At 38.9% G+C, this 288,358-nt stretch overlaps 3 protein-coding genes across 9 annotated transcripts; 1 reads left to right on the top strand and 2 right to left on the bottom strand.

Moving 5' to 3' along the window:
• Nucleotides 1–61,919: 61,919 nt before the first annotated feature.
• CCNE1 (cyclin E1) lies at nucleotides 61,920–72,266 on the bottom strand. 2 transcript variants are annotated; one of them, XM_074211451.1, is made up of 12 exons: nucleotides 72,178–72,266; nucleotides 71,743–71,786; nucleotides 70,525–71,656; nucleotides 70,262–70,330; nucleotides 66,457–66,587; nucleotides 66,219–66,354; nucleotides 64,903–65,049; nucleotides 64,289–64,384; nucleotides 63,858–63,995; nucleotides 63,451–63,562; nucleotides 63,200–63,357; nucleotides 61,920–62,746 (listed from the first exon to the last, which is right to left on the bottom strand). In XM_074211451.1, exons 2-12 carry the CDS (start codon nucleotides 71,754–71,756, stop codon nucleotides 62,636–62,638), a joined length of 2,244 nt encoding a protein of 747 aa, XP_074067552.1. In that variant the 5' UTR covers nucleotides 71,757–71,786; nucleotides 72,178–72,266; the 3' UTR covers nucleotides 61,920–62,635. The 2 variants fall into 2 exon arrangements, with proteins under 2 accessions (XP_074067552.1, XP_074067553.1); XM_074211452.1 differs by lacking the exon at nucleotides 72,178–72,266 and adding an exon at nucleotides 72,001–72,122.
• Nucleotides 72,267–73,624: 1,358 nt separating this feature from the next.
• C1H19orf12 (chromosome 1 C19orf12 homolog) lies at nucleotides 73,625–189,783 on the top strand. Of its 4 annotated transcripts, XM_074211448.1 has the most exons (4): nucleotides 73,625–73,814; nucleotides 143,716–143,855; nucleotides 183,530–183,709; nucleotides 187,582–189,783. In XM_074211448.1, exons 3-4 carry the CDS (start codon nucleotides 183,550–183,552, stop codon nucleotides 187,845–187,847), a joined length of 426 nt encoding a protein of 141 aa, XP_074067549.1. In that variant the 5' UTR covers nucleotides 73,625–73,814; nucleotides 143,716–143,855; nucleotides 183,530–183,549; the 3' UTR covers nucleotides 187,848–189,783. The 4 variants fall into 4 exon arrangements, with proteins under 4 accessions (XP_074067549.1, XP_074067551.1, XP_074067548.1 ...); XM_074211450.1 differs by lacking the exons at nucleotides 73,625–73,814; nucleotides 143,716–143,855 and adding an exon at nucleotides 168,466–168,581; XM_074211447.1 differs by lacking the exons at nucleotides 73,625–73,814; nucleotides 143,716–143,855 and adding an exon at nucleotides 168,773–169,267.
• A 36,079-nt stretch (nucleotides 189,784–225,862) lies between these two features.
• PLEKHF1 (pleckstrin homology and FYVE domain containing 1) lies at nucleotides 225,863–255,970 on the bottom strand. 3 transcript variants are annotated; one of them, XM_074211446.1, is made up of 2 exons: nucleotides 255,804–255,970; nucleotides 225,863–233,000 (listed from the first exon to the last, which is right to left on the bottom strand). In XM_074211446.1, the coding sequence occupies exon 2, from the start codon at nucleotides 232,984–232,986 to the stop codon at nucleotides 232,144–232,146; it is 843 nt and encodes a 280-aa protein (XP_074067547.1). In that variant the 5' UTR covers nucleotides 232,987–233,000; nucleotides 255,804–255,970; the 3' UTR covers nucleotides 225,863–232,143. The 3 variants fall into 3 exon arrangements, with proteins under 3 accessions (XP_074067547.1, XP_074067545.1, XP_074067546.1); XM_074211444.1 differs by lacking the exon at nucleotides 255,804–255,970 and adding an exon at nucleotides 254,427–255,773; XM_074211445.1 differs by lacking the exon at nucleotides 255,804–255,970 and adding an exon at nucleotides 239,082–241,342.
• Between the last annotated feature and the right edge of the window lie 32,388 nt (nucleotides 255,971–288,358).

Below are 288,358 nucleotides of genomic sequence, written 5' to 3'. Positions count from 1 at the left end.
TTGAAACTCTTATCTCTGATTCCCATATGACTCTCACTAACGTGAAAGTACTTTGTGAATGGTTAAAAAGAAAAAAAAAGGTAATCTTTCCCTGTGACTGTCCTAGCATCTTTATTTCAGATAGCCTGCTTTCTTATTAACCACCCAAGGTGAAAGGTTGAAAAAAATAGTATTTCTCCTATTTTATAGATGAGGCAACTGAGGTTCTGAGCAGCTAAGGAATGAACATAACATAGTTATTAAGACTTTGGGAGCAAGCTTAAAACTAGGTCTCACCTCCTGACTCTAGGTCCAGAACTCTTTCAGTTGTTCCATGTTTTCTCTTTCATTTGATCAAAAAGCTCTTCACCTTGATAGTATCTGAAATCCTCTCTTACTTCGGTGAGATTACAAACTCTTCCAGGAAGAAAACCCTGTCTTACCCAATCTGTAGTTTTCTCACTACCTTGTATGGTATAGGGTCCCACACAGAGTAAGCGACTTGGTGAACATTTGATCATTAAAGACTTTGCTTGGTGTTAAAAAAAAAATACATTCCCTTTGGAGGGATCCCAGCTGCTGCCTCTCCAGGGGAGCTTCCCATATTGGCAGCAAAGATGGGGAGATGTAGGAGATTCACAGGGCTCCAGCGAGGGACCCCAGAAATGGAGGCATTGTAAGATGCCAGAATTCTTCTCCTTTGAATTCCCACCCATGGGTATCTGGCAGCCTGCTGTTCTGCAAGATTGTTATTCGGATAGATGGATCTTTTTGTGAATGTGTGAGTGTGTATATGTGTGTGTGTGTGTGTGTGTGTGTGTGTATGTGTATGTGTGTAAGAAAGGAACATAGAGAAAAGAAGCAGAGGGAAAGAGAGAAAAAGGAGAGCAAAAAAGGGAAAAAATAAGTTGAAAAGTGAATCGGAGGAAAGTATAGCAGCTTTCATTTTTATAATACATTAGAGTTTACAAATTTTATTAATTCTTACAAAATTTACAAATTTTCTTAAAGACAAAAAAGGGAAAAAGAAGGTTACTAATTCATAAGATAAAGTGAAGTTTAAATCATCATTTGGGATGGGTCTGCCTACCTCCATTTGAGGAGGAAACTTGGCAATGCCTGAAGAAAAAATTAAGAGAAAAGGACATGAGATGGTGGGTACATTTTCCCAGTTGGAGAAATACAACTTGGTTTGTCTATAGAACATTGAGGCAAATCCACTGGAATGGTTACTGGACCATGGATTTGAGCAGAGTACACATTTAATAAATTTTGAGTCAAATTGAAATAAAAGAAAAAGATTTACTATCCTACCCCCTGATGATGGAAATCTTTGTGGATATTGGGTCTTATCTCTGTAAAAAGTCAGGCAGGTGATCCCAAAACTGAGTTTGTTTGACCCCTAGGGTTAACTCAGTTATATTATAAGTAGAATGAAACATGAACCCTGTTCCAAGATGTATAGATTCCATTGACTTGGGAACTTGGAAGTCTAAGCCAAAATCCTGAGATTTTCAAATAGGAAGCCCAGAAGTCCAAGCTGAGCATTATCAAAAGCCAAGGTCAGTGAAAGGGATTAACTCCTGGTTCTAGTCAATGAAATCCAGGTTCTACTGTGTTTAGATCATAGTTTGACATGCTTGAAGGTAATCTCTGTCTATCTTCTCCTGAATGGACAGGGATCTTCTCATGAATAGAACATCTCTAGATTTTACCCCCTCATCCCAATCTGTCTAGGAAGACTTTTCCTGGGAAGTCAAAGTCAGGAAGGATTATGCACCAGTCCTGCCAAAGTCAAACACCAGCAATCCCAGAGGAAGAGATGCATAGCCAAATTCAGGGAACAAGGAACAGACGTGAGTCAGGGATTGGGCAACAAGCAAAAAAAGATAGATTGCGGTCAATGACCTATCTGGCTCTTGGCCTTCCTTTCATGTTAACCCCGGCCAATCTTCAGAACTCTGGGAACTGATCCAGCCTAGAGCCCATGACTAGGCCAAGGGACAGAGCTTGGAGACTAGGACAGGGGCAATATTTGCCTTGGGTCCAGGAACAGATATCAAGATGACAAATTTAGGTCAGAAGCTAGACAAGCTTGGACACTGCAACTCCCATAAATATCTGCTGCTGAGGCTTTTGTTGATGGATCCTTTAAATGAGTGGCATCCTACCACAATACCTGAGTGAAGTCAGAAGATTCAACATTGAGACCATTTTTCCTCTTTGAATTCCCATGTCTAATCCAGGCAGATCATCCCTTTCAATTTCCCATGGAAACTTTAGAGGGAAAATATGGAAGTCTGTTTCAGGATTACTGATCAAATGTAAATGGATATTAATTTTATTTTCCATTTACTTCAATATGTCAAGCTTTCATAAGTGTAAGTACTCCTTGCACAACAATCGGTCACTATCTCTTAGCCTTCATGAAAACCATCTGGTGGCCAATTTTCTGGAGAGGAGCTCTTCAAACTTGACTAAGCTGGCCCTTGGATGGAAGACAATATTAGAAGCCAGACCATTCTCAAAACCTTTTTATCTTGGATTATACCTACCAGAGCTTGGCTGATACCATCATAGTGTTCAGAAAGACTTTATTACCTCCATGCCATAATAAAGCATGGAGAAGGACTAGCAGAGAGTTTTCAATTTCTTTTGAAGACATTCTGTCAAAAAGCACTTCTGTCTCCTGCTACATCCCTCTGCCAAAGCTCTTTGAGTAGCAGAGAGGACAATTTCTTAGTCCAATCCACTTCTACTTATAAGTATATTTTCATAGCTCAATTCAGTTGTTGTGGTTGCTTGTCCTTCTCAAAGAAGACCATGACATAAGAGAGGTGATACCATGATAGGCATATGAACTGGATTTGGGGGGGGGGGATGGCTGTGTTAAGTCACCAGCCTCACTTTCTCCTCCAGAGCCTTTTGGGTCCAGTGACCAAATATAAATCAGGACAACTGGAGATGGCCTTGGATGCAGGGCAATAAGGGATATGTGACTTGCCCAAGGTCATGTACCTAGTAAGTGGCAAGTGCCTGAGGCTGGATTTGAACTCCCATCCTCCTGACACTAAAGCCAGTGCTCTATCCACTATGCTCAGTTCAGGCTGAATGATTCTGTGTGCACCTAATCTCTTATCTTCCTGAAGATCCTCACTGACTGGCTATTAGCATAACCTTGAATGGTAAGGTAACCATATCACCTAAGTTGATTTCTCTCTCCTGATCTAGGTCTTTTTACCTGTAAAAATGAGAGAACTAGACAAGAAGAATCCTGAAAAGCCCTTCCAGCTCTAATATTTCATGATCCTCTACATTTCTAGTCTTATCCTCTTCTTGTCCCTGCCCTCCAGCATTCATATTTACCTGATATAAGGCTCAATGAATGTTACCTAACCAAATGATTCCATTTCAGCAGCAATAAAGGGTTACTGTCTGTATTTTAAATCTTCCCAATTCCAGTTCAGAGTGACCGTTCCCTTCTTTGGCCCTCCTATCACACTCATAGTCTGACATGCTACAGATAAATACATTATCTCCCTAGTTAGATTAAGACCAGGAAGCACAGCTTTTTGTTTGTTTGTTTCCCACACACCACCTAGCACAGACTTTGGATCACAGAAAATGTTTAATAAATTCATGAATAATTACAACTTTCCAAGTTGGGAATTCCCTGAAGTCCAGGGAAATCTAAAGTACCCTTTGCTTCTAAACCCTGGCAGAGAGACCATGTGAGGGAGGAAGAGGCACGACAGACATGGATAAGAACAGCAAACCCTGCAGCTAATTCTAGGCCAAAGGGGAAGATGGATAAAAGTAAATGTATGAGTGAGCTCTTGAAGTAATGAAGTGAAAGTAATACTGATTGGCCTCATTTAGAGTAGTTCAGAAATGGATTGCCACCACTGAATAGCTGAGAATCAACTGACAATCATCACCATGGCCCAGCAACCACAGCTACCTCCAACAGTCAATGGAGAGATGTAATTAGGGACCATTTAAACCGGATCATTTAGGAAAGGTGAATTTTCTTTCTCTACTATTAAGTACCATGGAAAGGGAGGGAAAGATGGAGGTACACGAAGAGAAACTGAAGTACACAGAGGCAGAGACAGAGAAAGTTGCAATGCTTGTCATGAAATAAATTATTAAAATATCAAGATTAGAAAGTCCTTTTTCCAAACCGAATAAGAGTATGTTCTTTATTGGGCTCATGTCTTAACTGAACCTTAAATGTCACCTAAAGTGGCTGATTTTGAGGGGGCAGCTTACCACTCACTATCTCTATGTATGTCTCTCACTGTCTCAAAGGATAATTTACATAAAACTCACCCAAGATGTCATCTCCCTATATCAAGATGCTTTAGGCTTGAGGCTTAGGGTTCTTTAATCTGAAATATATGACTGGCCATCAAACAGAGTTTACCTAGAACTTTATCAAATGTCACTCCTGCTGCATCTGTTTGCTAGCAGGCAAACAAAAAATAAACATGTGAGTAGGTTCTGTCACATATGTATTATATGTTCATGTCTATTATTCTAGAAATTAGTCTCAGGATAGAGAACAACTTTCTTCCCAGAATATATATTAATCCAGAAGGGAGATTTGGGAGAAATAAAGACATCTAGTCTAGATGTGAATTAGCTAGTAGTATATTATTTGAAGAAATGTTGAACAGCTTGGCAAATATTTGATACCTTTGAATTTGAACATAGCCATCAAGTCGGAGGCTGAGTTGGTGTTTTCAGAGCCAAAGCAAATGCTCCTTCTTGAGAGACCCTCTCCTCTTTCGTCTCCCTTCTCAGTGAGGTATCAGATTATTATCATCTATTTTGTAGGCAACCTCATGTTATGTGCTGAGGCATAATTACAGTAGCCTGTTTGATGGAATTGTCTGTGACATACACATAGTCTTATTCATCAGCCTTGATATTCAGGAAAAGGTCTCAAGGGGAGGAAGGGAGGGTAGAATAGATCAGACATATATTTTTCCATATATAGATAAAGATATACATGTATGTCTACATATGTGTGTATGTGTGTGTGTATATGTATATGTGTATATCTATATTCTTCTTACATTCCTCAGTCCCATTCAAGGGTTCAAGTAAGTGTCTATATTTTCTGACTGATGCTTCTGTTGAAAGAGGTCAGAATGTCAAGGATAGGAAACTCCAGGATGGACATCTAGTTGGGCCCCTGATGAATAGTTTGTCTGTTATCATGAGGCCTTCTCATGTGTCCTCCCAGAGCCAATGTGTTGATTTACTTCTTGCAAACAGACACTTACCCTCAAGGAATGAGTTATGTCTGCTGAAGATTTAATTTATTGTATAATTGAGTCAATTATAGATCCTCTGGGAAGAGAAAAGAGTGGTAACTCATTTAGGTGGGCTGGTAAATTCTTTGCCTTTATTTTCAAGACTGAATTAAATCATCATTTCAAGCCCTGACTTTGTTTATTATACAAAAGCATTATTTTTATACACCTCTTGGACCCTTATGTGTTCTGTTTTGTACTATGTTTATTTCTCTCCCTGTCTTATTTGTTCAACTAGACTACAAGCTCTTTGAGGACAATACCTATGACTAGAACTAGAGCTAGAGTTAGAGAAGTGCTTTCCATATAGTAGAAGTGTTCATCTGAAAATAGAAGACCTTATGTTCTTGGATATATACCACATCTGGTCTGTACTGCCAAAGCAATTGACTCTATAGTACCCCAAATCTCTGCAAAATATATTTCTGGCATGTAGTTTTCTAGGCTTTATTGTGAAGAAATAACAAAATATAACTTAACTTGTAGGAGAAGACTCTCTCAGCATTTCCTCTGCCCATTAGGAAGGTTGAGGGAGAGTTTCCAAATGGTAGTTTGGAGACCGAGACAATTGATTTGAATTGGTTTTGCTAGATTTTTTTTCCCTGTGCAAAAAAAATAAATTAATGGAAGACCTCAAATGAGACTATTCAAGTCACTCACTTGGAGTGTCTTTGTGTGCCTTGCAAACCTTTGGGCATCTTTAGTCACTAATGCTTTGAGGAGGAGGGATGAACCTTGGACATTCTGGAGTGACCTCTGCACAAAACTTTGTAGGTGTCTCCACAAGATGGCAGTAGAATCTTTGGAATCTCCCAATCTGAGTGCTAACCTGCCGCTTACCCAAAAAAAAATGTGGAAAAGGATGGCGGTCCAACCACTGCTGAGTCCCAAAATCTTAAACCTTAGACCAGAGACAGAAGGGGCTTTATTTGGGACTGAGGAGCAGGGCGGCGTCAGCTGTGCTGGGAACATTCTGTCTCAGAATCTCGGCCTCCAAGGCTGGCTGGGAGAACAGAACTCACTCATGTAGCTGTTTGGTTGTAAATCAGCCTCCTCCAGTTAATCAGCGCTACTAATTCCCCACCACCCCAAAGCTCTCATCTTCCCCAGTGTCACTGCCTCATGCTGTTTTAGACAGTAAGGATGCTGATTGGCTCCTGCTGAACTTCAAAAAAAAAAGGCAAAAAGAAAAAAAAGGGGGAAGGAAATTAACCCTCCTGGGAATAGAAACCAAGAAAGGGAAAGTCTGAGAAGGCTATAGTGTGGTCTCTGGCTCCTGGCCTCAGGATTTCATTCCTCCACCCATCCATCCATCCATCCATCCATCCATCCATCCATCCATCCGTTCATTTATTCATTCATTTGTTTGAACACCTACTTTATACCTACTGTGCTCTGTGATGGGCATGGATAAAAGATAAAGATAGGGTCCTCCCTAAGTCTTTGAGTATCAAAACCAGTATTTCAGCTCATTTCAACTTGACAAATATTTACTAAACAGCTACTGTGTGGAAGAGAGATGAAAACTATACAGTGGTTGCCTTCATGGAACATAAAATCTAATTAATAATGGTAATATAGCATGACCACAAATAAATATGATGCAAAATAGACTATGCTAAGGCAAAGGGGAAAATCTAAAGTGTAAGAAAACTGGGAGAGGGAGAAATCATTTTTAGCTCAGGGAATCAAAGGAGGAAGAGATAGAAAAAGGATCTCAATAGGAGGAAATGAGAAGGGAACAGAATAATGTGAAAGGAGACTAGTTGAATCTAAAGACAGATGGGGTGGGGGCGGCTAGGTGGCAAAGTGGATAAAGCACCAGCCCTGGAGTCAGGAGTACCTGGGTTCAAATCCGGTCTCAGAGACTTAATAATTACCTAGTTGTGTGGCCTTGGGCAAGCCACTTAACAAAACCTTAAAAAAAAAAAAGACAGATCAGTATACTCTCTTACTTGGCTTTATGATCCTGTACACACACACACACACACACACACACACACACAGACCTTTCTTTTGTAGCAAGAACTAGATTTAAGAAAACCCCTGTGATATACTAGGACCTCAAAGAAAATCAACTATCCTTCTGGGGAATGCCAGGAGAAATTATGGCATCCTCTAAGAACCTGGATTGTAGTCCTAGATCTGCCACTAATGTGGCTGTGGCCCTGGACAAGATTCTTCTCTTCTCTGGACCTCAGGTTTCTCCTTTATAAAATGAAGTGCTTGGTCTAGATGAACTATCTCTCAAATCCTTGCCAACTATAGGACTCCATTATTCTATAATTCTGCAGTGAAAGGCCCACCCAGGTTGGTGGTTGTTCAAACCCAGGGAAAAGAAGTGAGAGGTTCTGAGATTTGGGTTTTTTTTTCTGTCTCTGTTCCTAATGTGCTTTCCTTGAGTCAATCACATCCACTACCAACCATCTCCTAACCACATAAACTCAAAATATGTCTCTGTCACTCCTATTCCCAAAGCCCTAGATGATTTTAAAAGTACTTCTAATACTCACTGATGACAATTTCTTCCAAATAGTCTCTTTTTTTTTTCTAGGTGGCTCAAATCAGCAATTGAGACAATCAAGGATTCTCCAACCATCTATCCATTCAGTCAGTGAAAACTTAATTACTACATGTAAGATCCTACTCTAGGATAGGTATATAGGAGAAAACTAAATTCAGTTTATTCAACCAAGAGGGGGCAGACAGCCCCAAGATAACAACAACGTAGTAGAAAGAACACTAGGCTGGATGTCAGAAGACCCCAGTTCTAGTTCAAGCTCTGTCTCTCACTACATATGTGATGTGGAATAAGTCAGGGGCTATCTTAGGTTGAAAAAGACATTGATACAGATCATCTCAGTCAAGCCCCTTAATTTAGATGTGGAAAGTGGGGTCCAGAGAAATGAAATCCTGCCCAAGGTTACCCAGCCAGCTAATAAGAGTTGATTGCTAAGACCACATCTTTTGAATTTAAGTCCAGGCTCTGGATTCTTTTGATTATAGCAAACCCTTTCTGCAACTTAATTTCTCATTTTTAAAAAAGTAAAGCAACAGACAAAGTAACATCTGAGGTTCTCTCTAACTCTTCCATTCAGTGAATTAAGGACAAATTTGGGAGGGGATGAAGAAAAAGAGAAAGAGAAACAAGATAGGAATAGGTTGGTAGACAAGGACTAGGGGAAAAAGGTCCAGACAAAGAGAAAGCAACAATTTCTTTTGTTGTTTCATTTTAAAGAAAAAACATCAAGGTGAAAGTTATAAAATGCATTAATAAAAATGAACTTAAGGACTGTGCCTATAAAAAGTACATCTGACTTCTGGTGGGCAATCATCACTAGGAATGAGGTCCTGGAAATCCAGAACCAGTCCTGCAAATGTGGCCTCTCATGCCAGCCCTCACCTGCCCAACTGCTAGGCTACTACAGACCTTCTCAACTCTGTATCTATGGACTGGAGAGACTAAGTAAGAAACAGGGAAAGAGATATGACCTTGTCAGAATATGGGAAGGGAAATAAAGGCAAGCATTCAGAGACAGATTGATTATGAAAGAGAGAAGACACTTCAAAGGCTCTCTTCTTTCCCAATATTTCCCTAGGGTCCAGTCAAAGAGCCTAAAATTTCAATTTGGGTGAAGTCTATTATTTTACTCTGAAATTCAGAAAGTCCTTAAAAACCTCAGTATGATTGAGTTTAACAGATCAATTTCCTCTCACAAGAAAAACCTCTGTCCCAAGAACACTGGGAATAGGAGATGGGTAGGGGGAGGAATAAGAAGGTGGGAAAAGGGTTAAAGGCTTCCCCAACTTACAAATTTTGGAAACATTTAGGAGAAGCAAGAACTATCTGACATTAAAAATCTTGCCTTCAGCTTCATCTAAAAAAATGGATCATCCCTTTGACCTCTTTTGAAAACTAATATTGGAAAGTAAAGCATAGAAGAAAATATCACTGAGATCAAATGCAGATCACAGGTCTCCTCACATCTTTTGGTCTCAGTTTCCTTATTTGTAAAAGGAGAGATCCCTTCCAGATCTAAATCTTAAGATTTTATTATCTTTTCACCTTGTCAATTCTCTCTCCCCCCCCATTCCTTGATTTTATTCTATGATTTCTGATAGACCTTAGACTCATTAATCTAGATTCAGCATCTAGAAGGTCTGGATCCAGACTCTGACCCCTTGATGTAGGTAGGCTATATCATCTCTTTGAACTCTGATTTCCATCGGTAAAAAGAGAGGTAATGATTTCGCTGCTACCTAGCTTCTACAACTGTTGTAAGGAATCTGAAGAACCACAGAGATGGAAGCTATCATTGTCATGAATGATGGTCACATTGGTAGAAAAGTTCCTGAAAAATTAAAAGTTGTGTGAGCCAAAGTCTTGGCTAGAACTGAAAAATGAATTGTCAAAGTCTCCATTCTGAAGAATAATCCTACCCACGTGCATCTTTGTTTGGACAAAAATCCTCTGGGTTTTATTATAACTTGAAGAGGTTGGACTCAATGATTCCTCATATCTTTCCCCCTCCCCCCCAATATAAATATTTCAGAGATCTCTACCTACCTTCCTCATTTTCACAGAAGGGAAACTGAGGCCAATAGAATATTCAAAGTAACACAGTGAGTTAAGATAGTGGCTCAGACCAGAACCCAATACTTCTAACTTGAAATTCAACAAGAGTCATCCCTTACATATACCTTGCTGTCTTCTGTAAATTATCCCAAAAGTTCTATCAAGCTTCAAGTCTAAAATCAATATATAACTTTACAAAAATGCATTTGTCCTAGTGAGAAGCAGTATCCCATCCAAAAAAACCCAGTTTTTTTCTTCAGCCTCTAAACTCCAGACAGTGAAAGCATATTTGGGGGACTGGGAGAGAGGAACAGGGAACTTCTCATTTCTGGCTCCAGTGCCCTCATCTTTTATTGAATAGCAGAGTAAATATTTAAATAAAAAGTAGTGTAAACTGCTGGCAGGTATGTGCCATACTAACTAGTCAGCATTTGCTTTTAAATAATTAAAAGTCAACACACAAGTACAACGTTCTTTTCAATGAAGAATATGATCGGCCATCGAGGAAAAGGGGAGCATTTTTGGCAATTACAGGGATACACATGCATGTGTAGAAGAAAGTCCCTGGTCTAGAAGACCCAAAGGTTCTTAGCCTTTGGGCTCCCAGGGTTGAAATTATTTACAGTCAGCTGCTAAATTGACAGTACTTTTAGCTAGGAGGGTGTGGAGGAAAGAAAGTCTTGATTTCCTTTGAATTATGCATAGTGGAAGTGTCAGGATAGCTTTGATGGCATTTAATTAAATATTTGGCAGCATTTAATTAATTAAATATTTAAACCTTAAATACCAAATAGGATGTGACTTAGTAGACATTAGTTATATTTCAATAGCCATTAGCCATTCAATAGTTTTCAGATCAGCTCCCCCCTGCCCTCCCCACAACTAAGGGAGGCCTTAAGTAGTCACTTAGAGAGCCTCATTAATTAGTTAATAACTGAAGCTACCCTTGGGTTCTGCTGCCCAGAGCCGATCAGTCAGTCAAACCTGAACAGATAAGAATGTCAGAGCTGGAAGGGACCTCAGAGAATTCCACTCTAAAACTAAGCCATTTTACAGATGAGGAAAGTGACTGGGGACATGAGTTGCCCAAGTTAACAAAAGGAGTTACCTAGGTGTCGACGAGAGGAAAGGAGTGGGGTGGGGGGGAAGAGGGAGATACAGACAGACAGACATATAGAGACAGAGACACAGAAAGAGAGATAGAGATTCAGAGATAAGAAGTATTTGTTTTCCATGAGTTTTCAGGTTTTCTCAGACTGGCTCACCTCTTTCCAAGATCTTTCCCCTTCCCCCAGATCACATAAGCAGCTAGAGAGAGAGGAAGGATTTTCACTGGAGGCTGGGGGAGGGGGTGTTCCTAGCTTCTTGAACTTTCTTGGGAGATAAGTTGGATTCTTGGCAGAGCTTTGATGAAGCCAAAATGTAGCTCTCATAGGGCACTGGGCATGTGATTAGAACAGTAATTATATCTTATATCCACAATACACTCTACATCTACAAATAATAATAATAATTTAATAATTCACATTTATGTAGCATTTCAAGGTAACTCAGAACACTTTATGTGCATTCTTTCCTTGGATGCTCATTGCAACCCTGGAAGAAAAGTGCTCTTTTGCCCATTTTACAGACCAAAACCCAAGTTTTCTTATTATCAAACCCAAATCTTTCGTCTACCATGTTGTCCTTTTCATCAATTTTGGACTCTGTTTTTCAGAAGTTCTTAGCATAGAAATCAGGAAAAGAAAAGCAGAACAAAAAAATTGGAGAAAAATGCAAAGTTCTATATAACGCATCCAACTTTTGAAGTCTAGACTCTCTCCATGATGTAGGAGATTTGGGAGGAGGGATGATTGTAGATTGGAAAAGACAAAGCTTCATAAATTATCTGGGACTTGTAGAATAAATTTATTTGGCAAAGTAGTGGGGAGAGGGAAAGGCATTCCAAGAGAAGATAACAGGAAGGTAGCCATGCTTTTTAGTAGACCAGTCTGGCTAGAGTGGAAACCTTGCCTGGAAACCATGCCTTATGAGGATCAATTGAAAGTACAGGAGAGAAGACTTAGGGGAACCAGTTTCACTGTCTTCCATTCAATTAAAATATAAAGAGCATTTATTAAGTACCCGCTTGGCTGACCTGTAGAAGAGGAATAATACTAGTTCTAAATCTGACTTCTGGGAACAAACAGAAACTACAGGGAGGAAAACTTGAAGGTTTCATATAAAGACCCTCCTAACATTTCAACTTGTCCAGATATGGTTGGACTCCACCTCACTGCCCAGCTGCCAAGGATTTCCCAGATAGAGGTTAAATGAGATAGCCTCTGAGAACCTTTTCTACACTGAGATTGAATGTGGGGTGGTCCTAGTCAAGGAGGATGGATTCACTGTGGGAGGCAAGAAGAAGCTAGAAGAGGTGTGTGATGTGATGAAAGTGATGTTAATGGCCTGGCAATGTTAGAAAGGGTGGAGTATAGTCAAAGTCAGCAAAACTTGATTCCGCCACTTTCCACCTCCCCTCTGCCCTTTCTTTTCTATATAGCACACCCTTATTCTCCTTTCAGATGTCCTACTCTTTCTTTCCCACCACTTTCCCCCCTATCAAAATCTGCTCAAGAACGAAACTTTGTTTCCCTTCACTATGAACCTCAGTTTCCTCATCTGTAAATTGAATTATTTGACCTCTAATGTCTGATCCAGCTGTAACATTCAGTTACAATTCCAAGTCCATAGACTAAAGGGACTTACCCTGAGCCTAGAATTGGACAGTAGTGGATGGGTGGGGGCAACAACTCAGGGGCCCTCCTCAACTCAGCAGCTGCCCAGAGCAGCTGCCCTGAGCAGCTGTTAAACACACAGACCCACCAAACAACCTAGAGATTGTTTGGTTTTATTTTTTATTTTTTTTAACATTTGTTTGCCATGCTACACAGTTGACAGTGTGGAAATTCAGGGTTGAAAAGCAAAACCCTGTTGCCCAATCCATCTTCCTGTGGCCAGAGCCAATTTAAGAAGTTATGACAAGGGTGGGCACAACCTACCAGTTCTGGCTGGGCATAGCCCCAGGAGGCCTGGCCATGGAGCAGAGTATCCAGGGGCTCCAGCTGCTACTTCTTTCCTCCCTCCCTCCCTCCTCTGCCACCTCCTTTTCTTCCCCCCTCACCACACAAGAACAGAAAGGACATAGGACAGCTTTCCTGTGTATTGACTGCACTGTACCCTGGATATTTCGTGCTAACTGACCACTCTTTTAGAAGGTCACTATTTCTTTGTTTCTGTCCTCCATGGGAATCTCTCACCCCCCCCACCCCAAGTTCTAGATCTTTCCTAATCAGTCTGTTCCCCTGGTATGTCCATCCAGGTCCCTGTCCTCATTCCCATCACCCCCCAGACCCTCTCTTCTTTGTCTCCTGGCTGTTTATAAATATGTATTGGCCCTGAAAGATGGGGGGTAAAGCATTTGCTGTTCCCTTTTTTAAGGGAAAATTAAACATGACAAACTTAGTTATTCATGCAAACCATCAGCCTGTTATCTCTGATTATGCAGGATCCAAACTGTGAATATTTGAGTGGAGACGAGCACTCATCAAAGACTGCTGTCACAGGCGGCGGGCCTGCTCCTCCTAACCTAGCCTTACCTATTTTCCTTTGTACTCAGATTTCATCATCCACACCAGGCAGTTGGGGTGCCTCAAACTGACAGTCCCTGTTCCCAGCAAACGGGCCTCTGTACAAGTGTATTTTAAAGGGATTAATTAACCTTGTGAGATTTGTGGGGAAAATCTCCACCTGGCTATCTATTGAATTAAAGCATCACTTCACCAGTGTATTTTAAGCTCACAGTGCAGAGCATATGGTATTTCAAAGAACAGAAGTTGAAAGTACAGTACATATTTATTCCTTCCACAGAGTGCATTAAAGGGGTTTAAGTATTTTATTAAAGCCTATATGTGTGTGTCTGTGCATGTGTGTGTGTATCTGTGTGTGTGTGTGTCTGTATGTGTATATGTGTGTGTGTGAAATAAGCGGAAATATACTTCACGCATAGAAAAAATAAATTACACAGATTTATTTTCATCTCTCTGCCAACCTACCCCATAGCAACAGTGAAAATTTGGTCTATGTAAACTTGAGAAAACAAGAAATATTTTATCAAGTCATCTCAATTTATGGCTATTGCCAAAATTTACTCTCATGTTTGAATTGAGAAGTTTCCTCAGTTCCAGAGCTGCCAGTGAGGGGAAAACAGGGGGGCATGAGACGAAGAGGGCAAAAGAATGGAACTGGAAAGCCAATAGTCCCCCATTCCCCAGTGAGGGGACCTCTGGGAGCCAAGCCAGTGCCATAGTTCTGCAGTGGGCTAGTGTCTCTGGCCTCAGGAAAGTTCACCCAGTGGGGTGTTGGTTCACTTTCAGGAGAAGGCAGAAGAATGAACATCTGATCTCCACTGCTGCCTTTGAAAGTCTGCCCAAGGTTAGGGTCTCACATGGCACCATGTGCATTGCTCAGGGTCCATTTCCTTTGCGGTGCCTTACAAGGACAACCAAATGTTAGCAGTTGGTTTATTTCAGGGGACAGCTATTTCCAATCAATCAATCATAGCATTTTAGAACTGGAAGGAATGCTTGAGATCATCTAGGCCAGCCTTCTCATTTTACACATGAAGGAACTAAGGTCTAGAAGGTGAAGCAACTTTTCCCAAGGTCACACAGGTAGTAAGTAGTAAACTGACAATTTCCTGGGGTCTTTTGGCTTTAAATTTAGTATTTTTTTCCATTGCATCAAGAATTGATCATTAAGGCTTTATGGAAAACCTACTCAGTAGTGCTCAGCCTTTTTGCTAGGTATTATGAAGGCTACAAGAAAGAGAAGACTCCTTGAGAGATATACATATAACAATCATAGAATCTGCATGTTATAAGGCAGTGGTATCAAACTGAAATAGAAATGTGTGCCACTAATATATATACATATATATATATATATACACATATATATATATATATGGATCCCTATGGGTCTCACATTAATTTAGTCCTAAAATGTAAGGTTATTTAAGTCTTATTGTATTTTTATTTAATTTGTTAAATAATTCCCAATCATATCTTAATCTGATCAGGCCATATGTTTGAAATCTCTGTTCTAAGGAACCCAAAGGACTTTGAATCTAATCTGTACCTGAACACCAAATATCTTCATGGTATTACTGAGAAGTGGACATTAAGCCTTTCCTTGAAGACCTCTAGTGAGAGTCAACCTATTCTTTTCCAAAGCAACCTATTAACACTTTTGAACAACTTTATGTTGTGCCTTCTTAATACCAAAATTTTCTCTTCTCCAGGCTATGTAACCTTAGTCCTTATATGTAATCCTCAGATGGCTGGCTTTAACTGTCTCTTCAGTATGCTCTCCTTTTTAGCAATAACCTTCCTAAAATGTGTTGTCTGGACTTGAATACAATTTTCTAGATGTGATCTGACCAGGAAACAATACTGTGGACTATTGCTTCTCCTGTTCTAGACACTATATTTTTCTTAATGAGATCTTTGCATGAGTGTGTGTGTGTGTGTGTGTGTGTGTGTGACCTTTCCATATTGTAGTTGAATTTCCTGCAAAATACTCTTTTTTTTCAAACTGATATCTATTCTTACCTCCTTCATCTTGTATTTGTGAAGTTGGTTTTTTGAGCCAAAACAAGACTTTACATTTATCTTTATTAAATTATCTTATTAGATTCAACTCAACTTTTTAATCTATTGTAGTCTTTTTTCCATTCTGTCATCCTGAGAATGATACTAAATAGTACACTATAGCATACTAAACAGTAAAATACTAGTTATCCTGGAATTATAATTAGAAAAGAAGTGTATTTTAAGATAGGATCATTTCATAATCATCAGCCAAATCTTACAATTTTACCATCCCTGACAAAACCTGTACCAAATCAAGGAAACATTGAAGGATATCTTAGACCCTAAAATCCATATAAACACTGACAAGTCCTAGGACATCAATTCATTTCTTCAACAAACAACTTTTGAGGAGTCAAACTGAGCTGTACCATTTGAACACAACTCTAGTTACAAAAACCTAAGAACAGAGAGAAGGTGCCCAAAGTGCCCCTGCCAACCACTGTCAAAAGGAAAATATCCCTTCAAGACACACAAAAAATGTCAGTTCAAAATAATTTTCTTTACTGGTTGGATCTCTAAATAACTATATTTTTTCCTTGATGTCTTCTTCTTGATGGACTTCAGAGAGGAAATTAAGACCCATTTAGTTGTAATGTAGTAATGTAGTAATGTAAGACCAAGATGCTAAGAGAAAACACTGGGTAAACACTGAGGCAGGGCAGGTTGGTTGGGGAAGATAAAGATTAATGGTAGTATAATATTTCAGAGAGTAAAGTATTTTGGGGGTATAGTAGAGTATATTTCAAGAAGCCTAGTGAGGGGGTGGCTAGGTGGTACATTGGATAAAGCACCAGCCCTGGAGTCAGGAGTACCTGAGTTCAAATCCATCTCAGACACTTAATAATTACCTAGCTGTGTGGCCTTGGGCAAGCCACTTAACCCCATTTGCCTTGCAAATACCTAAAAAACAAAAACAAACAAACAAACAAAAAAAAGAAGCCCAGTGAAATGTCTGAATTCATAATTTAGCAATGGAATCCAGTGACTTGAGTAGCAAGATCTTGGTGTAATAGAAGGTGCAGTGAATTTAGTTCCAAAGGTTTCAAGTTTGGATTCAACTTCTGTGATTTAGTATCTATTTGACTTTGAGTACTTGTTCCACTAGATATGTGTGTGTGTGTGCCTGCGTGTGCTCGTGCTCACTTTGTCTGTCTGTCTGCCTGTGTATCTGTATGTGTATAGTAGAGAGTTAGGGAGGGATGAATGGTTTACATGAATTCCAAGGCTTCTTGTATGGGATTCTTTGGCTTGAGAAATAGTCAACACGCACCAGTATCATAGAGACAGCAGAAATTTAAAGCATTCAGATTAGGCTAACTTCTAAGGGCAGGAAGAAATGGAACCAAAGAAGGGTAGGATATTAAACAGAGAGTTAATTCTGCATTTACCAGCCCCTAAACTCTTCCCTTCTTTCTCCTCCATTTCCCTTTTGGCTATGATATTCAAGAATGACTTAATCGATTTTCAGGAAATACCTATTTTCTATCAATAAAGCTAGAGCAAGACCCAGTTAGCCTTTGGACTTGGATCATCTGAAGTTTTTCTTTAACTCCCTTTAAATGGCTCCTCCACTTCCCCTGGGCTTTCCTTAGAACTTCCATTGCCTTCCCCCCATCCTCACCTTTCTAAATATTCTTTACCTCATCCTTTTCATTCAAAACTTCACTCGTCCCCAGCTTTAGAGGAAAGTAACTTGATTGTCTGATTAAAGTAATCCATCCTAAGATGGGAACAACTGTCATTAAGCTTAGTTCTCCTAGGAGGTATTTGCATGTTAAAATAGGGGCTTGTTAACTCAAGTGAATCATAGAATCAGAATTTTTGAGCTAAAAGGGAATCTTTGGTAGAATAAGTTGAAGAACTTTGTCAGGAAGATCCTTCCTGTGCTCCTAGTTGACCCCTCTCCTAAGAAGAGAAGTCAGCAACTTGGCAGGCTACTTCTGAAAAGTTGCCAATAAATTCTGCTCTTTTTTAGCAGCCCTTTTGAAGTCTGGGCAGGTGGTGTTGAAGCTGTAAGTTAAAATGGGATCATGGAATCATAGGTTTAGAACTAGCAAAGGGCTTTAAAGGTCATCTAGCCCAACACCTAAATTTTATAGATAAGGAAATTAAGGTCCATTGACATGCTCAAAGTTGTCTAGCAGCAAAGTTTGGGTTTTAGCCCAGATATTCTAATTCAAAATCCCATATTCTTTCTTATATACTATACTGATTTGGTAGTTTGGGGCTCCTTTTAATTATATTTCCCATATCCAGCTTCTCCAACCCATGTCCTTTTTTATTTTTTTCATGTCCTTTTTTAGTATGAATTTGACTTACCCTCCAAATTTAGGTACAAAGGAGACAAGTCCTTTAACCTCGAGAATATGAGGGAGAATCAGAAAGAAAAGAAGAACCTCAGTCAACTAATAAGTATTATTTATGCATTTATGATCAAGTATACCTCTAGCCTTATAATAGGTATCTTACAGGAGACCAATCAGAGGACCTGAGTTCAAATCCAATCATTGATGCCTATGACCTATATGACCTTGGGTAAATTAATTTACCCTCTTTAAGTCAGAGTTTCCTCTTCTAGAAAATGGAAAGATTAAATTATATAATCTTTATGTCCTCTTCAAGATCTAAATCTTATGATCTCTCACTGGGTTCCTGTCCTGACAGAGTTCATAGTCCAGTTAAATAACATATATATAAACTTGCAAAAATAACCAGTAAGATTAGGGGCCAAGACAGTGGTAGTGATAATAAACTCACTAGAGAGATTTCATTCAATGGTAAAATATTATTTAGTAATATTAATAGGGACATTAATAGGGAAAACCCAAGGTCAATTGTGCTCTAACTTCAATAAGATCTCACCTCACTCTTTTCCTTCTATGACAACATACATCAATGAAAGCCAGACTAATTTAGATCTTAGTGATCTGAAATGGAAAAGTTCTGAGATGGAACTTACCTTTCTATTGTCTCATTCCATTCCCCAAGTTCAATCTTTCTCCAAGAAGGTTCCCACTCTACCCTATACCTCCCTCATTATTTAACTTCTGACTTATTTTTTGCACATATTCCTCATTTGATTTCCCACTGGGTCCTGGAGGCCCAGGTAGACAGTATTAGCTTCTTTGTCAATAGCTTGATTTTATAGCTGGGAAAACAAGTCACTCATTTACCATCAGATGAGGAATAAAGTAAACACCTAATGAAAATCTTCATTTCTTCTTATCACAGTTATCTCTCTTCAGCAGGATAATAAAAGGGTAGGAGAGGTTGCTGTTGGCTTAGAGAAAAGATGACTTCCTAAGAAAGGAGAATCTTTGGCCACAGAAAATTGGGAGCTCCAGGGTCAATGAAATACCCTTCCAGGAATCATTAAATATTACTGTTGGAAGGAACCTCAGAATTCACCTAATATAATCCCCTCATTTTAGAGAAACCATGACCCAGAGATCTAGATACTTGCTCTCCTTTTTTTCCTTCTATTATCAGTGTCTTCAGATTTTTTCCTTTGTATGTATAAGGTGTGGGGAGCTAGCTAGAAGAGGCAGAGATAGAGCCTGAAGTATGACCAGGAATCAGATAATCAGATTATTGAGGTTTGTGTCTTTGTGTGTGTGTGGGTGTGTGTGGGAGAGAGAGAGAGAGAGAGAGAGAGAGAGAGAGAGAGAGAGAGAGAGAGAGAGAGATTTAAGTTTTTACTGCCAAGCTAGTGAGGTAGAAGCTATTTTGGAAAGGGTAATATTAGAAAAGTGTGTCCCATTTCAGTAACAGACTTTAGGACATTATGAAAAAAATGAACCTAAATTGGGCTCCCTGCCCAGAGACCAATCCAAACAAACCCACACAACTTCTATTGTCACTTGTGAGGCATTGACAGTCTAGTGGGAAATCTGGAGATAGAATATGGATGCAGTTCAATTCTCCAGAAAGAAGTTGTGAACACACAGAGGCTTTAATATTCTGGGGACAGGAGACACTAGGAGAATTAGGAGCATTTCCTTTCCTTTGGTCAGTGATTCATCAATTAGCAAATTACTCCCATGGGGGGGGGGGGAAGACCTATGAAAGAGATTTCCACACCAGGGATGAAGATTAACCTACAATTGCCCTGCCATAAAAATTGAGCTTTGGTGAAACATTTAAAAGGACTCATTATGTGTGTGTTGATGAATCTCCAGAATTGCAGGAGGATTATAATCCCATCAGTGGCTTTGTTCTAATGAAGTGGATCCCCCATTGTGAGTGGCCAACATTGGAAGCTATTCCATATGAAAGACAACATAGAAGGCAGGGTTCTAGTTGGCTTTGCTAGTAGCTTACTGTGTGGCCTAAGGCAACTCTTATTGCTGAACCTCAGTCTTCTTTTCTATAAAATAAAATAATGGGCCAGATGTTCTCTAAATGCCTAGCAACACTGACATTCTTTGAATTTACCTCTGGTCTGGCAGTCCAAAGCCAGAGCTCCCAACAAAATTCTGTGAATTAAGAGCTCTACTTCCAGTCCCACTCAACAAACTGATGTTGATCTCTTCAGCACACAACATTATTTAGTAATTCAAGTGGGAGGAGGGCTTGAATTACCTGGAGGTTTTGCTCCATTCTTCCATTTGAGCTGACTCAGCTATACCTTCTGGAAACCATTTATTCCCTTAATTTGCTAAAATCCCATAAGCAGATAACATACAATTCAGTCAACTACTAGTGGCTCCCTATCACCTCCAGGATCAAATACAAAATCCTCTCTTTGGTTTTTAAAATCTTCTAAAACCTGATTCCTTCCTCCCTCTCCAGTCTTCTCCTACCTTATACTATCCTTCTCCTCCACTCTCTTTTCCCTCATTTAACTAAACTGTGATCTACTGACCCTGGGCATCTTACGGTTTCTTATGTAATACAACCCAACTTCCAACTCAATATATTTTCACTTGTTATCTCCCATGTCTGCACCTTTTTCCCTTCTCATCTCTTCTTCCTAACTTCTCTGGCTTCCTTCAAGTCCCAACTAAAATCTTATTTTCTACTCTATATGCCCCTTCATACTTGGGCTTTCCCTTGCTGATAGTTTGTACAAAGTTCTTGGAATGTTGTCTCCTTGATGAGACTGTGAGCTTCTTGAAGGCAAAGACTGTTTTCTTTGTATCCCCACTGGCATTTAGTAGGTGACTAATAAATACTTGTTGTCTTGACTACGGTTGTGATGATAACTAAAATTTATAAAGTACTTTGAAATAGTTCAAAGTTATACGCATGCCTTAATTTCAAGGGAACATCATAATAGTCTTATTCCCATTTTACAGATGAAGAAACTGAGGCTCAGAAAAGTGACATCACTTGCCCTCAGACACACAATTAGTAAGAATCAGAGGCAAGATTTGAACTCTAATCTCTCCAGCCTCAAAGTTCAGAGCTGTCCAATTACAAGCCCCCTTTGAGAATTCTAGATACTCAGAAATATGTACTGAAATAAGCAATGCTATAAAGTCAAAAGTTTTGTGGGCAAGAATTCTTGTTTTCTCTATTACTTGAAACATAAGTTCTTATCTATAGTGGGTTTACAAAAGAGTAACATTCAACATTATTCAATAACACTAAGTGAATTACTATGTGAAAAATACTGGATTAGATATACATTGGTCAGTTCCTGCCTTCCTAGAACATATCATCTAATGGGATCAAGTCATCGACATAAAACAGCTGGCTACTAGAATTTTTGAATAAATTGATTAAAAACAAGCAACATTTTAAAAGACTATGGAGGGGCAGGGGTGGAGGGAGAACTAGAAAAGCCAGATAAGCTATTCCTTTCTAAACTTTGAAGACTGGATCAACTAAAAACCATTCAAATGCGATGTTGTTGCTCCGGGCTGAGAATACAAAACTGAAACACTTCCTGCCCTATGTAAGCTTATATTTTGCTAGAATGAATAAAATGAAAGGAATGGGTACCCATACACACGCGCACACACACATATATGTATGTGTCTGTCTAAGAGACTAACTTTCACGATCTCATTTCTTCACACCTTTTCCAATTCTACCTGATTGGTTTTCCAGTTCACCCCAGCCATCCTTAACTTCCCTCGAGCCGCACCCGCCCGCTCCGATTCCTGAGCCCCAGCCCCCAGAGTGACGCCTGCACTACACCGTGAGAGACCCACTCTGCCCGGCTCAGCGCGGGACCGGGCAGCATCCGCAGAGAGCAGTGTAACCTCACCCCGTAGACCTGAAGCAGGATGAAGCAAGCACGGGAGAGGCCAGTCCCTGAGTCCTCCGTCCAAGGTCTCCTCTGTAGAGACCCCGAGGGCCCAGGAGAGTGTGGGAGGGGTAGGGTCCTAAAAGGTGATCTGGGTCGGGGACCTTGAGGGCATCAATGAGAGTGGGCGGGGCAAAGAGCCGCTGGACCTTTAGGGCGAGATTCATGCACCATGTGGGAAACAAGGCACGCGTGGAGGAGAAGAAGGCTGGCCCTGAGGCTTCTTCTAGGTCAGTAGGGAAAGGGCAACGTCAGGTCTAAAACCCTGCGCTCTTTGGAACAAAGCTCCCAAGGAATAAGTGAGGGGGAGGGGAAAAGGTGGCAAGGGGTACGAAAAGAGTGAAAGAATAAAGCCTGGGGACTCATTTAGCCCACCATGTGACTTTTGTCCTTACATTAGATTTCCTGGTGTAGTGGAAAGAGCTTCGGTCTAGGAAGTAAAGAGAACTGGATTCTAGCCCTTGGTTCTACACTTGAATTGCCTCTGAGACCTTGATCCAATCATTTCTCTCTCTCTCTCTGGGGCTGTTTTTTCCATCCTTCTATCTGTCAAATGATAAAGTTGAACTAGAGGACGTGATCAACTCCCCAAATGCCATACTCTCTAGTTTCTTCCTATCTCTAACTGTTCTTAATCTGGATCTACTGACCTCACCCCCTTATCCTGATCTCTTAATATAGTTATTTCCCAAGGTTATGTCCTTGCCTCTATTTTCTCTATAAAACCTTCTTCCTTGGTGAACTCATCTTCTAACAAGGCTTTAACTGTCATTTTTCTTTTTTGCAAATAATTCCCAAATATGTATCTTCAGCCCTCACTGTTCAGACTTGTACTTCCAGATGCCTACTGGATGTCTGTAGTTGACTATTCCCACCACACCTCAAACTTAAATACATCTAAAATCCTAAATTCTTTCTTTCAAATCAGTTTCTCCTCCTCTTTCAGTTTCTATAGCATCACCATTTCCCTAAAGTACCCAAGACTAAAAAAACTCAATCATTGTTGACTCTCTTCCTTTCAGCCCACACCCAATTCTAGCCCTCAGTCATCACCAATTCCTGTGAATGATTTTGTCTTTATCCTCCCACCCTGAGCCCAATAGAATGTAAGCTCCTTAAAGAGCAGGGATAATTTTGTCTTGATCTTTGTATTTCCAGCACCTATTCTGGTGCCATATGCTTAGTTTTCAATTAATAAATGTGTGTTGAAGTCTATTGGTGGTTGACTTATTTTACTTATCTACTCAAAATCCTTCAAAAGTTCCTTACTAAATTCAGGACTCTCCAACATCTAATGTTAACCAACATTTCCAGTCTATTCATCCTCAAACTACAGTTTTCCTGATAACTCCAAACTAGGCAATTGCTCATTCCTCAACAAATTCTTACCCATCTTCCAAACATGGAAGATGGCTTGAATGCCATCTCTTTTCTGAAGCTTTCACACATTCATTCAAAAGGACAAAAACAATTTTGACCTTATATTAACTTAGCGTTTCATTCACCCCTCTAATATTAATTATCATGTTTTATCGAAACTTTAAACTGTTTCATTTGTTATTCCCAAGCTAGATTTTATGCTCCTTAAGTAGAAGACCCATGCATTGTTGATCTTTATATTTTAGATTTTCTTCAATGCCTAACCCAGGATATCTCATATAATTGGCATTATATATAGTTGTCTCATACACTCATATAGTTGGTTGTCTGTCGAATTAAGGAATGAATAAATGAGTTGTCCTAGATGACTTCTAGACAGCATTCTAATTCTAACTTTCTAATATTATTCTAATTCTATGTGATAGATTCACAGAATTTTAGAGTTGGAGGAGACGTGGAGATTGTATATTTGTATAGTATTCCTTTTATAACATATACTTATACACAGTGTCATTTGTAAAGGATCTCCTATTATATAATAATATAATACCTATCATCAATGATGTACTCAGTCTATTATTACATCATGCAAGTCTTTAACACTTTTTTTTTCAGATGAATTGTCACCACTTTCTCAGAAGTAACTTACTACTCAAGTCTCATTTTCTAAACCCTGTCTGGTCCAGCCATCCTCTTCCTCATCCTCAAATTCAAATAGTTCTTTCATTAAAGCCCACATGGCCCAGGGATCTGTTCGCCAGAGCAAATGTAACAGATGCAGTCTCTGCCCTCCAGATGTTACTGTCAGTTTATGCAAGATTTTCAGCCAAGCCAAGTTGTTTGGGTCTGATCCGGGGGCCTCCTGTTGGTATTTTGGTCACATGTGGAGAAAACAAAGGAACCCAAAGATTCATATTCCCACTGGTAATGCCGATGGCAACAGGTGGGTGCTTTTAGTGACATGGGAGAAATGACCGAACAGAAGCGTATTATGCAGATTCCAAGGATTACACCAACATCCAATGCTCAATTAGGACAGGAAACTACACGTTCCAAAGTGAGCATGTTTGGGGACCTTTTCTCAGTCTGTGTTCCCAGTCCTCAATTTTGAAGGTTATGCTTTTTGGTAAAATGCCAAATTCATGCCAACTCAATCTGTTCCCAAAATGCATTTGCCTGTGAGTAAAAATATTGTTCAGACACATATAGTTAGACCCTCCTCTCAGAAAACTCAGTCAGTAAAAATCAAAATCTATAAAGCAAGTAACCTAAACTCAGTCTTGTAAAGGACTTTTGAAATCATCTAATTCAACTTTCCCATTTGGCTGAGGAAGAATCCTAAAGCTGATAAAGGATGGACAGTGAGTTAAGGGCAGAGGCAAACTTCAAATGCCTTGACAACCCAGTGTGGTACTTTTCTCCCTAAAGCTACAGTCATAGATTTCAAGTTAGATGGGATTTTAGCACTCTCTCTCACTTCATTTGAGAGAAAAGGAAACTGAAGCCCTAAGAGGTTAGAAGCAATTCAAACCCAGGTTGTTGTTGTTGATGTTTGTCCTTTGTACTCTGAGGATCAATGCCAGCTCAATAGTGGAGTCAAGAGACAGTGTACTTGTCTGTGGTTGATCCATCCAATATGAGCTCAGAAGCCTTTAATACAAATTGAGCACATATAGTAAGTCTGAACATTTGGAATGGAGATCTCAAAAGATTTGCTCATTTCATATTGCCTTTGTTCTAGCTACCATGATTGATTTTCTCGTAGAGCCCAATGTCTTCTTTGATGCAGGCACACCATGCTAGGCAGCCCTAAGTCATGTTTCACAAGTGATTTCTGAAGTTCTTTAGAAAGACATTGAGAGTGTCCTGGTACTGCTTCTTCTCACCTCAGTGTGAATACTTGCCTTGTGTGAGATCTCTGTAAAATAGTCTTTTCAGTAAATGTATATTTGTCATATAGGCATGACCAGCTCCCTAGTGTTGTGCTCTCTGTAGTAGAGTTTGGCTATTCAGTTCAAGAGGACTTCAGTCTCTTGTACTTTATCTTGCCAGGTAATTTTCAGAATCTTCTTAAGGCGATTCATATGGAAGCAGTTCAATTTCCCAGCATGGCACAAGTATAAATCCAGTTTTCACAGGCATACAACACTGAAGTCAGCACAACAGCTCTGTAGACCTTCAGTTTTGTAGGCAGTCCTCTTCTTTTTCACTCTTTATTTTAGTGCCTCCCAAATGGTGAGTTACCTCTAGCAATACTCTAATTACAAATACAATATTCTTTCCCCTGTTCCATAGGGTGATACTTTTTTTTCCTATACTTCTTTTTTTTGGAGACTGGGCCTCCTCCTCATCTTTCCTGGTCTGGAAATACAGCAGTCACTCCCAGGCAGATCCCAATCCTGTCCAGAAGGTTTAACCTGTTCTATTTTTTTTCAACCTGGACTGGTTTTGCCCCTTCTTAGGTACCCTGGTGTCCCTCCAGTCTCAGAGACTGGTCATACTGCCCTCCTGCATTTAGAATGCCCAAACTCAAAGTGATCCACCAACCTTAGCCTTCTCAGTAGCAGGGACTATCAGTTCACCACCACACTCTGCCATCTTTTGCTTTTCAAAGAATCTTTGAGCAAAGTCCCCTTAGTGAACAAGTGACTCTAGTGTATTTAAAATAGAATTAAATATACAAAAATTAGAACACACTAACTCAGGAATGGAGTCATTATGAATATGCCTGTAACATTCTGTTTAAAAGCTAAACTTCCACAACCTGGTGGTCATTCACCATTTACACATCTGGTCTTAGAGACCCAGTTTAAGGATTTCAATTGTCCTGACTATAGCCCCCTCCCACCCTCCTCTGGGCAATGGAAAGTTCTCACTAAGTCCCTCTCTGATAATACTTCTTTGAACAATAAGGACACCCACACCTATTCTTATGAACCTAATGGTCCTTTGTCTTGTAATATAATTTAATTTGTTGCCAATGTCAGCATATTTATTCTATTAAGAAAAAGCAATGTGTCCTACTAAGTCGACAGAGATGACAGGCATGGAGTTGTCTCTGACTCCTAAAGAGAAAGGAGATTGAGGTTTGTGTGGGCCTGTTGGAGAATTATCTAGCTCAGCATTCTTCTTTAACCTTTTTTGTTCAATCCAGGGGTGGGGTGCTTGAAAGGTATATGTGTGATAGAGGTAAAGGAAAAGAATTTGTTTCCAGCACTATAGTAACCTTGTTTAGCTTCTGATCCTCTATGGTCTGACTATAAGAAAAAGACCCACTGGGACATAACAGGCAAAGATTTATTTCTGAAAGTAAAGCCTTGGCACCTAGTCAGAAAGGATATGTGGGAGGACATGTGAGAACTCAAGTCCACCAGACAACTGGCCCTACCAAAAGATCCTGGAGAGGGAACAGTATCTCCACTCTGGTTTATAGCACCCCCATTTCCCAGTATCACTGGCTCCTTGAAAAGTCTCATTCTGTTGGCTGAGTATGAGTTGAACATTTCCAAGATGAGATTGAGCAGGGGCGTAAGCTTGGATTCCAGGCCCCTGAGCTAAAATTTGGCAAAACTGCCCTTTACCCCCCCCCCCCCATTGCTTGACCTTTCTTCCTTCCCACTTTCCACCCCAGAAATGCTGGCTCCTTCACCACCCCCTGCCTGACCCAGATCTCCTGGAGGCCTCTGGTAGACTACTCCACCCCTCCACCTGGTACAACAAGGGCATATGTGTTCTTTGGCAGCTACTTCTGCTTTCTCTCCTTGGGACCTTTCTAACTTATAGGAACTTCTCAGGAGGGATTAGTCCCTCTGGAATGGGGTAAACTAGAGCTGTTTTTGCTATTTTGTGACTTTGATATCCTTCCCCATGGGTCTCTTCTGACCTGAGGCTGGTTTCTGGTATCAAAATGAGATTTTATGGGGACAGAGTTGAAACCCCAACTTGGGGCCTTTATTGGGTTGGTTATCTGTATCTGTTCATTTATGCCTCTGCCTGACCCATATGTTTTATTTTTCCCTATTTCTTTTCATATTTTTTTTTATTAGGGAAACAAGGGGATCTTTTTCCTAGCTCCTTCTCTCCAACTTGATGATAGAACTCCTTCTACAGATACTATCTCAACACAGTTTTTGTCCTTGGGTCCTTAATAGACAGAATTGATTCTAAACAGAGCATCATCGATTGGAATCATGGTCTAAAGTAGCAAATGGTGGAAGTGGAACCTGCCTCTGAAGTATCACTATTGATTAGATCTCCTTTGAAAAGGTCCAGGGTCTATGTTTCTAGTATTGTTGGAACACCTTTCATATTCCCCTTGTTTGGAAAACTCAATCAACAAATATTTATTAAGCAAGGCTCTAGGGCCCTTTTTCTGGAAAGATTAGAAAATATCTCTGTCCCTTATCTTTCCCTTTACCCCAAGGGGTCTTACCTAGTCATTTCAAAGTGAGTTAAAGAAATCTACTTCCCCTTTTGACTAGTTTTTAAAGTTTATAAGTAACACTTTAACCCAACTTTGAAAATAAGTACAAACAACATACTAGCCCACACTTCGATCTCCTCTATCCCTAGGCTTGTATCCACTGAGATGAAATTGTATGGTTACAGTAGGCAGTGTCAGAGGTCACACTACTACTTTATCCCCAATACTGAATAGCTGGAGGTCAGAAGGAAAAGTAGCTTCCTGGGTATTCAGTGGAAGTAGCACTCCTTATATCCTCAGTCCCTTGAGCCCAGAAAGTCTGATACTCAGCAATATTATATTGATCACAGAGCATGATTTTTGGAGGTCCCTTCTCTCAGTTTTTCATCTGTAAAATGAGGGCCTAAAAGAACCTTATAGTGGTTCTTAACCTTTTTTTTTGTATCATGAATCTTTTTGGTGGTGAATCTTTTTGCCTCTCTTAGAATATTTTTAAAATCATCAAATAACATTCATAGGAAATCAATTCTATTGCAATATAGTCCTGGACTCTAAGTTAAAACCTTAGAACATCTCTTGAAGACCTTTCCAGATCTAGGAATCCATGATTCTGACCTATACCTTATTATCAGAACTTGACAGGGCAGAACCTCACTGTTGTGATTTCAATGTCAAGGTTGCAAAAGCTGATCATTTTCTGTAGCTACATTAGTGTTGCTGAGGGATGGTGAAAGGGGTTGGCATAATTGATGGGCTACAGACCATTAATTCTCTAGTGTATTATAGTGGTGAGATGGAAAGATGGATATAGAGTCAAGGGATTTCTGTCTTGAATCCTGAACCACCAGTTCCTTAACTGTATAATTTAGGACAATTTATTTCATCTCCCTGACTCTGCTTCCCCCTCTGTAAAATGGTAATGATAATATTTGAACTACTTACCAGTCAAGATTATTGTGATAATAGTGAGAATTATTATTATTGCCAGTCATAGAATCCTGGAGTTAGGGAACTTTGGAGCTCATTGACTAAACCTCTTCTGGGAAATATCCTTCATTGCTTGCAGTGATTATTTGCCCAAGAGGTAGAGTAGGAGAAGAGGGAAGGACTTTTAAGCCAACTGATCTCCTCTACTGTTTTGTGGTGGTGCTTGAAACTCCACCATTGGGTTAATTTACCAAATCAGTCTCCCTAAAACCCTGGGAGAAAGTCCTCTGCTAATAACCCACAGCAGGTCATTAGGATTTGAATGCTAATGAACTTATCATTTTCTTTTCCATTTGACAATTGCCAAGAGCATAATTTGATTATGAAGGGCATGGGAGAGAGGTTGAGAGTAAAGGAAAGAGAAGACCTAGGCATAGAGCCTGGGACTGTCTGGAGGCAGGGAGTAGGGAACCCTTTAGGAAAGAGAGAATCTCCAAAGACAAACTTCATCAAGAACCAATATCCCTTGCCTTACACTTCTACTTATCCCCATGCTGACCCTTGTGGCATTTTCAAGTAGTGATTCCCAATTTAGGAACCAAACTGTTCAGTGGAAGATCACTAACAAACTTCTCTCCTGTTGTTTGAATGGGGTCTAAAGCTCTATTTTCCCCATTTATAAAGAAAAAGCACCTTGAGGTGCTTTCCCCAGTAACTGCTACAAACAACTGGCTTTTCTAGGACTTATAATGACATCTAAGCTTGAACTCCATCTTTTGTTTCTTCCAAACTGCTGATACTAAAAGAGTGAAAGAATAAAGCTTGGGGACTCATGCACATAGTACAGCCTGAATGGGAGAATATGATTCTAAAAAGGGAGATGTTTCTGCTAGGGTGAAGGCAATGTGCTTCTTTAAAATGTACAGCGAACACATCTGCACAGAGAAAAAAGAAGGGGAAAAATGCAAGCTTTGTTATTTTTACTCTTTGGTGGTTGGGGCCATCTGTGCAGGTTTAAGCTTGTCTGGAGAAAATTGGGATTTGTAGAAGAAATTCAAATTTATGATTACTTTCCATGCTGTCATTATGAAAAGAATTTTTACAGGATTTGGGGAGGCAATTCTGGTATTTTTACAGCACTTGTGCCAAATTCCAACAGCTGTTCTGGGCCTTCTACCAGGGTAGCACCAGGCAATGAATCGATATTCTTTCTCTCAGCACTTTGTCTTCTTGGGTCTATTCACATCCGGTTGGTTAGGGGAGGTCTACCTTCCCTATACTAAGGCAACCCTACCTGCCACTATAAATGAGATGAGACAATACTATACACCTTTGCCCTATTCCTCAGTGTCCAAGTATGTCCACTCTTTACATAGGTAAGGAACATATCTTGGATATACTTGGATGCTAAGGAATTCAGACTCCAGAATTTCAGAGCTAAAAGCTACTTCAGAAGTCATTTAGTCAATATGTAGGTAAGGAAGCTATCAAAGGCCATAAATAACTATAACATAAACTTGGGGGTTTTTTGACTGTTGATCTGATACAATGAGTGGTCTTTAAAGAGAGTCATGCCCAAGGAAAAGGGGTAAGAGAAGGAGATATGGACTGCAGCTATGGGATTCATTTGTTCTGCAAACATTAATTCAATATCCATTACAGTACTCCAAGGAGATACAGAATAAGTAAGGTAATAAGTAAGGTAGAGTCTCTCCACTTATCAGCCCACAAGCCTTTATTAAGCATTCGTCTAGGTGCTTGGGATACCAATGCAAACAATGAAATAATCCTTATCCTACATTTTAATGGGAAGAGAGAACAAGCACATGTATACAAATAAGTATGAAGAAGGGAAAATACAGGATAAGAGAAAGGGTGGGCATTAGTAATTGGAGGAAATTAGGAAGTTTCCCATAGAAGGAGTGCTTGAGCTTCATCCTGAAGGAAGAAAAGAATTCTTTGAGGCAGAGATAACAAGAGAATGAATTCCAGAAATGGAAAAAACCTGTGTTGAGAAGCAGGTAAAGAGAAAGTATCCTGTATGAATAATAGATAGAAGGCCAGGGTACCTGGGTTCATAATGGGTGGAGATAGTGATATACAACGAGACTGGAAGGTTGAGTTTAGGCTGGGAAAGGCTTTAATAAAGGAATTTGTATCTTATCCTCCAGGAAATAAAGAGTCACTGGAGTTGATTTGTGTAGGGGAATGACATGGAAAGAATTGCTCTTGAGGAAATTTACTTTGGTGGCTATGTGGAAGATGGACTGGAGAGGTGAGAAACTCGAGGAAGGGATCAACCAGAGAAACTAACAACCTGTGGCAGGTGAATACTGATCTCAGTCCTACTTTATGTCAATATACTCAAAAGAGGAAGATAGGCCTTTTACCTAAAAATAACAACCCTTCTTCCTGTCATTACACTAGCTTCATTGTAAGATTGGAGGTTGAGGGGTGGGGAGGCTTTGATCAATAATAGCTAAAATATTTAAATAAAGTTTTTTAAAAAAGATTTAAAAGTGGGGGCAGCTAGGTGACGTAGTGGATAGAGCGCTGGCTCTGAGTCAGGAGGACCCGAATTCAAATCCAATCTCAGACACTTAATACTTACTTGTGATCTTGGGCTAGTCACTTAAAGATTGGGGGTGGGGGAGAAGGATTGAAAATGTTTTCACCTTCTCAGAGAACTCTGTAAAAATACAAATATTCTTGGGAAGAAGTCCTACCTTAGGACTGGAGTCCTTAACCTTTTTTTTTCATCATAGATTAAGGTCTATGGACCCTTCTTTGACTATGTTTTTAAATGGATAAAATAAAAATTTAAAAATTACAGAGAACCAATTATATTGAAATGTCAGTTATCAAAATATTTTTTAAAAGAAAAAACAAGTACATGGATCATGGGTTAAGAACCCCTGCCTTAAGTCGATATTTTTTTTTATTTTTTTAGGTTTTTGCAAAGCAAATGGGGTTTAAGTGGCTTGCCCAAGGCCACACAGCTAGGTAATTATTGAGTGTCTGAGACTGGATTTGAACCCAGGTACTCCTGACTCCAGGGCTGGTGCTTTATCCACTGCGCCTAGCCACCCCTTAAGTCAATATTTTTGTTATTAACTAAAAATTTTAGCAGGGATTCATAGTCAACTAAAAGGAAAAGTGGGACAAGAATAGGAGAACGAAGAAGGAAGAGTAGTGTCAATAATTCCTGGGGGAGAGAAAAGAAGGAGGAAAAAAGGAAGGGATGAGAAAGAGGGTAAGGAGGACCCAAAGACAAACTTTGCTGACTTCACCATTTTGCCAAAGTCTGGCCCTTTCTCCACCCCAACTGTATGTGAATCACTGCATGTGATTTAATTGCTATCTGCTGAGTATTCCCAGAGTAGATGAGTAAATCTTGGTCCCTTCCCATCCCTGAGCTCAATGCTATATAGGTCATTCCTTTTTGGAGTCCAATATTCATTATTTCTACTTTCAAGAGCAGTGGGAAAATAAAGGACATCTTGCACTTTATCAGAATAAATTTCCCTCAACCTAGCTGGGTTTGGAATGGCTGGTCCCGGCAGAATTTCTAGTGTTTAGTCTCTGGGGTACTGTGATGTTGGGAGAGGAAGTATCCTCATGTTTTAATGTGGACTTAGTTTCTCTGTTGGTCTATGAATGGGTGAAAGTTCATGGTGACCGCAGCATGGCCTTCCACCTGCAAGCTGGAGGCCCACTCTGCTGTTCAGGAAGAAGCCCAGGAATGACATTCACTTGGGAGCTGAGGGCTGAGAGCCTGGGAAGGAGCTGACTTAGGACTAACCCTTGGCTAACATGTGGTCCAAGTAGAGGAGCAATCCAGATGGGAAGTTAAGCCAACAGAATGGGATGTGTTGGGTTTGGTTTTTCTCTTCTCTTCTTCCTTTGAGGAAACTTCTAACCGTCTGGCCTGTATTTGGTGTCACTGGAAAATATTTTCTCAAATTCTGTCAGATTGACGGAAAAAATTGAGAAATGAGAAGACAAATTGCAGCTGAATGAGATGTGTTTACAGATTTCAGAAAGCAATTTTCAGTACTTTTCATTTTAATGATGTCCAGAACAGCTGAAAAGAATGTGAAGCCAGTAAGAAAAGATAGACATGGTCGTCAATAAGAAACTCAAGGAAACACAAAAGGCAGGCTGGGTGGGTTTTATTAATTACATTTCTTTTATCCATATAACAATGGCATGTCAGTAATTGACAGAATATACTTAATGGATGCTAATGATTTCATCCTTTTGGGGTTTTTTTGTTAAGAAGCTGATTTTATCCTCCTCAGGCCAATTCTGTCCAAGAAGTTGCTAGAAATGGTTTTTGAAGCCACTAGTCCTTGGTGATTTTCTTCTAGTTTTTCTTCTCTCCCCCCTCTTGCTAACAAAACACAAATCCTTCCAAATCCATTAGCATCACTTCAATGTCAGCATGTACCATTCCTGGGGGGAAAGGAACCACAAGTTTGCACCCCACTCCACTTCCCACTATATCCCCAACCCCAGCTGCAACTTGCTGTCTATGTAGGATTGAGCTACCTAAAGCAAACCACCCCCTCACCAAGGAAGCTTGCTTTCTCAGCCTCAGGGGAAACATGATCCTTCTGTGAGTGAACATGTTTCTTAAGGGAAAATTCCTGCCTCTCCCTTCTGTTCAGCATCATTGTCACTTATTGGCTTGGTATTTGGAGAACATTTTTCCTTTTGCCAACTCCCTCACCTCAACTTCTTTTTTAGAACTCTATTTCTTTTGTGACAAGTAACGAAGTTCCCAGTTTACTTCTTTAAAAATATCCAAGGTAAATTGATAAATGGTCAAAGGATATGCAAAGGCAATTTACAGATGAGGAAATCAAAGTGATCCGTAGTCATATGAAAAATTTCTCTAAATCCCTACTTATTAGAGAAATGCAAATTAAAGCATCTCTGAGGTACCACCCCACATCTCTCAGACTGGCCAATGTGATCAGAAAGGACAATGATCAATGTTGGAAGGGATGTGGGAAATCTGGGACACTAATACATTGTTGGTGGAGCTGTGAACTCATTCAGCCTTTCTGGAAAGCAGTTTGGAATTATGCCCAAAGGGCAACAAAAATGTACATACCCTTTGATCCAGCAATACCACTACTGGGTCTATACCCCAAAGAGATTATGAAAAAGGATAGAAACACCACTTGTACAAAAATGTTCATAGCAGCTCTGTGGTGACAAAGAAATGCAAAATGAGGGAATGTCCATTAATTGGGGAATGGCTTAACAAACTATGGAATGTGTATATCATGGAAGACTATTGTTCTATTAGAAACCAGGAAGGAATTCAGGGAAGCCTGGAGGGATTTGCATGAACTGATGCTGAGTGAGATGAGCAAAACCAGAAAAACATTGTACACCCTAACAGCAACATGGGAGTGATGATCAACTTTGATGGACTTGATCATTCTATCAGTGCAACAATCAGGGATAATTTGGGGCTATCTGCAATGGAGAATACCATCTGTATCCAGAGTAAGAATAGTAGAGTTTGAACAAAGACCAAAGACTATCACCTTTAATTTTTTAAAAATAATTATCTTATTATTAATTTTGTTATCTTTTACTTTATTTTTCTTCCTTAAGGATATGATTTCTCTCTCATCACATTCAATTTGGATCAATGTATACCATGGAAACAATGTAAAGACTAAGAGGCTACCTGCTGTGGGGGGTAGGGGGAGGGTAGCAAGAATAGGCAAAAAACTGTAAAACTCAAAATAAATAAAATCTTTATTTTTTTTCAGGTTTTTGCAAGGCAAATGGGGTTAAGTGGCTTGCCCAAGACCACACAGCTAGGTAATTATTAAGTGTCTGAGACCAGATTTGAACCCAGGTACTCCTGACTCCAGGGACGGTGCTTTATCCACTATGCCACCTAGCCGCCCCAAAATCTTTCTTAAAAAAAAATATCCAGGGTAAAGATGTCTGTAAGTGTCTACTAAATGGGCTCTATGAGACTCTGCAATCAACAAACATAAGTACCAACTGTGTGCAGAACATGGTGCTAGATAAAGGAGAAGATAAATAGTTTAAATGAAACTTGGGTCTCTCCCCTGGGGTGGGGAGCCTAGAGTTTAGTAGGGAAACAGGACTCACACAAATAATGAAGCCACCAATAATAGAGCTTTTGTTGGCAAGAAAGGGAGAGGGAGGAAGAACTGGGAGAAATTAGTATTTCAGAGGTCATTGAGTACAATATCTATACTACACAGAGTAATATAACAAAAACATTAGAGAGTCCAAAACAAGCTGTTATATGAAATTCAAGCAGGAAGATTTTGTGAGACTAGGGAAGAATAATTAGAATTTTATTCAGACTGGGGGGGGGGTGGATTTCCTTTTCAACCTGTTTTATAACGTTCTTTTCTGTCATTGTGCAACTGTTCTAGCTCCTAGTCTTAGCCTACTATCTATGTCACTATGTGTGTCTCTCTTCCCCAGAGTCTACCTCCCCTTTCTTCCTCTTCCCAGGGATTTTGAGTTTAGTAGTCTCAGTTTAAGACACATGGACTCAATGGGCAACAAGACTCCCTTTCTCCCAGCTAACTATACTTGAAGAAAACTTATTTACATTGTACCTTAAGCTTCATCACAGTTGAATCTGCAAAATAATTCCTAATTACATCTTTTAAGTTCACAATGAGGACTCAACAAAAATATTGATTTGATATCATAGAATTTGGGATCAAATGCAAGATTTATCAGAATAAATATATATATATATATATATATATATATATATATAGTATTCATGTGACCATTGCTAAGTCATTCAATCTCATGGATCTCAGGTTTCTCACCTTCAAAATAAGAATATTAAGCTACAAAATTTCTAGATCTAGTTCTCATTCTATGAGTGAATAAAATGTTGTTTGGGCTGTTTCATCATCCTTGATGGCTTATGATATAGACTGCAAAGTTTAATCATCTAAAGTTTCCCTGAATAATATGCTATTCTTAGACCAATATCATATAGTCAATCTGAGCAACTCTCAAAAACTCAAACTGGCTTTTCTTATAGATGTCCAAGGTAATGATGTTCAGAGGTTCAAGGTAAGATCTTTGGAAGATCCTTCACTCTTTGGTTGCTAAGTATGTTGTCCACAGAGGACAATGTCCACTGAAGAGGAATCTAATAGTTAATGGTCCAGGGACCTGGAGGCCATTAGGAACTAGATCCAAGTGCTCTAGCAAGCACTAAAAGTCAAGCAGAAAGAGTCAGCCCTTAAATTGTGAAGTCAATAGAGCTTATCATCAAAAATGGAAGTCTTCCCTATCTTCTTCTCCTTCCATTCAGGTCCTTCCCCCCTTCAGTAATACCCTATCATCTCACCCAAGGCAAAGCAGAATCTTACTTTGGAACAAAACACAGTATAAAACCAAAGAACTAGGAAAGGTCATTTTTTTATTTTGCAAGCTGACCCTCATTCCCATCACTGTTTCTTGCTCAGATTTACTTTCTCATATATGTTTTAACAGAAGCATTCTCCAGGTTTCCAAGAATAGTAGAGAAGTACCATTTCTGGAGAAAATGAAAAGTTGAAGTTTATAAATGAAAAAGGAAAAATTCTCCTTTCTGAATTCCTAAATGTCATTTTTGCAAATCCCCAAGTATCTGCAACCTAGTTCTTGTGGGAAACTTGCAAATTAGAGGTTGAAGAGTGGGAGAAAGAACACAACATGATTTAGAGATGCCTTTGCTGGGCTTTAAAGCCTCTGCTTCCTATAGGAATTAATTTTTTTCCAGTCTTTTGGTATCCATTAGTTTATCCTTAAACAATACCCTCAAAGGAAACATGGAAGGCAGATTTTATCATTCCCATTGTCAAATAAGGAAATTGAGGAGAAGACCTGTCTGTGAGTTCTGGGACTCAAACCCTGATATTCTGATTCCAAATGTGGAGCTTTTTTAAAACTGTACCACTACACTAGGGAAAAATTTCCAGAACAATACTAGAATCCATTAGATTGGAGTACCTGGGAGCAGGCATTGTCTTTGCCTTTTTTTTTTGTATCCTTGGTGCTTAGCACAGAGCCTAACACATAGGAAGTTCTGAATATATGCTTTTTTGACCTATTGACCAAGTCAATAAGTCAGTGGTCAATAGGTAGTGAGATATAAAGACTCATTACTGGGTGGGACCTAATGATTCCCCTGAGATTCTTTTTTTTTTAAGGGTTCCAGTCAACTTTTTTTTTCCTGGACTGATTCAGTATAGCCCTAACTTTAAGCTCAGGATTGAATAAAGTGACCAGGACCAGAAAAATATTTCCAATTAGTACCTATCTTGTTTTGGGTAGTCTTTGTAATGTTGGATTTATGATCAAACCTTAGATGCATTTGCTCTGAAGCCAATCCCACACCTAAACACTATTGGGTATTGGAATTCAATGGCATAGGGACACAGACAATTCTTTTGGAAAAGAAAAAAAAGACTAATGTAGTGACAGGTACTTGAATCATTCTTGCTAATAGATCATTCTCCCAGTTTTAATCTTAGGTTTACTTTTGTCCCCCTTCTCCCATTTCTAGATTGAACTCAACCCACAACCTTTCCTTGGCTTCAAGAAAGCCAGTAAGTTAATAAGGTAGCTAGTTTTGCAAAAATCAATTGGCAGAGAAATAGTCTCTGACATTAAAAAAAAATGTACTGTGTGTACGTGAGTTTTAAGTCACCAACAGCTAAAGGAATCATCTTCCCGTGAGGTGTGCACTAGAATTGATGAAAGTGTGTGCAAAGGATGTTTGTTAAGTTGGCAGCTGCGGCAGCAGCAGATCTGTAGCCTGGTGTTTAGCCATGGCAGGGGGGCGTCCAGCTGGCCTGTTTCAGCTTTGGAATAAGGGAAATCATTGTCTTCTTTCTCAGCTAGTCTCCTTCACAAGTTAGTTAAAGAATTCGCCATTAAGTACAATTTACCAAAGGCACCGAAGTGTTGAAATGTCAGTTCTCAGAGGGTTTTTCTCTCCCCCCTCCAACTGTTACCTCTTATCAAAACCTTTTTCCACTTCCAGAGAATCAAAAGATTCTCTTCTGTTTTATTAGTCTGAGGTTGGCAGACTAAATCTGATGTATAATGATTCAGACCTTGTCTTGGGTTTGTCTAGCCCAGTAAATGCTACACCGTCTACCATACTCTTTTCCCTGCATTGCTAAGGGAGACAGGCAAGAAAGGTTAGGGACAGGAATCAAAAGCTATTATAAGATGCAGATCAACATTAGATCAGCTAGGTGCCAGGCCCAGTCAGGAATACTCATCTTCCTGAGATAAAATCTGATCTCAGACACTTAATTAGCTGTGTGACCTGAGCAAGTCACTTAACGCTATTTGCCCTAGTTTCCTCATTTGTAAAAATGAATTAGTAAAGAAAATGACAAATCATTTCAGTATCTTTGCTAAGAAAAGCCCAAATGGGATCATAAAGAATCAATAACAACTCAGCAGTAACAACAAAGACCAACATTAGTTCAATCCAGAAAGAACAAACAGAGCCCTACTGTTCACCCTAGTCTTGGGTTTTATCTTACAAGGGATATGAGTCAAATACATGGGGACACTCCCCCAAATTGCAAGATAGGTCCCATGGGCAAATTTACCACAAGTTCAAGGTGCTTTATGGATTTCTATCCACTTAGATCCAATACTAGTCACAATTAATTCAAAACAAAGGCACTGTAGTAAAAAGCTTTGTAATAGAACCCACATTTCCCCTAATATGGGTAGAATGAGCACTTATAGGGATCATGAGACCCTTGCTCTAGGGGAGCAGGTATATGTTGTCCTCTGAAGACCAATGTTTTCTAGTGATATTATCATTGGGCTTGCTTCTTGCTGGCTATGGCATCTCTGCTGAGGACATTGCTGGCCTGATCCCCGTGGTTCCTTCCTGCTGTGAAGTGTTGTTTTTTTTTTCCTACTAGCATCTTGCTATCTTGGTTCTGTAATTGCAGCTGAGTGTTCCCCTGAGAGCTGTTTAACATATAGTCTGAGCTGATTTTTATCTCCTGCTTCTATCATCTGCATTCATTTGTAGAGCCACACAAACCTTTTCAGTTTTACTCTGTTAGGGAATAGTGGCCAGACTTTCCTTAAGATGATTATATGATGTGTTTTTGCCTTTTCCATAGCACTCTGCTAATGAAAACCAAGCAAAGTGATCCTCAGGCTAAAGTCAGATTTTTCCTTTTCAACACCTTATTTCAACCCCTATTTATAAGAGAGCAAAACCCTTTCTTATAGATAACCTCCTAGTTCAGGGCTAGATACTCAGAATAGCCTCTCTGGTTGGGCATTCAAATGATTTTTAGCCAGAATAAAGGTCAAATGAGGAATTCAAATGATTTTTAGACAGAATAAAGGTCAAATGAGGAAGCATACATTTCTACTCCCCAACCATATTATAAAGACACATTCCTATTTTTATTGTGTATATCTGTCACCTGCAAAGTCTGATTGTTTTGGTGCCATATGTTGACCAGGGGAAAAACTGGAACCATTCTATGTAGGACATGAAGTATTAAATCCATACACTATCAGCAAGGGAAATGGGCAAAAATTAGACACATTAGGAGAAAAATAAGTAAGGCTGGAGTATGAAAACAAAGGATCAATCTAGATCCCTGAAACTGCAGAGCTTTTTCCCTGTTGGTCCCTTATATGTCATATTTGCTGGAGGTATACCTTCTGATACCCAGTGGTTTCCACTGGGAATTGCTCTTTTTTCTTTTTTTTTTTTAGGTTTTTGCAAGGCAAACAGGGTTAAGTGGCTTGCCCAAGGCCACACAGCTAGGTAATTATTAAGTGTCTGAGACCGGATTTGAACCCAGGTACTCCTGACTCCAGGGCTGGTGCTTTATCCACTGCACCACCTAGCTGCCCCCTGCACCACCTAGCTGCCCCATGGGCATTGCTCTTTAATCCAATATTGCCAAGCCTCTAAACAACTAAAATGATAGAGTTTTTCCTCTTTCTACCTCCTGATTTCTGGCATGCTGCCTCTTCTTTATAGATGAACGAGTGGCCTCTGCTTTGCCTTTTTAGCTTAAATCCTATAAGAGTTTTCAAGGTATAGTTTCTTTAAGAAAGATCAGAAATCTTAACCTACCCAGTTATTGGACTAGAAGGGAGATTAAAAAAACAAATTAAACGCTTTTTGGTGAAAAACTTTTTTATCCTCAAGAAAAATGGTTTGTTTCCTCAGTGCTTTGACTAGAAGGGAATTTCTCCTCTAAGAAACTCCTTGCCTCATGGGACAAACTGTAAGGAACACAGAGCAGAGCTGCTAACATCTAGCCAGTGTCCTCAGGCTAAATTCAATCTTTTGAACTGTTATTGGTCACTGAGAGAAGGATCTCTATTAAAGATGCAATTCTAGCTTAGGGCTAAAAAGTCTATGTGGCTTCATCAACTGAGGATACTATGCTCTCAACTAATTTCAATAGATCATAGGATTGTAGTTTTAGAGTGGGTTGGGACCTCAGGGAATTTCTGCCACAGAAATCCCATAATCTTGTGAGTATAATTCTTTTGCAGTGTCTTTGAGGACCTCAAATGTTTTGTATCTGCTACCCTAATGGTGCTAAGCATGCTCAAAAGTTAAGTCCAGATGACAAGGTCATTGTCTGTCTCTTGCCTAACTACCATTCCCAGTCTTTCATATATAAATGTGCTAGCAAAGTCACTTAAGGCATTAAGTCCACTCCACAAATAATTCTTCTTATTCTTGAACCTCCATTTTGCAATCTTATAAGGAAAGGATAATGAGATAATACTACAGGAGCACAAGTAATTGAATGAAAGCCAGAATTTATGGGAACAAATGGAAAAGTTGGATGTTTTAGGGATTCAGGAAAGTCAGGAAGAAGAGAGATCATTTTGAGCTAGAGTTATAGTTTGTTGGTGGGGTGGAGACTTGAGTTAAATCTTTCAATTCAGTAGGATTTTAAATAGTGAGACAAATAGGAGTGAGGTATACTAATAGAATGTAAACTCCTTGGAGACAGGGACTGTTTAGTTTTTAATCTCAGGGTTTACCATAGCTGCACAAAGGAAGTACTGAATAAATATATGTGGGGTTGAATTGGATTGTGGACTGAACTGAAGATATTCCAGTCAAGAAGAGCAGGGTATAGAATCAGAAATAGCGTCACTGGAAATAAGACCTAAAAGGAACTTCAGAGGTCATCCAGTCCTACTCTTTCATTTTACAGAGGAAGAAACTGAGATTAGATAAGGGATGTGCAACCTAAGATCACATAACTAGTTGGTTAGTGTTATTCAAACTAGGTCTTCTAACTTCTAGCGTGATGTTCATTCTGTTATACTAAGAGGGAAAAGGGGAGGGGGGGAGAGCAAATTGGGGAGTGGGGTTATTTGAAGAAAGTGAAGATAGCAGATTACCTGAATTAGAGAGCAAATTCAATATCAAGCCCCAAATGCATGATAATTTTCCAACTACTGTTACAGATTTATATTTTAGTTCATGAAGACAATATGCCTTCTAGCATCATGTGCTGTAAAATAACATATTTCTGGTTTGCAGATTTTAAAATGGCAGAGAGCTGCAGATTGCTTTGGTCTCTGAATGCTTGGGTGTTTTTCCAACTGTAAAAAAACCATCAATTCCATGGCAGTTCCTACCTTGATCTCTTGAGAAAAAGCATGAAAACTGTGGGAGGTCAAAGGTCCCAGCAAACAAATTGGAAAGGAATGTCTGCTAACCATGAAGGTGAGACAATGAAATAATAATAAAATTAGTCCTGGTGAATCAAGCAGTTACAATACATCAGACACCACAGTCTACAGGGAAATACTGGTCAGCTCAGCCTGGATTAAGTTGAGGCCATAATTGCATTCTAAAGTTAAATTTGGAAATGGGATGAGGTGGGAAAAGCTGTACTCATTCAATGTGAAATGCAATTGTCTGTCAATACAGAAACTGAAATACCTGTAGCAAATTGTATTTAAAGTTCTATTGTTATAAGGAGATTATCTAATGCTTGATTTTAAGCATAGGCTTCTAATGCTATTACTGCTGGTTAGCTTTCCCTGGCAGGTAACCTTGTAGAGCAAATGACTGCAATGCTTGAATAACATATTTGATCAAACAGGACAATTCTTTTAAAAAATTGAGTTCTCTGTGGCAATTTGAGACCTGTAATCAGCAAATTAGATGATTACGGCAGGGATAAAAATAGTCCTCTCACAATGTCCAAGGTAGAAATGTGATTTGAATTTCAAAATGTTAAACGGCACAGTAGGGAAATGTGAGGTTGGGTAAATATGACGAGACATGATCAGATTTGATTTCTCGCTCTCTCTACCATAAGCTAGAGTCTAATTGTCTGTCTGCATAAACTCTTTGTGTCAGAATCAGAGGTTGGAAGGGTATCACACATTGTTTTCCAAATCCCCAAAACAAGGGATTTCCAGTCCTCTACTATTTGCCTTTTTTCCAAAATGCTCTAGGAATGATTTATCTACTTTATGTAAAACCTCTCTACCTGTCTCCTTGAATCTCCAGGAAAAATAATGTAAGGAGATGGCCAGAATGGTAGGGATAATTCATGTGTTGAAGAACTGCAGAGCCATGAACTCAAACAGAAATCCTCTCTCCAGTTTCCCTGACAAGGGGTCTTTGCTTAAAGACTTCCAGGGGAAAAAAAATCACAATTCCTCAAGATGATTTATCCCATGATCAACTATGATAGACTTCTCAACAGTATAATTATCAAAGATAATTCTAAAACACTTGAGATGGAAAATACCATCCACATCCAGAGAAAGAGCTATGGAATCTAAATATAGAATAATATATACTATTTTCACTTTTTTAAAATTTATTTTGTTTTTTAAAATTTTCATAGTTTTATCCTCTTTTGTTCTGATTCTTCTTTTATTATATAACTAATATGGAAATATGTTTAACATAGCTGTACTTGCATAAACTATATCAGATTCCTTACTATTAAGAGAAGTGGGGAAGAAAGGGAGAGAGGGAGAAAAATTACAAAAATCACAAAAAATGAATGTTGAAAACTATCTTTACATGTCATTGGGAAAAGGTAAAAAAGATGATTTATCCCACTTTTGCACAACTCTCATTTTTAGGACATTCCTCTTTTATGAGTCTAATTTTTTTTCTTCAGTGCTTCCATCCACTGCTCCTGATTTTGATTTTCAAGACCAGATAGAATGAATGGAAATTCCTCTTTAAGGTGACAACCCTTCAAATATTTAAAAACAGCTATCATAACCCTCTCTAAGTCTTCTCTTTTCCAGATTAAACACACCTAGCTTCTACAGCCAACCTTCAAAAGGTATGAAGGATCTGAAGGTGCTGCATCATCTAGTCAATATCTTTTCTACAATGTAGTGGCCAGTCCTGATATAGTCTGAACAAGGTAGACTACAAGGAATTCACCACTAACGAAAGCCTAAACATAGTACCTCCTTCTCTTAATGGCATTTAAAAATCACATAAGCTTTTTTTAAAATTGTTATATCATACTATTGACTCACATTGAGCTTGTAATCCACTTTTAGATCTTTTTTTGGATAAATTTCTGTCTTGTCATGCCTCCCGCACCTTGCACTTTTGAAGCTGATTCTTTGGACACAAGTTTAATTCTTGAAATATAATAGGGATGAATGTATAATTTATTTACCTGTCTTGAACTTTTTAGATCCTGATTATCAGCCAATGTATTGGCTATCCCGCTTAGATTTTTGTCATCTACAAATTTGATAAGCATATCATTTCCTGTTTTATCTAAGTGGTTGAAAGAGATATTAAATAGCATATCAGAAGTTCAAATTTTTGAGTCACTTCCCTAGGATTTTCCTTTGAAGTTGGCATTAAATCTGATGACAACTCTTTGGGTCCTACCATCCACTCTGATATCACTTAGCCCTCATCTCTCCAACTTGTCCACAAGAATAGCATGAAAGATTTTGTCTTAAATGCTTTGCTCAAAACCAAGCAAACTCTATCTATAGCCTTGCCCTGCTATACCAATCTATAACCTGCCAGAAAAGGTAGTCAGATTTAGTATATGCTGCTCTTGACAAAGCTATGATGTCTCTATGATCACATTTCCTTTTGTAGAGATTCATTGTTCATCCTTTTCTTGATTCAGTTCAGAACTTTGTCAGTTATGAGTTATAAAAGTCAAGTTCATGAAACTATATAGTTTATTGACTATTTTCTCTTTCCTTTTGGGGAATATCAAATCTTTTTCTCTTCTCCAATCCTGTGATAAGTCTCCTGTTCTTCCTGGTCTTTCAAAGATCCCTGACTTGCTTGGCAATCCCATCCATTAGTTCTTCCCCCACCCCAATATTTTAAACATTTTTATTTAAAATTTTGAGTTTTAAATTCTATAGTTTTCTCCCTTCTTCCCCTTCTCCCTTCCTGAGGTATCAGATATGGATTATACATGTGCAATCATATAAAATATTTCTATATTCATCATTTTGTAAAAGACTCTAATAAAAGAAAAAAATAATAAATAAAAGAAAACTAAAAATAGCATGCTTCAGTCTGTATTCCATCATTATCAGTTCTTCCTCTGGAGGTGGATAGTATGCTTCATCATTAGTCCTTTAGGATTGTCTTGGAACACTGTACTACTGAACATACTAAGTCATTCAAAGTTTTTCATTGAAAAATATTCTCCTGGTTCTGTTCACTTCATTATGCATCAGTTCATGGAAAGTCTTTCCAGGCCTTTCTGAAATAAATTTCCTTATCATTTCTTATTGCACAATAATATTCCATTACAACAGTAGATCAGTGCTTATTTAGCCAATCCCCAATTGATAGGCACTCCTTTAATTTCCAATTTTTGGCCTCAGGTTATATTTCTACAAAAAATATATCCTGAATAACTGGCTTAAAATAGTTTTGGAATAAAACTCACAGGTAAATTGGGGACTGCCATTAACTAGTTCTTACAGAACCCTGGGAAATAATTCATTTAGGTCTCATTCTCCTCCTTTGAAGCTCACTCTATCTAAATTTATCACTCTATCCAGATATTATATCTATTAGATAATAATCTTTAGGGTATTATTCCTTTTTTTCAAGAAGTTCTGTATCTGACTGACAATATTCCTGTAGACTACATCTCCCCTAGCTTCAAACTAAGGGGCTTCAACATAAATATGATACATCTTCAAACACCTTAACTTTCCAGTTCTTCTATCTACTCAACTCTCATGACCTATTCCTCTATACTGCTTTCAATTACATACAAGAAAGGTCATTATTGCCATTACCCACAAGTGTTCAACTTCCATGATCAAGAACTCTGATAATACTTTAAATAATCATCATCTCCTATTATTTCACCTGTCCCTATGCCTCATTCCTCCTAAACCTGTACTTCACTATCCTGGTGATTGCCAATCCCTCTACTCCTCAGGATTTTTCTAGGCCATTGCACCTTGTCTAGTTATATTTTCCTTCCTTCCCAAACTCAATCTCTTTATTAACAAGTTCAGTTCTACACTATCTTTGCTCTTGAATCCCTTGCTCCCTTGTCCTAGTGCTATTCATGTCTTGTCAAACTCCAAGTCTTGAATATTGCTCCTTTCTAGCTCCTCTGTTCCTACTCACATGCTATGGAATAAAATTAGAGGAATATATTGACTGGATCAACTAGAAATGTATACTCTCTAGTTTCAACTGGGCTATCACTGAAACAGGTAATCCTTTTATTTCTCCTTAACTGATTCTGTCTCCCACTCACCAGAGATGTCCTTCAAAACATTTTTATCTTTAAGCTTCCCAAATCACCTACCCTACCTTCATCCTCCTAGCCAACAGCTTCCCTTCACACTATCCTGATAAAATTAAGGTCATTTATCATAAGTTCCCTTTTCTTTATACCTCAAAACCCCTTAATATTGTATTTTTCCATTATCTTTTCCTTTACTGCAGTTGAGCAGGTGGCTCTTCTCCTCAAGAATAACCCCCTCTCTATGGACTTTTGATCATGTCTCTTCTCATCTTATCTGGCAGTTTACCCCCTTCCCCCAGTAGATCAGCTTTGACTTTCTAAACCTCAACATCTACCCTCATCTTTGTTTCTTTTCTAAAGTGTACATAAAACCCATCTCCTTTATACTTAAAAAAAAACCTCACTGGATCCTATCATCCCCATCAACTGTTGTATTACACCTCTCTTTTCTTTTTTCAGCCAAATGCTTTGAAAAAAGTCAACCTTTACTCATCTGTCTCTACTTCCTCTTCTTTCATTTTCTTCTCAACATTTTATAATTTTGCCAATCTTATATTAGAAAATTATAAATTGAAGATAAGCATCTCAAACTAAACCAAAAAAATCCATTATCCTTTCCCTCCCACCCCTTTTCTGAACTTTTCTACATCAGTCCACAATTTAGTACAATATCTGGTACATGGTAGGCACTTAATAAATGCTTGTAGACTTGACTTAATGAAGACACTGTCATTCTTCTATTCACCAAGGTTCACAAGAGTAAAGTCAACCTTGTCTTGTCATTTTCCTTCACCATTCTTTACAATACTTGATACCCATTATCTAGGGAAGGGAAGGAATATTAATGTAGTGCCTACTATCAGTCAGATGCTGGGCTAAGTGCTTTTTGCATTATCTCATTTAATATTCAAAACAATTCTGTGAAGTTATTGCTTTCATCCCTCTTTTACAGTTGAGAAAACTGTAAAAACAGAATGACTTGCCTAGGGTTGCAGAACTAGTGACTGAAGCCAGATTTGAACTCAGAATTTTTTGACTTCAGGTACAGTGCTCTATCCATTGTACCACCAGCTGCCTCTGCCTAAATTCAGTGTCCTTCACATATGTTTCCTTCTCTCTTCTCATGAAGTCAACATCCTAGTTTGGTCCCTTATCACCTCTTGCCTGGACTATTGCAATAGCTTCTTATTTAGTCTTCTTGACTAAAGTCTTTCCCTCCCCCAATCTATCTTCCATATGGCAACCACAACAATTTTACTAAAGCCCAGGTCTGACCAAGCCACTTTCCTACTCAATACACTTCATCAGTTCCCTATTAACTCTAGGCACACATATAAACATTTCTAACTTTTAAAACTCTTCATAACAACCTGGTCCCAAGACTAGCTCTTGAGACATATTATAACATTAAGTCCCTCCTCAGATTCTATTTGCTTTTCCTTACACATAAAACTCAGTTTTGTGTCTCTTTGCCTTGTCCCTTTCCCTTGACAAAATGTGTCACACCCTACTCTAGGAAAATTGAGTGTCAGTAACCATTTATTAAGTGCCTAATATCTACCAGACATTGGGTTAGATATAAAAAAAAGATAGTTCCTGCTTCCAAGGAGCTCACAATCTAATGAGGGAAAGAACATGAAAAAAAAAATCTATGTATAAAAAACATAATAAATAATGAACAGTCTTGCAATGCTGCATATATTAAGGGAAATACATCTTCTGACTGACCGAGAAACCTTTGTGTCTATGACATAATAGTATATATGAGGGAAATGCAACTTCAGTTTCAGGGAGAAGGAAGGAAAAGGAAAAAGTGGAGAAGTTTTTGACAGAGAACTTTTGAATGAGAAAAAGGAATCACTAGATATGTGGGAAAAGCTGAACCCTCCACATGTTTCTTGACTCCCATTGCCTGCTTCCCCAGAGATTATGTGCAGATTTCTTCAATGAGATCATTGTCTTCTTGAGTTGAAATTTTATCTCACTCTGAGATGAGGAACCTAATTACTTTTGTGTATTTTATCCTTCCGCATAACTTCCTTGATTCTGCTTTACTGTTTACTTTGAGAAGTATTTTTTTTGAGAGCTAATTGTGACTGTCTTTTGTATTACCAGATGTTTTGTGGGAGGGAGCTAAATTGACCAAGATAAACTGATATCCTCCCTTTTCGAGTGGGAATGTAGCTTTGAGTCTGAAATTCCAAAAGAAAATTGTAACCCATACTTCAAATATCTGATATAAAGTAAAGAGAAAGATATAATTTTACCTCAGAAGCCCAACTGGAAAGAGGAGAGTTAAGCCCATTCCTGATTCCTATGGTCATGAGCTGATCAATTAATGAATGATTGGAAAAGCACTTAATAAGAACTCATCATATAACATTTACTGTGCTAAATTCTGGTGATATAAATGCAAAAAGCAAGATGTTCCTTTGCCTTCAAGAAGCTTATATTCTAATAGTAAATAACTACATAATGATATATATATATATATATATGTATGTATGTATATATATACATATATGAAATGATAACTAGGAAGTTACAGGGATGGTAAATGGGGTAATTGAACAATTGACTACTATGCCCTTTCTTTTTCAGAAATGATAGTTTGGATCTGATTACTGAAATTCCTGATCAAGATATAGAAAGAAAGAGGGTAGGGAAAGAGGGAATATATGAGACAGAAAGATGGCAGCCTTGTTCATTAGTCGGGAACAGTAAGGCACTAGGTGACAGCTAGGGTACTGGATTTAAGTCTGCTGAGGGCAAGAGCCTGTCAGGAAGATGGGTCATGCATCAGAATGTCCCACCCCCCTCCATATTTCAGCCTTTAGAATCCCTGATCTCCTTCAGGACTCAGCTGAAGCTCCACTTTCTGCAGACCCCCTGGACAGGGTTATTATGGACCTTCCTATTTGGCCTCCCTACCTCAACCTTCTCTCCACTTCAATCCCATCCTTCACATAGCTGCCAAAATTATTATCCTAAAAAACAGGTCTGATCATGTAAAATCTTTTCAGCAAACTCCAGTGGTTCCCTATTGCCTCGAGGATCAAATATAAATTCCTCTGTTTGACATTTAAAGCTCTTCACAACCTGGCCCCTTCCTACCTTTCTAATTTTCTTTTTCTTGACTGTCTTACTAGCTTTTTACCCAGAACTCTTTGATCTAGCCATCCTGTCTTACTGGCTGTTCTGCACCTGCTATCTCTGTTCCTTTGCATAGACTGGCTTCCCCCACCAACACACACACACACACACACACCTTACCTCTGAGACCTTAATTACCTTTAAGACTCAGCTCAAGAACCACCTTCATAAAGCCTTTTCTGGTCCCCATCCCAACAACTGCTAGTACACCCCCTTCCAAAATTACCCAAAGTACCTTTATACATGGTTTGTCTATATTTGTAATGTGTACCCTATTGTGACCATTAGAGTGTAAATACCTTGAGAGCAAGGACAGCTTCATTTCTTTCTCAGGGTCCTCAGCTCTTAGCCCAGTACCTACCTAGCACCCAGGTTAAGGCTTCCTAAGTGCTTCTTTGGTTGATGGAGCTGAACTATCAAGGAAAGTCAGTGAGGCGCTCCCTTACTATCTCAAGTCCACTGTACTAGCCCTGGAATAAGTCAAGAATATATTATTTCCTGATTAAGTGAAACAACTGAAAGTATTTGCCAATATCAATTTAAGTACATCTTCACTGGTATCAAAAAGATGTCCTTCATGGAGACAGCTGTGTGATGTCAGCTACTGTTCTAGAAAAGGTCTAAGAATATACAATGAAAGAGACTGTACATGTTTCATTGAAAAGGTCCCCACCCTCACCCCGAGGAAAAGTATTTATCTGGGCTTGATCCTATCTTGGTTTGATTCTTTTTCCATACATAAGATTTTAAGGAAGACTGCTGCTCTCCCCCCAAAATATTTCTAGAATAATGACTTTCTTCTTAGGTAATACTTTTCTTTGTTTCTTTAGTTCTCCCTCTCTCCAAAAGTGGAACATTTGACACTTAAGACTTAATTGGTCTGAACTGTACTGACATAGACCATTCAGCTCTAGGCTTATTATTTTGCTTCTAGAATTGGTTTGGTTTTTTAAACTTTTAAAATTTGGGGTTCTTGGTGTTGAGAATCAACTTTTGGCATCTGCTCTTGTATTATTCTGTGGATGTAATCTTTTTTAAAAAATATTTTATCCATACTATTTTTCACCCTATCACTGTCAACTTCCCAATGCTGTTATTTCCAAATGCATTAGTGCAGTACATAGAGACTTTGTTTTGAATTTAAAAAGAACTGCATTTGGGGCATCTAGGTGGCGCAGTGGATAAAGCACCGGCCCTGGAGTCAGGAGTACCTGGGTTTAAATCCGGTCTCAGACACTTAATAATTACCTAGCTGTGTGACCTTGGGCAAGCCACTTAAACCCATTGCCTTGCAAAACAACACAAAACAAAAAAAACTAAAAAAAAAAAAAGAACTGCATTCAAATTCTGCCTCAGAAACTTATCATGTAACCTTGGGCTTAACCTTTCTATTCCTCAGTTTATTCATCTAAATGAATAAGGCTCAATAGCCTTTAGGGTCTCTTTCAGCTCTAAATCTATGATCCTTCCCTTACCCTCAATAAATCCTTACCTCATAACAGAGAAATAAGGAAAATGAATCCATATCCCAGCCATATGTAACAAAGTATTCATTACTCTGCAGGTGTAGCTTGCCACCTAGATGATGAAATCAGGTGACACAATTTACCCAATGTCCTCAGAACAAAGGGATGATTACTGCTTTGATTAGAGTACTAAACATTCTTTCAGTCTTGTTTTTATTTCGAAATATTGTGGTCATTATGTAAATTGACTTGGTTCTGTTTTGTTTACTATATATCACTTTGTACAAATCTTTTTTGTTTTTTAGGTTTTTTTGAAAGGCAAACAGGGTTAAGTGGCTTGCCCAAGGCCACACAGCTAGGTAATTATTAAGTGTCTGAGGTCGGATTTGAACCCAGGTACTCCTGACTCCAGGGCCGGTGCTTTATCCACTACGCCACCTAGCCGCCCCACTTTGTACAAATCTTTCCAAGGTTCTCTCAAATTTTTGCAAACATCATTTCTTAGGTTTAAATAAAGTTATATTATTTTACATTCATATACCACTATTTGTTCAGTCATTCCCCAGTCAATGGACACCCACTTTTTTTTTAATTCATTGTTGTTGCTGTTATTATTGTTCAATCTTTTCAGTCATGCCCAACTTTTTATGACCCCATTTCGAATTTTCTTAGTAAAGATACTGGAGAGATTTGCCATTTCCTTTTCCTGCTCATTTTACGGAAGAGGAAACTGAGGCAAATTGGGTTAAGTGAGTTGTTCAGAGTCACAACCAGTAAGTGTCTAAGACCAGATTTGATCTGAGGAAGACTCATCTTCCTCACTCTTGATCTGTCACTCTATCGACTATACCACCTAGCTGCCCCTTCTGTTCATATCACAAAAAGTACTGCTATAAAAATTCTTGCATATATGATTATTAAAAAATCAGAAAAAGCAAGTGGGACAGAGGAAGAAGCAGCACACGGGTCCTTTGAAAATCACTGCCTGGTGTTGGTTTTTCCCTTGCCCTTCGGGCTTCTCTTCTCATTCTCTTGGAGAAGGAGACCAAGTGGACAGGTTCCACCACCAAAGGGGTCCTGGAGTGCTGGGAGAGTTCTCTTTTCTTTGTGAAGGGCAGGGCCACCCTACTAATGATTAGTCCCTCAAAAGACAATTTGGACATATCAGGATGTGGCATACTGTCACCAGAAATTATACACTGATGCATCAAGATGCCTCATGATATGAGAGGAAGAGAAACCAATTCAAAGGCCAAGAGACTCCAGCAATATCCTGTTTCCTATTAGATCAGGGCATAGGGTGGAATGGTTCCAGAAAAGAAGGATGCATTGCACAGCATACTTCTCACTATAATAAACATAATTGTTTAAGTCATTCCAAAATAGAGTGGTCCTCTAAGAACCAAAGGATGACTATTATGTGTGTGTGTGTGTGTGTGTGTGTGTGTGTGTGTGTGTGTGTGTGTATGTGTGTGTGTATAGAACATTTCCCTCTCTAAAAAAAGAGGTAAAAAGAGGTAAAAAAAATCTCTTTGATATAACATGCTTAGGGGTGGGCTTTCTAGGTCATATGCATTTTGTCTTTTGTGATGACTTTATTTTAATTTGTTTCTTTCTTGCTTTCTTTAGGTCCTCCATTTCAGATCTTGTTAAGGCTGTGAAGATAGACTAGGGAAAACCCTAATACTGATCATTTCTTTTGGACTCAGTTTTTACCCAAGAAGATAGGGAAATAACTAGAGGACTTACTGTTTGCAGCCCTTTCTTCCTGCTTCCTTTGGCCTGTCACAAGGATTCTTGATTTTGGATATCATGAAGACAGCATAATGAAGAACTCCCAGTCTCTTTGTGAACATAGACAAGTTATCTCCTCTATGACTCTCAAGTTCCTCCTCTATAAAACCTAAAAGTATTCATCTAGCCAAAACAAAATACACTCTTGATTATTGATAGTGCTTTTTCATCCTCTCCCAGACTCCATAGTAATATTTTTGTATATAATCCGCCAATAATTATATGTACACTATTGTATCCCTTTTGGACTTGAGCTTGACGGGAGGACTGTTTCACTTATTTTTGTATATTCAGCACTTACTATTGTGTCTGATACATAAGTGGTCTAGTCCTTAATGAATGTTGCCTGATAGATAGATTATCCTTATTCTTGCTTCTCCTTCAAATTTTTCTATCCTGTCTTTGGGCAGTATGTTGTTCTTTTCACCATTTAAAGTTTTGGATAAAATTCTAAAGGTACTAAACGAGTTCTTTCTAGACTACATCAACTTTTATTACCTTGAGAAGAACTTTGGTAGCTTTAGCAATGTAGATTTCTACGATTTAGAAATATAGATGATGTTTATATAGTTTGCAAAGCTTACAGTTTGCAAAGTAATTTACAGTATCATAGTAGTGAAACTCTGGACTTACCCACCCAATTAACATGTGCATTAGTAGGTTGGGTCCTCAGAGAAAGGAGTGTTTGTTATGTTTAGAGAGGTTTGGTACTTCCAGGGTAAGTTCTTGCCAAGTTCTTTTTAGGGCTGCCCATCCACCTTTGATTTCTACCATCACTCAATTCTCATCTATGGTTCCAAGAAGCTGTAGTATAAACCCTGGCCACACCCCAGTAAAAGCATATCAGCAGGGAGGCTAAACTAAACTGAGGGTAACTGATGGGACTTCAAACCTGTTGGTGAGTGAGGGGAATGTTTATCGTAATCATATGAAGACTTTCCTTGGCAGAATGGGTGAATGAGAACAATTTGTTCCTATGCCCATGAAGGCATCTGAAGTTGAAGTACTTTGAGCTTGGTCAGAAAATGAAAACTCCAAGATCATCCATTGCATTCTGGGTGATGGTCAATCAATCTGACCTTTGTCTTGCCACTGGACTTTGATGATTCTGGAAGAGAGAGTGTGTCTGACAACTTAAATCCTCACTTAAATTTGATTCATATGCAAATCATCAACCCATCATGGCATTGGTCCTCTTTGAAAAGGAAGGACAATATCATCTTCTCAGGATTCTAGGGAATCACTAGGGCATAATAAGGTTCTTCAAATACTGCCATATTGAGCTTCTATAAGGGACTCCTATGGAGGATATTCCCCAAATATCAATTGCCAGTGGTCCTTACCCTATCATCAGTTGCCAGAACCATTAGTATCCCTCCATTATTTAATCAGTTGATATCTCCTTAATACCATCAATAAGGAATCAACAAAGGAATCAAAAAAGAATGTTTACTCAGAAGTTATGGCAAGGACAGACATCCAAACCTTTAATCAGAATATAGTTGTGACATTCTTTTTTCCCAGGGAAGTCTCATTCAGGTGTGGTATGGTTGAAGAATGAGTTACTCCCTTGCATGTAGGGCATAATGTCTTGGCAACCAGGTGGATCCACTACTGGGTGGAGTTTCTTCCTCTGGCTTGGTTGATGGAACTCTGATTGCTCTCATGATTTTTCAAAGCTCACTAGGTCATTCTTGTCTGGTACTCTTTTACCTAAGATCAAGAAAGAATAATTTCAACAGGCACAGAAGAATCAATAGGGCCATTCATCAACTATTTGGTGGTTCAGCTGGGGAAATAAGGGTTTAAGGCCTCTTGCCCTACTGGGCAGGTTTATAACATTTCTTTCCTCTGTAACCACCAGGATAAAAGAGGATAATTTGACCTGTTCTTGCCTTTTGTATGTACTCTCAATTCCAGCTTAGCTGCCAATTAAAAGGATACTTTTCTTTATTTTTCAGTTACAGAATACCTAGGTCTGCTAAGAATTTGTGGTAAGACTTCTCCATTATGCATCATCCTGCATTTCCAGAAGTAAACCCATCATTTGCTTTAGCATAGGCTGACCATACTGCACAAGATGAGGGTAGCTCTCCTTCATAACAGTCCTCTGAGATAGACTTCGTTATTATTCTCATTTTATAGATGAAGAATTGAATTTACTTTGTTCCCTACAACCAACAAAATCTGCTTGTGATGTGTACTCCCTGAGTGACCTTGGACAAATCATCTAAACTCCCTGAACCTCAGTTTTCTCATCTCTAAAATGAAGGGGTTTGACCAAATGGCCTCTGAGTCACCTAAACTTCTAGAGCTATAATCTGAAGTGTTGGAGGACAGATTTTGAACAAGACAACTGATTACCCTTCCTTCCCCCCAACCCCAACCAAATTTTTAAAATATTTCCTGTCTGAGACTTGTAACATTAACTTTGACCAATTTTCTTACAGAAATCTGTTTTCTAAACCATCAAAATCTTATTGCCACATTTTTTTCTAACTACATTAAGAACTCTAAGACCAAGAAGACTCCCACTTAGAGTATTTTAGGCTTCACTCAATCTCTTTTTCTAGAATACTCTGAAGTAATACTACCTCTTTTTCATCTTTTAAATGAGATGACTAAAAAAAACACTTCCAACTCTATGTCTATGTTTTTCTTTTTTTCTTTTCTTTTTTTTTTTAAGAAGACTAGGTGTCAGGACAGCTAGGTGGTACAGTAGATAGAGGACAGGCTCTAGGACCTGAATTCAAATCTGTCCTCAGACACTTAATAATTAATTAATCTAGCTGTGTGACCTTGGGTAAGTCACCTAACCCTACTACCTTGACAAAAAAAAAGACTAGGTCTCCATATTTTAGCTAGACTGGAAGTACAAGAACTACTTATAATAGCTAATTTTATATAGCACTTATATTCCAGGAACTATGCTAATACTTTATATAATTATTTTCTCATTTGAGCTTGAGGAGATAGCTGCTATTATTCTCATTTTTACAAATAATAATAATAATAACAATTATAGTTATGTAATTTATATACATGGTAGTACTAACTTACTATGTGACAGTTTAGAATTATTATCTCATTTGTTCCCCACAACAACCCTGGGAGGTTCATACTCTTATTACCTCATTTTACAGAAAACAATAATAGCTAACATCTATATAATTGTGCTAAGACCTTTATAATCATTGTCTCATTTGATCTTTACAACAGCTCTGATAGGTAGGGTTATTATGATTCCCATTTTACAGATGAAGAAACTGAGGCAAACAGAGAGTTTTTTTGTTTGTTTTTGTTTTTTAAATGAAGTGTTCAGGGTCATAAAACTATTAAGTGTCTGAAGCTGGATTTGAACTCAGTCTTCTAGGATCCAGGGCTGACCCACTGCACCAGCTACCAGTATTCTCAAGAATTTTGTGCTGTTCAAAGCTCTCCCATGCTGATGCAACTAATTTTAGTTGGTTATTAATGGGATGGGGGGAGGGGGTCATAAGCAATAGTAGTAGAACTCTTAGAGAATTATTAGCTCCCCTCTGGGAATCTGATCCAACAATATGAGTGGGACTTGGAGAGGTAAGTCCCTGGAGGGGAAAGAGAAAGCTCAGAATAAGAACATAAAATGCAATTGATTCAGCACTACCCAGAGGGCTATATTGATGCTGGATATAATATGGACCCTCTGTTGGCAGAGTCCACTATGTCACAAAACCTCTGAACTCAAAAGATCTTTCTGCCTCAGCCTGCCCCATATCTAGTGATGACAGGAATGCACCTTCACACCTGACTCTTGTGATTTTATTTTGAAGCAAAAATACTCGAACAGATTCATCTCCTCAAGCTAACATCTCCCTCTGAGCTGCCTTTCTTATACTAATCATCTGTGGAACTGTTTTGCCTCAGTAGATTTCAATTAAAGCAGGCAAGTTGAATTGAGTGAATGCTTTTTCAAGTTGGCTTTTTAAGGGTTCAGTGATATTGATACAAGAAAAAAATCTGATCACATAGAGATTATAAATAAATATATTTTCTCACTGTCAACTTTTCTCAAAAGAAATGAAATATTATCTTTGCTATTTGTTGGAAGCTTTCATAAAGTGGAAATTGAGATCCACAGAACCTCCAACCTCCCTTTAATTATTTGGTTTCATCCATCCATACATTTCATGTTTTTTACTAGCTAAAAGAATATTTAAGATTTGACCATAGTAAATGTCTACCTTTTAAAAAGTAGAGTTCATTGAAACAAAGAGGTTTATAAGAGGTTAAGTGGATACTTTTAATTATATGAAATTAAAACTAGGGGTGGCTAGGTGGCGCAGTGGATAAAGCACCGGCCCTGGAGTCAGGAGTACCTAGGTTCAAATCTGATCTCAGACACTTAATAATTACCTAGTTGTGTGGCCTCTGGCAAGCCACTTAACCCTGTTTGCCTTGCAAAAACCTAAAAAAAAAAAATTAAAACTAATATGAAATTAAAACAAACAAAACTAACCCAACTAATATTAAAGTAAAAGCAGGAAACTGGGGCGGGGGGAGGAATCTTTGCTGTAAATTTCTCTCTAAACGTCTCATTTCTAAAACCTGAACAAATTTACTTCACACCAGGGTGTGAGTCAAATTTAGAAGAAGAATCATTCCCCTATTGTTAAAAGTAAAAGGATATGAATGGGTAATTTTCAGAAGAAGAAATCCAAGCTACCAATAGTTATATGAAAAAAATTCTCTAAATTACTAATAATTAGAGAATTGCAAAAAGTAAAACAACTTTGAAGTTGTTTTTAACATCACATTAGCTAAGATGACAAAAAAAGGAAAATGAAAAAGTGCTAGAAGGGATGTGGGAAAACAGGTATTCTAATGTATTATAAGTGGAACAATAAACTAGTCCAACCATTCTGGAGAGCAATTTTCAATTTTATCTAGACATATCATGGACATTCACGGCATCACTGAATTTCCAAAATCAAGAGATCCTACTGCTTTAGTTTCTTCCATTATATTTTCAAATATAAAGCTGTGAAGTTTAAAAGGTCATTTACACAGTGCACAATCTTTTACCCTTAGTGCTATACCCCAAAGGTATCACAGAAAGGGGGGAAAGGACCTTAATGCACAGAAATATGTATAGCAATTTTTTGGAGGGAAGTGGTGCTGGAAGGAATTGGCAAGTGATGGTATGCCCATCAGTTGAATGAAAAAATTATCATATATGAATGTGATGGAATACTTTTGTACTATAAGAAATAATTAAGGGGATGTGTTCTGAATCATCTGGAACTAGCTATACAAATTTATTGACTTTGCCTTCAGCATACAGTCAACTAGCTGTTGTCCCAGAAAAATGGTGATATTTTTCAATTAATTTTAAACACAAAACTTAGAACCTATTTTTTTTAACAATTTCTAACTTTGGACTATATAATGCAAAGGACAAATTTGTCCATTTTTATTTTTCTGACAAACCATTTACTGACCAGATCATACCGAATTAGAATTGTTCATTTTTAGTTAAAACACACTGTTACAGAGATGCATCAACATTTTTCAAAAATTGATTTCATAATCATTCTACTATGTAGATTGTAGCTCTTCACTCCCCCCACTGGTCCTTGATAAGTGGTTTCATGATTTGCTGTGGTTATAACATTCATCACTCGTGGCCAGTCTTTTGGAAGAAACTACCAGTGATTAGCCAGGCTCGTCGTCATATGAAAGTTCATCCTGGCACCAGAATCAAAATGCTTCCCAGCTCACCAGGAACTGCTGTAACTTATGCTTCACTGGCATAGCTTTTAAGAATAGTGGAGAGGAGGGGGCAGCTAGGTGGTACAGTGGATAGAGCACCAGCCTTGGAGTCAGGAGTACCTGAGTTCAAATCTGGCCTGATCACTTAATAATTACCTAGCTGTGGGCCTTGGGCAAGCTGCTTAACCCCACCACCTTGAAAAATCTAAAAAAAAATAATGGAGAGAAGGAGAAAGGAATTAGCTTGAATTCTCAAGTCCTGAATGTAGAGTTCTTCTACTATAGGATTGTCTCATCCCTTGACTCATATTTTCCACCTTCCATTATTTAAAGCCCCAGAGATGTGCTTAGCTTGTTGGTTCAACAATTAATCTGATCAAAAGGATCTGAACCTCATAAAGAAATCACCAAACTCTTGTTTACATATATAGAGCTACTGATTGATTCAAGAGACTCTAGGTCTTTCTATGATTGCATTATATGGGGTGGGATTGGAATTCTCCACTTTTACGTTTCTTTATATTAAAAAGTAAGTACATTTAACTACTATTACACAAGCACAAGGTTCTGTAGTTGACTAACAATATTATTTTGCCTACACAAAATGTTCTATGATCATCAAGTCCTCTAATGTACTCAAATGTTTGTAATTCAAGGGCTAGATTAGTTCAATTTATCACTAGGCTATTGTTCATTCAGTGAATTTTAACATAATAATCAATAATCAGAAAGTTACTCTGCTAGATACTATGCTAAGTGCTAAGAATACAAAAAGAAAACAAAAAACATTCCCTAACTTCAAGAAACTTACTTTCTTATGGAGGAAGACAACATTTAAATCAATATTTCATATATATATGTGTGTGTGTGTGTGTGTGTGTGTGTGTGTGTGTGTGTGTGTGTGTGTATCTAGATACATATATTAAATATATACAGATATATAACATATGTGAATTTGCTGCTCCTCACCCCTGACACACCAGATTTCCCATCTCCATGCCTTTACTGTAGCAAATAACCCAGCACAACTGGTACATAATATGTGAAGGAGAATAATATTTTAAAAGACTGAAAAGATAGAAAGGGGAAGAAATAGAGTATTTGATATTTGATCCTAGAGGTAACACCAAGTTATTAGAGTTTATTGATTAGGACTATGACACGGCCACATCTGAGCTTTAGGAAAATCACTTTGGCAACAGTGTGGAAGATGGATTAGAGTGAAGATACACTATAGGTATGGCAATTAGCAAGCTATTGCAATTATCCAAGGGAAAGAATATGAGGGCCTGAAATAGGGTGGTGATGAATGGAGAGAAGGGGGCATATGCAAGAGAGATAGAGAAATCACAAGAACTTGCAATTGATTTGGATAAATGGAATTGGCCACAAAGGCAAGCCTGTATATTTGAAAGAATTATGGTATGCTTCAAAATAATAAGGAATTTCAGGAGATGGGTATCTTTGGGGATTGAGGAGTAAGTACTGCTTTGGACATGTTAAGTTTGAGATGCTCACTAAGAAGCTGATGTGGAATGAGAGAAAGACTAGGACTAGACAAATAGATCTGACACTCATATAAAAAGAGATGACAATAGAACTCATGGAGGCTGCTTACATTAACAAGTAAGAAATTATAGATAGAAAACAGAAAGCCTAGAACAGAGTTTTGGGGGTCACTCACATTTTCTGGCCATAACATGGATGAAGACCCAGCACAGTATACTTAGAAGTAGTCATGCAGATAAGAAGAAAATAAAGAGGGAAAAATATCACAAAAAAAAAACCCAGAAAAAAATCTCCTTAAGGAAGATGTTGGTATTCAGTAGTATCAAATACTGCAGAGAGATGAAGAAAGATCTGAGAAGAGGCTAAAAGATTTAGTAGTGAAGAGATTATTGGTACCTTTGGAGAGAGAAGTGTCAGGTAAATCCTAGAGGTAACAACAAATTATTAGTTTATTAATTATTTTGAGGTCAACTTCAATTATATTGAAATTTTGAGGTCAGAAGCCAGATTGCATAGAGTCTAAAAGATGGTGAAAGGGGAAGAAATAGAGGTATAGAGAATAGAAGATAGATGACTTTTTCGAGGAGTTCAGTTAAGAAGGGGAGGAGAGATAGGAAGTGATATCTACTAAGTCATGAGTTATGATATAGATTGGAGGAGAGATAAAATACTGATAAAATTATAAACCACTGAAATATAAAATACATAATATAGCATGTGTTTTAGTCCAGTATTATAGTTGTCTTAAGATATTTATATCTATCTATCTGATATTTTCCATGGGCTTACAAAATTCATAGCAAGAGGGGTACTGTTAATAAAAATAAATACTGATTAATTTTTAGCCATTTCTAGGGCTCTAAAATCTTAGAGTTGAAAGGAGGGAACCTCAAGAGACCATGCTTTATAACTTTCTGCCTTCACCCAGGCAAATCCTAATATCACAGGATTTTAGAGCTCAAGGAGATTTACTAATCAATCAATAAGTAATTATTAAGCACCTACTAAATTTCAGGCAACTTGCTAAGCACCAGAGATACAAAGACAAAAGGCAAATGATCCTTGCTTACTCAGAACTTATATGGGAAGCAACATGTCCTAAAAGTATATACAGAATATTCCAAGTAAATATAAGGTAATTTAAGAGGGAACAGAGGATCATAAAAGGTCTCATATGGGAGGTATTGTCTGATTTGGGAAAGTTAGAATTTTAGGAAGAAATGAGGGACTATGCTTCAGAAATGGAGGAATGTCATAGAGACAGGAGATAGACTGTATGACTGAGAAATAGATAGTATGACTGAGTCTAGCATACATGAAGGAGAATAACATAAAGTAATCTTACAAAGGTAGGTGGGAGAGAAGTTGAGAGAAAAAATGCCTAACCATAGGGTAAACTTGATTCTGCAGTAATAGGAAGCCTCTGGAATTTATTAAGTAGAGGAGTGACAGACCTCTGCTTCAGGGATGGTATTTTGACATCTGTGTGAAGAGCTAATTGGAGAAGAGAAAGACGAGCTATGGTAGGTTAGTAGACCATTGCAATATTGCAAACAAGAGGTGATGCGAATCTGACTAGGGTGAGAGTTAAGTAGAAAGAAGTGAGTGGGTGAGAAATGTTGTGGAGGTAAATCTGACAAGATTTAGCAACTGATTGGATATGTAGGGTGAGAGAAAGGGAGGAAGTTCTGCAATTCTGAAGCAAGGTGACTGGAAGAACAGAGATACCCTCCACAGAAATGGAGAAGTTTGGAAGTATAAGATAGCAAGTTCTATTTTGGACGTGTTGGGTTTGAGATGAATTGTTGGTAATTCAACAATTCATTCAGTTACAAATATAGATGACTGGGAATTGAGGCAGGAAACGAGAGATAGCAGTGTTCAACAATGTCAAAGCATGCAGAGGGCCAAGGAGGATTGAGCAAAGGACATCAGATTTGGCAATCAAAAGATAACTTTTGAAAGATTTCAGTGAAAATGCAAGGGACTAAGTGTGAATGGGAAGAAATGAAAGGAATGAGGAGCTAATTAAAAAATTTTGTTGTAAAAGAGTAAATAGAATAATAATTTGAGAAGAATGAGACAACAGTACTTTTTAAGGATAGGGAGACCTGGTACCATTGCAGGCAGATGGAAATGTAGATAGGTAGAGACTGAAGATTAGCTTATGGAGAGTCTATTAGAGGAGATAGGAGGGTATGGAATCAAGAGTACAAGTAAGAGAAGCTGGCTTTGGCAGGGAGAAGAGTCAACTCTGCATCAGCTTCTTCCAGAACTGGCATCAAGGAAGGAAAAACTGAGAGTTATGTAAAAGGCTTTTGAGATATACAATAAGGGAGGAGGGAGGTTACTGCAAATGAATCTCAAAAATCATTAACTCCCTCATTTTACAGAACAATAAATTGAAACACAAAAAAAGTGAAATGAGCTTTTGAAGACTGTACAAGGAAAAGGTAGCAGAGCCAAGATTCAAATCTGGGGCTCTTGCCACTATATGATGGTTATTTCTATTAGGTCAATGAAGCAGCTGTAGGGAAGTCAAACCTTTTCTGATTCACCCAGTCAAATGATCTCTCCAGCCTATAAATTTAAAGGTTATTTTTACATACCTCTCATTAATTTCTTTTACTTTATATTAATTTGTGGTCAAATCTCTCCCCCTGACTAGGAGGCTTCTTGAAGATGGACCACATAACTTATGAGATTATCATAGCACCCATATACAGGGCAATGAAGTGGGCATGACTTTTGGTTTTCTGAAAAAATGTTGTTGAATGACTTGTCCATGATCATGTAACTAATGGTATAATGGTAACTAGAAATTTCTGCTCCCTGTTACCCACCTCCCCCCCCCCCCCCATTTCAGCATAGTGATCTGAGAGGAGCTTATAAACAAGAATCTTATAATAAATGAATGTGTGTATAAGCACACACACAGGCAGAGAGAAAATCTGTTGGTCAACACTAGGTATAGTTCCTTTGGAAGATAAAGACAAACTATCAACTAAGCACTCTAGGGCAGTAAAGGAAACAAAGTTTAACTTTCAACTCCAATTAATTAGACAAAGTTCCGAAAAACCTGCTGCCTTTGAGACAGTAACTTTATTGAATTGAAATAGAGATATAGCAGCAATTTACATATTGAAAGGGTTAAAAAAGAAAGCATTTTAGCAAATTAATATTGCAGGAAAGTCAAGCTAACCTCCATAGCTAGTTGCAACTATTGCAGTTAATGTTAATAATTAGATATTCATGCATTTAATGTGATTAATAACCCCAGGGTACCAAAGCAGAGGCCAGAAAGAGTTATGCTTAATTTCAGGGCTTTTTTATTGTAAGAATGGTTGACCAAGTATCACCCTCCTAGCAGCATCTGGAGCACTCGTTGGTGTTCTATAGGTGGCTGGTGTACTTGACCCCCTTTTTAAAAAACGTGTGTTCCATAAAAACACTACTTCCGCCCCAGTCCCATCTAAAAAGCTTCTGTTAAGGAAAAGAAATGCATGTTTCCATCTAAAAATCTGTAAAAGCTAACCAATCCCCCAGGCAGCAGTCAACGGAGCAGAGCTTAGAGCAGGCACTTCAGCAAATTCATTTCTGATGAGAAGTGTTGGAAAAATTCACTCCTGCTCTTTGCTAGGTTTCTTATCACTCTGTGGTGGTGTGAGGACTCCAGTGGGAGCAGATACTCTCTCATCAGCCAGCATGGTTTGCTTTTCATAAGCTCTGTCCTAAAATAAGACCAAAGAAAAAATGATAATGGTTTTTAAAAAAGTAAGCTTTTGACTTATCCACTAATTGCTGAAAAGTATGCATATAATAACATATAAATCCTGCTAGATTTTCAAAACTGTGTCTTATATAAGATAACCGAGCAAATCAATGTTAATTCTGAGTAAAATGAATCTTAATTTCAGAAGTGATAATCTACGTTGCTATTACAAGGGGGAATGATCAGTTTCATACTGATATAATAAGGTATATATAAAATCAGATTAGTACGTTCTTTTACCAACTGATTTCCTAAAAATCTATTTTAAAAGTAAAATTTCTTTCTATGATTTAAAAAAAAATTAAATGAATGAGTATTTTTCTGGGTCTACATGGACTGGATATGGTTACTTCTAGATTGATGTTATCCTTAAAGACCAAGGCATGAGAAAATTATAAAGGTTATTACTGACCAGCAAGTTTATGGTGTTCACATGAGTCTGGATGTTATGCATGTCTTCACTAGGAACACCCTTGAAATATTTGAGTCTGGCTCCTCCTACTTCCTTTACAGCCATGGCAAATGGGACCATCCACTTCACACACTCCTCTACTTCTGGCCAATCAAAGCCTGGAAAATAAAGTGAACTATGCTCAATCTAAAGGTTAAAATGTGATATGTCAAGTTTAAATATACTTCAATTTCATGTAAAATTCAACTTACCTGAAACTTTTTTCATTATCTCAGTAGAGGAGAAATGATATAAGGCAGATGCTGCCAGCACTCCATAAGTAAAATCAAAGCAGCCCATATCCAGGATGCAGACATCTAAAAGCTATAGAAGGGTGGGGGAAAGCATGATAGAAAACAAGTCAGTCAGTCAATCAATAAACATAATCCCATGAAATTTACGTAAGACAGATGGAGGGGTGGCTAGGTGGAGCAGTGAATAGAGCACCGGCCTTGGAGTCAGGATTACCTGGGTTCAAATCCGACCTCAGACACTTGATAATTACCTAGCCATGTGGCCTTGGTCAAGCCACTTAAGCCTATTGCCTTGAAAAATCTTAAAAAAAAAAGATAGATGGAATGCCACACAAAATGGGATAGGTTGTAATGCTAGTACTTACCTCAGCAACCTGTACAAAGATTTGCTGAGGATACTGAGGCATGAGCACTTCTTCATACAAGTCATTGAGATAAGCAACCTGCATGTATACATTTAGCCAGGACACAAGTGTCATCGGACTCAGACGCCACTTAAGAGCCTAGAATAAAATAGGGGAAAGAAGGAAATTTAGAGATCAATAACTAAGCCAAGAATAATGGAACATCATGCCATGCAGTGGTAAATTGTCATACAAATAATCAACTATCTTCAGAGTTAAAAGATGTCCACACAGAATCAAGACTTAGAAGGTCATTACTTAATTTAGAGAATATGATAATTAGGTATACAATTGAAGATGAATCAAATTCAAACAGGCAATTGCTTTCATCCTTGAAGAAATTCTGCATGAAGATTGAGCAGAAAATGTTTCATAAATCATTACTAACTTACCTTCATAATGATTAATTCCATGGTAAGAATCTCTTCCTCTGTACAAGCTCCATCTGTCACATAAGCAAACTGGTACAGCTTTGGTGGATAGATTTCCTGAAAGAAAAATAAATAAAATAATATCATTATAACCACCAAATCAAATATTGGCATCTCCATGGCAGTGTCCCATTATCTGTTTTTGCTAATCAAGTCTAATTGATAAAGATACAAAAACATGAAGATTACCCCTATAATTCATATATTTTGAATTCTATTATCTATAAAGGGTTAATTCATAGTAATACATTCTTGGAAAAGTATAAGAGCCCACCATTAGTTGAAATATCTTTGAAATCTGAAATAAATTAATTAACTGTGCTTGTGATCATATATTTTTAGAGCAATTTTTTTTGCCCTCTCAATGTTCTTAGCTTCATATTTTAAAGTTAGGTCCTAACTTAGCAACAGTTACCAAGATTAAGACTGTTTTCTCCATCCAAACGATATTCATAGCTCAAAAGTAAGGTACTTTCCATAAAAATAAAATAGTCTGTATTCTAAACATGAACAGATTTCCTACCTTCACTAAAGCTAACATGTAGCACTAACATAAAAAATTGAACAAGATTTACCTCAAGTTTGGCAGCTATAAATAATGAGGTAATCCCAATAAGCTGCAAAAGTGTTTTTGTAATATTTCGCTGTGTTGCCATATATCGATCAAAGAAGTCTTGTGCCAAGTAATATGTCTCCCTGTGAAGTTTATAGACTTCAGACACCTGAAAAAATATTTAATAAGTTTTAGTACATTTACTTGAAAGAATGTTCTTCATAAGCTTTCAATGTTTTGCTTTTAGACAAAACAGCAAAAACAAAAGTGCTGACAAGTTTACTTTTCTCCATTTTAACCTATGTGTACTTATATAGAGAATTTTAGTCTTAATGTGGTCCAACTCTTCTAAGTTTCATATGTAGGTTGAAAACTTAAGAGAATTAACACTTATTTTCAAGAGAAACTCCCTTAAGAAATTTCCACAAAAAAATTATCAGCTTTGTAAATGATAAATTGCTATAAAATGTAAGGTATCATCACAAAAGTTAATTAAAAAAAACTTTTCAGGAATAAGATATGCTAAAACTAATATGTTATGTTAGAATTTAAATTGTAGGTAAGCAAAAGATGGGTATTTTGGCGGGGGGAAGGGGAGGAATGATTGAAAAAGTAAGAAGACAATAATTGGTGTAAGCAAAATAAGATTATGATGATTACTTAGCATGTCAAACACTATTTCTAATGATCAGGGTTAATACCACTAGTTAATATTCAAGTTCTACCATTATATTTTAGAACAGAAGTAAAACCTTATTCTGGAAGTAAAACTCTTTTGTTGTTTGTTAGGCTAACTTTCAGAGATCCTTCACTAAGTCCAAACTTAACACCATTAACAGTATGGATACACTTTTCACATGCAAAAATCACAGTTGTGATAGGTATTGGGCTTTTTAACTATCTGACTTTTAAACTGTTACTCATTATGGAAAAACTCAGAAGGAGCAGAATTTGGTAACATAGTGAAGAACTTCAGAAGGTCTAATTTAAAAAAAAACATTCATCAAAAGTTATATATGATGAAGTACCTCTCATAGAAGATTGAATATACCAGACAAGATGAATTTACCTTTCAGAGTCACAAAATAGAAAACAACTTTACTTCATGTATGTCACAGATTTTAAACAATAGAAATGTTTGTACTAGAATCAAATTAGAAAAGAAAAACAGAATTACCTTGATTTTCATGTTTTGGAAATGAGAAAGGCAAAGAATACTCCATGGATTCAAAAAAGGACCAGAACATCAATTCAAAGAATTCTTTGTGTATGAGCAAAATATGATCACATACTTGTTTATACCATACTGTCAAAGTTAATGCCAACAGTCAAACTCACCTCCATCATCCAATCCAGAAGGATGGATCGCATTCTTGGTTGTAGAGAAGGGTGTCTCTCCATAAAGTTCTTGTCCCTCAGGTATACCTGTTCTTTGCTTAACATGATTTTCCAAACCTCATCTCTATTTGCCCAGCTATAAAAAAATGAAACATTTATTAAAGTCCTAAAAGTTAGAAGGAAAGTTGTATTGAATAGCTACAGATATGTAAGTGGATGTGACAGGTTAACTACTTACCCCAATAATGGTAATGGTGTAGCTCTATGTTGTGAGAAGTTGTGGGTTGGCATATTAGAATTGGGTAATGATGGTTCATCCCCTCCTTTGTCAGGTGTGAGAATCACTGACCATGGATTTCTAAGAAAAGCCTGTTCAAGGAAAACATCTTTTTTAAATGATGAGTTTCTCAAAATTGGTCCTAGTTTAGATGATATAAATGATTCTTTATATCAGACAATATTTATTCATAAAAAGTATTTTCATACTACAGAGAAAATGTTAGTGCTTTATCTTAATTAAAACAGAATCTGTACTTTGTGGGATAAAGGCAAATGAAGACAAGTCTGGACTAGGAATTTTTAACTCTTTAGCAATCAGATAAAATCCATAGACAGCTCAGAATTTTGTTTAGTGCATAAAATAAAATACATAAAATTTCAAAATAAATCAATTATATTTTAAAAAGTTCATGAACCCAATGGAATATATTCAAAGACCAGATTAAGAACCCACTTGTTTAGATCGATGAAATTCAGTAACCTCAAACATTTATTATAGTCATTAGCTTGTCTCTTATCTAACAATTCCCTTCTATTTACAATTTACTTCCTAGAAACACTCTTCATAACCTTTTGTGACATTTTATAAGAGATTTCTGGATTTTGCTATCTCATGTACTTACACCTATATCTAAAGTTACAGACCACTTTACAAGCCTATTATCATTTTGGGTACACAACAAAGAGATAAAGTAAATATGCTCTATAACAAAATATTTGCTTTAAACTGGCTGTCCATACTCAAAAATATAAAAATAAGATTACTCAAATCAATCTGTTTTGGTGGCTTTTTGCAGTAGCAAGTCTGAAATTAAAATGCATCACTTGCTACATCTTTCAGATTTAGGATAGAGGGAACTAGTTTTTCATGTAGCTACATAGTATAGCTTCCTTAAATTGAAAGTCTGTTTCAATTTAAGGTTGCATGACAATGTACTCCTTCTAATTTCATATGGTACTAAAAAAGTACAAGAATAAAGTACAGAAGATTTTTAACCTCCTTGAAATAGAATCAAAATGCTTGACACATTTAAAGTATTATATTTTTAAGAAAAATAAGCAATAAATTCAGCATTGTGAGAACTAAAATTTATGCCTTCTATGAAAACCATAAAAACAGAAAATGAAAACATTTAAGACCACCTTTGCAGATCAAATGTATTCCAAATGTTATAGCGGTCTCAGATGAAGTTTTAGAATATTTGATTTCTTTTGAAACAGGAATGTTTTGACAAAATTTGAGTTGCATTAAGACTTATTTTAAGTTACCATATTTAATTTCTTGCTTTATAAACAATTTTAGATTCAATTTTAGGAATCCCCCCCCATCTTTAGCAATGCAGTCATCTTGCTAAAAATGACAGTCAATTATGCCTGCATGGAAAACCTGTGGAAAAGTCTGAATCTATTTACATTTCCACTGTTTTAATAAGGAGGAAGTCTATTAACTTTTAATACAGGAGACTGAAAGAATTGTAAATGAATTATAATCTAGCTTTTAGCTCAAAGGTAATGTTGATTGGGCAATAATAGGTCCTTTTTCAACACAGTTTACATATTGTACCTGTATCACTTGGAGGATTCTTGTGAACTTTACAAACTGCTAAGAGTATCTTAAGTTGGAATCAAGTCTCCTCCCTCTCCTCTATATAAGATCATTCCTCACCCTAGGCAGAAAGAGCTCTGGGTATGCAAGATTTCTCATCACAACTCATGGGGTAACTTGTAGGAGAAAGGAAACTCTTCCAATTAGTCTATAATATAGTACTGGTATCATCTCTCTTATCCAATAAAAGGCATGTTAAGAGTGCTTTAAATTAATTTTACTCTTGCATCAGTTTTGTTTTGAAGGCACAATTACAATGCCATTTTCTCTAACTATGTTATTATTAGCAAAGTTAATAAATCTTTGTAGATAAGTTGACAGTCATTTTTTAACTACAAGTTAGAGAAGAGTTACAAGAGACCTAACAACTGACTAATTTTTCCCTAGAGGAGGCATCTTACAGAAAAAATGGGTAAAGCAGAATAATTCTGTACTACTCCATGAAGGATACCTTAAAGACATACCTAGCTTTAAAAGATGAAGGTTATGGAGAGGGCTGATAAAAAGTGAATAGAAAGTTCAATGTCCCAATGAAAACATTGGGACTTATGTTAAGAGCTACAAATTTCCTGAAGCAAGATGATGTATATGCTATATTAGTCTTAGATTTTAACAGAATTGCTACTAATATTTAATAGGAGAACTGAATATTAATATTATCTTTGGACTAGATATGCTCTTGAAGAAGTAGTTATTCAAAAATAGTATTTACCAATGATTTTTAAAGATAGTTCACAGTAACCCAATTGTTCTAATTTACACGTAATTTCTTCAGTAAGGTCAAAATTATTAACTGTTTAATGACTTTATGATTTTACATATGACAATCAAAAATTTCTATTGTACTTCCGATTTCTAACTTCACAAATTAATGTCAAAGGCATTTTTCCCCCTAAGTAGACTAACAAACTCAGATATCAGTATATTTAGAAAATAAATAGGAATCTGTTCTGAGTATGTAGAAAAATTACAAGAAATCTTTAAAATATACATGGCTGGAAACTGATATGAGTAAACTCAGTATAGCTATTCTCATGTCATGGCTGGCTATGTGATGAGTTGAGATAGACCAACTAGATCTCTTATGAAACTTTATATATTAAGTTTTATATAACTGTAAAGTACTAAATGGAGCAAGCTATTGTCATATTCTACTAACATTTCAAAGATCAAGGGATCTGATTAGTTTATTCTTCATTTAGGAATTTGAAACACTTTTAAGTGTTTAAATTTTAAATAAGCTTAGCTAATTTAATATCCACTCTTGCTGTCCTAAGAAATGAAGATACATATAGTAGGTACTTAAAGATTTTTAGTGAGAAGAAAAATTAATTTATTTTCTAATCAAAATATACCTGATGACATATTTTGCATTTATAACACTAATAACTATTCCCTTTACTAAACTAAAATGCTTTTTTTTTCAAATTTAGGAGGAAGTCACCAGTCTCACTTTTCAATGTTTAGCAAATCTTGCTTGGAAAGGACTAAATGTGTCTTCAACAAATACTTATATCTATTGAACAGTTCAAATTCTAGTTGGTAGTGACATATATAATAATCACTGGTCAAAGGTATTAAGGCAGAGTCATAAAGATACAACAAGGTCACTTTATTTAATGTTAAGTGCTCTGTGCAGAAGGAATTCAAGAATTTCAAGGGTGTAAAAACTTTCTAGAAAGGGAGAAGTCTTAGAAAACATCATTTATTCACTTATCCAAAGTTTTTTGTCCTTCTGCAGAAGGTGACTAAGATAAGTATTTCCAATATGGATCATATGTGAGCTTGTTACACTGGACTAAGAGGCTGGAGATCTTGGCTTTAGGTCTATCTGCCAATAATTAGCTTTGGCAAATCATTTTATCTTTCTAGGGCTCAGTTTCCTCCCCAGTAAAGGGAAATGCTTGAAACAGATGATTGCAAGGATCTTTTCCAGCTATAAGGTGAGATCTAAAATATGTGTCCAGAGTTTTTCTAATGGGGAAGGAGGAATGAGAGTTAAGAGCTGAGAATTAGTCAAGATTTAATTGCAATGAGTGAATAATATAGTAGAAGTGTGATTATAGTAGTAAGGAGAGAGGAAACTAGAGAGTTTACAAATCATCATTATCAATATCAGAAAATATCAATGATCATGCTTGCAGACTATGAAGCTTACCGGGATCCTGACTGCTGTCCTTCCAATAGTTTCCCTTTTGGCCAAAACCTCATCTGGATCCAGCAAGAACTAGATCCAAAAAAAAAAGCCACATTCAACAAGAGAAAATAACATAAAACCGGAGCATACAGTTTCACCCCTAAATCTGTCCCCCTAAATCTAATCCTTTTTCCCATAATACCTAAGGATCCCTATAGTCCCAGGACACTTGGAAGTTTTTGATAAGGAAGGAGTTCCCCATATTTTACCTCCCTTATACTCACCACTGCTACATCTGCTTTTCTTTTCCGGGAGCGGGAGGATTCCGTTGAGCTGCTGCCACTTTGCTCTCTTCCAGGCTCATTTTCCCTCTTCTTGTTCTCTTCATTCCCATTCCATAGATCTTCCTTCCCATCAGGACTTCTTGTCTCCTTCCCTCCAGCATGCTCATTGGGACTTTGATTTTTCTTCCCATCAAAGAGCTCACCAGCGCTTGGATCCTGTCTGCCATCAGGTTTTGGGTCTTCTCTTCCATCAGGGCTTGGGTCTTCTCTGCCATCAGGGCTTCTATTTTCCCTTGTATTTGATCTTGGCTCATCCCTCCCATCAAAAAGTTCGTGGAGGCTTGGATCCTGCTCTCCACAGATAAGCTCATGGAAGCTGGGATCTTCTTCCTCACAGATAAGATCAATAGGATTTGGGTCTTCCTCTTCACAGATAAGGTCATCTTCATCCGGGTGTGGGATTTCCTCCTCACAGATAAGATCATCAGGGTTTGGATCTTCTTCCTCACAGATGAGCTCATCTGCATGGGGATCTGCCTCATCACAGATAAGCTCCTCCGGATTGGCATCTTCTGCATCAATGGCATCTTCCTCTTCACACATAAGTTCATCAGGGTTGGGACCTTCCTCTTCACAGATCAGTTCATCAGCATGGGGATCTTCTTCCTCACAGACAAGTTCATCCAAGCTGGCCCCTTCCTCCTCACAGACAAGTTCATCATCTAAGCTGGCCCCTTCCTCCTCACAGACAAGCTCATTGGGGTTTGGATCTTCCTCTTCATAGATAACTTCATCAAAGCTTGGGTCATCATCCCCATAGACAAGCTCATCAATACTTGGATCTTCTTCCCCGTCAAAGAGCTCATCGGGGCTTGGCTCATGTGTACCATTCATGAGCACATCTGGGTTCTGTTCGTGGGCACCATTCATGAGCACATCTGGGTTCTGTTCGTGGGCACCATTCATGAGCACATCTGGGTTCTGTTCGTGGGTACCATTCATGAGCTCATCATGGCTTGGCTCTTCCTTCCCATTCACAAGCTCATCAGAGTTGGACTCTTCTTTCTCATCAACGTGATCTTCCTTTTCATCTTGGGTAAATTCCTCCTTCCCCTGGCACTCCTCAGAACCACTGCAAAAACAAAGTCAATGGGGATTGTTGGGAGGAACTTTGCCCCTAAATCACCTTCTCCCTTTCCCTGCCACAGAGATACTCACCTTTCCCTGGACATTGTGGCAGAGCAAGAGCTAAGACCTCAGTTCTAGAGGGACAGAAAGAAGAAAGATTAAAAGAACTAAGCCTTTGCTAAGTAGTAGCAATTTAGCCTTCGGCTACCTAATTCCCAGGATGACAACTCCCATCCCCTTCTTCTCTCCTCAGGGCGGTGGCAGGAAAAGTCTCCAAGGTCCCCTGGGGAGAAGGGGGAAGAGGAAAAGGGCAGAGATCCTTAGACTAATCTCCAAGAGAGGACCCACCCTTCTTTTTGCTAAGACACTCTGCGACCTCCGCTCAGCCCTCGCAGCGCAGTGGTCCGCGGGATCCACTAATCTTTCAAACTCAAGTGCCACTTGGGTTACCAGATCTGCCTCTGTGGATTTATGTGTAAGTCTGCTTAGTTGGGGTGGGGTGGGATGGGGGGGGGGGTCAGTCACCTCCGCCCCCTCCTGGCCACTCATCAAACCATCAGGCGGAAAAAATGAGCGAGATGTGCCTCCAGCGAGCCCAAGCCCGTGGCGCCGGCGGCGGCGGCGGCGGCGGCGGAGTCTGCAGGGTAACCCGGGTCCGCAGGATGCTCTCCCACGCTCGCGTGTCTCGCTCCCCTTCCTCGCCCTCCCCTCCCCTCTGCCGTGTCCCCGGCGGGCGGCCACGCGGGGGCAGAGGCGATGAGCCTACAAGCCCGGAGTCTTGCCCGGGGCACCCCGGCCAGCGTGCGGAGCGCGGACCCTGGGGCCAGCCTGTGAGCCGCCAGCCCGCACTCTCTGGCTCGGCGGCCGGCCGGCGGGCGCTCGGGGGGCTGGCTGCCGGGGCTGGCCCGCCCGCCCTCAGGGGCGGCGTCTGCGGCCCCCACTCCCCGCCCTCCTCCCCATCTCCCGCCTCCGCGCGGCTCCTCCCGCCGGAGGACGCGCAGCTCCGGCCGCAGCCGCTGCGCTGGGAAGACGAGGATGCTCGGACCCGGCTGCGAGGACCCGGCGGCGAGGACCCGGCTGCACAGATAGGCTGCAGGGTCTTGGCTGCAGGGACTTGGCCGCGGGGATGAGGACGAGGCTGCGAAGAAGCGGCTGCAGGCACCCTGCGGGAGCACTCCCTGGAGGCGGTGACGGGCCACCGTGCCCCCCCTGCTCCCGCCCTCCCTGGGGATGCCCAGGTGCACCCTTACCCGGAGCGGGCGGCGGCCGGGGGCAGCGGCGGGCGCGGGCGGCTGAGGCTGCGGCACTGGAGCCGGAGGCGGCGGCGGGGGAGGCGGAGGGGGCGGGGGTGGCAGCGGGGGTGGGACCGGGGGCTGCTGGTGGATGCCCGCAGGCGGCAGCTGGTGATCGGGGTTGGCTGAAGGAGGCAGGGTGAAGAGGAGCAGAGGCAAAGGCCGGAGGCGAAGGAGGAGGCGGCCGGAGGAGGCGAAGTGCGGAGCTCCTGGGCAGCTCTGGTGGGATGTGCAGGGCGCAGCTACCTTCCTTTATACCCTGACTGCCCGCGCCCCCCTCCAGCGGGACATTAAAAAAATATCTAAGGCGCGCGCCGGGGCCCCCCCACCCCACCCCCTCATTTTCCTCCCTCCCCTCCCCTCCCCACACACCCCACCCCACCCCCACTCCCACTTTCCCTCCCCCCCCCCCCTCTTCCCCAGACTCTGGCGGGTCCGGGCCTCAGAGCCCGGCCCAGGCCAGCTCTCTCTGCCTGGGCGTCGAACTCTGGGGATATGGGGGCACGGGGCCAGCAGCTCCGAATGAGAAGTTGCCCCCCCCCAATGCTCAGGGAGCATGCGCACTTAAGTGCAGCTGCCTAAGGGGGGGAGGTGGGGCCTCCTGGTGCTCAGGGAGAGGCAAAGGAGGGGGGCACTCGCAACTCTGGGTGGGGGGGAAATGGAGGCGGGGCTGGCTGGAGCACCACTGTTCTCTCTTTGAGAAGTCAGAGCTGCAAAAAACTGCGTGGTCGGCTCCAGATTCGTGTAAACAAGGGGGGATTGTGATCCCCCTTTTCTGAGGGGGAGAAAAGTATGCGGATCCTAGGCTGCAGACTTGGTTCCAGTCTCAAACTTGGGGAAAGATGTACTGAGATGGGGTGAACTTTGAAGGTAGGGTGGAAGGGAGGTATTACTGCTCTTTGGCCATTGAAATCGCTGCGGTAGGTTGTGCTTGGCTTTTTTTTTCCTCCATGGTGTGTGGTAGGGGTGTCTTAGCCACTTTTCTTGATTTTCGAGGCCGTGTTGCCAGTCTCAACTCTTTCTCTTCTCCTCTGCTCTCAGAGTAATGAACCCTGAGCAGAATAACACTAAACTTACCTGACTGCAAATGCCCATGTGATTTCCCCTTATACCTCTGATTCATATGCAATCACTGATTCCAAGTCTTGAGAACCCTTTCCAACCCGGGTTAATGCCTCTTTGCACTTACTGGTTGTACCATTCCGAGCCCTTGTTTCATTCAACTTAGCATTTCCGTTGCATATGTCCTTTTGGTGATATCTGGCATGTCTGAAAGTCGGGGTCCCTCCAAAAGAACCTTCCAAAGGACTGTAAGCTCCAGAGTCTTGATTTATAAATGGTTCCTCCTGGGCCCCTCAACAAGATGCCACGGCCATATTTTCTCAATCAAAAGGTGGGAAGTGTAGGATACAAAGGATATTTCTTTGGGAACGTGTCTTTATTTAAAAGTGTACTTTCTATTCTGAAAATGAAGACAGTTCTGAAAACTCCCAGAGATTTTTTTCCTACTCATAAGCCCAACTCTAGGAGGTGTAGGAGGCACTTGATCTTATTTGTGGAATGAATGAGTAATTGAATAAAGACATAGCTGTTTTAGTGGAAAGAGTAATGGAGTTGGAGTCAGGTCCTGGGTTCATTTTCAAGCACTGTTATACTACTGTGACCTTTGACAAACCACTATCTCTCAGTCTCAGTTTCCTTATCTATGGATCTTGGGTTGGACTGATGTTAGCCTTCTTCAAATGAATAAGAATGGCAAGATAGAGTGAATGATGTATGAGGATAGAGGACTTCTGCCAATTAATGAATAAAGATGGTAGTCTCCTTGGTACCTGGGGTGAGAGGGATTACTAACTAATTACTAGATTCCAGGTGTGCTTGGGGGAAAGAAAGGCAGGGAGGAACTTGAGGTAAACTGATCAGCCAATTGAACTGCACTAAGTTAAGAGAACAGGCTCTTAACCTAAATTTTCCTCTTACTGGCTCTTTCTTGTTAGGTCAGTCCCTTAACCTCTTTGGATCTCAGTTCCCAATCTGTAAAATGAAAACTGGGTGGTGGTGGACTATGTGATTCAAGGTCTCTTCCAGCTCAACATTCTCAAATTCATTCTGCAAAGCAATGATTCAGTTTAACATTTCTCTATTTATTCACCATGTGTAAACCTCTGCTAAGGCGATGCAAGATAAAATAAAACAAGTCCCTTGGCCTCAAAAAGCTTACAGTTTAGATTCAATCTGGAAAAACAAATCTTCCTTAATTCCTTGATTTTTCTGTTTACACCCAGACTTTTCTAAACCATTCTACAGCTCAGGGAATAACATAATAGAGATTTTAGGGAATGGTACTGGCTTAGGGTAGAGGAACACGATTAGACACAGGCATGGCAAATGGGGGCAGAAGACAAGTAGGGGTCAAATCTGAAGAGGGTCATGTACTATTTTGTCCCTTGGGGAGAGGGGCCTCTCTACTCTTGGAGGCAGATCTCCCTGGGAAAGAGACAGCCTTCTCAGAGCACATCATACCTAATCCTCTCTTACAGATACACCAATTCTTCCTCTAGGGAGACATGGAAGTAATGAGACAAGGCAAGCATTTTGAGGGGTTGCTTTCTCTCTGATAGTCCGTGAAGTTTGGGCAGCTGTGTTGCACAACTGGACTCTGCTGTCACTGAGGCAGTCTCTGTCTGTCTGCAGTTGGTATTGATTGCACTCCAAGGAAGTGAGCTCTCCTTTATCCTTGGAGCTCAGTTTTCAGTTTAGGGGATTATCTAGACCCAGGGTTTCTCCTTCCTGCCAGACATTTGGATGTTTCAAGGCTCCCTTGTTAGTACCTCAACTCATGTTTGTCAAATGAATGAATTGGCCATTTGTTAACTGGTTTGGGGGAGTAGAGATGGTAGTAAAGCAGACTGAAATTATTGCCTGAGCCAGGACTGGGTAACCTGTATCACAGTTTCAACTTAGTGCAGTTTGAGGCAATTTATGTGGATGATATATTCATTCCAACTATATCCTCTTTATCTTTTAAAATTCATTCCAAGTGGTCTCTCCATATGGTGAAGGGTTCCAGGACACTAGTCTTGAAAGTTTCAGAACCATCCTTCAGGCAAAAGTTTGAAATAGTAGAAATCATCTTCAGGATCCCTCCTTGGAACTCCCACCACAGGCATACCTTTCTCTCTTGTACTCTCTCCAAACTACAGACCAGACTCCTCTTCTACCTCTTCTTTCCTCCTACCTTAAAATTCTTGTTCTGCCTGGCAGAAGGATCTTATTTTCCACTCATTGTCCAACTTAATTTTCCTACTTGATCATTGAAAAGTTTTGTTCTCATCTGGTTCTTTGAACAGTTTTGTTTTCATATGGTACTAGAATTGTAGAACTACAGAATGTTGGACCAGGCAAGGAGCATACTCATTTTTGAGGAGGAAACAGAATCCCACGGAGATGGAATGATTTGAACAAAAGACAATTTCTCCCCTCTTCCTCCCCTCCAAAAATGTACTTTGTAAAGAAAGGTTCATCTTCCTATGACTCTTTTCTCCCTATATTTTTTAAATTGAACTTGACATTGATTCTTTTATACTTCCATTTTCAGAGTTGTTTCAGTTCAGATTTTTAACATTTTAGGGTATAGCCTTTTGATTTAACAGATATCTCTTAAGTGTTTCACAACCTTGATTGAAAGAGGTAAATCTGGGGGGGGGGTGACATTTATATAACACTGTATAATAAGTCATTCTAGAATGTCTTTGGGGAACCAGTGTAACTCCCTAAGTTTTCTATATCAGATGTAACTATTAACAGAGACTGAATTTTAAACAAACACCTATGAACTATATACTTCCAAAGAGTGTTGTTTCCTCTGATCCTGTGAGCCTCTCTCCCATCTGTCCTCTTCAATCAATCAACAAATATTGGTGCCTACTTTATGTTCCCCTCCCTGCAGTTCTAAATGTCAAAATGCTATCCATTCTTCAAACCCAGCACATATCCTACTTATGTGAAGCTTTGCCAGCCTGAAGGCATCTGCCCTTTTCTGAACTCCTATAGCATATACTGTGGAGAGAATCACAGGCTCTCAGAGTGTAAAACTAGTGGTTCATAACTGGGTCTATGAACTTGTTGAACTTGTTTTATATATATATGTATGTATGTAAAATTATTGCAATAGAATTGGTTTACATTGTAATCCTATGTATTTTATTTTAAGTATTATAAACATTATCCTGAGATGGGGATCTACAGGCTTTAACAGACTGCCAAAATGGACTGCGAGTTTAAAGGGACCTTAAATGTTATAACTGAATGAGAATTGCCTCCAAAATAGAGCCAGCAAGTGGTCATGCTTTTGCTTGAAAGACCTTTGCTGAGAGAGGAGGCACTCTCTTTTGCCCCCCCCCCCCCATCCCCAGCAGCCATTCTACTTTGGGATAGCTCTCATTGTTGAGAAGCTTTTCCTTACATCAAACCTAAGACTGCTTCTCTGTTAACTTCCAGTCATTCTTCCTAAATTTGCCCTTTGGTGCCAGGCAGAACAAGCCTAATCCCCTGTACCACATGACAGCCCTTCAAATACTTGAAGGTAACTATCATATTTCCCTTCTGTCCTCTAAACTCAGCATCAGCAGTTCCTTCAATAGATCCTCACATGACAAGATCTCCTGGCCCTTCACAATCCTGGTTATTCACTGGGCACTCCTCCTATTGGGTCTTGTACTTAGCTTTGTCCATTTATCATAGTACTTTAAAGTTTATAAAGCATTTTCATTTGAATCTTCTCTACAACCTTGGGAGGTAAGATATCATTATTCCCCATTTTACTGATAAGGAAACTAAGACTGAGAAAGTTGAGTGACTTGCTCTGGGTAACAAATCCAGTTAAGTATCTAGGGAATCTCAGATAAATAGATAAGGTAAACTCTTTGAAATCAAAGATTATTCATCCTTGGCATCCTCAAAGGTGCTCAGCATAATAAAGCACTGGTCTTGAAGTCTGGAATCCCTGATTCAAATCTTACCTCATTAGCTTTTTGACTCTGGGTCAGTCATTTAATCTCTTTCAGCCTCTTGTGTCCTCATCTATAAGTTGGAGATGTTGACAGCTGTAGAACTCTCTACCTCAGGCTTTATGCAAGATGCAAATTAAGTAATGGATTTAAAGTACTTTGAAAACCTTGAAGCATTACATAATTGTCAGATATTTGGATCTTTATGCACAATAGGTATTACATTTAAAAAGCTTGAATACTGAAAATTGTAATTTATGGTAATTGACCTCAAGGCTCTCTCCAAAGTCACACCTCTTTTTCTCCCCCCCCCTCCACGCCCCACCCCACCTCCAACATAACCAAAAGTCCCTTTAACTAAGTATTGGTTCCTTTCTCAGAACCTGATCAGTCTATTTCCTTTGCTGGGAGCTCTCTCCCTTTCCTCTTTCCTTTGTCTGCCAGTCCATGGCTGGCAATCACCTCCTTCAAGGTTCAGTTCAAATGATATTGGCTGTTGCCCTACTTATACCTTTTCTCTAGGTTGACAATTCTAGCTTCTCCTAGTCTTTTTCTAACAAGTTTACCAGTGTTAACTTTTATTACAAAAGGTAAAGCTGATATGATATGATAAAGTAATATCTTAGTAGGTCTAAAGAATAAATATGGACTCCAAATAAATTCTCCACTGTCTTTAACTGTTCACCTTTATAGTTATATCAGAACAGGGAACTTCTTAATTGATTTTCATTTCAATCACCCCTACCTCATGGTTGGACAATAAATTAGTCGGGGTTGGGGGGGGAGACCATGTTGAGTGCTTTCTACTTCTTTTTTTAATCTTCTCCACCCTGAGTGCTTAGCACATACCTTTGCTCAATGTTAAACTGACAGAAGAGTGAGGGAAGGAGAAAATTAGGATACAATGGTAGTAAATGAAAGTCAAAAGTAATCTAACAATCCTGTTTTAAATTAGAATCACTTACCTATCTCTAAGCTCTTTCAGTGCCTGAAAGTGCCACTGGCAGACCAACTTAGGTCAACTTAAGACATTCATAAATCAATCCAAAAGTCTTTACTGAGCCCCTCTATACTTTCCTAATCCTATGCTCAGCTATGTGGGAGACAGAAGGAAAAGACAAGCCCAGTCCTTCAGGCACTTGTACAGTCTGGTTGAAAGATATATTCAATCCAAGTCAACCAACACCTACTTAGAGACAAGACAGTATACCAGATGTAGCACGATGGATTCTTTTCACAAACACCCCAGAATTTACACACCCAAATGAATACTGTCCCCTACAAAGTAGATCCCTGGGGAGGCAACATGTTTATTCCAACAATGTTGGCATTGCTCAGGTGTGCCTGGAAATCCTCTTGGGAATTAGCTGTCTGAGCCAGTCTTCAGGTCACAAAAGAAATTCAGTCCAATTACCTCACAGTCACACCTCATTTTGGACTCAAAATCATATTACTTAGCCTGATTCCCCACCTTATTCTCCATGTTTGGCTTCTAATTTTATACTTTCCAGAAAGCACAGAAAGTACATAGTATAATGGATGGAGCAGGAAGGGGGCAAAAATCCTGCATCTTGACTCTAAGTAATCCAGAACTTTAGCAAGTCCCACTTGAGACTTTGTGGCCATGAATTTATTCATCTATAAAATGGGAATAAGGATAACTTCTCCACCTATCTTACAGGGTTGTTGTGAGGATTAAATGAGATAATATGCATGAAAATGCTTTGTCAGCTCTAAGGGATTATACAAATAACGAGGAATTGAGCTCTGGACCTATACTTCCAGTTGCCTCTTGGACAATGATGTCCAAAACAGAATTTTTCACTTTCTCCCTAAGACCTGTCTTTTCTGTTGATGGAGTTGACATTGTCTCAGTTACCCAAATTGAAAACTTGGTAGTTGTCTTTTATTCTTCCTTCTCCCACATCCACTACATCTACTCAGTCACTAAGTTATTTCTGTTCTCCTTTAATATTTCTTATATCTATTCAATCTTCACCATACTCTCCCAAACCAATTCCACTCCTCTACAATTCAGGCTCTTATTGCTGATCATGTGCACTATTGTTCTAGGTTCCCACCAGGTTGCTCAGCTTCTGGTCTCTCCCTGATTCAATCCATTCTTCACACAATTGTTAAAATAATTTTACTTCTGTCATGTCAACCCCATACTTAAAACCTTTGAGTGGTTTCCTATTGCCTATAAGATAAAATACATTTTATCTTATAAGAGGTTCTCTAAGTTTTTGCTCCAATCTTTCCAATTCGATTTCTTATTACATTCCTTTACTCATTCTCTCTGTTCCATCTAAACTGTATATTTGGCTCTGGATCCAATCTCATCCTGCCCTCCTGTATTCAAACAGTCTGTCATCTGCCATGCTTACAATACCTTGTGTCTTCTTCTTTGATAGTTGAAATTTTCCCTTTCCTTTAAAGTGCCACTCAGGTTGCCACTATTTCTAAGATACTGTCTCTGATTCCTCACCCAGATAAGTGATCTCTTATACCTCAGCACTCAATATTTCTGCCTGTATTCCACCCTACTTCATAGTATAGCTATTTGATCACATGTTTTACTACCCCTCCACCCATCCTAAGTATATTGTAAGATCCTTGAGAGTAAGGATTCCTTTTTTCTTTTTTTTCAAGTTTTTGTATCCCTAGTACCTAACAAAATGTTTTGCAATTAGTAGATTCTTAGAAAGTGATTACTGAGTCAAATTGAAATGAATCATGTACTGTAGATAAATGCAGCAGACAAGAGATTGATACAAGAGTTTTTAACTTTAGGTTACATAGGGGCAGAAGATCAGAGAGCTAAGAAATGAACCATGACAGGTACCATTAAAAAATGAAATAGGAAGACAGAAAATAGTCTTAGAGAGGTAGGGAAAGGATCAAGAAGATAAAACATCACAGAAGCTGGGGAAGAAAAAGAAAGATGATTAAGCATATAAGGATTTTTTTAAAAAAAGGTCATATCTTTATAAATTCATCTTCATCTAAAAACCTTTATATAAACTGGTACTCATATAAACCTAGTTCCCTCTGGAAGGCATCACATCCCTGGTCATTCTCTCCAGTGCTAACTACTTTATCTCACACCTCTTCCCCACACTCTGCTCACAACATACTGGGCCAGGAGAAGCTGACCCAGTGTTCCTCACTGCCCCTTCTAGACTGTCTATCACCATTGAGTAACCTTTTCTTTCAAATGGACTCCATCCATCTGTCTATATTGTCCTCTGCACTTTTTTAAAATTTATTTTTAGGTGGGGTTGTTTTTTGCAAGGCAATGGGGTTAAGTGGCTTGCCCAAGGTCACACAGCTAGGTAATTATTAAGTGTCTGAGGCTGGATTTGAACTCAGGTACTCCTGACTCCAGGGCTGGTGCTCTATCCATTGTGCTACCTAGCCACCCCTTTGTGTATTGTTTTGTTTTCAAACTCTTAATTCCAATTTTCTTCTTGGACCTCAGTTTACTTGGCCTCTCTTCACCTTTTAGAACTGTTGACTACCCCCTCCTCCTGGATACTCTTCTCTCATGGTTTCAATGACTGCCATCTTTTGGGTTTACCTCTTTCATCGCTTCCCAAGTTCCCTTTGCTGGAACATCACCCATCTCTTCTTCACTAAATATGAATGTGACTAAGGCTATGTCCTAAGTTTTCTTCTCCTTCTACCCGCCATTCTCTTTCTTGCCATGATCTCATTCATTTCATTAGACTCAATTATCATCTCCATACAGATGACTTCAAAATTTTTATATCTAACCTGTTCTCTTTGCTGAACTCTTACCCCTTTTTGGTCATTGACTGATGGAAATCTCCATAGGGATACCCCATCAACAACTTAAACTTAATTTGACTAAAATGGAATTTATATTTTCTCTTAAAATCATCCTTCTTTCAAACTTCCCTACTCTGATTAGGACAAGTTCACAACTATCTTTGACTCTTCCCTTACTTCTGTATCTAATCAGTAAACCAAGTCTTGTATATTCGATGTCCATAGCATCTCTTTGATCATTCTTTCAATTTTCATGATTACTTAGTTTGAGCTCTCATCACTTCTTGATTAGACTAATACAGTAGTCTTTTACTTGATGGCCCTGCTTCCAATTTCCCCTTCTCTGATCCCATCTTCTTCATAGTTGCCAAACTGATAATCCTATCACACAGGTATGACCATATATCACTCCTTCCCTTGATCCTCCAGCTCAAAAAGCTACAGTGGTGCCCTTTTGCCTCTAGGAGAAAATATGAACTCTGAGTGCACTTATCCCAAAATTTGGATTCATCCTAACTTTCTATAATGGTCCTATTCTTGTTCTCCAAACTCATCATTACACTTTTATTACCATCTCTTCCTGTGTCTGTCACACATTCCTTCCTAACTTCTGCCCCTGAGAATCCTTAGTTTCCTTTAAGGTTTAGCTCAAGTGACTTCTCCCATAGGAAGTCTTCCATCTTCTCCTCCACTCTCACCTCCCCAAAGTTTCTTTTCTTCTGGAATTCTCTTATATTTGCTTACTTATCTGTGTACATGCCTCATTCTGTCCTACTGCAGCCATCACCTCTCACACCCCCCCCCCCAGTAAGCTACTGGAGGGTAGGAAGGCTTATATTTGTCTTATGTCTCTAACATCTGGCACAATGCCATATATAGTAGTTCTTTAATAAGTCTTTGTTGAACTGAAACAGAGAGGTCATTGGTCATTACATAGAAAGGAATTCCAGGGGAATGATGACACTAATTGTAAAATATTAAAGATGGAACAATTAAACATTGAATAGATTTAACAAATATAGACTAGTCATCTAGAATGCCCATTTGTGAAGCATAAGAGAGAAATAGGGTGGTAGCTGAAGTAAAGAAGCCCAACGGCTGAATGAAGGTCTTTCAATATCATGGAGATCCATGAATGTGTTTATTGCTATGCAACAATCCTGTCCTTAGGGAACTAGTGAGCCAAACTTGTTTCACCACTATGTATGGGGTGAAACCATATAAGGTTAGGAGCCAAGACAAGATATAGCAAGAATAGGACCATAAATGTGGAGACTCCAGAGAGTATACTTCAGTCCCTCTTTTTAGAGATGATAAAAGTGTGGGAAAAGGCCAGAGCTGCCTACTTTGCTCTCCTGCTGACAATCAGACTCTGTCTGAACAAGTTGTCTAGACACACCCATAGTTTCAAGTCATCCTAAGTTTAGAGATACCAGGTTGCCTGGGATTTAGTTGTTGTCATACAAGGTGCATATGCTACATGCACATATGAATGCCTGATGAAGCAAGGAAGAATAATTAGCAGATTGATTAGTTATCCTTTTTGCAATCCAAACAAGGTAATTGTATAGCAGCTGTGCTTTAGTTACAGTCCAGAAGTGGCCATTAATAAGCGAAACTGTTTGCATTTCATAAGCATGTTTGAATTTCTCAAGTTTTGGATTTCATATGGGGGAGTCAAGCTCAGGCAACACTTTAATGTGAAAACCCAACTTAAATTTAACTTTGAGATTTGGAGTGCAAACAGACTCAATCAAGAAATATTTAATGAGCTCTTTGCACACTTACTATGTTCAAGAGTCTATAAGTGCTATAGAATTATTACTTTTCCTATTCATTCTTCCCTCCTATAGATAATAACCAGCCTTCCATCTTCACCATCACTGTAAACTTGTTTTTTAGCCATGACAAATATGCTATAGCCCTTCTCTGATGAGCAAGGCAGACTTTAACCTCTTTGTATGCATCAGTCATAGCCCTGGGGGACCTACTTGCTGTGGGAGAAAAGCTTGTCTCCAGCTGTCTTCATCTTCTTATATTCCATGGTTGTTCATATCTCAGTTGTTGGATAGAACTGAAAAAGTGTCCATTGTTTCTTGCCAGAACCCCAGTGGAATAAACAGCTTGACCACGGTCCATGATGGGGCTCAGCACCTGCTAGGAGATGCTCCCACATCATCCATCATTCTTCCTTGGGAAAAAATTCAAACAAGCCATCCTTCATGTGTGTGTATATATATATATTATATATATATATGAATAATAACATAATAACTAAGCTACTCTTTACCCATCTTTAAATTATTATACTTCTTTTATCTCCTATTTAGAGAATGATTTAAAATGGGATACGTTATAAGACTTTGATACTGAACTATGTATTATCTCTGCTCTAGATACATTTCCAGGATACTCCACCTACAATTACCTCTTCTTCACCATGATAATACACAGAGAAAGACCTTAGAATGGATTTAGAGCCAATTCCTAGGCAGTGGCATTGGACATAGTACTGGGTGCAAAAGTTAAGGGGTGCAAATAAGCAATGAATGTGTGTGTGTGTGGGGGGGTGTTACACTGATGGGGGGGGTGGCAAGTAGGACTGGGATGAAGACAAAGAGCAACCCAGCCTGGAAATAATCAATGGATGAATTTGTTTGTATGTTCCCATAGTGTTGTGTGTGTGTGTGTGTGTGTGTGTGTGTGTGTGTGTGTGTAAGTAAAAGAAGGGAGGGAGTAGAAAAGATAGGGTAGGAAGATGGGATAAGGAAGACAAAAAGGAACTTGACTTGCCTGGAGAGGACTATACAGGTTGAGAATAAGGTTGAATAATTAGAGTGAGGCCAAGTGCCCCTGTGCCTTCTCTTGGTTCAGTAAAAATATGTTTCTCATCTGTCATATACATACTTGTCTGTCATGTCAGTATTGAATTGATCCTTCCATCAGTCAGTTATTGAGTGCCTACTGCATACAAGGGTCTGGAGCACTATGTGTGTAGGGGCTGTAAAGTGGGGTGGGGTGGGAGGAAGGGGTTGGATCATTCAATAGTTTATGTATCCTAGTCTTGCTTTCTCCTTTATAGTTGGCCTGAGGGGAAGACATAAAATGGCTGGGCTGGCAGGCCTTTGCCACTCTAGTAATTCACTTTCTTGGGACCGCAGGGGCTTGGAGGGGCTTAGCTTTCTGCCTGTCCAGCTCTGCAGAGTTTGCAAAGATTTCATTTCTCGTAAATTAGCATTTTGATTGGGGGGTGGGGGAGCCAAGGAGTACAAACGCTCCTCACTCTTCCCTCAAAACCACATTCCAGCGTTTATTTTCCTGTACTGGCAAAGGCTGAACAGTAAACATTTACCAAGGGGGAATTTGCCTTCTGCCTGCTCCATGAATGTGTGAGATTAAATATTACCAACTCTCTTATTTTGGATCGACTTTTCCATGCCATCAGACAGGAGTCTCAAAGTAACACCTGAGTGGGATTGGAAGAACTGAAAGAGTGTGTTCTGAAGGCAGGGAGGCTGTTTTCCAGGGGTCCTGTAAAGAGCTGTTGAGGCTGGAGGCTTATCTGACCAGAAACTTCAAAGAAAGCTCCTACTTACTTGATAATGATTTAGGGATACCAGGAAGACCCCCTTCCTAAAATGTTCTCCCCAAATTGATGTCTGAAATCTCACCACCACAAATACATACCTTCATTCCCTTGAATTAATAACCTTGTCCTTTTCAGATGCCTCACATTCCCAAGGTAGGATTTGGGAGTTCAGTAACCTTTGTATACTTTTCTGCTATAGGAAGAGACTTGCTGTTAAACATATATACTCTTTATACCTTTATAAAACCAAACAACATTTGCAGCTACTGTCCAGCCAAGTCTGAAACTATGCTTAGAGACACCCCCTCCTCACAGATGGTAGAAATGCATTAGAATGTAAGCTTCTAAAGGGGCTAGCAGGGATCATTTGCATTTTTTATCTTTGTCTTTGTCTCCCTAGTTCTAGGCACAGAGTAGGTGAAGGATAAAAGTTTGTTAAATTGAATTGAGAGCCTTTGTGATTTCTAAGAGCCGTGGGCAGGAATTCAGAAGACCTAGTTTTTAGTCCCAGTTCTTTGACCTTGGGAAAAGTTAGCTTTCCCTTTCAGGACCTCAGAGATTTCCTTATCTGTCAAAAAACAAAATTAAAAAGGGACAACACAATTCTCCCTATTTATCTCAGCTAGGTTAGTGTGAGGATCCAGTGAGATAATGTATATGAAGTGAGTTGGAGAGAACAAAGATGACAAAATTCTTTGAGGAAGAAGAGAATTGTATTATTCTTTTGCATTAAATCCCTAAAATGAAGGGGGTGCAATGGGCCTTTCAGGTACTTTTTTCCCTCCCCCAAAGGTTTAGAGGTAAAAACTCAAGTGGAGACCTTGAAATAGGGTCAATAAAAGAAGGGAAAGAGAGTAGAAAGGAAAAGAATGTGTATGTGTGTACCTAATACATGTTTTGCTGACTTCACAATCTTACCCATAGCTGGCCCTCTTCTCACCTTTCCTAACTTTGTGGTCTTGGTGTGGCTTGCTCTTGAGGGCCAGGGAATTCCTAGAATGGAAGGCACGTGAGTGAAAGGTCTGTCCAAGGCTTTCCCGACAATGGCTTCCTTCCTAAAACCTCCCAGTTTGAAGTTCTGTTAGCCAGAGACTGGATGATCTGATTTAAGGGTCATGGATTGAAGTCCTCAGGGCAGCCAGAATCTTTTTGTTTTTCCCCTTTTTTCTTTGGGTAGTCAGGATTATTTATAATAACTTATACTTGGTTGTACCACAGCCCTCCTTGAACAGTGAAAGAAATGGGATTTGTTACATTAAAGAGTTAGGGACATCACAGGGAAATGATCAGAGTAGAGAGGGAGTAATCCCCCCCCCCCCCCCAGTCTTATCTTCCCAGGATATTCTGAGTTGTTATAGCACACGATTAGCTATATAGTAGGTGCTTCCAAATATTTGTTGATTGAATCTATACTCAATTCAGTTTCATTTACCTCTGGACCTGAGCAATGGTCACAGTCATTCTGAATATTTACCTTGTGGTCCTACAAGACCCTCCATCATGAAAAGGAGATTTTACTGTGTTCACTTGACTGGGCTCTACTGAAGCAGAAAAGTAGACTTAGACTTTAACCAAAGATATTTTAACAAAAAGGGTTTTCAGGTTCACATTGAGTTACCAAGAAAATTCAATTAACCTGAACCCCTCTTCCCCACAAACATTAGTTTCTTGAGGTTTTCATTTGAATTTCCAAAAACCTGATGCCTCCCCTTTGGAGCAGAGCAGTCTGCTTCACCTCCTCTCCAATACCGGCCCCCCCCCCCCCAACACATTTTCATCAGTGGGTGTAGGGCCTCCCGGGTGTATGGCAGCCAATTCAGAAATGTACACATGTGCTCTGGAACGAAAAAGGTTGGAAAGCTGTGGTCTAATCCATCCAGGACAGAGGGCTGCCTCATCAGTCCTGTGTATGCTTTCCACTCCACCTCCTTCTTAAAATCCCGGAGGTTCCAGCTGTCAAATTCCTCTGCTAGCCTGGATCCGGAGTTGGGTGGGGAAAGCAGGAGGGAGGGGGGCTCTTTCAGGGTTGTAATTTGCACAAAGGAGTGAATTTCAAACCTACCCGTAGTGTAAAACTAATTTAAAAATTAGATTTTGTTTTAAAAATCTTTGAGTAAGCATTCAAGTCAATGATTATTTTACAAACATCTCCTGTAGATACTATAGATACCTTCAAGGAAGTTATAGAAGGGGAACAAGAAAAAGATATCCTTAAGCTTCAGTTCAAATCTGCCCTTCCCTAAGAAGCCTGAGATCCTATCACATCTTTATCTTTATCTCTATCTTTAAACTGTCCTCAACAGGCCTGATTTGTATTTTTACTTATCTTTTCCCTGGGACTTGCTCTCATCTCATCTGGAAAACTACAAACTCCTTGAGGGCAGGAATCATCCTTGTATTTCCCTTTCTTCCCTACCTAGTGCAGTAGCTCAAGCTTATGAACAGAATGTATTTAGTTTGGCATTTATCCATGCTACATAAAACATCAACTACAAAACTACAAAAACAAGAAGCTTTGCCTTCAAAGATCCTAGTACCTCTGTCCTACAGACCCAACTTCTGAAACAAGCCTTTCCCAGTCCTCCTTAACCTTAAAGTCTTCCTTCTGATATTATCTCTAGTTTATCCTATACATATCTTTTTGGTGCATAGTTGTTTGCATTGTTGTTTCCTTCATGAGATTATGGGCTCCTGGAGACCAGGGACTGTTTTTGCCTTTTTAGAGGCTTCAGTGCTTAGCATATTGTAGGGACTTGATAAATGCCTGTTGACTGACTATATTAACCAAAGTTGAATTCTCTAAGAGAAGTGATTCCCCTGTAACTCTCCCTACTTCCTACCTGCTATGATTATTAGGCTGTCTCTTAAGCCATGAACTTGAATGGACTCCATGGAGTGTCTCCAGGTTGGACATGTAGTTTGTCTGATTCTAGTAGGCTAAGTTTGAAGAGAAGGATATCATTGAAAGTATTTGAGCACAGGCTCAATGACCCCCTCATTGTTGATATTGTAGATAGTATTCTTGATCAGATATGTATGGACCAGGAGATCTACAAGGTCTTGATCTTCCAGTCTGTGATTCTGTGGCTGCCATTCCTCCATCTAGTCTCTTTCCTTCCTCTCAAAATATTTATTTTTAATTCTTTAATTCTTTTAGTTGTCACTCATTTCTGTCATCAGAAGAAATTCTCTGAGTAGTTTAGGAAACTGATATGGGTCTGTGGGAAGTGACTGATAGTACCCTGAAATGAGGTATGCCTCAACCATTGACCCTGCCTATATAGGAAGATCAACTATTATCTTCTATAGGTGGTGATTCACTTGCATCTTTTTAACTAGTCTAAGCCTGGTTAGTTGATTTGCTTTGGGAAATTATACCTTGTGTTCTTCTTGTAATGGGGAACCCACCAAGCCTACCTTTCTTTTTTTAATAAAAAGGGGGAAAATCTCACCTTTAGGGGAGCTTTGGCATCTTCTGTCAATGAGTCCTTTAGAACCTAAGTCTTTGGTCCTAGAATGCTTGCTTACTTTCTTCTTGGGGGTCAGTCTTGAAGTCCCAAGTAATTCCTCTTTTGACAGTTACGAATCTAATTGTCTCTGATAGCCTGAAAAATGAGCTACATGCTTCTAAACAACTCTAGCTTCCTCCAAATCCATTACATTCTCACAACAACTCTCTGAAGTAAGTTGGTAGAAAATGCATTTCCCTGGGAGTCAGAATTCCTGGGTTCTAGTTCCTGCTTTGTCCTCAATTCCCCATATGCCCTTGGGCAAATCCTGTTCTTTATTCCTTGGCTTTCAAAGGGGATAATAATCCCCAACTCACTTCACAGAGTTGTGAGAATAAAAATAATGTATCTGATTTTAGAAAGTTGAAAGCACTTTACAAATGTGGGAGATTATTATATTTTCAGTCTGTGTTGCTTCTCAGAGTAACGAGTTCCATAAGTTTACTCCCTGCTGTGTGAAGGAGGACAGCCCATTATTTGTCCTAAAACTGCCTCTTTCAAGCTTCAGGGGGTTAGGGGTTTAAGGGGGGGGGAGTGCCACTTGTAGGTTTTGGGGACTTGATGATCAAATCCCACATTTCCTCTCTCCTCTCCCTTAATAAACTTTGAAAATAGAAAAGAATTGTTCAACTTCCCATGTGACAGCACCCATTCTAAGTTTTGCACACAGTAGGTATCACTGTTGAATGAAGACACACATATATCTATATTTCCCATGAGACCAGGTATAAGACAAACACAGATGCAGTCATGTAACTGTAGATTTTCATACCAATAGCTCATGTTCCAAGAACTTTAATTTGCCGTAACTGTTTTCTTTCCACCATCCTTCTCCCCCCCCACTCCCCTCCCCACCACGGACTGGCTTATAACACTAGAGTCTGTTCTACATACATTTAGATAGATAGTCAGTAAACATAAAAATATGTGGTAAATAATGTTGCATTTTTTTTATTATTAACACACAAAAGCAAGAAAGCTCCGAGTTAGAGCAGCTGCAATTCAGCCCAGTGTGTGGCAAACCATATGGTCTAAAAAAAATTAAACAGAAGACAACACATGAGTGCAACATACAGGCCTTTATCTGACAGTGCCAAGAACAACCCTTCCCCTTGGAAAAAGCCATTCTCAGCATGGGGTCGTGGGTGTATTTTCTCAGTTATTTGTAATCTTGAACAATAATGAGACCTTGCAGTCTCATCAGCTTTTACTCGAAAGTATTCTCACATCTATTATCTCATTTTATCTATATAACAAACCTATGAGTTACGTAAAGCAAAGACTTTCCCTCTATAAGTTGTTAGTGGATATAGAGAGGCTGTCACCTGTCTAAGGTGACACATAGAATCAGTGGTAGAACAGGGTCATTTGTCATCTACTCCAGAATCCTTTTCACTTGACTACTTTGCCCGGCCCAATATAGCCTCAATTTATTTTTATTTATCTTATCTCTCATTGCTCCCCTCTTCTATTTTACCCTCTAATTCCTCCTCATTTTCTTAACCTCATTACTCCCTGCCTTGTGTTTTACTTATCTTTGTATAGGTTTCTCAAAACCTCCTCTTAACCACCAATAGAATGTGAGTTTCTTGGGGACAGGAATTATTTTATTTTTTATCTTTATATCCCAGATGCCTAGCACAGATCTTGCATATAATAAAGGCTTATTAAATATTGGATGAATTGCTGATGGCTAAATTAGACTACTTGTTCTCCTCAAAGAAAATTTGTTTTCTGTGTTTCCAAAGTGACTCTTCCCCTACTTCTTTCTCAAAGCATTTCACAAACCTCCATAAAGCTTTCTTTGATTCTCTCCCTTCTATCCCCAACCAAATATGACCTCTTTCTTCATGAATCTTTATAGCATTGGCCTTCTCCAGGATGATCCTTACCATGATATCACTTGTCCTGTAGTTATGCATGAATTGATTTTCTCTCAACCATTAAACTGTGAGCTACTCATTGGGTTGTATTAGATTAAGATCAGGGACAGTTTAACCTTTATGTTGGTTCCCTCTACCTCCAGATTAGCACATAGTAGGCTCTCAATAGATATTTGGTGAATTCAATTGTTTCTCAGTAGTTAGCTATTCCTTTTCAAATCCCAGAGGTCTAGTAAGCATTGCTCCTATTTTATAGACCAAGAATTGGAGACAGAGGTGTGTTTATACCACTACATTCATTTCCTTGCACCAACAGATGTTTTCACATTTAGAATATGAAAGCATCTCTACATTTTGCTACCTTTCAGTGTACCTGATCTGAAATGGTGGTAATTCAGAGAGCAGCTGGTCTCAAATTTACCTTTTACATTTTCTAGGGAAAAAAGACTTGCCTTGACAAACTATCATTCCTTTCCTCTAATGGGTCCTACTGAGTATAGATTTAGGGAATACAAAATCTGACAAATCATAATAATGTAAACAAGCTTATAAATGGAAGGAGATTTAACTTAAATTAACAAAATGATTTTAAGGATTTTAAAAGCACTCACACATATACTTAAAAACAATTGTCTTGTTTGTTATAAGATATATATATTTATAGTCATTAAAGGGTCATTCCTCCAACATACACAATTACAAAGCAACAGTCTGATAACTTAGCTTAAAAAACTTTATGTATTTGAGAGTGGAAAAAAATCCTGGTTCTGAAGATCTGATTTTCAATCCTGAATTTGCCATGAATTAGCTATATGATTTTTGGAGAAGTCATTTCATCTAGTTGTACCTTGGTTTTCTCATTCATAAAATAAATAGATTGAGATGACTCAAAAGGATGAAGTTCATAAAATATATACATGCCATTTGGTTTTTAAAAGAAAATCAACTAGCCAGTCTGTATCTCTGTGTTGATTTAATTCTTAAATGGACAAACTTCTTTGGTTAAGAACAACAATTGCTTATCATAGAAGAAGGTGAACTCTGCCCTAGACCTGTCATGCTTTTTTCTCAATTTCCTTTCTCTAGCACAAAGAAGACTCCCTCCTCCTTTTCCCTGCTAGGTCTCACTAGGGTCTTTTCTTCTTGGTCTTTGACCCTATGGCATCTCCTTTTTTCCCCCTCACTGCCCCTATTTGTCAATCCCTCCTTTGCCTCTCACCTCTTGCCTCTTGTCCCATACCTCATCTCTTCAAGGTCTTCCTGTCTTTCAAGGTGACACTTAGCTAATTTGATAAACTTATTGTTTATGAGCACTAAAGTGCTAATGGAAGAAGACTATGGGAATTTCTCAGGATCCTCCCTCCAGATTTTGGGCCACACATGTGCATTGTAATAAGGGCTTTCTGGAAAACAATAAGTAATTATTATTTGGTCTTTCTATTGTGTTGTATAAACTTGTATAAATTAAATGAAATAATAGCAATGTATAAATCAGGACAGATGAAGTTTGTGTAAAATCTTTCTGGCATTAATTGAGAAAAATATAAAATGTGTGGTTCTTCAGAAAAAGTTATATTCTAAAAATATTACCCCAAAATGACTCTTTTCCCTTAAAAGTTGCCAGCCCCTGGACCAGATAATCACTGAGGTCCCTTCTGGCAGTTCTTAGCTCCTCTGGAGAACCCATACTGTTCAGCCCAAACTCATATCTCCCTTCTCTGCAATTCTATTGTGCTTTTTTTTTTGACAGAACAAAGATCTATTTTCTGTAAAGGTGCTCTCCAATTTAGAGTTTTCAATGACTCAAATTGGCCTTTCTTCTTCCCCCCACATTCCCAGGTGCTTAGGGAATGTAAAACATTTCTGTACCTGGGGGCCTCTGGCATGGTTTGAGTGAGAGATGATAGTAGAAGGTAGAATGTGCCATTGGAGCTCATCTTGAAGGCATACACTTCTGAAGCTTTGTATAATGACATGATCTTCTGGCCCAACTCTGTATGATTTGTGGCGATAGGGAATTTTCTCCTGAACAGTAATGATAGAAAGAAATGCAGTGTTCCATATAATGTCCCAAAGATTTTTCTATAAATCACACTGTAAGTTAAATCAGCAGAATATTTTTATCGCTATCCCACTGTTTGCCAAGTATGTGCCGGTGCCGTGTGAGAAATGAGATCTCAGTAGACAATAAATGGCAGAGGATTCTGTGGAGCACATTTTAAGCCCAGCAGCTGAAGCCCTGGTTTCCAGCTCCATCTCAAAGGAAACTAAGTAGAATGAATGCATGAAAATGTTTGTCTTCATTGACAAACTATATCATTCCTTTCCCAACAGCCTCCACTGACTACAGATTTAAGGGAAACTAAATTTGACAAATCATAAACTTTCAATGTGGAATGTCTCTGTTTTCCCTATGACCTGAGATCAGCTACCTTGTAGGTCAGGTAAGGACCAGAGAACAGCTGTTACCATCTCTTGTTTCTTGGTGGATTAACTCACCTTCCGATCTAAAATAAGGATGGTGATAGAAACCAATCCCCTTCAGGGTGTGCTTGTTTCTAGGGCTACTATGGCAGAATTGGATTTATTTGGTTTCCCTGTTAATTTTTTTTATCTCCTCAAGCAGTGAAACAGAATGTATATATGTTCTTTATTTAGCCTATCTTTCAGGGTCCTCCATATATAGACCCACTTCTCCCCTACTCTAATCTCTACTTTCTAATTTACTCACATTGTAGGATTTAGAGCTGGAAGGGATCATAGTGATCATTGACTCTACCATCTTCCTTTTATAGAAAAGAGGTTCAGAAAGGGGAAATGATATTTGCTCAGGGTCACCAGGTAGTAATTAGCAGAGCATGGATTTGAATGTAAGGTTCTCTTACTCAAAATCATAAAATCATTGCTTTAGACCTGGAAGGAACTTTTAGAGCTCATTAGTCCAACATTCTCATTTTACAGATGACTAATCTGAGTCCCACAGTGGTTAACTAATTTGCTCAAGGTCACTCAAATAGTAAATAACAGAACCAGGAGCAGGAAAAGCAGGTTTTCTGGCCAGTATAGTTTCTGAGTTCTGTCAGCCTCCTGATTTTGGTGACTGTTTTGCATTAGCTAAAGTTTTCCAAGACATGATGATGAATCAAAGTATTTGATTTTGTTCATTTCTTGTGTTTTTGAGTTGTCAATTAATTTAAGTTGGGCTAGAATTGTAACTAGAGTGATGTTTTCTCTTGCTGTGCCTCACTGTTGTCTTGCTCAGAATGCCCTTCATTCCCATATCTACCAATCAAAAAGCTTGTCCAAACTTTAGTGTCAACTGAAATGCTACCATTATTGAGTCTCCAGAAAGGGGAGAAGTGACTCCTTCCTTTTCTGAAACCTATCACATTTTGTTTCCTCTGTTATATGTTTTTATCCACAAGTAGTAACAATACAGGGCAGAATGTAAAATGTTATCTCCTCTTCTGAACTATGTTAGTTCTCTGAAGATAGGATCTATGTGTAGAATTAACAAGTAGTTTTTGAGGTTTGAGTCCAGGTCAGAGCTAGACACAATGGGGGATAAAAAGATGAATCAGTTTATAATGTTCCCTTGCCTTTGAAAGAAAGAGAAACAAAAAAATTGCTCGCAACTTAAAAGTATCTCTCTGTGAATGAAGTTACCTGCTGAGTGTACTAGATTCTCTTGATACAATTGTGATGATATTGTGTTTTAAGTACTTTCCTCATAACAAGCATGTGAGGAAGATAATAAAAGTATTACTTCCATTTTATAGATGAGGATATTGAGGCTTGTAGAGATCAGGTGCATATTTTCCTCTGCTTCTCTAATCATGAATAGTTCCTCTTTACCTTAGCCCTTGAATAGACCTTCAATGCCAGGATCCTGGGATAACTTTGTGATTGTCCTCTCATACTTACCCTCCTCTTCTCCCTAGCCTCCAAAATGATGAAAGCATATGAGGTTGTGGTTAGGTTTGGGGAAAGAGGCCAAGAAGATAATTTTAGTTCTTATTCTTTTACCTTCTCCTTGAAATTCTTCACTCTCATTCTGCCCCCCCTTGCCCCCCCCCAAAAAACCAAACCAAACCACTTTTGTAGAACTTTCTTTCCTTTTTCCTTTTCATGGGCTTTGCAGTAGAGTTACTTGAGGTAGCCTCAGTTTGACCAACAGGAAAAAGGGAATTTGAATGCAGTGATCTTCCTTTCAGAGAAGGTCCCAGGGATATAGGGGAGATTTCTTTTTTGCCTCTCAGTCATAATTCCATCTCCCCTTTTCTTACCCCATTCCCTTTCTCCTCTTTACACTTCCTCCCCCCCACACCCCAGTTCAGCTTCGTTTGCAGAGCAGACAAGCCTGCCTTCCCAGGAGAGGGAGATAGATCTGCACCTGCATCATTAAACTGATGTACTCTGGGCTCCAGGGAGTGTATTTCCTGGGGTTTTTGGTATCTGATTGTGCTGCAGAGTCTGTAGAGGGAGACCAGACGTTCTGTTCAGAATGAGACAAAGCTGGATCTCACGCTAACGAGCCAATATCGTCTCCTCTTGGGCCTCCCTTTCCGGCACTTTCAGGCCTGATCTTTGGGAGAAGTTTCCCAGAGACTAAATATTTCAGTAAGAAGGTTATTTTTTCCTTCCTTCCAAGGATGCCTTCATTCACTCAGAGCTCATCAGGCTTTAGAACATTTGAATGTCTTGACATGTAGGATTGCCATGTTGGAGGGCTCCTGGCAAGCATAGAGCCCTCCTCCCCCATTCTCATTTTCCTCATCCAGAGCCTCATTGTAGGAATGAGTGATTATTGTTGCAATAAAACTGTGCAGCTTCCAGATCCGGGGAGGTGGGAGGGAGAGAAAGAGGGATGGATGGACTGATTTTTCTGTTGAGCTGAGTTACATGTGGGTATTTTAATGTTGGCCCAAAACTTTTTTATGTGGTGCAGCTTTTCTAACTACATCTTGAGCACTATGTTCAACCTTGGGCCCTTCATTTTGGGAAGAACTTTGGTAAACTGGAGCATGTCCAGAGGAAAGTGATCGGAGTGGTAAAGGGACTAAAGACCATGCCTTGTGAGGGTCAGTTGGAGGAAGTGGGTACATTTAGCTTGGGGCAAAGAAGACATAAGGGGAGGAACAAGGCAGGATAACTCTCTTCAAATACTTAAGGGTCTATTCTGTGGAAGAGTGAGATGACTTGTTCTAGCTTCAGATGGGAAAACTAAGATCAATGAACGGATCAAAGTTACAAATAAGAAAATTCTTTCTTAATATGAAGACTTTCTAATCATCAAAGCTATTTTAAAAAATGATTTCTTCATGAGGTAGTGAGTTTCCTGTCACTGGAAAGGTACATATAGATGCTTTGATTACCACCTATCAGAGATACTATAGAGAGGACTATCTTGTATGGAATGGAAAGTTGAATTAGATGACCCTCCAAGATTCTTTCTAATACTAAGATTCAAGGTTTCTAAGATTTTCCAAAACCACACACACTTTTCTTTGGAAAAACCATTTAAAGATGTCATTGAGAAGAGGAATTAAACTTGTTTTCTTTGGCCCTAGAGGGCAGAAGTAGAATCAGAGGGTAGTCACTGGAAAGCATATTTTTGGCTTCATGTGAGGAAAAAGTGCCTAACAATCTTAGATGTCCCAAAGGAGAGCCAACTATTTTAAGAGATAGTGAGTTCTCCATCACTAGAAATGTTCAAGCAGGGGTTAGATCACTTTTTGTCATGGATGCCATGACTGGGATACCTATTCAGGTAAAAATTATACTAGATAGTCTCTGAGATTCTTTCCCATACTGAGATTCTGTGATTAACTGAATTAGCTCAGAATTAGCTCCCCCACTATTCTAAGTACCCTCTATCCTACCCTACCCTCTTTTCTCTAAACAAAATAATATTTTTCTGCCTCTGTACTTTTGTTCATGTCTTTATTCCTGATTGAATACCCTTTCCCTTCATCTCCAACTATCAAAAACTAGAACCAATCATTTTAGAACCAGCTGAAATGCCATCTCCTCCCCAAATACCTTATGTATAGAGAAAGTAGGTATTGGCTTTTTTGATATGATTGGAAAGGCATCAGGAAGGCTACCCCATAACCAAAAATATCTGCCCACATAAAATTTTATACTTAGAGAATCAAAGAGACATAGAATGTTAAAGATGAACTTACTATCTATTATATATGTGGAAACAGACACAGAGGGGTGAAATATTTGCCCACCATCAAATTTAATTAATGGCAGAGTCAGGCTTAGAACCAAGCTTCCTAAGTTATAGCCAGGAGCACCTGCACTGTGGCTCTCTAAGTAGACTTCAAGACCCAAATCACATTCTTCCTCTTCCAAGAAATCTTCCCCAACTTTGCCATTTCAAAATAGATGTTTTGAATGAATGCTGGAGGGCCTGATTAGATGATCTCTAAGGTCCTTTTCCAGCTCCAAAACCATGATCCTCTGGCATTTGGTATGAATGATAGAAAGTACAAGTAGGTGCTCCAGGAATCTTAAGTTGTTCTAATCTTTCATTTTGGGGGTTTGAAAACAAAGTCAATAGATTTTTGGAATATTTGTATTCATTTCCCTGTAGGCCAGTTGCTGCCATCTTCCACATGTCCCTTCATACTTTTCCACTGAATTTTTCTTAGAGATGAAGTGACTTCCATCCATTTCTTCTTTCATCTTTTTGTTTCTCCCTTCCTCTTCTTCATTAGAAGGCAACCTTTCTTAGGTTCCAGATCCATTGCAAGTGAACAAAATCTGGGAACCAAGTTCCTTTTACAACTATTACTCCCATTTCAGTATTTCTACACCTGCAGAGCTCCTTGGCTATAATAATGTAAACAAATGTGGGTTGAATTTATTAGTGAATGCATGCATACATGCATATGCCCACCAGTGCATTGAGGGAGCCAGGAGGGAACTTTCTAGCACAAAGACTATATGCCTGTGAGACAGGAGAATTGCTCAGCAAACTTTAGAAATGATCAGAATGTCCTATCCATAAAATCCCAGTTTAAAAAACGTTAGCAGGTGCGTATACAATAGCAAGTCAGTTGGGATGGATTAGTATAGAATACCATTTCCGTTCTCACCAGATTATGCATTCAAGGCATAATTTTCCATAAATTGTCATTCTTGTCTGCTAAGAAAAGCAAAAAAAAAAAAAATTCACATGGAGTAATCTTTCTCAGAGCCAAGACAGGGTCTGTTTGCAATAGGATAGCACCCAAGCATTTCACCCTGGACCATGGGAACTCTGAAAACTCCAGACATTTAGCCATTGTGGTATGATGGAAACTGTATTGTCTGGCAGACCTGGGTTTGAATTCTGGCTCTGTTTCTTGAGAAAGTTGCTTAATGGGTCCTGAGATTTCACTTTTCCCATCTATAAAATGAAGCAATTGTATTAGACCATTGAATCATAGCTTTACAGTTGAAAATGATCTTAGAAAATCTTTATTTCATAAATGAGAAGCTCATTTCTAAGATCTATGTTCCTTTGGAGTTCTCATGCTCTTCCAGGTTTGGAGATGAGTGTTTTGGAATAAGCTACCTATCTCTTTTAATTTAATCTAGGTACTGGGCAAGGCCCAGGATGATAGGACACGTGAAAGGCTCTAATATACAACATAGAGATCTACCTTTAGGCTTCCATATTGTCACATGATTGAGGGGGGGAGGAAAAAAATGCTCAAAAACTTCCATGGCTTCTAGTCATCCACAGAATAAAGACCAAACTTCCCAGCCTGATATGCAAATTTTTCCACATTCTGCTCCCAGCCTACCTCTGGCAGACTTTCCTCCCCTGCCCTACCTTCTTTTCTCTAAATAAAAGCATACTTTTCTGATTCTGTACTTTTGCTCATGTCATGTCCTCCTCATAGAATACCCTTCCTCCCCATCTCCAACTATCAAAATTTAGAACCAATCATTCGAGCTCCAATTCAAATGCCATCTCCTTACCAAGTTTCCTCTGATCCTTCATCATAATGCAATTCCAATCACGAGTATTTTTTTTTAGATTTTTTTCAAGGCAATGGGGTAAAGTGGCTTGCCCAAGGCCACACAGCTAGGTAATTATTAAGTGTCTGAGACCGGATTTGAACCCAGGTACTCCTGACTCCAGGGCCGGTGCTCTATCCACTGCGCCACCTAGCCACCCCCCAATCATAAGTATTTAAATAATTTGTGAATATCTTATTTTCTGAACTCAATTATAAGATCCTACAGGTTAGGGAAAAGTCTTATTTTCCTTTTTATACTTCACAGTACCAAATACAGAAGCTTGTACCTAGTACATACTTAGTAAAAGTTTGTTAAATTGAATGCCCACAGCTTTGATTTTTGTTCCTTGTGCATTTTTTTCTAGGGATAGTAGGATGGTCATGGTTGGATAGGGGACATATAGAGCATCTAGATGCTACAGTGGAAAGAGCACGGGGCATGGAGTCAGGAAGAAAAGTTCAATTCTGGGGCGGTGAGGTGACGCAGTGGATAGAGCACCGGCCCTGGAGTCAGGAATACCTGAGTTCAAATCCGGCCTCAGACACTTAATAATTACCTAGCTGTGTGGCCTTGGGCAAGCCACTTAACCCCATTGCCTTGCAAAAAAAAAACCTAAAAAAAATAGAAAAGTTCAATTCTGAAGTAAGGCACTTATTAGCTTTGTGACCCTGGATAAGTCACTTAACCTGAGTTTGCCTTCATTTCCTCATCTGTAAAATGGAGATAATATCACCTACCTCCCAGAACTATTGTGACTCAAATATAGTTATTACTATTAAGTATTATTATTATTATTATTATTAACAGGTGGGATAGATGTCTAAGAAATGATTAGTGATTATTTGCAAAACTATTATATTCATGTTCACAGCTAAATTTGAGTCTTTCAACAAGTGTGGCAGGGCTATAGAACACAGGAATAATGATACCATGGTCATACATCCAGTTTTTACATAAGCCAGGTAGTTTTGCTTTATCCTTCAGCCATCATCCTCATTCCTTTACCAGTTAGGGATCTGGAGAGACACAATATTGGCTACAGGGGAGCCCAGGCAAGGGAACATGGACAGTCTGAGGACATTCTACCACTTCTACAAAAACAACTCTAAAAATTCATAGTTAGCAATAATATTTTGATGTATAGTTGATATAGTTGATACATGTGTATGTATGCATATATTATATATAGACTTCTGCAGTCCTGTATTTTCTTTCTCTTCTGCTCTAAATATCTCTGTGAGAGCATATAGGATGTGTTTGTGGGTATGAAGGTATGTTTTCCTGAACTCAAGACATATCCATAAATAATCCATTTCTTCCAAATACATTTCCTTTTGAGGAAGCAAAGTAATTGAGTACAAATGTAATCATAATCTAAGTGACCTGAGAGATAACCCAAGACTCCATGTTCAGAAATTTTTAAACTGTTTTTAACCTGAATACTTGGTTTCACATAGTTATCCTAAGGCATAAAAGAAACATGCTTTTCTGGGTCATCTGTTGGAATAGCATATGATGTAGTAGATGGGGCCATAGCCTGAGATCAGGGGAACTAAATTCCAGGACTTGCTCTACCTCTCATTGGTCACCTGGCTTTGGGCAAATCATTGGACTTTCATAAACCTCAGTTTCTTCATTTATGAAACTAGAATGTGACTTGAGAAGAGAGGGAAGGCAGGATTGGATGGAAAATCTCTAAGTTTCCTTCTAGACCTGAAATGCTATGACTTTCTACAAAGTCTTGATTGAATGCCTTCTGGCTGTCCTCTATTCTAAATGCTTATGAGAGACCCAGGATTCTTGCCCTCAGGAACAATTAAATCCTACAAATACTTTTTTAGGTGCCTACTAAGGGAAGGGCACACAACTACAGGATTAATTAGCTGTTTTGTGGAGGAGGAGGGGAAAAGGTGCTCTGAAGATAGGGCTCCCAATGCTAATCTCATCGATGACTGACTGTGACCTTGGACAAACCATTTTCTTCCTCTAGACCTCATTTTTCTCAACTATAACATTAGAAGGTGAGATTAAATCAGGGTTACTTAAATTGTTTTCTGGAACCCTGCTTTCTTTTTGCTGTGAATTAAGAGTCTTGTGAGAAAATGTCAATGCTAGCAGTATTTGTCCCTTTGAAAAAGGGATGTACAATATGCATTAAAAATATTCACTAACTACATCAGTTCCAAGGATATGAAAATGGCTTAATTTCCTCTTATTTCCTCCAAAGTTTCTCAGACCTTTCTTGGGGAGAATTTTATGCTTCTAGACACAAACTGTGTGGGTTCCATCTGTGTAGTCATCCATGATCCACCGGTGTGAGCCACGTTGGACTAAATGATCCCCAAGATCTATCTCAGCTTTGACAGTCTAGAATTCTGTGATTCTTTTGGGTTCACGTTATATCTAAATTTTTATCTTCTGCTGTGTACTTTATCATTTACTTCAAGGCTTCAAATAAATAGGAGATTGTTTTCTAGAAGGTGTTCCTCATTTTCTGGGTGAGATAGGGACGAACTCCCCTTAAAAAACTTACTTCCAATATTGTTTTTCTTTTCTCTGAACATAAGTAATGTTAGTTATCTTATGGACTGTTGAGATGATGAATAAGATGATGCTTGTTCCATACTATTAGTTTCATAGGAAAAGATTGGCATTTTTAGTTGGGTCTGGGAAGGTATTAGTACTTGAAATGCTTAAGGGGATGGGGGTAGGGGCAGAAATGGTTGCAGATTTTTAGTTCAGATAGGCGTTTCATTTCCAAAAAACTGGTTATTTTTAAAGCTTATATTAGAAGATCTCAGAAGATAGGCAGTCCCACCAGAATGAGAAGGTTTGCTTGAAGATTTCAGAAGCAGCTATTCTTGGGACTGGGGAAAGTTTTTGATTGCCTGACATCTGTTTTTATGGAAACTTCAGGGAGTAACCAGAGGGAAATATACGTATAAACAAGGCAGCCAGTTTTGCCTTTTCACCATATTGTTAATGGGGAATTGTACACATTGCTCCCTCTACACCCCAATGCAAATTTGGTCCTCAGTCTAAGGTAGGAGTTATTAAATTATATGTGCAGATTGAGAATTGGACTGAGCCACAGTAGAGGAATCAATGTTTTATGTCCCTTGGTTTCATGCTGTAAAAGAAAATATTCTTGTTAAGTGTGAATTAATTTTCTCCTTTAATTGGTGCATGGAGTTAATTCTGGACATTTGGAAGGTTAAATTGAAAATATGAGGATCTGTTTTCTGGGCACAGGAAGTATTTGGGCTTTTCAAAAGTGCAGGAAGTAAAATCAAATCCTTCTCATCTGATGAATTGCTTCCTGTTGATTGTGCATAGATCAGCTCACAAAACAGCATGGATTCTAACATGCATTCCTTTTTCTTTCCCATAAAGTCTCACATTTTAATCCTTCATGTTAAGGATTAAAAGTGTCCCCCTTTATTTTTCCTTGTTTTGAAAGTCTTCCCCATTCTCCCATTTTGACTTTATTGGTGCAAAAGTTTCGTTTTTCTCTTGTTGCTAATGAAGACACTGTAAATGCTTATAGAAGATTTTTTTTTAAGAGACTGAAGGCAACTTCAGATCTCTGCTGACATCTAAAAGAAACAGGTCCAGGGAGAGGTGTTCAGAGTGAACTGAGGGAGCTGTTTCATGTGGGTGCAGTTGAAATTGGGGTCAAGGACATAACTTTTCTCACTTTGGAATTTAGTACCACTTGTCATTACCATCAATAAATTTCTGACAATGATGACATAAACACAGAGATAGAGAGACTTACCCCTCTCAGTCAATACAAGATAAATGTGAATATTGCAGCCAATAACAGTTACAGCTCTCTGTTATACAAAGAGCTGTTAGTAGATAGTGGAAGGTAGAGAGTAAGTACAATGATTGCAATCCCTATTGTACAAAAGGAGCCTGAGACTTTAGAAGTCTAGCAACTTGCTCAGTCATAGTAAGAGTCTAAACTGTATCTTCCAACTAGAAGCCCGAGGCTCCTGCCATAATAAATAGCTCACAGACAGGGTTAGATAGTTACATGATATACCAGAAAAGTCTTACATGTACTAGCGAGGTATTAGGACAGACATAAGAGTGAGTTTGAGAATATATATTACCTCTCTTTTTGATTGGTCTGGCCCCCCGAAAAGTGCTACTTATCTGCACATTGTGTCCTTCACTGCTGTTATCTTCAGAACTGGTTAATGGGTGTCCCTGCCACTGTTGTTATCATCATGTCTGGTTAATGGCTGTCCTTGTTCTAAAGAGCTTGAAACAGAACCCATATAGTACCTGTTTTCATCCTCACTTCCCCTGGGGCAGGTGTTATTTTCTCAATCAATTAGTCTTCCAGTCTCCACTGAATGCTTCATGCGTGCCCTATCCTGGGTGCCCATGAGAAATACAGGGAAGGAAGACATAGGTTTCCTGCCCTCTGGAACAATTCAATTCTACAAATACTTATTAGGTGCCTACTAGGAGCAAGACATTCAACTATATACAAGTTTTACATTAGCTGTTGTGTAGATAGGGCTTTCCAAGCACAGAGAGATTAAGCAATAGGGTCTATCTTGGGTCAAGTCCTTGTCCCAAGCTACCTTGTCCCAGTTCCCTTTTCATTAGCACTCATCTCACTAGAAAACTCTAGCACCAGTACACTAATTCCTAAGAGGGCTGCAAAAGGCTATGGCAAATCTCATATCCTTTTCCACTTCTGCATTTGTGGCTGCCCCCATCTCCACCCCACCCCCGTGCAAGCTGAAGCAGGCTGGAACTGTTGGAAATTATAGACTTTGCAATATGTTGAAAAGTGTCCAATTGTGTCTACAATGTAGCAGATGTCTTCATCACATAACACAGAAGGAGTCTGTGAAATACAGAACTTTGCTATACATCAACACAAAACTTTGAAGAGCCTTGTTTATTTAGATAAACGGCATCAGGGTGAAATAAGCACACAAGAGAGTTTTAACAGGCACCAAATCATAGAATTATAGGCTCTTAGAGTTGTAAGAAGCCTCAAAGGTCATCTAATCTGACTTTCTACCCAATGCAAGAATGAGAGTCATTCAGTCTTTAGCTGATCACCTCCAATGACAAGGGACTCTCTAATCAAGTTCATTCCATTGCTAGGAAGTTCTGAATATTTGAAAATTTTTCTCTGAAATAAAGTAAAAAACTGTCTCTGTAATTTTCTCTCATTTATTCTAGTTCTTCCCAACAGAATAGGAGTTCTTAACCTTTTTTGGTGTCCATGGACCCTTTGGCAATCTAGTTAGATCAATGGACTCCTCAGAATAATATTTTTAAGTGAGTTTTTAATACATATATGTGTGTGTGTGTGTGTGTGTGTATGTGTATGTATAAAAACATAAGGAAAACTAATTATGGTGAAGTGCAGTTAACAAACTATATATATATATATATATATATATATATGTATATATGTATATTTTTTATTTAAAGCAATGGGGTTAAGTGACTTGCCCAAGGTCACACAGCTAATTATTAAGCATCTGAGGTGAGATTTGAACTCAGGTACTCTTGACTTCAGGGCCGGTGCTTTATCCACTGCACTACCTAGCTGCCCCCCAAAATGTAGTTTTTTAAAAACATAAAAAGTTCAAGGACTCTAGGTAAAAACTTTTGCCCTAGATGAAAGATAACAGGATCCTCCTGTTACTATTTATGGAAGTAGGAGAATATGTCTGACAAGGGACAGATACTAGAATTAAACTTTACTTCTCTTAAGTCAAGAGGTATTAACAACTAATGCTGTTTCCTTTAGGAATGGGTCATACGAAAGGAAAAACAGGAATTGAGAATTAGTGATTTGAAGAAAGTTTAAAATGACCTATGAGCAATTGAGTCAAACACGTCCATAGAGAATTCTGATTTTTATGAAACTGGAAGTATTGGATAAAGACTTAATGTCTGTTATTTGTTTGTTTTTTAAATTATGTCTCCTGGGGTGGCTAGGTGGCGCATTGGATAGAGCACTGGTCCTGGAGTCAGGAGTACCTGAGTTCAAATCCAGCCTCAGATACTTAATAATTACCTAGCTGTGTGTCCTTGGGCAAGCCACTTAACCATTGCCTTGCAAAAACTAAAAAAAAAAAAAATTATCTCTCTTAATGGAGATTGAAATGCAGACAAGTTATATACCTTTTTGGACATCACCAATTTGATAATTTATAATTTTATATATGCATATATTTATGAATACATACATATTATTGCAAAGGCTTTATTTTTCCATTTGGCAGCAGAGTGGGAGAGCACATAGATTTTTGTTAATTAAAAAAATATAGCTTGGACAGTTAGGTAGCGCAGTACATAGAGCACTGGCCCTGGAGTCAGGAGGGTCTGAGTTTAAATTTGACCTCAAGACACTTAATACTTAACTGTATGACCTTGGGTAAGTCACTTAACCCCATTGCCTTGCAAAAAGAAAAAGAAAAAAGAAAAAAATATAACCAAATAAAAATCTATAAACTAGGTATCTATGTACTCCAATAAATAATAATATCAAATGGAATTACATTCATTTGGACCTGAGATTATTAATAACATGGCTTTTAAAGTCTTTAACAATAATATTCTAATAAGTCACAGATAAACTATTATCAGTAACTCTTTTTCTCTCTCTCTCTCTCTACACCCACTGCCCCACATACAAAAACACCGCTCCCTGTTTTTCTCTTTCATCCCTATTTTCTCCTCTCTTCATTTCCTTTTATTTCTTCCTTAAATATAGCTATGATATAGAAGTATTTTATTTTTATTTATTATATATTATATTATATATTATATTTATTTTTTAAATGAACAAGTGGAGCATTTTATGTTTTCTTTACAAAGAAACTAAATTGAGTTGTTTTTTTACTTATGTCACCCTTGATTGCTTCCCTCCTGTGGGTTAGTGACTCTTACACAAAATTCTTGCCTAATCCTTTTTTATATACTATACTTGGATTTTCAAAAAATTAAAATACAATGAAATACACAACCCTAAATATGATCCTGAATATAATTCAATCTTTTATTGCCATTAATAATGATGATTCTGACTGTATTTTGTAGTATCTTCTGAATCCTCATGCACAAGTAACACATGGAAACACTACTTAATAAATGACTGCCCCAAATGTCTTAAGGCCAGATAATCTTATATATCACTTTCAGACCTTTTCAAGGATCTATAACATTCATTATTTCACTTTTGCCTTCAAAATATCTCTGCCTTGAGAAGACCAGGAAAGAATGTTTTTCTCCTTTTTTTATTAATGGAAAAACTGAGACTTAGAACATATTGTAAAATTTCCCCAAATTCATCTTGGTAGTGGTAGAGAAAGGTTTCCTGATTTTTGATGCAGCTATAAGCTGTCCATAAGAGATTTCCCAGCTGGCTATTCAAACTTGCCTTCTATAGAGTTCGGGGTCATATCTATTTCAGGGTCTGGTCTCCAGCTTTGCCGTCCCAAGAACCTGATCTCATCAGCCCACCCAGATAGAATTCAACTCATAAGAGGCAGATTGCTAGACTAGAATGCCAGTTGATTCATGGAATGGATATCTTGTAGTTGTGTCTGATAGGATAAACAGTACCAGTTCCTCTTAGGGTAAGTAGGTCTAAACCATAGACTAATTGACAAATCAGAAAGTGATTTTTTTGATTGTTGTTTTTTTTGGTAGGTTTAGAATTAGAGCACAATAGATTTAAATGATGTTCATAAGGGGAAATTTCCATAAGTTTTGATAGCCTGATGGACTGTCTTTTGACCTACTCTGGGCTTATTTCTATCTAAAGAACCAGTCCTAGTCATTTAGGATCAAAGTCCTTTTTCCTCTTCACAATGCTGAAGATTCACTTTCTCAGTTTAGCAAGTTTTGAGAATCCAGTCTTTCTACCTCCCATCTCATCACCAACCCATTCATGCATCATTTCTTAGGGTGGCCAATTTTATTGACTTTATGTTAATTTTGCCTTGGAGGATGACATTTTCCTGACCCTGTTTTTATACTCTGATGAGGGTACTTTATGGCAGTTCCTATGGATTCATTAAATAAAATTCCTTGTCCAATAGCATGGTTTTTTTTTTTATCAACTCCATCACACCATCTCCCAGGTAATACCTGGTAGATGTTAAACTTCATAAATAAATTTTTTGCTTCTTTTATACTCTGATGAGGGTACTTTATGGCAGCTCCTATGGATTCATTGAATAAAATTCCTGGTCCAATATAGTGTTTTTTTCAGCTCCATCACAACCAAGTAATGCCTGGTTGATGTTAAACTTCATAAGTAAATAATTCATTCCTGCCAGAAATAAAAGTATCATTGACTGTCATATTTTAAATATTAACCCTACACAGGACCAAGCAGAAGCCCCCAGGGCTTCTAGTGGTCCCTATATCTTCCCATCTACCCAATGAAACTTGATTTAGATGCTGCCTTTCCCAAATTGCTGGATTATGTTTATTTATTCCTTATTTATTTTTTTCTCCTATAGTCTTTAATATTCAGTCAAGTCTTAAATCCCCACTAAGTTTAAAGTGAATGGAAAGGGGTGATGTGTGTCTAGCATCTGTCAGGATACAGGCATGAAAAGGGATGCAATCTTAGGTAGCTAATGTGGATCCTCTGGTCACAGTTTTACTTAAAGGAACCTTAAATGAGGACCCCATAGGAAAGTTGGTCTTCATCATCTCTATTTACCTTCAGTAACAGATGGTGTTTGTTCAGAGATGGAAGGATCCCTTGCTGGTCTGACCTGACGAGAGCTTCACACTCAGCTCCTTGTTCATGCACAGGGGCAGCAAATAATTAATCTTCTCTCTTAGTAGCTGAAACTTTCCTTTACAGAGTTTTCTCAGAGTGTTTTATGGTTCTAGGAACTGGGTCCAGTGCATACTCGTGCCCCACCTCCCTATCCATATGTAAAGTCATTTGGTTGTTTTCTGATCTTTAAAACTCAGTTATTCCTACACTGATGTTTCTTTAAGAGGCTCCTCCAAGAAAGCTCCATTTATGTTCCTCAAGTTCCCGAAATCTCTCAAAATCTCATGAATACCTCATTTATTTTATGTTGATTCTGTCTTGGAGAGTGACATTTTCCTGACCTTATTTCCAAATTTGGGAAGGAGGGGGGAACTTTATGGTAGCCCCATGTATGCATTGACTGCAATGCCTAGTTCAGGCCAATGTTTTTTCAACTCTACCACACCACCTCCCAGGCAACGTCTGGTTTATATTAAACTTCATAAGTAAATGATTCATTCTTGCCAGAAACAAAAGTATAGAGACTGTCATATCTTAAACATTAACCCTACATGGGAATAGGCAGCAGCCCTGCTTCAGGGCACCTAGTGGTCCCACACCCTCCCCTCTAAGGGCCCCTGATTTAGAAGCTGCCTCTCTCATATTGCTTGACTAGGGATAAATAATCCCTCATCTGTTTTTCCTCCTGTAGGCTTTAGTATTTGGTGCCACACCTTAATCCCCACTAAATGAGCAGTGAAATAAACAGCAAATCTGAGGGGTGATGTGTGGTGAACATCTGTTAGGATATAGGCCCAAAAAGGTTCACTATCTTGAATAATAGTTTTGTTTAAAGGAAACTTCAGTGGAAAGTTGGTTTTCTTTAGCAATAAGAGAAACTATATTTTTCAGCTGGTGTCTTCTGGAACAGGGATGAGAAGAAGGTTGTATGGTAGATTGGTATTAGGAGAAGAGGATTCTAATTTCTAATCTATCACTACTTAACTCAATGACTTTGGATAAATCATTCTCCCTTTCAATCTCTTCCTTATCCATAAAATGAAGGTAATTTCCAGTCAGGAATTCCCTTTAATCCCTCCATCTCTGCCTCCCTCTGCTCAGCTTCCTATGGTTGTACAACAGAAATAGTCAAGTCACACCAAAAGGAAACAGTTTGGTGGGATAGAGATATATTTAGGAGAAGGTATAAAAGGAGAAGTCCTTTCCACATGACTGAGTTCTTTATTTGGAAGAAATCTTCCCTGATCTCTTCCCTAGGTGTCCTCGGTTGCATACCAGTCAAATTGCACAGACTAACACTCTCCACCACTTCCTACAAAGAACACTCAGGAACCATTGTTCCGGTCCATGTCTCTTCAAAACTACCTCCACTCTCATGCCCTTTACTCACACCGAATTCTCCAGAAACAGAGTGAGGCCCATAGCTATTTCTTTTATTAAGTAATAAGTTCTTCAACTGCCTTTCCACCAAGAATCTTCTTCTTGTAGTCAGCAGGGCATAAATTCAGAAGTGAGATGTGGCAGAAATATATTTTAGTCCAGTCAACATTGTTGTGATTTAAGCTGATGACTAAAGAATTGTAATGAGCCTAGCACTATTGAATAGTTCTAGCATTTTAATAATCTCCCCATAAAAAGAATTGAGCCAGTGTGATAAATAGTACTTAATACAGCAAGCATCTTGATCTGGGGACAGTCACACTGGAGTTTTCTTGTTTAGGTTGAAGTTTTTGGTGGATAAGGGGCAAAAGGTGAGGTGGGGGGTTGTATCCATGGTTAAAACTGAATAACTGTCCTTCTGGCATTTCAAGTATATTATCATACAAGAAACCCCAGTACAAATATCAGTGTTTTAATAAAAAGTTCTTGATCTCTATAATTTTCATTTTTTTTTGTGAGCTTCCCACCAGCCCCTTAAAAGTAGGCTATGCAAACCACTCCTGCTTTGCATACAAAGCGATATCTGCTTCAGACAGTTTTATTTCCCAAACTTCTATAGAATTTGACTTCTGCTTTAGGATAAGTCTCTAGAAATCCCACCCAGGAAACTTCACAATTCTAAAACAATCCTCCATTATCCTATGCTTCTGATGTAGTAACTTTTATGTCTTACTACAGAATCCAAAACATAATATTATTCTTCTTTGACAACACTTACTGGTCATTCTTCCTTCCATCCTTAACACATCTTGGCACTCTATATGCTACCAAAGAGCCTACATTTGGTTGAACTACCTTATATGTTCATTTAGTTGATACTTTAGTTCATACTCCTACTTCAACTCTCATCTTTTTCAAAATGCTAGTTCTTTCTTCACTCATCATCCCTATAATTTTATTTTTAAATTGCATGAAACCTCTTTTAAACATCTTTCTATGATACATAGATGGGAGACAATCTGGTATTTATAAAGTCTATGTTAGCATAACAAGCTTTGGCAGATCCCACCTTGATGAAAAAAACTTCAGTTATTAATATGTGATGGTGATGGCACATCCATTGTCTAAGGATAATAGATATTGTTAATGTTGGAGAGTATCATCACAAGACTGGGGAGAGGGCAATGACTTAATGTCTTTTTGTCCATCTATATGAAATATGAAAGAAAGTAGTAAAAACTTCAGTTTTATTAACAAAAAGGTAATTGCTTCTTCCCTGGTAGTTAGTTCTCCATTACTATTAGAGACTGCAGCAGAGAAGGCTGATTATTGTAATGAGTAAGGGAAGAAAAAGAAGGTGAATCCACAACCATATTTTCATACATGAGCATAGGCAAATTAGGCAGAGGTTGATACCCCCCCTAGGAAACTGGTCAGTCCCCTGACTCTTTCCTGAAATTGAAAGAAACAGGAAAGTATTGGAATCCCCACTCACCTAGGAATACAGAAAACTAGATATTTCCTTTAGATCAGTGTCTGAGAGAAACAAAATGTCACAAACATGCAGACACTTGGACCAATACACTACAGGATAGAGCTCTTTGGGAAAGCATTTCTTCTATGAGTTTCTTCCCTATAGCCCACAGAGATCTAATTATGTATCATTTCCCTGAACAAAGTTGGGAAATGGACTATCAAATCACTAACACTGAAAAGATTCCTGCTGTTGGTTTATATAGAGTCAATCTTGCCAATTCCAGGTGATGGCACTAGCTCATTTATGGATGTGGTTACAGTTAAACTTCATGGAAGGTTCATAGAATTTGGTGCTAGAAGGGACCTTAGAAATCATAAAGTCAGAATTCATTATTCTATAACAGAGGAAACTTACACAGAGAAAAGGAAAATGACTTGTTTGCAGTCATATAGTAGTTGAGCTAGCGTTCAAAGTCAGGTTCTAGCCTAATGACTTCCCAGAATATTTCATGCTTAAATGCTTTTATTCTTGCAATTAGAAATCTAAAATCCATGCTCTTTCTACTATATCCCGCTGTCATCATTGAGAGCTTGCTATCTGTCTAACTGGGTCATGCATACATTGGATTAACTAGAGTACCCCTTTTTTCCAACCATGGTGGATAACAAAATTTGCTGTATAAATGAAGATTTACATGAATGATGAAATTTGTTTTAGTATTACTAATCATTCCAAGATTATAAATCACACTTGATTTATCTAAAGAACCATTGCTTGGTTACACTTTGACAGAATAAAAGTATAAATTGATCAATCTAAGTTAATTTCTCTAACTATAAATAAAGGGATTGACTAAAGTTTGAAATAGGACAAACTCAGTACTCTATTAGCATGGGAGACTTTCTTCCTTCCTCTAGGAATTGGGTAGGCACTGGCTATTCTTCTGAGGATGGCTCTAAGATGATTTGGGAGAATGGATAGGTGTATACAGATGTCTTCATAATTTATTCATATTTCTAGGGAGTTGGTGAGACTAAAAAAACTGACATTTCCAGATTAGAGAAATTTATTAATTATGTATCATCAAAAAGGGTAAGATATAGTCAATAAAAGGAAACCAGCTGTGTATATGTATGAGCATTTTTCAATGTGTAAATATGAATATTATGTAGGAGTTCATCTGTGTTTTTCCCTGTGTGTGTCTTTGGTTGTTTGGGGATAATCTATGTATCTTAGGGCATACGTGTGTGTGTGTGTGCATACATGCACATTTGCATATTTAAATATCTTTTGTTGATGTAATATTTCGCAACACTCATTCAGGTGATAGACTTTGGGGATGACAAAGGCAAATAATTTTCATCTATTAGCCTAATGTCTTCCCAGAATATTTCATGCTCAAATGTTTTTTTTTTAAGGCAATGGGGTAAAGGTAATTATTAAGTATCTGTGGCTAGATTTGAACTCAGGTCCCCCTGACTCTAGGGTCAGTGCTCTATCCACTGCACTACCTAGTTGTCAGCCCCCCCCCATGTTTTTATTCTTGCAGTTAAAAAGGTTCCTTCTTTCCAGTTCCTGTGTAGTCAATATAGTGTATCATTTTAAGTGGCTAAGTCTGTTATCTCTTATGTAGAGAAGGAAGACTTTCTGGCAGAGGTGAGATTTGATTTGGACCTTGAGGCCCAATTTGCATAAAATTTGTAAAAGTGATGAGGCTCTGAAGCAATCCACACTAAGTGGCCCATAATACGGAGACAGTAAAATCTATAGTGAGTTTACACAGTGCATGTTTAGGAGGAATGGGAAATAAATTGATAAGAAAAAGTGAATCTAGGTCACTGAAAACCTCATAATCCAGGCAAGAGTTTAGAAATGGTATTCTAAGAAACAGATAATCATTGAAGAAAGTTTTTGAGCTGGGATTTACACTATCCAAATACTCATGGCTACAATGAATATGTGGGGCACTTTTCACTAATAGATGTTGGCATAATGGGTTCAAGGCAAAATTCTAGAACTTGGAGTTGAAAAAGGTTCTTTGTATGAACTGCATTAGGTTATGAACCATTTATTTCTGGGTATATGAAAAATGTAGAGAAAAGTTCTAAATGAAAAGGAAAAGAGATGCTTCCTGTTGCCACGTTGCAAGAAACCTTGGGGTCCTTAGCTTGGGAACTTGGATTTCACAAACTGAAGACTTCAGGAAATCTTGTTTCCTGGGGGTTTGAGCCAAGAATACAGAGTTCGATTCCCTCCTGGATCACCGAACAGTTCTGATAGGCTGACGTTAGTTCGAGGTCTTGAGCCCAGTAAGGGAAGAGGAGAGGGAACCGCACCCTCCAGGTGCTGGGCTTGGGCAAACGCCAGGGTCCTGTTAAAATATTACGACTGCAATCCATCACCCAGCCTTGGCTGGGACCCCTGGGGGGACACACAGCCATCACTGAACCACACGCTAGGTTCTTCATCCAAATGTTCATGCTCCAGTGTCAAAGTGGAGAAGAGACTTTGGGCTGGAAGTAATTAGCATCTCTTCCCCTCTGTGGGCCCCTTCTCCAAGGTCACTACTAGGGCCGGTCCGGAGCAATGTGTTGAAGTCAGCCAAGTTTGTCCTCAGTGACCTCCCACCTCCCTTTTCTGGGCCTCTCATTTCTGGCACCCCCTTTTCTCCCTTTAGCCCTACCCATTCCCATAGGGTCTTGCTCTCAGCTAACTGTCACATGTAAGTTCCAGACCTGCATTTCTCCCTCTTGGACATCTCTACCTAGATGTTCTGCCAGCACCTGAAATTCCACATGTCTAAGAGTTATCCACCTTCCCTTCAAATCTATTCTACTTTCTGGGCTCCCTCTTTGTGTCAATGGTACCACCATTTTTCAGTGACCCTGATTCAAAATGTCAGGGCAGTTTCCACTCCCCCCACCTTTCACCACCTACATCTAACTAAATCTAGTCATTTTGATCTTTATTGTATGTTTTTCCCTTCCCTTTTTCTCCACTTTTACCACTCCAACTACCCTACTCCAAACCTGCATACTTCTATTTGTAAAGTTCCTAAACAGTATCCCCCCTACCTTTAGTCTCTCCTCTTGTCAATCCATCCTTCACATATTACTAATCTGTAGAAATGATCATATCAATCCCCTGCTCAAAATTATTTAATAACTTCCCATTAACTATGGGATAAAATTCAATTTCCTTAGCCTGACATTCAAAGTTCACCTTAATTTGTACTCAACCCACATTTTAAACCTTGCCTACTACTCCATTTCACACCCTACACTCCAGTCTAACTGGCTTGCTTGGTGTTTTCCAAACACATTGAGTGTCATTTGGGGAGCATCCTTACAATTGTATATCTGTTTGGAAGAACTTAATCTTCCAAAGCCACTTATTCAATTCAAGGACCAGTTTAAAGAAAGCCTTCCTTGCTTCTTCCTAGGCATAAATGATCTCTGTCACAGAGATTGCTGGTAGGTAGAGTGAATGGACTTGAATGACTTGAAATCAGAAAGACCTGAGTTCAAATATGGTCCAACTTCCTCTTCTGTAAAATAGAGATGATGATAATTCCTACCTCCCAGGGTTGTGTGAGGATAACATGAGATCTATATAGTGTTTAGCAAAGTGCCTGGCAAAAAAGTTAAGTATTTAATAAATCCTTGTTAAAGCTAAATCTTAAAAAAATGTATTACTTATTATTCATGTTTGCAAGTTCTATGCAGGAAGAGATCCCATTTATCCTTTTTTTTTAGGTTTCCATAAGGTTAAGGGTTAAGTGGCTTGCCCAAGGCCACACAGCTAGGTAATTATTAAGTGTCTGAGACCAGATTTGAACCCAGGTACTCCTGACTCCAGGGCCGGTGCTTTATCCACTACACCACCTAGCTGCCCCTATCTTTTTTTTTAATTCCTTCCCCCTCCCCACAGTGTCTGTCTATCAAGATATTCTTTAAAGAGAAGGTATTCAATAAGTGTTTGATGGAAGAATGAATAAACAGATGAATTTAATTCTCATATCCCTTGGGAGAGGGGGAGTTATATTTGTATTTTAACAGAAGGATTGGGAAAAGAGAAGAAGAAAGACACCAAGACAAAGGAAAGACTCCAATAGTGACATTTTAGTCATATTGAAAGAAGAAATTTAGTTGGCTAGGGGGACCTAGCCATACTGTCACATAATCAAATATTTACCTCATCTACATGTAAGACCCTGTTTGATAACTCAAGTATTAGTTATGGTTATTACAAGAAAGAGCTCCAAATAGAATTGCTGTAGTAATCATCCCCTGATCAACCCATTCCTAAGGAATCACTGTTAGAAATTGCCCATCTGTATGCTTGTTTCTCCCATTGGAGGGGAGCTCCAAACCCCACAAGAGGTTGGAAAGTGTTAAACTCTCCATCTGCTACTTCAGCAGGGGCCTGGCTTGATCAGAAGGTCCCTGTTAACTTCAGAGCATCAAGGAGAAGACAGAAAGAAGAGAAAAACCGCAGAAGGAAATAATTGGAGTCAGCAGTCCTGTCCCCACCCCCTCACAACTCTTCCGGTCCTTCCTCCATCTGGGAGCAAGGTGGTTTGTGGGGCTGGCCAGTGTAAACACATCCCCAGGGTAGCCCTGACCCCAAATCATTACCATCTGAAAGTTGGCTGCAGGAAGGGGGAGAGGGTGGTGGTGGTGGTGGGGAGAGAATGTCATCGCACAACAAAACCCTTACCAGAGGAGCTGATGTTAATTGGTTCTATTGTTGCTTGACCTTTTGCCAGTTAATAGACCCACAAATAGCACTCATTTCCCCCACCCCCATTCTGAGAGTCCATTTTGTGTCATGGTAGTGGAACGGGGAGAGAAAGAGGAAAGTGGGTGTGGTCACCTGTCCTATAACTTATGCTATAGGATGACAATTTAGATTCCTGCTAGGCAAGAACCTATATGTATTCTACCATGGGTAAATCACTTTAACTCTCCAAGACTCAGTTTTCTCATCTGTCAAACTGGAATAAGAAGATGTGGTCTACTTTGCCAACCAACCTCATAGGGTTTTTGTTTTTGTAGGTTTTTGCAAGGGAAATGTAGTTAAGTGGCTTGCCCAAGGCCACACAGCTAGGTAATTATTAAGTGTCTGAGGATGGATTTGAACTCAGGTACTCCTGACTTCAGTGCCAGTGCTCTGATCCACTGTACCACCTAGTTGCTTCTAAGGGTTTTAAAGAAAATTAGATGAGATAATGCATGTCAAATCTCTTTGGAAAGTATAAAATGCTTTACAATTAGAAGTGACCATTATTTGTTTTTCTGGACTGATCATAAAGCTCAATGACTAATTTTATTGAAGGGGATAATTCTAAAATGATTCAATCAAATACCTTTTTTTTAGTTTCTCTCAACTTTCTAATTTTTTCTGATGACATCCAGACCTATAAATTTTGAGTATTTTGAAGATAATTCCTTCTTAGATACTCATTTGTCTTCCATATAGATAATTTTCACCCAGTCCTCCAGGGGTTACAGCTGTATAAGGTGACATTTGTAATTCAGTGTTCTAAAGACAAAGGCAGAGTTCCAAAGTGACATGTTTGGGATTTACTGAAACAAAGAATTTCCCAGGGCCCAGAAAGAGGTTTATAAATGATACTTCATCTTTTTTCCCCTGCTTTTCCCCAAATTTCTTTCTTCCTTTATAATAATGATTATACCATACAGATATAGAGTATTAGTTTTCCTGGCATGTTAAAGTATGTTTCCTATCTATTAGCTCACCATAACCTCACAACAACACTTTGATGAGGGCAGGATTGGTATTATTAGCACTTATTTTACAAATGGGGAAACCAAGTTTCAGAAAGGTGTGTAGCTTACCTAAGATTTGTGACATTGTCAGTGAGTTAGTAAATATGGGACTACAGCCCATCTTCTGACTCATTGCTCTTTCTATCACACTATGATACCTCAAGGCATGTGTTTCATATGTACGTAAATTGTAGAGAAAATTCTCATTTTAATGCCACAAGTGTTTTAATGGAACCATAAATGTCACTAATTTCTAAATTAATTGTCAGGAGAATTATACTTGAACCAAGGACAAACCACTTTGTATCAATGCTGAAAGTGTTACTTTGTAGGTATTTTTTTCCATTTGGAAACTGTAACAAATACATTGATAATGACTCTTTGGTGAAGAGGGTTGTTTTTTAAAAACACTCATTACAGTTGCTAAAAGTCACATTCATTACTGTGAAGGTGAAAAACTAATATGTTACTAGCGGCTGGGGATAATAAAGCTGCAGGATTTAATAATGCGCCCGAGGGAATTGGGGAGGTGGGGGGGGGAAAGCCCCTTCAAGTCTTGAAATTTCATTTCTTTGGGTCAAGGAACAGACCTGAAGTGAGGGAGTAGGGGATAAGGGTGGCTACAAAGGAAACCTTAATGTAGATCCATTTCCCACCTTCCCACACTTTCCTTATAGCCATAAGCCAGTCTAATGCAAAATAAGAAATCAGTGAAGTGTGTCAGAAGCCCCCTCCCTTCCCCTATCTGTGTCCTCTTCTTCCCATTAAGAATGTGAATACAACTCCCCCTCTATTATTTATTGGAAATAACCCATTTTTGAACCCCAATAAAGAGAAATTTTAGATGATCCACTGAAATTATTATTCAGAATAATGGACAGTTCACTAGAGTGGGCAATTGAGAGTTAATTCTATATTCCAATTTGCTTCCAGAAGTATTTATGGTCATTTACTATTCTACTCAACAAGCATTTACTGGGCATCCATTATGTTCAGGGTCCAGTGTTGGTCACTGGAGGCAGGAGTAGAGCAGGAGAGGGGAATATAAGAGTAAATGAGGGGCGGCTAGGTGGCGCAGTGGATAAAGCACCGGCCCTGGAGTCAGAAGTACCTGGGTTCAAATCCAGTCTCAGACACTTAATAATTACCTAGCTGTGTGGCCTTGGGCAAGCCACTTAACCTCATTGCCTTGCAAAAACCTAAATGAGTTGTGGCCCCTATACTCAAGGAGCTCCAGTCTAGTTGAAGAGATAGAACTAACATACAAGAAATAAGGGATTATAAAAAAATATATTTAATATCAAATTCTCATAGACTCTGTGCAATAGGTGTTTGTTCATTGAATAATTTCATATATTTTTAGCATCTCTATATTTATACTTTGGTCTCCCAGTCCACCAGTTTTAGCTCCTTGTGATATGACAAGGCCAAAATGGAAGATACCCATTTTATAGATATAAAATGAGTAAGATTGTCTAGAAGCAAAAACAGGCTTCTACATTTTAGTACTATTGGAGGGGTTTAGAAAAGATTCTAAAGTTTAACAACTGTAACCTGTAGTCATTTGTATCTGAATGGACATTAGTTTCTTGAATTATTTTCTAGGAGAGGAAAATCATACAGAGGACAGAGGTGTTTAAATGATGGAGGCATGAAGGGGAAAGTTTCAAGCCAAACTACTTCTTAAAGGGCAGGCCTGTGTGGGGAACCATGTGAGGGGATGGGGAATATGGGGGTGGATGGGTGGACTCCAAGAATAGGGAGAAATTCCTTACAAGAAGAAGTGAGAGATATCAGAAGCAAAAGTTTCCAACTCCACAAATCTCTTAAAGCTAGTTCTAAACAGAACAACCGCACTGTGACTCAAAGTCCTGACTACATCGCCTATCCTCGGTGGACAGTCAAAAAGTAAACATCTTTGGGATAATGATGAAGAGGTAGAGGGGAAGAAGAAAGAGTAAAGTGAAGCAGAGAAGAAAAAAAGCAAGACAAAAAGGAGAAAGAAGAAGGAAGGGAATTAGAGACATAAAAAGTACAAAAAAGGAGGAAGAGGAGGAAGAAGAAAAGTAAGTAGAACGAAATAAGGGGATAAAAATAGGAAAATGAAGGAGGGAAAGAAGAGAGAACAGAGTAGCAAGAGAAAGTTAGGAGATAAAAGTAGAAACAACAGAAAGAAAAGGGGAAAAACCAAGAGGAGGGAAAAAGGAGAGTGTAGCTGAGAACTAGTAAGAGAAAAATAATGGCAGAAAGATAAAGAGTGGGAAACAAAAGGGAAGAAGAAAGATTAGGAGGGAATAGAGGAAGAAGAATGAGAAAGGAAAAGGAGAGAAAAAGCAAGGAGAACAAGAGATGAAGGACATGGAGAAGGAACTGGAAGAGATAAAGAAGATAAGAAAGGAGGTAGAAAAAAGTACAAAAGGAAATAAAAGACAGGAACAAGAAAAGGAAGAATAGAGAAAGAGATAGATGGACAAATAAAAGGAAATGCAAGATGAAAGGAGAAAAAAGGCAGAGAAGGGATAGGAAAAAAGAAACCAAGAAGAGATGTGAAGTCAGGAGGAAAAAAGCAATAAAAAGAAAGGAAGAAATGAAAAGATGGAGAAAGTATGAGCAGAAAAGAAATAGCAGAATAGAGAAAGGGAACAAAAAAACCAGTAGAAAGAACAGAAGAAAAAGGAAGTAGAGGAAGAAAAGAAAGAACAGGAAGGAAATGAAAGAGCATGAAAAGTAAAAGCAGTAGAAGATGGAGGAAGAAAAAGAAAAGGGGGGGGAGGGGAGGAGGAGAAAGAGATGGCGGGAAAAGAAATGAAATGGACCTGGCGTCAGTACATAATTGGAGCCACATTTTGGTATCCTTAACAGCTGGACAGTGTTACTGTCACTGTGACTAAACAGGAAGGAGCTGAATGGGACAAGCAGGTTAATGGCCTCCAAGGCCAGTTGGCACTGTACAATTTACTAAATTTCTCAAATGAGAAGGATGGAGAAAGTGTTCATTTCTAAGATGCAAATTTGTTATTGAACATGGATCCTTTAAAGTCACCTAATTATAAAGAGTGCTTGACAATCTCTTTAAGAGTATCATTTGCTGGGTTAGAATAATCTCGTGTGTGTGTGTGTGTGTGTGTGTGTGTGTGTGTGTTTAAATTCTGCTATCATGAGCAGCAGGTAGCAAAATGTTGATCTTTAATGTGTTAGTAAAACAGCATTCAATTTGAATATTGGCTTTTTCTGCCATCTGTACCAGTTGACACTGTTTTTCATACTAGCTTATTACATTTCTTGTACAAACATACTTTTGGGTAGCTCTGTTGATTTATGCTATAGTTTCTCTGGTATTTGTGTTAAAATTTCATTTTAAAAGTTATAAAAGAATTGCTATTTATTCTTTCCATGATTTTCTATCATTTGACAAGCTCAGAAGTAATATATCTTTCTAGGGACCAAGCTTATCAACCTTAGTTCTTCTGGTAGACCTTCAAACTGATTATCTCAATGAAGTTCTGAGTTATGTCTATCTCTGAGCATGTATGGACATCTCATCAAATTCACATCTATCAAAGAGTCAATCTATTAGGCCAAAAAAGTTATTTTGTTTATCCTATTCCCCAAGGGAGTACCACTAAATCATTCAGAGCGAGTTGGACCAGATAATCACCTCTATATGCCTATAAACCTTATCTTCTCTGGATCTCAGTTTCCTCATCTGGTCAATATGAGAGTTATACCACCAGATGGTTTTAAGGTCCCTTTTAATTCTGACATTAAGATTCTGTGTCCTTACATGTCTTGATGTATATATATTTTTTATGCACACTCAAATTGAAAGTGCATTTTTTTTTTGTAGAAAATGACTCCTTGTTCTTTCAGTACTAGATGATAAATGGTTTGATTTGATGTCCCAAACCTTGTCTCTGGAGCCCCCCACCCCTCCATCCTTCTGGAGCTTAGCTGAAATGGGCAGGGGCAGGTATAGCCAGTGGCGACTGTGGGGAGGCTGCTTTCCCTCACAGACACCACAGGGAAGGTAGTTTATGTCAGCAGAGGGGCCCCATAGTGGTTTGTGCATGCCCGAGGCATCTAGCCATTCTAAAAATCAGCATCTCCTGATTCAGATGATGGGAAGAGCCAACATTCAAATTGGATGCTGTTTTACCAACACATACAGGATCAATGAATGTATCTTTACTGAGTATTGTAACACTAAAACAGAATTCTTTCCTTTCCAGTTTTGACAGTCTAAGATTCTCTGATCCTTTTTCCAAATATTGGTGTTAATTAGATGGGCTATTCTTGAGGGCATGACTGTTTAGGAGCTAGAGAACATTGCCTTCTTGCTTTCTTTGCCTCCCTTGGCCACAGTCCTAATGTCAACCATATTTTGGCATCATGAATACAGAGCACAGAACATTAGAGCTGGAAGTAAGAGTTACCAAAAGCTAAACCTTCACACACACACACACACACACACACACACACACACACACCCCATCATAAGATAGACCAATAATGCACTAAGGTTCTTTGATAAAATATCAGTTGGTGATATCCTACTTAAAAGGAACCTCAGAGATCACTAAGTCCAATAATTTTTTTTTTTTTTTTAGTTTTTGCAAGGCAATGGGGTTAAATGGCTTGCCCAAGGCCACACAGGTAATTATTAAGTGTCTGAGGCCAGATTTGAACTCAGGTACTCCTGACTCCAGGGCTGGTGCTCCATCCACTGCACCACCTAGCTGCCCCTAACCATTTCATTTCACAAATGAGGAAACTGAAACCCAGAGAGAAGAAATTATTTACCTGTGATTATATAGCAAATTTACACAAGAGCTAGGACCAGAACTCAGATCTCCTGACTATCTAGATCTCTTTCCAGCAGTTTTTTCTTTGCTCACACCTCTTTTCCTGGGCTAACTGTGATCCCTAAGATTATAAGTTTAGAGCTGAATGACATTTTTGAGATCATCTACAGCCCAATTCCATTTTCTCACAGATGAGGAAACTGAGACCCAGAGGGATTCATAGATAATCAGGAACAGAACCAGGATTTAAGTGGAGGTGCCTCAAGTCCAGATCCAATATAGTTTTGGAAACACCACCTTGCCTCCTGTCTCCCTGTAAAATCCTACCTATCCTTCAAGGTCCTACTCAACTTTCACCTGCTCAGTGAAACCTTTCCTCTATAATTGAAAAGCCAGAAAGGGCCATAGAACATAGGAACTTGGAATATCAAAGCAAAAAGTCTTTTGAATGCAGAACATAGGATGGCAGAGCAAGAAGGAATTTTAGATGGTAGAAAGTAAAATGGTGGAACTAAATGAGGTCTTAGAATTTAGAATCTAAAGACAGAAGGAACTTAGATTGGGGAACATAGAATTTCAGAGTTGATAAGGACCTTGGAACAGAGAAAAATAGAATATCAGAACGAAAAAGGACCTTAGAAGGTAGACCATAAAAGGTTAGAGCTGGAAAGGACCTTAGGATGTGGAATGTCAGAGTACAGTGAGACCCTAGAACACATAATGTCAGAGTTGGATGTAGTCTTATAAACTATCTAGTCCATCACTTTCTTCCTCACTTTAAAACTGGGCCCAGAGAGAGCAAGAAATTTCTGCAAGATCATACAGTTAATAGCAGAGCTGCAACTAGAACCTGGGTTTTCTGAGTGATTTTTCTATCTTAGGGGGCAACAAAACATATTTTCCATACGTGGGTCTTGTCTCCTAAGTCTTCTGGGGTCAGAACTTTGCTTCTCCTCCTTTCTCCTCCCCCCATCCCAGACCAGTCTAGTCCAAGGTTGAGCCCACAGCCCTGGCTCAATAAGTCCTTGTTGAATTGAAATGAATTGAGTTGGATTGGATTCCTGCAGAGTGGAGGTTGGTTGGAGTGATTTATTAAAAAGAAAACATTGAGCTGGTCATGAGATGGGGCCTGCCTTGGGGTACAAGTTAATGTAAAGTTAAAGCAAGTTGGGAAAGCATGGAAAACTGGAAAGAAAGAAATCTCAGCCTGAGATTGCCTCGGCTTGTTCCTGAGAGCAGTCAGCTCCCACCCAACCACCCTGTACCTTCTACTCCTAAATTTCCCCTGTTGGCACTACAATAACTAACTACTTTATGCCTGAATCTCTAGTTACCCCTCTAGCCCACTGGCTCTCAGTGAAGTTAAGCAGTGCCCTGGGGAGCCCCCTAGCAGACCTGAGGCATGGGCAGGGAAGGGGAAGAGGGCATTAAGCAGAATAGAAGATAAAGGAGAGTTGGAATAAACTTTAAGAAAATGGTGGTCTATAAAGTCTGACTTGGAAGCTCCTCTCTCTGCCTTCTTACTTCCCTCATCCTAACTCCCAGGTCATCAGAACATTTTGTACCTATCTTATGGCACTTTTCACTGTTTTATTGTGGTTATTTGTATGTTGTTTATGTCTCAAAACATATACAAATATATAAAAGCAATGGATATGGCAGTATACAAGAGTGTTGAACTAGAATCTCATTCTGGCTCGGTCACTAATTAGCTATCTGTGGAGCAATTCTGATCCCCAACTTGGGCCTCAGTTTCCACATCTGTACTATAAGGACTTGGACCAGCTGTTCCCTCAGGCCCCTTCCAGCTGTAGCATTCTGTAATTCTATGAGTCTAAGTCCTGGACTGAAGGGGCTTCTTCTGAGCCATGAAATTGGACATTGGTGTGTGGGTGGAGGAGACTCAGGGGCCCTCCAAGTCCCCAACAGCTGCCCTGAGCAGCTGTTAAACACAGACCCACTAAACAACCTAGAGATTGTTTGGTTTTTATCTTTTAAAAAATTTTCCCACATTTGTTAGCTTACATTTATATAATGCTTCATGGCAATCAGGCAGGGACCGTGTCTCATTTGTCTCTGTATCCTATTCAGCTCCTGGCATAAGGCCCGCGCATAGTAGGCACTCAAAGACCTTTTGTTGAATTGAATTACATTGAATTAGTTACATTTTAGGCTATTTAGTGCGATTTCAGAAACACCCTGGACCCATCAGTAACGCATTGACAAACCATCTCTTAGGGTGGCTTATTTCTGCCTCACATTACAGGGTCACATGGAAACTTTGAATGTCAGGTCTGGAAGGGATCATAGAGATCTAAACCTTTCATTGCATAGAATAAGAAACTGAGGCTCAAAGAGTAGAACTGATTTTCCCAGATTCATATAGGTAATTAAAGCTGAAAGTTGGTCTCCTGAATCTCTATCCTGTTCTCCCTCTATTATGTTGATTCAATTCAACAGATGTAACTAAGTTATCTACTTTAGACTGGGCCCTGCCATATATTAACAGACAGATGCAGGGTGCTTACAGTGAAGAAAAGGTTAGCACAGAAATCCCAAGGATAGAGAAAAGTACAAAGGAAAGCCAATCTTCGAAATCTGAGAAGTTTCAGTTGGATGTGAGGAGAGGAGTAGGCAGGAAAGGCTTTTTTTGGAGAAGATGACTTCTCAAATGGGCCTTGAAGGAAGGGAAAGACTTGAACATATAGGAATGGTGGTGGTGGAAGTGGTAATAATGTAGGGACCCTGTTCTAAGCCTGTGCATGTGTCTTGTCTCCCTACTCATTTCCTGGGTGCAGAGACTATTTATCATTCACCTAGGAATCCCTCAAACAGTGATGAACAAAAGATAAAATCTTGAATGTGGTAGGTGTTCATAAGTGCTAGTGGAATATCTTTGAACCCTGTCCTGAATCTTTTTGCATCTAATAGACTCCTCTGTATCTAGGCATTGCCATTCCCTTCCAGAGTTACTTGTAAATTAGAAGTTTACAGCCTGTAGGGCTGGACCCAAGGGATAACTTCAGTGGTGAAATTTCAGATACAGACATACCTGTGGGGGAGATGCTTGGGGCTATCTTTCCTAGTGCCCCAATATTAATTACATTGGGTAAATCTATCATAAGATAACTCTGTCCAACCTGGAAGGGTGAGAGGAGACTGCTGGAACTGGATCTGTTTGGAGAAGAGCCCCAGGGCAAATCCCCTCAGGTCTCTTTCGAGCTGGTGGAATCATGGAAAAGAGCCTGTGCAAGCTAATCTATGGGAGGAACAAGTATAAACTCAGAGCAAACAAGGAACTGTTTCTGCCCACCAGCAGTGCACAATCTCCTGGATTCATGCAGAGAATGCTGGGGTTGGAAAAGACTTTAGAGCTCATCCAGTCTAACCCCCTAGTTTTGCATATGATATAAACAGTGGGAATGAGGCAAACATGTAAAGCCCACAAACTAGGGACAAACATAGTATATTTATCCTCTTCCTCCCACCCTTTTTCCAACCTCCATTTTCCAATCTCCTTTTCCTTTCAGCCTCCCCCAAACCTCACAAACAGGTTTTCTTTTTCTTTTTTTTAATTGCAGGTATATACCTCACTTTGGGAAGCAACATTATCCCTGAAAGATGTATAAAGTCATTTGGTCTAAACCTAATAATTTTCCTTGTACTTAGGGAATTCAGGATTAAAGACATTTAGGATGAAGTCCTTTTCCAAAACTAAAAGTCCTTTCAGAAAGTCAATGAATCATCCTCTCCATCCAGTCAATTCCCAAATCTGGGTTTCCATTGATTGAGTTTTATTAGATCAAGGTTCCCCTACAATGTCCTGACTCTTCTCAATGATCTAAAATGCTTAAAGAAGACCTTGTTGAAGTTCTGCATGGCTTTCTTTCCCTGCTGAACACGGTAATTCCATGTGTTGACCCATAGGTGCCCTAGGGACTTATGTAAAGCACAAGGACAGGAATGAAAAGGAAGCCGCTGTTTCCCCCACACATGCTAGAGTTCACTCATTTACATGGTGACTTTCTCCAGATCCCCTGTCAGGGGCTAGAAAATGGGCAGCTCACCATCCCCCATTTTTTGCCCCAGCTGTTTCCAATATAGCCATGGGGGTCTCTGCTCTGGATTGGAGACAGGAGGGTGGAGGTGTGTGGGGAGGAAAGTGGTTTGCAAGGGGAGCTTTAGGACTCTCTAGAGACCTGGAGGTGAGCACTAGTGGCAAATTCCCAGCATTTGGGCTTCCTCCTTGGGGTATATCAGGCACCTTTCCCAGCCTCCCACATCTGCTGACCTGTTGCACATGACAATATAGTTGGCATGGAGCTGAGAGGGGTATGTGACCACAGACCTTGCAGTTTGAGTGTGGTTTTCCTAGGGTGTCCCCATTCCAGAAATAAGGAAACATCTATTTGGGGTTCCCTTGTAATAGACACTCTCAAAGGCCTGAAGCCAGCACATGGGCAACTTTGGAGAGGAACAAAGCAGACAGTGCTAACATGGAGAAACTCTCAAAGTAAATAACAGCTGCTCAATAAAACAATCATTAAGTGTATTAATTAATCCAGAGTGCATTGCTTTAATATGTGCAGAACAGGTTCTCTTGTGCTTACTTTCATGGAGCTGGGTAGAGACCCACACTTGTTACCTTCATTAGAATATCCTAAGTTAAACTGCAGCCCACACAGAGCATTTTGCAGGGTGTTGATTGCTTTTGATTTGCCCTTTATAAAGGTTAAATAGTAGACTCTTTTCTTGTTAGATTGTTTTCTTCCTTGCATTCTCATAGCTTCTTAGGCTTCTCCCTCCAACTCATGAAAACAGATACTTTCCCTGTACTATAGAGAGTGGAGAAGGCAGTTTTAGGTTACAGAAAGGATCCAGAATATGTCCGGAGAAGGGCAACAAAAATCATTAGGAGATGGGAGGGGTCTCAGGCCATGAGATTTCAGGAACTCTTTTGACTTGCAACACCAATAACTGGATGAAATCCAGTTCTTTTGATTTCAGCTTTTGTCTCTATTAAAATTTAAGTGCTCCTGAGGAGGGAAGAGAATTAACATCCATTCACCTCAGTTGCTTTAGTGTGGCTGAATTTGTCTAAGCCTTCCAAAAAACAGGTTTTGATGAGAAGGAAGATAGATAACATGATGACCCAAAGTTTAGAGACCTGATCACTGAAGATGAAAACAGAAAAGGGAAGATGGTACTTGCTTATCACTCTTTATAGTTCTGCACTGAACCCTCCCAGTGCTGGAGGAGAGCTTGAGTGTATGACACCTGCTAATTCATTTAATCTTCCTCTGAGCTTCAGTTTCCTTAGAAAGTTGAACTAGATGATCGCTAAAGTTTTTGTTTCTAAATTGTAAGAGCCTAAAAAATTTTTATATAGTGTCATGATGGATAGGAACCTTGATTTCATCCCATCCCCCATGTCCCACTTTGACAGAAACAGAGATATCCTTGAATTATAGGAACCACAGCATCAAATGGGGGTTGTGGGACAGGAGGAATTTATGAAGTTTTTAATGTTCCTTTGCTTTTATTTTTTTCCTCCATATCTGCAAGGGGAAACAGAACTGGAAGGTGGTGGCAGGTATGAAACTAGAAGTCTGACATCTGGTCCCAAAGTCCAGGAAAATTTACTCTACTTTTATCTTTTGGGGAACCAAGCTCTAGGTATAGAATTAGAGCATCTTATACTAATATAGTTAGACAGTACTTAAGACATCACAGAGTAGTGAAAAGAATAGACTTGAAATTGAAGGACATATATTTGAATCCCATGTTCTTAACTAGATCATAGTGATGGTAGTAATAGTAGAGAGGGGAGAGATAGTAAGGTATAAGGTTAGATTTTATACTGGATCCTGAAGATGATAGGGAACCACCAGAATTGATTGATGGGGGGCAGGCTGTGATAGCAGTAGGTGATGGTAAGATCACATTATAAGATGCCATTCAATCTTTGCTTGAGGACCTCCAGTGGAATGGAATTCACTGCTTCCTGAGGCACCCTATTCCACTTCTGGACAATTATGATTGTTAGGAAATTTTTCCTGACGTCAAACTTCAAATTTGCTTTTTTTCAACTTCCACCCATTACTCTTCATCCTACTTACTCTCTGGAGTCAGAGTAAGTCTAAAGCCTTTACAGCCCTAAGCTAACAACACTGAATAAGCTCTAAGTCTATGATCCTATGAATGTTCTTGTTTGGGTGGGGGGAAAGAACTGAACCTCAGGAAACATGACTGTCACCACCTTTTAGACTTTCCAGATAGAAAAGTTTCAGGAACATGGAATTGTATCCTATAGAACTGAAAATGACCTTAGAGATCAAAACAAAACAAAGTAAAATAATCATGATTAGTACAATCCTGACTACTTTGGTATTCAAATACAGGAAAGAACTTGCTCAAAATTATGCCTTGAGTCTATGTCAGAGTCAGGATTTTAACCTAATTCTCCTAATTCCTAGCTGGGAGTTCTTTCCACTGTTGGTTATAGCAACCTCAAGAGTCACCTTGAAGGGGAAAAGAAGTTATAGACTTGGAATGGGGGTGAGGGGAGGGTGTATGGAAAGGAGGAAAGGAAGTAACCGGTCAGGTTTCTAGAGAGTTTTAAAGTTCACAAAATATTTTCCTCATAGCAACTCTATGAGAGGAGGAATGCAAGTATTATTTATTCCTCTTCTAGAGTTGCAAAAACTGAGGCAGAGTGAAGTCCATTGTCTGTGGTCTTATTGTTAATAATATCAGAGTTGGAATTTAAGCCCTGACTTTATTCTTTTTCATTACAAAATTCTCCCTCAATGGTGGCAGTTGGGGAAAGTATTTGTGGATGGTTGATATTTCCTTGTATGAAGCAAATAAATTAATCCTGTGTGGAAGTCCTTTTTTTTTATGAAGGAAACTCCCTGATTTATTCATATTGTAATCTGGGTGCATTGGATTTGCTTACAAGGTCCATTTTTGTATCAGCTAGCAGAACTCCCTTCTCTTCCTGTCAATCATTTCCAAGTCCTAGTAGTTTAGGAGCTACTGCCTTTCATGAAATGTAGAAATTTGAGTAGAGAGGTAAAGTGCCTGCTATCAAGTCTATTGTCCAATGTCAATAGATTTGTTCCCCACTCCCCATCTTAGATGGCCAAGATCAAGACTCCCAACAGGCACAGAAAACTACAAGTAATATATTGACACTAGCAAGTCATGGCAGGGCAAACAGGTTTTATCTGAAGGAGTGAGTGATCTGGGTGCAGAGAAATGAATAAATGACAGCAATGTCTCTTCCAGCTTTTCATTCCGGATGTTAGCCTCCCTCAGGGCTACATTCAACATGTGCCTAAAACCACTAAGCCCACTACCATCACCAAGGAGGTGTTATTGAAGTGAATGGAAATACTGGGTAACTTTAAGGGTAGTTTTTCAATGAAACTGAATAATAACTAATAATGATTTGTGAACTGTAATAATGATTTGCCAAATAATTATTTGCCAATGTTAAAATATCATTATTACAGTAATTTATTATTTTATATTTATTAAGGATATATCATAAATTGGGGTTGGGCTGAGTGAGAACACTGAGATTTAAAAGCTCCTTTCCCAAAAGCACCCAGGTGAAGCAACTGAGATGGACAAATGAAAGGATAGAGTCTAGAGAATACTAAAGATTAAAATAGTGAGAGTTGAATCTAAGCTGTATGATAATAAAGAGAAGGAACTCCAGAGTGTTTAACATGGAGAAAAGAAAAGAAAACTTGGGGTTGGGTAGAATGAGGACCATGAGTTTTGGATTTTTTTTTTACCTCAAAAAGCTATCATATAGGGGCAGCTAGATGGTGTAGTGGATAAAGCACCGGCCTTGGAGTCAGGAGTACCTGGGTTCAAATCCAGTCTCAGACACTTAATAATTACCTAGCTGTGTGGCCTTGGGCAAGCCACTTAACCCTGTTTGCCTTGCAAAAACCTAAAAAACTAAACAAAACAAAAAAGCTATCATCATATAGAAGAGGAAGACCATCTCTAGTTCTATTCTCCAGGACCAAATAGAGAAAATGGATTAATGGAAACAGACACTGACAGGTTCAATGAAAGAAAAAGCTTTCTGAAAATCTGAACTATCCAACTTCCTTCAAGAAGTCAGTTTCTTCAAGAGGAGACTGAATGATCATGGAAGACAAGGCTCCTGTTCAGTCAGGGATTGGAGATCCTTAATAGCTTTATGAATTTCTGAGTTCCAAAGCAGAGTATTCCCATGTCTTGAGGCCCTTCTTGGACTGGAGTCCTAGCTAAATGAAAGGAGAAATTGTTTTGGGAGAGTTAGAATGTTCATAAGGCAACAATTGAAAATGACAATATCTCTGAGTGTCCACATTAGGAGGGATTTAGTGTGATGAAGATTTTGACAATCTTTGCCTAGGGAAGCAAGGCTCCCTTTGGTTCCTTTCTATGGGGAATTCCCCAGTCTGCCTTTGTGGAGGGAGAGAGCTTTGTTTTGATCGAAAATTGATTATGTTTGTTAGGCTTTAAAAAAATGTTCAAGCTGTCAAAAAAACTATGTTTGTTGAGTTCAGATGTTTATTTCACTTATTTATTTATTTATTTTCCAGGCACTAAAGAGAAAAAAAAATTTACATATTTTTGCAAAGTCAGTACTGTGGGCAGTGAGCCACTGCCATTCATAAGATTCATGAAATTTCTTTTTCTTTTCATTCCTGAAGGCAAAGCTCCCTCTTTCCTAAGAGACTGATGTGGAGATAACTTTTGTGGAAATTTGAATCTGTGATGATCTAGGTTCAGGCCTGCTTTTTAAGCTGTAGAGGCTATTCCCTCATGAATGGTCTTCATGCAAAAGCTAGCTGAACATATGGAGCATCTTTTAGTGGAGATTCCTTTTTGAGGATGAACTGGTGAGACTGGACGGCTATGAATGCTCCCTCCAGTTTAAAATTTTGTGATTGTCTATGACTCACCCAAGGAGGAGCCCACCAACAGTAGTGAAGCAGTGACAAAGTCTCTTTTGATCAAAGACTCTATCATTGAAAATAGCCTGCCTGTAGCTTCTTATTGATTATGAATATTAAACTTTCAAGAATTTTATGTCCTTTGGGGCTGTGCTTATAATTTTGCCTCAACATTTTTTTAATTACCTAACACAACCATGAATTCTGACTGATGAATTTCTTTTACCAACAAGGTAAAGTCCAAACTCTCCTAGCTGCATGATCCTGGACAAGTCATTTAATTTCTGTTTGCCTCACTTTTTTCAATTATAAAATGGAAATATTAACAGCACTTATCTCAGGGTTGTTGTGAGGATTGAATGAGATAATATCTGTAGAACTCTTAGCAAAGTTCCTGGCATAAACTGGGAGCTATATAAGGGCTTATTTCCTTCACTCCTCTTCCTTTTGCTGGACTTTTAAGACAGTAGATAATCTGGTCCCAGTTTATTTCTCCACTGCTCCTCAACATGAACAATCTATCCCATCAGACGGGTCTCCTGACTGTCTCTTCTATATACCATATTCATTTTTCTTTTAGTAAATTTTCTTATTCTATTCTCTTGCCCTTGATAAAATAATTCTTCTCCCCCTTCCTTTTTACCCAGCCTCCAAAATCCTCTACATGGATTATCCACCCCTATTAGGCTGATCTCACTATCTCTTGAATGAACCATATTCATTTCTACTTCCATACTTTCCCTTATACTATCCCCTTACCCTTGACTAAAATAGCCCATCCTTCCCCTCCCTTTTTTTTCACCCTTTGAAAATCTACACATCCAACTCCAATGGCACTTCCTCCATGAAACATACCCCAACTACCTTGCCAAATACAACCCCTGTCCCTTCTGAGAATTCCTACACCCTTTTTTCTTGAAACTGAATACTGTAATTTAGCACTTGCATATATACTATCTTATATCATTCTTTAGATATTCCATGTCTTGCCTGGTAAGCCAGATTGTAAGCCCCCCAAAGGCAGGTAATATGTCTCATACTTTCCATGTTTCCTCGAGCATATTACTGGGAGTCATAGTGAGGAAAGCTTAATAAATATTTGTTGCCTGATGAAATTGAGCCAAACCTAGGGTCCTCGTGCTAAGCCAGCAAGTCCCCCCAACAGGTCTCTCCATCCAACTGGGGAAAAAGGGACTTAAGAAGATATAAATAACTGGAACAGAAGTGAAATGATAAACCCATAGAATGTCAGGCTTGGAAAGAACCTTAGAAGTCATGTTGTACAACCCTCTCATTTTACATTATCCCATTTGAGCCTCATAACAATCTTGTGAGGTAGATAGGGTTGATATAATTATCTCAATTTTCAGAGCAGGAAACTGAGGTCTGAAAAAGTGAAATAGTTTATGAAAGTCACAGAGTAAGCTTATGGAAGACCAGAAATTAATGGAAGGCAATTTGGGATGAAGGAAGTAGGATCATAGAATGCAGAGCTTGAAGGAAACTTTGTCTCACCTCTCCATCTTACAGCTGAGGATACTGAGGTCCACAGAGAAGACATTTGCCCAAGGTCACGCACGTTGTGGACTAGATGACTGCCAGGACCCTTCCAGCTGTAAATCTTTGATCCTAAATAGCAGAACTGGGATTCAAACCCAGGCTTCCTGACTCCAGATTCAGGATTCTTTCCAAGGTCTACACTTGAGGTTTTCTTTTGGAATGATGGACAAATACAGATTCTAAGAATTTCTCTGAGACCTAAATGAGCAGATGGGAAACTTGGATGAAAATCTGATGCTTTCTTTGTTCTTTGTTTTCTGGCTAGATTTACCGTGGTCAGGGAAACATTGCAGAGATGAAGAAACATTTCCAAACAAGGGCTTAACTGCAAGCCTATCTTAACCAAGAAAATATTTAGCAAACACTTTGCACTGTCTTTGTAGCAAACACATTTTGACACAAGTTTTCTCCTAGAAGCACCTTATATTTCCTAATGGAAAATGTTTCTATGATGCTTACAAAATCTTCTATACACCCTGGCCTGAAGCATTTAAACCTCAGCAACCAGGTAAATTTTAAATAAGTATTTCCTAGAAATGAAAATAATGTTAAAAATAATACATTTCATCTGGTTTTGGGACCAGGTCATTTTTAAGTGGTTACTATGTCAGTGTGGATATGAACTCTGTGAAATGGTCAGCTTCTTTTTTGACTACTCCTTACCATAGCTTCATGGCCCATAAACTAGAAATAACCAGAGAAATTTACCCAAGACACTGATAATTCAAATAAAAAAAAGAAAGAAAAGAAGTGACTCAAGAAAGAGGGTGAAACTTGGATTCTGCTGAGTTGTCTTCAAAGTGTTTTCACATCTATTTATGTTATTTCATCGTTTTATCAACTTTGTTGTGTAGGTAGGGCAGGACTTCTTATTCTTTTTTGACAGATTAGGAAATATTTTTTTTTTCAAGACATTGGGGTTAAGTGGCTTGCCCAAGGCCACATGGCTAGGTAGACAGATTAGGAAATAAAGGCTCCCAAAGGTGAGGTGATTTATTCAGAGTTCCCATACTGATTAGTGATCACATACAGATTTAGACTCATGGCTACTGAATCTCAGGCTAGTGCTACTTATCAGATAAGTTGATTAATGTTGGAAGAGTAAGATTGCTGATATAATATCAGTAGAGATTATGCCAGAGAAATGAGCTAATGCATTATTTAATATTTTAGCATTTAGAGAGGAAAAAATAATTCTCATCCTGAACAAGTTTTCTGGCTTTTTCATGAGGGCACTTGATTCCCTTTCCATGCCATCCCTCCACCCCTCCCTGCTGCCCGCTGCCCGCCCAAATCCCCATCCTGTACATGTGAAACTTGGTCTAAGTCTGGGCGTCAGCTTCAGACAGCTCAGTTGGACTCTGTGTAAGAAATGATTAATTGTCAGCAGCAGATGCAAAGCCAGCAGGATCAATGGCAGGACAGGTGTGAGGGGAACCGAAATGGGAGCTGGAAAGGGCAACCAAAAGAAGGTGGGGGGGCAGTTAAAGAGTCCAGGGGACAGATTATCATGATTATCTGTATATTTTCCCCAACACCATGTCTGGCACATTCCACTTAATCAGTACTTAATAAATAATGGTTTTGAAAGTTGTGAAATAAATTAAACTTTCTCTTTTAGGCACAGGTCTACTTCATTTGTGGCCTGCATGCCTCTCTCCTCTCTCTGCCAGCACCCCCAGCCCCACCATGAGCTGTGACCTTCTCAGTTCTCAACAGGAATGGACTTGGTTTCAGTCATTGGATGGCACTGGATTGAAGAAATGCCACCCAGCTGCCTCTTTGAGTTAGTAATATGGATAATATAACCCAGCATTTCTATCATATTTTTATTTCCAAAGTACTTTTGTATCTGTTTTCACACTGTACCCTGGCAGCTCACATCCTCTGAGGCACAGAAGGGTCGGAGTTATTATTATCTTTATACAGGTGGAAAAATTGAGGTTATGAAATATAGAACCCAAGGGTTCTTTTTCATTCCTTGAGAAGCAACATGGCGAAGTGGAATACATACCAAACTTAGAGTCAGTTGGAAACTGGGACTGAGTTCTAATCCAAGCACTAACTAGCTGTAAGACCCTTAACACTTAACACCTTTGAATTTCAGTTTGCTCATCTGACAAAGGGGGAATCCTCTTAATGGAGATATGAAGAAAACCTTACAATGAAACAAATGTCAATAGTAATTCCTGATCTCCTTTGTTCACAATCAATTAGTTACCAAACAAGGGTTAGACCTAGGACTTGATTTCTGGTCTTCTAAATCATAGTTGAATTTTCTTTCATTATACTTCATGTGATCACTTGAGATTTCAAAAGTAAAAAGAGATTCCCAAAATGAGGATATATAATATGAAGACTACAAAACTTTAGTACTCATGTGTGAGTTACAAGTCTCCATGGGAAGCATATTATCTCTGATGAAGAAGGTCCCTACTTTCTCCAACAAAGAAGAGGGACATTAGTCATCATATCTCACCCTCATTCATTTTTGCATTTCTTCTTGAAAAAGAAGCTTCATGAAGACCAGGGTCTGGATTCTAGTCATTATGGTGTGACTTTGAATAAGTCACTATCCTCATCAATTAAAAAGTGATAATAGGGCGTCTAGGTGGCACAGTGGATAGAGCACTGGCCCTGGAGTCAGGAGTAACTGATTTCAAATCTGGCTTCAGACACTTAATAATTGCCTAGCTTTGTGGCCTTGGGCAAGCCACTTAACCCCATTGCCTTGCAAAAAGTTAAAAAAAAAAGCTTTGCCTAATATATAAGACTGTTGTTATGATCAAATGGTATATAACAAATTTGAAAAAACTTTGTAAACTGTAAAATTCTATGATGCTTATAGTGTATGTTTAAGAGTAGAGATGTCTAACTTGCAGTCCAGTGGTCTAATGGAACTGTAAAACTCCACAGTGGTACTAAAGAGCTTAAAATGTAATTGGCAGGGGCAGCTAGGAGGTGCAGTGGATAAAGCACCAGCCCTGGAGTCAGGAGTACCTGGGTTCAAATCCGGTTTCAGACACTTAATAACTACCTAGCTGTGTGGTCTTGGGCAAGCCACTTAACCCCATTGCCTTGCAAAAAAAAAAAAAACCAAAACCTAAAAAAATCTAAGTGGCAAATATTCAACAAAATAAATATAAATGCACAAGAACATAGATAATGTTGATATGTGGTTGTCTTAAGTCATTAAATAGCCTGGAGGAGTCCTTATGTATGGTTTAGTGGCCCATTTATATTTGGGTTTGACAGCTCTGGTTTAGAGGACATGAATCCTTGCTATCTGTTGTTGTTATGTGATATAGCTATCATTCATCAGAGGTCTTGATCTCTGGGATGATATCAATCCACTGGACCTCCAGGGTTCCTCTTCTCCATCCACTGTCCTTTGAGCAGATCAATATATAAGCCCTATATAGTAGATCGATAAAAAAATGGTTGGATAGATTATTAAGTAGGTATGTTGATAGAGCATTTATTAAGAACTTATTATGTGTCTGGTGCTAAAGGAGATAATAAAACTGTCAGTGGAAATACAAGTAACTACCCTTGCCTCAAGGAACTTACAATTCTAATTGGGAAAGACAATAGTAACAATGCTTGTACTTCATTTTTGAAAAGACCAAGACATCACAGAGGTGATGCCATGACAAGCACGAATTAGATTTGAGTGAGGGGGGCATGCTGCGATAAGTCACTAGTCTCCCTTTCTCCTCCAGAGCCATCTGGGACCAGTGGTCAGATATGAATCAGGAGAGCTGGAGATGACCCTGGATGCGGGCAATCAGAGTTAAGTGATTTGCCCAAGACCACACAGCTAGTAAGTGTCAAGAATCTGAGGCTGGATTTGAACTCCAATCCTCCTGACTCCAAGGCCTGTGCTCAATCCAAAGGACAATGAAGGAGGGGTCTTTATCTGTTCAAAGCCTTGATGGGGAGATGGTCAGGAAGTAGTGAAGAGACTTAGTGAGTAGGACAGCCCAGGGGTCTAGTTCAAGGCTGGGGATGGGGAGGATGACTGGATTACAGAAGTGGAGCTGGATTACTGTTATGGAAATGGCCAGGAAAGAGACAACACATTTTCTTCAAGCAGATTGTATGATATAAATACTCCACACCGTCATAGCGGCCCAGTCTTTTCTTTTGCAATCCCAGTGATCAAAGAAGTTCTAGAACTGATTGAAGAAACTGGACATTTGAAACCTGAAGAAGAAAAGTCTCGGGAGTGAGGTAGAACAGGGGGGAAGAAACATATCTGTTTTCAAATACTTGAAAAGCTGTCTAGTGGAAAAGAGATTATTCTAATTGGAGTCAGAAAACAGAACCAGTACCTGTTGCAAAGAGGCAAATTTAGACTTGACGTGAGGAAAAACTTCTCAACAGTTTAAGCAGTCTAAAAGAGAAAAGGTCATGTGTTACCTCTTCCCTGAAGGTCTTCAGGCAAAGACAGAATGACCACTTCTAAAGTAGGTGATAGTAAGAATTATATTTTTCAAATAATGATTGGACTAAATTTCCAAGAGGGTACCTTCAAACCATAAGTTCTGTGATTGAAATCTCTTCTGTTTTAATTTAAACAGTGACACTGTTCTTCCCTTTCCCCGAGGTAGTTTTAGTCATAGTCAGGATCCTAGAATAGATGACACTGATTGTCTAATCGACTTGAATCATTTCTCCATTGCTAAAAATGCAGGGGGAAAAACTATGGGGATGGGGGTAGGGGACTAGGTAACTAGAGTTTTGTATTTTCAATAATTTATCAACATTTGAGAGCACAGATTTCCTTTGGGGAATATTAGTACTTGGGTTTACAAAGTGCCTCTGTTGTAAATACCCATAAAAATGACAATTTGGTAAGTCGTATTTATTCTTAAGCAGGTCAAAGGACATTAGTGTTTTCTAACTACATAAATCTGCCAGCTACTGAATTTCAGTGAGCTCCCAAGTCACAAAGGCACTCTTTTCTCACCTAGGAGAAACTCAAGAAAGTGGAGCACTACCAATCAGGGATTCAATGAGGGTATTGATCTCCCTGACCAATAGCATGTTCACCAAATTTTCAGTGCTTAGGACCAGCAAAGAAATTTATAGTCATCTCCACCACTCAGACAGGACAGATATGTGATGTATATTAAAGGTAATCTATTGTAGTATGATTCAAAACCCTATGAAAGTGTGCCTCATGGCTCATACCATACTTCTGTGGCTTGAGGTAGACTCTCCAGTCTCCTTAGTAGTTTCAGAAATCATCTTTATCCAGGAAGGAGGGTGTTGGAATGCTAGGAGGGCCCCTGACCACTGGAATGTTGGAAGAAGCCTAGTCTGTTCCATGGGGCCTGGGATGGGGTATATGCTGAGTGACTGGATGCCAACAGGGGAAAAAGCCTTCTTGGCCCAGGTTGAGTTCTTCCAATGATTCTCAAAAAAGGTTCAGGAGAGCATGACAAAGTTTATCTCACTGCAAGGCTCCAGGTGTCCGGGACTGGGGCTTTGCTTAATAACTATTCAGAGACTGGGAGAAAGGAGAAAGTCTTCTAGTTTTATGTTCTCAAACATCCTCTGGAGCCTTGAAATATATTACTTTGAACCTGGCCAACTGAAGTCCAACCGCAGACCCTCTGCTTCCATAGCTGAGGCAGTCACATCCTCCTAGTTCACCAGAGGAATGTAGGAAGATTAGCCAAATAAAGTCCCCTCTAGTAATAATAATAATTCCTTACATATGCATGGCACTTTCCAGTTTATAGAGTACTTTTACATTAATCATCTCAATTGATTCTAACAAATGCCTTATGAAGTAGGCAGAGAAGTAATTCTTGATTTCTGTGAGTCTCAGTTTCTTAATCTGTCAAAGGAGAAAAAATGACAAGCCAAAGTCCATGAAAAGTAGCTAAGACTTGAGATCCTTCTACCATACTTTATGAACTCCTCTTGGGAAGGGGCAATTGTCATCTCATTTAAAGCTTGATTTCCCACTTCTCTTTAACACACAGTTTTTATTCTAGTTAGTCTGGTTCTTCACTCTGCTTCCTCCAATCCTCAAACACTCTAAATTCATTCCTGATGTCATGCCTTAATGTCTACAATCCCTCTACCTGGAACACCCTTCCTCCTCTTGGCTTTTAGAGCTCAACTCACATTTTCCCCACCTCTGAACCCCTAGAATCTTTAAGCTATGCAGCTCAGTACTTAATTCTTCTCTAATTGTATCATGTGTTTTTAGCTTCATCTCCCAATTTGGATTGTGGTAGGGTTTGGGAGGGCAGGGCTGAGGAGGGGGAAAGGTCTCCTGTCTCCCAGCCAGCACCTAGCCTAGGGCTTCCTCTCCAGTGCAGGCTCAGTCAATACTTGTTGTTGGGTGGATTGAGGGTTCATTCTAATACTGGGTCCAAATAAGCAAAGCAAAAAGAGGGCTTAATGCATTTACTTACCTAATTCAGGAAGGGAGGTGGAATGTTGAAGGGAGGGCTGCTTTTATGGAAAAAGGGTAGCTTGGGCCCCAATTTTCCACCTCATTTTGCAAGTGTGGACCTGGTTCCTGACAGCCCATTCAATTTGTGTCTGGTTAGTGATGTCTTATCAGGAGCTACTGAATTAGTCGTTAGAAACCTGCCTCTCCTGTTAATGGCACCAAGCACAGAGTTGTTTATACAGTAGGCACCCAATGAATGCACCTTAAACATTGAATGAATGCATAAGTGGACACCTAAGACTGATAATGTGTTTTGTGAAAAGATATTTGACCCCTTTATAAAAACTGAGTCCATTTTTTTTAACTACAGGTAAATTTCCAAGTATAAAGAATGAGATTAGAACAGAAAACTAAAGTCAAGACAGTGAGCATCTATTAAATTTACTTATTTTTAATTTATATAATAAAACAAGCATTTCCATAGGTCAATAAAAAAGATGATTAACTATGAAACTACAAAGCTACCCTATTAGACTTGCTATTTCTTTCAAATATACAACAAATTTCTGTTTTTTCCTTCCCCCATTCCCTCTCCCCCAATCTAGAGATGGCTACTATTACACACACACACACACACACACACACACACACACACACACACACACACAAATTTGTAAAATTATTCTATATATACTTCTATTTATCACTTCTTTCTGCTGCTAAACTCTTAGAAATTATTGGGATAATGATCAGGAAGGAGCTAAAAAGATCAGAATCCAAGTTGTAGGGGTTGTAGGTCAAATCTTTATTCCCTGTCTCTATTCCCTGAAAAACAAAGAGGTAAAGAAGGGATATTGAATGATTTTTTTCAAGGAAAATCTTACCTTTTCAGGTAAATGCAAGATCCATTTGCTCAATTAGTGATAAATCATTACCTCTTTTCCCCCCACCAAGACATTCTGCTTCTTCATTTCAAACGTTTAACTTGCAGAGTTGACAGAAAAGCTGTAGATTTTCCCCCAAATATCCATTTACTGGGGCCATTTCTCTACTTTGATCTAAAACACAGGAGCTGATGGAGGCCCTTAGGTAAATCAAACACTTCCTGTCTGCCAAAATGGGTTGCAAATGCCCATTTCATGCCATTCCCATTTTTCTGCTTCAAACGATAAATCAAAAAGTATCCCCCATTCATCCACTTTAAAAGTAATGCCTTTCTTTTGCATAATTACACATACCCAGTGGAGATCTGCATGCACTGTAAATCTATTCCTTTAAAAGGTTTCGCCTTAAGTACATCGGTGACATAAATTGGTGTAGAGCAAATTTATTTATTTAATAGGTTTGTTCTTTTAACTAGCCTGATAACCATTATAGTTCACTGTTTGGTTTGGGTAGTGGGGGGAGTTCTTATTAATTTATCTGATTTATTTCCATGGCAGATATTTATGTAAAAAGGTTTCTTTGGAAATGAGAGTGAATATAATTTATTGGTTTAACGGTTTATTCTTTACTGGTGTTCAGGGGGTATTAACTACATCCATAGAAATCAGAGGGGTTTCAAAGTAATTTTGCCAAATAGAAAGATGAGAGATTCAGAGGAAAAAACTGCTCTGAAGTCTGCATTTGGACATAACTTTTTCCAAACACTAAAATAACGGAGCACAAGTCACAAAATTAAAGTGATGTGAAAAACTCAGCCAAAAAAAAAGTGTCTCAATAATAACAGCCCCAAAAAATGTTTTGGCAAATTGAAGATAAAAGAGAATCTGTTAATCAGCCTCATGTAAACTTGTTCATTTTTGTAAATCTTGTTTGTGGCTCCTGATGGTGTTAAAGAGAAAGCAGACAGGCCCAGCTGGTGGAAGCTAGGGAGAGAAATGCTGAATTTTTAGCAGTTCAGGTTTATTTTTAGGCATTATAGGGTATCTTTAGCTTCCCAGTAAATGAGACCAGGAGAAATCAGTATCTAGAAAAATAAAAATGTAAAAACAAAAATCAAAAACCTGAAAGCACTAGCCCCAGAAACCTGAAGCAGCCAAGTTCCTTTTTTCTGCATTTGAAACAGATTGGCTATTCCATTCCCTGAAAAAAAGACACTCTTCAAAGAAAATTTCAACCCACACCCTTGTAGCTTGGACTTCTTGGATAATTACAGTTGCACACTGCACACTATCTAATGGGGAGTTTGTGCAAGGGGTCCACCACTGAGCCCTTGATACTCTTCTATTAGGTATCAGAGGAAAGGGCCTGAGGACAGGCTTTTCTGTGAAAAAGGTGAAGCCCTAAACTATAAGGCCATTGAGCAGTGTCAGTCAAACTACCCAGTCTGTATTGTCAAGGGAGGATTTAACTGAGCATGTCACTGCCTGATGCTGATTTTGAGGGATAAACTGCTCTGGAAGGCCCCAAAGGCATTTAGGAAGGAAATGCTATTTTTACATTTCAGGTCAAACTTCAGATCTCACTAGGGGAGAATGGGAAGACCACTGGATTGGAGACAAGAGAACTGGATATTTGTGTCCTCTTTTCCACCAACTCATAGTATGCCCTTGGGCAAATCTCTCCTCTCCCTTTCTGGGTCTCAATTTCTACATCTATAAATTAAAGGGGTTGGATTAAATAGTTGCTAAATTCCCTTCTGCTTCTGGTAGTATATGGATCTATGCAACTTTGAATGGCCAACACCCAAACTTTCTTAGAAATGAGCTGGTCATGTGGTCCAGTTAACTGAGGTCCTTAGGAAGAAACTTGATTTGGTTTGTAAATGAAAGTTCATTCCTATTGCTTAGGGCAAGAGTTTTTACTATGTCATTTTAGAGATAACTTTTCTTCAGAGGACTCTGCAATGGTATGAGAACTTCAGGCCATGCAGGCAAAATGAACTTTGCCAGCCTCCCAAGCACTGGCCCATTGACTCCTGCCAAGGGTAGAGTAATAGATCCTTGGCGAGTGTACCATCAACATGCCCTAGAAATGAACTTTGCCAGTCATTACGTAGTGATGATGAAAGACCAAGAGATTCCTTCTGTGTGATCCAAGTGGAATTTATGAAGACTTCATTATTCATCCTATTAATCTCTGACGGAGGACCCAAAGGCATACCATTTTTAACCTCTATACTTTCCTTTTCAGTGGCATTGCAAACAACAGCAACAAATTTTTCTTCCTCTTACTTCTTTTCCTCTTCTTTTTCTTTCTTATCTTCTCTACTTCCTTTTCTTCTTCCTTCTCCTTTTTCTTTTCTATTCTTCCTCCTTCTTCCTTCTTTTCTTCCTTTACCTCCTCCTCCTCCTTTTTCTCTTCTTTCTCTCCTTCTTGATCTTCTTTCTTCTCCACTTTTCTTCCTCTCTTCCTTCTTCTTCTTCGTCCTCCTCTTTTCCCTCTCCCTGCTCCTTCTTTGTCTTTCTTATCCTTTATGGTCTTCATCTTATTCTCTCTTTCCCTTATTAATATTAATATTCAGAATTTATTTACATCTATTATTTCATTGAATCCTTATAATATATCTAGTAGATAGATAAGATGGCTATCCCCTTCTTACCTATGAGGAAATTTAGCCTTAGAAAATAAATAGTTCAGTATTACATAGTGAATAGATAACAATATTAGAAGTATTACTTTATATTCTCAATCTTCCATTTAAATTACATAATAGGCCCTCAATGAACTTTCAGTCCCAATGGGTAAATATAACTATTGCTTTAGAGTTAGAAAAGACCTTAGAAATCATTACATGTAGCCACTTTATTCTATGGAGGAATCCCAAGTCTCAGAAAAGTCAAGAATCTTGCCTAAAGTCATACAAATAGTGATGAGTAGATGTGGGATTCAAACTTATATGTTGAGGTAATATGATAAAGAGGAAGGAACTTTGGATATGGAACCAAAGAACCTGAGTTCAGATTCTGATCCTGTTACTTATGTGGCCTATGTGACCATGGGTAAGTGACTTGATGTCTATGGACTTCAATTACCTTTCCCATAAAATTAGGGAGTTGTATCTGATTATCTCTAAAGTTTCTTCATGCTCTGTATCTATCATATAACCATCATTCACAAATCCAACTCTATTTTGCCTATAATGCCAAATGGCCTTTTATAAAATAATTCTAATATTGTACAAGACAGAATGCCATGGAAAATTTGAAAATACATATCCTAATTAAGAGTCAAAATAGTTCTCTCAACAGTCCTCTTTTTCTTAAATCTCTCTATTTCATAAAATTGACTTCTATGGTCTATTTGCCTACTTGTGATAGAAGGTGTGGTCTTGCATTCTAGAAAGTGCTACAAGAGTCAGACTGGGCTCCTGAAGAGTCTAATTGACCTTGAGTTGCCTGAGTATATTGCTATCTAATGAAATAATATTAGGGTTGTTGGGAAGGCCTTGTTGGTTACCCTGCCCTCTCCCCCAACCTCTGATTAGCTCCCCTACTTTCTTATTGATTAAAATTTCACCATTATATTGTCATTCTTTTGACTGAAGGCTTTATTCCATTTTCAAATGTAAATGCCCAAGGGAGTCGGTGCCCTTGAAGCCTTATTTTTAAAGGTGGGTGATGGGGGAATGAAAATCCTATGGATATATAGCACAAAATCCATTACTTCCATGACATCTGCCCTGTACAAATATTCCTAGTAATAACTTTTAGATACCCTTTCATCCTTTATTGTTCCAGGATAGTTATCAAAACTGAACTGAGAGAGAAAATGTTACATGTAGGACATCAATTTAAGGCTTTTAAGCTACCTGTGTCAATTTGCTTTAGTACCAGAGAGTACATCTTTTTCTGGGTGGAGAGCATATCTTTATACTTTTCAGCTGGTAGAGGGTAAGCAATATAAGCTGCAAATATTGTTCCTCATAATAGGTTGGCAAATATTTTCAAATTAAATTGAGCTTCAGCTACTTAGAGTTCCAAACTCTAGAATTAAGATTCTTTTGTGATCATTGTTTTAACTTTGTCCACAGAAGCATAGAATCTTAGAGTTGAAAGGGTTTGCCAAGTTATTTAATCCATATTCAGCCTACTTAGTTTCCTCCAGAGCATCTCATCCTGACTCCTTACTTTACTTTTGTGTGGACTATCTACACACATAGAATGGAGTTTCTTCGCCCCTGCTCTATTTTTTCCACTGAAGTCTGTCCTTATGTCCAGGGCTAACTGGAATCTTCCTTCCCAACCCTGCCCCACCCCCAGTGAAACTGACCTTTTCTTTCTCAACATTTTTCTTAGCATTTTGCTTAAGCCTTTCCTCCATACTTTAATTCCCTGTCTTTTGTATCATAGCTATTTGTATATCTGTCTTTCTTCTGTTAGATGTAAGTTCTTTGAAAGGAAACTCTGTGTCAGATTCATCTGGATATAGATTACTTAGTATGGTATTTTACTTCTAGTCAGTACTTCATGAATGTTTGTTAAATGAAAACACTATCCAACCTCTTTGTGAAGACTTCCCTATTCACTGTCTTTTTTTTTCAATTTAAATATTTTATTTATTTGTTTTTTTCCAACTACATGCAATGGTATTTTTCAACAATCTTTTTTTTTTCAACATTCTAAGTTTTATATTTTTCTCCCTCCCTCCCTTTCCCTACTCTCCCCCTGACAGTAAGCAATCTAATATAGACTCTACATGTATAACTATGCTAAACATCGATCCATATTAATTATGTTGTGAAAGAAGAATCAAATCCAAATGGAAGAAAAAATTAGAAAAAATCAATATAATATAAAGACAATTTTTAAAAACTGAAGTTAGTAAGTGTTGGTTTGCATTTCAATTCCACAGTTCCTTCTCTGGATGTGGATGGTATTTTCCATCATTGTACTGCCGACATGAACAAGTCCATCATAGCTGATCATCACCCAATGTTGTTAATGTGTATAACATTCTTCTGATTCTACTCATTTCACTCAGCATCAGTTCATGTAAGTAATTCCAAGCTTTTCTGAACTCCCATCCCTCATGACTTCTTATAGAACAAGAGTGTTCCATTACATTCATATACCACAATTTGTTCAGCTGTTACCCAATTGATGGGCATTCTTTCAATTTCCTGTTCTTTGCCTCAATGAAAAGAACTGCTATGAATATTTGTATACATGTGGGGTTTTTTTTAACCTTTTTTTTTTTTTGGATCTCTTTGAGATACAGACCTAGTAACCTATTCACTATCTTCTAAGGCAGCTCTTTCCATTTGAGAACAGCTCTGATCTATACAAAGTAGTTCCTTATATTGAACTGAAATACACTACTCAGTATATTTTCTATTTATTATGTAACTTATCTTAATGGTCTTGATTGTCAGGAAGCAAAGCTTGCCTTTTTGAGTTGCCCACCTACACTCTCCCCTAGACTTTCAGTGTCTTCCCCTGCTAGACTTTCCTGGATCAGTAGAATGGAAACTTCTTGAGGGAAGGAACTATTTTGCTTTTGGCTTTTGTCATTGTGTCCTTAGACCTATATTGTATTGGATACTTACTGGATTAACTTGCCCTTTTCAAGCAACTCCAGTCTAGAATAATTCCTGACCATTCCTTTTATTTATTTATTTATCTGGTCACTTACTTATTTATTTATTTATGATTGATTGATAGTTATTTATTCTCATTTTGTACAAATAATGTTTTTTTATACATTAATAAAATATTCTTGTTTAAGAGTAAAAAAAATACCCCTCCCCCCAAAAAATATAGACTCGCTTGAGCAATAAAGTAAAGGGGAGAGAAAAAATTAAAATAAAAAAATAATAGTAATAATTGTAGGTATGGCCAAGTGGCACAATGGACGGAGTACCAGCCCTGGGGCCAGGAGCAAACGAGCCCGTATCCAGCCCCATACACCCAACAATCACCCAGCTGTGTGACATGCAAGCCACCCCAACCCCACTGCCCTGCAAAAACCAAAAAAAGAAAAAAATACTCCAAATAAAATAAAATAGTAATAATAGTAGGGGTGGCTGGGTGGCGGACAGAGCATTGGCCCTTGAGCCAGGAGCACCTAGGTCCAAATCTGGCCTCAGACACACAATGATCACCCTGCTATGCAGCCCCAGGCAGGCCACCCAGCCCCATTTGCCCTGCACCCCCCCAAAAAATAATAATAATAAAAAATGTGCTTCAGTCTTTGTTCCAACACCAACAACTCTGTCGTGGGTGGATCACATTCTTTATGATAAGTCCATTGCAAAAGTTACTTCCATATTTTTCCACCGTTGCCATTGCTGAATGCAACTCCCTCCTTTCTTATTTCTCCACTACCATGTACTATATTTTCTCTCTCCTTTCACTCTGACTCTGCTGTAGGGTAGCTGAGTGGTGCAGCAGACAGATCCCTGGCCCTGAGGCCAAGAGGCCCCTAGCCCCCATACCACCCCTTAAGCCCAGTATTCACCTGGCCCTATGGTCCCAGACAGGCCATCCAATCCCAGCCCCTTGCAAGAAGTAAAAAAGAAAATGTGTTATATCTGACCACTCTCCCGCCATGGTCCATCCTCTCCTCTATCGCTCACACCCCTCCTTCCCCCTGCCCCCCTTCTCCTTCTTACTTCAGATGTCTATACCCCATTGAGTATATATGCTGTTTCCTCTCCTAGCCACCTCTGATGAGAGTGAAGATTCCCTCATTCCCCCTTGTCTTCCCCCCTTCCATATCATTGCAATAGCTCATTGTAATAAAGAAAATCTTATTATATGAAATATCTTGGTCTATTCCCCCTCTCCTTTTTCTTTCTCCCATTACATTTCCCTTTTTTCTATTGACTCCATTTTTTACACCATATTTTATCCTCAAATTCAGCTTTCTCCTGTGCTTCAACTATAAAAGCTTCTTCTACCTGCTCTATTAACTGAGAAGGTTCATATGAGTATTATCAGTGCCATTTTTCTATGCAGGAATACATGCAGTTCATCATCATTAAGTCCCTCATATTTTCCCCATCTCCTCCAATCTCTATGCTTCACCTGAGTCCTGTATTTGAAGATCAAACCTTATTTTCAGCTCTGGCCATTCCAACAGGAACATTTGAAATTCCCCTGGTTCATTGAAAGTCCATTTTTTCCCCTAGAAGAGGACATTCAGCCTTGCTGGGTAGTTGATTATCCGTAGCATTCTAAGCTCTTTTGCTTTCTGCTATATTATATTCCAAGCCCTATGAGCTTTTAGTGTAGTTGCTGATAAGTCCTGTGTGATCCTGACTACAGCTCCACGATATTTGAATTGTGTCCTTCTGGCTGCTTGTAATATTTTCTCTTTGACTTAGGAGTTCTAGAACTTGGCTATAATATTCCTAGGGGTTGGTTTTTTGGAATCTCTTTCTTGGGGTGATCGGTGGATTCTCTCCATTTCTATTTTGCCCTCTGCTTCTAGGATATCAGGGCAATTTTCCTGTAGTAATTCTTTGAAAATGATGTCAAGGCTCTTTTCCTGATCACGTCTTTCAGGTATTCCAATAATTTTTAAATTATCTTTCCTAAATCTGTTTTCCATATCAGTTGTTTTTTCAATGAGATGTTTCACATTTTCTTCTAATTTTTCATTTTTTTGGTTTTGAAGTATTGTGTCCTGATTTCTCATAAATTCATCAATCTCCCTGAGTTCTATTCTTTGTCTGAAGGATTTGTTTTCTTCAGAGAGTTTTCTTATCTCTTTTTCCATCTGGCCAGTTTTGCTTTTTAAAGTATTCTTCTCCTCAATAACTTTTTGAACTGTTTTATCCATTTGACCTAAGCTGGTTTTTAGCATGCTATTTTCTTCAGCATTTTTTTGGATTTCCTTGACTAAGCTGCTGACTTCATTTTCATGTTTTTCCCTTATCTCTCTCATTTCTTTTCCCAGTTTTTCTTCCAACTCCCTCATTTGATTTTCAAAGTCTTTTTTGAGCTCTGTCATAGCCTGAGCCCAATTTTTGTTTTTCTTGGAGTCTTTAGATGCAGGAGCTTATGCTTCCTCATCTTCAGACTGAGTATTTTGATCCTTCTTGGGATCATAGATAATGTATTTCTCAATGATGTTCCTCTTATTTCTCTGCTTACTCATTTTCCAAGCCTAAGCTTGTTTTTGGGGTGCATCCTGAGCTTTTGGGATACTCCCACAAAGATCTCAGTGTGTGAGGCTCTGTCCTCCTGGTCTGTGAATGACCATATGCCCCCCCTCGCCATGGGGCTGAGGTGGGGGGGGGCCCTACTGTTCTATTGGGGGGCCTAGACTGTGATCAGGATCTGAATGTGGTCAGAGCCCCAGAGTCCTTCCAGGGGCAGAGGACAGAGCTCTGCAGTCTCTCTTCACTCCCCTCCCTAGGTTCAATGGGCTCATGCCCCGGGGGCTCCTGCTTACCAGCTCTGCCTGCTTCTCTGTTTCCTGGATCTGGGCTGTGGGGTGGCCACACTGCTCACTGTGTGCCCTGTAGGCTGGGCTTCACTGCTCACTCTGGCAGAGGTCCCCCGCTGTTCCCCCAATTTGTGCCTGGTGCTCCCCGGGGCATAGGTCAGGAAACTCCCCTGCTGCTAAGAGCCATGGCTCCCAGTGCCCTGGGGCTGCCTCTGGGAGGCTGGAGTCCTTTGCTCTGGTGGGCTACTCCTCTAGTGGGCTGCCCCTCTGATCCCAGGGAGCAGAGCCTTATTGCTCTTAGGAGAACTGCCTCACTGGGTCCCTCTGTGGGTTGTCTCTAGAAAATTTAGTTAGAGTCCTTAGTTAGGAAGATTTATGAGAGTGCACCTAAGACAAGATTTGCTCTTGTCACCATCTTGGCTCCTCCCCACTGACCATTTCTTTCTATCTCCCTTTCCTCATCAAAATTCACTTCTTTTGGATCTATTTATCATGAAGTTTTGAACTGAATAGTACTTAGAAGCCTCACTTTATAGATAAGGTAAGTGAGAGCCAAAGATGGAAAACAAAGTATCTAGTAAATAATTGAATGGGATTCAAACTTATTCCTCTGACTTCCAAATTCAGTGCTCTTTCTACTATCTCGCAGTTTCCCTTAGGGGTGGGAGGTAGTTAATCTGATAAATCAGTACAGGCTAATATGATCATAAGCACCCCACCTAGGTAACATTTTTGCATCTCCAGAAAGCCCCAGTTAAAAGGTGATGTCTTAATCCTAAGGGATTACTTTAATGGTGGTATTTCAGTTGGCATGTCAAGGCCAGTGTGAGGCCCAGGTTGGGGTTTTGCATTGTCTCTTGAATTCTAGTGTTGGCAGACTCCCTGTTTCATTCCACCTCCCCAACCACAGCACCCCCTTCACCATGTATAGAATGAACCCTGCTTCCTTTTAATGACCAATTTCATTTTAATAACAAAATCAAACCTCCTTTGCTTAAGATTCCAAATGTGCATTAAAAATAAAAAGAACAGAATTCCATTTGTGTGAGCGACTGTATCATGATCCATTACTGAAATACACTAACCTTATGCCCCAAATTACTTCATTTCCCAAATGCATCATAAGAATCAGGGCTGACTGCTCACAAATACCAAATGAAGAGGATGAAGAATCGCAGGCCCATAGGACAATGATTCCGTGAAATCAGTGGGATTTTTGTCTGTGTTTGGGCCAGGGGGGAATGAATGTCAGCCAGACATTTACATCTCATAAAACAATGCAGTCCCTAGTGCTTATTGCACTGGCCTTGAACCTGGAGCTCTTTCTGAGTTGGTCTTGAAATTCCACCTCAATATGGAATAGATTAATTAGTGAAACAAATCTGGAGATGCAGAGAATCATGTCATTGAAAAGTGGACAGAAATGGTTTTAAAATGGGCATCTTTGACAAGTCTATTGCTTTCTTCTGGATCCTAAACAGGCTGAGATCAATAGTATCTTCTAGATCTCCCATTTGGGCTGGTACAGCTTCCTGGATTTCACGATCTATAGCACACCCTAGTGATGGCCTGACATGCAGATAAGGAGCTCAAAGGAAAGATCCAAAAGTCAGCCTCCCTTTAAAATTCCTTTATAAACTCAGAATAAGGATGGAGCATTTCTCTAACTCTTGTGAGGCTGCTTTCATTTCTTTTCATCTAAGAGAAGAAATACTGGGTTCCTGAACCCATGGAGGGAAGGAAAAAGTCTCCACTGCACACCTATGTTTAAACTAATGCATCTGTTTCCTGATTCATTCATTTATTGAGTGCCTGCTCTGTGAAAGGCCCTGTGCTAGGCCTTGTGTCTACATGTGTTTTAAATCGAAAGCACAGCCACCTTTTCATGCAGGAACAATGGAGGAAGGTGTTAGACCTGTGCCCAAGAAAGAGAAATAGTTATCGGGTTTGTGAGCCTCGGGGCAAATAGAGGCTCTTTGCGGTATAAGGAACTAAATGTTCTACCTGGTTCAGACACAGGTCATTGGAGTGGGTGTTCACTTACAGGGGTCTTAATTATTATTTTAGATGCAATGTGCACTTAACTAGATGGACTTCGGAATGTTGCTGAAAGTACTAGGTTGCCTTTGCCTCCATACAGGCAGAGGTCAACAGTCTGATACAGCCCCGCCTGAGGGCTTTAACCTGCTTCTAAAAGAGGATATTCTAAAATGCTCTTTATCATTTATGGACGTGAAGAACTTTCCAACTTTGGGGGTAAAGATCCTTTTAAAGGAAATATTAGGGAAGAGAAAGATTTTAAGTGACAGGAGGAAAATAAAAACTTGTGGCTCCAGCTTTAGACTCTACAAGGGGATGAAAGAATAATTAGTTCCTCTTTGTCTCTGCCTGAGACATTGCAAGTCACTTTCTAGATTCATTCCCAGGTCTGTCCTGTACAGCAGAGGGGGGGTGGTGGTGGTGGTTGGGAACAGCTCTCAGAAGCAGGGCTATCAACTTAAGCAAGTTCTGAAAGTGACAGAATTGATTGCAAACAGTTCTGCAAAGCAATAGCCTGCCATGCATTAAAACATCTTGAACCAATAGCTTAAATTGCTCAAGGCTTATTTTCCCCCTGTCATGAATCAACAGACCTATATTTGTGTTTATTCCTCCTTTGGTGTTCTTCATTTATCCTAAAGACTCATGGAACTTGGAAATTAAAAGGAATCCCAAATGTTGTGTCTCTCACTCAATTTTCAGAGTGTAAAAATGAGATCCAGAGAGGGAAGCAACCAGGACTAGAAGCCATAGCTCCAAGACTTCTAATCCAGAATTCTCTCTCCTCTATTCCAATTTAATCAGCATTTATTAAGTGGCTGCTACTACATTCAAGGTATTGCTATGCCCTGGGGGATACAAAGGCAAAATGAAGAGCAATCTCTGTCCTCCTAGGGCTTACATTCTGTGCTACCCTGGATGCCTCTGACCTTTGATTTAGGTCAGAGGGTTGAAGATTGGAACCAAATTACGTGGACAGCCTTATCTGATTTATTCAGAAACCATTTTTAGGCAGGAGATACAGCACTGGCTGGGAAGAGGCTGAGCTAGTTTAACACTGTGCCCAAGATGGTTTCACCAGTAGATCCAGTTCTTCCAGCAGTGTTCTGATCCTGTTTCTCTTTGGGCAACAGTAGTCTTAGCAAGCCTGCTAAAGAAAACTCCTTGGTTCCAAGCTGGGTAGCAGTGAAGTACAGTTTCAGATGAATGACCCTGGAGCACTTAGAGAAATGCTTTTTCCATTGGTTTAAGAAATCCCCTGGGTGACTGGTCACATTCATTTGCACTAAATGTAAAGAGAAAACAGTGAAAGCAAAGTAAGTGAAAAAAAGTGAAAGTTGATGCTCTCATTTGTTCTCTCCAACCAAGGCAAATGGAGATGAGCATTGGCAGGGCCAGGTCCTAGGTTTCAGGGGATTCTGCTATCCTACACTACAGAACTGAACCTGGGATTTGGGGGAGGTGGAGAATGTCCCTCTGCTCATTGTGCATCTTGACTGGGGCTGAGTTATCTCAACAATAATAGAAACGAACACTTTATTTTATGTAAATAAAACAAAAACTCGGCAATAATTCATTTATTTTATTGAAATGAAATGCAAATTACTTGGTGAAACTTAGCAAAACAGACCAGTTAAAACACCACCATTGTTTGGGAGCACGTTTTACATTCATTTCAAATCCGCATACGATATTTCATTCATGCTTAATTATTTCCCCAATGTTCACATCGGCATTACTAGTTCCCTTTGTCTTTCTTATTTTGCATGCGGTGTGATTAGCAAAATGCTTGTGCGCAACCCACTCCCGCACATATGGGCTTTAGACTCTTTGTTTTAGGGGTGGAGCAACAAGATATATAAACACTAGAGCTGCCAAATTTGGAACACGTGAATCCTTAGAGGTGCAAAATATCACTCATTTCATTTAAATCCCTTTCATATTCTGCCATGCTGCCATCACGGCTGCCCTATTGTCTGCCCCTATTATCTGAAGCTGCTTTACTCCTATTGTTCGGGCACTGTAATCCTTCAGGTTTCTGTAGTTATTTTGAGAAGCTTACTTGAAAGAAATCACTTGGCTCTCACAGATCACTTTCTCCAAACCTGCTGGCAAAGGAGAAGGCCTTGACTAAAACCTGGAACCTCTGATCTTCCAGGGGAAAATCTCTTCAGTGGAGTCCATCATTTTCTTTGCTTTCCTGAGACCCCCCAGTCTTAAAGTTTGTACTTGTGTTATCTTTCCCCACCTTGTGGATTTTCTAACAAAACATGCCAGGAATATTCACTACAGAGAGTCAAAGGAAAGAAAATAAAGTTTAAGCAAAAACAAAATAAAACAAACCCCTCCACAAACCAAATTTGAACCAACATTAAGCAAGGCCTTGGCTTGCTGCTGTTTGGGTCTCTGCAGGTTCCAGCAAAGGAAGGCATCTGCTGCTTTATCATTGAAGAAATGCTTCTCTGGGGTGTTTTGCCCTCATAGTTGCCTTCAACTCTTCCCAGGATCATGACCCCACAATTTATCTTTCTAAGCATAATGTGAATTAAATAAGATGAAGGTGAATAGCCTGCAAATCAAAGGAAACCTCTCTGGGAAAGGAGGGAAACTAATTGGAGTCCAGCAATGAATAAGCAGAAGACACAGTAATATCACTAGCATAGCCCACATAGCATTGCCCCAACCATCATTTGACATTCATAGCCATGCCCTGTGATAACATCAATATTATTAAATAATAGGATCTAGAAGAGGTCCTAGAGATGAGAGTCTAACCTCTTCATTTTACAAATGAGGAAACTGAAGCACACTGAAGGGGAAGTGACTTGGTTACAGCAACACAACCAGGATTCAAACAGATTTTCTGATTCTCAATCCAGTGCTACCATTATAATTTGTATTATACTCTTCATTTCTTCCACTAGTCACTAGTGGAAGGCCACTTGGAGTCTATACCATTCTGTGTCTGTCATATTAACAGCTCCCTGTAACTTTATTTTAAAGTTGTGTTTTCTAAGAACAAATTAGTCATGGTTAGTTAAGTTAGGTAAATGAAGACAGAAATCTATCTATACATATGTCTTTCCCTTTGCATGTAAACTTGCTGTAAAGAAGATTTTTGTAAATTGTTCTGTTTTTTTTATTGATTTCCATGGTAAAATCAGAGAGATGTTCCCATGGAAGAAATCCTCTAATATACTGAATTGAAACTTTTGTGGACAGTCCTGTGGCACTGTAAGATACCAAATGTTATATACCTTCAGGGTTTAGTGACCACCTAGCAGTTCACCTTATCTTAAGATGTATACTTTGGAATGCCAAGAATTTCTCCTCTTCCAGTAGACTATCATGAGTACTTCTAAAGCACAGGACATCCTCTCTGAGGGACTCCTGAATCTCCAATGAATGTGGAGTTTTGGTCCTTTTCCCCCTCCCCCACCAGCAAAACATTAATAAATGTATAATGATGGGATTTGACCTTAGGTGAAATATGAAAATCTTTCTTTGGACCACTCCCCTCCTTCCATTTAGGCACTACTCTCCCTCCATAATGATTTAGTACTTTCATATTGCCCTCTGGATATCAAGGGATCCCACATGGGGCTGTTTTTAGTTTGAGTTTTTTCCTTCTTAATTTCCATTCCCTCCCCTAAATCTTCCTGTGCCCCATTTCTTTGGGACCTTTCTATTTCACTCATTCAATAAACACTTATCAATGATAATAATATATCATACCCTATTCTAGGTTCTATAAGGAAGACAAAGATAAGATATATTCTCTTACATGGTTCATAGTCTGGTAGGGGTAAAAGGAGGGGTAAGAAACCTAGTATTAATCTATAACAAAGTGAAGAGTGGTAAATATAATAAAGCTACAAAGCACTATAGTAGTTTTCAGCTAGGAGTATTTTTTTTCTGTTAGAAAACTGATAAAGAACAAGCCTATTAATGTGATAATAGCCCAAAGATGACCTAATATGCTAACCCTTCCAGTTAACATATTTGCATTTCAGCATGGGGTCTTTGGGAGATAGTGACTTAACCCAAAGGGTATATCTAATAGTGAGAATTTCAGACACTTTGCAGGCTAATTGGGGGATAGAACAGGAGAGAAAGAGAACTTAGAGGTTTTTCATTGCTTTTCAAATCACATCACTTAAGCAGCTGCCTATTCTGGCTAAAGGTATTGGGCCATCATATCACACTTCATAGTAGGTGCCTTAGTCTAACACATGATATACTCAAGTCTGAAAATTCTTTAAGTATGAAACTTCATGTTCTGCAAAAAGAGTTAGCTCCCTACTTTATTAATTCTATAAGTAAAAAAATGTGTTCAGCTAGTTTGCTTCAAACAAGGGAGTGTCTGTATATCTTTGGGTTATGATGTGTCTTATGGACCTAAGCGGCTCAGCAATTACACAGTACAGTACTTATGTGCCAAAGTGAAAGAAATTAGGTGTTTTTCCCTCCTGAGTTGAAAAAAATATTGTGCTAATTCTTTCTATAACTCATGAGTACATATAGCAGAATCCTGGGTGGCAGTTTTCATGTATGTGGACCATACACGAAGGGAAACAAAGGAAAAACCAATGTTAACATATCAGGAATTGTATATACCTGAATAAGAAAAAAAACATTCTGACATTAAACAGAATCCTTAGACGTCTAAAGCTATTCCAAAAGAAACAGCACAGCAGCGTTAAAATAAGAACCACTGGGGAGAAAGAATTTCCATGCTATGAGTAATTTGAAATAAAAACTCTAGTATCTTAATAGTGACTTGACCATAATTTTCTGTAATAAAACATCTATTATAATAGATATTGCAATACAATAAAAGTCCTATTGTTCCAGAAACTGTATTATAACTGAAACAGGATAATTATAGAAATACTTGCGTGAGAATTGCATGTTCAACAGAACCATTGAAAATCATTCTTCTCAGAATGAAAATAAGTCTTCGAGGTGCAGCATGCTTCTTCAGTAAGATTTCATAGAAGGGAAGGTGTATTTTTTTTTCATCTTTTATAGCAGTTTAACCTTCTAAACTCTCAGAAGGACAATCTATAAAATACATGTCCCCATTGGCTTTCCAGGCTCAGAGTTCACCATTTTATTTAGAATACTAAAATCTAACGGTAGCTTTTGAAGCTAACAGTAACTCTGTATGGTCTTTTAATGCACAGCTTTGCTTTTGGAGATTAAGCTTGTCTATTCAGTTTATTCTGTAAATTCTTGTTTTAAACTTTCATATATTTTCCTTTGGAACAAGTCTCTCCAAAGAGTTGTACAGAAATCGAATCACGTGTTACATTCATTATTCTTCATTTATCCAGTATACACACGTGTGATTTGAGCAATCATTCCAGGCATGGGACGTGCAGAGTGTGCTGCCCAGGATGCTGGGCTAAACTGTAGTCTCTTCATAGGTTAGGAACACACTAGCTCTCTGTACCACAACCTATCCATCAGTCCTTGAGGAAGTACCATAAATTGAAGAACAACATGTGCCCTGTGCAAGCATCATGAAGAAGAGAGGCAACACTAACTCCTTTCTATGCAATTGGCAGAAACTTCCCTACACATCATGCCTTCCATCCTGGCTATCTTAATACCAGAAATTCAAGACTGGAGGGAATTCAAAAAGGCAACAGTCTCAGCTAAGGGGCTAAGGGAATGAGACATGAAGAAATAATAATAATAGGATACACTCACAACACTATAGCAAATATGTATAACACAACTAAGTGATGACTAAAGGGACATGATAGTCATCTACAAATATTTGAAGGGTGTCAACATGAAAGAGAAAGATGAATTATTTAGTGGAGTTGTGATAGAGGGGGCTAGAGCTCATTACCAATCCCCAAGTCATTTATTCCCTTGTTAAAATCTTTCAAATTTCAGCTCTCCAAGGGACTAAAGTCAGTAATGTGACACCTTTCTAGCTGTTTCTACCCTAAATTCCTCAAGTGTGGTATAAGAGAAGATGGCTGTGTTTGCAAGCAGTTCAGCTTAGTTCTCCAGAAAGAAGCATCATGTATGTAGCATATATGCTTTGCAATTCTTAAATGACATCTTAGTTTTGTGCTATGCCAATACCTTCATAGAACCAAAGCCACAACTGAGAAACATATGTGTGTCTTATTTCACTGACACGGACGACATATTTCATGAGAGGCCACCACTGGTACTGGAGCATGTGGCCATGTGATCTAGTCACATGTGGTTTATTTCTGGCCTTTAGATTCTCAAAATAGTCAAATGACTTCATGCCTGAAATATTGAAGAGGCCTTAGATTAAAAGTTAATGCAAACTCTTAGAAGTGGAATCCTGAATTTTCATCTGGATCTGTGATGCTTCTTTTATCTTGCTAAACTTTTTTTCCTTAGAACCCCAGGGTTTTATAGCAGTAAGGGACCTCAGAAGTCATTTAGTCAAACCTGCCCCCAGAAAAGAATCTTTACCTCATCATCTTTTCTTGAAGACCTCCATTGAGGAGGAACCATTACCTCCTAAGTCATTCCTTTCTATTTTTGAGTAGTTTCTAGTTGTTAGTAAGCCCCCCCCCCCCAATATCACACCTCAATTTGCCCTTTTTTGCAACATCTACTCATTGTTACTAGTTTTTAAACTTATATAATACTATATTCAGGATACTTAGCTCTTTAAATAAACCACCAGAGGGAGCTGGGCATGCAACAGAGATAAAATCAAATTCACTTATTGAATATCTAATTGCTAAAGAGATTCAAAACGAGAGTTGGGTTAATCTTATTGGCATTGTTGATTCTATCCTGAAAGTTCTAAAACTGATGGTATCATTTAGCTCATAGAGGGAAAACTTTTTGCTCCAAATTAAATTCACCCTTTGCAAATTTCACCTTGCAGAAGAAAACTTTCCAGAATGAAGTGTCTGTTGACTATCTTCCATCAAGATCAATAAGTACACAGGGGCATATATTATAATAGGAAAGAGGGTACAGTTATCAGAACCATCTCTTAACTGTGAGAACTCTACTGAATGCTCAAATTATTCTCAGTTATCATCATCTGAGAAAGGATGAAGCTAGGGAGACTGCTGAAGATAAGCACTCTATAGCTAAAGGCATCTGGAGTAGCTAATGATGGAAGACTGAAGGGATTGCTAGGAATGCTACACTGTTATACATGGTCCACTGGGTTAGCAATGGTCCATAATAACTTCTGGCTGAACCTGAAAGATCTTTAGGCTTTTGTGAGGAGCAAAAGCTGAAGATTCATTTTGGTTGCTGACTTGTTTTAATTCCTTGTTTTTCTTTTCCTCCTTCCTCCCTCTTCTGGTTCTTAATATTTCTCTTCTCTTCTGTTGCTTTTTTTTGTTTGTTTGTTACTTTTCTACCTTAATCAGTCCACTTTTATTGAATATTTTCATGCTTTAATGTTTTTAATTTTGTATTCTTTACCTTCTATGGATCAATGATCCCAATTGTAGGGGTTTCTCCATCTTGTGCAATTCTTGTCCATATATTTCTATGAGACTGCCTTAAAAGATCAACCAAATGTGCTAAAGGACTAGCACACTGGCATTCAGTTTGATTCTATTAAATCTTTCATGAATATCAATTTAGTGTCTTATCAATTGGCTGTCCTTGTCTCACTAGATGATTCAAAGGTCCACCTTTTTGCAAAAATCTTACATGTTCCTGGATAATGTATTTTATACACTTTTGTGTATAAGTCATCACTGGAAATTTGTTACAGGCTACTAACTCACAACATGTATGTTTTTATTGTCCTTTAGGTTACCTGCAAGTCTAATTCTCTAAGCTCATGATCTTTCATACTTGCAGTTATATATTATCACCAGGAAAATATTTAAATTTTTTATGTTAAGGAGCAGCTTGGAATCACTGGAAGCAGCAGATAATTTCTCAAATGTGATTCAGCTTGATCTCTTCCTCTTAATCAATTCTGAGCCCAATTCATTGTTTATTTGAATTTGCTGGGCCACATATCAGTGCTGATGAACTAATTCAGTGGGCTGCCCTTTCAATTACATGTCATAATTGGGGCAATAAGCATTATTTTCCAATTTTATGTTGTTATTCCCTTCCCCCTCCCAATCTTACATCTGAGGTAGGCAACTTGTTAGTTCAGTTTTCAATGTTGGGATGAAATGAGGCACTTGAAGGTCAATGAATAGCTAGCAAAATGAGATTTACTTAACTAAAGTATACAAAAAATAACAGGAAGGATACAGTATCAAGTATATAAAGTATCAAATATAAAAGACATGGGCCACTCTCATTTCCTTTTAGAAATGAATCAGTTCAGCAGGGCATGGTATAGTTACTTGGGTACTACCAGGACTGAGGGAGATTGATTCCATATGGGTGGGCTTTTATGCCCTTAGGTGAACTGGAACATAGTCTAATCAGGTTCTGGGGAAAGCTTTGTCACCTTTTAGAAAAAAAAAACAAGTCTATCATATGATGTGTAGGGAGGAACCCTGGTAGATTTTGGTCCTCTCATATTATTCCCATATCCTTTGAATGACTGTAAATCTTACTGAAGAAATCCTGTAGTTTACTAAGGCTTGATTAAATCAGGACAGTATCATGTGAGAATCAAAGTACTTGGAGGAACATCACCAATTATATATGGAATCTCTCTTCTATTTGGATTTCACATCAGATTTTTTTTAAATAACACTAGGGAAAACCTTTTGTTAGCCTATATCTCTCAGCTCTAAACCTCAAATGATGTTCCTATAGTGGTGACTGAACAATATTATCTCCTTGGTCATATTTATCTTAAGATCCTGTATATCTTTTACATTCACATTAGAAACTTTGCTTTGGGGTGGCTAGGTGGCTCAGTGGATAGCGCGCTGGTCCTGGAGTCAGGAGTCCCTGAGTTCAAATCTGGCCTCAGACACTTAATGATTACCTAGCTGTGTGGCCTTGGGCAAGCTACTTTAACCCCACTGCCTTGCAAAAAAATAAAAAATAAAAAAAAAGAAACTGCTTTATGAATTGCTATGGTCAGAGAATTCATCCCCAAATCATCAGCACATTAAAGAAGAACCACGAGGGGAAGCAATGTAGCAATCTGATTCTCAGGCATTCCAAAGTGGACTTGTTTCCACAAGATAGAGTAGAAACAAGGGAAGGCATTAGCAGCTAGAGGGACCTCTTGGAGGAGGTGGCACTTGAGCTGAGTTTTAATGGAAGACCATTACAGATGATGGACAACCAGCATTAATGGCATAGAGATGAAATGCATAAGAAAGAGCTAACAGGCCAGTAAGGTTAGACCACAGAGCGCGTGAAGGAGATTCCTATGTACAAAGACTGGAAAGATAGAGAGGATTTAGGTTGTAAAGAGCTCTAAATGCCAAACAAAGGACTTTCTACTTGATCCTAAGGGAATAGAAAGCCATTAGGGTTAATAAGTAGGGTACAAGGGTGATGATATTGTCAGATCTGCATTTTAGGAAGATCACTTTGGCAGCTATGTGGAGAACAGGGGGGAAGGATATGGGGAGAGATGTTAGGCAGGGAGATCAATTAGAAGACTAGGCAAAAGACAGAGACCTGAGGTGGGTCCTTTATACTGGCCTTGAGAAAGATTTGAAGATTTTATTCTGTTGCCAGGACTATATTCAAAGTTTTACAAGCATGGTGGAATTCACTAGAACGTATGCTTTGTTGACATAACTTTCCAAGAATCCTGAGACACCTCTATAAGTTATAAGGCACCAGAGAAGGATTTTGTGGAGGAAAAATCTTTTGATACCAATATTCTACCAAATTTTGCATGGCTGAGTCTATGAAAAATTAAAAATAAATATCACACAGGGCAATGGAGTGGTAGGAACATGGTGTGTATAAGCAAGGCACAACATATAATAAAAAAGAAATTTCAAAGAAGAACCAGAGCAAAGATTGTTGTTAAAGAAAAGTGTGATTAAAAAAGATGGACTGGGGGCGGCTAGGTGGTGTAGTGGATAAAGTACCAGCCCTAGAGTCAGGACCTGGGTTCAAATCTGATCTCAGACACTTAATAATTACCTAGCTGTGTGGCCTTGGGCAAGCCACTTAACCCCATTGCCTTGCAAAAAACCAAAAAAAAAAAAAAAAGATAACTGATGGACAGTTTGGGTACTACACTAGTAACCTCAAGATACTAGAAGAAAGCTGGGAAGGTCTCCAGCTCATTGGATAGGCTCTCTGTGGCAAACTTATGGGAGGGTAGAACCAAGAATCACATATGATCAGCAGACATATATGGTCTGGGATCTGCATTGTTGGAAAGAACTCAGGATGAGCTAGATCACACAACTACATGTGTATAGGAGATTCCTTGTTTGAAAAGAACCTGTAAATGGCTTGTTCTACCAAATCAAATATTTATATTTAATGACAATAGGCATAGCTTATAGTCTGTACATTGTATAAATGTAAAGCCATGGTCAGCTCTAGAAAATTGTCTGACTATTCCTTTTAAAATGATGGCTACTCCTTTTAAAAAATATTTTAATAAAGGGAATCTTTGATGCATAAACTAGCTAGCCTAATAGATTTTGCAGAGATGAGGTAGTAGATAAGTCTATAACTACTACTGTTCACCCTTTTCTAATGATTTGAATTATTTGATCTTTCCCATTCTTTTGAATCTTCTCCTCTTTGCGCTATCTTGAACACTGATTCTCAAGTGCTTGGGGAAAAGCTGATATGTAAATTTAAAGTAACCTTGGAATAAGATTTCTTGTTCTCAGTTTCCCAGTGTCCTATTTCTTGAAAATGCAATGGGCCATTAGATGCTGCTGGATTCATCTTCAGAAATAATCTCAAGAATTTGTGACTTTTGATCCCAGTGGCCAGAGCAGAGACAGTCTTTAGGTGAAATTTCTCTTTCAGACATAGCTCCAATTATTTCCTCCCCCTGACCCCACCTCTAGTTTAAAAACTAGACAAACTGGGAATTATATTTGTAGTTCCAGGCCTCTGAGGGAATGACTAGCTCAGCCAGAGGCAGTTAAATCATGGAGAAATACAGGGACGTTCTGAAGTCCTTTTCAGGTTTTCCATTTCATCATTCATTTATTTGACAAAGATTTATTAAGTGCTTGCTATATACAATGTACTTTTATTTCTTGGGGAGATATAAGGATGAATGAAATAGGAGTAATAAGATGGGGACATGGATAAATAAAATACAAATTAAAATATTCACTTCAGTAAACACTAAATACTTTCTAATACAGGCACCTACTCTGTTAGATGCTAAAGATACAGAAAATGAAATTGACCAGCTAGCTCTTTGTTCTCCATCCATAAAAATTTGGTTTTTAACCATACACATGTGGTCCCCTGGTTTGGAATGCTCTACTACCTCCCCTCCATTACTGGATTCCTCATTGTCTTTCAAGAAACCAATCAGATATTCCTGTTACTAGGCATTTCCTGATTTCCTCAGTTGTTAACTGTTCTTTTCCCCTTTGAAATAACTTTGTATTATTTTGTATATCCCTCCAGTCCCTTCTCTCCCATAACCTCAGTAGACTATAAGCTCCTGGAGGTAAGGGAATATTTTGTTTTTGTCTTTGTATCTTCAGAGCTGTGCCTTGTATATAATAAATGTTTGGGGTTTTTTAATTGAATGGAATTAAAATTGTCCCTATCATTAAGGTGCTTACATTTTAATAGGGTGAGAAAGGGGAGAATTCAATACACACAAGTAAATTTAAAGTACTATGCAAAATAATATGAAATAATTCCTAGAGTACAAAAATACTAATTACTGAGTTCATGTAGGAGATAGTAACCCTGATTGGCTTGCATCCAGGACCATCTCCATATTTCTGATTCATATCTGGACATTGGATCCAAATGGCTCTAAAGGAGAAAGTGAAGCTGGTGACTTACAGCATCCTTGTCATTCAAATCCAATTCATATGTTTGTCATGGCATCACTATCTGATCTCATGGTCTTTGAGAAGGAAGGACAACATTATCATCAGGAGGTACCTGGGCAACTGTGCTTTGAAGGAAACCAGGGATTCTAAGAGGAGAAGGGTGTAAAGGAAGTGAACTGTAGAGAGATGGGGGAATGCCAGTGCAAAGACACAGATTTAGGAGATGAAACAGTAACTTTAGGGAATAGTATATTGGTTTAACTGGAATGGGAAAAGTATGAAAGGGAATAAAATTAAATAAGACTAGAAAGATACTAGGGTTCAGACTGTGAAAGGTTTAAATAATACAGGTCTTTGTATTTTATTTCATAGGCATTGGGAACCAATGAAGAGCTTTAAATAGATAAATGATATGATCCAACTTGTGTTTTAAGACTGTCTGAAATAGGCAAATATGTGGAAGATAGACTAAAAAGGAGAGCAAGAGGAAACAGGGAGATCAATTAGGAAACTACTGCAAAAGTCTAGATGAGAACTGACGAGGGCTTTTGAACTTAGGTAGATGCTATAAAAGTGGAAATAATGGAATGAAAATGAGAGATATTATGAAGGTTGAATCAATAAGATTTGCTAACTGACTGAATATGGAGAGTGAGTGGGAGGGAAGAGTTAAGAAAAACTCTAAGAAAAAGAGGAATAAATAACTAAGGTTAAAAACTCTGGATGACAAGATTAGTGCGCACAATAGACATAAAAGAGTTAGGAAAATTAATGAGTTTGGGGAGGAAATATGAATCTTGCTTCAGACAGCTTATGTTTGAGATTCTGATGTGAGTTCAGGTAGACAATGCAGGGCTCATATTCAGGAGAGAATGACTGGATATGTAGATTTAGGAAACACCTAAATTTGGGCTACCATAAATATCAAGAGTCACCAAAAAAAGAAAGTGTAAATAATGGAAAAAGGAGAGGAAATAATGGCCTAGAAAATAGACTGAGAAGAAATAGATACATAGGAGAAAAGAGTAGGAAGAGAAGGAGGAAGAGGAAAAAGAAAAAGAGAGAAAAAGTAGTATTTTAAAAGCAAAGTAAGGAGGAAGTATATTTAGGAGGAAGTTGTGGAGTTGTCAGCATCAAAACCTACAGGGAGGTCAAGTAGGATAAGGAATGCAAAAAGACCATTAGATTTAACAGAGGAGACCATTGGTAACCTTGGAGATAGCAGTTTCAGTACAGTGATAAGGTTGGAAGATAGATTACAGTAGTTTGAGGAGTGAATCATTGATGAGCAAAAGGCATAGATGATCTTTTCTGGTATTCTGTGAAAGAGATATACAAGACAACAGCTTGAGGGGATGTCAGGGTCAAGTGAAGGTTTTTTAATGAGAGTGGAAGCCACAGGCAGCTAAGTGGTGGGTGCAGTAGATGGTGTACCAACCCAGGAGTCAGGAAGATCCGAGTTCAAATACAGCTTCAGACACTTAATAACTACATAGCTGTGTGACCTTGGGCAAGCCATTTAACCCCATTGACTTAAAAAATAAAATTAAAAAAAAATTCAACTAGAGAGTGGAAACCAGGGAATAAGAATAGATAAAAATTGAGGGAGGGAGAGAGGGAGAGAGAGGGGGAGAGAGAGAGAGAGGGGGAGAGAGAGAGAGAAAGAGAGAGAGAGAGACTGAATGATGGATGATACAGTATTGCCAAAAAAATATCTGGAGAGCAGAGAAACAGAATAAATATTGGTACTTGAAATAGAGCTCAACCCAACACCCACACACCCTTCCTCCTTGAGTCTGGAGATCAACACTCTAGTCAACAAGACATTGTGTATGGGGAACTATCTGGCACTCTACTAAGCCTGAAGGAAAGAGCCCAGAATCCAGTTGGAGCTAGTTCTGAAAACCCCAAAGATCACTAGGGCCATAGATCTATACTGGTGAACCATGAATTGTCAGACATGGGAAGAAGTTGAGATAATTTGAGATGCAGCACCCAGGGAAACTACCATCAGAGGGGATAAAGGAGTTAGAAAGTAAGTACCAGGGGAAAATAAGGGGGGGGGGGAGAAAGGATGACAATTATTAAAGATTTCATGAAGAAGAAAATTCAAAACCTTAAATGTAAGCAGATAAATCAACAAGCATAACTTTAATAGTGGAAGAAAATATGGCCTCCAGATCTAGCAAATGAGTTCAGACATCTAAATAATACAAAAACAAAGGAATGCTATTCAAAACTTGGTGAGAGAGAGGACTCAGTAGAATCTGAGGGGAACAGAACCACAACAATGTTCCTGAGTGGTTTAGAAGAGAAATGAAATGACTAATATAGGAATATTAAACTTGATTGTATCAGATTACTCACTGTCATGGGGACAGGGGGAAGAGAAGGGAGGGTGATAGAAAAATATGGAACTCAAAAGCTTAGAAAAAGATAAATGTTGAAAACTTATCTTTGCAAGTAATTGGAAAAAATAAAATAAAATGACATTAAAAACAAGCAAAAAAAAAGAAAAGAAGAAGAAGAGAAATGCAAATTATGAATGCAGAATTTATGTCTTGGACACCAAAAATAATTGGCAGAAAAACTTGAATCTGAGATGACAAGTCTCATCAAAGAAACAAAGAGAGAACAATTGATAGGGAATGTAAATATACAGAAATGAAGGACAATCTTGAAGAGGAGAAACAAAAAGCAATAAAATTAAAAGAAAATGTGCTCTGTATTTAAGCATAACATATTGGTCTTAAAGATAAGATGCATAGGATGAGCTAAGAATTACAAGTCTCCAAAAGAACATTATAAATAAAAAACCCATAACATCACAAAGCAAGAAACAATATAAGAAAATTGTCCAGAACACCTGAACACAGAAAATGAAATAACAATAGAAAGAATCTATAGATTGTTTCCAGAAAAATATAGGCTGTAAACTCCGAAACACATAATGGTTAAATTTAACGAGTCAATTTAGAATGATAAGCTTTTCTAGGGATCAGGAGAAAGACCTTCAAAAGCAAAGAAAAGAAAATTTGATAACACAAGACTAGTCTACACTCACCAGAAAACAGAGAGGAAAATATATTCTGAAGAACAATGTAACTCAGGAGACAACTCAAGATAATCAAGATAATCAACCTGTTCAAAAGAAAAAAATGACATTCAATAATAAGAGATATTTTAAATAAAACCAGACCTGAAGAGATTATTTAATTCCTTGAACATCCCAGACAACAGAAATGCAAGAGGAGTAAATGAATTTAGCAGAGAGACCAGTAAGACTTTTTTTTCTGAATATACACAGAGCCATTAAGTGAAGATAGAAATCCGGTGAAGGTAACGTGGAGAAGTAGGCCTGGAGAATTATGGACTATAGGGGAATTAATGTTGGTTTGGGGTTTTTTGGGAACCATTTTAACAAAATGGGTAGTTGCATGAAAGGGAGGAGAGGAACAGAAGGATAGAGTGGAGTATGTGATATGACTGGGTCAAAATGAGAGTTAGCAATGAAGGGAATGTCACCCTTGAAGTCTCTCAGTAAGAAAAGAACCTGCAAGAGAATGGGTACAGGGGAAAGGAGAAAGTTTGAAAAGGGGGGAAAGGGGCGGGGAGAGGGAAGTCTTGTTTTGGTGGGAGGAGGTTCCACTGATGAAGACTCTGATTTTTTTTAATAGGGATGTATTGTGAAGGAGAATAGGAATCTTATGCTTAAGTTGTCTGGGAGATTTGGTACTTGAAAAAACCACTCCTCATACCTCAGGATGGAGGGAGCTGTTGATATCTGGGAGAGTATAAGGACATGGATCCAGGGAGGAGATTTTGAGGCAAATAGAGAAAAAGGGAAACAAGGGTGATAGGTTATCATGGGTCAATCTTCTCTGTCATCTGTAAGAATTAGTACTTTTCTACAAATAAGGTACATAGAAAAGGGAAATGCACAGAGCAAATTCTATAAAGTAGTAGCCAAAACTGCCTAGAATCCAGAGTGTATATCTCAGAAATTTTGAGACATTCTTTATGAAGAGAATACTGAGAATAGAAAAAGGACTAAGTGATCTAGTGGATAGAATGCCAGGCTTAGAGTCAGGAAAAATGAGTTCAAATCTGAACTTCAGATGTTTCCTACTTGTGTGACTCTGGGCAAGTCACTTAAACCGTGCTTGCCTCAGTTTCCTCATTTGTAAAAACAAGGAGAAGAAAATGGCAAAATAATATAGTATCTTTGTCAAGAAAACTCCAAATAGGGTCACAAAGAGTCAGGAATGACTGAAAATGGCTAAACAAAGATAATTATAAGTGTAATGAATCAGAGGATAAGGATATATGGAATAGACAGGAAGGATGGATAATAAAGGGAGTGAAAGAAATCCTTTCTGGAAAGGGGCACCAAAAAGATGAAATCAAAAAGATGAAATCATTTTATGAAGAATAAGAGGAGTAATCTAATTAACTAGGAGGAAAAGGGGGAAGAATTAAAATAAACATAAAAATAGGAAAGAAAAAGGAATGAATAAGTAACAATCTAAAGAGAAAGGGGTAACAGATGCGGGGGAAGGATTAGGGAATAGGGTCAGTAGGAAAAGGACTACCTAAAAAAAATTTAAGCCAAAGTAACTGAAGAGACAGTTCTATGTTTATAGTGGAAGAAGGGGAAAAAATCATAACTTGAAAAAAATTTTACAACTAGAGACAAATTGAGGAAAATTTAAACCTAACTCTGGTTACTTTAAATGTGAAAGCATTAAAGAATGCAATAAAATGAAACAGTGACAAATTAGATAAGAAAACAAAGCCCTATAATCTCTTATTTCCAGGTAATACATTTAAAAAGCCTAGATATACCCAAAATAAAACTGAGGGAAGGAAAAGAATTTTTTTTTTACTATATATCATATGAATCCAAAAAAGTTGGAGCTGCAATTTAACAAAGTATTTAAGAAAGCAAAATCAAATATTCAAAAAATAAAAAAAGGGATAAACAAGGAAACTACATTATGCTGAAAGGAATCCTAAACAACAAATCAATATCTGAAGTAAACATACACAAATGCCTTAGCATCCAAAGTTATAAAGGATACATTAACTAAGCTATAAGAGGACAAAGAAAATATCACAGTTGTGCAGATTTCAATAACCTCTCTCAGTTTTGGATAAATGTAATGAAAGATAAACACAAAATATGGAACTGAACAAATTGCTGAGAAAACTATAAAGAACTTAGAACATCTAAATATTACTGCCAAAAGAATTTATATATTCTCTCTCACCCTATATCTTACCACCAATGGAACTTTTAAAAAATTGACCATTAGAGCATAGAACTTTAGCACCCATAAAAAGGAAGGGAAAAAAATGAATTGGTAAAATCTTCCTTTACAGACCACAACAAAATAAAAATATTCATTGGTTCCAAGACCCCAAACAAAAGATAAGAGACCCAGAGAGATTTAACAGTGAAATCCTAAATAACCAGTAGGTCAAGGACTACACAGAAATAATTATGTCAAAGAAAATTATATTGCTGAAACATACCAAAATTGTTGGGATGTAGCATAAGTTGTTCATAAGGGGAAAATCATATCCCTACAAACATACATTAACAAAATTGAAAAAAAGAAGGAAAGTAGCTCACAACAAATGGCCTCTATTTTTTCAATAAAGTTCGAAGTAAGGCCTCAGCTGAGAAAGTGGGGAAAGGGAGAGGTATGGGATATTTAAGTAGATAAGAGTAGGTTTGAAATAGCTTCTGTGGACAGAGTGAGAGAGAGAAATTTTTGTTGCTTAATTTTCAGTCAAGTCTGTTTCTTTGTGGCCCCATTTTGGGATTTTCTTAGTGATGATATTGGAATGGTTTCACAAATGAGGCAAACAGGGTTAAATATCTTGTCCAGGATTATACAGTTAGTAGATGTTGGAGGTTAGATTTGAACTCATGAAGATGAGTCTTCCTGATTTTAAGCCCAGCACTTTACTCACTGAACCCTTGATATGAATTTTATTAGAGATATAAAAGGATTACCTTGCTGCAGAGGACCACTGAAATTGGATAGTATATAGTGGACCAGCAGGCTCTTGTCGCATGATTCCTTTCAGAGCCCTTCTGCAGAGGAGGTGGATGGTGGAAGTAAACTAGGGTTGAGGTTTGGCAAGGTTTGAGCACGGATAAGATGAGGAAGACAAAAGAATATATAACATTGAATTGATTAATTATCAAGTTGAGGGTGGAAAGTGAAGCCAGAGGAGGCTTAGAAGACTGAGAATGGAAAGATTGGAGATTCAAGCGTGGATAAGGACTAGGTTGGGAGAAGTAAAGCATAGAGAAAAATGAAATGATAGGTGATGACTAGGGATGAAACATTTATAAGTGACGACAAGATCAAGGGGGTGATTATCTCAGAGAGGGGCTGGGAGTTGAAGATCATTAGGCCTTGAAAGGCCAGAGTATGGGAGGGACCATTAGCATTTATATATGTTCAAGTCCCTTTATATAAAGATATGGTTAGGATAGAGAGGAAGATCGAGAAAGAGATGGGATGAAGAGGTGTAGGAAAGAGAAGATGAGCTAAGAGGTAAGTAATTATAGGCCAGGAACTGGGAAAATATGAAAACTTCTAAATCGAAAGAACCCCGGGGCCATAATTTTACAACAAACTGCTTCATGACCCTGAGTTTAAGAGTGAGAATGGGCAATACAGTCTACACTTTGGTAGAGGGGGAAGAAAGGGTGAATAGGGCGACGGAGACAGAGTGAAAGACTCGCTTCCGGGGGAACAAAAGGGCCCTCCCCAATAATGAGCTTCTCCGGGGTCCCTCCCCGGGGCCTTTCCGCCACTCCCGCTCCAAGTGACCCCCGCGCTGGCGCGGTCCCTAAGGGTCCTCCAGCCGCGCCCCTTCCCGGCGACCCCTCCCGCCCCACTCTCTGGGGACACGCATCTTGCCCACATGACCCTCACGACTCCCCGGGCTCCCCCCGACACGCCCCTTTCCCACATGATTCCGTGCCACGGCCCCTCCCTACGTGACCCCGGTGACCTTGGTGACCCCCGGCCCGCCTCGGCCCGCTCCGCCCCGGCCCGGCCCGCCCCGCCCCGCCCCGGCCCGGCCCGCCCCGCCCCGCCCCGGCCCGCTCCGCCCCGGCCCGGCCCGGCCCGCCTCGGCCCCGCCCCGCCCCGGCCCGGCCCGCCTCGGCCCCGCCCCGCCCCGCCCCGGCCCGCCCCGGCCCGGCCCGTGGGGGAGGGGCGGCGGCGGCGGCGGCGGCGGCGGGCCGGAGGGAGGAGGGAGGCCGGGCTGCGCCCCTGCCCCTGCCCCTGCGGCGCGACTTCGGAGCTTGTGTCGCGACAGGCCGGGCCTGTCCTGCGGCGGCCGCTGCCTGGGGGGCAGGTAGGAGCCGGGGGCTGGGGGCAGGGCCGTGAGTCAGCACCGGCCGGGCCCGGGCCTCCGCGGGCGGGGCGGGGGAGGGGCGTCCCCGCCGGCCCCGCGCCGCCCCTCCTCGTGCCTCCCTGGGGGGCCCCGCCGGCCCCGGGTGGGGGCAGGGCCGCCGCCTCTGCCCTGGCGAGCTAACCCGCCAAACGCACGTGACCGCCAGGCGGCCGGGATGCGCGGCCCGGGGGGCCCGCACTTTGGGGGACCCCGGGCGGGGGCCTGCGGGGCGCCTCCGCAAGCCTTGGGGATGCGGCGGGGCCGGGGCCGGGGCCGCGTCCGGGGCCACCCCCCACCGGGCAAGTCGGGAGGACCTTAGAGACCGCACACCGGCAGGAGCCGGGTTCTAGTCGGCCTGGCCAGCCCCTTTGTGTCGCACACAAGAAACCGGTGCGAAAGGCGCAAGTGATTTCCCCGACCTCGGGTTTCCTAGCCCGGCCTGGCGCCCTTCTTCTGGGTGCTGAGTTCCGACCTTCAGCGACCTCGGAGGGCCGAGGGCTGTGCGGCCGTCAGGAAGCCGCCCTGGGCCGCTGGCACCTCCCCTGCCCAGGGCTGCCCTTAACCGTGTGGGCAAAGGATGGTGTGTGATGCCTGCCGCGCGCGCGGAGATATCTGAAGAGGCGTCATCAGCAAGCATGAAGCTTCTAGTATGTGGCGCGAACTAGCTGCTGACAATACCCCCCCCCCCCAAAAGCAAAATACAGTCCCTGCCCTCAAGGAACTTATCTGACGTGGGGAGGGGGAGCAGCATGAAAGCAAGCCACGTACAGGTTTAATAGGAAATAATTTAACAGAGGGAAGGTATTGGAACTGAGGGGTTGGGGAAGACTTCCTGTAGGAGGTGGGATTTTAGTTGAAAAAAGAAACCAAGGAGGTCAGTAGGTGAAACAGGAAGGAGAGCTTTGTAGGCATGGGAAACAGCCAGACAAAATGCCCAGAAACAAAAGTTAGAGTCTTGTTCATGAAACTACTAGACCAGGGTCATTGGATTGAGGAGTGTGTATTGTGAAGTAAGGTGTAAGAAGATGGGTAAGACTGGAGGAGTCTAGATTATGAAGGACTTGGAATGCCAAAAAGCATTTTGAATGGTTCCTGGAAACAGTAGGAAAGTAGGAAGCCAAGGGAGTTCATGAAAGTCATGGTGGAGGGACAGATGAAGTGATCAGACCTGTGCTTTAATGAAATTACTGGCCAAATCAGGGATGGATTGCAGTGGGGAGAGATTTGAAGCAGGTGGACCCACTAGCAGGCTATTGCAATCGTTCAGCTGTGAGGTGATGAGGGCTGCACCAGAGGGGTGGACTTGTCAGAGGAGACGAGGGATTGTAAAGGTGAAAGTATCAAGTCTTGGCAATAGGCTAGATATGATTGTGGAACTGGGGGAACGGTATTGCTCTTTACAGTAATAGGGAAGGTAGGAGGGGGAGGAATGGGGGAGATAAGTTCAGTTTTGGGTATGTTGAGAGATGTTCACTGATCATCTAGTTGGAGATATGAGATTAGAGGTCAGCAGTGAGATTGGGGCACGGAAGGTAGATTGGATTTGCTTTGAAAACCTGAAATCTCAACATAAGTAATATTATTATCAGACAAGGCACTTGTCTTCTGTAAGGTTGCTGGGATATTCTAGGTACCCTTTTGCCACATTGTCAGTTCCATGTCTTAATTCTTGTTTAGTGTGAATTAGACATTGTGTGACATTGGTATTCACATTACATATCTACATTGTGGTGGGGGGGGCATGGACAGACAATTTACAATTGGGGAAACTGAGGCAGAGAATGTTTTAAGTGACTTGCCCAGGGTCACACTGCTTATAAGTGTCATAGGTCAGAACCCTAGTCTTATTGACTCCAGTTTAGAGCTTTAGCACTTTAGCCACTCTGTCACCTTTCTGCTTCTAGATTGGAACCAATGATTATGTAATTATACCTCTAAATATTGTAAACTTGAATAAATGCAAACACTTCACAGGCTTCAACCTCCTTCTTTGGAGGAGATTTGTTCCTCCCACAACTATTCTGAAAATTTTAACTGAAGGATTTAGAGCTGAAAGTAACTCTAGAGACCATCTAGTCATATTATTCCCTTAATTTTTAGATGAGGAAAGAGGTTCTAAAAAGGGGGGAAACTTATTCAAGATCATACAAGTAATAAGTCACCAAGACAGAAGCAGAAACCAGGTGCACTGCCTCAAAAATTTAGTGCTTCATGCCACAGAACTCTGCTTTTCCAGTAGTGTTTGGTTTGCTGAATGAATGAATTCATAACTTTCAAGTTTTTAGTAGCATTGCCTTCTTCCTTTAGCTATTGAGAACTGGATTGTAAAAACTCAAGTTGATATTCACATATGAATTGTTACTATGATGTGGATCCTTTATAACTTTTAATTCTCATCATCAGATCAGGGTAGAATATTTTCTCCCCACTCTCATCTGTGCTTTAAAGCAGGAGAATTGGTTAGGTGACCTCTCAAGCACCTTGCCAGTACTTGAATATTAACAGAAACCAGGATAGGCAGATGATGAGCTGGCTCAAATTGTCGTTTTGTATTAGAACAGTTAACACCTGCTTGGTTAGCACCTGTTTGTTCCTGGTCTCATTCTACATAAGTAGTCTTCATCCTTGATCTATACTAAGGGAAATAATTCAGTTGAACAAATATGTATTAAATATCTTCTATGTATAGAATATTGTTAAGCGATTGAAGAGATAGCTGAGCTTTGATAAAACACTGTTTCTGTCTTCATGAAGCATATATGCTCATAGAGACTAATGCATAAACATAGATAACCACAATATATGATATTATGTTATTTTTAAACTATATATGAAAGGTGACACATGGGGGCCAGTTAGGTGGCGTAGTGGATAAAGCACCGGCCCTGGAGTCAGGAGTACCTGGGTTCAAATCCAGTCTCAGACACTTAGTAATTACCTAGCTGTGTGGCCTTGGGCAAGCCACTTAACCCCATTTGCCTTGCAAAAAACCTAAATAAAAAAAAAGATTTGGGGCGGCTAGGTGGCATAGTGTATAAAGCACCAGCCCTGGAGTCAGGAGTACCTGGGTTCAAATCCAGTCTCAGACACTTAGTAATTACCTAGCTGTGTGGCCTTGGGCAAGCCACTTAACCCCATTTGCCTTGCAAAAAACCTAAAAAAAAATGATTTGGGGCGGCTAGGTGGCATAGTGTATAAAGCACCAGCCCTGGAGTCAGGAGTATCTGGGTTCAAATCCAGTCTCAGACACTTAATAATTACCTAGCTGTGTGGTCTTGGGCAAGCCACTTAACCCCGTTTGCCTTGCAAAAACCTAAAAAACCCCCAAAATGCTTTGGGCAGGTAGGTGGCGTAGTGGATAAAGCACTGGCCTTGGAGTCAGGAGTACCTGGGTTCAAATCTGGTCTCAGACACTTAATAATTACCTAGCTGTGTGGCCCTGGGCAAGCCACTTAACCCCGTTTGCCTTGCAAAAACCTAAAAAAAAAAAAAAAGGTGACATATGCTCTAAGGTTTAAAAGATATTACACCTACATTATTTTATTTGATTTTTAAAACAATCCTGAGATAGATATTGTACTTCTTATCTTATTTTAACCATTTTACAAATGGAGCAAGGTGGAGACCAGTGGATCTTAAAATTTTGCCTCTGACATATTAGTTGCTAACTCCAGTCAAGTTTCTTTATCTCTCAGTACTCCAGACAATTCTGAGACTTACCTATAGAAGGAGCTTCCTCTTCTGGGGAGTTCCTCATAGCAATGAAATTACAAGCCCAGGCTCCTATCCCTGTTCTCTTTTACAGATAAAAGTGAGAAAGGTACCAAGAGGAGAGAATGACTTGTCCATGGTTATTTAACTAAGAAGTAGAAAAAGTTCAATATTCTGTTCTCCCAACAGCCCTCCTTGCCTCTCAATAAGTACAAAAGCAGAATAACTTCTGGGAGGTTTGAGGCGTCTTCTTTGGAGGTGTCTGCTCTTTCATCTGAGCTTCAAAGGATGGGTTGCAATCAAAAGGCAAAAGATAATATTAAGGGTTTAGGCAATAGGGTGAGTAAAGGCACAGGGATGGAAAAGCTCAGGGAATGTTTAAGGGAGTTTGGTTGAAGTTTGAGAGCAAGTCTGAAAGGGAGGGTGAGTGTTAGCAGAATATGGAAAATCTTTAATTCGAGGCTGAGAGAATTTTGCTCAGTAGACAGTAGGAGACCCTGAAGAGTGGTATGACCAGATGCCCGAGGAGAAGTTTGGAAGTAGCATGAAATGAAATGGAAGGGAACAAGTAGAAATAGGAAAATTTCAAAGGTGATGATTATAATGGACCAGGTGGTTTGCAGAATTTAGTACTGGAGAAGATGTAATAGTAATGGCATTGGGAATGAAAAGAAGGTGATGGATGTGAAAGATGGTACAACTTGAATGGATAGGACTCCATAACTGGACTCATTTCCTTGCTTCCTTGTCATTACCAAAGTTCCTACCAAGGTTTTGAACATGAATTCCTGGGTGAAGTTAAGAGGAGAAGTTGATTTAGGGGAAAGAAAAAAAAAAGTTAAATTTTAGATATTTGAGGTTTGAGGTGTTGAAATGCAATCCTATAGAGATTTCCAACTGCTTTTTTCAACATGGGTCTGGAGGTCAGAAAAGAAGACAGGCTTGGAAATAGTGATTCAAGAATTATGTTTATAAGAAGGTAGTATTTGAAGCAGTGATAGCGATGAGAGAAGGCAAGGTTAGAAGTAGTCTTAATGTTAATCCGGGCCATTTAGTAGAGAGTTTAACCTACCCTTTTGTTCTGTACAATCCATACACTTTATTTTATATTGTTTACTTGTATGAGGAAATTCAACAATCATAATGGGGGGACAGAAGGAAGAGGAGATTGTGGCTGAAGATCAATGAAATGATGAGAAACAGAAGCAGTTTTGTCATCTGAGCATGTTACATAGGTTACCTGAACAAAAAGAAGAAATCTGAGTTTGGGAAAGAGTACAAGCGTGACGTAGAGGTGTGCTATAATAGTGACTAAAGTTCAGTTCTTCAGTTATCCAGGAACTATTCAAATTCTCTTTCTCTCTCTCTAACAAAACAATTAAATATTTTCTTGAAATGCCTTAAAGATAATTTCATTCTTCAAAAGATGGAAAAATCTACAAGCAGAAATTCTGTTCTCTGATTCTAACCCAGAGGAATTGCTTGTTGGGGTAGAATGATGGAAACTTTGGAGGATATGACAGCACTCTTCTAGATTTTATGCTAAAGAAGGATAAGAAAGCTGGGCAGAGTCTGACATGTACCTAGTTTTGAAAGAGCAGGTTTCAGAGGATTCAAAGGGTAGATAAGCTCCCATGGACTAAAATTCAAGAGTGATGGGAAGCCTGTCATTCAATGAAATTTTGAGAACATAAGAATTCTTTGATGAAGAAAACCAGGAAACTAAAATGGTGTACAGAGAGCACACCAACCTACCTAGTCTTTTTTTTTCTTTTTTTTTTTTTTTGCAAGGCAGTGGGGTTAAGTGGCTTGCCCAAGGCCACACAGCTAGGTAATTATTAAGCTTCTGAGGTTAAATTTGAACTCAGGTACTCCTGACTCCAGGGCTGGTGCTGTATCCACTGCGCCACCTAGCCACCCCTACCTAGTCTTTAAAAAGATATGAATAGAAGATGAAAACCAAGGCAGGTGGTGGAGGATGAATAAAAAAGTGTGCCAAGCAGTGTAAGAATGGTATCAGGAGCACTACAACATGGATTGAGCTGAGCTGGGGTACAAAAGCTAAGAAAATATAAAAGGCTGAGTTGGAGAACTATGTTGAGGAAAGAGGATAAAAGAAAGGTTAACTCTACTGCTTGGGTGGTAATTATAAAGGGTTGATTATAAATAACAATGAGAAAAGTTAGTGTCTTGCACTACTTCTCTTGATACTCTTTTCTCTTCAGGGTCAGAATGTAAGTGGATAATAGAGCCAAAGATATTAGAAGAGCAGTTGTTGCCTTTAATGATCTAAGTCACTTGGTCCAAATGAACTATATTCTTGGGTACTGAAAAAATGAATAGATACCATTCAGTCAACAAACATTAATTCAGTGCTTGCTTTTTGCCACACTTTGTGCCAGACACAGGGGATACAAAAAAAACTTAAAATGACCCCTGCTTTCAAGTAGCTCACATCCAGTGGGGGAACCAACATGCAAACAACTATGTACAGACAAACTATTTCCAGGATAATTGGAAATAATCAAAGAAGTCCAGACCACACAATATTTTTTTTAAACAAAGAAGTTCACTAATCCAGAAAAGGAAGTGATAATCACAAAGAGCCAGCATGGTTTCATTAAGAACAAGTCATGCTGGACTAACTCTATTTCCTTTTTTTTGACAGGCTACTAGACTGGTCCCACACAGGAATGCTATAGATATCGATTAACTGGATTTTATACAATTGTTTGACAAAGTCTCTCATGGTTTTCTTGTGGGAAAAGGTAGAGAGATGTGGCCTAGAGAATAGTTCCAAATAGGGTGGATTTAGAACTATTTGAATGGGTAGCTTCAAAGAATAGTCTTGTTCCATGTTCATTCTGCCTACTTGACCCTGTGCTGGTGAACCTTTTTGTCAGTAACTGAAACAAAAGCATAAATGGTATCCATATCAATTTTATAGATGACACAAAGCTGGGAGAAATATTTGACACAATAGATGAGAGGATCTAGAGGCTTGAGCCTCTTTTTACAGGCTTTTGCAGACTTGAGCCTTGGTCGTGATCTAAAAAGATGAAATTTAAAGGCATAAGTGTAAAGTCTTACACAGAGCTTAAAAAAAAGATAAGCTTCACCCATGTGAAGACATAAGACAAAGGAGGCATGGTTATATACCAGTTTGTCTGAAAAAAGATCTATGGGGTTTAGTGGACTGTATCAACATTGTTATGTAGTATCCCAAATATGACTTTGATGCAGACTAAAGTCTAAGGCTGCATTAAGAGAGCATGGAATAGGAATTCTTCTAGGAATAATGGTAATCTTTTGGTAATCTTTTAGCCTTGGTCAGTCCATGTCCCACATTTTGTGTTCAATTCTTGGAAGAGCATTGATAACCAGGATACTATCCAAAGAAGGTCATCCAGCATGGTGAGGGACTTTTAAGTGCCTGTCGTGAGGAATGGTCAAAGAATTAGGGCTGTTTAGTTTGAAGAAGAGGAGTCTTAGAAAGGGTTAGGATAGCAATCTTAAAGGACTTGAAAGAGAGCTATTAGGCATTTTTTTTGTGTGGGTTTCAGAGGGTAGAACTCAGAACAATAAGTGAAAATGCCAAAGATGCAAATTTAGGTTTGAGGTAAGGAAAAATTTCCAATAAATAGAGCTATTTAAAAGCAGATGTGCTGCCTTGCAGTATATTTAGTTCAGTCTCTTTGAAAGAGTTCAAGCCAAGACTAAATGACTACCTATCCCATATGTTGTGAGAATTCTTTTAGATGTGATTTGGACTGGACAGATTCTAGTATTTGGATTCTATGACTTGTTTTTACATTTACTTGGAGGTTTCCACACTTACTCATGAGAACTTTCTTTATCAATATGAAATAAGTAACTTAAATTTAACTAAAGTAAATTCTAGGCCTTTCCTGAATCTGACCTTGGTTATACCCCTAACTGAAACCCATGCGATTTCCTCATGCCTGAGCTCTCTCTAGGCTTGCATCCCTTTGGAGGGATATTGATGAGTTGGTTTTAATTGAATTTTTCAGTAAACAGATTTCTACCTGAAGTAACTCTCTTAGAAGATAAATAGGAGACTATACATGGCAGAGTTCATTTTAGTTGGACATGAAAGCCTTCTTTGCCCCTTTGTAAATAAATGAAATTACATTTGAGCTCATATTTCAGGTTCTCAACAGGTTCCTTTTTATATTAGTTATTACAGGGTGCATCGAGGTAAATAGTTCTCATTAACTTAGAAGCTTTCTAAATCTCATCTCTTTTTTCACCATCTCTTTCTTTTGTTCAGCACAGTAAGCCTAGTTGCCGACTGAGTGATCAGACATACAGTATTATTCTCTTTCTCTTCTATCCCCAGAGACCTAAACATTTAATTTAAGAAGACTGTAATCAAAGAGATCAGTCCAGGTTTTCACAAATAACCAAGGCTTTGGATTGGTATTTGCCTTACAGTGGTGTGGCAGGTGGGTTTCTGTTCCCTTGGCCTATCTCACAGACAAATCTAATTGTGAATTAGGTGGGAGATTAGGTAGGAACTAGAATTTCAACTCCTTGGAGGTAGAGCCACTGACAGAGTTCATGAACTGTTATCATTTCCGCACCTTTTCAATTATTTTAGGAAAAAATGTATTATTGACAGTCTTCTTAATAGCTCACAGGCAAAGTGATATATGTTGATATAATAATATTGAAAATATAGCTTATTTCACACAATTTACCTTTGTTTACTTTGCATCTCAGCAAAACTAGATGACTGTATCTGTAGTTCATACCCCACTCTTTTTTCCCAGATTTTCCACCTGTGCAATCTTCTATGCCCACAGATTTCCTTGTGCCCATTGTCTTTTGATTTCCTTTTCTTCCTTCAGGGATGAACTCTGGTTCCACACAGCTTTCCCTCATTCCTAAACTGACCTACCTCTCTCTGAATATCCCCTAGAATTTGGTGTGGATCTTTCCTTTGATTAATCAATCACCTGTCTTGTATCTTTTAGTTGTGTGTAGATATATGTTATTCCTACAGTTCCTTCCAACCCTCCAGGTTTCCTTCCTTTTGCTGTCCTACACTCCCGGATGCCAGATGACCCATACTAAAAATGAGTTTATTTTCCTTAGTTGCATGGTGCAGTTATGTGAAGTTGTCTATTTCAAAAGAGAACAAGATTATTTTCACTTAAAATTTTTGACTTTATAATTTGGGACTAAAATTGTTGTCAAGAACTATTTTTCATAGGAGATAAGGAATGAAGTAAAGCACATATATGTTTATTATCATTTTGTATCCTTCCTTACATAGAATTAGGTTGAGTTCCTACAAAATAATTTCTTTAGCATATTTATTGCCTTAAGGATAGGCAAATAAGTTTGCTAGTTGTGAGGTATCTCAAGCTTCCCTCCAAATCTAATGTTTTCCAGAATATGATTAGAGAATCCCTGATAATGCAGGCTATTTCTTCTTCACTGCCCACACCCCATGTACTCTTTTTTTTTTTTTTTTTAGGTTTTTTGCAAGGCAGTGGGGTTAAGTGGCTTGCCCAAGGCCACACAGCTAGGTAATTATTAAGTGTCTGAGGCTGGATTTGAACTCAGGTACTCCTGACTCCAGGGCCATCTAGATGCCCCCTCCACCCCATGTACTCTTTTAAGAATATCTATATGTAAAAATCTGAATTTATGGAATAGATGTTAGGAGAGGGGATGATTATATACTTTACAAAAGAATTTTCTATGAAAATGTTCACCAGAGAATTCTTTTGTGTGCCAAACTGAACTCTCTTAATAGATTTGAATTAGAATTAATTTTATCCATATTTGGTTTACTTTTACATTTTCTGGAGCACCTGTCTTGTGTAAAGTGATATCTGTGCTGTTTCCCATCCTCTTGAAGCCTTTTAGGGTTTGTGGGGGTTCCTTTTCTTTAGCTTCAGGTGGCACCTAGAGTTTGTCTCAGTTCTCCAGCCTAGCAGTCAATATTGGGCAGAGTAGAGAGAGAGTGTACTTCCTTAAAAGATAAGTTTACCACATGGGAGTCCTGGGGAGTACCTTGCAGACCCTCTGGTCTTGAGCCGAATGGACAGCAATAAATTTAGTTTTAGAAGTCTTAGACCTGTATTCCAGCCTCTCTCTCTCTCTCTTTTTCTTCCTATCCTCAGCAGGTGCTAGTTGGACCCATAATTCCCCCATTTCACAGGGACACTTTCCTTGAGGCAAAAGAAAATACTGCCCTTTCTCAAATGACAGAATGCCTTTCAAAAACGGGCTAACAGCAGGAAAGGGCAAGGATGATCAGGGCTGCTAACAGCTCTTAATTGGCCTTTGTACCCTTCTTCTTGGACCAAAATTGTCAAATGTCAAAATGTTCATATGATCAAAGTGAAAGCCTCTTAGGAAGTAGCTACAATAAAACATGTGGAGCCCTATATGTTTTGACAGATCTCTTTCTTTAGCAGTGTTTTTTATACATATAGTGGGCAAATCAGTAAGGAACAAGAGGTTATGTATTCTTTCATTATTTATCCAGGTAGTTATTTCATGGACTTCTTATAAACCATCCAAGAAAATCAATTTCAGTACCATAGAATCAATCAAGTCTTATTGCCATTTAGCTCAGTAGACATTTATTTTTTAAGTTCTTGTTATATGCAGAATACTGGGCTAGACAGTCTTGGGCTGCTGGAGCTTATACTCTACTGTTTCCAGTAGACTTAGATCTGGAAAGGACCTTAGAGATCATCTAATCTTCTGTAGTTATTTTATAGAAGAGGAAACGTTCTCAGAGAGGGAAAATTCACACCGTTGGGTTATTGACAATGATGGAATTAGATCCCAGATTTCCTGACTGTCAGTGAAGTGTTCTTCCCACTGCCCCAAGTCATCTACTTAATTATATTAAGTCCTTGGAAGAATTGAGTAGAACTTGTTTCCGGCATAGAGATATCCTCTGTGTTTTGAGATGGGTTGGTTGAGTACATAAAATATGAAATCCTCAAACACATTGTTATAGAAATGGGTGAAATGGACTATTGAGAAAATGTTCAATGTTGGAATTGTTAGTGTATTTATCTTAGGCAATAGCTTAAAGAAAGATTGATGTGGAAAAATAGTTTCTAGGAAAGCAATCAGTGGATGTCAAACCATTTTTACTTAGACTCTTGTGTAATAAATATACTGTAAAGAGTATTGAGGATGGGGAATTGGGAATGGGGTCAGGGAAGAGGAAGGCAGCATTTCCAAGGGATGAAAAACATCTTCTCTCTCAGATCTATGGAGGATCAATTAGAAAACTTTATGGCATTTTTGGTAATACTGTATATTTATGTATTCATTTGATATTTATAGATCACTTACCATGGATGAGGCCCATTATAAGATGCCATGGGAGAATATTATCCTTGCTCCTCTACCTTTCATTATTCCCTACCTGCAAATCCTTAACTCTTGGTAACATCTTCCCAATCCATATCTATCCAATTGTTGAATTCCTAAACATCTTCTAAAATTCTTCTTCTGTAGGATTACTAAAATGTAATGGTCTCAAAACTGGACTGCTTTTATCCATTCCAAATTTATTATATTATCTCAACTAGATTCATGCTGTTTGTTTCATAGTCCTTATGTTCTACTTTTATTGATTCCCTCACTCATTTTACTCATAGGATCTGTTCTAAATTTTCTCTTTATTCCTCTCCTTCACCTTTTTCTTTTGAACCCTTTGCATTGAATTCACATCATACAGCCTGGCCTTGTACTTCACTGAGAAGATTGAAACTATTCAACATGACTCTCCTCAGCCTTTTTTATTTGTTCTCAGTAATATTATTCCTTCTTTATTCCTTTGCTCTGGTTACAAAAGAAGAGATATCTCTGTACCTTTCTATGTTAAATTCATTTACATTCTTTCTTGTCCCTTCAAGGATCTTGTTCTAGAGATCATCTCTCATACATTATCAATCTTTGTCTCTCCACTGACTCTTTTTTCACCAACTTACAAATATACTCAGGTATCCTAAGCTTCTATCATTTGCTCTTAGAATTAAGGCCTAGCAGAACAAGCTTCATATTTCTTTTGTGTACTACTTCACAATTTTCATACTTTCCTTCCTCTTGTGTCCCAAGATAACTCTTCTCTAGGTTTAATATCCTTGTTTCCTTTAGTAGAGCTTATATGCATAGTTCTCAGACCCATTACCATCCTGTTTGCCCTCTTTCATTTTAATATCCTTCCTAAAATGGAGCACTCCCCAAACAAGTTCAAAACCGTAAAAGTGAGTCAACCAAGGATTGGGGGGGTGGGGTGGCAATATAATCATCATATTTTTTTTATAAATCTTCAATGCATTCCTATGATCTTCTAAGTCTAGTTGAGATTCCCTTTGTCTGACATTCCCAGCCAGACTACCTTATCCACCTGTCACCTTCCATATAGCAGCTAAAAAGGTTGCATTTTTGTCCCTTGATTTCCCCTGTACATGTTGTTGTTGTTTTTATTTTTTGCTTCTATACTTTTACTCAGGCTATTCTTCCTCCAAGAATGCCCTCCCCCACCCCTTCATTTGTTGAATTCTTAGCCATTTCAACAAAATGTGGCACAAAAGGCACCTCTCAAAAAGTCTTCCTTGGTTCCTAGTGAGTGACAACAGCCTTCTAATGCAATGATCCTGTAGTGTTGTGCAGTCTCAGGAAGGGAAGGGATAGCATGGTAGTTAAACTCTCAGTGTCCTGAATAGGGTTGTATATGCAGTAGGCTCTTAATAAGTGTTTGTGGAGTGAATGAATGCAGTTATGGAACTTATGTCCCAATAGGGCTGAAAATTGAGATAGAGTGAATTGGAAGGTCCCATGGAAGTCAGTCCTCAAGGTCACCCCCCCTCACACAGATAGTAAAGAGAAAAGCCAACTCCAAATTTAGCATTGTTTTCATTGCAAATATAGCTATACCATTTACATCTGATATATCAAAAAAATCTTTACTTGGGCCAGAGAAGACTTATGGGTTGTCAGAAATTTTGTCTTCTAGATTATCTGGATGTCTAAAAGATAAGAAATATTTTTAATTTCATTCTGGTTAGTCAATCCAAAGTATATGTACTGAATGCCTTTTGATCCATCTCCTGTCATAGAGTGAGCTATGCAGAGTTTAACTGCTGATGGAGGGTAGTGATAAATTCCTTTACCACATATTTTAATACTTTTAGCAGTAAATTTGAAAAGGAACAAGCAGTGCTAGGCAGTTAATGCTTGTTTGTTGACTTGATCAGTGCTTAGACTCACAACTTAGAAGGTGGAAAGCTACTGTCCATCCTTCTGCCTGGAGTGCGACATATTTCTTGAGCCGGTGACTGTACTTCACCAAATAGTTCTTCTGATACCCTTGTGGACAAGATGGAGAAAACAGCTTTTTAAAGCTGTGTCAGCACTGAATTAACAGGGAATCCAATCATTTCAGCCAATACATGTTAAATTCCTTCTAGGCACAAGACACTATCTTTCTTTACAAATCACCTTATTTAATAAGTTGTTTAACTTTTCTTTCAGTAGAAACCTTGGGCACTCCTGCTGGTTCATTTTTTCACTCCGTCTCCCTATCCCCCACTGTGACCTCTGTGACCTAACTAGACTCCACTGGGCAGCAGAGAGGCACCTTCCTTTCTTCCTTGCCCCCGTCTGACAGTCATATTTGGCAGGCTCCATCCTCTTTTTAAACAAACTTCCCTTCATTCAGAGACCCAGCTTTTGCTTATAATGGGACAATGCTCCTTATTCTATTGCAGTCTTTTCTGTTTTGTTTTGTTTTTTCCTTTTTAAATGTTCCCAGGCCTTTAGTTAACATGATTTCCATCTTTTTAACAATTTCTCCTAGAGGCAAACCAGAAAGTGAAGTATGTAGGTTTCTACAACAGTTGTTACCATTCCTTCACCCCAGAGCAATTGAATAGAAGAACTGCTTAAATGATAATGTCTGAACAGATGAGGAATGTGTGGAATGGCGTTCTGATAGAAATAAGCTTGCAAGTATTATTGTAGAAGGGTCAGGGAAGAGAGGCACCTTGGGTTTTAATAGAGTTAATTCGCTCTACAGCCCCGGAACCTGTCTGACCTTGTCCCTCAAAAAGAGTTGCCTGCGTTGTCATTTTGAGAAGCTTCCTAGGCAACAGAGTGTTTTCCTTCAGTTATTCTTCATACCCTTTCCCCAGTTGCTTTTTCTTGCACAAGGTTGACATGTTCTGGACCTGAGAAGGCCTGTGGGAAAACAAAAATGTTAAAACTAAGCATGAGAGGGTTGTGTTCTGGGGTAGAAAGTGCTCTGAATGTAGCAACATGTTTAAAAATGTTTGCGCAATTAGGTCCATTGTTTTCAAGGCTCAATAAGTGAGGCCCCTTCCAGCTCTAAAATTCTCTGTTTCTAGGATTCTGCAAATATAGTTAAATGCCTGAGCACTCTCGAATTCTGCTTTGTAAAGGGGCATAGAATAGTACACTCTTTTGTGGGTTAAAGTGAGCCAATCATAGAGTTGGTTCTTTATTTTGCCAGTAAAGTGTATGTCCACCTAAATGTGTGTTTGTATCTGGGTAGTCAGGTAGGTACAAGAAATTGCTATTTTTTTAAGAGTTACATCTTAATAGCAATCTATTTTAATAGAGATTTTCTCTGTTGATTTTTGTATTTTAAAAAAACTATCGCTTTCAGCAGTGATAGCTCTAAAAAAAGGCCACATAGAGGCAATGACCCATTAAGCATAAATATCATACCTTTGTATTCACACAGACATGAACTATACTGGAAAGGGAAAAATAGAAACCAGAATTTTAATAATTCTGCCATTCATGTAGGGAGTAAGGGATTGCCGGAGTCAGTAGAAAAATGACTGATGCAAGAGGACAGACTTGATTTACTTGGATAAGGAAATGCTAAAATGGATGACTGCAGTAGTTGCTTTTGAAATCTGGTCATAAATCAGCAGTCAATCAGAAAGCAAGGACAACCTTTAATCGGCTCTGTTTCTGTTTGCTTATTAACTAAACTCTGCTCCTCTTTATCTGAGGAGATGTTTTCACAAAAATTGATCCTTTCTGTCTTGTACCCAGGAGATTTCTCTCTTCAGAGAACAGGGTTCATTTTGTTCAGTAGCCTAGGAAGGTGTACATTTGAATGGAAATACTGTTAAATTAATTCTTTTAAAATACTTTGTTTCCAGGGAACCCTGTGCCAGTCAGAATGCCAGTCATGATAGAAGACATTATGAAATTGCTCTGCACCATTTCGGAGAAGAGGAAAATGAAAGCTGCCTTTAAGCATTCAGGGAAGGGGGCACTGGTGGCAGGGGCTGTGGCTTTTGTTGGGGGATTGGTAGGCGGCCCCCCAGGAATAGCTGTTGGTAAGTCCCTTTCTCTGAAAACCACTGAAACTAGAAAAAGATTTAGTGATATTATTCACATGTATCCTTTTAATGCCACATGATAATTGAGTCAAGGTTCTCTTCTTTAAAAATAACTTTGTTCATGTAATTTAACAAATATTTATCCTGTTCCTGTTACTATACACACACACACACACACACACACACACACACACACACCCCTCCCCCCCCTCTCCCAGAGATATCAAGTTTATACTTAGGAGGGAAGGCAGAGAGATACCCAACATACCCATAAAAAATTAGTGTTCTATAATAGATCATAGCAAATGCATAAAAAATATACAGATTGTGGCTAGGGTTCAAAGAAAGGAAGGATGATTTTTTTCACTAGGAGAATCTGGCAAGATTTGTACAGATAGGTGGTTGTTGACCTGAGTCATGAAGGATTATAGGATTTCAACAAATGAGGCATTCTGTATGAATAAATATTTTAGCAGTAAGGTAGCATTTAAAATCACCATTTTTATTCTTCATAAGAGACCAAAACAAGAAATTCAGAGAGAAAAATACCACGTCCCACCACTTTTCTGTACCTTGAGGAGACTTGGATCTTGCCATTCACCCCAGTGCAGCACTCTGAAGATGACTTAGTTTGATTTTCTCTGAAGCTGAACTTTCCTCTGAATGTTGTCTGCCCATTATATTGTGACATCCTTGAGAACAGGAATTATCATGGTTTATTTCTTTGTTTTCCAAGTGTTTATCACATAGTAAGGGTTTAATAAATGTTTTTTCATTCATTCATTTATTCTTGTTCCTTTTTTTGTACCAAAGTAGGCTAACTTGCATGTTACTATCACTAATCATTTTAGAGATGCTGCATATGGGGCAGCATTCCCACTACACTGGACTCCAAGACCCCTACAAGATCTTGATGAAGAGACATTGTGTAATTAAAACAATAGTGGACAGAAAAAAATTGTCTCCAGGATGGTATCTCTGTCATCTTCTTTTACCATCTATTTCCATTTTAGGACTGTGGTGAAAATGGACATGTATGTGTATGGGGCTGGGGGAAGAATATGTTTTGTTTCACACAAACAGACACAATTTCTAGGCAATGAATAAATATTTTGGCTGATTCCCCAAGAGTACAGTGCAGCTGGATCTGATAATTACCTTGTCAAAAGATCATCATTGCTTTGAGGCACAAAACTGAGTTTATCCCTTAGGCTTGAGAGCAAAAGAAACTCCAGTGCACCCTCGCATTGGAAGATCGGACTGTCTGACTCACAGTTGGAGCCTCAGCCACAGGCCCTGATGAAATCAGCAAATCAGCCAAGTTGTCACTCACATGTGGTTTTACAAGGCCGATTCAGGGACTGGGCCAGATAGGGCTTCCCTAGAGGTACCACTCAGATGAAGTGTACTTCAATCTAGTTTAATTGGTATTATCATGATGATTTAGTGTGCTTTATTAACTCTCATCCTCCTAACATCACTGAATTATAATGTATTCTATTTGTACAGGCGGAGAAACTAAGGCACGAGGAGTTTGAATTAGATTATCTAGGAAGTCCAAAACCCAGGTGGGATTGGAGTCAAGTTGTGATGAGAAACAGTGATTTCTTTATTCACTGGTGGAAAAAGTAATGTGAACAATTAGTTCACATGTTTTTGTCTTTATTTTTCCACTTCCAAATTATATATTGAACCAATAAATTCTGACATATGCTTCTTCCCAAAGAAACAACTCTAAAAATTACCTTTCCTCATTCTTTGCCAAGTGACATCTCATAACCTCTAGACTCCCACTCTTTATGAATGTTTTAGAATTGACCAAAATGAAGGGATGGAGTTGTATAACGAGTTTAGCATGAAGCAGACGTCATGGATAGGAAACCCTCTTCTTATTTTACACAATTTGCATGGAAAGTTGTAGAGATTAGGATGCCTCAAAACCAAACCCAAGGGATTAGCTTTTACTATCTTTTCATGGGTGCATAGATAATTCTTGTTAGAAAACAAAAGAATTTTTTTCTTCTTCAGAAAACTGGTAACTCATTTGTCAATATTTCTTGTGACTTTTTGCATTAATTGCTACTCTAAATCAAATATTGATGATATCCTAAAGGTTTAGTGTAGATGAGTGCAACTCTTGTCAGCTTTAAGTTTTCACTATCATCCTGGGGAAAAGTTCAGTAAAATTTGTAAATTAACCATTTTTACTCTTTGGAATGCTTTGTCTTGCTGTGAAAGAGATGAACATTGTATGCTCAATACTGCAGCAGTGTTCAGCCTTCAGACTTGGGGCAGGTGTTGTCCCTCTTAACAGTGAGGAGGGTAGAGAGAATGGCTCCTGTGACCTCGCTCTTCTTGCATAACTTTCTATAGGAGAGCTGAGTCAGTGAAGGAATGCTGATGGGGGGATCCGGGAGGCAGGTGGTGGGAGGGCTGATCTGTAGGGCCCTCCTTACATTGTACTATCCTTTAGACTTGGTACTTGAGCAAGCCTAGTTGGGTGGTACCTACCAGTGATTCAAAGAATCATTTTCAATTGAAATCTCTCATTTTTGAAATGACACATATTTGCCTGTTAATTTTGACCTTTAAGCTAATTAAAAAAAAAGAAAGTGGGTTATGTTTTTCCCCTTCTCCTATCTCCAAATTGTTGGAAACAGAAGAAGAAAGTTGGTTGCATTAATTTATTGTCTTGTTTCCATATACCATTGGGATGTTATGAATAGCCTTAGAAAAACTTTATTTTGTAAGCAAAGATCCTTCTTACCTGCTGCTGAGGGAGCACTGACAAGCATCTTTTACTGCTTTTGTTGGTTGGAATGAAGATTGTACTTAAAATCAAATGACTTTGGTTCATATCTTGGCTTTACCACTTAGAAACTGTGTCATCTTGAATGAATCACTTATCCCCATTTTACAGATGAAGCATAACGAGGCAAAGCCATACTTTATAAGATTGCTGTGAGAATCAAATGATAAATAATATATGTAAACCCTAAAGCACTAAATAAATTAAGTCATTATTGTTATTATTAATTGAATGAAGGGAAACTTTCTAGATTGTTAAGACCAGAAACTATATCATCACAGTCACAGGAAAGAGATGATTCAACTTCACCATTGTGTTAGAAATGCTCACTTCTCATTTCTCTACATTTTCTATTCCCCTGTGGAAACAGAATTTTATGACTAATAAATCCAATCAATTACTCAGTTGCCAAGTATTTATTAAGCAACTGTTATATTCTAGGCACTAGAGTTATTAAGACAGAAGTGAAACTATTCCTTCCCTCTAAGTCTAGCAAGGGGAGACAACATGAACATATCCAGGAACGTACATAATAGAAGACAGACAATTTTGTGGGGAAGGCACTGGTAATAGGGGTATCAGGAAAGGTTTCATTTAGAAGGTAGCTTTTGAGTTGAACCTTGAAGGAAACAGAAGTGAGGAGGGAACACCTTCCAGACATTGGAGACAGTGAGGGCAAAGACACAATTTATGGTGCATTGGAGGATTAGCGTACATATATGCACATAAACACCCCAGAGAATTTTTGTTCAGTATAGTTATGGCTCTTAAGTGGGGTCTGATACTGGTAGAAATGTACCCATTTTTGGTATATGCAATTTTGCATTTCCAGATTAAGAGTACTAGCTAGAATGTGTTTGAGCATTTAATTGAATGGACTTTGGATCACATGAACCTACCCTACAACTAATCTAGGGACAAAGGTAAATATGCTTTAACTACAAAATAAAACTACTCACTATGATGATAGAATTTTCTCATATCACTGTCCCAATCAGTAAGAATTTAAGTATAATTTATGAGAGAATCATGATTAATTAAATCTTTATTTGTTTTCTAGGGGGGACAGTTGGTGGCCTACTTGGTGCTTGGATGACTAGTGGACAATTTAAACCAATTCCTCAGATCATAATGGAACTGCCCCCTATTGAGCAACAGAAGCTTTTTAACGAAGCCTTTGCCATTATCAGAGATTTGGACTGGATGGATGTGGTGCAGCTGACTGCACTGGTAATGGGGAATGACGCCCTTCAGCAGAAGTTGGCATCAGTGGTAGTAAATTATGTCACACAAACGCTTCAAGCAGAAGTACAGTATGGAGACTAGCCCCTCTCCAGTGAATGGTTTTTACTGTGTAATGCAGGGATTTTCATTTGGATGATTTTGATGACTTTAGTGTAGAAAAATAGTAATTGCTGTTAGTGATGTTTGAGGTATCACCCTCACTCTGGGTGAGTTTCTCCAGGAACATTTGATCCTTGAATTATCCCAAAATTGGGTTAAACTATCTAATTTATATTACATTACTGAGAAAGTATTGTTAGATGTTCTCAAAATTTAACCTACTTTTGACTGTGAAGTTGTCAAAAACAAAAAAAGAATCAACAGGAAGGTTTGCTTATTGCAAACATTAATTGCACTTCTCTAAATTCATTTCATCTCTTATAAAGCTATTTAAAAAGATGACCATACTTAATTGCCTTTTGGTCTACCTTTCAGTTTTCCTCTTTGCAGTCACTTTTTTGGTAGCACCTGGTTACTTGTTTCCTGTTGGTGCCCTGTCTGCCTTCACGGTTTTTAACAGAAAGCATTTGTGAAAATGTGTTTCACTTCTTACTTCTCCCTGTCATTGTACACCTCTCCGACTTAAGACTCTGAATCACCGTGAAATTCTCAGCAAGGGGGAAGAGTAATCTGCTGATTTCAACGCAGTCCCACAGTACAGAAGAAAGAAATATAATAGAGGCTGTTCTGTGTTTGTGTCTAAGTCCCTTGACCTCTCAGTGCCTCATTTTCCTCATCTATAAAATGAGGGTAATTATTTTTTTTTTTCAAATTTTAAGTGGTTATTTTCAGAGCAAACTCTTGTTAGTTCTTCTTTCCCGGGATCATGAGCCACCTCTCACAAATGGTTCTTTTGACTTGCTAATTGATGTGTTGAGCTTCAGCAATGCTCCACTTAAAACATTTGGTAAAGGGGCAGTTCTTATAATAAAGGAAAAATGTGGATTAATCTTTTCTGAATAAACCCTTTTTCTCATTTATTTCATGATGACCATTCTGTAATGCTTTCCAGAACAATTACCAGATGAACCAGATACCACCAGAACCAAGAATTAAGAATTATTCTGTAGTGTATAAATCATCCTTTTTATATTGAAAACACATATGACAAAACTCCCTTGGGTTGGTGTGAACTTATCTTAGACACAAGTTTTTCAGGAAGTTTAGCCTTCCCCATCTGGACTGCTGCTAGGATGTAGAAATAGTTCCTTTAGCAAAACCCTTTCCTTGCCCCCCAGAACCCCAACTTCTAGTGGTTGCTGTGAGGCAACTAAAATTCCTTCATAAATTTCCAGACCCTTTGGACAAGAATAGATAACTGGGGTGGTTACAATGCTTAAGTAGGAAAATGCTGGGGATGACACTATAGTCCAAGTTTTGTCTCTGCTAAGAACTGCTCTAGGGATAAGAAAAGGATCAATTTGTGGGTGAATATAGCTACTTAGAAACCTCACTTTTTCATTTAATTTTGGGGTTTTTTTTTTTAAATAAAAGTTCAGGCTGATCCAAAGCCCAGGTTAATTTATATCCATGATATAGAAAAAAGAGTCAAAGGCTAGAAAATATTAAAAATGAAGCTACAGTGCAATGGAGCCTCAGTGAAACTTTTCTTCAAAATAAATTTTATCTTCTATAATATGAGAATACCATCTCATAGGTTGTGTTCTTGAAGTTTGTATTTTATTTTTTCCCTCATTGTGCTACTGACATGACATAGTCACAATGACATTTGAATGTGTTTTTTATAATCTTGTTGGACATTACCTCATTTTTTCCTGCTCACTTCCAAACTCCCAAGTGCAATCACTAAAGATTTGTATTTACTTTAAGTCAGAATTTAAGCTATTTAATGTTTGAGGCTGGGTTGTTTATTTTTTTTCCTGATTTGTAACAAACCCATGTAAAGTTGTTTTCTATGTAAAGGGAAAACTTATATCTTGGCTTGATTTTGAAGAAACAATAAAAATCTTTTAGTGGGCATTTGAATTGGAGGACATTTATTTCATTATAGTTATAAAAATACATCAGATTCTATAATTTTCAAATTATTGCAAACATTAGGAATTTATTATAATGGCTTTATGTGTTTTTTCAAAAATATGATCTTGCATGGCACAAAAGGGAGAGAAACACACAGAATTAACAAGCTTGGAAGGGGCCCCAGGGGGGCATGTGGTCCAGCCTGAAAAGAATCTCCCTCTGCAGCATGTTCAACAAAGGGTCGTCTAGTGTTTGCCTGAAGAACTCCAGGGAGAGGGAACCTGGGACCTCCTGGGGGAGTCTGTGCCATTTTCCTTTTTTATATCCACTTTAAATTTCCCTCTGTAATTTTCACCCAATTCCTCCTTTCGTGTCTGAGTAGAACAAGTCTAATCTTTTCTTCACATGATAGCTCTTCTGATACCTGAAAACATCATATTTGCTCTCCTCCATTTGCAAGTTTTTCTTGTACAGGTTAAACAGCCTGAGTTCATTTAATCAATCCATGTATGACTTGACCTTGAGCCCTTCACCATCTTCCCTTCACCATCTTGGTTCTTCTCCTCTGGTTACTTTCCAGCTTATCAATGTCTTTCCTAAAATATGGCAGCCGGAATTGAATACAGTACTCCAGATGTTATCTGACTAAGGCAAAATTTAGTGGGATTATCATGTCATTATTGGATGTTATACCTTTTTAAATGTACCTCAAGATCCTGTTACCTTGCATGACTTCTACATTGCACTGTTGTCTCATATATTAATCTTGGATGCCACTAAAACCATCAGATCTTTTCAAAACTGTTACCTTGCCATGCCTCTGCCATCTTGCACATATAGAATTGATTTTTTTGAAAAAAAGTTTTAAGACTTTACATTAATGTTTCATCCTCTTAGATTCAGCTGAGCTATATATACACATTGTCATCTTAGTCTTTTAGCTATTTCCTCTGCCTTTAGGCCTTCTGAAAATTCAATGCTTGCCATTTATACCTTTATAACAATCATTTATTAAAAATGTCACAGCACAGGGCCAAGCAGTACTCCGCTACTGCCTTCCTCCAGCTTTTTTTAGGATTGATCGTATGGCCCAAACAAGTTATCATGACTGACTTCATAATTTTATCTCAAGCCCAGAAAGGTTAAATGATTTGATCAAGGTCAAAGAAATGGGAAGTGGTAGAGCTCGGATCTGAAGCTGGACCTTTTGGCTGCAAAGTCAGCACACTTGTACTGCAGCAAACCATCTGTTCTCATTGACAGAGAACAAATAATGACTAGTCTTTGGGATTTTGCTGTTGAACTAGTTTTGAATTCACCTAATTTTATTGTTGTGAACACAGGTATCAAACAAGTAAATGAAAATTTTCAAAGGAAATTTTAATAAACATACAGTACAACATAGATATTGTTCACTTGTGGTTTTCTAAGTCAGTATGAGGCCACAAAATTCTATTTGAGCATGACATCCCTGTTATACACCTTTTCCACAGGAATAATATGAAATACTTTATGAAATGATTTGTTAAAATCTAGGCAAAATATACTACACCATTCCCCCAGGTAACTCTGGTCCTGGAGTTGGGAAAGCTTGAGTTCAAATCCCCTCTACTACACTAGTTGGGTGACATCCATCAAGTCACAACCTCAGTTTCTTCAGCCATAAAATGGGGATCCTAAGAGCATGTACTTTACAGGGCTGTTATGAAAAGAAAATAAGATTATGTTTGTAAAATAATCAGTACATAGTCACTTATGCTTGTACCCTTTTCCTTCCCACCTCCATTAATGTGTCAAAAAAAGCAATGACTTTTTTTTTTTACATTTTCAACCATTTTCCTGCAAGGTTTTCAGTTTCACATTTTTCTCCCTCCCTTGAAATGACCTCTTTTTGATGACCTATATTGATCCTTCTTTGTGATTATTGTTTCCTTTCCTGGCTGTCTATTAGGTGTCCCTATATTGCAAGTTCTAGGTTGGAATTTATCTAGAAATGAACTCAAGCTCCCTTATCAAGTTAAAAACTCCATTCTCTTTTCTGGAATATAGGGACTTTTGCCTTTCTGTAGATCTTGTGTTGTTCTCCATGATAGCTCAGATATCACTGACAGGGACTCAACAATAAAATCATGCATTCTTTTTAGTCACTTAAAATGTAATTTGTTTGGGCCAGTGACTTGAACTTTGAAGAACAAGGTGTAAATCTCAACTTTTTCCTTATCTCCTGATGGTCAGTTTTCCCCCCTCTCCTTTGTATTCCAAAGATGATTTGTCTTTGGTGATTAAAGTAAAATCAATTAACCCTCCTCTTTTCTCTAATATATTGCTAAAATTTTATATCTGCACATACATGTTTATTATTATATGTTTACCATGATAATTTCAGCTCATTCTAAAATTTCAGCATTCCTGATATTATTAACAGAGAAGTCAACTTTCTGACTCCCTTTAATGAAAAAAAAAGATGCTTTGAAATCTTTAGGCATCATGGTTAACTTCATCAGTGATAAAGAAGACCTAAGTCTGAGTTCATTAGCTAACCAAGGGGAGTTGGTCCCTTCAATCTAATTCTCATAATCCTTCCTATGTTTTGGAAGAGTAATATTAAACTGAGACCCAACAGTTGCCCTTTGCCTAACTTCTCTAATTCTTCCATTCTGACTTCAATTTTAGAAAGCCCAGTTCTTGGTTTGCCTTTCTTCTAATACTATGGAAAGTTAGTAGTAGTACCAAGAAGATTGACTCAATGGGAGCAACCCCCCCCTTTTTTTTTCAAAGACTAGTTTTATAAAAAGATAGGCCTGTTGAGACTGCATCCCTGCCTCAGAACTGACCTGACAATAATTCCAGTCCACTGACTGGCCCTGAGTTGTTCCTTCAAGTATTGACTTTATAAATCCTTCTATTTTTCCCCAGCTCTAGGCCTGGAGGTTGACCCTTTATTCTCCATTTGGCCCAGTCAAAGAGAGAATCTAAAGAGGTTAAAAGTCCTCTGTAAATTTGATCACTGGAGCAAAAAGGGCACTTTGTAAGACAACGCATTAGCCTCCATCTGTTGCTGTGGCGAGGTTCAGAGCTGCCTTCCCACCCTGGCCTCCCTTGTTGGGATTGGAATCAGTGGCAGGCAAGAGATGGCAACTTCAGAAATCCGCTCCAGCTGCATAATGCCTTTGCTGAGTGTAAGACACACTCATCACCTAGGAAACGAGGTAAAGTGTTGCCAGCAGTTTGAGGAAGCAGCTGAAGAAGAAGCCACTGTGGGGAGATCCGCATATTTATAAAAAGAAACCATCTGCTCCAAGGCCGGTTATTAACCTGGTTCGGTTGTAGATGTGACAGAATCGAGCTCGATTTTTCACAGGCAGATGGTGTATTTTTAGCTAAAATTATCTTCTTTATTTTTCTGTTTTTTGAGATGTCTGGCTTTAAAGTAAACATGATGGGAGAGTGTTATAATAGAGAAGACAGGGGAGGGAAATGGCTTGGTTTTTGAAATGATTAAATTCTCCATCTGATTCGTTATTGAGAGGTGCCATCTAGTGGACGAAACTAAATTTGTTGTTTTTTTCCTTTTCCTTCCCTGCCATTCCTTATATATTTGTGCCCTTTTTTACTACATCATCCCCACTCAACAAAGAGAATCTTGACCTTGCTTATTGCTCTCTATTCCTACTACTAACTCCAACGCAACTTGTTTTATGAGTTCATCGTTGTGAGGAGGGAAAGACTTTACTGAGGTTTTAATAGGCAATAAACGGATCGACCATATTTCCTGCAACCTTTTTGCATATAAAACAGAATGTCTCTCAATCCTGAACAATCAACATATGGCCATTAAGAAATGCCAGGATCCGTCTAAACCTCCTAGGGAATGGGGAATGTTTGATGCGTTTTCAGTTTCTTCTGGGGAGATAAATTGCTTTATTAGCCGAAGGAAGTTTCTCTGGCCATTATAATAATGGCAAATGAGAATGCTGGCCTGAATCTTGGCCAGCTTCGTCCTAGCCCCTGGGCCAGCAAGTGTTGCCTCATCAGTCTAGGGAGAAATAGATGCAAATCATTAAGATAAATACCAGGGAAATTGATAATGCTTATCTTTAGAGTTTTTCCATAGATTTAACAGAGAGGAATTCCTGCCTCCTTCCCTTTTCTTAATGTCCAAATGCTGAGTTCTGCAATATGATAGTATCATTAAACTACTGAAAATTATAGCTGGAAGGATCCTTACAGATAACAAAATCTGATATTCATGTAATGCTTTCTGATTCATATACTCTTATCTCATCCTTAACTCTGCAAGGCAGGTACTATGATTTTCCTGATTTTACAGAGCTGGTAGTAGAAGAATTAAAGAGTCTACATGGGCCAACCATAGTCCTAATAAGCACTTTACAAATGTTTCATTTGATCCTCACTACAAGGAAATTAAGAGTGAGGTAATCTTAAATTTGATACCAAGTCAGTACTTGTATCTGTTGCCTCTCATCTCTCAGTCAGAGATCACCTGGTTCAGTTCCCTTCAATTTGTAAATATGACTCAATGTGTCTGCTAATATTTAATATGTTTTTGGTCTCCATTATAGTGATATAAAGTCCCTGATTTAAGAATTGGTCATAACTGGCCTAAAGGTTATTTAGATTCCTTGCCCAAAAATTGGACTGTAGAAAAGAGGAAAAGAAAGCTATTTTTTTTTGTTTCTTCAATGTTTCATATAGGATGGACAAGAAACAGGAGACACAGGTCAGACCATCATGCTCTTTTCATCTTTCCTAGAAAGACTGATGTACCTATTGATAATTATTTGAATATAACTAGTATTGCGAATAACATTTATATAGAGCTTTATAATTTTATAACATTTTGCCAACTACATGGCTCAGCAGATAGAATATTGGGACTAGAGTTAGGAAGTCTTGAGTTCAAATGCAGCCTTGGACACTAGCTGTATGATCCTGGACAAGACCCTTAAATTTAGTCGGCTTCAATTTTCTCATCTGTAAAATAAAATGATAATAACACCAACCTCCTTGTTATAAGTAGCAAATGAGATGATATTTGTATATGCTTATTATAATACTTGCCACACTGTAGATACAATAAATGTATTTTTTCATTTTTCCTTCCCTCCTCCAGGTACTAGGTCTGGAGAGTATTTGAGACTTGGTTCAAAAAGACAGTGAGTCAACATGAATACAGACTCCATATATGGGCATTTCCTCTACCAGAAATCTCTCCATTCTTACGGTTATCCATAAATAAATATTTAGTAAGTACTTCTGTGTGCCAATCTCTGTGCTAGGCCTTGGAAATTCGGAGACAAAAATAAATAAATAATTCCTACTCTTTTTTTTTTGTTTTTGTTTTTAGGTTTTTGCTAGGCAAATGGGGTTAAGTGGTTTGCCCAAGGCCACACAGCCCAGGTACTCCTGACTCCAAGGCCCGTGCTTTATCCACTATGCCACCTAGCCACCCCTAATAGTTCCTACTCTTAAGGAGATTGCATTCTATTAGGGAATACAGCATGCAAATATATAAATATATACAAGGCACATACAAATCAAGTGTGAGGTCCGCTTGTGTCCAGGCTGTGTAACAGCAGAATGGGAGTAGAATCAATCAGTAACCATTTATTAAACACCCACTATCCTCAGGCACTTAGCTAAGGGATTGAAGGAAAGAGGCAAAAGACATAGGCCCTGTCCTCAAGGAGCTCACAGTCTAACTGGGAGAGAGCAAACTAATATATACAAATAGGCAGTATAAGTAAATAAATAAGAGAGAAAGTATTAAGAGGGTTTGGGGAAGACTTTGGTAGAAGATGGGAAGAATAGAAAGAATGGACAACCAGAGAGCAGGGAACTATGAGTTCCCAATAACAAAAACTAGTTGTGTGACTTTGGGCAAGTCCTTTCACTTCTCTAATCCTCAGTTTTTCCCTCTGTAAAAGGAGGAGGTTGGAGCAGCTGCCTTGGAAGGTGCCTCACATCCCTAAATCTGTGAGTCTGTGATCCCATGGCTATGTGACTTCTGAAGATCCTTTCAGCTCTAACAAGGTATGAGCCTATGAAGTGTTCTGCCTAACTATAAATCTGAGTAAAGGCCTCATGTTTGACAACCAAAATCTCCCCAGGGAGTTCAGCTTTTCAAAATCTTAACAGCTCTAATTATTCTTCCTGGTGCTTTTGCATTCTGCAAGGGCCTCCCATTGAATGCAAGCTGCTGAAGGCAAGGATTCTTTGGGATTTTATATCTGTAGTGTCAAGCATTCTGAACTTCTACAAAGGGGAAAGGGGAAGAGAACCAATCTATGAAGCATCTCCAATGAGCTAGGTACTGTGCTATGTGCTTTCCAAATAACATTGCATTTGAGGTTCTCAACACCCCAATGAAATAAATGCTGTTAGGATCCTCATTTTACAGTTCAAGAAAACTGAGGCAGGCTACGATTTAGGTGACTTGTCTAGAATCACACAGCTAGTAATTGTCTCAGACTGGATTTGAACTCAGGTCTTTCTGGCTCCAGGCCCAGCAGCTCTATCCAGTCAGTCACCTTTCTGAAAGGCAGGTTTGAAGGACCTGTTGCCAGGGGATCTGGGTGGGAGGTAGATGTTCCAGATTTCACAGGGAGAGCCTCAAAGGTCATCTAGTATAAACCCTATATTTTATAGATGAAGGAACTGAGCTCAGGGAGATTAATGACCTTTCCATCATTATACAGGTGTGAATAACTGAGCTGGGATTAGAACTCAGGCCTTGGGACTCCAAAAACCAGTATTCTTTCCATTGTAATCAATTGGCACATATTTACTGAACACATATAATAGGTGCTGGGATCATTAGCACAAAATCCTGTCCTCAAAGAGTTTACACCCTATTGGACCATTCTTAGTCCCTTTCGATGAGGTGACCACCCATCTGTGAACTGCCTCTAAGACTAAAGAATTCAGAGATGATTGCCATAGAAGGCCCAAATTATCCCCTAAAGGCAATGTAGATAAGTTAGATGTTATTCAGGAGGTAATGTATGCCTTTGGGCTAAAAGGTCAACATTAAATAGTTATCATGGTCCAACCCCTTCTATATGAGTCCCTGGGCTCATTTGACCCAAGCAGATCTTAGAAAATCGATATGACTCTAAGCAGTTTACTTCCTTACCTTTGGAGGAAAGATCAATGTACAGAAATACTTTTGAGTCTAATAATCAAGGACACTTGAAGCAGACTTTAGGCTGTAACAAAGTAAATCATTAGTTTTCCCCTATCTTAGGGAGAAGAGTGTTGCTGAGAGTGGGTTGCTTTGTTTCCCCAATTCAAGTTTACATCTGAATTCCCTTCCTTCATGTGAGTTTTGACTCATGTGATAATCAGCTTACTGTGACAGTTTCTGAGTGAGACATCTCATTGTTTTCTTTATTCGAGAAAAAAATAATCAGTGTCACTTATGCTTTTGAAAGTTCTGTTTTCATATTTTGTAGTTTTACTATTCTTGTGGAAGGTATACCTTTCCATTGTCAGTTAGAATTTTCCCTAACTGAGCTCAGAGATTGTGTGTAATGTAGCATGCCCAAAACTGAGTGCCACCTCTCTAACCACAGTAGAAATGGGATGTATTCTTGGACTTTCTTCTTTACAGGATCATTACAGAACATAGCTTTACACTTGGAAGGAAATGTGGAGCTCACCTTGTGCACAATTTCTCATTTTCCATATAAGATTGCCTCCATAGACTCTCTTGGGCATATTTATGGAACCATTTGTCCAAATCTGGATCCTGTGTGCCATCCCTTGCAGACATCTAAGGTCCTTAGATCCTTTTCACAGATTCCCCCTTCTGTTAACTGAGAGTCATTTGAAAGATATTCATTCACGCTGATATGACAATGACTGTCATGGTTTAATGTTTTACTTTTTTCTAAATGTGTTTGTATTTTAACATGGAACAGTATTTTAAGTCAAAGCAAGGAATCCCCAGTGGCGGAATTTCAGATATAGGGGGAGGTGGTAGGTCAGGTGTTGTTCAGGAGTTGGGAATGGAAGAGGCTTCAGAGTATGTCTTATATCACCATCTGCCATGTTCTCCTATAGGGTCAGCTCTACTTCTGTAACTAGTCTGACATTCACCACCTCTTAGAGAGCTCGCTGTCCTTCCTGAAGAATAATCTAAATCAAAGCTGCTTCCCCCAAAATCTCCTTCTTAGCTCTTCAATTATAATCTGGAGAAGGGTCTAGAGTAATATCTGCATGGTGGCACTCACATTCTGTTTATTTAAGATCTTACCTCTTCTAAGATTTGTTTTCCCAGTTCTATCTCTTTTTGGCCTAGTAGAGCTACAACAACATCCTTAAAGAGACACTGGGGAGTTGGATCAGACAGTAGTGATATGCTACAAGGTACTAAAGTGGAGGCCTAAGATTGACTCAGTGATGGCCACCGAGGAAATTCCTGGCAGGAAATTTCCATCTGTCAAATGGCAATAGTGTGGCATAACTCCTCAGAGATATGAGTTCAGATCTGAACGCTGATACACAGCTAGTGACGAAATCACAGTGATAAGGCACCTCAGAGGTCGGTTAGATCCACAATTCCTGTTCTAAGACTCAATTTTTCCATTGGTAAAATGAGGATAAAATCTACCTCACTTATTTGTGTGAAAATTGAAAAAGACAATATATGAAAAAATGCTTTACAAAGTTTGAGGTGATATGGAGATGCCACTTATTAATGAATACATTTGTTAGATCCACAATTCCTGTTCTAAGACTCAATTTTTCCATTGGTAAAATGAGGATAAAATCTACCTCACTTAATTGTGTGAAAATTGAAAAAAGACAATATATGAAAAAATGCTTTACAAAGTTTGAGGTGATATGGAGATGCCACTTATTAATGAATACATTTTAAGCAGGGTCTTTTGGGGACATGAAAGTTAGGTGGCCTAGTGGATATAATTGGACCTGACTAAGTTCAAACAGCCTCAGACACTTATTAACTGTGTGACCTTGGCAAGTCCCTTAACCTTGTTTGCCTCAGTTCCCACTCTGTTAAATGAGCAAACAGCAAATCATTTCAGTATCTTTCTCAAGAAAACCCCAAATTGAGTCACAAAGAGTTGGGCACATTGAAATGATGGAATAGCAAAAAAGATCTTTTTGAACTTAGTGGCAAGAGGTCTGAATTTAGAGTCAGAAGACCTAATTTTGCTATTACTAATTGTGTGACCTTAAGGCAGTGGCTTGAGCACTGGACCTGGGGTCAGGAAGACATGAGTTCAACTAAATCATCAGACCTTTACTAACTGGGGGAAATCCTCTGTCTGCCTCAGTTTCCTCAACTGTCAAATAATAACACTTGCCTCCCAGGATTGTTGTGAGGATTAGATGAGATAATTAGCATAGTGCCTAGTCTGGTAGATGATTAAAAATGCTTGTTTCCTTCTATGGGAAAGTCACTTTTTCTTCTCTAAACCACAGTGTTCATATCTTTAAAATGGAGATAATAATCCAATACCTAGCTTGTAAGGACAATACTTTTTTAGTACTTTAAAAATGTGAGCCACTCCAATATGACCAGAAAGGACAATGATCAATGTTGGAAGGGATGTGGGAAATTTGGGACACTAATACATTGTTGGTGGAGCTGTGAACTCATCCAACCTTTCTGGAGAGCAATTTGGAATTATGCCCAAAGGGCAATAAAAATGTGCAGACCCTTTGATCCAGCAATACCACTACTGGGTCTATACCCTGAAGAGATGATGAAAAAAGGGTAAAAACATCACTTGTACAAAAATATTCATAGCAGCCCTGTTTGTGGTGGCAGAAATTAAGTAGATATCCATCAATTGGGGAATGGCTTAATAAACTATGGTAAATGTATGTCATGGAACACTATTGTTCTATTAGAAACCAGGATGGGAATTCAGGGAAGCCTGGAGGGATTTGCATGAACTGATGCTCATTGTACATCCTAACAGCAACCTGGGAGTGAGAATCAACCTTGATGGACTTGATCATTCCATCAGTGCAACAATCAGGGACAGTTTTGGGCTACCTGAAATGGAGAATATCATCTGTATCCAGAGAAAGAATTGTGGATTTTGAACAAAGACTAATGACTATTACCTTCAATTTAGGGAAAAAAAACCCATTATCTTATTATGAAATTTTGCTATCTCTTATACTTTATTTTTCTTCCTTAAAGATATGATTTCTCTCTCATCACATTCAATTTGGATCAATGTATGCCATGGAAACAATGTATAGACTGGCAAATTGCTTTCTTGGGGGGGGTGGGGGGAGGGAAGCAAGATTAGGGGAAAAATTGTAAAGCTAAAAATAAACAAAATCTTTGGAAAAATATTTTTAAAAAATGTGAGCCACTAAAATGGAAATCATAAGCCATACCTGCTCTCTGCACCTCACAGAAGAGATGAGGAAAATGCTCTGCCAGTCTTAAAGCACCATAGAAATCTGAGCTGATACTGTGACTAATAAACATCAGATGAAATCAATTGGAAATACTCCCACTATTTATTGCTTTTGACTGTGTACTAATCTGTAAAATTGAGATAATGAGGCTCTAAGAGATAAATCCACAAACCTAGGTCTTTTGATTGTGAGCTCTGATTCTTCCACTGCCCAGCTCTGTGACCTTGGTCAGAAGCCCAGGACTCTTCTTTTCACTGCCCCTCACTGCTTTCCTGAGGGAGATGGAAAACCAGTGCTGCTACTGCAGACCTCATGAGTCATGAGACAGAAACACTTTATTTTTTTTAAAGAAAGGAAAATGAGTAGTTCCCAAACAAGCAAACAGGAGGAGAGAGAGAGAGAGAACAATTCCCTCTACTATTGAAATAAAATCTTTCAAATTATGTTTACCTTACACATTTATAAATTGGAGCATATCAGAGAAAGATCAGAATACTGAAGAGACTCCCTAAACCATACAAAAATGAAAATACTTCACCAAATATATATTCTATGTTAATTTCTATGAATTATAGGTATATATATATTTCTGTATAGTCTGTATATGTATGTATGTATGTACTATATATATTTTGGCATACATGGTAGAATGGAAAGCGATTGAATTTCCAAATAAGGAAGATCTGTGTTCAGGTTCTACTTCGGATATATCTTGTTTGTGTGAACCTGGTCAAGTACTTAATGTCTTGATGTTCCAGTCTACTCTCTAAGATTAGAGGCTGTGGGGCAGGTATAAACTTGTTTTGGGAAAGGGGGATTCCTCTATTCTGATATCAGTGAGTGCACAGATCTATTCCCTATCCCTTTGTAAGTCTTCAATTGAATATAAACTTTTTAATGTATACTTTGTCTCCCTTTATATATAAGCTTCTTGAGGACAGGGACCATTTCATATCTCGGTATTCTCATTGCCTGGTATATAGTGAGCTCTGAACAAAGAAATTATTGTTTATTGATTGACTGATCTGTTGAATAATCTAGAGCTGTTTAGGTGGAGAAGAGAAGACTTGGGAGAAATTGTCTTTACTGGAAAAAAAGTACTTAAAAATCATGTGAAAGAAGGGATTGGACTCTTTCTGCTTGTTCCAAGAGGGTAGAACTAGAAATAATCCAAGGAAATTGCCCAAGACAGATTTAGGGTTGAACTCAGGAAAAATTTCCTAACAATTAGGGTCATTCAGAAGTAGGATAAACTTCTTCAGAAATGGACAGCTCTCCACTGAAGGTATTCAGGCAAGTAGTCTGACCACTTATGGGCTATGTAGTAGAGGGGATCCTCATTCAGATAGGAGTCGGTCCTCTTCAACAATTCTGAAATTCTGCCATTTTGTGCAATCTATGATGATAATAACTTACTTTTTGAAACCACGGTTAGGATCAGTCATGATTTAGCAACTGCTACTATAAAGAAGTAAAGAGTTTGGGATATGATATATAAAAATAAGAATATATGAATAAGAATAACTTACTCAGCAAAACTGAGTATAGTCTTACAGGGAGGAAAATGGATCTTTACTCTATAAAGCACCAGGCTGCACTAGGGAAAACTTAAGTTCAAATCCAACCTCAGATACTGAATACCTATGTGATTCTGGGCAAGTTACATAACCTCTGTTTGCCTCAGTTTTCTTATCTGTAAATTGGGAGTAATAGCAGCATATACATCTCAGGGTTGTTGTGAGGATCGAATGAGATTTTTGGTACTCTCTCCAGAGCTTAATAAATGTTAGCTATTATTATTTATAGAGAACTTCCAAGCATTCTTGAAAAAGAATAGAGCATTGTAGAAACTCAAATACAAATGCAAGAATCAGGAGAAATACAAAAAAGGTAAAATGAGCAAATAATTATAAGGGACTCAATGAGGATAAACTTTGTATTCTGATATAAGAAGTTAATGCATGGGTCCCCTCTGAGCCTTATAATCATCAGTGATCAAAGAGAGAATTAAATTAAACAGAAGATCTAGGAGTCATTCTGTTATGTCTTAATGTTTTTAAAAGAATGGAAAGGGAGAAGAGGAATATATTGGGGTAGTGGGGTGAAGGGAGAGGAAGGTTTGGGAAAATTATCTCATATAATTGGGGTATGTACATAGAAATCTATATAAACAAGAGGAAGTGGGAGAGCAGCTGACATTTGAATTTCACTCTCATCTGAACTATTAAAGGGGGAAAGAACACATATACAAAAGATTAAGAAATATATTTCACTCAACAGGAAAAGGAGAAAAGGGGGAAAAATATGAGGAAGGATGAGTCAAAGGAGGAATGAATCCTAAGTAAAAAAAACTCCAATAAAGTACAAGTATATATATATATATATATATATATATATATATATATATGTATATGTATATGTATATATTTTCACAAGGCAAATGGGGTTAAGTGGCTTGCCCAAGGCCACACAACTAGGTAATTATTAAGTGTCTGGGACCAGATTTGAACCCAGGTACTCCTGACTCCAGGGCTGGTGCTTTATCACTGCACCACCTAGCCACCCCTAAGTATAAGAATCGGGGTAGCTAGGTGGCGCAGTGGATAGAGCACTGGCCCTGGAGTCAGGAGTACCTAAGTTCAAATCCGGCTCAGACACTTAATAATTACTAGCTGTGTGGCCTTGGGCAAGCCACTTAACCCCATTGCCTTGCAAAAACTTAAAAAAAAAAGTAGGAAAGTACAAGAATATTTACAGCATGTCTTTTTTTTTGCAGTAGGGAAGAGTTAGAAACTGATATGATAGAATACTATTGCATTGTAAGAAATGATGAAGGGGATGGTTTCAGAGTAATTTGAGAAGATTTGAGTGAATTGAAGCAGAGTAAAGTGAGCAGAATCAGGAGAATAATTTACATGACAACAATATTGTAAAGACAAAACAACTTTAAGAGACTAAGAACTTCATTATGGTAATTATAATTTCAGAATGAAACAAAAAATGTTTAAAAAATAGTATCATTACTATAACATCACCAAAAGTGAATTATTATTTTTTATTTTTTTGATTTTTTTTTACGAGGCAATGGGATTAAGTGATTTGCCCAAGGTCACACAGCTAAACAAATATTAAATGTGAGGCTGGATATGAACTCAGGTCCTCCTGACTCCAGGACCAATATTCTCTCCACTGCATCTAGTAGTTGCCTCAAATTATTATCTTTTAAAAATATTTTTTCGATCAGCAAAAATTTGCCTTCTCTATGATACCACCCCCTCCACAGAGAAAAAAAAATGAAAACAAAACCTTTGTTAAAAACATGTATAGTAGGGGGCAGCTAGGTGGTGCAGTGGATAAAGCACCGGCCCTGGAGTCAGGAATACCTGGGTTCAAATCCGGTCTCAGACACTTAATAATTACCTAGCTGTGTGGCCTTGGGCAAGCCACTTAACCCCATTTGCCTTGCAAAATCCTAAAAAAAAAAAAACCCAAAAACCCCATGTATAGTCAAGCAAAACAAATTTCTACATTGACTGCATCCACAAATAAATGTCTCCTTCACTTGGAGTCTTTTACTTCTCTGTCAGGAGGTGGGTAGTATGTTTCATCAAGAGTCCTCTGGAAATGATAAGCTAGCAAACCATAAACAGAAGCAATCTGAGTCACCTGGGAAACTAATGGTAAAGGGAAAAGAATGCTTGGCCTGGAAATTGAGACCATGACTTTCATCCAGGTTCTATTCCCTAGTTGTGTTTTCAGCAAAGCACATCCTTTCAGTGGGCTTTGATTCTTCCTCTGAAAACTGAGGTGGGTTGTATGAGGTTATCTTTAAGGCATGTTCTTGACCTGATAGGATGCTCAGAAGATGGAAGCAAGTAAGAGAAGGGTGAATATAAAGTGTGGCACAACCCTGTAAGGATAGCATCAGGATGCATATCAATTTGAGATTGAGCACATAATGAACAGACTGGAATATTTCTGTTCATTAAAGAACAACAAACAGGTTGAATACAGAGAAACCCTATATTAATAAAGTAAGCAACAATATAGGTAATGATTATGATGTAAATGGAAAAACCACCACCAGAAAATAATCAAGAGAGAATATTGTAAAATATTGTTATTTCTTATTGTTTTTAAAAGAAGAATGGAAAGAGAGAAGAGGAATATATTGGGTGAGTATAACAGAGTGAGGCATAGCATAAAAAGATACCTCTCTACACTACTCTGCAGAATGGGGGAATATTAAATATAATAGCAGATATTTTGGGATATATTGATTATTTTGCTTAGTTTTTCTTTTTCTCTTTCTTTAAAAAATTATTTGTTATAAAGGACAGTTCTCTGGGAGATGGGTGAGGAAGTAATAAGGGAAATCTAGGATATGTAAAAACAATAGCTCTCAATAAAATTTATTTTAACTAAAGAATAGAGAGCATCAATAGTGCTATCAAATGAATTAAGAGAAGTGAAGAAAATACTAAAGACAACTAAGACTACAAGATTTTTTGTGTGTTGTTTTTATTTCATCTATATAGGTATGTTTTTGTTCTTTTTAACATTATTGGAGAAAAGAGAAGGATCAAAAACTCAGGGGTAGGGAGAGCAAAGACAATGGATGATGGAAAGAAGGCAGGTCTGCTCAATCCTGATTTTGTTCTGGTTGTCTTAAAGGATAAGGAGACAAAGAGAATGATCTTTGATGGGAAGACAATAAAGGAATACTTCACTGCCTTTGAAGGAAATCAAGGGTCATATGTAGAAGACTAGAGGAGAACCTTAGGGATCATCTTGTCCAAGCTCCTCATTTTACAGGTGAAGCTCCAAAAGGTGGGCTAATTTACCTGAGTTCAAAAAGGCAGTAAGTGCCAGATTCAGAATATTAATCTCAACCATTTGATTCCAAATCTCTGACTTGTTTCATGGCACTGAAAGAACTGGCAGAAGTGATTGCTGATTTACTCTTAGTGACCTCTGAAAGATTGTGAAAAATGGGAAGAATGCTGTAGGAGTAGAGGAGGGTGAAAATCATAGTTTTCATAAGAGGAAAGAGAAAGGAGTCTGCAAACCACAGGGCAGTGAGATTGTCTCCTATTCCTTGAAAAATTATAAAATATATTATTTAGGAAATGGTTAGTGAATATCTAGGAATGAAAGACAAAGGGTCAGTCAGCTGGGCTTCATCAAAAACAAGTGATAACATATGAACCTTATTTCCTTTCTTATTCAGGATTACTAGACTGATAGATTAAGGAGTACTAAACACATTACTGCTGTTCCATTTAAGGAAAAAGGAAGATCCTTTTGGATCACAGATTGACTTCTTGTTGTTCAGTCATTTCAGTGGTGTCTGAAAACCCTATTTGGGGTTTTCATAGCAAAGATACTTGAGTAGTTTTCCATTTCCTTCTCCAGATCATTTTTACAGATGAGGAAAGTGAGGCAAATAGGGTTAAGTGACTTGCCAGGGGTCACACAACTAGTGAGTGTCTGAGATTAGATTTAAATAACTATAAATGAACATTATCTATGTTGTATTGTAGTTTTAATTTATTTGTTAAACATTTCTTCATAAAATATTAATATTGTTTGAAAAGCACCAGAGAGTTTTGCAGGCATATGCAACCCAATAATCATGAATTTGATCTCTGCTGAACAAATTTGTTACTAAGATTTTAGAAACTGGATAAAGTTTCTCTAGAAAATATGGAGAGAGGTGGAATATATAACAGTATAGACAAGAGATTTAGACCTGGTCAAACTGTCAGACTCAAAGAGTGATCATTAATGACTCTCTGTCAACTTGGAAATCTCTACTGGAGGCTCCATAAGATCTGAACCCAGCTCTGAGTTAAGTAACATATAATTAAAGACTGTGATAAAGATAGATAATGCCCACTTGCCAAATTTTCAGATGACATAAATGTGACAGATGACATAAACACTCAGAATCCCAAAAGAATTCTACAGGATAGAACTTCAAGCTAAATCTAATAAGATGAAATCTAATAGGAACTAATGCAAAAGTTTTATATTTGTGTTCAAATAATCAGTTTTGCATGTACAAAATGGCTAGAGAGCCACGGTCAGAGTTCATCTAAAAATATTTATGTATTTTAATGGATTGCCAGCTTAAAATGGGTTAACAATGTGATTCTTCAAATACTTAAATAAATCTAAGAGCTAATCAATGTTATTGTTCTTTTCAGTGATAAATATTTCAATTCATCCATACCTATTCATTTTGTGCAACTTGTGTCCATGTCCCCTGAAAAGTTTATCATAGGGTAGATTATCCAACTGATTGGGTATCATTCTCATTTTCTATTGGTATTGTGAAGATTCTCATTGAGCATAAAGGCACTTGCCTAATGACTATCCCAGTTGTTTTTTAGATCTTCCATTCTTTGATGTCTTACTTTACAACGCTTTTTCTTTATTTTATATGTATTGCAGCTCCTGCTTCTACCAACCATTTGCGTCTCCAATTCCCTTCTGAATGATATACAATTTTAATTCTTTGGAGATTTTAGTATTCCATACTAATAATGCTGCTGCTGCTGCTACTACTACAACTATTACAATAACTAATACTAGTTCTTCAGTATCAAAGAGGATCACATCAACCAACCAAATGATTGGAGGCATGAGTTGCATAATTATGTTTATTAAAGTAAGGGTGTATGCTGTGCAAGGCATCCTAACTAAAATTCTCTGACAGAATTCATGTATTAAATAGAGCCTTCATTTTGGAGAGAAGTTTGGAGTCATTAAGGAAGCTCTCCAATTAACCATAGACAAATCAACCCATTCTTCTCCCCATGTTTAATTCTGGAAGCAACTTGTTCATTTTAATCATCTATCCAAGATACATACACAATACATACATACGTACATATAAACTGACAGACAAACTCATCTCATAGATTCCATCCATATGACTTCATGTCATTAGTGTGAATAATAGACATTCTTCATCCACTTGGTTTTTCCTGTATGGATAATTAGATCAAACTAATATGGATGGTTAAATCCATATTGAGAAATCTCTGTGTTTCCGGGACTTGATACAACCAACAAAATGACTTGAAAAGATGAGCAGTTAGAGGATGTTGCCATCCACAGAAAACCTTTCCTCAACTTGTACTCTGTGATGAATCCACTGCATGACAGGTTTAAACACTTTTGGTGAGTATACACCCTCCTGTTTAATGCCTCACTTAATAATAATGATCAAATGTCCATTGAATAAACTGATATTTATTGTTATAGCTTTCAAGGAATCCTGTATAATTTTGATGTATGAATAAGAGTTACTTTAATGAAAGAAAGCCTTTTTAGCAATATTTTGCTCTGTGGAATCAAAATTTTTTTAAAAAAATAGTCAATAAACTATTGTTTATTTGGTAGACTCCACATTATCTACATCCTATGGTCAATTGTGTTCTGTGATATTGTGAAATATCATTAATTAAAAACCTACATATTCTCAATTAATATCCATTAAGAAAGCCTTAGTTGCATGTGAATATTATTCTCAGATTTTAATAGAAAAGTAACATATTGGTCAGTATTAATAAGTCTGGCTTTTTAATATATCTTTGCTATTATTTCTTTCTTCAGATACCTTGTTAATCAATCCCCCAAAGCTATCATAATTGTGTTGGCTCTAGTACAGATTTCCTTAATTGCTCATATGGTCTCAACCAGTTACTTTTCCTATCTTTGTTGCCTTTGGTGCGATAGTGGGCCAACTTTCCTTTATTGTGCCAAGAAATTGCTTTAAAGAACTTTTCATTTTTTTGTCTATTTGTTGTTTGTCAAATTTTAGCTTTGTGTATAAATCTACTTGGGATGATTTTGCTTAGTTGAACATTTTAACAAGTTTTCTTTAAAATGAATATACACTCGTTGAGTTCTCTCTCTTTTATGAGGTGATACTGTTTATAATCTTCCACCGTCCTTTCCCATCATCTTTTTCCATAATATTTTGCAAATGTCTCCCTCCCTTCCTTGTAGAAGTGAGGAATATAGGAACATCATTTATAATGTCAGATAGATTCAGTTAGTCAATTAACATTTATTAACCAGTTGTTAAAATAAAAGCAATTCAGTATTAGCCATATCCAGTGTTTTTTTGCTTTTATATGAAGAAACTATTCCTGAAAAAGAGATGTGATGCTTCTTTTAGCCTACAAGCCTTTGACCTCTTTTATTTCTCATTTTGGATTCACATTTTCCAACATATTTTTGACATTCTCATCTATTCCTATCTTTGATTGAAGTTATTCAGTATTCTACTATATGTGAATTTATTGGGAAGATCTTATCAGGTTCTTTGCAGAATTCTTCTACCTTTTCATCTTTCTGACACAGATGTTGGTACATCAGCTAGAATAATTTTCATGTTGGTTTTTTCAGAAATAATTATCTTGAGCATAGTCATATGAAATGACCAAATATGGATACATAATAAAAACCTTCTCTTTTACTTGCCTCACCTAGGAATATTTGTGATCCATCATTCCCCTATAAACCTGGGGTGTACCTTTTCTCAAATATACCCAGTGTCAATGGATAGAGTATATAATCAGTATACCAGTAGTGAGGTACAGATGTAGAAAACACACAGGGCCAAGGCAACTTTTGTCTTCAAAAGTTATAATTTCTGTATCAATGCAATCTGGGTCCTGGGGGGGGGTAGGGTAGAGACCACTTCTATCATGAGTACAAAGTTATCCTGTGGGTCTATGCTCCCAATACTATAGTTCTCAAAACCCCACCAGTAAGCTTACTTTTAACAGTCTGCTGGAAGACAGTTATTTCAAAACAAACACATTAACTAAGACTGCATGGTAACAACAGTAGCTTTACTATTTGTCTTATGGTATTCTGTACTCCTAGGAATAGTATCTTTTCTGGAAAAGTCACTCAGGTAGGCTTCCTAGACCTATTCCTTTTTGTAGGTGAGCTGCCAATGCCAGGATCAGTTTGAAATTCATACCTGGTTTTTTCCTTTGCTTCCAAAGGTCAGTCTTACTTATTTTTTAAAAATTTATTCATTCATTTGTTTTTCCAATTATATATAGGGATAATTTTCAACAACATATGTAGGGATAATTTCAAATTTTTGTAAATTTTTTTCCCTCCAACTCTTTTGTTCCCTTACCTTGATATAGGTCATACATGTACAATTGTGCTACATACATTGGACACATTGTGAAAGAAGAATCAGAACAAAAAGAGAAGACCATAAGAAGGGAAAAGCAAATAAAAGTTAAAATGCTTTGATCTGCATTCAGATCCATAGTTCTTTTTCTGGATGTAGATGGCATTTTCTATTGCAGTTCTTTTAAGAATTGTCTTTGATAACTAAACTGTTGAGAGGAGTTGCATCCATCATAGTTGATCATCATACATTGTTGCTGTTACTATGTATAATGTTTTCCTGGTTCTACTAACTTTACTGAGTATCAGTTTATGTAAGTCTTTTCAGATTTTTCTGAAATCTGCCTGCTCATTGTTTCTTATAGAACAATGATGCTCCATCACATTTAAATACCAAAATTTGTTCAGCTATTCCCAATTTCCAATTATTTTCCATTACAAAAAACTGCTGTGAATATTCTTGAACATGTGGGTCTTTCCCCTTTTTTTGGTATTTCTTTGGTATACAAAGCTCAGTCTTTCTGAAGCAACGAATTCCTGTCTTGAAGTTAATTTCTGAATGCCATCATTTTGTGCCTGTCTCTCCCTAGAAGAATGTGCATTTGTGCTACCTCTTGGTTTCACAATCTAATTTCTAATGGGAAAGTAGCTTGGTTCTAGGATGCAATGGTGAAAAGGAAATTCCCTTCCCCACCTCTACTGTCTTCTGGAGGAGGAGCAGGAATAACACACCACCAAACTATTTCCTTCCTCCAATGTCTGAGGGTTGGCAGAAGTAGCTTTTTAAAATTTTTTTTATTTATTTAAGGCATTGGGGTTAAGTGACTTGCCCAAGGTCACACATCTAGGTAATTATTAAGTGTCTGAGGCTGAATTGGAACTCAGGTCCTCCTGACTCCAGGGCTGGTGCTCTATATACTGTGTCACTTAGCTGCCCCCAGAGGTAGCTTTTTAAAGGCTGTCAGTGGCATGGCCCATCTTCAGCCAGTCATTGCCTTTCCACACTTTGTAAAAGGATATCAGAGTATTAACAGTGTGAACACTCTGCTAACATTTCAATGCTTTATTATCTTTCTTATCTGTTCTTTCTGTGATTACATTAACTGAGGAAGTCCATGGGGATTGAGAATCAAATGTCCTTCTGTTTTCTGATTTCTTTTATTGTGACAATGCCAAGATGGGTAGGATCCAAGTCCTCCAGTAGGATGTTTGGTCACTGATCATTGGATAAGTATCTTTGGTTTAGAATACCATTAGTTAAGTTATAGCTTATAGATGGTCCAAACATCATGCTATTCTTAGCAACGTCTTCCCTACCCCCCTATTCCCAGATCCCTGCTCCTGCTCTGCCCTTTCCCCATTCTGCCAGGGTGGTGAAGCAGATAAGAAAACTGATGTAATCTTAGGTTGCAAGAGAGGCAAAGTGTCCAGGACTAGCAAAATGATAATCCTCATTGTTCCTTGCCCTGATAAAATATTATCTCTAGTATTTATTCAGGTCAGGAAATCGTATCTTAGAAAGGACATTTACAAGTTGGAGGGTATCCTGTTGTGGCTTTAGGTAGTCAGCAGTGAGGAAAGGGGTTCAGATTTTGTGTCAAAATTTTTGTGGAGGTGGTGAAGCATATAAATTTTCCTCTTACATAAGAGATTAAGCCAGTTTCTTGCCCTCCAGGAATCTGTAATTTATGGGGGAACATCATAAAGTGATGAATAACAATACAATTCTGTGGGCCAAATAAATACTGTGGGTCAGATAAAAACACCAAGAGTGTGGTAATGGCTACATAACAAGTATTTTTTTCTATTAGCAAAGGAAAAATTTATCGCCATCCCTTCCCTATGACTAACACATTATACACATGTATTTGGGACAGAGTCTACACTTATAGTTTGATCTCTGTCTCCAGTTGTCCCCCCCCCAAGCCTACTCCTCCACCCCCCCCAATCTCCCCACCCCTATCATAAATCATAGACTGTACTTTGGTTCACAAGTTGATTCCCACTTGTCTCAGGAGAGCTGTTATCTCTATCAGCTCACCCAACCAGAGCTGCATGAGAGTCATTGAGCTCTCCCAAGAGCTAAGGCAAAGAGGAATGAGTGGAAGTTGGCAAGCCTTTTTGCTTCTGCAGCCTATCCCAGAACCTCGACTGTACTCACCAGTCAATCGACTGATTATGCACATACATATATGTAAAACCATACTATATGTACATTTATTTATCAACTTTTTCCTCTGGAGATAGATAGCATCTTTCTTCAGAGGTTCTTTGTAGTTGATTTGAATATTTATATGACAAAATGACTTAATTGTTCAAAGTTGTTCTTAGAACAATATTGCTGTTACTATGTACAATGTTCTCTTGGTTCTGATCTTTTCACTCTTCATTATTTCGTGCAAGTCTCCATGTTTTTCTAAAATCCATTATCTCATCAATTTTTTAAATTTATTTTTATTAAAGATATTATTTGAATTTTACAATTTTCCCCCCAATCTTGCTTCCCTCCCCACCCCTCCTACGGAAAACACTTTGTCAGTCTTTACTTTGTTTCCATGTTGTACCTTGATCCAAATTGGGTGTGATGAGAGAGAAATTATATCCTTAAAGAAGAGATGCAAAGTCTAAGGTAACAAGATCAGACAATAAGATATGTTTTTTTCCCCCTAAATTAAAGGGAATAGTCCTTGCACTTTGTTCAAATTCCACAGCTCCTTATCTGGATACAGATGGCACTCTCCTTTGCAGACAGCCCAATATTTTTTTTTTAGGTTTTTGCAAGGCAAATGGGGTTAAGTGGCTTGCCCAAGGCCACACAGCTAAGTAATTATTAAGTGTCTGAGACCGGATTTGAACCCAGGTACTCCTGACTCCAGGGCTGGTGCTTTATCCACTACGCCACCTAGCGGTCCCGGAAGACAGCCCAGTATTGTTCCTGATTGTTGCACTGATGGGATAAGCGAGTCCTTCAAGGTTGATCATCACTCCCATGTTGCTGTTAGGGTATACAGTGTTTTCCTGGTTCTGCTCATCTCACTCAGCATCAGTTCATGCAAATCCCTCCAGGCTTCCCTGAAATCCCGTCCCTCCTGGTTTCTAATAGAACAATAGTGTTCCATGACATACATATACCACAGTTTGCTAAGCCATTCCCCAATTGAAGGATATTTACTTGATTTCCAATTCTTTGCCACCACAAACAGGGCTGCTATAAATATTTTTGTACAAGTAATGTTTTTACCCTTTTTCCTCATCTCTTCAGGGTATAGACCCAGTAGTGGTATTGCTGGGTCAAAGGGCATGCACATTTTTGTTGCCCTTTGGGCATAGTTCCAAATAGCTCTCCCTCATCAATTTTTAATAGTGTAGTAGTATTCCATAACAATCATATTTTAGAACTTGTTTAATCCTCCCCTAATTGATGGACATCCCCTTAATTTCCAGTTCTTTTCCACTACAAAGAAAACTGCTCTAAATATTTTAGAACGTATAAGTCTTTTCCTTTTTGCCCAATCACATTGGGAAACAAACCTAAAATGGTATTGTTGAGTATGGGCATATGCTAAGGGGCCATAGGGAAACACAGCTATTGGTAGAGCTTTGAACTGGTTCAGTGATTTTGGAAAATGATTTAGAATTTTGTCTCTAAAAGATATTAAACTATGCATACCCTTTGACCAGGGAAACTGCAATTAGGTCTCTTTTATTCAAACATTCATAGCAGTTTTTTCATGATGGCAAAGAATTAGGAAATTAAGGGGAGTGGGCCATCAGCTGGGCTGAAAATGATGGAATATTACAATAATGAAAGGGATGGTTTCAGAGAAACCTAGGTGATTGGTATGAACTGATACAAAGTGAAGTGTTCAGAAGCAGGAGAAAATTTTAAACAATTAACAGTCATATTATAAAGCCAAACAACTTTGAAAGACTTAGGAACTCTGATTAACACAAAAGCCAATGGCAACTCCAAAGGACATATGGAAAGGAGAGGAAAATAGAAACTGAAAATAAATTAAAATTGAATTTAAAAAATAAAATAAAAGTTAAAAGAGAATAGTTATTGATACTTAGTAGACAATTCCAATAACTAAATTTGAATCAGTAGTCTTAATAAAATGAGGGTATTGGACTAGATGATCTCTAGATTTCCTTCTAGCTTGAATTCTAAAATCTATGGGGCTAGCTGATTCTCTGAGTTTGGTACAGTGGAAAGAGTACTGATTCAGGAGTCAGAGGAAGTAGGTTTATTGTCTTACTACCTTTGTGACCATGACCAATTCACTTAGCCTTCCTGGGTCTGAGTTTCCTCAACTGTGAAATGAAAAATTGGAGTAGATGACCTCAGAGGTCCTTCCCAGCTTTTGAGCTATATGATCTCATCCAACACTTTTCTGGACTTTCATTTAGTTGTATAAAATGAAAGGTTTGGTCTAGGCAATTGAAAAATTTTTTTATCTCTAAATCTAAATTTTTATGAACTGTTGCTTAAGATGGACAGGGCACATATTATCTCCATTTGACAGATGGGGAAACAGAGGCCCAGAAAGACACATCAATGAGAAAGCCCAGATTGGATCCCAGAACTTAAGTTTTTAGACCTGTGCCACCTTTACAGAAACAGCATCCAGGTGAGTGGAGTAGAGGAATCCCACTGCTTTACTGCAGAGAAAATTGGGGCTTCCTATACTTCTGTATTAATCACCTTCAGTCCTGGCCTTGGAAACAAACCTCAGGAATGGAACTCAACAAGCTGGGGCCTGGACACTGGCCTTGTGGCTATCCAACCACTGCGGAAATAGCCCCATGGTTGCCAAATTTCCTTGGAAGAGTCTGGTAGATCTACAAATGACTCAGATGGTGATTAGGAACCAGACCAAGTTGCTTTGGCATCTAGAGGATGACAGTGGTTTGTGAGCAGCATAAAGTTTCCATGTGTATATATCTGTGGGCAAAGACATAAGGAGCCACCCTCAGTTTCCAAACCACAGCCTGCTGATGTGGGGAACAGGAGGGAAGTCACGTTTAAAGTCCAGTTGTTGCAGCTGAGAGATTCCACAGAAATTCTGTTTCCTGGTCATTTTCTTGTGCTGTTTTCTATATGCCCATGTTAGAAGAGAATTCCCTGTTTCTTTCTCTTCCACTTTGGGGAGCAGTCCTTTCCTGATGACTCAAGTCTGAAAAAAAGCCTTCCATCTTGGGGAGGCATTTAGGTGGCATAGTGAATAGAGAACTGAACTTGGAGTTAGGAAGACATGAATTCTAATCCAGCCTCAGATACTTACTAGCTGTGACTTCCTTCCGTCTCATTTTCTTATCCGTAAAATTGGGATAATAGAAAGACTTTTATTACAATACTGTTGTGAAGTTCAAAAGAGAGGATATATGTAAAATGTTTCATCAGTTTTAGAGTGCAACCTAAATGTTAGCTAGAGGTAGTGTTGTAGAGTGGATAGAGAGCTGATTTTAGAGCCCAAAGACTTGGGGTTCAGTTCTGCTTCTCAGACATCCTTGTTGTAAGACCTTATTTTAATAAGGTATTTCATTTATCAGTGCTCTAGGAAACTCTCTTAGACTCTCTAACCTGCTTTGATTGAGGGAATCCCTCCGATGAGAGTTCCCTGGATCAATGAAATCACAGCTCTGATTCCTGTCCTTGTCCCTTCTGAAGTTGAAAGGATACTCTGATGATCTTTTGGGGTTAGAATTTTCCCCTTGATTTTGACCTGATTTCTGATCTCTTCCCTCCTTCCACATATTTTTTAGAATGGGATGGTTTCGATTCAATCCAAAAAATGCTTATGAGGGGCCCTCAATTCATCCCTGAGGAAGATACAAAGACTTATAGATGTCATGACCTAGTGAACAGAGAGAGTGGTACTCTGTGTAAATAACACAGGATTTGGAATCAGAAGACCTTGATTGAACTCCAAATATATTTTGGAATACCATTCTTGCCACTATTCACCTGTATGAATTTGAGCAAAGCACCCAACTTCCCTGGGCCTCAGTTTCCTCATCTGTAAAAATGATGGGGTTGTCCTAAAATGACATATGAGGGCCCCTTCAGTTTTAGTTCTATAATCCTATGAGCCTATAAAATCTGGATTAAAGTATAAACTTTGAGACTTACTAGTTGTGTGCTGCTGGTAAGTCAATTTATTTCAGTTTTCTCACCTATAAAATGGAACCTATCAGGCCTACTGCACAGATTTATTGAGAGGACCAAATGAATTAACATTTGCAAAGTGTTTTGGAGATCTTAAAATATTATGTAAATGTTAGCTGCTACTCCCTTATTGGACTGTGGGCATCTGCCCTCAAGGAACTAAAATAACATATAAAAATAACTAAAATTATAAATTAGATTATAAGTACAAAGGAGAAGGTTTCAAGGACTACCTTGAGTCATTTTCTCCATGAAGAATGGGAAAAACTTCAACTAAAACAATGTATCCATCTAAGATAGCTCAAACAAAAATATAGAGATAAGAGAGTGAAAAGTGATTATTAATCCCATTTGGCTATGTGTGTCTTTTTTTTTTTTCTCTTTATGTTTTCCAGTTACATGTAAAGATAGCTTTTAACATTCATTTGTTGCAAGAATTTGAGTTTCAAATTTTTCTTCCTTCCTCCCTTCTCTTCCCCCCTCCCCATGACAGTGAGTAATCTGACATAGGCTAAACATGTACAATCATGTCAAATATATTTTCATATTAGTCATGTTGTAAAAGAATAATCAGAACAAAAGGGGGAAAAGAATAAAAAACATAAAATAAATTTTAAAATTGAAAAACAGTATATTTTGATCTACATTCAGACTCCATAGTTCTTTTTCTGGATGTAGATAGCTTTCTCCATCACAAGTCTTTTAGAATTGTCTTTAATCATTGAACTCCTGAGAGGATCTAAACCTATCATAGCTAATCATCACACAATGATGCTATTGATGTATACAATGTTCTCTTGCTTCTGCTCTCTTCACTTGGCATCAGTTCATGTAAGTCTTTACAGGATTTTCTGAAATCTACTTGCTTATGATTTCTTATAGAACAATAATATTACATTTCATTCATATATATCAAAATTTGTTCAGCCACTCCCCAATTGAAGGGCATCCCCTCAGTTTCCAATTCTTTGCCACTACAAAAAGAGCTGCTATAAATATTTTTGCTTATCTGGGTCTTTCCCCCTTTTTATGATCTTTTTGGGATATAGACCTAGTAGTGGTATTGTTGGATCAAAGGGTATCCACAATTTTATTGCCCTTTTGGGTATAATTCCAAATTGCTCTCCAGAATAGTTGGATTAGTTCACAACTCCATCAACAATGCATTACTAGGGCAGCTAGGTGGTGCAGTGGATACAGCACTGGCCCTGGAGTCAGGAGTACCTGAGTTCAAATCCAACCTCAGACACTTAATAATTACTTAGCTGTGTGGCCTTGGGCAAGCCACTTAACCCCATTTGCCTTGCAATTACCTAAAAATAAATCTCAATGCATTACTGTCCAGATGGGCTTCAACTTACTTCTCCAGCTCCTACCCCTTGTACATCCAATGAAGAAGTTGTGCATCATTCTATAAGCAGTTTCCCAGTCGTAGTGCCATGCTGAAGCTAGATGGGACATTGAGTCATTGTTGCTTAGCCCTAGTCAGAGAAATAAGGTTATATTAGAGAATTATGTGGTATTAGAGTCTTGAACTAGATGATCTTAAAGGTCTTTTTTAACATCTGTAAAATGATGGTGGAAGAGCTGAAAGTGAGTTATCCAAAGTCACACACATAGTTTAATGGAACCTGTAGGTCTTTTCTGTTTTCAAGTAGGCTACAAGTCTGGAATAGCCTGGTGCTTAGATGTTGAAAGATGGATGAACAGAGGGTGAAAGCCAGGTTACTGTAATTCTCTAATAGTAGCTCTGACTGTGACTTCAACTAGTTCCTCGTTCTGAAGTAAAAATTTAGATATCTGTGAGGTTCAGTTTTTGTTTCTACATATATGACTCCTAAATCTATATATCCAGTCTAAACCAGTCTGCAGAACTCTAGTCCAAAATTACTGGTTGCCTGTTAGATATATCCATTTTGTCCCATAGACATCTTCAACTCAATATATTCATATCAGAACACATCATTCCCTGCTGCCCCTAAAATTTCTCCTCCTCTTTAAAGGCATTGCTATTGTTCTAAGTTCATAACTTCAGCCCTCATGCCTTCTTCCTCTCCATCACCCCATTACATCGTCATGAAATGCCTATGTTCACTGAGGCATCAAATCTTAGTGAGTCTATTTCCACCACATTTTATGCATCTTCTCTTGTTTAGCACAGTTGATATCCTCCTTTAAATACTGTATACTACTTACATAGACAGATGTAATAAGTTCCTAATTAGTCTTCTTCCTTCCAAGCTCTCCTCTTTCTAATTCATCCTAATTTAGTCACAGTTGCCAAAATATTCTTGCAAAAGCATAAGTGTGGCCATGTCACTCCACTGCTCAAAAATCCTTAGGTGTTCCTTATTGCCCTTAGTGAAAATACCAATTCTTAAGCTTCACATTTAAAAGAATTCCACAATCTGGTTCTTACCTACCTTTCAACAATTATTTCATATTATTCACCTTTATATCTGCTATCTTCCTGATCAAATTGGCCTCTTGAGTGTTCACAGAACTCAGCATTTCATTTCCCATTTATCTTCCCCCCCATTTATCTTAACACCTTTGAAAAAGGCCATTCCTCATGTATTCTTTTTATTTTACTTTTTTTAGTTTTGACATTTGAATTCAATAAGTGTTTATTAAGTGCCCACCATGTATGTGCCAGGCACTCTATTAGACATTGGAGATTCAAAGACAAAAATGAAATATATTTTTCTCCTCAAGGAACTTACACTCTATTGGGGGAAATAAAAGGCACATAGAAAATTGAATATAAGATGTATACAAATTAATTTCCAGAGGAAGAGGGTAGACAATTCTGTAGGAGATGGTGCTAACCAGAGTTTTATAGTAAGCTAGGGATCCAGAAAAGTAAAGTTAAAGAAAGAATGCATTTCAGCAATGGGGGGTTTATGCAAAGGCATAAGAGTGAGAGGTGGCATGTTGTGTAAAAAGGAATAGCTAGCAGGCTAGAATGTAGAGAGTAGGAAGGAAAGTAATGAGCCTGGAAAGGTGAAATGTGGTAGATTAACATTGTTAAAGATGGTAAAAACTAGAAGAATTTTTATTTCATCTTAAAGATAAGAAGGCTACCATTGGAACTTCTTGAGTTCCAATGTCATAATTATGCTTTATGACAGCTGTGTGGAAGATGGAGTGGGGATGAAAGATTGAAAACTGTGAGACCAATTAGAAGACTACTTAATGAAACTGGGAAGAGGTAATGAGGTCTCAAAAGGATCTTAGTTGTGTGGGAGAAAGGGTCAGGTAGGAGATATGTTATAGTAATAGAATTGATAAGACTTAGCAATTTATGGAATGTGAGAATTAAGGAAGAGAGAAATATAGCATGATCCTGAGATTGTGAAATCTGGGTGACTGGAAGAATGGAGATTTCCCCACACAGAATTAAAGAAATTAGGTAGAAGGAGGTGTGATGGGGAAAGGATGAGTTATATTTTAGGAATATTGAGTTTTGGATATCTATTGTACATCTAGTTGGAGATGTCTGAGATAAGTAATGGATGATATAGGATTTAGGAGAGATCCTGGGATTATTAGGTATGTGGATCTGGAAGTTGTTTGCATAGAGGTTGAACCCTTGGATGTTGATGACATTACTGAGAGAGTATAGAAAAAAAAGAAGTCAGCATAAAAGGGTTGGGCTGGGGTTTGGGAGGTTTGAGCGATGGTGGTTGTGGTGGTGGTAACAACTATCATGATCGGAAAAGGAGCAGCCAACTTAAAAGAAGAGAATCAGGAATGAAAAGTTTTAAGAAAATTTATGGAGGAGATATTGTCTCAGAAAAGGGAATGATGTCAGTTGCTTCAGAGAGACCAAGAAGTATAAGGAGTGAAAAAAAGATAAAAATTTATGACAATAAAGATATTTTTAGTAAACAGATCAAAGAAAAAGTAAAATAATCCACATTTTAAAATAGTTATAGCATCTTCTTTTTGTAGTGTCAAAGAACTGGAAACTGAAGGGGGTGCCCATCAGCTGTGAAATAGTTGAAAACTTATGGTATATGAGTATGAAATAATTAATTCTTTCTATAATTTGTCATTTGATTCACTCATATTTTAAAATGGTATATGAATATGATGAAATAGTATTGTACTATAAGAAATAATAAAGGACATCATTTAAGAGAAACCTGATAAGACTTGTATAAATTGATGCAGAGTGATGTGAGCAGAACCAAGAGAACAGTTTATACAATGACAACACTTTGGATAGACAAACAATTTTGAAAGACAATTCTTTTCAATGCAGTGACCAACTGTGATTCCAGAGGGATCAAGACAGCTGATATACCTATGAGTACAGATTAGGACAAAGGCAACATGGACATTTGTTTTGCTTCATGATAGATAGATAGATAGATAGATAGATAGATAGATGAATGGATGGATAGCTGGACAATCTATATCCACATATTTTATATATGTATATACATTCTCAATTTCTCCAAATCCTTTGACTCCTTCCATATTACATATCTATTCAAAAACTAAAAATCATTTGTTCCCATCATCCTTCCAAACTTTTATCTCCCTTCCTTTTTTCACAACCAAATTCCTAGAACTTATATGGGTGTGTATGCATATATACATAATGTGTTACAAGGGAAAAAAGAGATAATTGGTAACCTTATAGAGGTTTTAGTTGAGTAATGAAGTTGCAAACCAGATTACAAGGGGGTTAGACAATGAGTATGAGGCAATGAGTAAAAGAGGTAGTTTGGAGGTTATGTCTACAGTTAAGTATTTCTAGGAGTTGGTTGTGAAAAGAAAGGAAGATAAAACTTTGAAGGGATGATGGGATTAAATAATATTTGTTTTTTGTTTATTTTAAAGATAGAAGAGATCTTTAATAAGGAAGGAGTCAGGGGATATGGAGAAATTGAAAATGAGAGAGAAAATGACTGTAAGTGGTAAGTTCTTATGTGGCATAGGAGAAATTGGTACCCTTAGCTTCCCTTGAGTCATCATGAAGTCATGAAAATACCTTTTATGCAAAGACTTCCCTGATCTCTCATCTTGATCTACTGTTGGTGTTCTCTCCCTTCTCAAATTATCTTATCTTTACTTACCTTGGTATGAGCTGTTCTTCCCCCTCCTCAGAAGAATGTACAGTCCTTGAGGTTAGGTATTACTATCCTTAGTGATAAGGCAGTAATTTGTTGAGACAAATTGAGACCTGACCTCCAGATTAGCAGATCTCAGGACTGCAGAAGAGCTCTTCAGGAAGATCTGGGAGCTTGAGCAAGAGAGGCCCCAGTGAGTCAGGCTAATTCAAGAATCTTGTTCCTTTCCTGCTTTGCAATACTGGTAATGAAAGTATCTGACTCCAGAAATTTATTGAGATTCTTGAAAATAAAGGTTAAAATAATCCACAGTGGTCCAGATGACTTTCTTGTGTTTGCTTCCCAAAGACTTTATTACCACCAAATAATAATAATAAATAAATAAATTTCTCATTCCAGCTTTTCTATGCTCACAACTGAAAATAGACCATATTATTCTCTTCAATTGTTCTTGGGAGAACCCAGAACATTTGATCTAGAAGGGACCTTAGATCATTCAATTTGACTCTTTTATTTTGTATAGAGAGAAACTGTGGTCCAGAAGTGGAAAAATAACTTCTCTGAGGTTATAATAGAGTTTGTGGCAGAACCAACACTAGAATCTAAGCTTTCTACCTCCAAGTCCATACTCTTTCCATGATATGTAGTATGTATATATGCATGTATATGCATATAAACTTTGTATAAATTCTATATGACAATATATACATGCACATATACATATATATATATATGCATTCTAAATGGAAGAATCCCATCTTTTTAAGAAATACCTCTAAATCAAAGGAAGAAGTGGGTTATATGGCATCCTGCCTGCTCTTCTGTCCCTTTGAGAAATGGCTGTAGCTATAACCTGTGGATAATTTGGCAAACATCTGTGAAATTCTGTGAAGGAGGAGTGAAGACAGCAAACTTCATCAGAAACAACTCTTTGAGAAACACATGCTTAAACACTGACTGGGGCGTTTGTCCAAGTGGAGAGGCTCTGATCAGATGTGGTGAAATCTGTCTCCCACATGGGCCAGAGCTGAATGAAAGGACACGTTCCCTCCATCTCCTCTCGTGCCTGGTTGCACCACCATCATCAGCAGAATCAGACCTCCCCTGAGAGAAGGGAGCTTCCATCCTTTGCATAAAAACCTTCTTATCTCTATGTTTTTTGGTAGGCTCAGGTGGAGGTTTGCTTATTGGAGATGAGAAATTCCAATAATACTGATTTCATGCAGTAGATTTTATGAGGTAGGGTCATGACTTATCTGAAAACTATCTCCCACAGATCCTTCCAAAATGTATGTTGAATTGCCTTTTAACGTTGCAAAGGGCTTCTGCCTTATAGGTTAGTAGAAAGAGCATTGGATTTGGGGTTGACTTGGGTTCAAATTCCAGCTCAGCTGTTTACTCCCTTTCTGACCATAAGCAAATGCCTTCTCTTCTTTGGGTATCAGTTTCTTTAGCTGTAAAATGAGTGGATTGGTCAGGATGATCTGTAAGATCTCTTCAGCTCTTGATCCTTACAGATTACAGAGGAAGAGAGCAAACTATTAGCCCAGTTTATAGAGGTGTAATCTAACAAGATATAGAGACTTGTCCATGTCTGCAAAGGTCAATTAAAAGTTTTTATATGAACTTGGGCACTGAAAGAAGGTTAAAAGGGGGACAGTGACCAAAGTAATGTACTTGCATGCAGTTTGGGAGTTCCTTCATGACCCAATCTCAATCTGACCCAGAGAAGCCACTTCCTCAGATGTGGGGCCCATAGTTAGTAGGTTACTGTCTTCTTCCTCTGAGAACAGCAGAAGCAGCAATGACCCTAGCAGCCAGAAACACACATCCTGTAGGGAGGTGTGTGTGTGTGGTGGAAGATAGGCCTAGGGTCACCATATGGGGAAGGTTAATATGGGGGGAGGGGAGTCAGGAAGAAAGTTGACCTACTTTGTGAATATGCCCCAGAAAGAAGCACTTTGGTTAACCCCAAAGGCTGACACTTTAAACACAGTACTTTAGCACTTCTTTCCAATGGTTACTTAACTTGATGTCTCCCAAGCTTGGAAAATTTCATTGTCTTTCACCCTTTTCAGTTCCTGGGTTCCTATGCAGCTAGGACCTGCTGGGATTTGACTGAACCCAGCCATTTATCCATCCATACCTCACATTTGTTTTATACATTCCCATTCACAGCATACACATATACATCAACTATCTTTACCACTCTCTTCACCAAGGTCACTTATGAAGTTGGGCCTAGGAACATGGATGGGATAAAGCAGAGAGATGAATGACTAAATTAATTTCAGAGCATTTATTAAGTGCTTATTATTATGACACAAGACTGCATTATGTACTGGGATTCATATATTTAGGGAAATGGTGGCCAAAGAAAGGAGTTATGGTTGGAGAACTCATGAAGATAGTGAGTGGAACTATAGAGTAGTCCATTAAGATGTTCTTTCCAGAGGCAATATTAGCAGAAGGGTGGGGGATGACTCAATCAAATCACCCCATTCCACTCCACTTGAAATAATGGATACCTTTGGCAGTTAAGAAGTATTTCAGTTGAATCAATCAATTGGAGCCCTGAACTAGATGTGAATAAAGCATCTTTATCTCTATTCAATGAGTTCAATCAAAGCATTTCAACTAAGTTCAACAAGAAGTCCATTCACTTTGGTTGAGGATTTGGTCACATCCCTGCTTGTATAAAACCACATTTGTTATATACATTTCCAGTCACATAAGTAAGTGTTCTTTTCCTGGAGGTCTTCAGGGAGAGCTCTGACTACAAGGTACAAAGGGCATATTTGTTCAGGTATGGGTTGGTCTACTCTAGATGGTCTCTGCCTTCCCTTGGAATTCAGTGAGTCTGTGATTAAATGATTTGGAGTCCTTGAGGCCCTCCAAAGCCACAGGCACGGGGATTTCATTACCCAGGACTGCTCATCTCGTGACAGCAGCCTTCTCATCTACAAATGGAGGCCAGGCCGGATTATTTCCTAGAACAGGAAACATGTGTCTGGATAATCTTTCTTGGAAGTGCTGGCCAGTGTCTGGGGCCTTTGTGTCTCTCTGCTGGAGGGGAATCACTCATCAGGGAGGGCTGTTTAATAACAATGACACCCCTGTTTGGGGGCCTTGCTTCAGATCTCCCACACAACTCCCTGAGGCATTGGGAAAAGAGCACTGAGGGAACTGTTTCCATGCAGCTCTAGGATTTGACAGTTTGGGGTCCAGAAATAGTATTTGTAGGATTGCTCTGGGAACATAAATCAGCCCTGGAGTTTACCAATAGGCCCATGGACACCCATCTGGGGTGCCTGTCCCCACAGCCTAATCTAGAATCCAATCCTGGACTTGGAAGACCAGAAAACACAGGTCCCATTGAAAGAGTTGGGAGATGGTTTAGTGGGTTGACTGTGGGAGGTCAAGACAGAAAGAAGGTTCTTAGATGCTTTCTAACTCTAGATCCTATGGTCCTATGGGGAGAGTCAATCAAATGCTCTTGGACCCCATCACCTCTCTTTTGGACTGGTACCCAGGGATGTCTAATTCTATAGCCAATCCAATGAATTGTGGCAGAGTTCCCAAAATGGTGCCTGAAAGCCTATAACACCAGGCTTGGCACATGCAATTCCAAAGGAGAAGTAATCTACACTTTATAAATGTTTATGATGGGACTTGTTTTATAAGTGCTTGACATATGAAAAGTTCAAATTTCTAAAATGAGATGAATCTGAGATTAAAAGCCAATATTCAAAAGAATTCTTAGTTGGGAGTCATGATTTTCTGTTTTCTACTCTACGGTTCTTGCCCCTCTTGTTGAATCAGATATCTGACTTTATTCAGTCTCAGTTTTATCCTCTGAAAAATGAAGGGATTGGATTAGAAAACCTCAAAGTTCCATTCCTGTTGAAAAACACTTTGAACCTACTTTCATGGAAGAGAGTAGAGGGAAAAACTCTAGCTCTGGAATGAGAGGATATTGACTGAAATCTCATTTTTGATGCTTATTACTTGTGTGAACTTGGGTAAATAATATAACCTCTCCGGGTCTCAGTTTCCCCATCTGTCAAAGGAGGGTATGGAATACATGGTCACTGAACTTCCTTCCAATTCAAAAACCATGATCTTAGCATTCTACCTTGAATGTGACACTTTTCTTTATTCAGGACTTAGTTTCCTTCCTCTGTAAAAACTAGGGCACCAAAGTCTTTTCCAGCTTTAACATTCTAGGATTCTGTGAGGTCATTTAAGAATTGGTCATTTTTCTTTGAAATCTCAGCCAGGACATTCCCATAGAGACAGGAGCCTATTTCTTTGGGGACCTAAAGTCTACAAGTCAAATCAACTCTTGGCAGAATCATTACCAGTCTTTGCTTCCCTCATGTTTTGTGGAGGGAACAAAGTCCTGTGGCTGGAAACATCCACAGGATGAGACAGTTCCTACTGTTCTCTGCACAGGGGCCAGTGGTTTTGGAAACCTGAAGCGACCACAGCCAATGGAGCTGCACATGGAAATTACAGTTGGCAGCTTCCCACCCCCACATAAAAAGTTTTTCTTCCAAACCTCAAGCACTCTTTTTAAAAAAAATATTAATCTCCCCTGACATGGGGGAGGAAGGGGGAAAAGAGGAGGGGGAGAAAAGCAAAGTTTAATCTGAAGAAATTCACAACCCTAGCAAAATCTTCTGACTGTTCCCAATGTGGGTGGTGTTTTTGTATGACCACCTTTGCATTTTAAAAAAGGGGTATAGTTTGCCATTGTCAAAAAGTTTCCTGGGGCATGGGGACAGGATGCTACAAGAGCAATCTATGCCTGAAAATTGAGGACTTTAGTGCTGTCCTCCAGATGCCCCATGCACCATCAGGCAGAAATGGTTGCAGATGTTTCCTAAATTATCTCTCCAAGTTCCATCCACAAGATTCCTCGAGAAGCGCCGACCGCAGACTTCAGCGGAAAGGGATCTTCTAGAAACAGAGACTCAGGAATTAGTTGTTCCCATTCCACGTGCCCAATGAGGCCAGGCAAGACTTTCTGACTTGCATGCCCCTTTGGTTTGGCAACTTATGATCAGAGGATGAAAAGATTTAGAACTGAATTGAGACTTTATACATCATTTAGTCTGACCCCACCCCCCACCCCGCTCGATATAGGAGGAAACTGAGGACCAAGGAGAAGTGACTAACACCCCCCCAAGCCCCCCTCCCACAAATAAAGCTAAAATCCTCTGAACCCAAAATCATATTCTGCAATCTCAGTTTGTCTCCTGGAACATTATCTCAGTCACCAACCTGGCACAGTGCAGACAGGGGACTTGAATTCAAATCTTACCTGTGATATTTACCACCTATTGTCATTTTGGGCAAGTCATTTTATATTCCCGAGCCTCAGTTTCTTTAACCATAAAAATGAGAGTCTATTGGATTAGTGGATCCTATGGTCTCTACCAGCTCCAGATCTTTGATCCTTCTCCCTGTCTCCCTGCTGCCCTTTATGATCTTGGAACAGCTAGAAGGGGCAAAGGGTAAGGTTGGTCCCATGAGCTCTCAGGCAGAGCAGGCCACCTTTGGGGAGGGGATGACAATAAGACCTACTGCTCAACCTCTGGGACTCTGAGAATAAGAGTTAGGAGAGGTGCATTAAATCTAGACCTTTTTTCCCTGTCTCTGGCAGAAAAGTAGAGGTGGGCACTATTTAATTCACAAATACTTTTTTTGGTGGAGTTTGCTTTGAGATAAATGAATTTGCTGTGGGGGGTTGGGAACCTTTGCTTTACAAGTGAATGCACTACAGTGATTTGTCTAAGAATCAGACTCCAAATTCAATAAAATGCATATACCTAGAGCATAAAGAAAAGCTTACTTAGATTAGGCTCCCTAAATTATATAGTATCTCCCCAAGAGGATTATTGGTCATCCTTCAGAATAGGAGTCAGAATTCTTCCAGGCTATTCCCCAACACTGGGAGAGGGGGAGACAGAGAATGACTTCATCAACACATTCATGCATTTCCTCCTAGGAGGTGGTGTAGGAAGGGAGAAGAGATATGAAAGAAGAGGAAAGAATAAGAGAAACGGGAGAGAAAAATAGAAAGGGAGAAGGGAGAAGACAGCCAAAAAGAGGAAAGAGTGAAATCAATAACTATTTATTCAGGATCTACTGTATGCCAATAATTGGGGATACAATACAAAACTCAAGTCCCTTGACCTCAAGGGACTATTGGGGAAACACAAATATATATTTATATATATAAATATATATAATACAAATATATATACATATAATATAAATATGTGTGTATGTATATACATAGTAATTGCAAACTATATAATATTATAATTGCATTTATAATACAAAGGTGGAATACATAAATAAAAAACATTCACAAAGAATATTTTAGGGAATTTGATAGGAAAGAGGTATTGGGGACTGGAGAATTAGGGAAAGGCCTTATTTGGCCATGGCACTTGAGTAGAGCTTTTAAGAAGCTGAGAGATCCTTATAAGTGGAGTAGACTCCAAGCATGTGGACTGCATATCTAAAGACATGAAGAGAAACGTATAAGGAATGGGAATAATGTGTAATAAAATTATAAAGGTAGCCAGGAGTCATATTGCAAAAGGCTTTCTCTGCTTGCATTTTTTTTCCTGGAGGCAACAGGAAGCCACCTTATGCTCATTTGGAGCAAAGTTATGATCAGGAATTGCACTTTGGTGGCTGAATGGAATTCAAGAGAAGGAGCTTGTCAAGTCAGAGAGACCCATTAGAAGGTCCAGGTGAGGAGGTGATTAGTCCCTTTACAGGGATCATGGCTATATGAATGGAAAGAATTAATGAATGGACATAGACTGATCAAGATGTTGAAACTGAAATATTTGACAATTGAAGAGCCTCTCCTCCTGAAATCTTTCTCCTGAGTATTTAATTATATAGGTGTCTCTTGGTTCTTTGGTTTTATTGCCAGGTCATCACCTATAGCCTATGCTCCAAATGTGGAGGCAACTCAAGCTCTGTACAGGGTCCTCTTCTAGACCAGGGTTTCTTAATCTTTTTTTTGTGACTCCTTTGGTAGCATTGCAAAAACTTTCAATGCTTTCTTGTAATGGTTTAAAATGCACAAATTAGGGGCAACTAGGTGGCGCAGTGGATAGAGCACCAGCCCTGGAGTCAGGAGTACCTGAGTTCAAATCTAGTCTCAGAAACTTAATAATTACCTAGCTGTGTGGCCTTGGGCAAGCCACTTAACCCCATTGCCTTGCAAAAACTAAAAAAATAAAAATAAAAATGCACAAATTATATAGGATTACAAAGGAACCTAATTATATTGAAATTCAGTTATCTCAATATTAAAAAAAAAAAAAAAGAAAAGGTTCAGAGACTCCAGGCCAAGAACTCCTACCTCAGGATATTTCATCAGTTTTCATAGGGTTAAATCTCATCTCTACAATGACTCCTAGAGCTATGTATCTAGCCCTAGGCTCTCTCCTGAGCTCCAGTCTCTTTATTACCCACTGCTTATTTGACATTTTTAACATGACTAAAAAACAACATCCTTTTCTTTTCCCAACATTCGGATTTCTTTTCTTTTCCAACTTCAGCATTATTCCTTATTTTTCACTCTTCTTCTCTCACACATCCAGTTCTACCTGTAAAACAATTATACACTCAACATCTCTCAATCTCATTCTTCTCTTCCCCCCTCCCCCATTCATGTAGTCCTTATTACCTCTCCTCTGCAAAATCCCTATTGGTCTCCTTGCCTAAATGATCTCTATGGAAATCTTTCCAACTTATCTTTCAGACAGTTACCAAATGAAATGTACCTGGAATATGTCTAACCATGTCACTCTCTTGTTCAATAAATTCCAATGGCTCCCTATTATTTCTAGGATTAAATAGACAAAGTCCTCTGCTTGGTAGTTAAAATCCATCAGCCTGGCTCTAATCTTCTTTTTCAGGTTTATTATATTACTCTCCTTTGTAGGCACACTAGCCCTACTGTTCCTGTCACAGTTGCCTTTTCATCTTCAAACCTTTGCTGAGGCTGTTCTTCATGTTTGGAATTTGAGCTGATACAACATACAACTCTATCTCTTAGAATCCCCAATTTCCTTGAAAGCTCATCTCAATGCAATCTCTTGCATAAGACCTTTCTTCATCCACCAGTTACCTGTGCCTCTCCCATTAAATTAGCTCGTATTTATTTTGTATGTTTTTTTCTAAATACCAATATATGTGCATTTTTTCCTCCCAAAAATATTCCTTGAAGATTTTTTTTAATCCGTATCTCTGTATTTCAGCACCTTAGCACATGGTGGGCACCTAATAAATATCTTTTGAAACACAGTTGATTGATAAGGGAGAGTGAAGAGTCAAGGATGGCTCCAATGTCACAAATTTGAGTATCTGGAAGGATGGTACTGTTCTTAAGGAAGCTAGGGAAGTTAGGAAAAGAGATGGGATGGGGGGGTTAAAATGAGTTTTATTTTGGATAGATTGAATTGGAGATGTTTGAAAGTTCAGGAGAAACACTGAGCCTGGTCCTATAGATCTGGGCATCATTTAGATAGCGATAATGAGTGAGTCTATGGAGCTAGAAAAGATCACCCAAAGAGAGTATAGAAAGGACCCGGAGTCTTAGGGCAGAATCTTAGGGCACCCTCACAATTAGAGGGCAGGACATGAAGAAGGATCCATAAAGGGAGAACAGGTAGGTAGGGGGGAACCAAGAGTGCTGTCAGGAAAGTCCAGAGTAGGGAGGATGGTCAGCAGTTTTGTATCAGAGAGAAGGTAAGAGAGGTTGTGGTGGTGGTGGTGGGGAAGAGAGCAAAGAAAATGAGAGAGATGGAAAGAGAAAGAGGGAGAAGGGGAAGGAGAGAATGAAATATGATTAGCTGGGGAGGCCAAATGACTCTATGTGGAGCCATGTGGAATGCCCTCCAACCCACAGACCTTATTCGCCTGCCAAACCAGGCCCTCTGTCTTGTGAGTTTCCCAAACCCTGAAACCTTTATCCCCATTTGGAGGTTTCTGAGTTCCAAATGGAATCTGGCTCCTCACAGAAGTTGCTGAGGTAGCTATTACTACAGAAACTTCCCACTCACCCATGGGGCCCCAATTCCTCTGGGGAAAGCACTGAAATTAGTTCTGAAGAAAAGGGACTTTGGGGTTCCCAGGGCAAAATATTTCCTCACAAGCCAGATGCTAGAGGTTGGGGACAAATTCCACTTTGACCCTAGTCCATGAGGGGAAAAGTGTTTTTTTTTCTTTTTTTTACTGGATTTCTAAGGAAGGGAAGGAAGAAAAGGCACGGAGAGCTGCTATTTGTCAAGTTCTGAATGCCATCAAAATTTTTTTTTAAAGGTAATGAGATAATGCCTAGGCTTTGTCATATTTGCCCAATTCTCTACTTTATGTCTTCTCACTTCCCTACCTTCCTGAGTATCCCAGAAGATTGAATTCCTAAGGGTCATGGCTCACCGGGTCAATAGAAAACCATATAGGCCAATTAGAGCTATTAATCGGGACAAGAGAGAGCCCCCATATGAAAAGAAGCAGAGGGAGGAGCAGGAAAGGGTGCCTTAACAATAATTAAGTTCCCATTAAGCTTCCAGAGTGTTGAGGGTCTAAGAAATACTAGAGACAAATACTGCTTCAATTTTCTGCTGGTTTTTCTCTGCCCTTCATCTGAGGGTCCATTTCTTTTATCAAACTCTATTTCAGTTGAAGATGAGGAAAAACAATCTTGAAAACTCATTCACACTGAGAAGTTGGGGACTAAATTTCTAAAGGCTAGCTGAGTTTTTAAGAGGAAGAGGACAAATGCTTAATCCAGAAGAATGAATCTTTAAAGGTGAAATTTCACTCATCTCTTCACTCACTCATGAGGACCTAGTCCCACTTACATACAACAAGAAGAGTTTTGTAGTGAAACAGAGTTGTCCTCCCTGTGCCTTCTCCACCCTTGGGCAAGACCAGCTATATGCATGAGCCAATTTAGACAGACCAAGGATAAGATTCCCAAAATTAAATGGCCAGAAACATCTATTCCAGGGCCTCTGAGACTGTTCCCTCCAAGCCAAAAGAATATATCAAAGTATGGTTTTAAAATAAAATAGCATTCAGTTCAAAGGGATGCTAAAAAATTTTCCTTCTTTCAACTCATCAATTAGACAATTGAAACCAAATAAGACAGATTTACTGAATCCAGCCAGGAGACAGCAGACCTTGCTGAGTTTAGGACAAGGATGGAGAACTTTTCTCCAAGCCAAGGAAAACAGATTTCTGGTTCAACAGACAAGTATGTCTCTACATCTGCGTCAATGCCTTATAAGCATGTCCCGCCCAATCATGCCTTTCTTGGTACATGTGGCCCTGGCTCTTGACCCTTTTTCTTATTCCTCCTTCTTCCCTCCCTTCCCCCCACCCCCATTTCATCCACCCAAACTGCTGGCATGAAGAGAAGGAAAGGATGAGATGTGGAGGAGGCATGAGATGAATTGTGATTATTGTGAACTTTGAACATTTGAGCTGATACAACAGATAGCAAGTACAACAGTCAGATTAATATGGATCCAGCTTCCCTCTCAGCTCCTTCAGAATGCCATTGTGAAGGCATCCACACCATTTATTAGATTACAGAGATGGAGCTTTTCAGTGATGTACTACCCTTTAGGCTGAAGAGGTCAGCATCAGATCCAGATGTACACTTAGGGGAGAGGATTGACCAAGACACTTCTGGTCTCTTTGGTTGAAGGTAGCACCTCTTCAATCTAAGGATATCTGATTTCAGGTGCCACTGGGGTTCTTGGGACCCACACTAGTGTCTCAGACTACTCCCAGTATGGTTCCTGGGCACGAGGAAATGTTTCTGATCAGTTCCTCCACACTAGGAAGCCACACTTGAAGCAGTGGTGTGGTTGGGGGAGAACTCAGACTGGAGGATTCAGGGCCTGTGTTAGAAGACTAAGCAGAGAAGGGATTGTCCTTGAGATAGCAGGTTCTCTTGGATGTAGCTGGTCATGGGTTGGAGCTCCAATAAAAAAGAAGATACTTGCTCCCCTTCACTCTCCTCTGGGTCTACCCCGCCTCAACTTCTGAAGCTTTTTTGCATGATGCTTTCCTGGCTCAGCTGTATGAGGTTGAAGATGTAGTCTTGAGTCTAAGGGAGTGGGGATCTCCAAATCATCCTGGTTTTCCTATCGAGCTAAATGGGAAGAGCTTTCCTAAAGGGAGCAGGTCTTTTGGAGGATGGGCACTGGAAGTACTAAGAGCAGCAAGAAAGAAATGAACTTGTTTTCCCCCACCACTCACTCCTTGTCCATAAAGCAGCACAATGGGGATCTGTGGACAGAATTCAAAATCTATTTTAACCTGTCCTGTAGTGTCCAAAGTCTTCACCAAGGAAGTCTGAACAAATAGGGATAACTGGACTGCACATTTTTTGTAGAGAAAAGCAACTGCTCAGGGGATCCCTATCCCCTTCCAACCAGACCCCAAAATGAATTTTGGATAAAGGTTAGCTGTGGAAGGATGACCATTTAACCCCAGAGGCATAGAATTCCAGCCCCATAGGCCAGGATCCAGCTGTGCCCCCATCCTTGTCCTCATCTGATTTGTCGCTTTCATCCTCACCACTGGATGCCCCGTAGGTTGTCCCTGGCAAGTGAGCGAGGTCCTGCTGGGGTTGCCTCCGCCCCCCCTCCTCTTCTTTTCGCTTCTCTGCTGTCAGCTCTCGATAGCAAAGGCCACAAACTCTAAGGGGTTTGGATGAGAGGCGGGGCATGAGAAAGCGTTCCCTGGAGCAGTCCCCACAGACTACGAAGCCACACTTGCGGCAGTGATGCCGCCGGGTGAGGGCGGAGAATTTGGTCTGGGTGCAGCGCATACAGATGTCTGTGGCTTTGTCCGGGATCCAGGGAGCAGCATGCTCTGTGGTGGGGGGGCGCCCCGTGGCCCGCAGCTGGCGCCTCACACATTCCTCAATGTGCCTGATCCACTCTTCACGCTCTGTCATGGAGGCAGCTGACACCACAAAGGATTTCTTGGATGTCTTGATCATCCAGCGGTTCTTGGCATTCCAGGTATTGGGGAGGGTCTCCAGGGTTACCTCCTCCAGAGGAATGATGTGCTGGCTGCTATACTTGCGTTTGCTGATCACGATGCTGCCATAGACCAGGATGTCATTAAAGAGGAAAAAGATTCGTGGCTTGGCCTTTTTGCGGCACTCTTTAGTCAGGATGCCCTCGCCAAGAAGCACCCGACCTGGTAATGCCAGAGGCTGTCCTGATGCTCCAAAGCAATTCTCCACGGCTGCAATTCTCTGACTGTTGATCTCTGTGTTCACCAGGTGATCCACCATCTTCTCAATCTTCCCTAGGCATAGGTGAAGAAAATAAAGAAAAACTAGTCAGTATTGTAAGCAACAGCAACAGTCTAGGTACCATGTCAGGGTCAATGTAAACAATCAATCAGTCCACAAGCAATTATGGAATCCCTATAATGTTCTAGGTATCATTTAGCATGAATTCTGAATTCAGCTCACTGGGTAGAGTATACCACTTCCTTTAATAGTTAACTCATTTGGGCATGATGGTGCCATATACCTCTCTGGGGAGTACTTCATTCATTCAACAGTCATTTATTTAGCACCCACCAATTAAATAGCCCTATGTAAGGTAGAGGACATGATGATGTAATTGCTGGGAAGGACTGTTGATATTCAAATCCAATCATTCATCCATTCATTTATTCACTCACATTGAACATATCCCTCCATTTTATCTATTAAACAAATATAACTATTTGAGTAAATCCTTTGAGACTGGTATATGTGCCCTCTTCTTCAATGTACATTGTATATATGGAGTTGAATATACATAGTCATTTGTATATTGTCTTTCCTACTAGAATGTGAGTTCCTCAAAGGAATAGATCATATTTTTTGCCTTTTTTTTGTATTCCCCTGTCCTTATTACAGTGCTTAACATCTAGTAAACATTTAATAACTGTTTGTTGACTGAAGGTATCCCTTTCAATACTGGAGATATAGAATTACAAAAGACATAAATAACCATATAGATATAACAATGAACAACTTTAGCAAAGTTGTAGAATATAAACTCACTTGAATTATCAGCATTTCTCTATATTACCAACAATGACCAGTAGGAAGAGATAGAAAAAGAAATTTCATTTAAAATAACTGTAAATATAAAAGATTTAGGAGTCAACCTGACAAGAAAAACCTAGAAACTTTAGGAACACAATTACAAAGTACTTTTCATAAATATAAAGACAGATTTAAACAAGTGGAGAAATATTAATTGTTCATGGGTAGGCAAACCAATATAATAAAAATATAATTTTATCTAAATTAATTTACTTATTCAGTGCCATACCAAGCAAACTACCTAAGAATTATAGATTTAGAAAAAAATAAAATATTCATCTGGAAGCACAAAAGGTCAAGAATACCAAGGTAATCAATTAATAAATGTAAAGGAAGGTGGTACTAGTACCAAATTATAGTACAAAGTGGTAACTATCAAAGCAAGCTGTTACTGGCTAAGAAATAGAATGATGGAATAGATAAGATGCACAATACACAATAGTAAATGATCATAGAAATTGAGTGTTTGATAAACCCAATATCTAACAAAATTTTCTGGGAAAACTGGAAAGCAATTTGGCAGAAACTAGGCATAGACTAACATCTCATGATGAATACCAAGATAAGGTCAAAAGGGATAAATGATTTAGACATAAAGGCTGATATCACAAGTAAATGAGGGAAACATGGAAAAACATACCTTTTAGATCAAGCCAAGTTTATAAGGAAAGTAGGAATCTGGAAAAAAAATTTTCAGCAAGTTTCTCTGATAGAGGCATCATTTCTCAAATATTAAGTAAGTCAAATATAAAAAAAATAAAAACCATTCCCCAATTGAAAAATAGTCAAAGGATATGAACATGCAGTTTTCAGAAGACAAAATCAAAGCTTTCTACAGTCATATGAAAAAATGCTCTAAATCACTATTAATTAGAGAAATGCAAATTAAGATAGATTTGAGACACATTCTCACACTTAATCAATTAGTTAACATACTAGAAAAGGAAAATGACAAATGTTGAAAGAAGTGGAAAAACTGGATCACTAATGCAGTGGTTTGACCATTCTGGAGAATAATTTGGAACTACACCCCAAGGGCTATAAACCGAGCATACCTTTTGATTCAGTAATAGCATGACTAGGTCTTTATTCCAAACAGATAAAGGAAAAGGACCTCTATGGTCAAAAATATTTATAGCATCTTTCTTGTGGCAGCAAAAACCTGGAAAATTGAAGGGATGTCCATCAATTTCAGAATGGCTGAACAAGTTGTGGTGTGATGGAATTGTACCAGAATACACTGAAAAAAAATGACCTAGTTTTTTCAATTGATTCCCTTGATTCTTGTGACCTTCTATTCTTCCAGATGAATTTTATTATTAGTTTTTTGAAACCCAAGAAGACTTATATGGACTGATGCAAAGTGAAGGGAGCACAACCAGGAGAATATTTGTGCATGGTAATAGCAATATTATAATGATGATCAATTGTGAAAGAGTTCCTCTGATCAATAAATATTTTGATCCAAGACAATTTCCTGGGATTCTTGATGTACAATGCTATTCACCTCTAGAGAATAAACTGATGAAGTCTGATTGCAGATTGTAATATAATTTTTCACTTTATTTTTCTTGCTTTTTGCAACATGGCTAATATATAAGTATGCATTTCATGATTTCATATGCATAGTTGATATCACATTGCTTACCTTCTCAATAGAGGGGGTAAGGGAGAGAATTTGGAAATCAAAATTTTAAAAAAGAATGTAAAAGTAATAAGTAATAAATTTTATAAAAAGAATATTTAGTCCAATACATATCTGAAAAAGAATCCTATCTATAAGAAGTAGTTATCTAGTCTTTGTATGAGAAGGGATTCACTACCTTTCTAGTTCATTAAAACAGTTCATTAAGTATTTGGATAGTCCTAATTATTAGAAAGCTTTTCCTTCCACCAAGTGTAAATCCACCTTTCTAACATCTATTTTTTCATGTGTCTGTTCTTAGGGTAATCTGACCTAATTGGGTCTCATGGCAAGCTTTCTGCAAAATCATTTTTTCCTTCACCTTTATTTGCTGCTTTATGAGGTTAATGCAATTAGTAATAAGTAGAAGACACACAGTGCCTGCCCTTAAAGTATTATGGAGAGATATCTGATATGAAATCAGGTAGAAGTACATAAAAAGCTTTTTACAAAGCTGATGTTTTTTGAATTCAAACATAAGATAGATGAGGGAATGGTTGGAAAACAATTCATCAGAAAAAAAAAAAACAACCAGAAGGCACTGAGTGGACTGAATGTTCAAAAAGAGTCAGTTTACACACACTGCCCCTGGTTCTGCCCTCTGGTGCCAAGCAGAACAGAGAATATTCTTCAACAAGGTAGCCCTTCTGAGACTTGAAGGTAAGTAGAATACTCCCTTCCCTCCATCCTCATTTCTATTCCAGGCAAGGGGAGGTGGGGAAGAGAGCAGTCTGACTGTGTAAGGGCATGGAGGTGCCAAGACCAGTCATTGCCACTAGCTCACTGGGACTGGCCCAGATGGTGAGCCCCTCCTCTATCCCCCACCCAGTAGAGTTTATACCCTCTTGCTGTGGGTGGGGGGAGGGGGAAAGGGAATTGAAGGCAGCCTAGAAAAACAACTTCTTTCCTAGATTGCATATTCTGATTCCTCACTCTCATCTACCTCTCCCCATCAGTTTTGGGGAATAGTGTAGACTAGTGAGACTGGAATGTGGCACACCTGGAAGGGAATCACATATGGTTAGCCTGGGAAGGTAGGCTGAAGCTAAATTGAGAGGGATCTTGAAAGTCAAACTGATGGATGTGTGTTTTATTGTTGAGGCATTAGAAAGGCACTGAGGATGACTTGAGCAGGTTTGTAACACAGTCTGCTTTAAATTTTAGGAAAATTATTTTGGCAGCTGTGTGAAGGATGGATTTGAAATGGGAATGATTGGAAACTGGACATCAATCAGGTAGCTGCTGAAACAGTGCAGGTGAAAGGTGATTAGGAACTAAATTAGGAGGGTGGTTGTGATTTTTAGAGAGATGGATGGTAGTATAGATATTATGGAAGTGGAAACTTAACATGGGAGACACCTTGTTAAAGGAGTGCCTTCAAATCTACATTTTGAACCACTAAATTCAATGCCTTTTAAAAAATCAACAAATAATAGCTATATAAACACAATAATTAATAAACTTGTCAACTTACTGGATATGAATTAACTAGGTGGTGAAGTAAATAGAGATCTGTTGGAGTTCACCTGATCTCAACTCCTGCTTCTGACACTTCTGAGCTATATGATTCTGGGCAAGTCATTTAACCTTTCCCAGCCAGTTGGGGATAAATAATAGCAGCTACCTCACAAAGTTATTTTGAAGATCAAACAAACTTTAAAGTGTTATTGTTGCTATTGTTATTATTAGTGGGGGAAAGAGAACTGAGGAATAGGTTAAGCTTTCTAAAACTTCTAAAGGGTGATGCTTTCAATAGAAATAGGGAAGTTTGGAGGAGGAAAGTAGATTGGAGGGTAAATATGCTAAGTGCTCTTTTTGGATATGGTGAGTTTGAAATACCTAATGCAGTTGGAGATTCCCAGAAGGGGCAGAACACAAAATAATGCAGGAGTAGGAGGAGGGAGACTAGGGATAGATATAAAGGGCTAGGAGACATGTTCATGAGGATGGTCATTGAACACATGAAGCAGATTTGAGTACCAAAGACAGAGGACATGGAAAAAGAAGAGAGGTAGGGGGTACCTACTGTTATGGATGTCCTCCCTTCCTAGCATGTGGCACTCAGAACTGAACATGATGCTCCATCATGATCTGTCCTAGGCTAGAATAGCATCTCCCTAGGCTTAGATACTATGTTGCTCTTCATTCAGCCTAAGATTGCACAAATATTATTTTTGGAGGCCAGACACACCATTGACTTATGTTGAGCTTTCAACCTACTCAAAATCTTGTATCTTTTTTCAGATGAATTTCTTTCTGACCTTGCCTCCTTTATCTAGTGCTTAGGTTCAGAAATATCAACTTAGCAAGTAACAGGCTCTCCTACTCCAGTTCATTTCAGTTATCTCCTTAGTACACTTCAAGGCAAGAACGACTTGTCCTGTACTTATTATTCATTGTATTACCTCATAAAACATCAAATAATGGTGGAGAAAAAATAAATTTGCAGAAAGCTTGTCATGAGACCCTAATAGGTCATATCATCCTATGGGCATTTAAAGATTTAACTGGAAGGAACAGAACAGATACATAAAAAACTGAACATGTCAACATTTCTATAAAGTTGAAACAATTTTCTTCATTGATGGAAGTGTAACAGCCACTTTTTTTGGTATGGTAACATTTCAGGCCCCATTGGCACCAAAGAAAAGGAAAACAGCTAGACCAATCATACTCTGAAAAAATTTGTGCTGGAAGCACCAAGTTCTTTTTTTGCGGGGGGGGGGGGGGGAGTTGAAGAAATCTCAAGATAGCTAAGAGAAGGGATGATAAATGATTGGAAGAAAAATCATAGATGATTTTATTCTCTCTCTTTTAAAAAAGGGTATCAAGAGAATAACAACAATTGTTAAAACATGCATATTCCTCATCTCTATAAAGTCTTTATGAGAATAAAATAAGCACATATTGAAGGATTCAATAATGAAACTATAAGAAGGAAATAAGAAGGCTTTCATACTATTTTCTCCAGCAGACCATATTTTCACAGTTTTGCAACTCACAGAAAGGTTTTACACTGTTGACTAAAAGACGCAGAGAAAACAAAATTCTACTGTGCTTTTTTTGTTACTGTTATTGTTAGTCTTGAAAAAGCATTCAACTTGATAGGAAAAAAATCTAGTGTTATAGATACTCCTCCAACATGATGTCTCCTGTGTAAGTTAAGCTCAGACAAGATTTCTTGACAGATATAGCCAAAGAGTTAACTATCCAACAATTCTCTAAATATCAATACCAATATAATCAGTATTTGAATGAAATCTATGGCCTCAATGATATGGATATTTCCTCCATTTCTGTAGATCCAGATACAAGGATCTTGCCATCTGGCCACCCAGACCAGCCACTGCCACTAGCTCACTGGGACTAGCCCGGATGGTAAGCCTCCCTCCTCTATAGCCCACCTAGTAGAGTACATACCCTCTTGCTGTGGGGGGTGGGGAGAGGGGAGAGGGAATTGAAAGCCACCTAGAAAAACACCTTCTTTCCTTGATTGCATATTCTGATTCCTCACTCTCATCTACCTCTCCCCTCCCTCTCCCTTGTCCTTATCCCCTTCAATAATATCCTCTAAAATTCATTTCATTATTAACAAACAAACCTTCCTTCAGAGCAGCCTTCTTCCTTCTAGCTTCTTCCATCTTTTCACCTTCGCAGAAAATTGGCTCCTCCCAGGAACAGCACGTCTCTGACTACCATCTCCCAATATTGGGTTCAACTTCTCTGATTTTCCTCCCCCACAACACACTGAGTCACATGGAAAAATAGACAAGCTCCTGGTTCCTTCAGTGACTTCCAGACCCATCCCCTTCAGTCATTACTCAACTCTCAGGCTTGCAGTTTTATCCTTTTTAGCTAAATCAACCAGGCAAGATACAGATGGTGGTTATATATTGTCTTCTGAGACATTCCCTCTTAGTTCCAAGGAGGATAGTTCTTAGGTCATTTAGCTAGTTTCTAGCTTATTTGTACTCCAATATAAGGAAAACATCCTTGCAAAAGATAGGGTTTGACCTGCATCTGCAAGGAAAAAAAAAAAAGGGGAACTCTTTCCAGGAATGTGGATGGGGCAGAGAAAGGCTCAAATAATGAGAGATGAATGTTATGTGTGAGGAACAGAGAGAAAATGCCAGTTTAACTGAATCCCAGGGTACAAGAAATTCTATCTAATGAGGCTGAAAGGATAGTTTGGGGTATGACTTTGGTATGACTTTGAAAACTAAACAGAGAAGTATCTAGAGTCATTAGGGAGCCATTAGGGTTGATTGGTCACATAGTCAGATTTGTGCTTAAAGAAAATTACTTTGTAGGATAGACTGGAATGGTGAGAAACTTGAGGAATGGAGACCAATTAAGAGGCCACTGTGGTTAAGCTAGGTGAGTGGTCAGAAAGATCTGAACTAAGGTAGAAGTTGTATGGACAGAGGGGTTAGATGTAAGAGATGTTGTGGAGGTAGAAACTAACATCTGAAAGGATTTGGATATAAGATATGAGAGTGAAGAGTTGATAATTTCAGAAATTTAGAAATTCGATAATTTTAGAAAATTAGAAATTTGGGAGCCTGAAAGAATGTATTTCAGCAGAAATAGGAAGATTTGAAAAAGAGGAGGGTTTGAGGGTAAAGCTAATGATTGTATATAGTAGGTAAGGTATGAGAAACACCAGAGAATCATTCCCAAGTTTGTAAACCCAGGTGATTAGAAGGGATGGGTTTCAGTGTTGGAAAGATAATAATAATAAGGCAGCCATTATTATCTTGGACACAGAATTTCAGGTGCCTACAAGACTTTTAAGTGGAGATAAATGACAAGCAGTTGGTGAAGTGAGCCTATATATAGGTCAGGAGAGAGAGAGACTAGGATTGGATATGCAGATCTGGGAGTCATTTGCATAAAGGAGAGATAATAGGATTGTGCTGATTACATCAGGCCCTAATAACTACAGAGTCTCTTTAAAGAATTCAGCTTAGAAATTCATATAGTAAAAACCAAGTGGGTGAATAATGCCTATTGTCCACATTATGATATGCAGTTGGATGGACTGTCTGTAGATTTAGTCCATCAGGAAACATCTTGGACAGACACTACAGAAGACTAATTAGCTGGGATCATAAATGAACAGAAGAAAGCAGGTTAGAGAGTATTTGGGAGATTACCCAATACTTTCAAGTTACTCCTTGCAACCAAAACAACCTTTTAAAACCAATATTTTTTTTCAATGATAGATGTGAATTATGGAATATCACAGTCTCTGAAGGATAAAATATTTTGAAAAATGAAGAAAGTAATAGAGAGACATATAGTGGGTGTAAATAGACTGCAGCCTATTGCCAGTAATACTCTATTTGCAAGAAGTTATGCAAAAGATCACTTCATATGCATAAGGGCTGACAGGAGGACAGTCCAGTACAAATGGTATTCACATGATGTTAAAAGACCTGGAGAATGATGTTCTGTGCATGGGAGGACTCCTTTCCCTCTTCCCTGCCCCATCCAAGAAGGATTTATAGGAAAATATAGCCAAGAGTTCTGAAGGAGGAAGGGCTGGGAATGGGATGCAATGAGCAGCTAGAGGAAGTACCCGTATTGATGAGATCATCATAGACCTATTAAACAACTGAAACAAGAAGTAACATTATTCGCAAAGAAGTTAAAAAAAGGAAAATGTTGCTTGTAGGAGGGAAGTGGGAAGACAGGCATGCTAATCTTGCAGGGCAAGCCCCACCATGGATGGAGCTGTAAATTGGTCCATTGTTCTAGAAATCAATTTGGGATGAAATTCCATCTACCCCCAGTCACTAGTGTGTATACCCTTTGAACCAATAATAGACTACTAGATATATGCACTAAGGGACCTTAGTTCAGGTCTTTCTGACCACTCACCTAGATTACCACAATGGCCTCTTAATAGACTACTGGGTATATATGCACTAAGCGATCAAAGACAAAAGGAAAGGGTCTACAAGTACCAAAATATCTGTAACAGCACTTCTTTACATAGCAAACAACTGGAAACAAAGGGGATGCTCATCCATTTGGAAATGGCTAAGTATATTGTGGTATGTGAAAGTAACACAAAATCATTATAACATAAAAAATGACAAAAGAGATTGATTTGGTCTGGAAAATTTGCATGAATTGATGAAGAATGAAGTACTCAGAACCAGGAGAACAATTTATACAATGATTTCAAGAATGAAAAAGAAAATAACTTTGCAAGACTTAAGGACTCTGATCAATGCAATGACCGATAGTGGCTCAATAATAAGATATGCTTCCTACTTCTTGGCAGAGATGATGGTCTAGAAGTGAAGCATGATATACATTTTTCAAGCATTGTCAATGTACGAATTTATTTTTCTAGAGTAGACTATACTTAAATGTAAGATGATTTTTTTTGAGGGGGAGGGACTTTGGGAGGAGTGGGGAAATGCAAAAAAAGAAAAAAGAAAAATATATCAAGGAAACATTTAAAAATTCAAAGAGTAGAATAAGGTTCATAAGGGGATACAGAGAAGCAGAGCAGTTTGTTATCAATGCTAAATGATAGGATGTCACTTAAAACAAACACTTCCCCTCCCATATAATTAATTTATATATATATATATATATATATATATATATATATATATATATATATATATATAAAAAATAGAAATTCAGATTCACAAGGAATCATCTCTGTTTTTTGTATAATGAAAGGTTGGTATTTGTTAAATTCATAATAAAAAGCAATGTAATTCAAATTTATATAGCACTTCAAAATTTACAAAGTACTTTATTCATAACAATGGCAGTGAAGTTGGTAGTTTCATACTAGGAAACTGACTTCAGAGAGGAAAAATGATTTGTCTATGATCATACAGCTATTCTGTAAATATGAAGTAGAAGGGACCCAAGATTTTAACCTTATTGTATCCTGATTCCAACTCTAGACTTTTTCCACTACATCACATCAATCAATCAATCAATCAATCAAAAAGAATTCATTAAACATCTACTGACCAACGAACTAGATGTGGAGGTGACACAAAACCAAAAAAAGTAAAAGGATCTCTTGGCTTAAGGGAAGCATTTACATTCTATCAATGAACTCTTTCTCTTTTGGATCCCACTCTCTACCCCACCCCCACCCCCAAATACTAAGGCTCTGAAAATTCTCCCCATTTGGGTTTGCACTGCCAAAACTATCAGCCACAGCCAGTTCACCAGCATTTCAATCTGGGAAACGATCTCTGGGAACCAGTTACGTTCTAGAAAGAACTAATTTACACCTCAGGTATCCTGTGACATACAGAACAGATGAATTGGAAACAAGTTGGCTGAAAAGCAAAATTCTATATAGCAAACCTCACTTTCTTAGAGACTTCCTTTGAAAGTGGGAGGTGAGCTCCCTGGGGGCAGTGGCAAATGCTTTCTTACCCATACTGACAGCTTATTTCACTAGGCAGTGGGTTTTCAATTTGCCAATATGTAGACTGGGATTAAAGCCTGGAAATGTTTGTTGTTTTTTTTTAAAAATTAAATTAAATTAATTTATTTTTTAATGGGCTACATATTAAAAGGTCAGAATACAGCTAGGAAGATGCTTTTAAGTGCTTGCTCAGCTCTATTTACCAATCTAAAATAATTTTGGGATCCCCTCAAATCCATGGGGTGGTACCCACAGAATTCTATTCCTGACATTCCTATGACACAGTTGTCATGAGGTTGAAAAGAAGGAAATGAGCAATTATTACGTGCCTACTGCATCCTACACCATGCCTATAGCATCATAATAACTCTGGGAGCTAGGTGCTAGTATTTTCTAGATTATCCAGTTGAGGAAACCAAGACAAATGTTAAATGATTTGCCCAGGGTCACATAGCTTGTGTCTTGAGGCAGGATTTGAACTCAGGTCTTCCAGAAACCAGGAATAGTGTTCTATCCACAGTCCATCCTAGTTAGTTTGGGGGCATAGGATTCAAATCAGAAATTAAGGCAGGACCCCCAAGGAATTTCTAATCCTAAATCAGGGTGAGGATTTTGATAGAGATTAACCTTCTCTTGGAGAGGAAAAAATGGAAAACTAGGAACTTAGTGAGTGGATCAAGGAATTTCCCTGGGGGAAGGAAATGCCAATTTTAGCCATGACTTTCTAAAAACAGATACATCCATTCATTGCTTTTGGAGAAAAGTCATAGAGAGTTCTTGTTTTGTCCAATAAATGGGTATGTTAAGGTTTTGCTTCCTAAAAGAGCAGTAGCCATATGTCTCATTATGTAAAATATCTACCTAAATAACTAGCTATATATGTATGTGTATGTGTATGTGTGTGTGTGTGTGTGTGTGTGTGTGTGTGTGTGTATCTCTATGTCTCCGTGCTTGAAGATAAAAGGGTAGAAAGCAGAGGAAGAGAACAGCTCCAGAAGCTTGCCTTCTACTGTGAGCTTGGATCAGCAGGAGGCAATGCTGGGTAGATTCAGCACCCCTGGCAGAGACCTCAAACTCCAAAAGTCACGCTGGGTTTGGGGTTGGCAAGATGTGATCACCAAAAAACACCATCAGTCCTTCTTCCAGACTTTGCTCTTTCCAGGCCATTATATCAGAAACTGCTTTACCACTTGTGTATCCTGGTCACACATGTTCTCTATGTATATCGCCTCATGCACAGATCCTGGTCACACATGTTCCCTGTGTGTTTGTCTTCATGCAGGGGTCCTGGTCATGAGTGTTCTTTATGGGTATCCCCTCATGCTTGTGTTCTGTTCACACATGTTCTCTATGGGTATCTCCTCATGCTTATGTCCTGGTTATGAGTGTTCTCTATGCATATATCATACATGGACTCTGGTCACACATGTTCTCTAGGTATATCTCCTCATGTACTGGTCCTGGTCATGAATGCTCTCTCTGTGTATCTCCTTATACTTGTGTCCTGGATACATGTGTTCTCTAAGGGTATCTCTTCATGCTTGTGTCCTGGCCACATATGTTTTCTAGGTGTATCTCCTCATGCTTGTGTTCTGGCCACATGTGTTCTCTATGGGTATCTCCTCATGTATTGGTCCTGGTCATGAGTGTTCTTTCTGTATATTTCCTCATGCTTGTATCCTGGCCACATGTGTTCTCTATTGGTATCTCCTCATGCATGGGTCCTGGTCATGAATGTTCTCTGTATCTCCTCATGTTTGTGTCCTGGACACACATGTTCTGTGTATCTCCTCATGCATTGGTCCTGGTCATGCTTGTGAACTGGTCACACATGTTCTCAATGTGCCCTGGTCATGAGTATTCTCTATGTCTGGGTGACTACTATTCTCATGCTGGTATCCTGGTCACATGCAATTTTCTATGTATATCTCTTCATACATGAGTTCAGGTCACACACATTTCCTACAGGTGTGAGGCTATTCTTTCCATTGATGGTATTTCTATTGATGGAAGAAGGTATCTCAGGTCCATGGGAGAACAGTTTTACTGTGACTTTTCTTGTTCCATCTCTTGACTCTGGGCATTTTCACTGGTTGTCTGGCATGTCTGGAATGCTCTGTCTTCTCATCTCTGCCTTGTGATTTTCCTCACTTCTTTCACGCCCTCTACATGAAGCCTTCCTAAATTCTATTGCCTTCCCTCTGTTGATTATTTTCAAATTATCCTGTTGGTAGCTTGTTTGTCCATAGTTGTTTCCCTCATTAGACTGTGAGCTTCTTTTTTTTTTAAGGTTTTTGCAAGGCAAATGAGGTTAAGTGGCTTGCCCAAGGCCACTTAAGTGTCTGAGACTGGATTTGAACCCAGGTACTCCTGACTCTAGGGCTGGTGCTTTATCCACTGTGTCACCTAGCTGCCCCTAGATTGTGAGCTTCTTAAGAAAAGGGACTGTCTTTTACTTTCCTTTGTATCCTCATTTATTTATTTGTATCCTTATTTATTATAGCATTTATTCAGTCATTTTTCAGTTATTTGGAATTTTCTTGGCAAAGATACTAGAGTCGTTTGCCATTCCTTATCCATCTCCTTTTACAGATGAGGAGCTAAGGCAAACAGGGATAAATGATTTACTCGGGGTCACACGGCTAGTGCATTTCAGGCAGGATTTGAACTGACTGTGCCACCTACCTGCCTGTTTGACTGACATTTTCTTGTGGGCCTTTGATTTGAATTATATACTCCAGCTAATTAGTAAATATAGACATATCCATGGGAGCTCATTTGGTTCAGGTTGGAGGAGGGGGGAATGTAGAATTTTTGAGACTTGAGGTCAGAAAAGGGAGGGAAGGAGAGGGGGATGAGAGAGAGACGAAGAAAGGAGGGTTGGAAGAAGAGAGGGAAGAAGAGGAGGAATAATAAAAAGAAACCTGACTGTCACTGGTCCACTTGCCTAATTTGGGTGAGAACAGACATGACTTCTGGCTTCTGCATTCTCAGAAGCCAGTGCTAGAGGAAGGCAAAGGAGGAAATGAAGAGAAATGTGTTTTACTCAAGTTTTACCCACCACGCATGACTCAGTTCCGATCTTTGAAGAGGAAGCAGGTGAACTTCCCACTCCCCTTCTTAAGCACACATATACACAATCTCTAGCCTGGAAAAAGACCAAAGCTGTTTTCTGGTTCATCTAGCCATCATTGAGTCAAGGTTCTGAGGAAGGAGAATAGATCTGTTCCCTGATGGAGAAGGCCATGACTGTTGGGTAATGGTCTAAAGCCCCACTTCCTACCCGCAGATGGAGTTCATGCCAAAATTATTTCTTTTGTTGTTTCTAGAAGTCACTGGATAGAGGAATTACCATAAATACCAAAAAATATAGCTACCTCTTAAACAACCACAATTGGTTTATCTGTGACCACATGGGACTCCCCACTATTGACCAACTGGATCCCAGACTGCAATTGACTCAAAAGAGATTCCCATATGAAAAGATAGTGTAGATTAGCATGAAGAGAACAATTTGAAGTCAAGAGACTCTGAGTTCAAACCATAACTGCTATTTTCTACCTGTGTGATCTTTAATGCTCTTTGAGCCACAGTTTCCTCAATTGTAAAATGAGGGGACTGAATTAAATAAACTTTAAGGTTCAGTCTAGCTTTAAATCTATAAACTTAAATATGTGTATCTCAATATGCATATAGAAGTGCTTGGCAATGTCTAGCACATAGTAGATGCGTTATAAATATTGATTAGTTGGGTGATTGAAAGCAGTGAAAAGTTATTTTTTAAGAATTTTATAATCTACAACCTTCCTTTTCTCCCATTAATAAAGATGAGAATATTAATATTTCTATTTTACCTTATACTTTTCAAAGTACTTTCATGTGTCTTAGTTCAAATCTGTTTAAGCCTTCAGATTTTGAGAAAGGGTGACTCAGATTCATGCAGATGTCTGATATAGCTTAGTATAATGAGACCCAACAAGTCTGACACTTGTTTGACTTTCCAAAGATGCCTGTAGAGTTCTCAGTGAAAGGCAAGACCCCACACCCTTCTCAAGGCTTTCCAGTGACTTTATGCTCAGATTACACTGGTGACAAGGAAATGCTGCTGATAGTTAAACTGGGTGACTACTAATCTCAGCAATGTCTTCTGGATGTTATCAAGAAGGGGGTGGGAGAGGGAGAGGCATAAAAATTATAGTACAAAGGGTGGAAAAACAAGACTGGAGTGGAGATAATGACTCAGAACAAACACTGAGAAAGAAGAAAATGAACATGGAGGAGCTAGGTCTAGGATGGTGGGGAAAGGGATCATAAGATTCCATCTAATTCTTTGGCAGGCCCCTCTGAAAAGATTTTGAAGTCTCCTTGAGCTCCACAGAACAGCAGCAAGGAAGGACTATGAAGATACTTTGGTTTGTTTTTTTTAAAACTACTGACTAAAGGGCCACAACTTCAGGGTCAGAAAAATGGTGGGGGTGAAGTGGAGGTGGGGTGGAGGGTGTAGAGATATGGGGAGGAATGTCTAGTTGATTATATGGGTTAAATATCATTACCAAAAAAGACTCTATAGATTTCAAAACCCCCAGGTAATACCTATTTATCTGAACAGTACTGGATAAAACCAAATTCCAGGACAAATAAGATCTAGAGAGCTAAGCATTCAACTTATTTTTCATTGTGGGATCCAGTGATTTCACTGGAATAAGGAACTCCCCAATAGGAAATTCCCTTTTTCAATTCGAATCAGGAACTGCTCAGTCTTAGTTACCTGGGGGCCCTAAAAGTTTTAAATGACTTGGCCAGAGTTGTCAGTCAGGACTTGAGCCCAAATCTCCTTGGTACTGAGGATGACTACCTATTCTCTACACTACAATACATTCTTTTTAAAAAAATTTGTTTTTGATTTTGCAAGGCAATGGGGTTAAGTGATTTGCCCAAGGTCACACAGCTAGCTAATTGTTGTGATTTGAACTCAGGTCCTCCTGACCTATATAGTGTTCCATTTTATTTGACTAAATATAGATTTCAAAACCATCAGTAAGTTGTTAACAGGATAGATCATTTAGAAAGCATTATGTGCTAGTTACTAAATAAACCCTGAGGAGTACAAATGTAAGCAAATAAAATGGTGTCCTCAAGGAGCTTACTTTTTAACGGGTAGAGGCTACATAATAGAGGTTTGGAAGGCAAGGGTAGGTGATGTCACTGCTGCTAGTGGGGAAAAAGACATCATTGAGGGGGAAGAAATCATGGGGAGAAGGTTCCGGTGAATGTCTAGATAGAGGAAAGAGGAGGTGCCAAGTAAATATTCCACTCAATGAGATTGAATGACTTCAGTACTGTTCATTCCTCTGTGCTCATCTGGCCAAGTGTCTTCTGAGAGGCAGTGACAGAACTGAGTTCCAGGAGTCAGTGTTAGGAAAGACATGACTATGCAGTATGGAACATCAGGGAGATGGCTGACTTAGAGCTAACAATTCAATACATCACACCATGTGTAAGATAAAGCCACTCTATTCCACTGTCTTCCATTTTGAGTACATTAGGAGGTAGATTCAGGGTTACACCCCACCCCAGGTCTTTCTTTCTTGTTTTCAATGACTTGAGTTTGCCCCCTCAATAGTGTCATTATCCTTCTGTTGCCCCAACTCAGAGTGATTCCAGTTTGCTAACAAAGCTTTATGCTGCAGATTTTCCACCTTGTAAAAAATGAATGAATTTTCTCAAGAGGTAGTGAGTATCCTGTCACTAGAAGTGCTCAAGGAGAGATAACAGGGAAGTCACAGAGGTGATTCCTGCTCTTGTATGTGTTACCTTCTGAGGTGCCCTTCTAACCCTGATATTTTATGATTCTGGGGCAAGCTACGTGTGACTTGAAGTACCTAGAATAGACATATTCTTCCCTTAAAGGAAGAAAAGAAACTCCAGGAAGACAAAACAAAAACCATCAGTCATAGGATGGCCAGAGACAGAGATGAACTCCTCCCTTAGTCTTGAGTGACTCTTCCAGACCCAGTGCTTACTCTGTTTCTCTGAAGGGGAAGGAGGTCATCTGGGAATAGTACAGGGAACCTACAGCTACCCTGAAGGGAACTACCTGTGCCAGAGATTAACCAATTCTGTTCTCTAGGTCAGAATTCAATTTCACACTCAATGTGTCATGATTATCTTCATTTAAAGCTCTGCTCTGTTTTACTCAGTGGGTCTCAGTGTGTTTTTTAGATTTTTCTTCTTGGTAAATACAGCACAGTCAGGAAAAATGGAAAGCTCTCATTTTTCCTTACCAGTGAAGTAAAATGCTATCATTTAGGGATAAAAAAGCAAAGAGCAAATTAAAAAGTCACCACTTAATTTGGGGTCTGATTGCTGAGGGACAGAAAATAATAATAATTGCTCTTGCTAGACTCTCTTCATATCACCGTTTCTTAGATTGCTAGGGGGAAAGAGGCCATCTGCTGAGATGACAACATCTGGGCATTATCTAATCTTCCTTCTTACCAGTGAAAATCTTTGGCATGAAGATAAAAATTCCCACATGGATATTAAATAAGTGGCATTAAAAACAACAACTCAGCTGTTAATTTTCAGTGATAGTTTAAGATGGAACCAAAGTTGAAAGAGCAAAGTGTAGCCATGGCCTATCTAGTACCAAAGGTAAGTGAGCAAGAGAAAGGTCTAGTGAGAATTATGGGGGATGGGAAATCTCAGGGAACCTTAGGTGTCTTTGTTGCTTCTAACCATAAAAGGACTTCCCACAAGTAGGGTGGCTTAGCAAAACACCAATAGTCATCATTAAGGACCCAGCCTCCCCAGGGAGTAGGCAAAAGGAATTTTCCAGATTTAGCACAAAGTAGGTGGTTAATAAATGTTCCTTCCTTCCTCCTTTCTTTCTTTCCTTCCTTTCTCCCTCCCTTCCTTCCTATAACCAATGAAAGCTTCTTCTTAAGATTAGGAAGGGTTTGGAGATGGAAGTGAACATTAGATTGAGTGAACATTAGATAAAACTCTCATTTTTTTTTATGAGGAAATTGAGATTGTGCATAGAACAGCAGAGCTCTTATTGGAATTTGAACTCATGATCTTCTGAATACAATTTCTATGTTCTTTCTACTACACTTAATACTTCTCACATCAGTCTGGGTCATCAAATATGTGATGAAGAATATCACAGGCCCTCCCCAAAGCTGATATGGGCTTATTGACCTAGGGCAATGTCTTTTTAAGTTAGTCATTCATCTCTCCCTTTCTCTCCCCACCTGTGGGGACAAGCAAGTAAAAATACCCCATTTTAGAAATAACTATTGTTGTTCAGTTGTGTCTGAATCTTTATGACCCCATCTGGTGTCTTTGGCAAAAATACTAGAGTATAATTTCCTTTTCCAGTTCATTTTACAGATGAGGAATTGAGGGAAACAGGGTTAAGTGTCCAGGGTCACTCAGTAAGTGTCTGAGGCAGTATTTGAACTCATGAAGAGGCCTTCTTGATTCCAAGTCCAGTGCTCTATCCACTTAGCTGCCATTTTATAATAATAGCTGTCAATTATATAGTTCTTCCATGTTTTATAAGGTATTTTACATTATTATCTCATAAATGCTTTATATTATTCACCAATTTGATTCACACAGTAATGATGTCTGGTAGATGCTAATATTATTTCCATTTTTATAAAAGAAGAAACTGAGGTTCAGAGGGTAACTTGCCCAGAGTTATCTGGTTAGGAAGTATCTGAGATAGGATTCAAATGCAACTTTCCAACTCCAAGTTCAGCTCTGAATCTACTCTGTTATGCAGTCTCTCCAAATGGCCCAAATTCACTTTCCCTGACTCCAAATATGATGACAATTGTTGAAGGAATGAGATGTAGCTAAAACTCTTCATTCTTGAGAATACCCTACATGTCTAACTTATTTTTTCCTATGACTTCCCTTGGGGTCTCTCTGATCTTGAATCCCACCTTCTTTAGGATCAATCCCCAGCTGTTGGTCCCTTCTTTCTGAGATGTACATAATTCATTTGTATGTTGTCTTTCCCAATAGAAAGTGAACTCTTTGAGAGCCAGATTCTTATTCCTGCCTTTCTTTGTAGTCCTAACTCTTAGTATCTTAGAAGATACTAAGCTCTTAAATGCTACCCAGGCAGGGCTCCTCAGTGATTTACAAACATGCCTCTCCCCACACATTGTTTCTTTACATTATTATTATTTTTTTACATTGTTCTTCCTGCTTGGTCCCCTTCACTTATTCAATTTCCACTCATCCTTCAAAGCTCAATTCAATCTAATCCATGAAATTTACCCTCATTTTTTCATCCTTTATTGGTTGTGCCCAATTGTATGCCACACACAATTTAAAATTCCATTGTAATCCATCTTGGGTTAGATCTTATTGATTCACAGATCTTATTTCTGTAACTAGATTCTAAACTCCAAGGGAACAGGAACCATGTTTTACCTTCTCTTGTATCAACCAAAGCACTTAATTATTAAACAGAGCTGGACACTTAATTGATGCTTAAAGTGTTTTGCAAAATCAGAGAAGCACAGAATTTAGAGATTATCCAGATGAGGGGAAAAACTTGTCCAAAGTCAGACAAGGCAACAGATTTCAGATCCTCTAACTTGAAATCTAGTATTCTTTCTACATCAACTGCACTTATCACCTTCTGCCTAGGATTAGTTCTCCATGGACATAGCTTACTCTCCTTTCTAGACTGTAAGTTCCTTGAAGGCAGGAAATAGATCTTTCATTTTTTGTTTAGTTAAGGCTTAAGAAATATAGAGTTCACCAAGTAATTTTTATATATGAAGGAAATTAAGCTTCAGAGAGAGCAGGTTTAAAGCACATTACCACATAAACCTCTCTGAGTTTCACTTTCTTCATCTGCAAAACAGGGATAATAATAATTATGTAAAGAAGCATTGTGCCCTTATGGGTAGAGACCTGGCCACCAAGTTAGGAAAGACTCGGTTCAATTCTTGCCTCTGATACATACTGTTTGGGCAACCCTGGGCAAGACATTGACTGTCCTATTACCCCAATCAGCACTGTAAGACTCTTAAGTGACAGACTACAAGCCAATCTGTATTGGGAGAGAGATTCTCTATATCAATAAGATCACAAGTTTTCCTTTCCCTAAATAGACATTGAAATCTAGGGTTTTCAGGGATCCTATGAATTTTATTGGGAAAAAAAGGTGATAGCTTTATTTTTCACTATGACTGGTTTTCTTTTTAATCCTATTTTATTTTATGCATTTAAAAACATTCTTCTTGGAAGGGGGTCTATAGGCTTCACCAGATAGCTAGAGGTCCATGACATGCCCTAGATAGGGAGTTCAATCCTTAAGAACTATTCTAGGGCCAGGGAACATTTAAAACGATTCTCCACTTAGATCTGGTGATTCTGAATGAATCAGTCCTTGAGTACTAGGATTACAGTTCCTCTTTCCCCTTGGCCTGTCAACAAGACTAGACTTGTTATGTCCCTAGCATGGCCCTATCCCAGCTTCTTTCCCTTAGTATTCTTCTACCCAATGCCAGGAGCAGCTCATGGAGGGCAGCTGGCAGGGTAGGTCACATTTACTCAGCAGAACTGGACCCAAATCACAAGGTCTTGGCAGTCCCACAGGGCTGACGTGTACAATACAAGGCAATTCCAGGGCCCAGCTCACAAGTAACTCCCCTGGCTGTTTGAGCCCAGATGGAAATCACAAGCCTTTAGCTAGCCAGCCAGTGGGAACAGCTAGAGCCAATCCTGCTCAAAAACAGCTTGGGGCTGAATTTGGGGTGTGGCTAATGAGTAGTGGTCACTGGGAAAGAAGCAGCTGGGACTTGACTCTTGAGGAAGACATTTAGGGTGAGAAGAGGGAAAGAACCTTTTGTTTCTAAGCAAAATGAGTAGCAACAAAATTAATTCAGTATACCCCAATTCAAATCGACAATGATCTGAATCCAGGGGAAATAACATGAGGCATTGTTAAGAGTTCTTGGAGTCAGGAAAAAATTAGCTGGCTTTTAGAATCCTTTCCAACCCCAAATCTGTGATCCTAGGATCAAAGATTGCTTACAAAAAGTGTGAACCAAATGTGAACTATAACCATCAATGAATAATTCTCTTCCACCCCAAAGACTCAGCCTGAGAAATGAGTGGTCCAGAAGAGGTGCACATCTTGATAGAGAGCTCTTCCCCTCTGTCTCAGGTTCTTCAATGAAGATAATAGTTTTTATAGACCTGGAAGGGACTTTTGAGATCACATAGCTTAACCATTTCATTTTACAGATATGGAAACTGAGGTGAATGTGAAAAGTGAATCAATTTGCCAAATGTCATAGTGAATTGGACAGAAATTAGAATCCAAATCTTTGGCTATCCAACTTCAGGGGCTTTACACTGCCCCACATCTTTTTCCTCTGACCTTCCTCAGAGGCTGGGGGGCCTGATCTATTGAGAACTCTCTTATATCCTCCACATGGCAGTGGTCAGCCTGCCATATTACAGGACCACAAAATATAAGAACTTCAGAATGGAAAGAAACCCTTCTACAAGAAACAGGGCAATTAGTCATCCAGCTTTTGTCTGTGGACTTCTAGGAAGGGATAACCCATTACTTCTAGAACTGCTTACTATATTTTTGGATGGTTTGAATTATTCGGAGGCTTTGACCTCCCATCAAGCCTCAGCTTGCCTCTTTGTAACTTCCAGCTATTGCTCTTAGTTCTGTCTTCAAATGACAGCATTTCAAATATCCGAAGGCAGCTATCATTTCCCCTGTGACCTTGCACTCAATACTAACAGGTATGGATTTACACCAGAAAGGCCTTTAGTGTGATTTCTCTGGGGAAAAAAAAGCCCCCTAACCTCTGCTGTATTGTACAAGCTCCTTCTTTGAGCATGGTTATCCATCAGTCAGCAAGCATTTATTGGGCCTCTACCATGTACCAGACACTCTTCTTGATGCTAAAAATACAAGGACAACAATGAAATGGTTCCTACCTTCAAAGAGGTATACAGGCAAAGTGAGTCTGTATTGCAGAATGCTGTATGACAAGGTAAACCTACTCAGGAATTGAAATCTATAGGTTTGGTTTTTGACAGATGAATAGAGAAAGACTAAACATGGAAGTGGATTTGCTGTCAGCAAATCATTTGACTTCCCAGACAGGTTATAGCATCACTGACTCATGAAGAAAGGACTGCAATTCATTTTACAAAGTGCTTTGAGATCTTAGTGACCAATGACTTTGCTACACATCATTGATACCATAACCTTCTACTCATTACCTCAGTGGGAGTCACTTTTTAAGTGCTATCCTAGAGGTGAGGCCAATAAAATCAAGGCCCCAAGGTCTTCCCTTGACCTAGACTCCCGGGACTGAAATCTAGATAGAATTTTTATTTAACTACCCTCTGACCAAAACACTAGGGATTTAAAAGCCCTCTCTACTGACCACAATTACATCCCCATTGAAAGGATTACTCATCCAGGATTAAGGTAAAGCTATTGTTTTCAAATGTTTTTGCTATAAAGCCTACCTTGTTCTCCCAAAAGGTCCATTAGTAGACTCAGAGAAGGATGTCTCTTTATTTGAAGCCTGAGTCCTCTTTTCTGCCCCCAAACTGTGAAGGTGGCCTTGTGTCCCAGTCTGTTGCTGCTCCAATTCATCCTTCACACAGTCAGGTTAATCTTCTTAATGTACTGTCACAATCATGGCAGTTCTCTGAAACCTTCAGTGGTTCCCTAAACCCTTACCTAGGATGCTTCCACTCTACCAGCTTTTCCCAGTTCTCATGAGACCATGTTTAGTAAATTATGTTAGTAAGTTATAGACCCAGGTCCTCTTATTCTAAATATTGTGTTTTCTCCACTATATTATATATATATCCTCATGCTAGATCTTAGAGTATAATAATTACCACACCGATTGCTCTCAAGAAGTTTGCAATCTAATGCAAGTAAATGAGAGAAGATGATTATGATACAAAGACACAAGATAATTGCAAAGGAGATGTTTAGGTTAATTGTGATGGAAATCTGACAGTTCAGAAAAATCTGTTCCAGGAATTAGGATGGTGTGAGCAGAGGCCTTATGATGTGAACCAGGGCAAAGAATAAGAATAAAGAGGAGCCCTGGTAGCAGGAACACAGAATATTGAAAGGGTATTAGTATGGGCAGGTAGGTTGGAATCAGTTTGTAGGGGGCCTTGAATGTCAGGTGTTTCTATTTATGTAATATTTCTATTCCATGGACAATAGGGAGCCATGGAAGGTTTTGGAGAAGGGAAGTTCCATGATCATGATAAAATATTAAGAAGATTAACCTGACAGTGTATGAAAGATGAATTGGAGCGGGGACAGACAGACTGGGAGATGAGAAGATGAAGGTGCAGGCTCTAGAAAAGAACAGCGGAGGATCTGGACTAGGATGGCTGCAATGACCCTGGAGGGGAAGAGCTAAAGGAAAAGCTATGATGGGAACAGAATCAATAGACTTGGCAAGTGATTGGACATAGGAGGTAAAGGGAAGGGAAGGGAAGCCCTGAGGATGACTCTAACTTCATGAAGATGGAAGGATGGAGAAATGGAGAATCTAAGAGAGAAAGGCAGATTAAAAGTGGGATAGCTCAGCCTGGGGAGAGGATAGAGATCAAAGTCGATGTGGGGGACACACACAAAAAAAGTGGGGAACAAGGGACAAGAAAGAGGTCAAGAGGGCAGGGAGGAGGGAGCCGAGAGTGGGGAGAGGAGGCTGGGGCAGTCAGAAGGCAGGGTTCAGGGGGGGGCATCCAGGGCCAAGCTGTAGCACCAGAGCCCCCCGGGATAAGACGGGGGACAAAAGGGTGAACTTGGGGTAACAGCCTAGGGGAGAGCTGCAAGCGGCCCGTGCCCGGGGCAGAGACGGGGCTTGTTACCTTGTCCTTCGGGATCCCGGTGGGTTGCGACGTGGGCAGCGCTGGCCCCGGGTGGAGCCGGGCCGGGCCGGGCCGGGCCGGGCGGGAGACAGGGAAGGGCGCGGCGCAGCCTGACTCTGGGCCGGAGCGCCCCGGGGCGGAACGCTCAGATGCCCCAGCATCCCGCCCCCCTCGGCCCCGCCCCGCCCTCCCAGCCAATCAGCGCCCCCCTCCGCGCCCCGCCCTCACTCGCCACGCCCCTCTCGGAGAGTACTGTCCAATCGGTGGGCACGGACCTGCCAGGGGCCTGAGCGGGGCGGGGCCAAGAGGACCTTGGGTCGGGGTAAGGCCCTCCCGCTGCCGGGGCTCGGGGTTCCCCGGGTCAGACTGCCCGGGTTTCCCTCCTCTCGCATTCAGAGCCCCCGGGGCCCATCCACATCCCCTGCGCCGCCTTCGCCCCCTCCCACGGGGCGGGGCCGACCAGGGAAAAGAGGCGGAGCCAGCGGGCATCTCCGGAGTGGGTGCTGGGGGCAGGGGCACCGGCGAAGCTTGAGCCAAGTCACCCGTGAACCCTCGGGATGGCAGCCCTTCAGCCCTGGCCTCCTCCTGCCCCCCCGAAGTTCTGCTCCAAGCAGAGACCTGCGGGAGCAGCGCAGGGTCCCCAAGACTTTCTGAGCTCAGTCCCTGGCTTCCCGCTGCTGCCAGCCCTGTGGGTACACCAGCCCCACCGAAGAGCCAAGCTCAGGCAGGCCTTGGCGGCCCCAGAGAGAACGGGACATAGGAGTAAGAGGATTTGGGGAATCACCGACTCACAGGATCAGACTTTCCTATTTCGGATGAGGAAACAGGCCCGGTGAAGTCAGGTGTCTTCTAAGTATATACTATAAAAAGGGAAGAGGCAGAATTCGAACTCTGGTCTTCTGTTTCCAAATTCCCTTTATTATGCCCCATTGCCTCTTGTCAATCCCCCGGACCTTTTTAGGGAAGAGGCCTGGAAGATTAAGAGACAAGCCCAAGATCCTAGGTAGGCCTAATTAAAGCTTAGACCCTCTATAGTCTAGGTTTACTCTCTTTTATCCCCATGGGCTTTTGTCATGGAGCAGAGAGGAAAAAGAAGTCAAATTTCTCATTCATACAACCCAGAATATTTAGAACTTTCTTTTGCACTTATATAAGGCTTTCCTAGGTCAGTCCAGGTGTCATAGAGTCAGGAAGACTCATCTCAAGTTCAAATCTGGCTTCAGAGACTTGCTAGCTATGTGACCCTAGGCAAGTCCCTTTACCCAGGTTGACTCAGTTCCTCATCTCCTTATAGGAGAAGGAAATGGCAAACCACTCCAGTATCTCTGCCAAGAAAACTCTAAATGGGATCACAAGGAGTTAGACACAACTGAAAAACAAACTTAACACATGTTCTCTAACCACATTAGATGATAAAATCCTTGAGAAATAATATCCTTGTGTTTCTTTATGGCATAGGATCATAGATTTAGAGTGGGAGGAATTTAGAAACAATTTTGTAGATGAGGAAACTTAGGTATAGAGAGTTCAAGATACTTACTCAGGGTCACATAGTTAGTAGGAACCCAGCTAAGTTTGATTCTAAAACTGCCACTTTGCCTATCCATGGGACACAAAATGCTAAGTAAACATGTAATACATATGTTGAATGTAAGAAATTAAAATCAATTTGATGAATGAATAAACAAAGTTACACTTGAAGGAGAGACATGATATTTTATCCTCCATTCTTTTTTGTTTTGCTTTGTTTTTGCAAGGCAATGGGGTTATATGACTTGCACAATATCACACAGCTAGGTAATTATTAAATGTCAGAGGCCATATTTGAACTCAGGTCCAGGGCCAATGCTCTATCCACTGTGCCACCTAGCTACCTTTTGTCCTTCATTCTTGAAGAAGATCATGATTTCAGGGAGGTGATGTCATGACAAGCACATGAATTGTATTTAAGTGAGGGGGTCTTGTGAGCTATCTGGGTCCAGTGGCCAGATATGAATCAGCATGACTGGAGATGGCCCAGGATGCAAGGCAATCAAGGTTAAATGACTTGCTCAAGGTCACACAGATAGTAAGCTTCACAGGTCTGAGGCTGGGTTCAAACTCTCCTCCTCCTGACCCCAACACCAGTACTTGGATATAGAGAGGATGATTGCCATCATCATGAACAACAATTCTTTGCTTTTTTCTTAATATGGGTAACTGGGACCATGGGAGTAGACAAAGATAACTAAAGCACCTTGCTTCAGGAGAAGTTAGGATTTGGGCTGGCCCTTGGAAGAATGAATGAATCATTTTTAAATGCTTTCTATGTACAAAGCACATAGCTAAGACAGTCCCTGCTATTAAGCAGCTCACATTCTAATGGAGGAGACAACATATATGGAAGGTTTCTGCTGTAAATCAGCTGGAAAAGTCCCATGGTCCTTAGCAGACAGTAAATATTCCTTCTTTTATGTCATTTCCATGGATAAAATTATTTCATTTTTCTGGTATAGAATCATTTGATAGTGTCAAGTACTGTGGTTCCAAGAACCCCTTTTCCCCCCTGGGTCTACAGTAGTAGCTGTTTCTTTAGCAGCTGTAGGAGGAGGTGCCAGTTCACATTCCCATAGGGTTGCTTCCTAGTATGATAGCTCAGAGTTCAGAACTGGAAGTACCATGGTCCAAAGACTCATGGGTTCAAGGTACTGTTCTGTCTCTATCAAGGTCTGAGAGGACATGGTGGTGGTTAGACTTGCTTGGTATATGCTGCCTCCCATCACATCTTCAGGGTGCTCTGTTACTTCAGTTAGGATGGAAGTTGGTGGGCTGGCTGATCCCTTCTTCATGGTGAGCCACCCTTTCAGATGATTGCTGCTAAGACTAGCCTGGAAGCAGAGCCAGCGCTCTTGAATGATGCTTAATGTGAGATAATACAGTGCCATATAAATTACCTGACAACTTGTCATGGAAGTACTATGTATTGGTGATTTTATGTTGCTCTTCATCTATATTAGGATAGGGAACCAGAGAGTTGAAGTTGCTTCAAGGAACAGATCTAGAAAACTAAAGCTAGACAGACTTGATCTGGAGATTCCCAGAAGTCTAAGTACATAATTTCTGCCCAAGTATAATTTCTGCAGTGTTTGGTTTTTTACAAAATGATAGACCCTTAAGGTATATAGACAAGATTTTTTTAAGGGTGTTAGGGTTTGATAAAGTTTTGCTTGGAAGCTTGCAATACATACTCCTGATGTTTCCAAGATGTACCCTCAGTCCTTGCCAAGGAAGGGATTGTGTGTAGGTTGTGAATAGACCTGGGTGTAGAGACTGGTTTTAGTTCCAAATTAAGGAGCAAAACCCCATGACTCCAGAAAAGACAGGGAATGAGTCAGCTTCAACCACAAGCTTTGGAAAAAGTGAAGTTTCCCAGCCTTTTTTTACCCCTTGATATGAAAAAAAATTTTATGTAGGAAAATATCCTAAGGACCTAGGGGCCAAAAAAAAAAAATCCTTTCAGATAGAACCAAAAGAGGTGTAAAATTAATCCTGAGAATGTAGATTAAGAACCAGCTCAGACATCCCCAACAGTTAGTAATTTGGGGGTAATAGGCAGTTCTGGTAATTAGGAATAAGGGAAGGCAGGCTATGACTCCTATTCCTCTGTCCTTCCCCTCAAAAGGGTAAAAATCACAACTTTACAAGGCTTCAGGACACTCTGTCCTTATGGGTTGTTTTGATGGGATTCAGTTTTTCCATCTGTAAACTGAAAGTATAGAACTAGGTGATTTCAAAAGTCCCTTCCAGATTTTGTGAATCTCAGGCAACTAGATGTGCTAAGAAAATTTCTGGGTAAGTTGTCAGAGCTAGCTAAAGTGAAACCACTGTTTCCAGGTAACTATGCTTTTACCCAATTTGGAAATTTTTTTTTCTCTAATTTCATCTGCCTAAAACTGAAACTGCAACAATTTCTTCCTTCTTTCTTTCCCCTCCTCCACTGCCAAATTCCTTTTTCTTTGTAGGTTTTTTTTTTTTGTTTTTACTACATCATGCTGTGGAGGGATGCAGTGGAAATAACTCTGGAGACCTTGAGTTTGGTATCCTGGTTCATAATAGCTATGTGACCTAGGGCAAGTCACTTCAATCTCTTCATCTTTTAGGTATAGTTGTATTAATTCACTCATTGGTCTGAGAACTACATTCATATAAATGCTTACTATTCTTACACTATCAATATTGATCCTTTTCTGTCAATTGAGGTACTAGGTTTATCATTCTGGAGAAGCACATGGCAAACCACTCTAAGAAAATCCCAAATGGGGTCACAAAGAGTCAGACACAACTGAAAAATGACTGAACAGCATGTTTATCATTCACTGTTTTGTATTTGTTAACACCAACATATCTCTTCTAAACATGTTCTTATCAAAACTCAAAATCAAAATAATCAGTATATTACTGGGGAAAAATGCCCCCAAATGGAAAAATAGGGGCAGATATTAAATGCAATCCCTAGATAAGATGAAGAAGCATAGTCTTTCTGTGAACAGAAATGAGGCAGTCTTTGGTAGTTTCTATAGCAATGAAAATGAAAGAAATCAACTTCACTTATTACTATGCATAGCTTTTGGTATGGACTTTATTTTCCCTAGTTAATCAAATGAGAAAGGAGAGAAAATAGTAAATATTACAAAATTCATGACATTTCTGGTTCCCTCCCAGTCAAAAAATGTGTAGTCCCTGCAAGTTACACTAGTAGACTCTTATTTACAGAACCAACACACATGAATTACAAAATATCAGACAACAGACTGTTTGATCTGTAATCCCCTACTCCTAAGGAAGCAAAATGGTGTGATGAAAACATTTCCTCTTGACCTTTTATTTTTATATATTAAAAAAGGAAAAAACCAAACAGTTTTCCAAATGTTTCTTTATATATTCTCTTAGGTATACAAGGAAACTTTTCTGAACTGGTCTCAGAAAGCAATCACCACATCCACTCCTTGTCTTGTTTTTGCTGGCAAGGAAGAAATTATGTCCAAAATTGAGGTAACATTCCAAGTGGTTATGGGGAAATAATTTGGGTACTTATTATGTGCTAATCAGTAAATTAGATGTTAGAGTTTTCAGTTCCTATTTTGATGGAGATCAGATTTTAACAGGGGATGGAGTTGGAGACATTACCCATGCTGTCTAGATGGAGGGAGGGCTTTTGGTTTGGGGAGTCAAGGTGATGTTGAGTGGAGCTGCTGAAGGGTAGTTGCCCTTTCTAGGAGTAAAGATAGTTTTTTTTATCTGATTAGGATTCCCAGAGCAAGAGGTGGGAGGTAGTAGTGGGGATAGAGGGGGCACTGTTTAGTTTGGGCATAGAGTCAGATGATGATGTCAGGGTGATTGAAAGAGATATGAAGCATAGGGTAGGGGAAGCAGATAGATATAGAGGGTTAGGTGAATCACTCACCAATCAACAGTTTAACTCCAGTTCAAAACTGAACAGATTAAATTCCCCCTAGGGAAGAAAGCATACTCTATAAAGGGTTATATTTCAGTGAGGACAAAGGGAGGGGATAGTGGGTAGGTAACAAAATTACCTGCCAGTTATTCAAATGAGAAATTAGAGAGGGAAGGGTCAAAGATTCTAGTGAACACCACATTTTATTTTCTCCAACAAATCAAAACGTATTGAGGATCTTAAAATCATTCTAAGTACTATAAATGGACCAGATAAACCATGTCAGGTTCGTTATTGGAACTCGAGTCTTTGCTTCTATTATTTTTCCTGCCTATATTGCTATTTCTGTCTCCTTCCTATTCTAGCCAAATGAGACTCATTCTTCAAATCTCTGCTTTAATTCTACTTCCTCTTTGTTATCATACTTGAGTCAGAGACTCTCTCATGATACAAGTATTCAGGTGCCCTTTGGGGGATTTTCTTAGTCTTATGGCTCAGAGCCCCAACTCAGGAAAGCATGTATTCAGAGTATGGAGATCAGCTCCTCATTTACAAGCATATAGTTCATGAAATCATGGAGGATATATTTTCCTAAAAGTAAGAAAACAGAAATCAGATAATGAGCAACCATTAATTCCCCAATTGTGAATAAATCTATTGTCATTTATATTATTGAGCATGCAGGTTAAGTAGGTGAGATAGTGGCTAAAGCTTGAGTCTGGAGTCAGGAGAACCCCAGTTCAAATCTGATCTCAGAAATTTTCTAACTAATGCCTAGAATTAGCTCATTGGTTTCCTCAGCTGTAAATTGGGGATAATAATAATGCCTACTTCCAAGAATTTTTGTGAAGATCAAATGAAATAATAATTGTAAAATACTTGACACATAGTAGGTGCTATATAAATATTAGTTATTATTATTAGGTTCCTCTGGGAGAGTTTCTTTCTTTTACATCCTATCCTGGATTCCCTGTTCTAACTGCTGAAGGGAGCTCTAGATGTAGTTTCTTGTTTTTTCTTCTTAGTTTCATAGAATGGCCATGAAACCCCCAGTTTTCACAGGTCAGTGATGATTATTTTTTGCAAGGCAATGGGGTTAAGTGACTTGGCCAAGGTCACACAGCTAGGTAATTATTAAATGTCTGATGTCATATTTGAACTCAGGTCCTCCCGACTCCAGGGCTGGTGCCCTATCCATTGCATCACCTAGCTGCCTCTAATGATGATTATTCTTGATAGAATGCTTTTATATTATACTGGCATCTCCCCAGTGAAATGTAAGGACAAAGATATCTCTGGGTGCTTATTTCTCCAGATTATACCATATCTCTCCCATAAACCCTTTTCTCCCGATTTTGTTAGTTTTTTCTTCTTTCCTCTCATTCCCCTAATGCCCCCCCCATCTTTCTTACACTTCTATGAATATTTCTTGAGGCAAGTTCATTTTATTTTGCCTAGTTATTCAAATGAGAAAATGAAGGGGGAAAGGTTAAAGATGCCTGCCCTCACTACATTTCTCCCCCAAATCAAAACATTTGTAGGACCTTGAATTATTTCAGGTACAATAAAAAGAATTTGCGTATGATATATTACAGCTAGGTGGCACAGTGGATAGACCAGGAGTCAGGAAGCTCATCTTCCTGAGTTCAAAAGTAGTCTCAGATACTAACCAACTGGGAGATCCTGGGAAAATCCCTTTACTTAGTTTTCTCATCTATAAAATGATCTAGAGAAGGAAATAACAAACTACTTTAGTATCTCTATCAAGAAAACCCTAAATGGGGCAGCTAGGTGGTGCAGTGGATTAAAGCACCGGCCCTGGAGTCGGGAGTACCTGGGTTCAAATCCGACCTCAGACACTTAATAATTACCTAGCTGTGTGGCCTTGGGCAAACCACTTAACCCCATTTGCCTTGCAAAAAAAAAACCACCTAAAAAAAAAAGAAAATGGGGTCACAAAGAGTTGGACACAACTGGAACTTAAAGGATGAAACAACAATATATCAAATTCATAAAAGAAAAATAGTAAGTAGCATTTAAATAACATTTTAAGGTTTGAAAAAAATGACCATTTAATTTTTTTTTCACAAACTGAGCGGGGAGGTGGAGTAGGTACTCTTATTATGTCCATTTTACAAATATAAAAAACTGAAGCAGATAGATTCAATGTTTAGCCCAGCTTCAAACACTACTTTTGACAGGTTTTTTCTTTTTTTTAAAATTTCTTTTATTCTCATTTTGTACAAATGTTTTTTTTACATTAATAAAATATTCTTGTTTAAGAGTAAATGAAATAACCCCTCCCCCCATAAATATAGACTTGCTTGAGCGATAAAGTAAAGGGGAGAGAAAAAAATTAAAATAAAAAAATAATAGTAATAATTGTAGGTATGGCCAGGTGGTGCAATGGACGGAGCACCAGCCCTGGAGCCATGAGCACCCGAGCCCACATCCAGCCCCATAGACCCAACAATCACCCAGCCATGTGACATGCAAGCCACCTGATCCCCACTGCCCTGCAAAAACCAAGAAGAAGAAAAAAAAAGACCCAAAATAAAATAATATAATAATAATAGGAGTGGCTGGGTGGCAGACAGAGTACTGGCCCTTGAGCCAGGAGCACCTGGGTCCAAATCCGGCCTCAGACAACCAACGATCACTCTGCTATGCATCTCCAGGCAGGCCACCCAGCCCCATTTGCCCTGCACCCTCCCCCAAATAATAATAATAAAAAATGTGCTTCAGTCTTTGTTCCAACACCAACAACTCTGTCACGGGTGGATCACATTCTTTAGGATAAGTCCATTGCAAAAGTTACTTCCATATTTTTCCAACGTTGCCATTGCTGATCGCAACTCATTCCTTTCTTATTTCTCCACTACCATGTACTATATTTTCTCTCTCCTTTCACTCTGACTCTGCTGTAGGGTAGCTGAGTGGCACAGCAGACAGATCCCTGGTCCTGGGGCCAAGAGGCCCTGAGCCCTCATACCACCCCTTAGGCCCAGCATCCACCTGGCCCTATGGTCCCGGATAGGCCATCCAATCCAGCCCCTTGCAAGAAGTAAAAAAAGAAAATGTGTTATATCTGACCACTCTCCCCCCATGGTCCATCCTCTCCTCCTTTATTCATATCCCCACCCCTTCCCCCTGCTCCCCGCCCCTTCTTACTCCAGATGCCTATACCCCATTGAGTATATATGCTGTTTCCTCTCCTAGCCACCTCTGATGAGAGCAAAGGTTCCCTCATTCCCCCTTGCCTCCCCCCTTCCATATCATTGCAATAGCTCATTGTAATAAAGAAAAATCTTATTATATGAAATATCTTGGCCCATTCCCCTTCTCCTTTTTCTTTCTCCCATTACATTTCCCTTTTTTCTATTGACTCCATTTTTACACCATATTTTATCTTCAAATTCAGCTCTCTCTCCTGTGCTTCAATTATAAAAGCTCCCTCTACCTGCTCCATTAACTGAGAAGGTTCATATGAGTATTATCAGTGTCACTTTCCAGGAATACATGCAGTCCATCATCATTAAGTCCCTCATATTTTCCCCTTCTCCTCCACTCTCTATGCTTCACCTGAGTCCTGTATCTGAAGATCAAACCTTCTGTTCAGCTCTGGCCATTCCAACAGGAACATTTGAAATTCCCCTGGTTCATTGAAAGTCCATCTTTTTCCCTGGAAGAGGACATTCAGCCTTGCTGAGTAGTTCATTCTTGGCTGCATTCTAAGCTCTTTTGCATCCAGGTATATTATATTCCAAGCCCTACGAGCTTCCAATGCTTTGTGTGATACTGACTGCAGCTCCACGATATTTGAACTGTGTCCTTCTGGCTGCTTGTAATATTTTCTCTTTGACTTGGGGAGTTCTGGAACTTGGCTATAATATTCCTAGGGGTTGGTTTTTTGGGATCTCTTTCTCGGGGGGATCAGTGGATTCTCTCCATTTCTATTTTGCCCTCGGCTTCTAGGATATCAGGACAATTTTCCTATAGTAATTCTTTGAAAATGATGTCAAGGCTCTTTTCCTGATCATGACTTTGAGGTATTCCAATAATTTTTAAATTATCTTTCCTAAGTCTGTTTTCCATATCAATTGTTTTTTCAATGAGATATTTCACATTTTCTTCTAATTTTTCATTTTTTTTTTGGTTTTGAAGTATTGATTCCTGATTTCTGGTAAATTCATCAATCTCCCTGAATTCTATTCTTTGTCTGAAGGATCTGTTCTCCTCAGAGAGTTTTCTTATCTCTTTTTCCACCTGGCCAATTTTGCTTTTTAAAGCATTCTTCTCCTCAATAACTTTTTGAACTGTTTTATCCATTTGACCTAAACTGGTTTTTTTCTTCAGCATTTTTTTGGATTTCCTTGACTAAGCTGCTGACTTCATTTTCATGTTTTTCCTCCATCTCTCTCATTTCTTTTCCCAGTTTTTCCTTCTAACTCTCTCATTTGATTTTCAATGTCTTTTTTGAGCTCTGTCATATCCTGAGCCCAATTTCTGTTTTTCTTGGAGTCTTTAGATGAAGGAGCTTGTGCTTCCTCATCTTCAGACTGAGTATTTTTATCCTTGGGCTCATTTGCAAAATATTTCTCAATGGTGTTCCTGTTTTTCTCTGCTTGCTCATTTTCCCAGCCTGAGCCTGGATTTGGGGTGCTTCCTGAGCTTTTGAGACACTCCCACAAGGGTCTCAGTATATGAAGCTCTGTCCTCCCTCCTGGTCTGTGAATGACCATAAGTGCCCCCCTCTGCCATGGGGCTGAGGTGGGGTGGGGGCCCTGCTGTTCTATGGGGGGGTCTAGACTGCGATCAGGATCTGAATGTGGTCAGAGCCCCAGAGTCCTGTTCCAGGGGCAGAGGACAGAGCTCAGCAGTCTCTCTCTCTCTCTCTTTCTTCACTCCCCTCCCTCAGCTCAATGGGCTCATGCCCTGGGGGCTCCTGCTTCTGTTTCCTGGATCAGGGCTGGGGAAAGACTAAGCTGCTCCCTGTGTGCCCTGAGGGCTGGGCTCCACGTGCTTGCTCTGGCAGAGGTCCCCCGCTGTTCCCCCACTTTGTACCTGGTGCTCCCCGGGGTACAGCTCAGGAGACTCCCCTGCTGCTGTGAGCTGAGACTCCCAGTGCCCTGGGGCTGCCTCCGGGAGGCTGAAGTTCTTTCATTCTGGTGGGCCGCCCCTCCAACCCTGGGGAGCAGAGCCTTTCTGCTCTTTTCCAGGTTACCTTGAGTAGGAGAACTGTCTCACTGGGTCCCTTTGTAGGTTCTGTCTCTCAAAAGTTTAGTTAGAATCCTTAGCTTATAAGTTTTATCAGAGAGTGCCTAAGACTTGATCCTTTCTTGTTGCCATCTTGGCTCCGCCCCCTTGACAGGTTTTTGAACTCAGGTCTTCCTGATTCCAAATCCAGTCCTCTTCTTACTAGCTGTGTGTGAATGGTACATTCACCTCATTCACCTAAGTATATGTGTTCTTCAATGTCCAAATGACCTTTTTTTTTCAGAATACCATGCCATTGGGAACTTGTGTGTCATATGGATAATAAATCTAATAATTTTATCTGGGTATTATATGATAGACAAATCAATGGCCAGATGGTGTGCGCACTTTTGTGATTTTTTTGTCTTGGTTCCTTCATTATTTGTTGTAGTAGAGAGACTTTCAGATGCATTGATTAGTGGCACAAGTTCTTGGGTCATGAAATCTGTGTACATATAGGACTTTGAACTACTCCTATATGGATTTATATCGTACATGTATCCTCTAGTGGTGTTATAGCAGGCAGAAAGACACTACTTCAGGATTTCACATCTCTCCTCTGGCAAAGCAATGATTTCCTATAGGTCAAGGTCACATTCTGCATGCCCCAATACTTTTTAATAGAATGCTCATCTCAATCAATTCTACCTTGAATGGTCTCCCAAAACATCTCTCTGGTAGCAACCAGTGGTTGGATCTTCCTAGGACCAATCCTTGATTTTATTGTTCTTTACTTTTCTTTGGTCAGCAAGTGAATTCAAATCCATCCTCTTCCTAGGGTTCTGGACACTTTCCCATGCTATTTTTATCAACCGGGGTGAGGGGGGGACTTCCTGTTCTCTAAATTACTTGATACAGTGTGCCTCTCCATTAGTTACTTAGCATGTTTTTTAATAGTATTAAATTTTTTTTTTTTTGCAAGGCAGTGGGGTTAAGTGATTTGCCCAAGGTCACACAGCTAGATAATTATTACGTGTCTGAGGCCAGATTTGAACTCAGGTACTCCTGACTCCAGGGCTGGACTGCGCCACCTAGTCACCTCTAATAGCATTAAAATTATGTAGCATGACAATCTTAGTTGGAATTCCTGATAGCAACTTGAGCACACAATATCATTTATTTTTATAGTGTCCAGTCTTTCAACCTGTCTCTCATTTTGCATGATATAATGGTCATACATCTCAAAAGGTCATGCCACTTCCTTCTCTGACTCATTTTTTTCAGATGAGGAAACTGAGGCAAACAGAGTTAAGCAACTTGCCCAGGTTCACACAGCTAATAAGTATCTAAGCCCACATTTGAACTCAGGATGAGTCTTCAGGTCCACTGCTCTAAGCATCATGGCACCTAGGTGTCCTCTCTAGATTATGTTTAGGTAATGACAAAGGTCTATCTGATAGAAAAGGAATCTTGACTGTTTATGGACTGGGTTACAAACCTTTTGCATTTTTCTGTCCTATATTTTGTCTCTTATTATCCTGAGTACTTACATGGGATCAAGGCATCCTTTCTCTACTTTTTTTTTAAATCATATATTGAGAATTTGAAGTTTGGTATATGTGGTAGAAAGGAATTGGAGCCAGAGGACCTGAGTTCAAATTTTGACTTTACCACCTACTCTTTCTAGGTTTTAGTTCCCAATCTGTAAAATAAGGACTAAATTGCCTCTAAAGTCCTTTCAACTCTCTCTATATGTGATCCTATGACATTATGACATAAGACAAATTTTGATGTTCCTGGGAAACTCAGTACATATTAAACATCTAATAAATGTTTGCTGATTGATTGGTGAGGGTCAAAATGAGTCAAATTCTGAAGTTCCCAGGGGAGACCCTAGGGGCAAGGAAAAAAATCAAATTCTAGTATTTTATAGAGGAATATTTCTAGAAGGATGCATGAGCCAAAGAGATATTCTAGGAAGGAGGTCCCTATAATGTGCCTGTTCCTTGTGAGTATAGAATGTCAATCATTGACCATGGCTTACATCATATTTAATGTGATATAGTTGTAGTTGAAGATTTCCATGTAATTGGAAAGGTAAGAGTCTCTAGTTCTTAATTGCACATGGGTCAAGTACTTCCCAGATTACTCACCATTGATAATGGTTTCTATGGTTGGCATCCACTATGCCCATAACTATCATTCTAACCTGGAGTATTTGAGGCTAGAGTCTCAGCTATCCTGGTAATTAAAGTATGGAAGATTGCAGGGAAGTCAATAGGGATGGGGATCAAAAAAGACAATTAGATTTGCTAACTTTGGAAAATGTACTTTTTGTTGAATGATGAGATTGTAAGCTAGGCTATAGATAATTAAGAAAAGAGTGGAAGAAAGGTGTTAGGGGTACCAACTACTTGCTCCCTCCAACAAATGTTCTATCTTCCATTTGCAAATCAGCACCTACTCATTCGCCCAACTTTCATCCACCATTATGTGTTGATCACTACCACTACCTCCCACCACTGACATCATCATCATGATATTTAGCATTAGTATAGAACTTTTAGATTTGCAAGGTACAGCTAAATAATACAGTGGATATCAAGTACTGGGCCAGAGTCAGGAAGACTTAGCTTCCTGAGTTCAAATCTGACTTTAGACACTTACTAGTTATGTACCAACAGGTAACACTCCATCACTTGACTCTAACTTTTCTCATCTGTAAAATAAGTTGGAAAATGGAATGGCAAACCACTACAACATCTCTGCCAAGAAAACCTCAAATGGGTTCCTGAAGAGTCAGATACAATTTAAATGACTGAGCAACTAAAATCACTTTACATATCTCAGGTCATTTGATCTTCACCACAACCATGGGATGTACCCATTTTGCAGATGAATAAAATAAGATAGACACTGAGAGAGACTCAGTGTCTAAGGCAGGATTTGACTTCAAGTTTTCTTGATTTCATGTTCTTTGCTTTGTCTGCTCTACCACTTAGTGCCTTTAGCCCTTCTTCACCACCTGAAGGAGGCTGCCATTACTCTTCCCACTGTCATCAGTAACACTTCCCTGGCTTTGGTCAAAGTCCAGGCCTCTCACTGAGACTGTGGTAAGAGATGGGCACTGGAATGAAATAGATTTGGGCTATGGGGGATTAGAGGGGCCTCAATAAAATCTATCCATTGTCATCATTCCTGTCTGTTCTCACAGTGCTGGCCCCAATCTTTATCAAGGACTCTGAAGGAAAGAAAAATAAGATTGATTTGGCTTCTAGAAAGCCATGGCCCCCCTCACCTTGTGGCCTGGGCTAGATAACAATGTATCTGAAAAAGATCTTTGGGTTTAATGGATTCTAAACCTGAGTGTAGCCTAACATCTGCATGTTTGTTCAATGAGTTAATTAATCAATGGATTAATGGATTAATGTGGGTCAACAATGTGATATGGCAGTCAAATAAATCTAGTGCAACTCCAGTTTGCATAAAGAGGGGCCTAGTGCACAGAATGTTGGAGTTGATAGCCATCACACTCTGCTTTGATCAGATCACACCTTGAGTGTGTTACCTTTAGCTTTGAATACTACATTCAGAAGGGATATTGTGAAAGTGGAGAACACCCATAGGAAGGTGGAAAGGAGTGGAAGGGACCTGGAGAACATGTCATATCTAGATGTTTCACCTAGAGAAGAAGAGACTTCACAGAGGACTTGATATCAATCTCCCAATATTTGAGGGAAACTCAGGAATATAAATTGTTCTACTTGACCCTAGAGAGTAGAACTAGGAACAAGGAGGAAGTTGAAGAGGCATATTTTAGTCTTTACAAAGGAAATCTTTTTATTTTTTATTTTTATTTATTTTTTTTTTTAGGGTTTTTTGTAAGGCAAATGGGGTTAAGTGACTTGCCCAAGGCTACACAGCTAGGTAATTATTGAGTGTTTGAGACTGGATTTGAACCCAGGTACTCCTGACTCCAGGGCTGGTGCTTTATCCACTGCGCCACCTAGCCGCCCCAGGAAATCTTCTTAATAGAGATTAGAGTAAAAGTTCTTTGTTTGTATGTGTGTCATGGACCCTTCTCCTCATCTTTGGCAGCCTAACAAAACTTATAATTTTAAATGCATAAAATATATATATATATATATATATATATATATATATATATGTAGTTTTACAAAGAATGCCAAATACCTTTATTTAGTTTTTTTTTTTTGCAAGGCAAATGGGGTTAAGTGGCTTGCCCAAGGCCACACAGCTCGGCAATCACTGTGTCTGAGACTGGATTTGAACCCAGGTACTCCTGACTCCAGGGCTGGTGCTTTATCCACTACACCACCTAGCCATCCCAATGCCAAATATCTTGAAGCAGAGTTATCAAAATTTAACTTAAGCACCACTGAATTAGTATTATCCAAAAATGGAATTAGTTGCTTGGGTGGGGATAGGGGCCAAGTGAGTTCTTCTCACCTTATTGGATATAGATCCCATATCAATTTGGGTGAGATAGAATGAGAAGTCAAGGATCATTAATAACTTGGTTGACTAAGAAGAGGATGGTATCCTCAACAGTTATAGGGAAATTAGGAAGAGGAGGTTTTCAGAGTGAAATGAGTACTATTTTGTTTATGGTGAATTTAAGATTTTTATGGTTCTTCCAGCTCAAAAAATCCAATAGGCAGTTGGAAGTGCAAGTCTGAAGGTTGAAGAAAAGTTAGAACTAGGTTAAATAGATTTGATAATTATCAGCAAATAGATAATAATTAAATCTATGAATGGTGATGAGATCATTTAATGAAAAAAAATAGAGGAAAAAAATGAGAAGAACCAGGTGGACAATAATCTTTAGCAAAGTGACCTGAAGAAAAATCCAACAAAAAATTGTAAAGGGACAATAACGTAAGTAAGAGAACCAAGATAGTTTAGTGTCATGGAAACACTAGGAACTAGTGCATATTATCAAGAAGGTGCTTAAAGTATGGAAGATTGCAGAGAAGTTGATAAGGATGGGGATTGAAAAAGACAATTAGGTTTGCTAACTTTGGAAAATGTACTTTTTGTTGAATGATGAGATTGTAAGCTAGGCTGTAGATAATTAAGAAAAGAGTGGGAAGAAAGGTGTTAGGGGTACCAAGTGTGGATGATCTTCTCAAGGAGTTTATCCACAAAAGGCAAGGGAGATATGGGATGATGATAATAAGAATGGATGGATCAAGTGAAGGTTTTATGATGATAAGGGAGATATAAGTGTATTTGGAGACAGTAGGGAAGAAGTTTGTAGATAGGAAGAGAGATTGAAAACAAGTGAGGGAGTGGGGATGACCAAGGGGCCAATCTGTTGAAGGAGATGTTGGAATGGAACCATTTGTGTATGTAGAGGAGTTCGATTTAATATTGTGCTAGGCACTGGAACTATAAAGACATGAAATGAAACCAACCCTACCCTTAAGAAGTTAACATTCTAATAGGGGAGATAACATGAACATATGTAAATAGAATAGTTGATTTTGAAAGCACCTTGAAGAAGGGATCAGAAAAAGATTTTGTAGAAGGTGAATCTTAACAAAGGCATACTTAAGGAGCATACTTAAAACATAAACTAAGCCCATCACTTTTATTTTATTCTCCAGGGAACAGAGTAAGGAAAAGATTCTCAGGGGACATGGGGCACTGTTGAACAGATTTACTTTCCTTTCAGTCTGCACTGTCTAAGTAATGATTCTAAATTAGATCTTCTAGTTATCCAGGGCAAATCATGGGTTCTCTCAGTACTTCCAGATACAAAAAGGTTTTGGTCAACCATCATTACCTCCTCTAAAAAAACGCTGTAAAACTTCAAGAATCACTTTTGGCTAGGCAATCATCACCCATCTTTGGAATTCTTGACCTTCCAAAGTCATGAGGGATCTTTTGGCTAGCAAGCATCCATTTCTCAGGATTCCAAGAGGCATGGGTGAGGAAGGAGTCCAGTCCACATGGGAGAATGAAGTGGAACAGGAGCTAGTCTAATATGCGGGATCAAAGAGAAAGAGCAGAGGACTGATGTGTAAGGAGACTAGAAAAGAAAGCAAATTAGGGGAGCAAGGAATAAAATACCCTTTGAAATTAAAGTTAGAGAATGAGTTAATGATCAGACAATGGATAAAAAGGATCATAGAAGACAAAAATTTTGAATACACAAAATTGAAAAGGTTTTACACAAGCAAAATCAATGCAGTTAAAATAAGAAGGGAAAGAGTTAACTGGGGAAAATTTTTTGTAGCAAGTTTCCCTGAGAAAAGTCTGTTATCAAAATTAGATGAAGAACTAATTCATATATTATAAAAGATATATGTGTGCATGTGTCCATATATATATGTGTGTATATACATACACACATATATATATAAAATGACAGTTATTCCTTGATAAAGATATAACCTGCCAATTTTTAAAGGAAGAAATCAAATCTATTAACAACTAGTAAAACTACTCCAAATAATTAATAATTAGGAAAATGCAAATTAAAACAGCTCATGTTCTTCCTCATATTTATCAGATTGGTAAGGATGACAAAAAAGAAAAATGCCAGTGGTTGGAGGGGCTTCAGAAAGAGAAGCACCTGACACACAGTTAGTGGGGATGTACATTGTTCTAACCATCATGGAAAGCAATTTGGAATTGTATATCAAAAGTCACTAAACTGCATAAACCCTTTGGCCCAACTATACCACTTCTAGTTCTTTCTCTCTACTAGATCAAAGAAAGAGGAAAAAAGATTCATGTAAAACAAACAATTCAGGTAAAAAAACCAATAACCTTTTAATAAATATTTTTGTTGTAGCAAAGAACTAAGAACTAAATGGGTATTCATTAAGTGGGGGGGAATATTATGATATTTTATATAATATATTATGATATATTAATAATATAGTGGAATATTATAAATAATAAACTAGTGGTTTTAGTGAAACCTGAGAAGACTGGTATGAACTGATGGGTAGTGAAGTGAGAAGATTTAAGAGAAAAATTTATAAAGTAATAGTAGCCTTGTAAAGACAAACTTTGAAGACTTAAGAATTTATAGCAATGCAATGATGAAGGTCAGATGATGAAGTGGACAAATTACCTTTTTTTTTAAACTTTGAAGAATATTTATTTTGCCCTTCCAGTATGCCCTTACATGTTTTTAACTGTATCTAATACTTTTCTTTTTTTTCACCCTTTCCTTTTTGTAAAAATTTCCATAACATAATATAAAAAAGTAGAATAGATTTCACCTGAAACTGCAAATGTGTTATATGCAACTTGTTTTTCCATTTTTTAAACATTTTATTTGTTTTCCAATCATATACAATAGTAATATTGTACCCATCAGTTTTTGCAAGGCTCTGAATTCTACAATTTTCCCCCTCCTCTCTTCCCTCCCCCCACAGAAGGCTGTCTGACAGTCTCCACATTGTTTCCATGCCATACATTGATGTAAATTGAATGTTATAAGAGTAAACATAAGAATAATTATACCGCCCCCCCAAGAAGATGAGAAACCTCAAGAAGAGAGAGAGAGAGAGAGAAAGAGAGAGAGAGAGAGAGAGAGAATTGTACTTCAGTCTGTGTTTAGGTTTCAATGGCTCTGTCTGTGGGGTGAGTTGCTTTCTTTATCATAAGTCCACCAGAGAAGTTGCTTCAATATTTTTCCCTCAGTTGCTATCACTAGCTGTACCTTTACTCTATTTCCCTCCACTCTATTTCTCCTCACTCTCATTTATTCTATTCCCTCTTTCCTTTCATCCTGGCCCTGTCCAAAAGTGTGTTGCATCTGAGTATCCTCTCCCTCGATTTTCCCTTTCTTCTATCACCTATTCCCCCCTTCCCCCCCCCCCTTACCCTTCATCCAGTCCCTTTCCTCCCATCCTTCTCCAGGGAAAGATAGACTTCCTCACTCTATTAAGTGTGTATGTCATTTCCTCTCTTAGCCATTTCCAATGAGAATGAAGACTCACTCATTCCCCCTTGCCTTCCCCCCCTCCACTCCATTGAATAAGCTTTTTCTTGACTCTTATGTGAAATCTCTCAGCTTCTTCTTCATCTCCTTTTCCTTCCTCCCAGTACTTTCCCCCATCACCCATTGACTCCATCCCTTTACTACATCATACCATTATATTCTGCTCCTTCCTATGTCCTGTCTATATATGCTCCTTCTAACAGTTCTTATAAATGAGAAAGTTCATATGAGTGATCAATATCTTCTCCCCATGTAGGAATACAAACAGTTCAACATCATCAAGTTCCTCATAGTTAGTCCCTCTCTTCCACTCCCTCTAATGGTTCACCGCAGTCCTGTACTTGGAGATTAAAATTTTGTTCAGCTCTGGTCATCTCTATAAGAAACTTTGAAAGTCCGCTGTTTCATTGAAAGTCCCTGAAAGAGGATGTTCAGTTTTGCTGGGTAGTTGATTCTCAGTTGTAAATCAAGATCTTTTGCCTTCCAGAATACCATATTCCAATCCCTATGAGCCTGTAATGTAGAGGCTGCCAGATTCTGTGTAATCCTGACTATGGAGTCTTGGTAGCTGAATTGTTTGTTTCTGGCAGCTTTTAGAATTTCTTTGATTTGGGAGTTTGGGAATTTGGCTATAATATTCCTGGAAGTTTTTCTTTTGGTATTTCTTTCAGGGGGTGACCAGTGAATTCTCTTGATTTCTATTTTCCCCTCAGCTTCTAGGATCTCAGGGCAATTTTTGCTGTATTATTTCTTGAAAAATGAAGTCTAGGCTCTTCTCCTGGTCATGGCTTTCAGATAGTCCAATAATTTTTAAATTATTTCTTCTGGATCTGTTTTTGAGGTCTGTTGTTTTTCCAATGAGACACTTCACATTTTCTTCTAATTTTTGGCTTTTTTTTTGCAGAGTTTTATTTTTTCCTGATTTCTTGCTAAGTTATCAGCTTCCTTTAGTTCCATTCTGCATTTGAAGGAGTATTTTCTTCAGAGAGCTTTTTAAATCTCCTTTTCCAGCTGGCCAATTCTGCTTTTTAAGGCATTCTTCTCCTCATTTGCCTTTTTTGTTTTGCTTTTTCCATTAGGCCTAAACTGGTTTTTAACATATTATTTTCTTCAGTATTTTTTGTATTTCTTTCACCAAACTTTTGATTTGGTTTTCATGATTTTTCTGCATACCTCTCATTTCCCCTCCCAATTTTTCCTCCACCTCCATTAATTGCTTTTCAAAGTCTTCTTTTTGAGCTCATCCATAGTCTGAGCCCATTTTATATTTCTCTTGGAGGTTTAGGATATGGAAACTTCAATTTTGTCATCACATGAGTATTTGTTTTGATATTCCATGGGACTAAAGTAATTCTTTATGGTCAGATTCTTCTTTTTCTATTTATTACTCATTTCCTCAGCCCAAGACTAATTTATAGCACTTCCAAGGCTTTGGGGTTGTTCTTTTGGGAGGACACCCCACTGGGAACTTTATTCCTCCAAGTTCTTATGCTTTCTTGTCTGTGCTTTGATATGTAGATGGCCCAGTACTTCCTTCTGCCCTGGGGCCATAAGGAGGGATTCAGCTATCTTAGTATGGAAGCCCAAACTGCAATATGTGAGTGTAGGCAAACAGCAGGGTCCTACCCCAGGGAGAGCAGAGAAATCTCTGCAGACTTCCCTTACTGTCTCTGGGGGTGCTGACTGCTTTCTCCAGATCCTCGCTGCAGGTTCTGCAGCAGATGCTCCTCACTCCACACTCATTCTGGTGTAGCAGAGTTCTCCCCCGTCCCTTCAAGCTGTTGTGGGTGATCTCTGGGCTGCGCTGGGCTGTGCTGGGCTGCACGTGGCTTTTTTCCCAACCCCTGGTCCTGGTGAAACACCTTTCCTATGGAACTTCTAAGTTATCTTGAACTGGGAAAATGTATCACTAAGTCTTTCTGTGGGTTCTGCCCCTCTAAATTTTGGCTGCAGCCATCCTTTGTTAGTTTTTTTGGGCTGTGGGGGGTCAGAGTTCTCAGGAAATGCTGCCTTTGCACGGCCATCTTGGCTCTGCCCCCCTCTTGGCTCCACCCCCCCCATTAATTTTAAACATATAATAAAGTTACCATATAATTTTCTTTTTCCCTCTCTACCCCCTCCCTCTGCCCTTAGAATGTCATTCATTAGACATAAATATGTGTATATGTGTATATAAAAACATACTATACATATTATACTATAAATATGCTATACATAATTCTATTTATTATCTTCTGAATGTAGAGAGCATCTCCTTCATAAGTACTTTGTAGTTAATTTTGAGTATTTATAACAGTCTTATTTGTTCAAAGTTATTCTTAAAACAATATTGCTATTGTGCAGTGTATGCACTCTCTTCTTGGTTCTGCTCATTTCATTCTTCGTTTTTTCATGCATATCTTTCCTGTTTTTCCAAAGTCAACAAGCTCACCAGTAATATTTCATCACCACAACTTATTCACCAATTGACAGGTATTTCTGAAATTTCCAGTTCTTTGCCACAACAAGTATTTTAGAACATAAAAGTTCTTTTCCTTTTCCTCTAAATATCTTCAGATATAGACCAAGTAGTGGCATTGCTGGATCAAAAGGATAATGGGTGTTTATTAATACTTTGTACATAATTCCAGATTGCTCTCCAAAATAGTTGAATTAATTCATAGTTTCATCAGCAGTGAATTAGAGTCCCACTTTTTCCACATCCACTCCAATCTTTAGCTAATCTGATAGGTGTAAAATGATATCTCAAGGTTGTTTTAATTTGAATTTCTCCAATTAATAATGATTTAGAGCATTTTATATGACTGTAAATTATTTTGATTTCTTCATCAGAAAACATTTATAACCTTTGACCATTTATTAATTGGTGAATGAATATTCTTATAGATTTGAAAATTTCTTTATATATTTGAGACATGAGAACTTTATTTGAGATAGTCTATATTTTTTTCCCCAAATTTTCTGCTTTCCTCCTCATCTTGGCTACACTGGTTTTGTTTCTGCAAAACCTTTTTAATATTTTATAGTCAAAATTATCCATTTTATACCTCACAAAGCTCTCTCTAGTCTATTCATAAATTGTTTACTTATCCATAAGTCTGATAAGTAATACATTCCACATTCCTCAAATTTTCTTGTAATATCTCCCCTTTATATCAAGGTCATCTATCCATTTTGACTATATCTTGGTAAATAGTGTAAACTATTGGTCTATGCCCAATTTCTGTCAGACTGCTTACCAGGTTTCCCAATAGAGATTATGGACTCAAGGTAGAGAATGAGATATACCTATTTAGACATGGAAAATGTGTGAATTTCTTTTGTTTGACTACATTTATTTGTTATAACATTGTGTTTTTCTTTTTCTTTTAATTTAGGGGCAATTTGGAAAGGAGAGGGGAGCCAATGTTAGAGTTGTCAAAAAGAGAGAGAAGCATTTAAAAAAAATTTATAGAACAGGAATATGTTCAAATAGAAACACAAATAAGCAAGACAGCTTTGAAAGTAACATGTTGAATTTATTATATTCTTTAAAAAGCAAGTTGTATATTACAGAGATAATCCTCTGTTATACTTTGTATATCAAAATGTTCTCCTGCACAATTAGGGAAATGCAAATTAAAACAATTCATGTTCCATCTCACACTTACCAGATTGGTAAAGATGACAGTAAATGGAAAATGCCAATCATTGGAGGGGCTTCAGGAATTCAAGAATTCTGGCACAGATGGGACCTCAAGTCTTGAACTGCTTCTTCTGTTTTTTGTTTCTTTCCCTAAGCACAAGCCTAAAAAAAAAGACATTTCCAGACCAGAAACTTCCTCATGATTTTGGGAGGCTAGGAATGTCAGAGGTGGGTGATGGTTGCTCAACCAAGGGTGATTCTTGAAACTAATTCTTTAGAGAAGGTGGTGGTAGGACTAAGAAAGACCCAGATATGCCCAGAGGGCATCTGGTCTGTTTGAGTCTGAGTCTGCAAAGGGCTGGAACTCTGTAGGAGAGGGGTGCTTCCTGGGTCTTGAGTAACACCAACAAACTTTATTTTGTACCCTGTCTTCTTCCTTTAAACACACACTGGAGAAGATCTGACTTATAATTGTTGTTCAGACTGCAGACTAAGAAGAAAGTAAAACCTGTTCAGCAGGTCCATAAGTCTCCTGGGAGTCTTACCTGTCTCTCTGGAGAGCAGAATAAAAGTGATAGATTATAGTTTATTTTTAACGAATATTTTAATGCATATTTATAGTCTTTTATGCTATAATCTTTTATGTATGTGTGTATGTGTGTATGTGATGGAATAAATAAATAACTTTTCTCTATCTGATGGATACAATTTTATACATTGTGTGACTTTTTTTATTTTTAATTTTTTGGATGCTATTTTATTTTCTGTCTATGTCTTCCTGTAGTTTTTTCAGCTTCTCCTCTAAGAATTTGGATGCTATCCCATTGGATGCATATACATATATTCAGTATTGAAATAACTTCATGGTCTATGGTACCTTTTAGGAGGATAAAGTTTCCTTCTTTATCTCTTTTAATGCTATCTATTGTTGCTGCTGCTTTGTCTGAGATAAGGCTTGCTACCCCTGCTTTTTTCACTTCAGCTGAAGCAAAATATATTTTGCTCCAACCTTTTACCTTTACTCTATATGTATCTCTCTGCTTCAAATGAGTTTCTTGCAAGCAGCACATTGTGGGATTCTGGTTTTTAATCTACTCTGCTATTCACTTACGGGTTTTTTTTGCAAGGCAAATGGGGTTAAGTGGCTTGCCCAAGGCCACACAGCTAGGCAATTATTAAGTGTCGGAGACTGGGTTTGAACCCAGGTACTCCTGACTCCAGGGCCAGTGCTTTATCCACTGCACCACCTAGCCGCCCCTTGCTTATGTTTTAAGGGAGAGTTCATCCCATTCACATTCAAAGTTATGATTACTAATTCTTTATTGCCCTCCATGCTATCTTCCCTCTCTTTGTATTTCCCCACCCTTTCCCCCTTATCTGTATTCCCCAGTATTTTGTTTCTGAATACCACCCCCTTCAGTGTTTGCCCTCCTATATCACCCCTCCCCTTTCTTTCCCCTTTCCCCTTTTTCCCTTTTCCCTTCTCTTCCTTTTGTTAGTTCCCCTTTCCCCCCCTCCCTTTCTCCATCCTTCCTCCCCTTTTCCCCCTTTTAATACTTGAAAGGTTACATGTTTTTTAAGTTAACTAAGTATGTGTAAGTTGACTTTAAGCCAAGTCTGATGAGAAGAAGATTCAGTTGTTTCTCATCTCCTCCCTTCTTCCCCTCTGTTACCATAGGTATTTTGTACATCTTAGTGTAAGGAGATTTACCCCATTCAATCCTCTCTCTCCTCCTATCTCCTTCCTGTCCCCCTTTTTAAGGAGGTAGTGTTTTTTAGATCATTCTATCTGAGTCATAGAAAATTCTGAGTATCTGTCACTTCTAGCTAAGTACATTCTAATAGAGTTAAAATTCTTGAGAGTTATTAGAGTCTTTCTCCCAAGTGGGTTTAAAGCCAGTTACATTCCATTGGACAGCAGTCTCATGGATAGGTCATGAATGTCCATCACTTCTGGCTAGGTATACTCTCTCTGTTAGAGTTCCAGTTCTCAAGATTTATAAGACTCTTTGTCCCCATGCTGGGATATAGCCAGTTTCAACTTGTTGGATAGCAGTTTTTTTTCTTTTACTACTCCTTTTTTTTTTTAACCTTTTCATGTGTCTCTTGAACCTCCTGTTTGATATCTAAATTTTTATATTTAGCTCTGGTCTTTTCATCAGGTATTTTTGGAATTCTTCCATTTTGTTAAATGTCCATCTTTTTTCCTTGGAAGAGAAGGCTCAGCTTTGTGGGATAGTGGATTCTTGGCTGCATTCCAAGCTCCCTTGCTCTTTGAAATATCTAATTCCAGGCCCTTTGATTCCTTAATGTTGATGCAGCCAGTTCCTGCATAATACTTACTGTGGCTCCTTGATATTTAAATTGTTTTTTTTTTCCTGGCTGCTTGCAGGATTTTCTCTTTTATCTGATAGTTCTGGAATTTGGCCAAAACATTCCTTGGTGTTTTCATTTTAGGATCTTTTTCTGGAGCGGATCAATGTATTCTTTCAGTAACTACTTTGCTCTCTGGTTCCATGATATCAGGGCAGTTTTCCATCACTAGATACTGTAATATTAAGTCCAAGCTTTTTTTTTCTCTTCAATGTTTTCAGGAAGTCCAATAATTCTCAGATTGCCCCTCCTCAACCTATTCTCGAGGTCAGTGGCTTTGCTGATGAGGTATTTTACATTTTCTTCTATTTTTCTATTTTTTTATTTTGTTTAACTGGCTCTTGCTGTCTCATGGAGTCATTAGTTTCTTCAGACTCCATTCTTTTTTTTCAGGGAGGAGTTTTCTTCATTAACCTTTTACAACTCCTTTTCCAATTGGTCAATTCTACTTTTGAAAGAGCTTTCCATTTGACCAATTGAGGTTTTGAGAGAATTATTCTCATTTTGTATTTGTCCAATTGAGGATCTGAGAGATTTATTCTCATTTTGTATTTGTCCAATTGTATTTTCTAAGGATTTGTTTTCTTGTTGCAAGGTATTAATTGTCTCTCCCAAATTTTTCAGTTGATTTTTAAACTCCTTCCTTATTTCTTCAAGGAAGTCTTTCTGTGCTGAAAATCAGATCGTATTCTCCTCAGAGGTAGGTCTCTCTGAGTTAGGGTCTTTTCCTTCCAAGAATTTTTCTATGGATCCGCCTTTCCAATGACCCTTCTTCATTTTGCTAAGACCTTGAGTTAGGGAGGGGCTGGTTCACAGGGGTTTGGGATTGCTAGAGGCTTTACTCACTGAGTGCAATTTCTCTGTCTGGCCAGTAGGAGGTGCTGGTTGCTTTCTCTGGAGTGTCTATGACCTTGATTGAGGCCTTCTCCCTTAGCTTGAAGGGAGGGGTTGGAGCTATTGGATCCTTTTGCCTTCAATCAATGGTGGGCTTTACCCTGGGGTAAGGTCATTCCTCTCCCTATTGTCAGCTGGGCTGGTTTTCTTGTTCACACACCTGTGCCTGAGGCAGAAGTAGTCTGCAATTGTTTGTTCCTGGAAGAGGCCTCAGCTGTAATGGAGTCATGGACTCAGAGTTCCTCAGACCAGAGGAGCCCAGGGATGGTATCTACAGCTCTCCTGCACTGAAACTCTCCCCCCAGCCCCATCGGCAAGCTCCAGAGGGTCAGTGCCAACACCAATGCCTCTGCTCCCTAGTTGACTCAAGCCCTGGCTGTCTAGCCATACCACTGATCCAGCAGGTCTGACTCTTGGGCTCTCAGACTCCCGGGTTCCAATTCAGCCACTAATCTGTCTGATCCAGGGCTGATTGCACCCAGACTCACCCACCCAAATTCACCTAATGCTGCTGCAAGGAGACAAATCCTGAGGTAGATGTTCGTTCTCCTGGCTTTTCTTTCTGGGTTTTGTGGGTCTGATTTCTATTAAGAGGTTTGTTTCATATGATAGTTGGGGAAAGATCAGTAGATTTTAAAACTGTGCCTGTCTTCTCTCCACCATCTTGGTCAGAAGCCTACTATTTTATTTTCAATTACATGCCAAGTTAGTTTTCAACACTAATCTTTTTGTGAGTTTTTGAGTTTTCATATTTTTTACCTCCCTTCCTTCCCTCCTCCCTCCCCATAACAATGAGTAAAGTGTTATAGGCTATAATCATATTTAACATATGTTAAAGAATCAGAAAAGAATCAGAACTAAAAGCAGGGAAACCATGAGAAAAAGAAAAAAACAAATTATAAAAAGTGAAAATAGTATGTTTTAGTCTGCATTCAGATTCCACAGATTTTTCTCTGCAAGCCTTTTTAGAATTGTCTTTCCATTGTACTGCTTAGAAGAGCTAAATCTATCATAGTTGATTATCACATAATGTTGCTGTTGCTGTTGATGTGTACATTGTTTTCCTGGTTCTGCTTACTTCACTCAGAATCAGTTCATGCAAGTCTTTCCAGGGCTTTTCTAAAGTGTAGACCTGATTTTTTTTTAGAGAGGAACTTGTTAATGCTTTCAGGAGAAATCATAGATATGACCCATTCCTGATTTTTATTTAAGATATTTTTCTCCAGGACTTTGAGATCCAAGTATAATGAACCTAGAAGTGAGGAAAATTTTAAAAATTTAAAAAATTTTAAAAATCCAGATCCTTCTAAGACTGCAAAAGGCTAGAACTCTTCATGGGAGAGAGGTACTTCCTGGGTTTTGAGTATTGATGATTATCTCCTCTTCAGCTAAGATCTCTTCCTCTCACACTTTTTCCATCTTTTGCTCACAGGAAACTGATTTTTTTTTATAGGTAATGATTCATCCTTGAGCCCCTTTCCAGTAATAGTTCCTCTTTCTCTCACATTTTCTTTTCTTCCTCTAAACACAAACTGGATCTGGAGAAGGAATCAACAGTACTCCTTGCTCCCCTCTATCATTTCAATTATTCATAATTTTCTCTTATCTTGAGCTTTGTTCCCTCAGTAAATATGACCCTCTTTGGTTCCCTTAGTACAGGAGTGGGGAACCTTTTTTCCACCAAGGGTCATTTGGACATTTATAACATCATTCTCAGGCCATACAAAGTTATCAACTTAAAAATTAGCCTGCTTTATTTGGTCAAATGTTGAATTAATTCACCCCTATGAATTCCTATTTTTGTTGAATTTCAAGTCCCACTTGCAGTTGTCTTGGCAGCATCAGACCAAATGATTTCGAGGGCCTTATGTACCCTGCCCCTGCCTTAGTAGAATTTGAGTCAACTGAGGGCAGGAATTTTCTGATTTTTTTCTTTGTATCTCTAGGCCCTCATATAGTGACTGGCACACAGTAAACCCTTATTTGGATGGTATAGAATCTTTATTGCTGTCAACTCCCGCTCATGTTCCAGCTTACTTTTTATTATTTCTCAAGGATTTCAATATCTAAGTAATCATTCTTCCTTTTTTTATCCCAATTCCTGTTCTCATACCTGAAGACTTCCATCATTATATTGATTGTATCTCTTGACCTACCAGTTGATCCTAGCTCCTATGAACCATCTCTACTTCACCCACAGTTATTCAATGATCTTGAAATCTAAAATTCCCCTCCCAGAGAGTGTTCTCTCTCCTCCAAAAAGGACTCTGAGCCAGTATTCCTAAAATCTATTTTTCATCCTCTTTGAACACTAGTCCTTGTATTCTCCCCCTTTTTTCTTTCTAGTCTATTATCCATGCTCTTCCATTACTTTTCTTGATTTGCAGTATGGATATGGACCATATAGTTAGTCAGATCAGTCTTGAATTCTGTGCTCCTTTTCTCTTTCACTCTTCCAATCCCAAGTCATTCCCTCCATTTTCATCCCCCAATCTTACTCCTCAGTTGCCAAAGGAAGTCAAACAACTGTGCCTACTGAGTCCATTTAAAATTCAGCTCATCTCATCTCAACTGTGTTCTTGATGATACACAGTATTTCTTTTATTCTTTTTCTGATTGTGGTCCTCCTATATCTGTTTCAGGCACTTTGAATTCTTATCAAGCCACCAGCACTATCCTTTTATCTATGTAGCTCAATAGATGATGGTGATGATGATGATGATGATGATGATGATGATGATGGCATTTTAAGGTTTTGCAAAACTCTTGGGATGGCTAGGTGTTGCAGTGGATAAAGCACCGGCCCTGGAGTCAGGAGTACAAATCTGATCTCAGACATGTAATAATTACCTAGCTGTGTGGCCTTGGGCAAGCCACTTAACCCCATTTGCCTTGCAAAAAACTCCCCTAAAACATTAAAAAAATTCTTTACAAATTATCATTATTTACACAAAAACTCTGGGAGGAAAGTGGTATTAGTATTCCTACTTTACGAGTGAAATATTAGACTGACAAAGTTTTAGTGACTTGCTCAGGGTCATCTCCCATTTTATATATATTGTGAGCTCTCTTTCTGTCACTATTGCAAATGTCAAGGTCCATCCCCAACTTTATTCGTTCTTTTCTTCTTTGCCACTGAGGGGAAAATGGTTTTTCTCCTTGTGCCCTTATCTCAAACTTTCCCATAGAAAAGCAATCTGGCATGATGAATAGAGTGATCAAATACAACCAGAATATTCTTCAGGTTTTTTTGAACTTCTTCCAAAAAAAAAAAAAAACAGAAAAGGAAGTATAAGAATGACAGCTCCAGAGTTTCCTTATGCTCTCTAGTAAAGTTAAACAAATCTATAGGGTTTTTCCCTTGAACATACTTGAAATAAGTATTTACTTTCTTATAATTCTTACTTATAAGTGCTAGCTAGTAGAATCTAGTCAAGAGAAAAGACCCCTTTAGCTCTAAGCATGTTCTCTGGCTGACTCTCTCCTGCCTGGAACACTATCCCTTCTCTACTCCAAAGACTGACCTTCCTGGATGATCTCTGAGGAGAACCGAATTGGGGTCAGGTATAAAAACATGATTGTTACTATTATTACTTATAACACTAGCAACTAATGAGCCAGCATTTGTCTCAACTCTTACCCAGCCTGTGGTCATTGAATGGGCATGACCTCAGACAAACTGAGATTTGGGAAAAACCTTAATTTAGGAAGGCCCACATTACCTCCTGCATCCTGGGCCATTATAACTTGCCTTGAGCCGTGTCTTGGATGATTCTGGAGGGGAGAGTGAAGCTGATAATTTACTAGTCAAGATGTCACCCTCCTGATGTCATTGGTCCTCTTCAAAAAGGAAAGCCTTAATAACACAAAAAAACCCCTTTAAGTCTCAACTAAAATCCCCCCATAGGAAACCTCTTTTTAAATTAGTTTTATTTATCCTATATATGGCTTGTTTTATGATGATGATGGTGAGATGTTTGTCTTTTGCTTTTTTTAAAAAAAATTATTTAATTAAGACAATGGGGTTAAGCGACTTACCCAAGGTCACACAGCTAGGTAATTATTAAGAGTCTGAGTTCAAATTTGAACTCAGGTCCACCTGACTCCAGGGCCAGTGCTCTATCCATTGTGCCACCTAGCTACCCTTGTCCTTTGTCATTAAAGAAGACCATGACATCAGGGAAGTGATGCCATGACAAACACATGAACTGAATTTGAGAGAGGGGTGCTGTGCTAAATGCTGTGCTGTGCTGTGCTGTGCTAAGTGCTGTGCTGTGCTGTACTGTGCTGTGCTATGTTAAGCCTCACTTTCTCCTCTGGAGCCATCTGGTTCTAGCTACTGCACTGCCAAGCTGCCCCTAGCTTGTTTTGTAGGGAGCTGTTTGCAAGTTGTCTTCCCCATTAGATTCTAAACTCCCCAAAAAGATAGAGCCCAGTCTTGAGTTCAAATGTGACCTCAGACAACTAGCTATGTGACCTTAAACAAGTCACCTAACCCTGATAACCTTGCATCTAGGGTCATCTCCATTCGTCTTGATTCATATCTGTCCATTAGACTCAGATAACTCTGGAGGTGAAAGTGAGACTGGTGACTTAGCACAGCACCCCTCACTCAAATCCAATTCATGTGCCTACCTTGATGTCAAGAACAAAGGACAAATATCATCATCAACATCATCATCATCATCATCTTTGTTGGTATTTAATAAGTGTTTCTTACTGATTGATTGAAAATGACTCTTTTATCTATTCTTTTCCTTTGGAATAAGGTATAACCTTCCATAATCTTTCAGTGATGACTCCCACCCTAACAAATCTCATTGTCATCTGTGAGGTTAAATTTGTTTATTATGTCAGAATTTCTGCTTCTCTGTGTAAGGGTAGAGTCACAAGTTATACAACACTTTTAAGCTATGTTGCCTTAATTAGGTGAGAACACATTTTCATACAATCAGCTCCAATCAAGGGTCGTGAATTAAATATGAAAAACTTTTGCAAGCCTTGTTGTTAAGTGAAATGACTTCCAATTAGAGGTCTCTTCCTTTTGTTTGGAGGATTTCCTTAATAGCTTCTGGCTCCTGTATAAAAACATTAAGATAGACAATATCAAAAGTCCTTCCCTCTAAATCTAGGTTGCTATTCAGTCTTTTTATCTGTGTCCAACTCTTTATGACCACATTTGTAGTTTTCTTGGCAAAGATACTAGAGTGATTTGCCATTTTAGAGATAAGAAAACTGAGGCAAAGAGAGTTAAAATGAGTCTTTCTGACCAGTACTCTACTATACCACCTAGCTGCCACATCTAAATCTATAACTTGATTGAATCCTAGTTCTGGTAATTACCACTGTGTGACCTTAGTTGATTTACTTGCCCTCACCAAGTTGCATTTTCCTCATCTGTAAAATGAGGGGAGCAGAGTTTAGACTTAGGTGACTTCTGGAAGGTTCCTTTTAGTTCTATTTCTATGATCCTATGACTTCAGACTTTCTGTCCGACCTTGCAGGGTAAGGTTTTATTTATTTAATATATATAAGTAGAAAAGTAGAAAATGCAATTCAATTATCTAATGAGATATACCAACCTCATTTCACCTTGCTACTTCACCAGATGTATCTCTCTACTTCCTTTGCCAACTAATCTCTTTGTCCCTGTTTTGGGGGAAGGTTTAAATTATTTAGCAGACAATATACAAGCCTGGAGACAAGAGGAAACAAGATGAAGCTGAATTAACTAATGAGATCTACCCATCTCCCCTGCCCCCCCTCCACTTTGCTAGTACTCTCCATTCTGTCTTCTTTTTTCTCAGCTGTTAGCATGTATTAAGGGCCATCTTTTTGGCCTTTAGTTCTCTGAATTCTGGAGAAATGGGTCCAGGAAGAGCTGTTGCCTGAGGCAGCTCTACTCCCAATCTCCCTTCACCTTTCACTGACTCTTGCTACCCTTGTGTAGGACAGAAATTTATATTGTACTAAAGATGGGTTTTCTTCTTTAGTGCCCAGCCTGACTGCATGGATGATGAAGAGCAATATGACCTCTCTTGGGGGGTTCCTTTAGAGTTTAAATAGCAAACTGGTGTATAGCCTCCAAAGTTTGAACTTGGGTCAAATGCTCCTTCTCACTGATCAATAACATGTGAGCTACTTTTCAACAGTAGTACATGGTAAGCAATAGGAGCCAAGGGTCCACTGGGTTAACTTTCATCCTATAACTTTTTTCTTTCTTCTTTCTTGGTCAGTATGGACAATTGTGAAGCTTGCTTTTCAAACAACTTTAGGTGCCCAGATAGCAGATTATCATGAGAAAGAGAGAGAAACACTGATAGAGAGGATAAAAGACAGAGAGAGAGATTAGAGATTAGAGAGACAGAGGGGGCGGCTAGGTGGCGTAGTGGATAAAGCACTGGCCCTGGAGTCAGGAGTACCTGGGTTCAAATCCAGTCTCAAACACTTAATAATTACCTAGATGTGTGGCCCTGTGCAAGCTACTTAACCCCATTTGCCTTGCAAAAACCTAAAGAGAGAGAGAGAGAGAGAGAGAGAGAGAGAGAGAGAGAGAGGTGCTGCATTTTGTAGCTGAGGAAACTGAGGCAGAGAGAAGTTAAGTGACTTGCTCAAGGTCACAGAAGCTGGGTTTGTACTCAGATCTTCCTCACTACAGATTGGGAGTTCTATCCCTTGTACCATCTTTCTTCCTGTAAATAGGGTTCAAGTCCTGCTTTTTGCCTAACTGTATGACTTTAGATAAATCATTTCCTTGATATAAAATGAAAGGTGAATGACTAAATGATGCTAAGGTATCTTCTAACTCTAAATTCTATGAATAGTAATACAACTAGGTCTAGGACCCTACTATCCTGACTCCAACATTGCTTCTTCCTGACATGGGGCCAAAGTTATCAGGCTGTACATAAAAGGAGCCTAGTGTGTTTTCCTGATAATTGTGCTAATAGCCTTCTTCATATATATTATTACAGGAGACATTCAATTGACAAATATTGATTAAATTCCTACTTATATATTAGTCATAAAAAAGAAAAAAATTGAATTAG

The sequence above is a fragment of the Macrotis lagotis genome, chromosome 1, assembly GCF_037893015.1.
Source record: "Macrotis lagotis isolate mMagLag1 chromosome 1, bilby.v1.9.chrom.fasta, whole genome shotgun sequence".
NCBI lineage: Eukaryota > Metazoa > Chordata > Mammalia > Peramelemorphia > Peramelidae > Macrotis > Macrotis lagotis.
This window is presented reverse-complemented; position numbering and strand designations above follow the sequence as displayed.

Coding starts and splice junctions, on each gene's coding strand:
- CCNE1 (XM_074211451.1), bottom strand. Junction 64,385..64,902: donor TTATAGCTGCCAAACTTGAG/GTAAATCTTGTT, acceptor TTTTTCTTTCAG/GAAATCTATCCACCAAAGCT. Junction 62,747..63,199: donor TGAACACCATAAACTTGCTG/GTCAGTAATAAC, acceptor GTCTTATTTTAG/GACAGAGCTTATGAAAAGCA.
- C1H19orf12 (XM_074211448.1), top strand. CDS start 183,550: ATGCCAGTCATGATAGAAGACATTATGAAATTGCTCTGCACCATTTCG. Junction 183,710..187,581: donor CCCCCCAGGAATAGCTGTTG/GTAAGTCCCTTT, acceptor TTTGTTTTCTAG/GGGGGACAGTTGGTGGCCTA.
- PLEKHF1 (XM_074211444.1), bottom strand. CDS start 254,556: ATGAATTGGAGCAGCAACAGACTGGGACACAAGGCCACCTTCACAGTT. Junction 233,001..254,426: donor GGACCTTTTGGGAGAACAAG/GTAGGCTTTATA, acceptor ACCTATGCCTAG/GGAAGATTGAGAAGATGGTG.